General features: G+C 41.7%; 7 protein-coding genes, 1 long non-coding RNA gene and 3 other non-coding genes across 20 annotated transcripts in view; 2 read left to right on the top strand and 9 right to left on the bottom strand.

The window, feature by feature from the left end:
* CLIP4 (CAP-Gly domain containing linker protein family member 4) overlaps positions 1 to 21,231 on the bottom strand; it is a 100,308-nt gene extending 79,077 nt beyond the window's left edge. The window contains exon 1 of the mRNA XM_010948446.3: positions 21,089 to 21,231. The gene's annotated coding sequence lies outside the window, so the exon portion shown is untranslated. The remainder of the gene's footprint in view (positions 1 to 21,088) is intronic.
* On the top strand, positions 3,736 to 14,615 carry PCARE (photoreceptor cilium actin regulator). The gene is made up of 2 exons (XM_010948590.2): positions 3,736 to 7,631; positions 12,037 to 14,615. Exons 1-2 carry the CDS (start codon positions 3,880 to 3,882, stop codon positions 12,212 to 12,214), a joined length of 3,930 nt encoding a protein of 1,309 aa, XP_010946892.2. The 5' UTR covers positions 3,736 to 3,879; the 3' UTR covers positions 12,215 to 14,615.
* Positions 21,232 to 22,320: 1,089 nt separating the features above from the next.
* Positions 22,321 to 91,155, bottom strand: TOGARAM2 (TOG array regulator of axonemal microtubules 2). Of its 8 annotated transcripts, XM_074341839.1 has the most exons (27): positions 89,085 to 91,151; positions 88,807 to 88,907; positions 87,878 to 87,948; positions 87,443 to 87,557; positions 86,170 to 86,580; positions 79,758 to 80,739; positions 73,740 to 73,943; positions 71,375 to 71,657; positions 60,549 to 60,688; positions 59,514 to 59,627; positions 58,737 to 59,018; positions 57,853 to 58,064; positions 56,867 to 57,057; positions 52,125 to 52,174; positions 49,084 to 49,250; positions 46,390 to 46,540; positions 45,999 to 46,163; positions 44,526 to 44,679; positions 43,717 to 43,822; positions 42,729 to 42,964; positions 40,623 to 40,781; positions 36,677 to 36,794; positions 36,202 to 36,296; positions 34,507 to 34,699; positions 33,434 to 33,650; positions 26,549 to 26,635; positions 22,321 to 22,801 (listed from the first exon to the last, which is right to left on the bottom strand). In XM_074341839.1, exons 9-27 carry the CDS (start codon positions 60,574 to 60,576, stop codon positions 22,545 to 22,547), a joined length of 2,982 nt encoding a protein of 993 aa, XP_074197940.1. In that variant the 5' UTR covers positions 60,577 to 60,688; positions 71,375 to 71,657; positions 73,740 to 73,943; positions 79,758 to 80,739; positions 86,170 to 86,580; positions 87,443 to 87,557; positions 87,878 to 87,948; positions 88,807 to 88,907; positions 89,085 to 91,151; the 3' UTR covers positions 22,321 to 22,544. The 8 variants fall into 8 exon arrangements, with proteins under 8 accessions (XP_074197940.1, XP_074197939.1, XP_074197944.1 ...); XM_074341838.1 differs by having other exon boundaries at positions 88,807 to 91,151; XM_074341843.1 differs by lacking the exon at positions 26,549 to 26,635 and having other exon boundaries at positions 88,807 to 91,155.
* Positions 91,156 to 97,502: 6,347 nt separating this feature from the next.
* On the bottom strand, positions 97,503 to 139,599 carry WDR43 (WD repeat domain 43). The gene is made up of 18 exons (XM_010948448.3): positions 139,340 to 139,599; positions 132,676 to 132,813; positions 129,200 to 129,321; positions 124,110 to 124,230; positions 123,257 to 123,396; positions 118,695 to 118,797; positions 118,093 to 118,157; positions 115,879 to 116,050; positions 114,233 to 114,319; positions 113,211 to 113,342; positions 111,705 to 111,836; positions 106,058 to 106,144; positions 105,379 to 105,410; positions 104,264 to 104,327; positions 102,230 to 102,343; positions 101,536 to 101,605; positions 99,206 to 99,255; positions 97,503 to 99,103 (listed from the first exon to the last, which is right to left on the bottom strand). Exons 1-18 carry the CDS (start codon positions 139,562 to 139,564, stop codon positions 98,912 to 98,914), a joined length of 2,046 nt encoding a protein of 681 aa, XP_010946750.1. The 5' UTR covers positions 139,565 to 139,599; the 3' UTR covers positions 97,503 to 98,911.
* Positions 112,874 to 112,949, bottom strand: LOC123614974 (small nucleolar RNA SNORD53/SNORD92). The gene has a single exon (XR_006722489.1). It is a non-coding gene; the product is annotated as a small nucleolar RNA SNORD53/SNORD92 (small nucleolar RNA).
* LOC123614981 (small nucleolar RNA SNORD53/SNORD92) lies at positions 113,679 to 113,756 on the bottom strand. The gene has a single exon (XR_006722496.1). It is a non-coding gene; the product is annotated as a small nucleolar RNA SNORD53/SNORD92 (small nucleolar RNA).
* LOC123614975 (small nucleolar RNA SNORD53/SNORD92) lies at positions 123,661 to 123,745 on the bottom strand. Its single transcript, XR_006722490.1, has one exon. It is a non-coding gene; the product is annotated as a small nucleolar RNA SNORD53/SNORD92 (small nucleolar RNA).
* An 8,790-nt stretch (positions 139,600 to 148,389) lies between the features above and the next one.
* TRMT61B (tRNA methyltransferase 61B) lies at positions 148,390 to 163,675 on the top strand. Of its 2 annotated transcripts, XM_074341834.1 has the most exons (8): positions 148,390 to 148,532; positions 148,630 to 149,167; positions 153,181 to 153,283; positions 156,017 to 156,207; positions 161,446 to 161,537; positions 162,164 to 162,363; positions 163,095 to 163,172; positions 163,253 to 163,675. In XM_074341834.1, the coding sequence occupies exons 1-8, from the start codon at positions 148,405 to 148,407 to the stop codon at positions 163,294 to 163,296; spliced, it is 1,374 nt and encodes a 457-aa protein (XP_074197935.1). In that variant the 5' UTR covers positions 148,390 to 148,404; the 3' UTR covers positions 163,297 to 163,675. The 2 variants fall into 2 exon arrangements, with proteins under 2 accessions (XP_074197935.1, XP_010946753.2); XM_010948451.3 differs by having other exon boundaries at positions 148,450 to 149,167.
* Positions 163,495 to 194,449, bottom strand: SPDYA (speedy/RINGO cell cycle regulator family member A). Its single transcript, XM_010948449.3, has 6 exons — positions 185,130 to 194,449; positions 183,031 to 183,089; positions 180,921 to 181,006; positions 178,818 to 178,989; positions 170,007 to 170,304; positions 163,495 to 163,643 (listed from the first exon to the last, which is right to left on the bottom strand). The coding sequence occupies exons 1-6, from the start codon at positions 185,362 to 185,364 to the stop codon at positions 163,555 to 163,557; spliced, it is 939 nt and encodes a 312-aa protein (XP_010946751.1). The 5' UTR covers positions 185,365 to 194,449; the 3' UTR covers positions 163,495 to 163,554.
* A 155-nt stretch (positions 194,450 to 194,604) lies between these two features.
* Positions 194,605 to 229,972, bottom strand: PPP1CB (protein phosphatase 1 catalytic subunit beta). 2 transcript variants are annotated; one of them, XM_074341835.1, is made up of 9 exons: positions 229,838 to 229,972; positions 229,483 to 229,622; positions 211,426 to 211,557; positions 209,358 to 209,588; positions 207,367 to 207,471; positions 205,583 to 205,654; positions 201,181 to 201,332; positions 198,568 to 198,702; positions 194,605 to 196,411 (listed from the first exon to the last, which is right to left on the bottom strand). In XM_074341835.1, exons 2-9 carry the CDS (start codon positions 229,532 to 229,534, stop codon positions 196,307 to 196,309), a joined length of 984 nt encoding a protein of 327 aa, XP_074197936.1. In that variant the 5' UTR covers positions 229,535 to 229,622; positions 229,838 to 229,972; the 3' UTR covers positions 194,605 to 196,306. The 2 variants fall into 2 exon arrangements, with proteins under 2 accessions (XP_074197936.1, XP_074197937.1); XM_074341836.1 differs by having other exon boundaries at positions 229,773 to 229,910.
* Positions 221,513 to 229,472, bottom strand: LOC141573474 (uncharacterized). The gene is made up of 2 exons (XR_012499280.1): positions 223,977 to 229,472; positions 221,513 to 221,709 (listed from the first exon to the last, which is right to left on the bottom strand). It is a non-coding gene; the product is annotated as an uncharacterized LOC141573474 (long non-coding RNA).
* Positions 229,973 to 288,358: the final 58,386 nt, after the last annotated feature.

Below are 288,358 nucleotides of genomic sequence, written 5' to 3'. Positions count from 1 at the left end.
TCTAAATGTTTACATTGCACATATTGATCTTTTATTGTGGAAAAATGCACATAACATAATATTTACCATTTTACCACTGTAGAGTATACAATTCAGTGGCATTTAGCACATTCTCATGGATTCCTGCAGCCCCCCTCCTGGTGAGGCCAGAGCTGAACAAGCGACTGAAGAGTCCAAAATGAGTTGGACTGCCAGGCCCAAGAGAAGCTTGAAATACAGCTATCTTATCCCCCAAAATGTAGGAAGTAAAACACAGGCTTTGGAGTCAGACAAGGGTTCCAATCCCAGACCAGCTACATGCTAGTTATGTGACTTGAGCAAATTATCTAAACTTTTCAACCTCAGTTTTCTCATCTGGAAACATGGATGTGGCAGAGGAGACCATTGGGCCACAAAAATTGGGGTATAGAGATGTTGCTGGATCAATTACATTTCCCAGCCCTTTTGCATCCCAGTGAGGCCATGTGACAAGTCCTGGACATTCAAATGTGAGTAGAAATGATGAATGTGTCAACTCTGAGCAAAAAAGTTGAGTATCAAGTATGCCTTCCCCGTAGTCTCTTCCCTTTCTACCTTGGAAGTCATGTATTGAAGCTGTCAACATTTCAAAATGGAAGAGCCTGGATCCCTGAGTCACCACTTGGAGGAGAGCTGTTTCAGATAGCAACCCAACCAAGAACTTCTAAGAACACACACCCAACCAAGAACTTCTAAGAACACACACACAAAACTGGATAAATTTTTGCCAAATTTGGAAAGCACATTTAAGATACTTTGATGCCAAAAATAAGATACATAGTAGAGATGAAATTTTTAGTTAAGTTAAGCAGTCAACCTCTAGAGGTACAATGAGATGCCTGTGTGACTCCTGATTCAGACAATAAGACATAACAAGAATGGGTGAAAACAAACAGGGGTTTCTAATATGATCATCAAATCAGGAGCCATTTAGAGCAGATACCTGATGTCACGCCCTGGTTTCTGATAGAATTGCCTATCGCATGAGCAACTCTGGATGGATTGCTCTAAGCTACTTAACAGTAGCCTGACTCATTTTTTAATGATGGTTAATGGTTCTCCACAACAAAGCAGGGGAGGCAAGCTAGGGAAATGATACATGCAAAATGCCTAACACAGTGCCCGGAACACAACCATTAGCTCGCTTTCCCTGCCAACTCACCACAGAAGTTGCTTGCCTGTTGCCTGTTCATCTCACATCTAGAGCAGGGAATTGTGTTTCACTGGACAACCATGCCAAATTTATTTATGTCCCTACTGACAGAAAATTTGGATTGTTTCCAATCTGAGGCTGTTATGAATAAAGCTAATATGAATATTCTTGCACCAGTCCCTTTTGTGGACCTACACACTCCATACTCTTGGGTAAATCCTTAAGAGTACAATTGATGGGTCAGAAGATGGGGGTATGTGTAACTGTTAAACAGTTTTCCAAAGTAGTTGGGTCATTTTACATTCCCACTCAAAGCAATTCTTCTCTTTTTAAAAAAATCTGAAGCAACACCAATATGAAAAGAAAATAAAAGTGAGTCTTAATGAAAAATGAGAGGCAAGAATAAAGAGCTCCCTAAATTATTTGGAATAGTCAAGAAAACCAGTCCAGAAGGCGCAGAGCTATCTGACAGCTGATCCTCCAGGCAATACTTTTATTTTGATCATTGGTTTGGAAATAATTTTATCCACTTCGATCAAAAATTTTCACAAAGATGATCAAGCAGGGGCCCAAATCCCAAAAGGAGAAGAACTTACACAAAGAACTCTTCAGATGAGCTTTGCATCCTGTTAGATGGAAGATCTTTCCACATGGCATGCTTGTTTACTGGCCTTGCTCAGCCCTGTGACAAATGAAACAACTTTTTGATGCCTAACGCAGTTCCCCGCCAGGCACTGAGTCAGCTTGGTGTTTCCCAGGAGTCCCATTTCAAATAAACAGATCCGAGAACTTGATTAATTATGCACTCTGGGGCATCGGGCTGCGATAGGCACCAGGCTCCGCACAGCCCTGGTCACCAGTCTCCAGCTTGCTCCCAGCAGAGGATGGATCCCTAAGCCCTAAAACCCACAGGGTTATTCTTCTTGGCTGGTGGCGACTCGGTAAGAGAAAATGAAAACTATAAAGCCAGAACACAACCCATTTTCAGCAACTTCACTTAGATGCTCAGTGCAATATTTTTCCTATTAGTAAAATGAAAAATTGCCAACAAGCTAAATAGCCCAAAATGAGAAATGGTTAAACAAAAGCCCCTCTTCCACTTGCAGTTAGCGGGAATTGTTTCATGTTTAAGAGCAGAGAAATGACACAATGAGACCTTAGAAAAACCCTGAGGTAGCAGTTTTTTGTGAACAGAATGCACAGACCCAGAAGAGCAAAAACCCAATCTAGGGCTCTAAGCCAACCAGTAGGCTGTTATTTCCAGACAATTTAGGAAATGATTAGGGCTTGGTCCTGGACAAAACTAACGAATTTTTCTTATGACTTTTATTGTTATAAGTGGCTAAGATGCCAGGGGGAAAGGAATAAGGATTTTTTTTCAGTACCTACCACTTGCCAGGCACTGCGCCAAGCACTTACCTAGTGTTAATTGACTGAATCCTCACAACAGCTCCCTGAAGTAGGTACCAATATCCCCATTTCAAAGATGAGTTCTGCCTCAGGGAACTTAACTAACTCGTGGAAGTCCCCCCAACTAAAAGGAGGCGGAGTCAGTATTTAAACCCAAGGCTCCCTACTCCAAACCCCTGCTCTAGACTGCACTGACAGCAAAGAAGTTTCAAAGGAGTTTTTAAATGGGCAGTTGCTACCTTAGCCGTGGGCAGGAGCACCAGACTCAGACTGAGTAGAAGCTGTGCTTGGAAAATACACTTTCCCCTTACGTTCTACTCCTAATGGCTCTCTGCTGCCCAGTTTTAGCTTATTTTCCTACGAGAAAGGTTCAATAAAAATCCTCTCCCTGTGAGAGCATTACCTCCCTGGGCCCCTGCGGTCCATGCTGACCGGCCTTGAGCTTTACATGGAGGTGAGTTTTTCTGCTTTCCCCTCCACACCTCCCTGTGACCTAACTCTCTTTTCTAGTGTAAAGGAAAGCCACCTCCCCTTCTTTATTCCCTGTCTTATTTAAAGACATTCTCCAGATCTAGAGTTGCGGTATTCTTACATGCCACACAAACAACAATGTGTCACTTCAACCCCCATCTGTTGCGTGTTTGGGGGTCTCCCGGATAACAGCAGGCTGGAGAGCACACTCAGCTGATCTGCCCTTATTAACCTGTGAAGGTCACTTCTCTGCCAGGGCCTGCATTCAGCGAGCCCTCACTTCTCCTCCACCAATGTGTCTCTTTCAGAGCCTTTTGCAATTAGAGCTCATTTCTCTAGGTTTCACATGGCAGGTGTCTGAACAGAATTAAAAGCAGAAGCACGTGCAAGAATAATCCGCTTCCCAAGATAGCAAACGCTGAGAAGTTCTATATTAGAACACGCTGTGAGTGCTGACTGGCTAGGGCATGATTAACCTAATAGGCTTAAAGTTCCACTCGCCATGCACATCTGTTAGGACACGAGCAATATGCAGGCCCGTAATCCACGAGACTGAAGTCCTTTAGAATTGCCCTGTTGCTCACTAGCAGCAAAGGGTTCAAAACTTAGAACAGCAGCAGAACGGCGGCACCACTACGTCTGCACTATGGGGCCAAAGAAGCAAAGACGCTGGCTCCAGGTTCAGGACATTGCATCTTGGACCTCAAAGGATTCTGGCCTGGAAATTGTCTGGATGGACTAGTAAGATTGCCTTTTGTTCCTATTTCAAATATGATTCTCTGAATACTGTGAGGGTTGCAGGTGGGAGATGACTACAAGCTGACATCATGGGATGTACACCTTCCCACAGTGATATTGTTAACAGCGTTGCTAAGAGTGGCATCCAGTTTTTTAAAAAGCCCAAAGCAATTCTGCCAGGACATCAGGGGGCCAGTGAAAGTTGCTCCCTCCCTTTGCTGGTTCAGAGCTCCACCTGCTATGACTCTGGAGGGGGCTTGTCCCGAGGACAGAGGCCAACAGAAGAGCTGCCAAGTCCCAGGTGGACCCAAAGCGAGGCTGAAAGCCTTGGTCAGCTCACCAGAGATCCCACTTCAGGTGAAAGGAAAGCTATGGAAGGACTGATTGCAGAAACCAAAACCTCCCCATCCCAGCTGACCAAACCACAAAGCTACCTGGCTACAGACATTCCATTCAAGAGACAGAGCTCCCACGAGTCACAGGCAGCAGCCTCTTCTGGGGAAGAGAGTGAAGAAAGGAATACCCAGGAGACCTCCAAATGGGAAAAGAGGACAAAATGTCACAGGTCGGGCAAACAGGGCCACTACGGCCAAACTATCCTTTCTGCCCGTGAGTCTGAGGACAAAGTAGACTTCCCCGAGCCCCTGGTGAGGGCCCACCAGCATGCTTACACCTATCTGCACTCCTGCCTCTCCAAATATGAAGCAATGCTGAGCATTACCCATCGCGCCACCCAGACCCAGGAGCTGCTGCAGCCCATGGTCAGCTTCCTCTTGCTGTGCTTTGATGAGGTCAACCAGCTCTTGGGGGAGATATCCAAGGATGGAGAAGTGCTTCTCCAGGAAGTTAGAGAGGATCTGGCTTGGCCGTTGAGGAAAGGAGAGCCTCAGGAGCAGCCAGATCTCCTGCAGCAGCTTCTGCAGTACACAGTCAGCAAGCTGCAGGTGCTCAGCGGCACGGTGGCCTCGCTCACTGGCAGCCTCCTGGAAGGCTCCAGCCGCTACCTCCAGGCCACTGCAAGCCACCTGGGGACTAGGCTGAGCACGAAGAGGGCTGTGGATGAGCGCCTCCAAAGGGCTCTGGGGCAACTGGAGAGCTTGGCGAGCGGCCACAGCAACCCTGAAGTGCAGGGTCTACCCTTGTGCTCTGAGGACAGTGGTATTGGTGCTGACAGTGAGTTTGTGCAGCTGGCGGACAAGCCGGGCAAGCAAGCCAACTGGGACTTAGTGCCAGAGCCTGCAGAGTGGAAGCCCGTGGGTTCACCCACAGTGGAGGCCAGGCTGTCGGGACACACTTGGCAGCAAAGTCCATTCCAGATGGGTTCAGACAGACCCCAGGACTGCCCACTCTCAAGGCCTCCTACAGCCAAGGTTCAGCCAGCAGCACAGGGTGGATCAGGGAGCCCCTGGCCTTCTAACACAGGCCGGGAAAATACCACCTCCAGGGCTTGGGGGCTGGACCACGGTACCCTGTGTGATTCCCTGGGGATCGGAATCTCCAGGGAAGCCCATTTATCAAAAGGCTCTGGGTTGATGGATACTCCATCCCTCAGTGAAGGTGAGGACAGCAGCCCAGAGGAGGAAGATGAAGAGAGTTATGTGAGTCCACGTGCGCGGCAGGAAAACGCTTCTCATCCAAGGCCACAGTCATCACCTGCTGGTGCCGAAAGCCCACTGCAGCCACACCCCAGGAGGCTTAGGAGCCCCCAGGCCCAGGAAATGATTCTGAAGATGAAGGCAGCAATCAGTGAAAGGATTAAGTTTGTCCCTGTGCCCTCTGAGCACCAGGACTGGACTGAGGAAGAGGAGAGGACCACGGTCCCCCCGAGACCTAGCACAGCCAGTGGCAGCAGGAGGGCCCCCTCGAGGCAGAGGAGGTCCCAGTCAGAGGGGTGTCTTAAAAGCCACAAGGAGGACCCCACCCTCCAGGAGCTGCGGAGGGTCCAGAGAGACCTCAGCCAGAGGCTGGACGCGTTTTACACCCTGGGCACAGGACGGCAGGGGCAGAGCAAGGAGCAGGTTCTACAGCCCAGAGCGGCGGTGCCGAGGCCCGACAACTACTACAGGGATACCCCGAGCACCACCATCAGCAGGCTGAAGGCGTCCCTCACCAAGAACTTCAGCATTTTGCCAAGTCAGGACAGGAGCATCTTGCAGAAATGCCATCCCCGCCCTGAGGGCGAACAGCCCCGGCAGGGAAAAGCTGAGGGGCTTCCAAATGTCATCCCATCAGGTGAGAGGGCCAGTGAGGCCCCCAGGGCCAGGGACTGGAACATCAGCAGCTGTCCCACCAGAACATCAGTCAAGAAACTCATCGAAACTTTCAGTCTCACAGACAGTCCGAGGACGCTGGGGGATTCCAAGGACTCTGGGCCGAGCCCCTGCCTCAGGAAGTGGGGGGTCCCTGCCATGCCTCCCAGATTCCCTATTTACAGAGGGCTTGCCCCTTTGTATCCAAAGTTCCGAATTTCTCCAGCAGCTGGTGGAGATTCTCTCCGGATGGGAGAAAATCTCTCCGGATTTGCTCCCATTTTTCCCCCTCTGCTTACAGCAGAAGCATCCAAGAGTGAGGACCTCAACTGTGAGACAGAGGACAACCCAGAGCATCTCCCTCCACCTCCTCTGGAAATCCTGATGGACAAATCATTTACTTCTCTGGAGCCCCCAGAAAGCAGCAAGCTAGTGGAGAGCTCCCTTGAAGGTACCCATGTGCCAGGGCTGGGAGGAGCTGGCCCTGCCCGGAGAATGTGGGCTTCCCCAAAGCTAAGAGCCTCCATGAGCCCTGCTGACCTGCTGCCCAGCAAGAATGCTGCCACCCTCACCAGGGCCCGCAGCGCAGAGCCAAGGAGCAGTAAGGGCGGCTGCAGCCCCGGAAAGCTGGCCTTGGACCTCAGCCACCCGACAGCAACCACTGGAAACCCAGACGCGCAGGGCGGCAGGGCTCAGAGTCAGGAACGAGTGGACAGGGCCACAAGCCTCTCCAGGCGTCCCCAGAAGGCCGTGCACTGGCACCGCTCCAGCCACACATCTGGGCAGAACAGGGTCTCAGAGCCCAGCCTGGCCAGACCAGGGCGAGGGCCACATTCTCCCGAGGCCCCAAGGCAGAACCAAGACAGAAGCCCCGCGCTGGTCAGGAAAGCCTCTCCCACAAGGGCTCACTGGACACCCAGAGTGGACAAGAGGCACTCAAGCCTGCCTTCCTCTCACAGACCTGCCCAGACAAGTGTCCCCTGTGTGCATGGGTCCCCCAGCCCACCACTCAGCCCTCCAGTGAGCCCCAGGGTGCTAAGTCCCCCATCAGTTAAGAAACGAGCCTCCCCTCCCCCCCAGCACAAGCTGCCCAGTCCTCCCTCGGCAAGCCCACCCCCTCAGCACAAGTCCTCCAGCCCCCCTTCTCAGTGCACAGAAGCCAGTTCCCCTGCTTCTGGCCCTTCCCCATCTCCCCCAGTGTCTCCCAGTCAGGGGCCCAAGGAAACCAGAGATTCTGAAGACAGTCAAGCAGCCACAGCCAAAGCATCTGGGAACACATGTTCTATTTTCTGTCCAGCCACCTCCTTTCTGTTTGAAGCTAAATCGCCATTCTCAACAGCACACCCACTTACCCCACCATCGCTGCCACCGGGAGCTGCCATCCCTCGTGGGACCCTCATGGCGGGTTTCTGGAGGAGCAGCTCAGGGCCACGACTGAGGGCGGACTCCCAGCGAGGGACAGCTCTGTGCTCCCTCAACCCTCAGCCTTTCATCAGAAGGACGGCTTCTGACCGCCGACCGGGTGTTTGCCTTCACCTGCCTGCCACGGGCGCCACCAGCAACACTTGTGAATCCCAGCTTGGCCAGAGCAGGTAAGGCCAGTCCTCGGGCTACAGCCCTGTGGTTATTGGAATAGAGCTGATGAGCCCTTAGATCATCTGGGTCAGTGGTTTTCAAACTGCGCTCCAAGAAAAGAGCATCTGGAAAAGGGGTCTAGGGATGTCCCCCCTCCCCCAACCCCCAGCCTTGAGCAACTGTCTTTCATCTGTTGCACATTTCAGGAGCCCGAGAAAGATATCACTGAATGAGGCTCTGCTGTATTAAAAATAAAGTTTAAAACAATCTAGTTAGTCTAACCACACAAGCCCCTTGTTTTATAGGTGGAGAGACTGAGATAAAGTGACTTGCTTCCCAAGGTTGAGTCACTGTCACCCCAACCAGCAGCCTGATTTCTGCCTTTTCTGGCTTATGGCAACAGACCAGCATCTTGGTGGGAGGTGCTCAAACTTTTTGGTCCCAGGAGCTCCTTAAATCCTTCAGAATTTTTAAGACCCACCCTACCAAGGAGCTTTTGTCTCCGTGCATCTATCACTTTTTACTATATAACAATTTAAAATTGAGAGATGTTTAAAATATTAATTTAAAAAACCAAAAATGATCCTATTCCATGTTAACATAAATAATATATTCTAATGGAAACTTGGCTATATTTTCCACAACAACAATTTAGTGAAAAGAGTGGCACTGTTATATTTTTGCAAATCTCTTTACTGTGTGGCTTCACAGAAAGACAGCTGGACTCTCAGATCTTTGTCCACAGTTAATCTGTTGTGATATCACACAATCGTGTAGACTGGAAAACTCTACTTCACATTCATGAAAGAATGAAAAAAGGCCCATAGTATCTTAGTATTCTTATGAAAATAATTTTGACCACATAAATGACCCTCCCCTCGAAAGGATCTGGGAGGGTACCCTGGGGACACACCTTGAGAACAGCTGGTCCTGGAGGTATTGGATATAAAAGTTTTGCTTCCCCAGACCCCTGAGGACCTCCTCAAGTCTAGTCTCTTCCCCATCTTCCCCTTCAGAGGTGTGGAGAGTAAGAACAAGACTGTTCATGAGCTCTGAGCACCAGAACCCAGGCAGAAGGGTGGCCAGGCCCGTGAATTGTGCCTTTCCCATGAAGGGCAGCTGGCTCGCCTGTCCTTGGCCCAGCCTTGCAGGCAGGCCTGGACATGCGGCTGCAGTGGGGCGTGACTCAAAGCATGGGCACTGCCTGGGCGTGGAGAGGACTCGTGTGCTGAAGTGGTTCTTTTACAGAGTATACAGGGAAAGGCATCTTTTCCTGAATTGTGATGTGGGGAAAACAATGTAAATCTGAGGTTTATTAAAGAGGAACTCTATCAATGTGTCTTGATACCAGATCAGACAAAACTCAACCCATGCCAGGCCCAGCTCTCCTCGCACCGCCCACAGTTGTGTGAATCAGAAGTTAACTTCTGCCAGAGTGTTACGCATTACAGACCTCACAGTCTGTTGAGGCGTAAATGGTAATTTTTTACCAAGTCCTTGGCAGTCAATTTTAAATAAAGATATTATCTCAGGAAAGTTGTGCATTATTACAGTTATATAAACTTCCCCAGCCACTTGCAAGAAATGAAATATTATTTTTGCAAAAATCTTAATGTAACGTTGCTCTTTTCTTAAATCTAAAATGAGCTTCCTACAGCACAGTGCCTTTCATCTGAGAATATCTATAAATGTTAATGCATTATTCCTCACACTAGCCACTTACTCAGTTATTAGATTTCTAAAACTGTGCCCTTCAGGAGAAGAGCTTGAGAGAACAGGGACAATAAAATGGCATTAATTAAAAACACTAACATTTTAAAACAGCAGGAGCAATAATAAAGTAACATAAAATTGTTCAAGGAGAAAATAATGCCATTCTCTCAGGCTTCTCCTCAGCATAGGGAAGCCTAAAAGGTTATTTTATGTCCTGAATCTCAATATTCAGAGGGATGGGGTAGGGAAGACTTGTAGCTTGAAAGAGGTGGGGATCATGAACAGGAGCCTTCCCGAGGTCATGTGGAAGGTCACAGAGTGACTCACACCCATTCCCCTGTCTCCTGTCGGACCACGCCTCTAAGCTGTTCCAGACTGTGAGGCTGTGAGCACGTGATGGCTGTGATAGGGAAAAGCTCGTTCCCCAGACACAACCCCCAACCCCCGACCCAGTCCTGTTAAGTTGGCATCTGGGAGCAGAAGATGGAAGAGCACCGGGCATTTGCTGCTCTGTAGATGACAAGCATTCTTTCTGCCCTCCTGCATGTGGGAATGAATAACACCAGGAAACTGAGCATGACTCCCCCAAGATCTTACCACAAGACAAAAAACCAGTGCCAGAGAGCCAGAAACTGCTCAGAACAGACTGTTTCCTGGAGCAGAGACTTGCAGGGACGGCCACACCCGTCCTATTGTGCAGCTGAGGCCGGCCTGCAGGATGAGCAGACCTGTGTCTGGTGTTGGTTTCCTTCCAGTCACTGCTGTGCTAGGCACCAACCCCTTTCTTAGAAAAAATGATGATGGTGATATCTTCCCAATCTTGGGGCCCTGGGCCTGGGCACAGTCCTTGGAGGCTTCCCCAGGGAGCTCAGTTACTGAGCTTCAGCTGTTACTGACGTGTTGAATCTCCTGGTGGAGGAACAAGTCTCTACCCAGCTCTCAGGTGCCTGGACTTGCTGCCCTAGATGTGGTGCTTTTAGTCTTTGCCAGGACTGGACCAGCCAGGCAGGGGCTCCCTAAGCCCCCCACCCCATTTCCTGGATCAGGCCACCTGGGCTGCTTGGGAACAGGTGGAACCACAGCCATATGGCAACTGGAAAATTGACCTGGCCTGAGCCCCATGCAGACGTGGGACGTGGTTGGGGCTGGGAAAGACGGTACTAGGACCAAACCATGTATCAGACCTTGGTGTCAGCTTCCACTAATGTTGCACACCACAGCCTGTCCTCTGGGCACCCCTCCATGCCTGCCAGCCCCTCCAATCTGGAGCAGCAAAGGGTTGTGAAGTATATCCTGCACATGCCTTCCCCTGCTCAAACGGGGCACAGGGAGAAGAAGGAAATAAGAAAGGAGCTGTGGCCCCCAAATCACAAGGTCCTGCAGGAACTTATGTTGGGGCCAGAGGCTGACGTGGATGAGATGGCTCTAAGGAACCAGGTGGGCTCCTCACTACCTGAAAATCATGTATGTAGGCCAGTGTTAGTCCTCACCCCCCAATTCTGCCACCTTGATCCTGTTAGAATCCAAACTCAAACTTGTCCACCACTGGTTGGACATCCCAGTAAAGCCTAAACATGCAGAGCTGGGCACAGTCATAATACAGTCAAGAAGGTGCTGTCATGGGCAGAGAGAAGGGCTTCTGGTGCATGTGGAGAGTGGGTGCGACCCTGGCCCTGGGGTGACTGCTGGAGAGACTCTGAGCCTCAGGTGCCAACCTGCCGTAAGACAGGGTCATCCCTCAGGTCCCTTGCAGGTGTGGCTTCCTATTCATGCTACAAAACAGCACCAGGGACAGCTGACCACTTATTGAACATCTATCATGTGCTGGTTAGAGTTTTACATGCTTCATCCAATATTGACACCTTCGAGTGTCCTGTGAGATGAATGCTATTACTATCTCCCTTTTACAAAGAAGGAAACTGAAAATCAGAGAGATTAATCAATGTGCTACAGGTCACACAGCTGGTAAGTGGAAAGGCCACGATGTGAACCCAGACAACCAGACTCCACCCTCCACGTGGTCGCTGTGAGGCCAGCCTGGCCGCCCATAGCTGGTGTGCTTCTCTGAGCTGGTCTCCCTTGGGCTGAGGCTTGCTCCGTGCTGTGCCCACCCTCCATTCTGCACTCTCAGAGCACACTGGGTGCCCCTCTCTGTTCAGAGCCCCTCTCACCATGGTGCTCAGCAGCTGGGAAGCGCCTTTCTAGCCAAGTGCCAGGTCTAGGACAAGCCATTATTTTTACTGCATTCAGGAAAAGGGTGGCAGCTGAGAAAGCAGGGGTTTCTTGGTTTTGTTTTTGCTGTTATTGTTGGTGTTGTTTTTAATTCAACTAGCTAAGCCTAGCCTTTTATTAAATAAGAAATGCTTTAAAACCAAAACCAAAATAAAGCCCAGGCTCCTGAGTTCCTGAGGGGAATGCTTTGTTCAGAGCAGCAGGATCTGGGCATCCCAGGAACGAACAGGACTCAACCTGTCAGATTAAATGCCAGAAACTTGGCTCCCACGGTACCCAGCCACAGAGGGCAAGCACAAGGACAGTGCCAGCTGGCAAAGCTGATGTGGAAATGCAGAGGCCAGGCACCAGGGGTCCACTGGGTCTGTGGATGACACAGATGGGAGAGCCAGAGAGAAACCAAATGGAAAAGGGGGCAGGGGGGCAGAAGGAAAAACAGAAGATGGTTTGATTGGCCCCTGTCCTTTCTCTCTGCAGCAGCAGTGAGGACAGCCCCAAGGACACAGAGCCATGGAAGAACCCCTGTGCCCCAGAGCTGAAGGGCAGCAGCAGGGGTGCACCGCCCCCTGAGCTCTGCGTGCTGGGCCACGGGCTGCAGCGGGAGGCCAGCGCTGGCCACGCCCAGGACAAGCCCCAGGAGAAGGAAGTGGCCTGACGGGCTGGCCAACTGAGTCACTCTGATGCCAGTCACCCCAGAAGGCAAAGGATGACAGCCAAGCATCAAGCAGCCCCAGAGAGAGTGAGCCAACCGAACTCCTCCTGAGCTGTCTTGGAAAGCCCTGGAAGGGGCACTGCCCAGAGAGTCTGCTCAATTCTAAACTCGCTATTTGCAGTCCTGGATCCTGGTTTGCCTTGGGGTTCAAAGATTAACTATAACTTTGGACCCCACAATGACTCTAATCCTTCAAGTGCTGGCCTTAATTTAGAGGGAAGATGTATTTATGGCATGCTTGATGAGCCAGGAATTTTACCTGGGTTAGTTCTGGGAAACCATTTTATTCTCTCAACAGTGAATGAAGCAGATAGCATTCTCTCAGTTTTGCAGATAAGAAAACCAAAGCAGCCCCCCCCACTCACCCCCCAAGGTCCTTGCCTGAGATCACACAGCTAGGAAGAGAACAGAGCAACATGTGAACAGGTGTGCCTGGCACTAAAATCTGTTGTTTTTCGTTACTTTTTTTTTTTTTTTTTGTACATTTCATGGCCCTTGACTATTCCATCCTTCCAATTGCCGAAAGCATACGTACTTATACAAATGGTTGGAAAGCTTTGTTTTTTTAATGTTAACTAGTGGCACAGCATTCAAGTGCCCATTATGAGCTCTGTTTAGAAGCTGATTGCTCCAGAGATTAAGAAGCCATGCTGGAATTAAGACACACAGCTTCACCCACCCTCCTTCTCCTTCCCAAGCTCGGCTCCAAAGCCCTAAAAGCAAAGCTTCCAGCCCATCAGTGCAGCCCTGCTGCCTCTCTGGCTAAGCGTGTCTCAGAGACGCGTCTCAAATGCTCTGCCCTACACATCCACATGCCTCTCAGGCTGAGTGTGTTCAACCAAACCTCCCAAACAAGGCAGCCTATTCTCTGCACCCCATGGGGGCTGAAGTGCGCGCACACACACGCACCCCAGTCTCCCCCAGGGGCTTCTCAGCCAACTTTATTCCCACGTCATCTGCAGAACTTCTGCTGGAGTTGAAATTGAAGTGAAGAAGAGTCCTTCATGCCAAAAACCTGCTTCTGCCAATGAGTAGATAATTTGCTGCAGATTTTGGAATTTTTCCACTGGAGGCTGTGCAGTGCTTTCTATTTAGAAAAGAATTTGCAGTAATTGGGTGTTTCAGCGCAGGCTCGGTGGGTTGTCAAAAGACAAGAATTCTCACCCACGGGGCACTGCTAAGGGGCAATCCTCCAAATCGGCTGCAAAGCTGATTTTTTAAGTTTGGAGAAATTATAGACTTCAAGGCCTTTCTTGTTGAAACAGATCACATGTTAAACTGGGCCCTGAGGACTAAGCTACCACCCCCAGGGATAGACCGCGGCTCCAAGTAAATGAATCCCATCTTGACCTGTCCAGTTGTTTAAATAAGGGTGACAGGGACAATCTCTTCCAGGGCACCCAAGGAACAGTGAATCAAACTGCCAAGAGGGGCCACGACCTACCCCTCTATTGGGAAATGTCTGGACGCACCCAGTTGCAAGCTCGCGTTTGCTGGGTAGCTGCACTAATGCTCAGAGCAGACTCGGGGAGCAGCAGGACGGGTGGGTGGACCCTGGGAACCGCCTGGGCTGCAGGAAATGGGAGGGAGTTTAGCCGCCCAGGCAGGGCAGGGCCGGGCAGAGATCAGTGTGGGGGAACAGCCAGCTGCAGGAAACTTGCTTGAGACGGAGCTGGCCAGGCTCCCTCCACAGTTACGCCAGCAGTGGGGGTACGAGGTGTGGGCCTGTTCAGGAAGCAAGCAGTGTGTGCTCCAGGGGAAGGGAGAGCAGGGTTTTCTGTTTTGTTTTATCTTTTTTCATTAATTAAGCCAGTGGAACCAACCCATTAAAAACTCATGAGTCTATACTTTTCCTTCACAGTTAGGAACCAAGAAGGAGCATTGGATATAAAGATAAAGGGAGCCCACCATAGGAGATTAATTTAAGGGGTGCACATTATACCCATATTCTTACTGGGGCCGACCCCCTTCCGGGCTGCACAGGCATCCTCCACACCCACGAGAGCCCAGAGCTGCGGAGACAGAAGAGCTCAGCCAGCTCTTTACTTAGCACGTTAGTAACAGAGCAAATGGCTCTGCCCCAGGGAAAACACAATTTTCTAGTTCCAGCAAAAGGATTCATGGAGTAAAAAAGCAAATATAATATTCTGGCGGAACTGTGATAGCTTTTTGCAAATATAAATACAATCTTCAAAATGAAACGCAACTTCCCTCCGCAGCGTGGGTCTACGTGGCTGTTTACTGTAAGCGGCAACTATTTTCTGTCCTCACGTCCTATGCTATACCCAGTTCCGAACCTAAAATTATCCATGTTGATAGAAAATGCAGGCAGCCAGACCAAAGAGACTTTTCTTTCATTGTGAAGAGCTTACACTTGATGAGACTTGCCTCATAAACCCTACAACATGAATGAAAGGGATTTTGAGAAATATATTCTCTTTTTTCTAAAATAAACCAGTGCTTTGCATGTATCAGGGGAGCTGGTGCCATGAATTATTAAGTGTAGACATGTTTGTCAATTGATCATCTGGTTGACTGCGTACAGGCTGCCAACACCCACTCTATCTGCCAAAGCAAAGCTTTTCAAAGGTAATATATTTTTAAGTAGCCCCACTTCGAAGTCTGTTGAACTGCCATAAAGTCAATGTGTTCTGAGCCTGTATTAACAGGATATGTTATACTGCGCTATGGTTTACTCCCCATAACTACCTGAAATTTAAATAAAGTTCCATCAATCCATCCAGACATTTTGATGAAATGTAATTAAGGATGCACTGCACATGCAGGGGAGCAAACAGTTCATTCACTCAGGAGTCTAATTCAGTTTTATGGAGGACCCTGGACCCTGTTGGCTTGATTACACTCATGGACTTCAGAAAGTAACTTCACGGGTAGCCTGTGGGCTTTGCATGGATGGAACTGTTAGCCTGGGTTCCGAATGCAGTCATCTCAGACACCCTTGACGTTTGGCACCCAAGTCAACAATCTGGCTGGAATGATGGCGCTAAAAGGACTCAGGCAATGCCCCTAGACAAACCTGATGGGTCTGAATTGGAGGGAAAAAGATGAACATGAGCAAGAGCAGAAAGGAGGAGGAGTGTGGTGAAAGCGAGCATCACCATGCGAGCCAGAGTTCCTCCCGCTCCTGATGGTTACGCTGACACCTCCATCCCCGCACCCTGTGACCTGGCTTTCATGGGCGTTTCTTCATCTATAAAGCAGCGATGACAATGCCAACCTACTTATCCTGCCATCTGCAAGACATCAGCAAACCTGTCTTTTCTAAACCAACTTTTTGAGGCATTTCGGGGAGCTGAGTTGGTAATCCCTGCACTATCTCTGCTCATAGCATTCACTTCTGCCATCGCTGCACTAAGATTCTGATGAAGAACTCAGAACCATTTCCCCTTCCTTCTAGATCTGTGCTTTGATCTTGAAGAAAGTTAAAAACAGCTGTCATATTGAGCTAGAATTGACTTGCTTCTTTGAAGAATTCCATGTCTTTCAAACTGAAAAGACTTTAAAACATTTTGCTAGCAATCACAACTACATATGTCAAACATACCAAAGAGGAAAAAAGCAAATTAAGCTTCTGAATCTCCCATTTATTCCCATGTTGAGTCCTAAGTGATTTGTCCGTCAGCTGGTAGGAATGCAGTGCCTTGGGAATAGCAGGTTTTATTGCGATAAGGCTAGAGTTAATCATAATTATACTTTTTCTTTGTGTGTAACACTCTCCTTTTTCAAAGTACAATTATCTATATTGTTTCATTAGCTCTTTGGGAAAAAAAACTCCTATGAGATGAACAAAGCAAGTATTTTTTCCAATGTCTTTTACGTGTGAGAAAAAAAGGCAGGCTGAGAGATGTCAAATGTTTTGCTCCCAAGACACATTGCCAGCCAGTGGCAGAACAAGCCCCCAGCCCCTGGCCAGCCTTGGTTCTAACACCTACTGCAGCAGGATTTAGATTATTCCAGGGAATCAGCCCTAGAAAAAGATCTCACAATCTACTTTGGAAGAAATTCTCAGTTTTCCTCAGATTTTACAAATAGGAAATTATTTTTCATATCCAAAGTCCAGTTATAATTTTAGCCATTCCTCTTAAAATAGCTTGGATGGAAGCTCAAAATTTCCAAGAGAATTTAAAAAATAATAATCCCCTCTCTGCACCCTCTCCCCCCTCCCCCCCCACACGTATAAAACTGCCCCTGGCATTAAGAAAATAATTTGTCCTTCATCACCATGACCCCCCGAAATGGGCTTCCAGGTGAAGCTTCCAGCAGTTACAGACAAAACCTCATTCTGGAAACAGCTCTTACACTTTACTGCTAGTGTCCCAAGTGGTAAAAAACCAGTGGATGAGACAGAAGGGAAATAAAGACCCTGGAAAACAAACTGCCTTCATGAAAATTATTTATCTAGCTTTTCTTTTCTCCTTTGGAAGGGACAGGAGACCTGAGAGCAGACCCAAGCTCGGCTGTGTTTACAAAATCTGGTGACTTTTTAAAGCTTGTGTTTAGTTAACAGCTTCTGACACCAGCCACAGTGTTGCTGGATCACTTTCTGGATGTAAAAATTCTCAAGGAGAACCCAAGGTGATGCTAGTAACAGCTGTCAACCCACAGAGAGGTAATTATAAAGCTGTGTGTGGTTAAAACAAAACAAAAACCATCAAATGTTACAACCTTCTTCACTGAAACAGCAAGTGGCAGGATACAGAGAAGCCATAGTGCCCCCGGAATAAGCCCCAGGGATGGGAAGGACCAAACTGGACCACCTGCCCCCACCCCTACCCTTCCATCTCTGCCAAAACACCAGTGATAGTGGCTGACTCCCTGGCTATAACGAGCTCTGAATAAATAGTCTTTGCTTTCCACATGTGGTTGGTCTTCATTTATTTCCACAAATCCTATCCCTACCAGAGGCCACAGTTGGATGGCCAAGGGTCTGCAGCGTGTCCTGATGACCAGAGCAGACCAAGCAGGCCCTCTCTGCCCTGAAGTTTTTAGGGGCAAAACTCTGAGGCCAGATTAACTGCAGGAGATCAGGGGATTTTTAACCAGTCCTGTCAATGGGCTCAGACTGTCCCAAGGGGAGGTAACTATCTGGGAGCCACAGGGTACCCTGGAGCACGTCAGGGGCTTTGGAGTCAAACAGACCTGAGAGCAGACCCAAGCTCGGCCCTTTCTAACTGTGTCCTAGGGCTCGGCCCTCAAATTGTGGTCCCTGCCAGACCAGCTCCTCCCTCCATTCCCAGGAGATAGAATATGATCTTTTACCATCATCATTTCTCTCTTCTTCTCCTAATGGCAGAACCATTACAGTGTAAGGAAATTACAGTGTAAGGAAAACGCTTTCAGCAAAAAAGAGCTCTTTGATCCTCCCAACCCTTCTGCCCTCAGCTGAGAGTCACAGGAGGCATGGAGGGGAGGGAACAAGCCTGCAGGGAGAAGAGCTTCAAGGTGTCTCCTGGGATGGGGGTGAGGATGCCGAGGGTGGCTATGAGGGAGAGGTGACAGGTCCCCGGTAGTAAGAACAGCCCTAACTTACCAGCAGAGAGGGCAGAACATGCTCCAGCCTCTGAAACAAGCCCAGCAAAGGCTATCAGTGAGTCTCAGGCTCCATAAAGCTCCAAGGCACATTCTCTCTTCCAACTCCGAGGGCTGCAGGGCCCGCAAGACCTTGATCCTCGCTGCTCCCAAAGCAATGACCCCAGAAACATAACGGCCAGCATTTATCAAGTGCTTCCTGGGCTCATGGCCTTGTGCTAAGTACTTACAAGAATTATCTCATTAATCATCACAATAGCTCAGTTAAAGTGGGCATTGTTGTCAACCCCCCTGCCCCTTGCTATCACATACACAAAACAAACACACACACACACACACACACACACACCCTGGATTGATAAGGGAAGATCCAAAGCCACACACCAGGAAGCAACAGTGCCTGGATTTGAGTCCAGCCTCTCTGACTCCAGTTCCTTACCTGTCCTGAAACCAGGACACCCCAGGGCTGCCAGGTGAGGAGAACTGACAGGCCAGTCGCCCACAGGACCAAAGATCTGCCATGTTCTACACCTTTGATTTTACTGCAGTTTCAGAATTTGGCCACCCATTAGAATTCATTGACGAGAAAAGTATAAAAGAGGAGAAAGAAAAGAAAAAAAATGTAATACTATTCAGACAGGAAAAAGAAGAAAATCTTGCCTTTTGTGACAACTTGAAGGTGAATTCAGAGAAACAGTAGAGTGGTGGTTACCAGGGGCTGGAGTAGGGGGCGAGCGGTGCCAGTGCCAGTGGTGGAGAAGGGAAATGGGGAGATACTGGGCAAAGTGTACAAATTTCCAGTTATAAGGTTAATCAGTTCTGGGGCTCTAATGCACAACATGTTGATTCTAGCTAATAATTCTGTATTATGTACATGAATGTTGCCAAGAGAGTAAATTGTAAATGTTCTCAACACAAATAGTAATTATGTGACTGGCTGCAGGTATTAGCTAATGCTGAGGTGCAAATCATTTTGCAATATATAAACGTGTCAAACAATACAGTATGAAACAGAGGGTGGTCATCCGTTGGAGCCAGTAAACTATAGCTTGTTTAATAGTAAGAAACTGTAACCTACCTTCACTCATCAAGCTCACTTCAATTGTTTTTACAAAACCTTGCATGTCCTTCAAGCATTACGTAGCCTAAACAGTGAGATGTTTGCCTGAGTTGTTTTTCAGGAACTTGGGAGTCAGCTGTTACGCAGCTCAAGCCAATTAAGACTGGTTGAGACTGCCGACCCTCCAACTGGGCATGCGTGACTGTCTGATCAGTGACCTTTTGACCTCAGGGAGCCAAACCCCCACCCTTAGAAATGCCAGGGCCACGTTTTCTGAGCACGTGTCCCATGAAGAAGCTACAGCTTAGCTGCACCTGCGCAAAACAATGACCTCACTTTTCTTGTCTCCTACCACCTTCCCCCACGCTCCCCACGCCTTGACATTTATCCCATAAACACCCGAGCCCCTGGCCTTCAGGGAGGCAGATTTGAGACTTGTTCTCATCTCCTCATTTGGCTGCCTCGTGAATAAACCCTTTCTCTGCTACAAACCCCAGTGTCTCACCATTTGGCTAACTGCACGTCAGGCAAACGAACCTGGTTCGGAAACAATTGAACACCTTAAATGTACGCAATGTTATAGGTCCATTATATCTCAATAAAGCTGGGGAAATAAAAAAGAAAGAAAAGACTGCTGCCTGGGCCCCACCCCATACCAACTGAATCAAAATCCCCAGGGGTGGGGCCCAGGTGTCAGCATTTTTTTTAAATCTCACTGGATGATTCCAAAGCACAATGAGAATGAAGAAACGTTTCTCTGCTCAGAAGGTAAGAAATGAAGCAGGGCCTGTAAAATTTTTTCCTAAAATCTCAAAAATTCCCAAGCTGAGGAATTCCTAAGCAGTACGTGTTCTGAGACAAGTCTTTGGTCCTTGATTCTCACACTGGAGGGAGAGGGAGAGAGGGAGGGAGGGAGAGGAGAGAGAGAGAGAGAGAGCAGGGGGGGTGTAGGAGAGAGCAGGTGTGCCAGCTCTTCCATAGCTGGAGGCTACATTCCACCACGCTCTTGGGTAAGTAGAGTTCATGACCACACACAGCCAAGCAAAGAACGGGGTGGGCTCTGCTCAGACCCCCCCATGGCTCTCAGGACAATCTTCATTTCCCATCAGGCCTCATTCTTGCAACCACTTCCCAAAGGCCCAGGCCCAGCTTACTAATACACTGTCTTCCCTTTGCTTTAAAAGTAATGATGTGGGAAACTTGAAAGACTGAAATTTCCTCCCCACCGGGGTTGTGCCAGTGACTTCGCTGCAAAGCCCAGCTGCCCAGAGACTAGAAGAAAACCTGAAATAGTGAAGGCAAACAGACCATGCGGAGTTATTCTTTACTTTTCAGCTGTTTGCAGTTATTTTAAACACCCACCTGTGAGGATTGGTACAGAGCTCAGGAGAAGCTTCCTATTTTGAAGACAGAAGACAGGACTCTAACGCAGGCAGACAGGGCATTGTCTTTGAGCTTAATTTCTGCCTTCAAAATCCCCAGTCTCCTACAGTTTTAAAAATTTCTGAAATATTTTGATAGGTTCTAGATCTTGACAAGCAGAAAATGTCAGTCTCACAACCAAACCGGAAAAAGTCTGCTCAGATGCTAAGCAAACTCAATTAACTAAATTGTGTAAAAGTTCACACATGTTTAAAATCAGCCTTTTAGGCATCTTTGAATGGTTCCTTGTCTAAAGCAGACCTTTAACCTGATTCGGTCAGAATCTCCAAATAGCATGGTGGTGGCGCTGGGGAAGCCCCTGCTGGGGTCACAAAGAGCTGAGAAGCAGCTCAGGCTGGGAATTACCCAGACACACTTAAGCCTCCTATTAAAAGCCCAAGTCCCAGGATGACTGTGCCATGCCCAACCTCACCCCAGGGCATTGGTAGGGGTGGAGGGGCAGCCTAGTTACAGCCAGTGGCAACACGGCAGGATGGAAAACTGTCTTCCGCAGCCAGGACTTTGGAAATAAAGGAGTTGACCTGAAGCTTCCCAGCCTGCTCTGGGCCATACTCCCCAGGAGAGGCTCAGAACAGTGAAGTGGACCTGATGTGGTACCTGGGGTGGGTGACAGTGGAGAGGGGGCCACTGGTGGGCCTGCCAGGAAACTTGCTGGCATGAAGCTGAGCCTCAGGGCCTCACCCTCTAAGTCTGCCCCAGCGTGCTGCTGTGGGCCTTGCTCCCAGGCTGGGACTGGCATGCCGCCCCTGGAGCCTTCACCTTACCTGTGTGTTTGAGGTCATGATCTGAGCTCGAATTCTTCCTGGTCACACCATGGTCAACCTGCACTGGCCCAGAGCAAGGCAGAGCCACTCATACTGTATCTAAAGCCCCAGGCAGGACATGACCTTCTCACTGCCAGGACCTCTCTGGCTGCTCCTCCATCGCCAGCCCCACCTCTCTCAGCTTCCCTGTGTTCTGACCCAGCCCACATCCAACACAGCTCTCTTCAGTTTCGCAGTCCGGCCCAGCTGGAGTAACCTGTGCCATTTCAGAGCTCCCACATGACATCCGCACATAGTCTGGCGCTTCATGCTCCACCCAGTCCTTTCATTTCCGGTCTTTCAAGTGTGAAACCTGGTCTAGTCCTCTTCAGAACTAGCCAGAAAGCCAGCTTCCAGAGAGGGCTTTTCGTAATGCCAGTGTCAAACTCTTCTCGCCTTTTGATACACTGAATAGGTCTCGTTAGAAGGTTCCCACAGGACCAACAGCCGCTGCACTGAAGGTTTTGTAAGGCAGAAGCAGGATGCCCCAGAGATGTTGGCTACATTCACCCTAAATCAGGCTTATGACAAATGGGCTGGATTTGAATGACCGACTCAGGATCTCTGGGTTCAGGGGGGCTTGTCCAGCTGCTAACAGAGAGGAGCTATGCCCCTAAATAGTCTGCAACATGTGAGAGTATATGCTACACTTTTTCTCCTGAATTCTTCCTCTCAGCATCTGCAGCTTGTTTGGCTATTGTCATGGATTTCTTTCTTTTTTTAATTTTTTATGTGTACAATATTATATTTTGACTTTTGCGTACATTACAGTGAGGTTTAGTTTCTCTTCATCTATACAGCTGAAGCCTTTTATTTATTTCGCCCTCCCCCCCACCCTTCCCCTCTGGTAACCACTACTCTGTTCTCTGTATCTGTTTGCTTTTATTTGATTTGTTCATTTTTGTTTGGTTGGTTTTTGCTTTTGATTATATTTTATATTTCACATGAGTGAAAACTTACTGTCTTTGTCTTTCGCCATCTGATTTATTTCACTTAGCATGATACCCTCGAGTTTCATCCATGTTGTCACAGGATTTCATCTTTTTTATGGCTGAGTAGTATTCCACTGTGTGTGTGTGATATACATTGCATCTTCTTCCTAGGTTACTTCCATATCACATCTTGTTCTCTTTGTCACAAACCTAGCTATTGGAAAATTCTCTGAGGCTACAAAAGTACAAGATGATAAAACCTTAAAAAAATAAGTAATTCTTTTATTTCTACTTCAAAATATACTATGTACATTTGGAACACTAAGGGAAAGTAGACCAGGAGATTGTTCCATCATAAAAATAAAATAAGATAAAAATAATGATTGCCCATTTCAGATCCATCTTTAATCCAGCTGAAAGGGGTGTGAGCTGCCAGTTGTCCTGCTGTCTGGTGCCTTTCCACTGTCAGTGACCTTGGGGCTGCCTCACGGGGATTCTGCGTCTAAGAGTTCTTGGAGCATTTTGAGGACTTGCTTTGGCTGGCCGGCGGCCAGGTCCTGCAGCTGGGAGCCCATCTGTTCCTGAAGGCTCCTGGACAGCCGGCACACCACCACACGCACGTTCCCGCCGTGCCCCAGCAGGACGCCGTTCCCAGTCATGTTGTTAAGGAAGTACCAGAGGACCGGGAGGACATGCCGCTCCACCGCCTGCGGCTTTCGGGGGTACACTGAGGCCACCAACACTGTTAGGATGGAAAGAGGGAGAGTTACTTGAGTCAGGCACCCCCTCCCTCTCCCACTGCCTTCTCTTGGGACATCAGCTCTGTCCCCCCCAAAGGCAGGCAACCCAGCAGGGCTGACATCCACTAGACACACATTACCTAGGGCTCACTGCATGTTTAGGGGCCCACAGAAAGTTTTTTAATTCTTTAAAAATCAGAAGAAAATATGAAGATATCCAGCCTGGTTTATATTCATGTTTCTACCAACCAGTCATAAAATACAATTTTTAACAGTTTTTTTTGTTTGTTTGTTTTTTTTACGGAGGAAGGGGTATGCAAAGGCAAAAGTGCTCAGGGCCTATGACAGTCATTACTGGTCCCTGCAGCCCAGGGGAGAGGAAAGAGGCAGACATACCTGGATCGCAATCCGGCCTCTGCTACTTACTAGCTGTGTGAGCTTGAGAAAGTCACCCAACCTTTCTGAGCCTGTTCCCTAATGTGTAAATAAGGATAATAATTCTGAACCAACTCTTGAGGTAGTTAGACATTAGGTGGTAAATGAACGAGAAGACATGAGTGATGGTGCACTTATCCGCATCACCACCTCGAGCGTTCAACAGCGAAAACTTGCACTAGGGAGAGAAGTCAGGATGCTCTCAGAACAGCCAGTGGGAGGTGAGAGCAGCATGGCCTCCCCAGTGTCTTGACGCCAAACCTCACGATAAGCCCAGCAGTAACGCAGGAGGCATGAACGTGCTTTGTAAACTATCAAGCTCTGCACAGACCCTTCATTCCAGTGATGACCCCGCAGATCTGTTTACCCCAGGCCCCCCGCCTTCTCTAAATCCCAGAAAATCCAGACGCAGGCTAAACCTGCTGGCAAGCCCTCCACTCACACAGTAGATGCCGAGTTGCCCCCAGTGTCAAGGCCTCATCAACAGCTACACCAAGCCGCTTCGGAGGGGCCGCTCAGGCCCTCAGCCTTGGTTGCACTACGTTCATGCTAATAATGCTTGCTTGACAATCAGCGCACTCTGCCTGTCATCTTGCCAAAGGATAAGATGCTGAGAGAAGCACTTGATTTGTTTATGAGGCAAAGAAACTGGCAGGTTCCCTGGGCAGACATATGCCCAGGAAACTAACACTGCCCAAGCTCGAGTCCAGGGCTCAGAGTCTTGCAACGTGACTCCATTTCATTCTCACCCGAGAGACAGGACACTCATCCATTTCACAGAGGAGGAAACCAACACTCAGGGGTCAGGTAGTTTGGCCAAGACGCCATGGCTAACAAGGGTGGAGGACAGAAGCCAAGCCTACCTTGACTCCAAAGCCCATGCTCTTCCCGCCTGTCACGCCCCAAACTTCTTGGAGTTCCACATTTCAGAGGCTGGCCTGGAGTTTTATTTTTAGTGAAACCCCCTATTTGTTCTTCCTTCATCAGCTTAACTTAATCCAACCCCCCAGGATATTTTGCAGCAGGAGCCCCATGGGGCCCCTCTGACTTCAGAGCCAGGCTGGGACAGCAGGGGACCAGAGAGGAGGACAACTCCCCCGCAGCTCAGCCTGAGTTCCCGCAGTGCCTCTTCCCATGCACTGTGTCCCTCGACCTTCAGGCCAGACCCTCAGGGTTTCTACCCCCCACACTGTGGGCCTCCTCAGGGACTCCCAGGGTCACAGAGACCTCCAAAGTAAAGGCCATCCTCATTCCTGGGAAGGCAGGACCGCTCTCAATGAGCCAACCCAGCCATGTCTCCATAAAGTGGGGTCAAGATGCGACAGTTACATTACCTGTGCTGGAAACAGGCACAGTTAACCCGAAAGCCACCGAGTCAGCCCCAAGGGTGATGGGAGGTGGGCAGCCATAAGGAACCAAAAAACCCCCAATAATCCTGATTATCCACCTATACCGAACAACTACAACTCAAAGGCTTCCTAAATCTCTGCTGAATCTCTCCTGCAGACGGAGGTGAGAACTATCCCAAGCGCCAGACCCAGGCAGGACTCCCTGGACCCAACAACAGGTGTGACCTAGCCTGCCGCACCTTCCAGGCTCTCCCTCCCGCAGCGAGGCGTTTACACCTGGACCCCAGGATGGGCGCTTACTTTCACCATCAGCCCACATTCAGCTGCCTGAGGAGAGAGGGCTGGCTCTCTAGCTGGCAGTGTTGGCATCGGGAGGAAAACCCTATTAAATTTGAGCTTAAAAGGCAGCTAAAGAAATTAGCAAAACATTTACTCCTGTTAAGCTGTGCTATTATTAGTCCACACCTTGAGTCAATTGAAATTTTCTTCCCTGTTCCTGGCTGACAAGGGGTTAACAGAAGAACTATGTAGGAACTCTTGTGCTTGAGATCTCTTGGAAATAGATGGGAAATATTTACAGTAAATGGATACTCACCTGCCTCTGGGGCCCATAAATTACCCATACAAGGACAGGTAAGGGTTTCAACCAGAGAATGCTGATTTTGAGCAACAGAAAAGAGTTTCTTGTCTGGTACCCAGGGTGGTTTCAGTTACATGGCTCTATTCTCATCCCAGGGCACCCACAGCCCAGCACTGTGGCCGCATTATCGTCCCCAGCCCAGCCCGACTCGCCTCACCTGCTTGGAGAAGGCCTGGCACTTGGACTGGAGGTAAGGGGCCACTCCAGGGACACTGAGAGGACTGAACCAGGCCACAGAGGCAAGGCCAAGAGGAGAAGATGGGGCCACAGAGGAGCTGGAATGATGCTGTCAGGCAGGCAACATGCCTGAGCACCCCTCGAGGGCCTAATGCTGTGAGGCCCTGGCTGGGCCAGATGAAACTCAGGCAGGAAAGCTGGGGAGAAGGGAGACAGAGGAGGCGATGCCAGACCAAGCAGGCACCACTCAGGCGGAGAAGAAGCGTGAGAAGGGCTTTGCACGTGGGCAGGCAAAGGGGAGAGGATGGGAAATCAGCCGCTGGCACCAAGGAGGCAAAGGCAGGGCCACCCAGGCACAGAGCACAGTACAGAGGTTGAGGGCTTGGATCTGCAGCCCGGCTCCTGGGGACAAATCCTGGATTATTCACCAAGGGACCCTGGGCACTTAACCTTTCTGAGCTCCGTGTTCCTTATTTCTACAAAAGGGATAACCATGGAACCCATGCCCTCCCTTGTGGGGTTGTTATGAGAAGTAAATGATCCAGTGTATATCCTTGTGGTGGGTAAGAGGGCAGAGACTGGAAGGCCAGGCAGTCATGGGCCTTGTGGGCCACTCCAGGGACCCGGGACACCATCCTGGACACTGCTTGGGGTGACATGTTCCATCTGCATTCTAGGGGGGCCCTTGAAAGTCTAGAGAACAAATTGAGTCCTTTTGCCTCCTTCCTAGATGGGACCCTCCTAAGATGGGGGAGGAGGCGTTTTGGCAAGTTCAGTAACCTGCCCAAGATCAGAGCAACAGTGCTGCCCCTGACCTGGCCATGCACCCACAAGGTGGTGTCTACCAGGAGGCATGGCTTTTTCTGATCTATGCAGAGGAACCCTCTGGGCTGGTGGAAGCCCCCTTTGCAAAGAGGAAGAAATGCGCAATAATTCCTTTAAGACTATTTTGGTTACGTACAGACCTGCCTCATTTTGACCAAAAACAAAGATTATCCTCTGGCACTGTGGGAATTACTTTTTAGAAGAAGATTATCAAATTTTTAAAGTGGCCTATGGGGATTATTTGATGATTTTTTGGTCTAAGTGGGTAGTTCAACTGTCAGCCAGGAGAGAACAGAGATCAGCTGGAAGGCTGGGGTGCTCACCAGACAGGCGTTCTGTGACATCAAGCACCGCGCGGCCTCTCAGGAAACGCACCCGCCCAGCAAACGCTTGCAGGAGGCCAAGTTTGTCTGGAAGAGATGGAGGGTGTCAGTGGCCAAGGTGCTGCAGCCCAAGCAAAGGCACCAGCTGTTCAAGGTCCCCATGGCACCTGCTCAGGGAAGAGGCCCTTTGGCGGCTGAATTAACTTTTCTAGGTCACAATGGAGCCACTTAAAAAAAGTGAATGTACATGGGGTGTTTGGGGAACAGTGAGTGGCCTGGGATAGTTACATGGGGTCCCAAACAGGCCTGCTCTGCTCCCACAGGTCTGGTTCATATTATCTGAACCATCTGTGCTTCCTCAAAACTGCTATGATCTAATCAATAGGATGTACCCACAGCCAGATGGTGGGTTACTTTCACATTGAAGATTTACTGATATCCTCTGTGTAACAGGCATAGAGCTAAAAGCTAAAAAAGACCTGGTCCTCCTCCTCCTCTACCACCCCCTCAAGAGACTTCTTTGACAAGGAGACAGACACTTGAACGTGAACTCCAACACAGAGTGAGAGGCTCCATGCTCAGGGAACCAAGAGCCTGGGGGTTCTGGAGCAAGAGTGACCAGCATATCTCAGTCTGCCCAGGATCTTCCCCATTTTAGCACGAAAAGCCTCACATCCTTGGCAAACCAGGTTGGTCGGTCACCCTAGCAGGAGCAGAAGCATCCAGCTGGCTCTGGTAGGGTCACAGCAGGGAAGGCCTGATTGTGGGTAGGGGACATGTATGACCTCCCCCAGCACCCCCACACCCAGCACTCCAGCCACATGGCCCCAGGAGCCCAGCTCTCCTGCCATCCAGCCACACCCATGGGTGAGGCCTGAGGCCCAAGCACTTCCCAGCTTGGATCTTGAAGGAAAATTTATTAAAGATGAACCACTAATGGTGAAATCCCAACAAAAGGGGTGGGGGGTGTTCCAAAGATAGAGAGGTACCCTGGCATTCTTTAGTTGTATTTCTGAAACCAACTCCAGCGGGATCCCACGGCTACTGAATTTAGAAGCTGCTTCTTTCTGCCCATTCTAGCTGATGTCTCCTGGTTTCCCAAACTAGTAAACTGGAAGTCCTGCCTTTCTCACAAAAGACACACAAGGTGAGGACAGTGGCCCTTCACCTGAGAAAGGTGTGCTAACCTAGAAAGTACACAAGGTAGGACCAGTCTCCTTTTGCCCCCAGATCGCCTCTGCCGTGACCCAAGGAGGCACCCAGCTCACTGAGCTCCCCACGTTTTACAACCACAGCAGGCGCAGCAGAATTCCATGGGAGATGAGGCAAGCAGCAAAATGCATTCCTCAGGGATGTGGCTGTGGTACCTGCCTGCACCTGTCTGGGATGTGAGGGGCATCACCCAGCAAGCCCAAGCAAGTGTGTCCTGGGGTCCCAGGAGGGGACCATCTCAAGGCCAGACTTCCCTTTGCAGAGGACAGAGATTGGAGACCTGCCTGAGGAAGTCTTTCCAGGCAGGGTCCACCTTTTCTGAGTTCCCTCCCTACCTTGGCACAGAGCACCAGCAGCCCCAGAGATGTGCAATTCTAGCTAAGAGCTAATTCCTACTTCCCTTGCTCTACCCCTGAGACCTGTAAGACATACGGAGGAGAAAATGCATGGACACGTAGACATCATGGACATCTCTGCGGCTTGCAAAAGCTCCACCCACAAGGCCAGAGTCTCTAAAATAATTTGTTCTGGGAGATGAAAGAGATGCCAGGCTCTAGAATATTGCAATTAGCAAGAAGTGGTCTCAGGCTGTCCTGGTGAAGCTGTAAATGGGTAAGAAGAGAGTTTTATAACAACATCACCTGCATTCTTGCTTCCAGATGCCTCTGTTGGCCTCACCCATCTCAATAGCCACGAGCTCACCCTGAGAACAAGGACTTCTCCCTCCTTGCTCTCCCCCATCAACACTCAGTCCAGGACATTCTCTGGGCGCAGCTGGACCTCCCACTCCTGGCCACAGACGTGGCCTCCCAGAGCTCAAGAGAAGTGGAGAACTTGGCAAATAATTGAAAATGCACATCCAGCAGACATCTATCCATGCCAGACCATGCTCCCGTGATGCCTGGCACACAACAGTTGCCCACTAAATGCTTATGGAGAACAAGGCAGTGTTAAAGCAGAGACACTAAGTTGGCCCAAACTGGTCTATAAACCCCAGACACCATCCCAAGCAGCTGCCTCTCTGCCTCTGACCCCTTTTATAGTGATGGCTCACCTTTTGGGTCACACCCAGGTTTAATGAGAAGCAGTAAAGGACAGAGGCTAAGGGGTTGGATTCTGGATCTAGACCACCCAGATTTGAATACTGGCTCTTCCACATTTTAGTGTATGACATTGAATAAGTCATGTACCCTCTCGACACCTCAGTTTACCCAACTATAAAATGGGGATAATACTAGTAACTCATAGAGCTGCTGTGATGATTAAATGATTCACATAATGCTTAGGACAGTGTCTTGAGCAGATAATTACTATGGAAGTATCAGCTATTGTTGCTACTATTACTATTATTACCCTAAAATACTCCAACAGCCCAGCAACCTTCATGGAGGAGGGTCCAACTAAGGATGTGGGAATCTAACTTCTGAAAACTTAAAAACCCATGAGCCTAGCCCAGGGTTTTCATAGGCTCCTCTTCTGCACCACAAGGATGCCACGCTGGCCTTGGTGCTGCCCACACAACAGGGGAAGCAAAGCCCTTCAATGTGGAGAAAATAGCCACAGGCTGGCAGCCCAGACACCGTGGCCTCCCTGGGCCTAGCCTCCTCTCTCTACACTGGGGCTGAGGCCAAATGGGCCTCACACCTGTCCCATTCAGCCAAGCCCTGAGGCCACCAGGCCATGCCATCCTCAGGCTACTGGGAAGCAAGAGAAGAGCTTTTAATAAAGCATAAAAAAACATGGTACCACCGTCAGTGGCAGCAGACACTGGAGTCAAACTAGCCTCCCGACAACAAGCACAAGGCTCAGTTAAGTTCTATGTCACATGGCCGAATTCTCCATGGCCACCAAAACTAGGTCTCTTCATTGCAGAAAAACTGGGAATGATCCACTGAGACAGAAAAACACAAGCACGTGATGGAACTGTTCAAACTGACTCAAGTGTGTAATTATATGTAAATGCTCATGCCCCGGTTTTTTTTAAAGCAGGATGCAAATTTAAATGTGTAATGTAATCATGATGCCAAACGCAAATATACCCAGAAAAAAATACTTGAAATGAAAAATGCCCGGAGGGGTGGGTGGGGAGGATATAGCTCCGTGGTAGAGGCATGCTTAGCATGCATGAGGTGCTGGGTTCTAACCCCAGTACCTCCATGAAAAAAAAAATTAAAAATGCCAAATATTAATAATGTTTCTTTTAGGAGTTGGGACTGTAAGTGAAGTTTTCTTTCTTTCAAATGCTTCGTATTTTTCATTTTCTCAGTAATTAGTAAGAATGACTTCTACAGTGGTGGAAAATAAACTTTATATTTGTAAGTTAACTAGAAAGACTGTGTAACAGCATGGGAAACTGGGTGGTGTTAAATGAAAGGCACAAAGTCAAAATTGTATTTACATTATGGAAATAGAAGAGACATATTTTTAAGTTGTCAGTATATTAGTGAGGCACCACAGGTGAATTTTTAAGTTTCACTAACAATATAATGTTGGTCACATGATTTACACAAGGTAATGAATTTAAAGTCAGAGCAAAAGAGCAAAAGCAGATCTGAAGCTGCCCATTTTTGAGCTTATCTGTTCTCACCAGTGCTGGCCGGGGGCCGCACTAAATTAAGAGAGGTCCTTTTGGTGCTCAGTCTGAGCAAGACGGGGTGAGCTGTTAGCAGCCTGATGTTTTAATTAGTGAAGTTCCTTCTGTAACTAACCCAGTAACAGAGCCCCAAGCAGAACCAGCCCATCTGCTGTGGAACTGCCTTGATCCCCAGAATAACCCCCCTGAAATCAGAAGGTCTTGGTGCTGAATAGAAAGGATGCCACTCCAGGCTCAGCCCTGAAGGGGCCCTAAAGCTGGCAATGATAAAGGGTAGTGGTCAGGAAGCAGGGCTCCCCCACATCTTCTTTTTGACTGTCCCCCAAAGGGGACATGGGCAGAAACTCTGCTGTGTCAGCCTACTTGCCACCACCCCGCTCACCCCAGGGGAAACCAAGGAACTAGAAGAGACATGGTGGCAGATGAGGTAACTTGATCACCGAATTCCAGAATCGAGAGGGGTCTTGGGAGGTCACCTAAGAAAGACCAATCTCCAAGTCTGGCTGTGTGATCTGGACTTTGTGCCAGAAGACAGCCTTCCCTGTCTGTGTCCTTGATCCCTTGGCCCCCATTGAGCAGGAAACAAGCAGTAACAGGCTGTGAATGTCCGTACTTAAGTATTTCACAGCACTTCACAGCCCCTCTGCAGCCTGGAGCCCAGAGTGTCTCATAAGGTGTGAGAAGCCGGCTTGGGAGAAAGTTTCCCTCTGCACAGAGGGCTCCACGCCAGTTCCAGGAGAGGCCCTGGGGTGCTAAGGGTCAACTAGAGCCACCGGGCTCAGCCTGGGTGATCAGGGAGGAAGATGTATGCCCCTTCCCTTCTGTCACACCTGCACCAGTCTCTGCTTCCACCTCCCAATCCCCTGGGACAGTGGGAAGTTTCATTACTTGCATCCATTTTTTTTTTCCCTCTGCAGAGGGGCTTAGACCATGCCAGGCAGTAGAGGACCATTCCCTGGGAGACCTTGGTTCCACTCCTGGTACTCCCTGGCAGTGATAAATTCTTGCTGGTAGCCTAAATCCCTCCAGCTCTGACCTTTGTGGGTATGGAAGTCAGCTTATTACTTCGCAGTTAAGAATACTTCCAAAACCAGTGTTGCTGGTTGGGCTAAGAGGGTACAGCTCACAGCAAAGCCCACAGCCACACCTGCTCCAAATGACCTGGAGACAAGACCCTGGGCTTCACGCTTCGGGCCCCATGGGAGCCTTGTGCCAATAGATTAGTGGGCTCCATCCATCCCTTTGAGTCCAACCCCATGCCCATTCGAGGCTAGCACTGACCTAAGGGTTAGAGAGGAGGATGGTGCCCCTCATGCCTCCATTCTCTTACACAAGACCCTCCGGCTGATGGACCAGAGGGAGCATCATCAGCCATCCCCAAGGAGACCCTGTCCCAGGAGGAAAGGAGGACTATAGGCAACTCCCTGGACCCTGCAACCTGCCACAAGGTGTGGTCAGATCACAAAAGCAGGCAATCCCCAGGCCCCCTTTCTGGGGTCCAGCCCTGGTGGGCACAGCAGGGCCCCAAGTAGAGGGGACCTGAGTCTTGTGAGCGCATGAGACACCAGCTTCTGCAGCCCAAAGCTCCAGAGCCTCAGCCTGCTCGAGGAGGCTGGCTCTTCCCCGGAGGGGGAAGAGTTAAAAGCTCTTCTCCCCAGACAAGGGTGCTCAGCCTCTTCAAACAGCTAAAGCCTGTTTGGCTTGGTGCAGGTTTTCCCAATAAATCCAGGGCCCACAGTGATTTACCAAGAGCCTTAGTTATTGGCAACAGCAATCTCACTTACCCAGAGCGGCGCTGAGAACAAGCTATAATTTAGAGCTGGATTTATTTTGTTTGTTCTACAGCAACAAACTCAGCAATTCATAAATTCTCTCTGAGATGAAGAGAGGAAATTGACAATATTTATGATCTTGGGAGGCGGAGAAGGGCCTGACCAGGCCTTTGATTTGTAACTGAAACTTCTCCGGGAGACTCCAGCCAAGGACACAGCTGCTGTCCCAGCCCTGGGGAGCTGGGCTCAGGCCAGGGTGCGGGATGGGGAGGAGGGGTGGGTGTGCCAGGCAGTGCTTCCAGCCTCAGCATTGGGATGCTCTGTGGGTTGCTCTGTGCTCATCAGGACACACAGCAACAACGTAAACAGCCGTTCTCAGGTCACAGGCTTCCTCACATCAAGGCAAGACTAGTTTGTGAAAACTTATGAATCTACTGGTCTGGACGTAAGTCTATCATAGACTATGTTCTCACACACCTGAGTTTTCGAACATGCACTTCAGTCTGTGTACAAGATACACCAAATATCACCTTCTAATCATCTATGAAAGGAGTGGAGAACAGAATGCACCAAAATTGCCACCTACTGTTCAAGAATCAAGATGTGATACTGCAAAGCACATAAGGAACAGAGAAGCTCTTGCCTTTCCGGATGTCTCTGCCATAGCTCCCTCCTTTTTGCTCTTTTCATTCCTCCCCCAACCCCTCCATCCTCACTGTCCACTCATCACCCCAAATCCCTCCCATCTCAAACCCTGGCACCAGTCTTCCTCAAAGACAACCTTCATTCATTCCAAGCTCAGAAAGCCAATGGGATCCCATATCAGACAATCACCTGGGTCTACCCACCTGTCAACTCTGTCCTCTCCAACAGGCTTGCCCAACTGTCTCATCAGCATCCTGCCTGGTCCCCACACAAGCCACATCCCCTGCTACCATCTCACAGCTAAAAAAATGTGACAACTCTTCCTGACGCCTTCTTGGTAGTCCTGACCTGTTTTCCCATCAATGCCCTATTGGCTCACTCGCTGTGGTGTTATGTGACCCAAGGTGGTCATTTCTATCACGTGTATCATAAGGAGGCAAGACCAGAACATCTCCACAGCTCCTCCACTTCTAGCAGTCTAAGACCCCCAGGGGAACATGACATGGAATAGCCTGCCAACCAAGAGCCCCTGCCTTAGGCAGCCCCTGGGGAAATGTTTGGCCTGAGAGCTAAACCAGTGCTGTTCTCTGCTCTGCTGATTCCCAGAACTGGGGAGGGTACCAGCTGCCTACCAAAGCCAAGTGGGGGCTGTGGGAGGCTCACCCAGACTCTCAATCATTGCATCCAGCACCATCACAGCGGCGGCATAAACCCCCGAGTTCTTGGAGTTGAGGTTGTCTGCAACAGCGATGATGATGGAGAGCAGCATGGGGTGTAAGCTGTCTCTCAGCAGGGGGACCATCTTGGCAAGGCACTCTAGCGCCAACTGGTTTACTTTCTTGTTAGAATCCTGAAGCCTTGGGGTGAAAGCAGCGAAGACCTATTGAGGGAACAGAAACCAAGGGCCAGTGGGAACCCAGGCTGGGCAGGAGTTCCACAGCCCAAACAATAGCCCTCGGCAGAGATTCCTCCTGCATCCCTGACTAGTCATCCAACCCATGCCAGAACATCCCCAGTGACCAAGAGAGCACCACTCAAAGGGGAGGGGGACGGGAGCGGGAAACCATTGTATGCTGAGTACTCGCTCAGTGCAAAGCATCTAGGGCACCTTGTTAGGTACTCTGCACTCGCTCGAGGAGTGATCTTAACCCATGAAGCATGAGTTTTCATCCTCAGTTTACAATTAAAAACCAAACAAAACAAAAACTGAGGCTGAATGAGCCCAGTTCACACAGCTAGTAAGAAACTTCAAGCCTGTGTCTTAACCCTGCTATGTGGCTTGACTGTCCAGCAGCCTGACTCCCAGAAGGAGCAGACATCTGCTCTCATTTCCAGCCTGTGAAAGGCTTGTGTCTACTCCAGACCCACCCACCCAGCCATCCTGGCCCAGTTGCCTGGCCAACAACACGCCCTACCCTCAAAACCTCAAGTGCATGGCTAGATCAGGAGCAGCCCGCAGCCACAGCACACTCTACCTCTGCCCTCCTCCCTGTAAATCTGCTGGAAGGATGAAAGATGCCCAGAACATCTCTGCGTGGTCCCAAGGCACCCAGCAGGAGGCTGTAACCTTGACCTCTAGGCCAGTTCCAGTTGGTCTTACGGTATTACCCTGGCAACTAGATAGAAAGGGCTTTTCAGGCTCCCCTTACCCTGAGGAATCTGGCACAGTGCCTAACCCTGTTCTGGGTTTTCCAAATTGAAGGGAGGAGATGGGGCAGGGCTGGGGCAGCACTCACCTGGACCAGGTTGGTGGTGATGAGCTCAGGCTTGGCCTTACAGTGCTCAAGGAGCTGCCCCACGCCTTCCATCCGAGACTGGTAGTCCTTGGCCTCCAGCAGCCGCGTCAGGTCCCGCAGCTGCCCCACCATCTCCAAGCCCCCCCGCATGGAGGAGCGCAGCCCTGTCAGCCGTGGGCCATTGGAGCTGAGCCTATATGGAAGGAGGTCTGACCTGGGCGGCCCCTGGGGATGAATACACCTCCTGTCCCATGCACATCCCCTCCCCTCAAAGACAGGTGGGGATGAAACAAGAGATTCACCTGCTGCTTAGTCTACCCCCACCTGCTGCTAGGGGACAAGGCTTTGGGAACTCTGGAAATGACTTTTCCTCAGGGGGCAACAATACCTAGAGCCAAGAGCACCAACCCCCTGTCAGGGGCAGGGCTCTCTCTTCCTGCCTTTTTTTTTTTTTTCAGAAGCTATGTTAAGAATGGGGCTGGGGGAGCTTGAAGTGAGGGGTTAGAAGTCCATGAGAGGAAGACTGGTACTCATTTAATCCAAGAGAGGGGAAGATCTTTCCAGGATCCTCTATCCTGACGCCTGGTTGCCTAGGCCCTGCTCACACTGCCCCGGTAACTAGGGAAAGGTTAAGGAGCCCTGTTCTCTTCCATTGGGATCGCATGCCCATCGTTCTCCCCTGGCCGGCAGCTTCACCCAGAGCATTATCCCCGACCCCCAGTCCAGAGCCTGGGTCTCTGAGCCTGAGCCCTACACCTGGGTCGCACCCACAGGAGCACATCATTCATTCTGTCATTCATCCCTGCAGTCCACGCTCTTTGCCTACTGAGCGCTAAGAGCTGTGCTGGACACACAGAACAATGAGACGAGAGACGCAGTCTTCACCCTGAGGTGCCCACTGAGGGAGACAGAGGACTGGAGAATGGGGTAACCTGTCCACCCAGAGGAGAGGGGGACAGAATGTCAGAGAGGCTTCTGGGAGAAGGTGACAGGTGAGTGAAATCTTGTAGAACAAATAGGCATGTTCTAGGTGCAGAAGGCACAGCATGAGCAAAGGCACAGGAAGGAGAGAGACAGCGAGGGGCGGGGAACAGGAGCTGCTGCGGTCTGGCTGGGAGAGCGTGCATGGGAGAGAGCAGGGTGGAAGAGGTGGGCAGGGGCTTCCCTGGGGGTCCCGCTAAGGAGTCCAGATGTGGTCCTCCTGGGGCATTGCAGAAGGGGGTTAAGTTTTAGGCACAGGAGTGACTGTCAGATTCCTGCTGGGTTTCCGGCTCCTAGCACCCGCACTTTAGCCCCTTGGCCCAGTCCTTCTCATGTGCTTTGGTTCCACCTCTGCCTCTAAATTAGCCATAGGCTGGCCACTCCGATGGTGAACGGGTCTGCTGAGTGAGTTAACAGAGAAACGCTGAGCTCACCTGACCAATAACCCGTCCCACTGGAACTGCACCTACACAGTCGAGACAGCAGGAACCCACTTCTACTGGCCGATGCTCCTGAGCCTGGGATTTGTGCTCCCCGAGACTTGGGCAGGGAAACCCATCCTGTAAATTCACCCAGGAGTCCTGCTGCCCCAGCTAGGTCTCAGTCGCAGCCCAGATGCACACCCCCTCCCAGAGCCACCTCGGCCTGGGCCAAGCAGAGCGCCGCCGTCAGCAGCTGCGGATGTGGAGCCCGGAGAGACAAGGGCTACTGTACCCGGCCTCGCTGGGCAGCCCGCTCTCACACACCACCAGGCTCCTCGACACCTTGCGACCTTTGGCAGATGGAAGCTCACCACCATCTTCTATTCCCTTGAAAAATACACACAGAACATGAGCCAGAAGGGGTGGCCCTCTGGTGGACTGCAGACCCTCCAGTCTAGACCGTAGCAGGAGAGATAACCCCTTCCACCTGGGAGAGCTTCAGAGGACACAGCGGAGCCTTCCGGAGCACTGGCAGTTAAGCCAGGGGTCAAGATCCCCATTTAAAAGATGGAGGCACAGTGGCCCAGGGAGGCGCAGGAGACACGGGCAGTGGGAGGCAGAACCAGGCACAGGGGAAGGAGATTCCACCTGTCAGAGTCATGGAGGAAGCTAAAGCCTCTGGAGTGCACTCCCCGCTTCCCTGACTGGCTGCCAGGCTCTGCTCTGATCCCCACCCCAGACCAGCTCGCACCTCACAGCTGGCTCACCCGCTGTTTAATAGCCGTCATGACCTTCCGCAAGTCGTGGGATGGGAGGGACTGCTTCAGAAACGCATCAAACTTTGTGTTTGACATCAAGATATTCACCATCTTCCGGCCATAAACCCTGCCATAGGAGAAAAGCAGGATGAAAAAACAGCCACAGAAATGCAGTGTAAAGTTGCTTCATAGCTTTATATGATTTTTCTAATTACAGTGGGAGAATTTTCAATACTTTTTCTAATTGTGACAGTAATCCCACCTAGTTAAAAACTAGATTTATAAAAGAATAAACATCAGCCATAAACCCATCACCAAAAGCAAACCTCTATTAAATTTTTACATATTTTCTTACAGTCTTTTTTCCCAAGCATTTACATTTTAGATGACATCAGAATGTATATACAACTTTTACCAACTTTTTTCACTTGATCGTTAATCATATTCCCATGGCATCCCTTTTAATGGCTCAATAATATTCTGTTTGATGGCTATACCAAAGTGTACTTAATTTTCTTCTAGCATGAAACATGTAGAAGTCTGAGGAAGGGTGCAGTGGGGCAGTATTGGAGAAAGTGGTCAACTCTACCCGATAAACATTGGTGGTCAGGAGAGGGAATCAAGGAGGCCTTCATTGGAGAGGTGACTTTGGGTTAGGACTCAAAAGATGAGTAGGAGTTCACAAGTGAGATGGGATTAAGGACTGAAGGAGGATAGTCATTCCAGGGACCATAAGACGGTCTGACAGGTCTGCAGGTGTGTGGCGGGGGAAGAACAGGCAGGGCCTGTTCCCAGGAGGAGAGCAGGCTGGAGAAGAAGGCAGGACCCCACTTCGGGAGGCATGAAGGAGGTGGGCTTTCAGCTGCAGGCAGTGGGCAGCAGAGGAGCGATCAGACTTGCACTTTAGTCAGAATGTCTCAGACAGCAGCGTGGAGGACGGATCCCGGGGACAAGGCCGGGGGCCGGGAGACCTGTCAGGAGGCTGTGTGATAGCCCAGCAAGAGATGTTGAAGGCCTGACGTAAAGCAGTAGGGATGGGGTCAGTAGGCATGATCAGATTCAAGAGCTGCTAGGGAAGACGAAACTGCCGGACTTGGAAGCTGATTGGAGGCGGAGCTCAAAGCATCTAGAATTATCAGATTTCACTCAACCTTCATTGATTGTAAAATGCACCATTAATTTATTTTCCACTAAGGAAAACCAGAAAAAGACACTGGCGATTTCCACTGCCTTCAGTGACACGGCCCTGTCCTTCCTTCCTTAGGTCAAGTAAAGTGCTTGACAGTTGCTTTGTAAGAAACTGTGGCATTTTGGTCATTCCTTCAATGACGAATGTTTGCATTAACATCTAATTTATGTCCCATCACTCCATTTCCATGCCTTTTCTCACACATTAACTCTTCATTTCAATGCCAAATAATAGTGTAATATTTCTAAGACATTTCATACCATGATGAAACTCAACAATTCTCCACAGTGACTTCTTAAAATAAATATAAAAGGCTAACCAGCAGAGAAGGGCTCATAGTGTAATTCCTACAAAGCAAACGGTAATTCAAAGGTTTATCCTATGAGCAACAATGATCAAGCTTGCAATTGTGTAGATAGTAAAAACCCAAGTCATAACTGCTGCCTGGCCAACAGCAACTGTGAGACGCCTAGGATTCTAAGATACTAAAATGTGGGTCAAAAAATGTGTGTCTTAGAATCAGTGAAGTATGAAATTCCCCATTTTGCATCTTGGATGACTCAGTAAATCACAGTGAGGGAACACAGTCAGAGATGCAGGCTTCTGGAGAAGGCAATGAGTTCACTTAGGGACAGTTTGCACTAAGATGACAATGGGACATCTGGGTGGTGGGTCCTATGGAGGCATCCAAGAGATTGGACTTATAGAAGGATTGGCTGGGAGGAAGACATTGGGAAGCATCAGAGTTTGATGTGACTGGGGCCACAGGAAGTGATGACACCTTTCAGAGAAACCTGCAAGAGGGGAACAAGGACTGAAGACACTCCTGCAGCCACGGGCATCCAGGGAGCAGGTGGGGGAGAAATGCACAGAGGGACAAAGAGAACCACGGGGTGTGCTGCCATGGAAACCGGAAGCACAGGGTTCCAGGAAGGGAAATGAAGGGCAGTCAGTGTCATCCAATGAGAGAGAAAGGTCAGAATGGAGAGGAGCTTAGATCTGGAGAGAGATTAGATCTTGACACCCATCTCCCTCAACCATTAAGAACAAACCAATCACAACCTTCTACTTCCCTCACAATATGCCTCATTTCAGTAAATGGCACTGTCATTCACTCAGTTGTTCCAGTTTAAAAACCTAAGCAGTATCTTTGATTCCTCTTTGAAATCCTCACCACCCACCTGCTATGGGCTTTGCCTTCAAACTACCCCCCCCCCCCCCGCTGCCAGCCTCCGGCAAGGCTCACCCGGACTGAGGGGTAGCCATCTGCCTGGCATCCCTCCTCCATCCTGGCCCCTCCCCCACCATCAATCCTCCAGTGAGTGGTCAGAGATTTTTTTTTTTTTAATCAAAAGGCTAGCAAACATGAAGAAGTACTGAAACTCATTACTAGTCAGGGAAGCGAAAAAGGACTCTGAAACAGCAAGGAGTGAACGTTTTTACCCATCAGATTGATGAAAATCTGAAGTTCAGAAATTGCAAGGTCAGGGGGACATAGGCACCCCAAGCACTGCAGGAGGGGGCAGAGGGGCGAGGGCTCCCACCAATGCCCCGGCTGCCTAAGTGACGCGGCCCTTGGCCTCACTCCCACTCTGGGCTTATTCCTGAATTCATCCTCCTGGGCTGCTGGGGGTACTTTGGAGGATGTGAGGTGCAGCACTGTGGGAGTGCAGTGGGGAGGGTGGGAGGAGCTGCAGGCAGTGCCTCCCTCCAGGGTGCACCCTCGGGCAGCCACGTGAATTTACCACGTGGGACACAACACAGGACGCAGTGTGGACGTGCCCTCTGGAGCTGTACCCACCGTAGTGGCATCTCCAGACGATAACATGGCATGAACCAAGAAATGTGAGTAACTGGACCCCAACTCCAGCTTCTGAACATGGTTAATCAGGTCCTATCACTCTCATGCTTGAAACCATCTAATACCATCACACTCCTACTAAAAAACCCTCCAGTGGCTTCCAGTCACCCACAAACCAAAATCCCAACTCCTGACCGTGGCCTGTGAGGCCCTCCCTGGCCTGGCCTTGTCCTCTCCGTCTCGTGGCCCACCCCTCCCCTCGCTCACTGTGTCCCAAGCAGCCTAGCCTTCCTCTTTGCTAAACCCCAAGCTGATTCCATCCAGGGGTCTTGGTTCCACCTTTCTTTGCTGGGACTCTTGCACCCCAAACCCTCAAAGAGCTGGCTCCTACCAGCCCATCCATTCTCAACCCAAATGTCACTCCTTAGAAAGGTCTCCTCTGACTCTGAATCTAAAGTAGCCTTGACCCCATTCTCCATTACCTCTTGTTTTTATCCCTTACCTGGGTCTAAAACTCTCATCATTATTACTTGTTTACTACCCAGCTAGGAGGTAAGCTCCAAGACAGCAGGGGCCTGATTTTTCTTATTCACTGCTGTATCCGTAGTAATGAAAACACTGCTCATCAAATCTCTCTTGAAAAAATGAATGAATAGTTTTATTGAAAATGGAGCTGGGGTGGGACAGGAACTAGAATAAGATGGCAATGGCCAGAGAGGGAGTGGAAGGCGAGGAAGGGGAGGCAAGGAGCAGGGAGCATCCCCTGAGCGGGCCTGGCTGTAACTGCGTGGAGAGATGGGACGACAGCTGTAAGGAAAGGTCACAGCTTTGTCCATCTGACTGTCCCTCCCTGTGGCCTCAGGGAAGCTGAGCTCCATGGGCCAGTGCCCTCAGGGCTGGCTGGTTGCCTTACTTGCCCTGGGCTGGCCAGGTCAGCCATCCCCAGGCCCATGGCCCTGCATTACCTGGTGTCCGGGTTGGAGTCCTGGGCCAGCCTCACCAGGTTGTGCACCAGCACGTCTGTGCTGTCTCTAGTGCCTGAGAGAATCTTCTCGGCGCCTATCTGCTCCAGGACGACAGAGAGGTGCTCGGCAGTGCATTTCCGGACCAAGGGATTTCGGTGGCTGAAAGGAAACGCAATCATGAGCAAGGGCTCAGCCAAGGAATGGGATGTGGGGGTCCCCAGACCAGCACACATGGACCTACATCTGTGCATCCCTGTTTCATGTCACAGTGGGCTCAAAATTTTGTCCGGTGTGGGCTAAGGGGAATCTTCAAGGACAGAGCAGACCCTTCCTGACACTGGAACCAAGGATAATGACAGGGTAGCAGGAGCACGTGAAGCCGTGTGATGTCCCCTAGACGCACCATGTGCCCACCATCCCCATGCCTTCCTGAGCGCGTGTTCTGCTTTTGCCTAAATGCCCTTCCCCAACTTCTCTCCACCTAGAATATCCTACCTCTGCCTTCTGAGCCCCCCAGGCAGAACCAGTACTCCCTGGAGGCAGCGCTGTCCTTGTCCCCTGGGAAGGACTGGTGCGTCCCTGTGGCTCTCCAGTCAGGCTGGAAGCTCCCAAGGAGCGGGCACCAAATCTCCCTCCCAGTCAACACCCCAGGGCCCTGCTGGTGCCAGCACCTGCCAACACTTCAACATTTCCTGGGAGTTTTACTGCACGTTGAGCTGAATTGAGACAGGAGAGAGGGACAGGTGATTAATGGGTGATTTCACGGGGAACTTGAAATCTCACGGGAGGACCCCCTCAGGATGTCCCCTTTCTCTTTTTCACCTTATTCAAGCAAGGTTATGTGTCCACAGTCCATTAGGTGACACTGGCCCCTTCTCCCCACTGGGATACATCCCAGTGGAACACAAGGGAGACTCCTGGGCTCTCCCTACTTAGTATGGTCCAGGGACTAGCACCATTAGCATCTGAATCAGAATCTGCATTTAGCAAGATCCCGGGAATTCAATTACACAGCCCTGTTCCAGGCTCCCCTGAGGACAACTGACCCCATTCCTGCTGACAACAATCCATTGCCTTAGTTTGTTGTGAGTGCACCCCCTCTGCCAGGCACCGTAGTAAGCACCTTCTTACTAAGTGCCTTCGAAGCAGTGTCTCCTCAACCCCTGAAGCTACTACTGTCATCATCCTGAAGGTGAGGAGGAGGAGGCATAGGGAGGAATCCAGAAAAAAGCACAATTTCCCCCAAGTTAATAATAGCCACAGTGAGCACTCAGCAAATTATTAGGTAGAGGCAGGCCTGCTCTAAGTGCTCTTTCATGAATCAATTCCTTTACCCCTCACAACTTTATTATTACCCCCATTTTACAGATGAGAAAACAGAGGCATGGGGAAGTTCAGTAACAAGCCAGGATTTGAACCCCGGCCTCATGGCTCCAGTCTGTAGGCAAAGGCCTCTTGGCTGCGACAACTCGCCCTGGGTTCTGCCTGATAGACCACCCTGCGGAAGGGTCAGTATTGTGACTGGCTTATTGGGGTTGAGAGTCATGTCGCACTGTGGGAGTCACACTGTGGGAGAAAGGGCTTGGGAAACGCTTCTGGTTTTGCTGTTGGTTCTTGGTTCTGGTTTTTACATAAAGAGAAAGCAAATCAGGCTGCAGAAAGACTCCAAGAGCAGCCTGCCCCCTCCTCCTCCTCCTCAGAAGGCCAAGCGGCACCAGCTGGAAAGATTTTGTGCCTTGCTCTCCTCCCGGCCCAGATTTCATCAGGAACAGCGCTCCCCTGGGAGAGGGGCCGGGGCTCATCAGGCCCAAGCCGAAGGCTGCCTCTGGCGCTCAGTCTCCAGGGACATTACCATGGCCACTACGGGCTCCCCGGTCTTGAGCAGAACAATAGCACCTCTCCCTCCCAGCTGGGGCCCGGGGCTGCCCTGAGGCCCCTCGTCCCCAGCCTGGCCCAGGAGAGGTGGGGGAGAAGACCACTGGGGAACAGGGGTCGTCCTCCCCCAGGTAAACATGTGAGGCACCTGCTCCTCCCCCATCCCAGGGTCTCTCCCTTTGCCCCTCGTTCCCAGGCCACCCCCTCCCCTCAAAGGAGGCCTCCGCGTACTAGATGCCCACTGAGGTGAGGGCCACCAGGGAGCGGGCCGGGGTCACGTGCTCCACCATGGCCCCCAGGGACTGGTTGGCTGCTCTCTGGATGAACTCGCTGGTGTTCCCCATCTTCTGGAGCAGGCAGCGGGTGATCTCCTCAGCCTCCTGGTCCATATTCTTCTTCAAGGCCCGGAAGAGGTCTCCCAGGGTGCTGATGGCCAAGCGGGATACCTTGGAGCGGAGGTTGGTGACCTCGGAGAGAGATGAGAGAAGGACCCTGCAGGCCTGCTGGGTGCTGCCAAGGGCTCCGGCACATACGGAGAATGGAGCACTGTACCGCCTCCCAAGGCCTCCACCCTTGCCTGGGCCTGGGCCTCGCCAGGCTAGAAATGGACACCCTGCAGCAGTTCTGGGCAAAACAGTCCCATTTTTAAAAAACACTGTTACTGTTGTTATTATCATAATGATCAATTCCATCATTATCATCTCAAATTTGTACAACACTTAGTCTTGAAAGCACTTTTACAAATAATGTTTAATTTGATCTTCACAAGGCCCCCTCACTGGAAAAGTCTATTCCTGAGGGCAGGGGGCACAGCCTCCACTTGTGATAAGGTGCAGCCTAGGCCAAGCCCCAGCCCCATGGGAGAAAGGGTTTGGGAGGTTACAACTGCCCAGAAGTTGGAGATCTGGCCTAGAACACTCCATCCCTCCCCAGGCATTCTGAGTACAATGCAGGACTGTGACAAATGGGCACACAGGATTCCGATTGTTTCAATACCCAGAGATGAGAAAGAAGGAAACCCCAGGCCTCAGTTTTCCAATCTGAGAAATGGGTGGCTAGCTCCCACCTCAGGGGCTGGGGACTGAGAAATAGGGACGCCCATGTTCTGGGCACCATGGGCCCCTCCATGGCTGCTGTTGTGACCCACACTGAGCAGCAGCACCAGGGAAGAGGGGCTGGCTGGGGATCGGGCAGAGGGCACAGACACAGGATGCCTCACCTCTCCAGTCACAGCCAAGGACACATCGTGCAGCCTCCCAGCGAGGACCTCTGCGTGACAAGCTGCCAGGCGCTGGACACTCAACAGGCCTTTCTCCTTCATCTGCCTGAGAAGCAAGTCCAGGCCCTGTCACAGGCAGGTGGGGAGGGAGGAGCCCCTCTCTCTGCAGACCAGGGCCCCTACTCCACCACCGCTACCCCCACCACAGCAAGGAGGGATTCGATGGCCTCAGTGGCAGGGTGTCCTGGTGTAACATCCAGGCTGAAACCCTAACAGTCCAGTAAAAGCCATTTTATGGGGCCCATGACTCACTCTCACCCAGGATGGAAGCCCACACCCAGGACCCTGGTCTATGCCCCAACAAAGCCGGCACCATCAAGAGAAGGCACTTGAACATGAGGACACAGGACAGGGAGGTCTTCCCGCAAATGTTCTGGACCCCAAGACATCACTCTGCTCACAACCAAGATTTTGTGTGTCCACTGCCGCAGTGGGAGGAACACTGGGGCAGAATGACCTTGATTTAGAGAAATGGAGGGCGAGGGCCTATCTCGGGCCCCACAGAAGCATTGTGGAGTCAGGTTACACTTGCCATGCTGGCTCTGGTGCTTCGTAGAGCTGTGCACGGGCTGTTGGAGGGCCCAGGGCAGATGCAGGAGGCCAGACTCACTCAAACACACACACACACACTCACTGGAACCCTCCTCAGGACCAGGCCACTAGGGCAGCAGGGGAGGCAGGCAGCCGGGAGCAGGAGCTACTCTGAAGCCCTCCCTCTGCCACAGTGCACAAAGGGAGTGTTTCCTCACCAGTCACTGCTGTCCAAGCACTGGAGGGCATCCACCAGCCCCAACTCTGGGTTTGAGAAAGGCCTCGACTCCTTGAAAGCCCGAAGATCTGTCTCCTCCTCCTCTTCCTCCCACTCAGGAGACCCCAAAGTAAGCACCGCAGGTAAGGAGTGAGCTGCACTCACAGAGGAGGAAAGGAGCAGGCAGAATTCACCAGGAGGACTCGAGGCCTGGCCCACAGCACAGCACCAAGCCCACCTTAACGGGAGCCAGGGTTGTGCGGGGAGAAGGGACCTGTGAGGGCTGAGAAGCCAGGGCCTGAGCTACACTCCCGGGAGACCCACGAAGACCGCCTAACTCCCTACCTTTCGCTGACTGTTCCCTACCATTGCCAACCTGATTAATAAACAAACTGGCCTGTGTCACGCTGCTTGGTGCCAAGTGACCAAGCCCACCTAGCTGGCGATCCGCCCCCATCCTGCCTCCTCTGTGGCTGAGGCAAGGCCAGCGAGTCCGTCAAGGAGTGACCCCCCTACTCACTTTGGTGGTGCTCTAACCTTGTCCCCACCAGGAGCCTGTGCTACAGCTTCTCCTCCTCCTCCTCCCCCCCAATTCTCCATCCTTTCATGAAGCTTCTGCCATTGCCCATGTGAGTAGGGGGCAGTCTGGGTGGTCAACTGGCCAAGAGAGGAACAGTAAAGTGTCTCTGGGCCTGCAACGGGAATTGTGGATGGTGAGACAGGGCCACTCTGCTCCAGCGTTCCTCCCACTGTGGCAGCGGACACACAGATTAGACTTTCAGCTTGGTGGAATCAAAAGGATAGAAAGAAAATGGAAAAGGGAGGTACGACACTATTATTTCTAGTATGAAGATGATGCTCTATCTACCATCAATGTCCTATCACATCCTATACTTAAAGAAACTCTGAACCAGGTTGGTTGTTTTCAGATGTTCTTTAGTTGCAAAATCTATTCAAATGAAACATCACATGGATGTCCTGTATGCAAAAAGGTGAGGCCAAATAGACATTCTTCTAGTAGAATGGGGATAGAGCCTCCCCTTTGTCCCTTGGCAACTTCCTGAGTGTCCCATAGGACCTTAAGGTCCTTGGATCCCAGTCTGTAACCAGCCCTGTCCAGCCCTGACATTATGAGGCAACATGCAAGGTCTTCCTGGAACCCTCTTTTCCATTTCCCAGTGTTTCCAGCTACCTCCATGGAGGCTGTTTCCCAGCACCGTGGTCCTGGTGCACAGGTGAGTCCTCTAGGACACGCCATGCAGGCTGGGCACACCTGTCACGCCGTCCACAATTCCCATTACAATGCCCTGAGAGCCCAGCCTGGCCCACAGACACTTTACTGTTCCTCTCTCTGGCAAGGTGGCCACCCAGTCTGCCTCCTACTCTAACATGGGCAGTGGCAGAAGCAAGGGTCACCTTTATCCCCCAAAGCATCCTGAGACAGCACAGCAAGAGGGGCATGTGCCCCACCCACCTGAAGCATGGCGGGCAAAGCTGGGCTCCTGTTTGCTGACAGGGATGCTGGGCAGGGAGGCCCGGTTGGCCCGTTTCCTCAGGATGACGCCCATGTTGTTTCTGCATGGGCTGCTCAGCCCGGTGGGCACAGACAGGGTCCTGCTGCCCCGGAGGGGAAGGAGGCCTGTGGAGGCAGAAAAAGTCGTAGCACGGAGCCAGTCCTGTCTGCCCTGCTAGCCCCAGTGTCTCCCTTTGGAAACGGGCCCATCACTGGGCTATGAGAGATCAGACATGGCTCCCTGTCCCGTCTAAGGACAGAGAGGCAGGGAGGTGTGGGGAGCCTCCCTTTTAGCCAAGGTGTTGACCAAGAGGTCTCCCCAGCCTGAGGGATCCATCCCAACTCCTAATACCTTCCTTCATTGAGGTTCTCCGGGAGCCCAGGCTCTGGGAAGCCAGCTCCCTCTCCTTCTCTGGGTCCTTCTCCATCCAGAACAACTCCATCTCCTTCATCTGCTTCAGCCGCATCTTCTCCTGGGCAAACTTGGAGATGGTGACCTGGGTCTGGCACAGGGTCAAGGCAGACTCCATCACTGTGGGGACCCAATTGTACTTTCTATACCTGCTTCAGTTATTCAATCACCAGGAGAGTGAGGGGCCCCTGTGTGCCCATCGCTGTTCTGAGTGAGAAAAAGGTCCAAGACCTTGCTCCCAGAGAGATGTGTGGAGTGGGGAGATGACAGCAAACAGATCAGCCTCTAATGACAGGCAACACGCACCAGAAGGGAAGTAAGGGATACAGGATGACAAGGCTTCTGTTTCAGGTAGGGAGGCCCAGAGGGACTCCCCAAGGCCATGAAATTGAAGCAGAGACATGAATGCAGTGAGGAGCAGGCTTGCAGGTTCCTAGGGGAGATGTATTCTAAACAGAGGGAGCGGTGAATGCAAAGGCCCTGGGGCTGGAGTGTGCTGGGCATTGGCTGGGAACCCTGAGGATGGCACAGCCGGGGCACCGTGAGTCACAGGAGAGATAGGACACAGGTCATAGGTGGCAGGGTTTGGGGGGGGGCGCAGGAGCCACAGTGGGCTGGACCCTGTGGTCCATGCCTTGGGGTTTTCCTCTGGAGGACACAGCAAGCCACTGGAAGTTTTGAGCAGAAGAGTGGTATGATCTGACTCCTTTGTTTTCTTTGGCTGGCTAGGGGGATTCTCTAAGTATTGTTGTTTTTTTATAACTTTTCATTTTGAAATAATTTAAGACTCACAAAAAATTGTCAAAACCGAACCAAGAGTTCCCACATGGTAGGATTTGGACCAGGATAACAGGAATAAGGATGGTAGAACAGCCAGATTCTGGACATGTTTCAAAAGTAGAGCCCATGGCTTTGCCTGATATGTGAGGTGTGGGATGAGAGAGAAAGACAGGAGGCAGGGGTGGACCCAAGCTTTTTGGCCAGAGCTGCTGGAAGGCTGGAGTTGACTTTTACTGCTATTCATGGAAAGGGGACTCTGGGGAAAGAGGAGGTTTGGTGGCATGAATTTCAACAGTGGAGTTTTGGATGAAGTAAGTCTGAAGTATAATTAGATACCTAATGGAGATGTTGAGCATCCATCCTGTACAAATATGGTCACATAATTTAACTGCTACTAGAGATCTGGGAAGGTCTGGGCTGGAGAGGGAAATATGGGAGAGCTCAGCATAGAGGCGGTGCTTCATGCCGTGGACTGGACCAGGTCATGGGGGTCAGTATAAACAGACAGGAGGCTGGAGGTCCAAGCTCTGGGGTCTCCAGCACGTAGAGATCAAGAAGACACAGAGGAGCCAGCGAAGAAGGCTGGGAAAGGAGCTAACTTTGATGCAGTCAGAGAAGCAAGAAAGAAGCCATCTCTCATCTCCATCCGTTGGTGGGGAATTCAAGAAGGATGAGCCACAAAAGCTGGCGATGAGTCGAGTCAGAAGAACACTGAGATGTGCTGCATGTGGGAAGGTCATGGCCATTGGTGCCTCAACGGGGACAGTTTCAGTGGGTCTGTGAGGACTAAGCCCCACTGGCCTGGACTCAGGAGAGAATGGGGGGAGAGACAAGGAATTATTTTTGCTTTGGTTTGGTTTAATTTTCTTAAGATGAGAGAAGTAACAGAAAGCTAAGATGCTAGTGAGAATGATCCAATTTCAAGGAGAACACTATTGATGCAGAAGGAACAAGGGCTGGAGTTGGGATATCAGATGGATTAAACTAGAACAATAGGAGGTGTTGAGTGAATGGTATGCTTGAGGTTGAGATGATGGTGGGGGGAAGTTATCTGCAGAGCCCAGGTCTGTGGTATGATCATGGGAGTGAGTGGCTAAGGTGGGGTGGGGGATGAGATCATTTCATGGCCCTGAGTTACGTCTCCTTTGTCTCATGGTCTGTCACCCTCGCTGGGGTGGGCTGATGTGGAGCCTGGTCCTCATCAGCATCACTGGATCCCGGTCCTAACAGAGTACATGCACAGAGCAGGCTTTCAAGATACGTTTGTTACACTCATATCTCTGTTGCAAAGAATGAACACAGGTCCCCATAAAAGTCACTCTCCAAGTTTTATTCAGTTCATCCAGTCTAGGATCGGGGTGAATCATCTGGATCAAGGTCACCTCAGAAGTGCAAGGTATTTGTCAGCCCATCAAGCACAGCCTTTGGCTGATCTGCCTCTGAGTCAGCTGCCTCTGGGTTGCTATCTTGGGTGCTGGTTCAAATTACTCAGCTTGGTTCACCTAAGCCCCTCTGTGCTCTCCCCACATCCTGCTTCCTTCTGAACCATGTGTGACCTCTCTCTGCCTCCCCTCCTCCCTCATCCCCACCCCTCTGCTCCCTGCTATATTCTTCCCTTCACCTAGTCCTTCTCATCCCCATCCTTTTCCTCCTCCCCTGTTTCTCTTCTTTTCTTCAGCCTTCACCCCAAACCCATCTACAGGTTCTAGCCTCAAGTATTAGGGGCAGCTGCCTTGGGGCTCTTCCTTGCTTCCCTCAAGCTGGTCCCACACTCACGTATTTCAGAAACATGTGTGCATTCAGCCAGTGGTCCACTTTGACCCCAGCTTCCTCCTCCCCTCGCTTTCCAGGTACCTTAGTGCTACTCTCCTTCTGGTCTTCTTCTTTTAGTAAGGGGTGGGCTTCTTTGGCATGGCTGAAGGAGAAGGCTGTCAGCGTAGGAGCACACTGAGATGAAGGCAGGGCAGGCCTCTCAGGGGCAGCAGGCCTGTCTCTGACAGGTGTGACCAAAGGTTTTGGCTCTGAGGAGTCGAGAACAAGAATGGAGCTGAAGACACCCAGAACCCTGGAGCAGCTGCCATCCCTTTGATCCTGAGGCTCTATGACTCTGTGACTGGTATAACATTTTACTGCCTAAGCCCTCCACCCTTGGTTCTTCTGCCCAAAGCTTCCTAATGGAGAAAGACACAGGTTAAATTTACTCTACAGAGCAGCATTCACAGTTATAGAACAGGCTGCCCTAGGACCAACACCCTCCTTCTTTAATCCATCCATCCATCCTTCCATCCATCCATCCATCCATCCTTCCATCCATCCATCCATCCATCCAACAATTATCACACACCTTACTCTAAGACAGGGGAGGGAGGGAGGAGAAGAGGCAGGAAACAGAAGCAGATCTGTTATCTAAGAGGTTTAAGATATTTCCTGAGAATATAAGTCTATCTTACCTGGGAGGTGTGAACTTCAGGAAGACAAAAAGTAAACTGAGCCCACTGACCATTATAAACCACCATGCACCTTTCTGAGACCATGACACAGTACAAAGAGACCAGTGAACTAACTCTAGACCAATGCTCTCATTTTACAGACGGGAAAGCTGAGTCCCAGTGAATTTGAGATGCTCTTACAGTTGGTAAAACACAAATTCATTTCCAGACATCAAATCCATAGTATCTCTTTGTCATCCTATATTTTCCCAATTAATGGATTTAAGAATACATTTCTTATAATAGAGGCAGTGTGGGGGTAGGTTCATTAACCTGGTTCATTAACCAGGTTCTCCTGCTCACAAAGTTTGGAATTCACTGTCCTAGGGTGAACTTGCAAATCTGGGGTCCTTTGGGATGGGGGCCACCATCTGGGGCTGCCTGAGGCTGGAAAGAGAGTGTTGAGTCTGGGCATCCAGCAGGGCTCCTGGGTCACCCAGGATCTCTGCCCGGCCCATGCCTTCTGCCAAAGAGCCCTCCTGGGAGAAGGATCCAGGGCCAAGGAGAAGGAGGGGCCAAGTCTCCATCCGCCCAGAAGTAAGGCAGGGCCGAGGGCACAGGCGTCCAGACACCAAGTGATTGGGGCAAGGACTGCGGAAATGCCATGAGATTGGGGGAAGCCCTTGGCTTCAGGCAACACCACGTGAGCCCCTAGTATGTGCCAGATGTGATGCACACATTGGGCAACACTGTCCCCAGCCGCCAGTTGGAGGCTCAGAGAGCCCCTTAAGGACTCTGCCATTTTGTATGCCCCCCTTCTCACCTATACCTCCAAGAGACACGCTAGGAAGTCTTGTCTTAGCAGCCTGGCCCCTGCCTCCTTGGGGCCTAGTTCTCAAGCAGCAAGCTGATGAGACAGACAAGGGAGTAGTTATAGGCTGGGGTGTCCTGTCTGAGCCCTCACCCCAGCACCCTCAGAGTTAGCTCGTAAGGGGTGCTCAGTGCCAGTGTGGGTCACACCAGACTGCCCCAGCTCACCCCGCCACAGCCTGGCCAGGGAGGTGGGGAGGTGCAGCCGCCACAGAGGTTTCTGTGCCAGGTCTGCCTGTCCGGCCCAGCTGAGCATCCTGACCCTGGGGCCTCTTGGGTAACAGCCTACCCCTGGCCAACCGACCCACCTGCTGCGCTGATTACAGAGTGATCTGTCAGGAAGCTGGACAAGAGGCCACCCCCTCCCGCCAGTCACAGGGCAGCTGCCTCCAACCCCCACAGTCTGCGGCCGAGGCTCAGGGTACTCTGCCCAGGTCCCCTCACCTGACCTTCCATCCTCTCCACAGAGTCAGGGCATCAGGCTGGAGAGCCTCTCTGGGCCTTGTGTCCCACTGGCCATCTGCCTCACTTCCAGCGCAGGGCTCTCTTCCCCTGACACTGAAACCTCCTGGGATTGGCTGACTAAGGCATCTGTGGGGATGAGGTTTAATTTCTCACTCTGTCTGGAGAGGAAATCTCTATTTGCTTAAAACAGTGCAGGGGCAGCCGCACAATGTGTCAGAAGGTCCAGCCTTGGAGCCGTGCGGACCTGCACGCAAATGTGGCAAGGCTGCCTTCCGAGCCCTGAGGCCAGGGGTAAGGTCCAGCTCCATGAACCTCACTGCATCCCTTCCTCGGTCAAATATGGACAGCGCCTTCTCTCTCAGCTGGGTCACTGGGAAGTGACATGCGCTGGTGCACCTCAACACACCTGGCACAGAGCAGGGGCTCCCCTCCGTGGCACCAGGGTGACTTCTGTTTCCCCGTGTGTGAAATGAAAGACTTGAGTCTGAGAGGTCTCCTCTAGTGCTGATTCTTTGTTTTTCTTGGAGCTCTACATTTTATTCATTCAAACAACAAAATACAGAACATCAAGGTAAACTGTGTGTCCTACAAAACCCAAGAGTCTGAAATTTCACATAAAACTGGAAAAAATGTTCAAAAGAGGGTGACCATATAACTTGTCATTCAAACAGGGACAAAAGGCAATAAATGGGGATTATTCCAGATACTTATTATCCATACCCCCAAATTAGATCTTTCCTTTATACATACACACATACACACACACACATACACACCACATCTTCTTCATCAGTCATCTGCTGGTGGACACCTGTCGGTGGGCACCTGTCAGTGGGCACTTAGGTTGCTTTCATGCCTTGGCTATTGTAAATAATGCTGCTGTGAACATTGGCAAGTAAGCATCTTTTTGAATTAGAGTTTTCTCCAAATGTATACCCAGGAGTGGGACTGCTGGATCATATGGTAGTTATTTTTAGTTTTTTAAGGAATTTCCATACTGTTTTCCATAGTGGCTTCACCAAACTACATTCCCACCAACAGTGTAGGAATAACCCTAATTCTGATCCAATGATTCAGCCCAGGAACCAAAGCGTCAAATAACAAATGACTGTGTGAATGGAGAGTACATACCTAGAGATTTGGGGGTCTTCTCCCGAGGCCCACTCCTCTCCCGAATCAATCTTAAAAGAATAGGAGAGAAACAAGCACCATGAGAAACGGCAAGCAAGAGCTGCTGCTGTGAGGAGCCCAGGGTAGCTCCAAAGTGGGGCAACGGCCAAGAGAGGGGACACAGCAGAGGGCGCTGTGAGTGGCCCTGTAAAGAGGCTCTTGGCCAGGGATTCAAAGCAGCAGGAGATGGAGCTTCTTCTGCAAATTCAAGGGCAGGCTGACCGGCAGGCCAGACCAGGCCAGACTCGGTGTCCAGACTCAGCTCTGAGCCTCACTTCCCGGCTGCGCAGCCCAGCAATTCCCCAGGAAGCCAGCCTCCCATGGAAACTGCTTAGTCTAAAAGAGGGCACGTCCCCTGCCGGAGAGCGGCTGCAGAAGATGAGGGTAAATCTCCTCCCAGCTCAGCGCAGACTGAGTCCTCAAACTGTCCCTACTCCAGTAGAGCTCAGTAATCCCCACCCCTTGGCTCCCCAGGGTCTAGAGGGATTGACCCTCTTTGCTGCTGATGGGAAATTACCATGTTTTGTAACAGAGGTTCAGTTTGAAACTCAGCACACAAAGAGAAGATGGGGCATTCCCGGCACTGGTTTTTACTGTAATTTTTAAAATAGGCAGCACCATTTACTCATTCAACAGATATTTATTGAAGACCTGCTAACTATGTGCCGAGCACTGTTGTGGACACTGGGAATAGAGCATCAATAAGACAGATGGAAGTCCCTGCCTTCTTGGAGCTGACGGTCCTGTGAAGACCAGTTATACCAGTTACACATTATCCAACGTGGATTTTCTCTTCTTGTTGGGAAATGCATAGACATCAGAACCCCCTGGGGGACTGACAGGGTAACAAGTCACAACGAAAGGACTGCGACACAACATTCTGTGCTCTGGCCTCAGAGGATTCACACAGCAGAATGACCCAGGCCAGGATGGTCACAGGACAGGAAGTAGGAGAGCCCACTTAGGTGCCTGCCCAGATCCAGGGAACCTCTATCCGAGGGGACTATGGAGGTCGGGGGCCCCGAGTTCTACTGGGTGGGCAGAGCTTCAATGACCAGCCAGGACCCAGAGTTGCTCCCTGGAACCAGCACGACCTCTTGGATCTGGACCCACATGGAGGGCTTGTATGGTTTGGAGACAGTAGGCAGACACCCCAGGGCACCCAACTTAGGGAGCCCATCCTCCAGCTCTTTGCCGTTGGAACCCACCACTGCCCAGCTGCCCTGACAGGATTAGGGGGCAGAAATGGAGCTGGGATGTCCCTGTGGTTGCCCCCTGCTGCCTGAGGGGAGCACAGGGCACCGAAAACCCTGGTGCTGCTTCCTTCCCCACGCCCGGCCACATCCCGCTCCTGGCCCACAGCTTCACCCCTTTGGCCTCAAGCTGGAGGCTACTTTTCCTCCTTCTCTGGGCAGAGGATGTGGCCTCAGAGCACGTGGTTCTGCCTCCATAAAGCTGCAGACCTCTCTCCTTCCCTTCCCTAGAGACCCACCAACAGAATGGACAGAGGCCAAGGCCGCCCATACCCACCAGAGCCTCTGCTTTCCATCCCCTCCTCCCCCTGCTGAACCCACAAATCCCCACCATCACCTGGGGTCCTTCCCCAGGCCCCACGAGAGGGGCGGGAACAACAAAGCTCTGTCTCCAGCAAGAGGCCTCTCCCTGCACCAGACACCTAAGCACCTACCAGTGTGCCTGGGCAGCACCAGCTGGACCCAGCCCTGAGTGGCCTCACCAGTGCCCCAGCCCCTGCCTCTCCTCCCAATTCCGTCTCCGTGAAGGGCACCCCATCCATCCAGTGGTTGAAGCCAGTAACTTGCACGGTCCTCAGCTCCCCAGCCCCTCATCTCACATCCAGCCAGTCACCCTCCTTCACCTGTTGAGGCCCTCCACATGCTGACCACCACGGACCACTGCCTCTGCCCTGCTGCCCCCTCTCCCCATTCCTGCAGCCGCCCCTGACTCAGTGAGCACAGTGCATGACACTTTGTTGTTGCCAAAGTGACCTTCCTAAATCAGGTCCAACGTCACTTCCACACCGAAAAGCCATCTCATTGCTTCGGGATAAAGCGCATACTGCTCAATTCAGTACCTGGCCCTTCAGTCCTCCTCACCTCCGACGCGTGTCACACACAAACATGCTGCTGGAAAACTCCTAGCACCACTCCTTCTTCAGCTGTCTCCCTCTTCTCCATCTCACACGCTCTCCCTCAGGCTTTAGAACTCAGCTCAGGCCTCACCTCCTCCAATAAGTCTTCCCACCCTGATTGAAATCATTTTCCACCATGCTCCCCAGGATAAGGGGCACTTAACTTCCTGGATTCTGAGTCAGTGGTTTACTAGTAAATCTCTCCTGTGAGCTCCTAGAACATAGGGACTGTTTTGTTTGGCTTTGCTTTCATAGCACCCAGCACAATGCCTGGCATAGAGTTGGTACTTAACATCTTTCAAGTGTGTAAGTGAATGTATGAATGGATGATTGGGTGCATGGATGGATGGATGGATGGATGGATGAAAGGGTAATGGAGGCTCCTTCCCAGCCATTCACCAGCCTCACAGTCAATGGAGACAAATCCATGTCACAACCAGACAGCAAATGGGCAGATACTTATCGTGTGAATAATCCATGGCAGGTACCAAGTTTGGCACCACAAGAACCACAGAGATTTCGAGACATGGCACCTGCTCTGTAGTGCTCCAAGTTAAAGAATAGAAAGGAAAGTTGAACAAATCGGGGGGGAGGTGGTCAGGCAGTGCACGGGCTGGATGCCATGTGGTTCGTGCTGAGAAGGCTCTTCCCTTCCCTGCCACACCGAGGAGGCCAGGAAAGACCTTAGAGCGAGGGTGGAAGTGGGGCCCGGGCTTGAGAAATGCAGGAACTGATCGGTGGGCCAAGGATGAAAGGCTCATGTTGGGACTGCAGGGATGGAGGAGGTGAGGGCTTGTCATAGCGGGGTCTAGAGGGTGGGAAGTTTCCTGCAGAGCAGCTGAGGAAGTGGCTGGGACACCCTGAATGTCCGACCAAGGAGACTCGTCTTTAAGATGCTGCCACCAAGAAGTCAACAAAGGCGAGGTGCATGGAAGAGGTGCAGTCAGAGTGTGGATGAAGACAGAATGTTAGGATGGGGAGCCCAGGGCTGCAAGGAGACGGGTTAGGAGATATGGGGGGTAGTCAAGTGGGAGCCAGGAAGTGCAAACTGAGAGGAAAGGCAGGGGCAAGAAAGGGGTGGTAGCTTTTGTATTTTCTCTTGTTGTTTAAGAAAGACCTGATGGGATGTGGCAATCTGTTAGGAACAGAGGCAATCGGTGCAAGAGTTGAAGATGATGCTGAAACTGGAAGATCAAAGAGAATGCCTGCACCTCGGTGGAAATCAGGAGATGGTGGGATGGAGGCAGTGTGGAGAAACAGGAGGTGCTCCGTCCGTGATGCCCCAATGGTGGCACATCCTCCCTCCCTGCCTCTGACATTGGATCTGCATCAGCCAAGCGGACCCTGGGGATGCTCAACAGGAGGAGGGAAGCACGGTGCTTGACTCTGGGGAGACCTCAGAGTAGAACAGGGGATACGGAAGTCACCCATCCCATGTGATTTTGGAAGCCACCTGCACAGATGAGATCCCAGGGGATAAAAAGGAGATGGGGGTTAAGGGCCCAGGAATAAATTTTTTAAATGATGAAAGAAGGAGCAGGGGAGACTGTCTAGAAGCAGGTTTAAAGTCAGGAAGGTGAGGAAAGAGGAGCATTCAAGAGCATCGACAGCTCAAATGATACAAAAAAGTCAAGAGCAGTGGGATTGGAGGAAAGGTCACTTATTTGGGGCCAGAGAGTCATGATAGCCACCAAGAACTCTCGGGGAAGGAAGAGGCAGGTGTCTGAGCAGGAAAGGAGGAGGAAGTGTCCATGGTGAGCAGGCGAAGGTCCGTGGAGCAGGCCACTGTGAGGAGGCTGCCCACCAAAATGGAGCCGAGAGCTCAAGTCCAGGAACAGGTCCACAGACGGGTTCCCACGCTCTATCGGGCATGGGGGAAGATGTGGACATGTGTCCGACAGAAGGGGAGGCAGCGTGGGAGATGCAGGAAGAAGCTTGAGAGAAATGGGTACAGCAGACCCCAAAGAGAGACCCCAGCCCACACTCACTCCAACATCCATCTGGACTGACCACAGAGACTTCTTGGCCATGTGGAGAGCACCGTCTGTCCCACTTACAAGCCATAAGTCCTGATTTATTCCAACACAGAGCTCTTCCACCCTGGTTTCCAACCTTTTGGGGGGTATGAAGCACCCTCTTAAGTCCAAAAGTTTTGTGGACTACTTCTCTCCCACCAAACACAGACATGATAATGCTTGTCTTTTTAGTATCCATTGATTAAGAAAATGCATCATCACAAAGAGCTGCCAAAATTCAATAGAGCTTTAAAATAATTTGTATTTTATCCATCACTGCAGCAAACCATACACATCAGGACATGGGTAGAGGTAGAGGCGAAGGCATTATTTAAGCCCATACACCCCGCTTGCTGGAGGCAAGGATCAGAGCTGTGACTGCCCCAGGTCTGAGGCTCATGGTGGGGGACCCTGCCCTCCACACAACCGGCCCTCAGAGATCTGCCCTGATGTGGAGGCCCTACCATGGGGAGTCCAAGCAGATATTGGGGGATAGAGGAGAGAGGATCACTAGGTAGTTTAGACTTAGGGCTGCTTACCGTGTAGGGGGTGCCCTCAGGCTGGTGAGGAAGTCCTGGCCTGGAGTCAAGAGGCTGGGAAGGGAGCCAGGCATGCAGGAGGAGGTCCTGGCGGACACCCCAGCCTTTGGGATGGGCGGGGTTACGATGCCCCCCAGAGACTTGTGCATCTTCTCGTCGTTGCAGTGCAGGTATTGCTGGGATATCTGCACCTAGGAGTGGACGTAGGGGAGAATCTGGTCCATGAAACATTCCAGCCTGGATGCTCACCTCCCAGGCCCCTCTCACAGAGCGGTCCCTTCTATCAGGAGCCACCTGGGCAGTAGTGCTAGCAAGTGTCCTCTGGTCTCTCTTTCCAGCCACACAACTCTGGGGACCCTGGTTCATTGTTTCCTTTCCATTTCAGGCAAGAAGTGGTCCCCTCATTCCTACTCCAACCCCTTTTGCTGTTATTATTATTTGTTTTTCTGTTCTTCTCATTTCAGAAAATCCTAGAACATCAGAGCTGAAAGGGATCCTAAAAAACATCTGGTCCAATCTCCTCTTTTTAGTGCAAACTGGGGCCCAGAGAGGGGAGTGACCTTCCCAAGGTCACACAGCCAGTGAAGGGCAGAGTGGAAACCAGAGCTCAAATCTCCTGAGTCCCAGCCCAGCATTCTTTCCCCTCAGCCACACTCCCTTACTGAAAACAGGGAGAGTTGGAAGCATGAGGAATTCTGGAACATTCAGACCAGAGAGGCTTGGGAACCACCAAAGGTAGGACAGGTGGTCACACAGCCCTGTTCAGGAAAAGTAGGCCCAGCACCTCTGGGGCTGCTCCCAGGCCAGTGACAGAGGCTTGATGCTGTGGCGGGGTGGGGCGAGATGAGGGCTCCCGGCCCCGCTGAATGCTGCTCGGCCGAGACACCTCCAAAGCAGCTCAGGGCTCGGGAACAGGGGTTGGTAAAGGACAGAAAGAAAGACAAAAGGACAGAGAGACAAGACTCAGGGTAGTCAAATCACCTTACCTCCTGGGCACCGGGTTTTAGCTCCTGGGGACCCTGACAGCTCCTGGGTGGGTCCAGGCTCTTCTCCTTGCCTCCGCTGGCCTCCGGGGTGGTGGGTATGCTCTGGATGGGAGGCATCGGCCTGGGCAACCTCAGCAGCCTCTGAGAGGTGGCCCGGGGGATGGCAGTCCTCAGGGGCACTCCTCTGGGGCCTCCCCCGGGCTCCAGAGAGGCTGAATGGGGTAGGGATGGGGAGTAAGTTAGCCGCAGGAGTGCGGGGAGTGGGATTAATTGAGATGCTGGCAACGGGGCCTTATGTCCTGGGGAGAGGGGGAAGAGGGAGGTAAGGGCAGATCTGCCCCCAGCACCACCCCCACCACTAGACTGTGCCAGCAGACGGTGCTGAGTGTTCTTTCCCATTCCTGTAAAATGTGGTGGAAAATGTCAATCAAAGTCACCAGTTTAAAATTCAGAGGCAGGTTGGGTAGAAAGGGAAACAAAATCGGTACTGGATTAGGAGTGAGGACATCGGGTTCTAGTCCTGTGTCCATCTGAAAACCACTGGGTTTATCTTAAAACCCAGTGGTTTTAAGGATAGCTGGTGGGAAGGGAGGAAGAATATGATCAGATTTGTGTCCAGAAAGAACCCCTCTTGCTGTGAAGTCTACAAGGAGGCGAGTGGGGGTTGGTGGGGGAGGTTGGTAGGGGGCTACTGCAGAGGCCCAGGTGGGAGATGGCATTCCAGGGAGCAGGTAGAGGGTGCAGAGAGAGGGCACTTGGTGGGTGCCCTTGAACAGCCCTGAATGGACCCCAGTTGTCAGCTGTACACCTGCTGATCCTCACAACGCAGGTGGCTTGGTGTCCCTGACCTTGGGGTGGGAGAGTGGCAGGCGGGCAGGGCTCACCTCGGGAAGATCTTGCCAAGCCCTCCGAGAGCCTCCTTTTCTTGAGCTTGTCCTTGATCTGGGTGGTGTCCCGGGCCACACTGTTGGCTTCCGACTCCAGCAAGGGGAGTGGCACCAGGGGGTAGGGGCCTTGAGACAGAGCCCCAAGGTTCCTGGGGTGGCCATTCCTGACTGGCCAGCCCTTCAGGGGAGCATCCAGCTTGAGGCTGCCAAGGTTGCCATTTCCACTCAAGGGTTGCGATGGCTTCTCCAGCGGAGTGCTTGGCGTTGGCTGGAGGGAGGCTGAGGCAGACAAAAGCAAGAGCTGTTCTGCTAGAGGAATCCACTTGCCCTGACTGCCCTGGATGCTGGACACCCCCCACCCCCAGGCCCCAACTCGAGGGACAGCAGGACCTGCCTTCCTGGGGCTCACAGGGCTCTCCCTGGGTTCCTAGGAGAGCCCCAGTCCCTGTTCCTGCGGGTCCCCCTCCATACACTTCCATCCCCCAGGACACAGAATTGAAAGGACCCACCTAAAACCAAAGAGCATTTTCAGCAGGGACCACAGTGAAAAATAACACCTGCTGGTATCCTGAGGACACAGCCAGGCTTCTGAATACACTCCTCTTCTCCCTCCAGGAACAGGCCCAAGCTCTGCTCTGCGATTTCTGGCCCTGAGCTGAGCAGCTGCCAGGTGGAACCGCTCATTCTCTGCCCAAAATCTCCAGAGAGGCTGCCCCAGGCACTCGAAGGCCATCTGATGTGACCAGGTCACCAGGCTCAGTCCCCCAGTCTCACCTTCTCCAGAAGTGTTCAGGCTGGAGTTGCTGGTTCCACCCAGGAGTGCACGGGGCCCAGCACTGGTTCGGGGGACACTCCCACAGTACACGGCCACTGGCGCCAGAACCTTGGCTGGGGACAGAAGCAGAGGGAGAGCAGCACCTTAGAGTCCACTGGGGCCAGGACTGGGGAACAGACTACCCCAGGCAGCCTGGCCCACAAACCGGAGCCTGGCCCTCAGATGGGGGCTTGCCACCCCAACCCCAATAGGCCAGGGCACCAAAGCCCAGAAAAATCTAGACTTCTAGATTTTTCTTAAGCCTTCAGCACCTTCCACTTCCTTACAAGTATCTAACGTCAGGCAGGATCCGGTGTAGCACTAAACTGTGCAGGTATTTTCACAGTCATATATCAGAGCCCCCGGGGCTCTGCCATAAGCACAAGGACCATTTCCTGAATTGCTCTGGCATTCCATGTTCTCCACCTTCCTCCCAAAGGGCTGCTGGGCCACTGCTCCAGTCCCTTCAGGGACAAGAGGCCCTCCACCTCACAGACACCCATTCCATCTGGGCCAGGACCTCCTGATCCCCTCACTCTCCAGAGGAAACTGAGGCTCACACAGCCGGCTCCCCGCGGCAGCACCAGGCCTGGAACCCTGTCTCCTGATACAGAACCGGCCCCTCTGTTCCCACTCTCCTGCCCTGTCAGCTGAGGCAATGGGGACACCCAGCCCTCCCTGAGGCCCCAGCCCTGCATCCTCTGCCCATCCTCATCCTTCCACCACGGAACACACCGAACACTACAGTCAGCTACTCTGTCAGCCCACCAGCTCAGACAGTGGAGGCAAAGCTCAGGCCAAGGAGACCAGAACCAGGCCAGGGAGCCCTTCCCCACCCTGACAGGAGGCCGAGCAGGGGATCCAGTGTCAGCCCACGGAGCGCTGGGCCCAGGCAAAAAGGCTGGCTGCCTGGCTACATTTCCCAGGCAGAGTGCAGCCCCTGGGAGTATCCAAGGAAGACCCTAAGCCCCCTGACTTCCCTTGGTGGCCCTTACCAGGGGGGACAGCATCACGGGTGCCCATGCCCTGGGTGGAGAAGGCGTCTGGGAGGCTTTCCAGAGGCAGCAGCTACTTTCTGGGCTGTGAGTACAATCTTTGGGCATCCAGATGGCCCCAACGTGTAACATCCGGGGACCTGTGATGGGGAGAGGCAGAGAGAAGTCAGTACAAATACCGAGCACTTTTTGAACCACTTCGCAGGAAGCCCAGCAGGAGCTAAAGCATTCTTGTAGTGAGGAGAGCTGCCACTAGACTGAAGGACACTTGTCTAACATCTGGGCCCTCTCAGGCACTTCAGAGCCTCCGGGGACCAAGGCCGTGTGACTACAGGCAGAGCTCATCGCCCAGAGTGTCCGCGAAACCTGCGAACCCGGCTTTGCTCACGGCTTTGGCTTTGGCATGGACACCTTAGGGTGCTGGGGAAGGTGGAGTTCATCACGTTTATCTGACGCTTTGTTTCCCCACAAATTTCTGTTTCCCTCATGACTCTGCCAGCTGCCCTGGAAGCTCCTGTTGAGTGTCAAGCTTGTGACCCAGCTTCTCACTCAGTGTGTGGTGGGGTCTCCCCAGAGACCGCTCCCTAGTTTTCTCTCAAACGCACCGCTCTCCGTCTGCATGAAGTTCCCAGCCTTCATTCTCACTTTGTCGACCAAGCCAACCTCAGACTCTCTCAGCTATTTCCTTGTCCTGCAGCCAACCACTTGAGCACTCCAAGCCCCTTCCCAGCCTCCCTTAAAACTCTGGGGTCATCATCAGCTCCTGCCCTTGACCCTCACTTCATTCTTTTTCCATGTGACAGGGCCCCACCACAGACTCTGTGACTTCACACAACTTCATAAATTCTCTGCTGAGATAACAGTGACTCATTTTCACCCTGACAGGTAGGGAGGTGGACCACCAAGCTGATCAGTGATAACATCAGAGGTAAAGGCCGCATCTCCCAAATCTCCCAGTTTCTACTTGAGAGATATCAGCTGGGGACAGGGCAGGAGGCAGTAACAACTTCCTTTGGCCAAGCAATAAATCCCAACTCAGGAACTGAGAAAACCTGCCTTCTATCTGAAAGCCAGCCCACCACGTCCCCACCCAGGCCCAGAAGGCAGAGCAGCTCCTAGCAACCCTTCTGGCCAAACAGAGGTTCCAGCCCAGCCCAGCCAGCCCAGCCCCAGCCCAGCCCCAGCCCAGCCTTTGCCTGGTCACACTGACAACGACCTTAGCCAGGGAGAAGGCAGCTCTGTCTGCTCACTACTGGGATAAGGATTTGGCCACTTGGTAGCTACGAGCAGCCAGGAATAGCCGAGGGACACGACACTTCTCCCGAGCAATGTGAAGGAAGAGTCTACCCAACAGGTCCCAACACTCCACCCCTTGCCCCACCAAGCCGGGAAGGAGACTCAAGAGACTGGCAAGGCAGCTGCTTCCAGCAAAGTTCAGCAGGACAGACCTTCCATGGCTGAATTAAAGCAAACAACGCTGGAGTCCAGGCTTCAGGGGCAGCAAGAGCTGCAGGCCCACAGACCCCTGCTTCCCCGTTTCGAACTGAACGTAGACTTTCTAAGCGAATTACACCTGGAAAAACAATCTTTAGCTACAGGCCTTATTCTCAGCCTCAGCTGCAGATCAGAATTGTCTGGGAACTGATTAAAATGACAGATTCCCAGGCCTCGGCCCGGGCCCCTTACTGAAGTAGCGTCTTCTAGGGAGCAGGCCACAGGGATCTGTTTGGGGATTTTTGTTTTGTTCTGTTTCTAAACTCCTGAGTGATATTTATGTTCAAACAGGATTGAGAACCACTGGGCTATAGTTCAGATTCTCTTTCTAAGAAGATCCCAGCCCTGTTTCTCACCGTCGGCTGTCAAAGTGGTATTGCTGCCTCAGTTTCCCCAAAGGGATCACCTCCAGGAGGCTAAAGAGAAGATGTGGGGCTGCTTGAGAGCACAGATAGCATGAGGGTCAGTGGCACCTTCTGAGCAAGACCACCCCCACCCCACTCTCCACAGCTTCGTCAGGAGACAGACACTGGCTGCATCACTCCATGCCCTGAGGGACACCAGTGGTACAGAAGGGAAACCTGGATCCACTCCATAGCTTGCCCAGCCAAGCCACAGGCAGAGTCCCTTTCAGGCCTCTCCCACCTGTGTCCACACCTTTGACCCCTCAGGCCCTCAGGGGCTACACACAGGACCTCCCCAGTGCCTGCCCAAGAGGAGGTAGCCATAGCCGTGTAGGACAAACAACCATGTCTTGTATCTTGTGTGACAGCAGTGGGTGGCATGTCCCCGGGACCTGGTGGGAACTTAAAGATCTAGGTCCAAACTATAAAAACCATAATCAGAAATCCCATTCCAAATGTGGACAAAGCTTTGGGTTTGGCATGGACAGTACATAGTGCTGACACCTGAGGCACAATTCATTGCACCCCCGTTTGACCCCACACTGTCCTGGGCACCAAGGAGTGACTGTCCCCTATTGGAACAGCCGGTCCTTGACCTGAAGGGCTAACAGGATTCCATCCTCACCCCCAGATGTTCTGGATCACCCAAGATGGTTGGCTCCTCCACCCTCCTCCTCAGTTTCCCTGCTCAGGGAATGGGGTAGCCAGAGATAACTGACTGTTGTCCACTCCTTCCAGTAAAGCTATGGCTTAAGAGGGTCCATGGTGACCAGCACCACAGGAATGAAGAAAGGCGACAGAAGGGACTCAGGTTTCAAGTGGAAGGGAAAGGAACACTGGGACTGTCCCAGGAATGAATGTCAACCCCAAGGTCAAAATCCCAACTACCCTGTGCCTTGCACAGCCCACAGGGAGCCAGTGCCCCACTCTGGGTCCATCGTGCTTCCTGGGGAGCTGGGCAGAGCCTGGTTCCCAGAAGAACAGCCCTCAGGCAGGAGGACCAGACTCTGAGGGGGTAGGAGGGATCAGAGCAGGGAGGCCAGGGACAGGATCAGCCCCCAATCCTGGGACATGGGTTCCAGTACTTTAGAGAGCTCGTGTGCTCTGATGTGTCTGCTGGAAACCATAGTGCCATGTCAAGGGGAGGGGAGAAAGATGGCAGAGTTACCAAACCTAGTGTTTGAACCCAAAATACGTCACCCACTGAAATACTCTCTGAAGAGCGGCCTCAGATCTGGGCACCCCTCCCACCTCACACCCCCATCCAGTCTGCTCCTGAATGTCCACCTTGGGACACCTGGAACTTTGCTTTGAGGTCAGACACGGCTGGGTTGGAACCCTACCCTTGCCCTCTTGAATTAACTTGGGAAGGTTACTTCATTCCTCTGAGCTTTGGTTTCTTCATCTGAAAGTGTCCGAACAAAGGCTTTTGTTAGGATTAAATGAAATCATGTACAAAAGTGATTTAGTACCACTGCTGGTAGATAATCACTAACATCAGGTCTGAACTCTCCCTCCTCCTCCCCCCACCCCCCACACATCCACACACATGCACACCCATGCACAGCCACACTGTCTTCAAAGTTACCAGGGGCCTGCCCTCCATTCCTACAAGACAGACCCAGGTGACACAGGCACCCCTCCCAAGGAGTAGACAGATGTGTCTAAAGGGTAAGCAGCCCAAACTAGGAGGGCCCTCGGTCCCCAGTGGTACTCAGGGTGAGTCCATGCTGTGCAGGAAACACCTGCTGTGCAGGGACTGGTAGAGTGAGGTCCATCCTGGTCATGAGCAAGGATGGGTGCATAGGGAGGAAGGCAGTGCCATCTGACTTGGCACCTGGAGAACTTCCATGGAAAAGCTGCATTCTGGCTCGGCCTGGAAGGAAGCAGGAACTAGTGGGCAGGGAAGTGGGAAAGACATTCCAGGCTGAGGAAACTGACAAAGGCGTGGAGGACAGACAGGACCTGAGAGTTTGAGGTTTGGCAGGAGGACCAAGACTAGGCAGACGGGCGAGAGCCAGTACAGAGAGAAGTGCAGAGCTCTGTCAAGTCTGGGCTTGTCTGGCAGGCAAGGGGAGCTCTAAGATTTCAAGCAGAGGAATGATATCATCTGCCCTTGTTTTCATGCAAATCTCTCAAAGGGGACCTGGGGTGGACTTCCCAGGGAAGGAAGCTTTTGACAAAATTTTAGGACTGAGACTTAGAGACATGAGCCCAGCCTCTGGACTAGGCACAGAAAATATATGTACTTAACCAACATTTGCCACGAGTTATTGTCAGAGTTTAGACTGAAGAGAACAACCCTTCCTGTATCCCAGGTGTCTCCTTGAGAACAGTCACCCACCCACCCCTCTGTTCATCATACACACCCCCTTCCCCTCCCCTACAGGAGATAGCCCATCCCACAGACCCCCAGGGACAACTTGGGATGTTCTTAGGTGACCTACTGGACTCTGACCTCCTGGGTTCAGTCTATCACTGAAAGTCTGAGATCCACTCACTCATTCAACCATATTGTGAGGTTCTAAGATACAAAGGTAAATGAGACTAAATTCCAACACCTGTGAGCTGTGTAACCACAGACATGTCACCAAACTTCTCTGAGCAGCAGTTTCTTTAAATGCAAAAATGGAGATATTGCCTACTCCACTTCAATATTGCATTGAATAAAATAGAAAAATCACCGAGTGCTGAGCCTGCCCCCTAGCAAGCAACCAGTATCTCGTGGTGTTAGTGTTACCGCAATGAACGAGGCCACAGCATCAGGTGGAGGATGGGTTTGGGTGGGCGGGGCAGGAGGTTGTAGAAATAATCCTGGAGAGAGGGGAGAAGAGTCTGATTCGGGGCAGAAGTGGTTCATACGGGGGGATGGGGCAGGTCAGGGAAATAATTGGAGCCAAGTCAATAGGACTGGGAGAGAGATTAGATCAGGGGAGCTGAGGGGAATCCAGCTTGCGTCCAGGGTTCTGGCGTGGAGGCTACAGGACAACGTGCCATCAGCTGCTGAGATGGTGACACAGGAGAAGGTGCCTGCCTGGGAGAGACAATGAGTCCTAGTTTGGGCAGGTTGGTGTGTGGCTCCTCCAGGACCCCAGGTGAATTCATCTAGAAAGCAGCTAGTCTGAGACTCAAAGAGGGAAGTCTGGGCCAGAGACATGCCCAGGAGACCCCCGGTAACCAATGACTTAAGCCACTTGGAGCCGAGGTCATCAATGGGAAGACCTGGCCCCGAGAGAGAAGAGGGAGAGCAGGGGCAGTCTGGGAGCCCAGGGAGCGGGTACCAGGAAAACAGAGAGCAAAGAGTGAGCAGAAGTGTCCACATGGCAGAGGTCGGGTGGGGTCAGGACTGAGAAAAGCCCACTGGCTATGGCCATGGGGGAATCGTCCAGGTTAGTGACAGCAATTTCTGCATGTGGGGACCCGGAGGCCCCGTGAAGGTGCTGTTGAGGAGCATATGAGGTAGAGACAGTGAGAACAGATCACTCTAGAAATGCTGGATGGGGAGGAGGTGGGGGGGTGGTAGGTGGCAGCTGGGGAGGGCTGAGGGTGGGGAAGGTGGTGTTGTGTGCTTATTTGTTCTCTGTGTTTAAGGATAGGACCTACTGGAGCATTCTCGTGGCTGGAGGAAGCAGAGCCAGAAGGGAAAGGCTGAAGACATGGAAGGAGGCAGGGGGACTGGTGGTGCAGGATCCCAGAGCTAACAGGACAGGGGAGAAGGGCACAGGCAGGGGGTCACGGGGGCAGGAGGTGGGCAGCCTAGGGGAGTCCAGAGAAGTGGGCCGGAAGGCTTTGACACTGTCCATGAACTAGGAGGTAAGACTGCCAAGCATGAGAGCAAGGAAGTTCTGGAATATGGTGTATCTGATTCCAGGGGAAAAAAAATCTATTTCTTTTCTCACCCTAACCCCAGCCAGATGCCTCCATCTTTGTTACCTTGGGGCTGGGCTGATTTCCACAACAACTCTCAACTTCCAGATAAGGACTCAGCCACTCCTGGAGCTGGTAGTCCCAAGAGCCATCTCCATCCTGAACCAGGAGACTGATACCCACACCCACGAGACCCTCTGTCAGAGGCATCCAAGGATCCCCCTCCCCACTGACACTGGCTCCCCCTGTGACTGGCACATGGGCCAGCAGGAGGCAGTACACAGATGAAGTGGCACCCCTCTCGTACCTGCTCCTTTCCTGAGCCCCTTAACCAGCTCTGGAGCCACACCTACTGGCTCCCTTGCCATCCAGGGGCAGGGAGGTCAGTATTCCTGTAACCCCTCTGTCCTCCAGACAGTATCAGGTGCAGGTCAGCTAACAGGGCCGTGGGGATGAATTGATTAATTAATTAAGTTTATTGAAGTATAGTCGATTTACAATGTTGTGTTAATTTCTGGTATTCCATGGGAATTTAAAGAAATGCAGACAAAATACCAAACACAGTCCCTGGCACATAGTAATAACTCTCAAGAATTGCTTGTAGCATGAATGAATGAAGAAATCAAAATTAAAGCATATCTTTACAGATGATCTCATTGAGAAGAAACCAAGTGAAGGAAACTCACATTTCTTAAGTCCATGCTGCCAGGTGCCAGGCCCTGGGCTAGGTGGTGCCAAATATTATGCTACTTAACATTTGAGATCGAGCAGCAAGGCAGATATTATTGTCCTCTTGTCATAGATAAGAAGACTGAGGCCCATGGAGGTGAGGTAACTGGATCAAGGCCACAGAGTGACCAGTAGAAGCATCAGAGCTGAGGCTCTGCTCTCGGAGGCAGCAGAGCACAGTGTCTCACAGTGAACACTTAGGAGTCAACAGACCTGAATTAAAGTCCACCCCCTGAATGTCTCCCAGCACACAGCACATTCTTAAACTTCTTTGAGCCTCCATTCAACTGTTCTGGAAATAACACTGTCTATTACACAGTTATTGCGAGTATTCAGTAAAATAGGAAAAGCTCTTCATACATGCCTGACCCCTGGCAAGTACTCAGTAAACAGTGGCTATTAATGTGATTGTTTGTTTAACAACAATTTTACTGTGTGGGTTCAGATGTTCAAGGAAAGGGAAATGTCTTTTTTGAAAGTCTTTGAGTCAAGAAGTTAAGAGGACTGGCTGAGGCTGGGTGGCCACATGGAGGTGCTGCCTGGTGGAGCCGAATATCTTTAGACGTTTCCTTGGGTGAGCAGGAGGCAGGCTGGGCAGGACATGCCTGCATCTCAGTGACCCCCTGGGACAGGGTGGATCTCACAGCCAAGAGCCCAAAGCAGTGCTTTTCATCGGTTTTTGTGCCTGACACAGTGGAGGAATGTGGTCTTCAATCTGTAAAAGCTGTGTGTGTTTGGGGGGAATGGGTGGAGTAGGGAGGGGAAGAGAGAGCATAGTAGGAAGAAGTCTAGGTCTGTGACATTTGAAACAGCTCCCCGCTACCCCCCCCCCAGGAATTCTGACATGAGAATCATTGGTCTCAAAGACATAGGAAAGCCTATGCAGGAGAGAAAGGTTTATTTAAGCTGTGTAGGAAAAACATTGAAGGTAGGAGAGAAGCAGGGCTGCCCTGTTTGACTGTTCAGGTTGGGCACTGCACAAGGGCGTCATCATTAAGGGGTCACCATTCACACTGTAGACACTACAGATTTGGACATTTATTATAGTCCTTCTCTGATGAACAAAAATAGTGTCTTGAGAAAGAGGCTTCTTTTTCTAATTCACACAAAGGCACCTTAGGCAAGTGACGGACCTAGTGACAAAGGGTCTGTAACATATCTCTAAATTTACAAAATCCCAAATCTTCAGAGCCTGCCCCCACTCTTGTGTATCATGTTGATGCAAATATAAATTAGAGATCAGAACCTGAGCTAGTAATTTAACGTTTCACACTGTGGGGACAGGATGCGCCTTTATCTTCTTCCCCTGCCACTAAATTCCAAGCTGCAAGGGCTCATGAAGCTCAACTAACCTCCTGCTGGTAAAAGAGTGATTCATCCTGACCATCAAGAGCCGTGCCTACCCAGGGCCCACATCCCTGCAGGCATCACACTGGCCATCAGCTGACAAGGCCCTGAGCAGGGCTAGGAGGAAAGCCTCCTTCTCCAAACTCCCACCAAGACCTCCCCAAAATGGTCACCCAACACTGCAGAGCCCGGTCAGAGCCATGACAGTGCCTTCCTGAGGACTAAGGTCCTTGGTGGGGCTGGGTGCCATCGAGGAAAATCTTGCCTGAAATTACATAGCCATTGGCTAAGATTTGCCACCCACCCTGAGATTCCCACGATCAGGAATGAGTTATCCTAGAGCTTGAGCATGGTCCTAGAGTCTTGAACCAGAAGTGACTCGGTCCACTGTCCCCAGAATGCTTTCTGCATGGTTTGGCTATTCAGAGACCCCCATCTCAGTATCTGGAACTCCAATCTCCAAGCTGCAGTCTGTGAACACTTACAGGTACCAGAGAATCAGAAGAGACTGGGAAGAAATAAAATATCTTTTCCCATCAGAGTCTCAGCAAAGTTGTTTTGACCATGCCTAGCATCTAAATGTCTATCACATTCCAGGAAAGGGCTCTTGACAAATGTCTCCTTGCAAGAAGCTTAGAAAACTTCAGACACCAGCTCCATCCTCCTCCCAGTGGCCCCAGGAAAAAGCCAACTCTCCTTGACCAAGAGCTAGAATCTTACATGTGCCTTTCCAGGGCATACAGCAGGTTTTGCCTGGGAAGCTGAGATGGCTTCTGTGGGAGGACCACCTTTTTTCTGTCCTTGTTTTATCTAAGGCCCAGAAAGAGGGGCATGTTGGGCCAAGAACCAGAGGTTTCAAAGCAGAGACAAAGTGGAAATCTCAGTCCTCCAGACAACTGCTCTGAAGCCCAGGCCTGCAGCTCAAAGATCAATGACAGAGAAGTAACATGGATGAGTGATTGGTCCCCCAGGAAGGAGAATGGGAGGACAGAGACAGAGGGGCAGGAGGGCAGAAAGAAACATGGAGTCAGGAAGCTGAGCAGGATGAGGGGGCTGAGAGAGAGAGAGACCAGGCGAAAGAGGGCACCAAAATGGAAGGAAAGTGGGGAAGAAGAAAGGTGAGGGCAGGTGCTTGTCTTCCTGATAATCACAGAAATGAAAATTAAAGTCAGAATGAGACGCTCCCCAGTCTGCAAAGGTTGGCAAACATTAAGATTGCAGACACTGCCAAGTGCTACTGAGATGCAGAACACACGCGGCTGGTGGGTGCAAGTCAGCACGAGCGCTTGGGAAAGAGGCTGCTTTATCTAATGTAGTTAGAGACATGCAAACCCTACGCCCAGCAGTTCCACTCCTAGGTATCTATCCTGGGGAAAACCTTGTGCGTGTGACCCAAGAAGGCAGTAGGAGGATGTTCACAGCAGATCTGTTGGTATGGACAAAATCTGGAAATAATCCCAATACCCAAAAGTAAAATGGAACATCAGTTACGGTGTCTACATGTCGTGGAATATTCTACAATAGAATGGAATGGAAGGGAACAAACCAGTGCTCTACTCAACACCACGGAAGACTCCACAGTGTAACGCTGAGTGGCAGAAGCCAAACACAGAAGACCAAGTAGAGTGTGATTCTGTTTATAGAAAGTTCAAAGGAAGACAAAATTAAAGGGAGTGTTTAGAAATGCAGACATAGATGGGAAAACCTTATCAAAAAGCCAGGGAAAATGAGGACATGATTACCCCTGGCAGGGAGGGGGGTTGCAATAAGGAAGGGGTCCATGGGGTAGGGGTCTGGAGTTTCTATTTCTTGACACCTGATGGTGGTGGCTACACAGACATTCACTTCATAACTCTTTAGTAAACTGTGAGTTTTATACATTCTTCAGTCTGCAAGAGGTTGAACATAAAATAATCAACTTCTAAGTATCCACACTGGTGAGCAGAGTCTGGTGCCTCTGAGGTGGCCCTGTGGGCAATGGGAGGCCTTCAGAGGTAGGTCTCTCCAGAGCTCAGCTAGACGTCCCCCCATCACTTGCTCCCACTACATCCCCTTTCCTCAAACCTGCTAGACCAAGGCTTCAGGGGCAGAAACAAAGCCGTCTTGGGAACCGGCCCCTGGGGATGGAAAGGCTGCAGGGCCCCATCCCGCCAGGACATGGTGGAGAGCAGTGCGGGGCCCAGCCCGATTGCTCTGCACTCTGCCTGCCTGGGGCCGGGTGCTCTACGACCCACCTCGATGCCTTGTCCACGAAGCACCGGCCCTTTCCGCCCTCCCAGTGCTCCCAAGGATATGCCAGCCCCTGGGCCAACATGGGCCAACATGGGCCCTTGTCTGGGAGTTGGTTGGCAAAACCCGAGTTTTAGGAGCCTGAAATCTGCTCTAGAACGGAACACAACTGCCTCTGCAATAATAATAATAATGGTATCAACGAAGTCACCTCTGTTCAGCAGCGGGGCTAACACACGGCTTGTCCTGTCTCCACTCCTCACCAGCAGCCCCGGGGGTAAGAGGTGGAGCCAGAACTCAGACTCAGAGCAGAGCCCCTCCAAGGCCTGTGTTTCACACGAGTTCCCCACACTCCTGAGCCTTCCCCACTGCACACGCCCCCTCACATGGCCCCTAGGGAGCCCCGGCAGGTGGGGGCCCAAGCCACGTGGAGACGACCCCAGAGATGATCCCAGACAGAGAACTCTGACGAAGGCCGTGGCGGGTAGGGCACAGCCCAGGGCAGTGCCCCCTGCCTTGTCTCTCTCGCTCAGAGAGCAGCAGTCCAACCTCCCGTCCAGAGCTGATGCAGGAAGGCCCCGAGAGAGGGCAGACCTCCCCACGGTGACTCAGCCTCTGTCATGGCCTGATGTCCCTTCTCTCACTGCACCCTTTGTCCTTGCTCCAGATCAGCTCCTGGACACCCCTCCAAGGACTAGGCGTCCTGACTGCCCCTCCCGTCCCATCCCCACACAAACAGCCTGGTGGCCACATTACCTCTCTTTTCTCTGTCCAGAGGCCAAACCTCTGTCACCAGAGGAATCCAGGTCCCATGATCTCTCCACCGACGATGCTGCCCGTGGGTCTGGGGAGGCAAAGACAAGGCAGCCCCACACCAGGCCTGCCCTGGCTCGGGCCCAGCCTCGCAGCCCTGGGCTGTGGGCCTCCTGTTGGGGCAGGGGCAGTTGCAGGGGGCGGCCGCCGGCCCTGCTGCTGGCACGCTCCTGCTCTCCGCTGGGCTATCTTTGAACAAACAAGGCTGCATAGCAACCACTGCTCCCTGCGTGGGGGAGAGAGGGAGCCAGGAGATGTTTCCCCACGGCCTCATTTCCTCCAGGGCTCCCTGGGGATTGGGCACTCCCAGGTGGCCGGCCTGTCTCGTGGGACTACAGGAGAGCACGGTGACCCAAGCGAAGGCGTGCACAGCAGGCTTGGGGCAGGATGCCATTGGCAGCTAACCCTGGGTTTTGCTGCACTTAGCCTCTGGGCCCAATTCTGGTTTGGCTTAAAACTGCTCCTATTAGCTGAAGGGCAGGTGGTCTAAGCATCCAGTCCTTGGCAGCCAGCAGAGCTGAATCTGAATCCTGCTTCTTCCAGCTGTGTGACCTCTGGCCAGCACTTAACCATTCCCAGCCTCAGTTTCCTCATCTATGAAATGGGGATAATAATTGTACTGATTTGCCAGGGTTGCTATAAGAATTAGTTAGGTGCGTGTATCACCTTGTGATTCTGTCTAGCCCATCACCGGCCCTCCATCACTGTTTGAGCCCCTCCCCAGAAATATTTGCATAGCAGGAAGCCTATGGCCTCCTCCCAAACCAGATTTCACTGCACCAACTTTGGACGACATGAACCCCAGCAACCCATGTGTGCTTCCTCCCTGAGCCCAGGCCCTTGGACAGAAACCCCAGGCTGGAGTTTTCCACCTCAAATAACAACTGCTCCCACCCCCAGCCTTACTCCCTTCCCACCCTCACCATCCAAGGGGTAAATGGAGAGCCAGGCCTCATTGATTTTATGCAGCCGTGCAAAGGAGTCACTTGCCCAAAGACACTACAAATCTTTCCAGGCAGATTCCCCCACATTCTTTACAGAAGAATCAGAAGGCATGTGAAACACCGAGCAGGGAGAGCTGACTGCAGGCTGTTCACACATCCGGGAGGCCTGGCCCAGGGCTTGCTGACTGAACCCACAGCTGACCCTCCCATCACTTTCCTGGGGTTCTCTCCTCTCCTCTAAGACCACCGAGGGCAGGCCAGTGGGGGCTTCTCCTGAGGCCCTGAAGGGACCAGCTAGCATTAACCAAGCTCCAGGGCGGGGACTAAGGAGGGCCAGGCAATGAGCACTGAGAACAAGATTTCCTCCAACAGGCACTGGCCCTGAGCCAGAACCCTCAGTCCCGCTGGGCCCCCGGGGAGGCTGACTCTCCACAGCCCATCAGGAGGCAAGCTCGTAAGCTGAACTGAACTTCTGAACTCTCTCCAGCAGAAGCCCTAGGAAGGAGGCACTTTCTCCAAACCAGGGCTGTGGCAGCATGGAGCAGGGAGAGACCTTCTTGTGCTTTGTGTTGGCTCCCGCATCCCTGTGAGGTTGGAAGGTGTAAAGAAACTCAGAAGATATGAAGAAACCTGAGTTTATAGATGGGGAAACTGAGGCCTGGCACAGTCAGCCCTTGCCCAAGTCCTGCAGCTTAGAAATGAGAGCAAGTCATCCCTGGGAATGCCAGACAGGGTGGGGACAGGAAGAGGCCAGCCTCAGTGTCCCTTAGCTCCACCAGGGTGGGGGGCGTGGGGCATATGTTTCACACAAGTTCCCCCCAAACCCATCCTCACATCACAGTGAGAGCCAGAGCTTCTAAAACACAGATTCAAGAGTTGATCCCTAGCTGGACACCCCTCATGGCTAGCAGTGTCCTTGCAATAAAGGCTACACTCAACACCATGACTGTATCTCCTCCTGCTCCCCCTGGTCGCCACCCTGACCCTGCTAGACTATCCAGCAGAAAACACGTCTTAAAGGTGCCCTGTACCACACTCTGTGCCCGGTGCTGGAAACAGAGCAGAGATCAGTGTGCCTTCAGGAGTGGGGTGACAGAAGAGACCCGACAGGTAACCTCCTGTGCAGCACTACACTACTTGGAATGAGGGCGGCACACTTTGGAAACCAGAGCTCTGAGACCAGACCAGATCCAAGCCCAGCTACCACGTGACCGCGGGTGAGAAACGGGCTCTCGGAGACCCCATATCCCCATGAGCCAAGGAGGGAGGAGGGCAGCTCTCCCCTTCGCAGATGTGAGTGACCTCGGAAAGCACTCAGCGCCCCACTGGGCATGAGCAGGCACTCTGCGGGGTCACACGCTCACCATTACCATGACGATGTGACGATGACAGCGAGCTGGAGACCCTGAGATGTGGAGCCAACCTGAAGCCTGAGGGGTAAAGAGCCGTCCAGGAGAGAGCAGGGCTCCTGCAGGTACTGAGCTCCAGGCCTGGGGCCCCTGCTAGCACAGGGAGTTGGAGGCTGAGGGGAAATGGAACTGCCATCTGGAAGCTTCCTGGCAACTCGCCTGCAGAGATCACAGAGGAAAGGGACGTGAATCTCTTGGCACCAGGAATTTGTTGTGATTTCTCTTATCAGTCTAAACACCACTTTTGTATCTAATTTTATCTTCTCTCTTAAAGAAGCCCCCAAATTGTTTAAGCTTTCATCTCCACAAAGGCAGGCATACCCTTTAGAGAGGCCTGCTGGCAAGGGAAGAGACTCTGGAGGAATTCCAGGAAGTGGGAGCCTGCGCTGCATGGAGTGGAAGGAGGGAGACTGGTGAAGGGGATGAAGGAGAATGGACCAGATCACGGGCCTCTGAGCCGCGTTAAAGCATGTGCACTCACGGTCCCCAAACATGTGGCTCTTGGGCACTGGGTGTCTAATAGCCCCACCTGGAAAGCACCCCCCACCTCATCCCCTGCACACACACATGCTTGTGTGCCTGATGAATCCCTACTCATCTTTCAAGACACAGCCTGTGACGGGTGGAACTGAATCTCCTAAAAATTCGTATGTTGAAGTCCTATCCCAATAACTCAGAATGAAACCTCAACTTGGCGACAGAGTAATTAGCTAAGTTAAGAGGAAGTCTTACCTGATACCCTTACAAAAAGGGGAAATTTGGACACACACACACACAGGGAGAACACCGTGCGGAGATTGGAGTTATGTTGCCACAGCCAAGCAACTACCAGAATTAAGGGAGAGGCCTGGAATGCCCTTCCCTAGCACCTTCAGAGGGAGCACGGCCCTGCTAACAGCTTGGTTTTGGACGCCTGCCCCTGTGAGACAATAGGTTTCTGTCATTCTGAGCTGCCCAGTGTGTGGTCCTTCATTACCGCATGCCTGGAAACCAACACAGAGCTCAAACATCCTCTCCTATGTCTCCTGTGCTCCTGCGAGAGTCTGAGTGTAGGATGTCTCCGCTCCCTCCACCCTGCTCCGTGCTGATCAGCAGATGGAGACCCATCCTCTGGGCTACATCAACAGGCCCTCCTGCCTTCTGGCTTCCTTGGGTTTGGCCAGTGAAGGCGAGAGAAAAGGCCAGGGTTTTATTCTCTCTACATCCTCCACGCAGTCCTTCTGGGCTGGTGGCAGCCCTCTTCATTTCTGAGATCTTTACTCCTTTCAAGCCTACAGTGATGGAGGGGCCCAGCGTGACCAGCCGGCCACTGAACTACCCCTGTGGCCTCTCCACATCCTGCCTACACCTGTATAAATCCTTATGAAACTGTCCTCCAATCACCCAATATGAGCATGTATCTGTCTCTGGCCAGTCCCCATGTTTCCTCATATCACATTGACTCTCTGGTGAGCTTGCTTGATGACTTTGTGTCTGTGTCCCTCCACATTCTGTGAGCTCCTTAAAGGCAAGGACCATGAGTGTTTACTTACACACACCCAGCACGGGGCACAAGGCCCAGCCCGCCCAGAAGGCACTGAATAAATACTTGAGATGCATGAATTAAACGGATAAATCAACCGTGCAGAATCACAAGGCAGGAGGAGGGCTCTTGAAACACCAGATAAGTCGTCCCTACCCCATCCACAGAGGACAGCCCTTGTCTGTCCACCCAGAAAGCAGCTCAAGGAGATCTCAAAAACCATTATTCTGTAATTTTCCATGCTAGTGAGTTCAGACAATGGAAGATGATTATGTGTTGACCCTATTCCCTCAATAAAAATGTCACCAAGGGTTCTCTTGGCCCTCATTGATTTGTAAAATGAATTAAACTGCTTCTATTTCCAGCAATGTGAAGGACTAGATGTCCTGGACACACTTCCCATTGCAAAGCATCTGGATGTCCTGGTAAAGATGCACAAATAGGCTTCTAAATACATAGCTGGGCTCTTAATAGGGACTTCGCTGAGGGCTGCACTGCCCGCACTCTTCCTCACTCCAGGCCTTTGCTCATGCTATTCCCTCCACCTGAAAAGCCTCTCCCACACCCCTTCTCACCACTTTATGTGCACGTATCACCCCTGGGCCAGGGCCCACTCCCCTTTGGGGAACCCTCCCTGCTCTCCAGGGCCTCCTCTGCTTCTCTGGTCCCTGCACATCCCCATCATAGCTCCACTCTGCACACTGAACTGTAACTGTCCACCGCAGCCCAGCCCCCAGCCAGCCGTACGTACACACGCACGCACACACACAAATGGCTGTGAGCTCTGTAAGGGCAGGGTGCAGGCCTTTAGATCCCTAGAACCAGCACCAGCCAGAGTGTGCAGCAGACACTCAGTACACAAGGCAGCAGTGACAGTGTGGAGGACAGGGGATGGTGAGTGGCACAGAGCCCCCTTTCCCTGCAACATTCAGTAGGTGTCCTGAACACATTTCTCATTGTAGTATCTGGACATCCTGGTTAAAATTTACAAATAGGTGTCTAAACACATAGCTGGGCTCTGTAGAGACAAGGGCCTCCCAACTCTGTCCTCTGTCCTGGGCAGGATAAAGTGAGTACAGACCAACAGTGATTAGCCAAGGGTTCCAGACAAGGAGACCAGGGAGTTGGCCCCAGCCTTGACTCTGTCATCAACTTTCCTGTGTGACCTCCAGTAAGTCCCTGTCTTCCTCAGGCTTCCAAACTGTCATTTGTGAAACAAGGCAATCAGACACTGCATGACCTCCAGGTCTCTCGCTCTGACACCCTATATTCTAGGTCCCACCCCAGGCTGAGGAGAAGGGCTGGAGGCCCCCTCCCTTCTGAATGCTATACAACCCCATAGAGAAACAGAACAGTAGAGGCAAGCTAGCACTGTTTCTAGGCTGACACTTGGGCTGACTCATCCTCCCAAAATTTCTCTCACGTTCCCTCTTACCCCAGCCCACCCCTCACGGCCCAGCCTGGGTGGGGATGATCAGACGCTACTAAGGGCACAGACCCCACCCAACTGGCATCCCTCTCTGGGCTGGCTTGTTCCCTGGGAAGTCCCTGGGAAACTCCAAATTAATATATGCAAAATAATATATGCCACAGGGTCAGAGAGGGGACCAAGCCAAATAGGAAATTATAGATGAAGGAGACTGATTCCTAGAGGGTCACAGCAGAGATCAGTGGTAGAGACAGGACATGGGCCAAGGCCTTCTGATTATGCTGCTTCTGGCCTAGCTGCCCTCGGGGACTTCTCCCAAGAGAAGACAACCCCTTACCCTACATAGGGTGCCCTTCCTTCCTTTCCCCTACTAAAGGGAGTGTTAGGGAAGAAGAGCTCACTGCCCCATGGCTACAGAATACCCGATCCTTCGGCAACGAATTGATGGATAGGTGAGAGGAGGAAAGAGAGGGGGAAGGGAGGAGGGAGGGAGGAGGGAGGGAAGAAGAGAGGGAAACTAATATGTGAATGAATGAATAAAAGAATGAATGTGAATAAACAGAGATGAAGGGCAGAGGGAGGGAGTCAACAGGCGAGTGAATAATTTGGGAGCCAATAAGGAAAAACTACTGGATACATTTTTATAAGAACATGCAAAGAAATAAGAAAATTCTTAAAATGCTCTCACATTTCCCATTTGTGAAGGTTCATCAAACTTATGATCACATATTGATGACATGTGCACATTTCTGTACATACATTTTTCTTTTCAAGCCTCCACTTACCAGGGTCCAGTGGGGAATGGAACTTCCACCTCCCACCATTGGCAATGAGGCGAGGCACGGCAGCGTGAGACAGTGCTATCATAAAATGCTTTGATGAACGATTATGAACATGCTTGAACACATAAAAATTATAAAGTCTCAGCAAAGAAATAAAAGATATACAGAAGAGCCAGCTGGAAATTTAGAACTGAAAAATATAACTGAAATAAACAACTCAAGGTGATGATGACTACAGCAGAGGAAAGAATCAGTAAGCTTGAAGACAGAACAATAGAAATTACCCAATATGAATAACAGAGAGAAAACAGACTGAAAAGAAGTGAGCAGAGCTTCGGGGACCTAAATGTTATAACCAGAGATCTAACATTTGTATTACTGGGTGAAGAGGAGAAAGAGTGTGGGGCTAAAAAAGGATTCAAAGAAATAACAGCTGAAAACATCCCAAATTCAGTGAAAGACATTAATTTACAGATTCAAGAAGATGAGCCAATCCCAAATGAAATAAACCTAAAGAAATCCACTTCAAAACATATCATAATCAAAGTTCAGAAAACTAAAGACAAAAAAAAAAAAAAAATCTTGAAAGAGAAAAACTGTCAACCCAGAATTCTATATCCAGCAAAGAATATCCCTCAGGAATGAAGATGAAATCAAGATACCCACAGACAGATGAAAGAAACTAACAGAAATTGTCATCATCAGACCAACCCTAAAGGAATGGCTAAGGGAAATTCTTCAAATAGAAAGGAAATTATAAAGGAAATTATTAAGGAAATTATAAAAGAGGGAAACTTGAGACATCAGGAACAAGGAAAGAACAAAGAAAGAGTAAAAACGTGGGTACATGTAAAAAGCTGTTCTTTTCCTCCCTGGGACAGGGGAGGCACGTAGGGTGAAACAGAGTGTCCCAAAGGCTTGCAATTGAACACCATCAAGGGGCAAAGTGAAGGAGCATATCTGAGGCATTTTGAGCTATTGCCAAATGCCAGCTAGTGTGCTTGTAAAGGTTGTTTGTTGTTTAAGACGTTCTGAGGAGGGTTTTCTATCACTTGAAGCTGACGTTTTCCTAACTGATAAGGCCACTGGCTTTCTGAGACTTCCCATCCAAAGACCCTTGTGCTGAGGAGAGTGTAATGACTAAAACACAAGGCTCGACAAACATCCCTCACTAGGGCGATACCTCATTCGACTCACAAGAACACAAATCACGTCCTTGGTGTGGACCTGTGTAGCACAAATAGGCTAATCAAAGAAACTTGCCCCAGCCCAAGCAGAAAAGCAAGCAGGTGAGAACAGACTTGACTCTTCTGCACCAGAGACTGGGGGCAGGCACCGCGCTGAGGGAAATGCTCAGTCTGTGTTCAGATCTGCTTCTCCTGTGGGAAGGATATCAGCCATCCACAGCCCAGCCGCAGGAATGAGAACGTGATGGTGAGGAGCTCTAGACCACTATGTAAGCGGCAGAGAAGACACAGAGGAAAAGGAAGTCTCCGCTGAACCGCTGAAGGGGCACAAGCCACAGTGGACTGGGCTTGGTGCCACAGCTCCAGAGGCCAGGATGCTACTTTATGGATGTGCAGGAGGGTGAGCTTCTTCACACTCTCACAAGTGCTCCCCCAGGGGCGCTGAACACTCCATCCTCCGGCATGTGCGAGGAGAAGGCAGACAGCACCCTGCAGGCTCTCCCAGCCAGCCTCCCACTCCCTAACCTGCACAGCTGTTAGCACAGCTGACATGGTCACGTCAGAGCCCTTACAGTTCTCCCCTTCCTTCCACTGACGCTATCCAGGACTACACACTGCAGTAAATCACTTCTGTGTCAAGGACTTTGTTTAATAACCATTAGGACCAGGTGGCCTTTTTTTTTTTTATGCTCTGTTAGTCCCCAAACAATGATGAATATCCTTGCTAATGTATCCCCTACCCCCACGAGACAAGTTACCAATTCATAAATCTTGACTTAGGAATGCAGTTCTGTTTCCAAGCACCTCCTCACCACCCTAGGTTAACTATAAAATTGTCCCAGAGGCCCCTTGGCGGGGCAGACTGCAGTGGCCAATGCTTCCAGATAGTTGTCTGCCCCATCCTATCCTGTGACTAATTACTCTATAATAAACTGATCTATTGATAACATGGAGCTGCCTGCTTTGTGGTTCTGTCTCAAAATAATTTCTCAGTTTGGTGAGCACTTTTCATTCTTTCCAAACTCCAACACCAAGCCCACTAAGAACACTTACAGCTCGGTGATTCTGGGCTGTGGGGCAGACGGGACATACAGTCTTCTGCGTTTCAGGTGGGTTCTGCGTTTCATTCCAGCTGTATTCTGAAATTGTGCTGCTAGCCAGACCTGCCTCAGGGCCAGTGGGAATCTCCATCCCAGCCATTCCCCAGTTGTTTTATGGAAATGTGAATGCCAAAAAAAAAAAAAAAGGAAAAAAAAAGTTCTAGTTAAAAAAGTTTGGGAAACATGAATTTAAATAATGTTAAAATAATTTCTTTAATTATACCTCTTCTGAGGGCCTTTTCATAGGTTCTATGTGTTGTAAGGCTCCAGTAAAGGGGTAGCATATGAAGCAACATCCAAATATATATGACCATAGACCTATTTGTTCATGAAATATTTCTCAGGACCAGAGCTATAAGGAACACGTTATAAAACAAGGCTCTGTCTCAAAGTTTCCAAGGCAACTAGGCCAGAACTTAAGCTCAACCGAATAACCAATTTATAATTTGATTCAAATCATATTTTACATCTTGGGACCATCAAGACAAATCATGTCTCAGGAAAGGTGTCCAGACCAGCCAGGGTGCGGCTCTCCCTCTCCAGCTGGTACTAGAATATCATTACTTCCCTCCAGAAAACTCACCGGAAGCAGATGAGGAAGAAGACTCCTTCCCATGGAAACATTCCTCAGACAAGATGCAAGAGCAGCCAGGGTGAGGACAGAGAAGGAATGCATCTTCCCACCACCAGGAAGTCTGTCAAGGATCTCCACCCCTCCACCACCAATCTTCTCTGGAAAAACGATCAACGACCACAAATGCAAGCTTTTTGAGCCATTTCGCCTCCTTTGGAATATGACTGACTCCCTAAGCCTCCCACGCAGCGACTGAGGATCCAGACTTCAGGGGAGTTTTCAGAGGCCCAGTCCCAGTTCTGCAGCCTCCAGGCCTGTTGGTCCCCTGCAGCCTTAAGGCATCACCATCAGCCAGGGCTCTCTAGGAGGGAGAAGACAGGAGGAGACATGCATCCTCTCTGGAGAGCCAAGCGGGGCCAGCCAGAACAAGGACCACCCCCACCCCCCACCCACATTCTCTGGGCACTGGCTCTGTTTGATGTGGATGGAAAGAAAAGACTCTTCTTTCTTTTCTTTTTTCTCAGTGTTCCCCCAGGTGACAGTTACCATGGATGTAAATCAATCTGTGGTGGCTGTCAGCTGCCAGTTGAATATAAAGAGCAAGCTCTCCCTGAGTCACCATCACACAGTGACACAAGAGGGAGCCAGCAACTGACAGTGACTAATAGCAAGCTTAGGCCTGCTGCCCAAGCGGACGCCAGTGAACGCCTGCTCCGGGGAGCCCACGTTGGTTTCTAACATGAAACACATATGCATATGCTCCAGGAGTGAGTAATTGGACATAGATGAATACTGATTAACTCCGTCTACCCCTCACTAATATGCAGGACACCCAGAACTCTAAAGAATACTTTCCTGGAATGCCTAAAGAAAATATCCAAAAATAAGCCCCTGAGAGAGGGCCTTGTAAAGGCTCATTTAATAATCAGAGCTACCATTTACCACTGGCCAAAATATATATGTACAGTTCTCTTTTACACATGAAACTTCTCAAATCCAGAGTCTTGCCAATGCCTCTGAAATGCAGGAGGCTCTCCTATGGAACTCATGAGCTATCATAATGTGGGTGAAAAACAGGTGTCATTTCTCCTGTGTTCTTGGGGACTAGGCAGATTATATAAACCATCATTGCACAGGGATGGTATAGACTTATTTTTGTATTTATAGATACATATGCACATAGAAAAGTCTGGAAAGATATATGCTCAAACATTTTCACTTACTTCAGGATGGAGGGGACTAAGGATGATTTTTACTTCAATTGGTATTTCAAGGTTTTCTGCTATAAACACTGATTATTTATATGCATTTTTAAATTACTATAATAAAGACTATGTGGCCACATAAAAAGATCAATAATCAAAAGTTAAATGAGACGCCTCCTTCTGTCATGATGCAATAGCATAAACCAGATTCACCCTCCCACAATAAACAATCAGAAAACCAGACAAAAATATATGAAACCATTATTTTCAGACATTGGACAACAGGTAGCACTGTGACTCCTGAGAGAAAGGAAACAGATGAAGGGAGGCTGGCAGGAGTCCTAGCTTTCTTCCTGAAGGCATGTTCCAGACCAGAAAGCAGAGACAGCAAACCCCAATCCAACTTTGTTGATAAGACATAGACAGGGGTGAAGAGAAGCTAAGACACTTGAAAGTCGCAGGAAAGAGTTCTGGTGAAGAGAGAGGTAGTTAAAAAAACAGCTTCAAAAAAAACCCTGCCTGGGAGTGCCCTTGATTTTTTACTGAATACAAAGATGCTCATACATAGGATGAAATTCTAGGAGGTCAGACAAAAACTACCAAGAAACAGTGAGCTGAACAGCTCCCAGAGATTACACAGCATTTAAGTTCCAACTAGCCAAAAAGGAGAATCCTTGTTGATAACTCAGGGCATTCACGAGGGAACTCAGTAGGGCCACGCATGTTGTGATATACACGGTGAACCTTAGAGCCATCACTAAAGAAATAAAACAGAAGTAAAGCAAATAAGCCAATAGTGATGATAAAATGGAATTTTAAAAATACTCAACCCATGTCACAAAAAGAGGAAGAAGGGGGAACAAAGAACAGATGAGACAAATAGAAAACAAACAGCAAACTGGTCCACTTAATCTCAATCATAATGATACCTACACTAAATATAAACAGTCTAAACATTCAAGAAAAACAAGGAAGAGAGTTAGACTAATAAAAGTCACACCCAATTATATGCTGCTTACAAGAGACACACTTTAAAATTTAAAAACACAGGTAGGTTAAAAGTAAAAGGATGGAAAAAGATACATTGTGTAAACTAAGAAAACTGGAGTGGCTACATTAATATTAGATGAAGTAGACATTAGGATAAGAGATATTACTAGGTATAAAGAAGGACATTTCACAATGACAAAGAGGTCAATTCATCAGAAAGATACAATGATCTTAAAGGTGTATGTAACAAATAACAAAGCTTAATATACATGAATTAAAAGCTGACAGAACTGAAGAAAAACAGACAGATCCACATCTATAGTTCATACTTCAATAGACTTCTTTCAATAAATGATAAGTAGACACAGCAAGTAGAAAACCTGAACAACACTATCAAATAATTTGACCTAACTGATATTTATAGAACACTCCATCCAACAAGAGCAGATACACATTCTTTTCAAGTTCATAAGAAACATTCACCAAGACAGATCATATAACTGGGCCATTAAACAAGCCTCAATAAATATTAAAAACTTAAGTTATACAGAGGAAGTTTTCTTACCACAAGAGAATTAATTTAGGAATTAACAGAAAGATCTTTGGAAAATCCCAAAATATTTAGAAATGAAAGATCACACTTCTAAATAATCCATGAGTCAAAGGAGAACTCACAAATACAGCCATAATTTTATAGTAACTTTAAATGGACCATAAGCTATAAAAATATTGAATCACTATGCTGTACACATGTATTGTAAGTCAACTATAATTTTTAAAAAGGAGAACTCACAAGGGAAAAGAGAAACTAGAAAATGTTTTGTATTGAATGAAAATGAAAACACAGCCTATCGAAGTTTGTCAGGTGCAGCTACAGCAGCACTTACAGGAAGGTTCAGCTTTCAGTGCTACACTGGAAACAACCCAAATCACCAACAGAAAGGAAGAACTTTGTGGCATATTCATACAATGGAATACCACTTGGCAATAAAAAGAACTATAGGTACATGCAAAAACATCAATAAATCTCAAAAACATTGTGTTGAGTATCCTTCATTGGAAACTCAGAATCAAAAGAGTACATTTATTGATTATTTATAGGAAGCTCTTGGAAATAACTCTATTTCATAGTGTCAGAAAGCATATCAGTGGTTGCCTCAGATTTGTGGGGAGGAGGCACACTGGGATTAACTGGGAAGATGCACAAGGGAATCTTTTGGGTGCTGAATATTTCCTATATCTGGATTGTGTCCTGGTTATACAGCTGTAAACATCTGTTGAACCTATTGACCTGTATCCTTAAAATGTTTTTATTGATGGTAAATTATACCTTGATAAAGGGTTTTTAAAAAAATACCATCACTAATAATGGGACAATGTGTCACTCTCTCACCTCCTGATGGGTTGCAATATGAAGTATACAGCATCACCTCTGATGTGTTATCAAAACTATTAAATCTAAATCTAATCAATCCTTAAGCTCCATGCTGTTCCATACCACAGCCATTAGCCATGTATGGCTATTTAAATGTAAGTTAATGAATAAAAATTAAATAAAATGTAAAATTTAGTTACTCAGCCACACTGGCTACATTTTAAGTGCTCAGTGACCACATGTGGCTAGTGACTACCATATTGGACACTGCAGAGAACATTTTCATCATTACAGAAAGTTCTACTGGATAACACTGAGATATAACATCCAGATTATAGAAAATACAGGGAGAAATGAATTAAACACACAACAGGGAAACAATCAAATCAAGCGTGTGGCTCATTCTACAAGACAGCTAGCCTGGTGTCTTCAATATGTCAATGTCATAGAAAAAACTAAGGAGGGGAAGGGGAAGAGACAGTCTTCAAGCAAAAGTAAATAAAAAAGATGTTTTAACAACAAAATCCAGTGAGTGAACCTTGATTGGATCCTGGTTTGAAAAAAAAAACAACTATAGAAGATATCTGGGGGACAACTGGGAAAAACTGAAAGTGAACTGGATATTGGGTGATATTAGAGAATTACTGTTTGATTTTTTGGTGTAATATGGTATTGTGACTATGATAATTTTTAGGAGGTACATACTGAAGTATTTAGGAGTAAAGTGCCATGACATCTTCAATTTACTTCCTAAAAGATCAGCAAAAATAAATACATGCATGCAAATATAGATGAAGCAAAGTATCAACAATGGTTTAACCTAAGTGGTGTGCATAGAGAGTTATACTCTTGTTTTAACTTGTGTATATTTGAAATTTTCATAAGAGGGGACAAGAAGTGAAAAAAAATTTACCCCCACACTGTCATTGACATAATGTAAAATCATGGTTTTTACGGACAAAACCTACTGGAAAAATCAATGCAGCTGGTGTATGGTATTGTGATTTTTCTCTGATTTTTGGCTTTATTGTTATTACTTCACTTGTGAAGGAAATGCAGAAAGGGATACATCAATTCAAGCTTCCTATGCTCAGTGACTCTTAGTGACTAAGAGCTGCTGCTGCTTCTCTGTCAGCTGGGCGTTTTCAGGCTGCTGTTTGTAGTCCAGTTGGGGGTGTGGTGGGTCCAGGAAGGATGGAGGTAGACCAGCTGCCTGTTCCATGGGCACTGCCCAAATCTGTGTACCTAGAGGTGCCAGCCCACAGCCTGGAGACTCAATCTCCTCTAAGTTGGGATTCACTCTTGGTCCCTCCCATGATGCATGTTTCTGGGCTAGAGACCATCAAGGTTCTGTTTTGGGACCTAGACCCCAGAAAAGAAAGACAGCTGGAAAATCCTCAGTTTCTCTGGGCCAAGCTGAAACAGTGGGGTTCAGAAAACACACCCCCACTCATCAGGGGGGTTTACACAGGAAGAGCAGCTTTCTTCAAGATGCCTGGTCTGTGACAAGAAGAAATATGCACAAAGCAAGGCTGGCACCTAGTGGTTGCTTCTTATGTTGACGTTGTCCTTCTAACCTAAGAAAGTAGTAACCAAGGCAATCTGGATAAGCCCGATGAGGATGAGAGAAAACGTGATGACAGCGCCCAGGTGCTAAGTGCACCCTCCAAACTCAGCAAATTCCAGCAAAAGCAATAAGCAACACACATGTGTGCTCTAGACACAGAAAGCCTAATAAGGGAGAAAGGACCATTTGGGGACATGTAAGAAAAACTTGCCACTTAGCTGAATCAAGGACCTCAGTTGTAAGTGTTCAAGTTGCAAGTTTTTAGAACGCACCTATTAAGCATCTATTTGCCACTAACTGTAATCACTTTTGCTTCCTAGAAGGCCTCCCTCAAGGCTGGGTCAGTGTACTCAAGTCCTCAGTTCCAATTCCAGGTTGTGAGTAGATCAATCTCTCCTTTATTGTAGCCTCCAGCACTTCACCTTTGAAGTAAATGACATTCACTTCATTCCATCTTGTATTCTAATTAGTTGTTTAACTTATCCCCATCCTTACAGTGTACTTGCCATCACCCCAATCCCAGAGACGTTCTATACACCCCATAGACAGAATGCAGGCCATCTTGAAAGCAGGGAGAGAGAGAGAGAGGGAGAGAGAGAGAAGTCAGCACAGAGTAGGCGGCTCCCATATCTAATAAGAAGACAAGTTTCCTACCTGCCATGTCAAGGGTAACCCGAGGCTCCTCCAGAGAGATGACAAGGTGTCCACTGGGAGCCAGAAAGGATCCCAGGCCCCATCAGTCTTCGGTCCTCTCAGCCATCATGGTCTGGGAGCCTCAAGCCCCCTTTGGGACTGGGGGCAATCCCTCTCCCAGTGGCTTTCTTGTATGCATACTGGGCAGGGTCCCAGTGGACTTTTTCCATACATGAGGCGTTCATCCTTCCAGTGGCCCTCCTGGCCGCACTAAAACAGGTCCCTTCTTGGTGAAGCAGTGGCTCTGATCCAGGTGTCCTGGATCCTGTCCTCACCATGGGTCTTCAAAAGGGAAGGTTAACGGGGAACGTATGGCTCAGTAGTAAATTGCTTGCTTAGCATGCATGAGGTCATGGGTTCAATCCCCAGTACCTACGTTAAATAAAAAAAAAATAGATAAGTAAACCTATTTACCTCCCCTCTCAAAAAAATAAATAAAATAAAATAAAAATAAAATATAAAACAGAAGGGAGGGTAACCCTGAGGTGGTGCAGGGGTTAGGGCTGCTGCTAAGAATTGTCTTTCGTTGTTGTCCTTGAATGCTTTAACCCTATCTCTGTTGTTAAATACTCCAAGTGCCAGATTCATGAGCTGATTCATGGGGGTCTGGGGACCCCAGCTGCTCAGATGGGGCATTAGGGGCAGATGGTTTGTAAGACTGTCCCCCGCTCAGAGTTGGGGGAGGTACGAGTTCCCAGCTGTGGAGCATGGGGAGCTGGACTCATAAGAGGGTCATCTAAAACATCAGCTCCCATGGGGGAAGGCACTTTGAGGGGACGTGAGCCAGGCATACCTGGCAGGAGTTCTTTGGACCTGGGTCTTGGAATAGGGTCAGGAACATTGGGACATATGGGACCTCCCCTCATTTACCTTCCCTTTTGCAAAACAGGTCCAGCTGCAAGATGGTACTATAATTTAATGATCCATTTTTTGGCCAGAACTCTTGGTCCTAGTTTGTATTGGGGCCATAAAGTATTGCAAAAGAAAGTTAATTTCTTTTTCCTTAACTATCTTAAATTTCCCCCAATTAACTAATATGTATCCTAATGGGGAGTCCTTTGGTATGCTTGTAGTCACCCCCATTTTAGTTAGGATGTCATGCCTGAGATAGTTCCTTTGGATGAGGCAAGGAGAGGAGCAAGGTTGGGGGGGGGGGACGTGACCAGAGCCCCAGGGCCCAAATTCTTTAAAGAGGGAGAGAGACTTAGGCCTTGAATCAACTAAATTGGATTACCTTTATCTGAAAGAAAAAAGAAACAAATAGAGCTGAAGGGTAGGGCTGGAGGGCCACAGGGCAAGGCAAAACTCTTCCCTTAGAATACAGTCCATGTGATGCTGAGGAGGGGCACCTGTTCACAGAAGTAAAAGAGGCAACACTCAAACTGCTGGCAAAGCAGGCAAGAAGGCTCAAAGATCAATATATAGTCTAATAAGTCAGGACACAGGAGGATATGAGAGAAATCCAGGGCAAAGAAGGAAGGTGTACAACCATGTTGCTTCCTGGAGTAGAGATCCATAGGGCCATTACAGGGAGTGCCCACCAACAACTTCCACCCAGGGGCCCAGTGAGCCTATGAGCCCGTGAAGAGAGTGCCCGCCAACAAATTCCACACAGGGGTTCAGAGTAGAGAGGAGGAATTGGGCTCGAGGAGCCAGAGGGGAAACTCACCCAATCAGGTGGTCAATTTCTTGCCATGCGGTCTTAATTTGGATGTCTGAGTCTTCGTCTCCTTGGATCTTCTAGAGTCCAAAGAGATAGAGCAACAGGGGAGAAGAGAAAAGATTGAGGAGAGAAAAGCCTTGGGCTTGGTAGGCTCCTTCACAGCTAAAGAATCAGTCTCTGTCAGATCCTGCAGGCAGCGCCAGATGCCACCTAAGGGGCCGCCTAAATCTGCATGACGTGGGAGAAACCCCCTTCCACCATCCAGAGAGAGGGGAGCCATAGCCCTAAAGGCAGATCGAGATTATGCCCTTTGAGGCCCATTTTTTATTTCAGTCCCTTCATGGTCGCCAAAAATGGTACAGGAAGAAAGCGAGAGGAGGAGGGGGTGGTGGAGTGAGAGGATGGCTGTGTCCCAGGTCTCAGTTGAGTCCCTGTGACATTCCCTGCCAAGTGAGGGTCCTTGACTTCACATAGGAAAGAATTCGAGAGCGAGCCATAGTTGAGTAAAAGTAGACTTATATAGAGAGAACTACATAGTGGGGTGAGGGGGTATTAAAGGTAGATATACAATCCATAGACAGTGCAGGCCACCTCAGAAGGCGAGAGAGAGAGAGAGAGAGAGATGCACATTCTTAAAGAAACAACTAGATCATTACTTCCAACAGAACTACCTCAACCTAAGGAGGTCGAATTTCCCAATTTTTAAAAATCATAATATTATATTCATATCAAATGAGAAACACAAATTTTAATGTTATAATATTCCATGATGAAATCCATTTTGTTAATCTGTTGGTTTACCTCAAATCCTATCAAAATTCCCATCAGATTCTTTCTTTAACTTGGGAGAAAATTATTTGAAAGTTCCTCTGTAACCTGTGAGTCATACTGTTAGGCAATTTGACAATATCTACTAAAATTTAAGGTACACATACCTTGTGACCTAGAATTCTCCTTCTCGATACACACCCCAGGAAGACCCTGGTACATACGAACAAGAAGCACGGACAAGGTCACCACAACATTCTTTATTTTTCTGAGAAATTGGAGACAACCTCGATTTAACAGCTTAAAATCACTGTAGTGGTTCTCAAAAGGGAGTACGTTCAAAGAACAGCAGTGTCAAGGGCAACTGGGAACTTGTTAGAGATGCACATTCCCTGCCCCTCCCCACCCCACTGACTCAGAAACACCAGAGGGGGGACCCAGCTACCTGTGCCTTCACCAGCCCGCCAGCTGATCCTGATGCAGTTCCACATTACCAAGCTGGAAGTCCTCTAAGATACACTGGGTAATAAAAAGCAAGTTCAAGTTGCAGGATGCTACTTACAGTATACCATTTATGTGGGGGAAAAGAAACTACTTACTTCCTAAGAACACATTTGTGTATGTGCAAATGCATAGAGAAGGGTTTGGAAAAATCCAGACTCTAAAAATAACAGTGGTTAGCTCTGCATATAACCATTGCAAGCAGGGAGGAAGGGGATCAGACATGGTGGGCAAAGTTAGTATAGCCTTATATGTCAAGTTCTGTCCTTTTTTTTTTTACAAGAATGAATTTCTACTTATTTACAAAACAGAAATAGACTCACAGACATAGAAAATAAACATGGTACCAAAGGGGAAAGATGGGGAGGAAGGGATAAATTAGGAGTTCAGATACATTTCTTTGAGATTTGTAGATACTATTATATATAAAATAGTTAAACAAGTTTATACTGTATAGCACAGGGAACTATATTCAATATCTTATAGTAACCTATAATGAAAAGGAATATAAAAACAAATATATGTATGTATATGTATGACTGAAACATGCTGTACAACAGAAATTGATACAATATTATAAACTGACTATACTTCAATAAATTTTTTTAAAAGTATTTCCATATTACTTGTCTAATTAAAATTATTTTTTAATGAGATACCTAGAGGATCAAATTCATAGAAAGGGGAACAGTGGTTGCCAGGGGCTGGGGGGAGGGGGAAAGAGGAGTTAGTGTTTAATGGGTACAGATTCAAGTTGAAAGGATGAAAAAGTTCTACAGATGGATGGTGGTGATGGTTACTCAACAATGTGAATGTACTTAATGCCACTGAACCATAGACTTTAAAAATGGTTAAAATGGTAAATTTCACATTATGTATATCTTGCAACTTAAAATTTTTTAAATGAGATGGATGGATATAGTGCAGTGCTGGCCCACATGCTTAGCATGCACGAGGTCCTGAGTTCAATCCCCAGTACTTCCACTAAAAAAATTTTTTTAATTTATCTATTAAAATACTTGAGCTATGAAGTAGACAGCATTGTGAAATGAACTCTGCTTTTGGCAGGAAGGCTGCCCTCGTCTCAAGGGTGGGCTCACAGAAGTCACCAGTGTGGTGTGACACTGTCCCTGGCAGGGTGACAGACACCTGAACCAAGATGCAGCCAGACTGTCTCTCCCAGGAATGGGCGATGTGGACTGGTTCAGGCTTCCAGCAGGAAACATGACACACTCAAACAGGGTATCTGAGGAGTGTTTCAGAGAGAGACTATTTGCAGAGGTCTGGGTAGAGTTCAGGAAACCAACAGAGGAGGGTGAGGCACTCTAGGACAGACAAGAAAAGAAAGAAACTGACACACGGAAGCCACAAAAAAACAAAGTGGGGTGGAACTATTATGGACTCCAGGCAGGGTTAAGACAGGTGGAGGAACACAGCAGCCCCAGCCAAACCACAGCCTGATAGAGGGCTCACCAGGGGAACAAATACTCAGACCTCCCCTCCCACCCTCCCAGCTCTTGCCAGTATCACCCATCTGCTGATCCCAACCAGAAGCCAGGCGAGGGGGCTGGGCTGATGCAGTTTGTAACACTTGATCACTTAGAGTGTAGAGCAGATGGAGAAAGGCGGAGAGAGGATCTGGAGAAGCAGAGAAAGTCAGCTCTCCCAAGAATCAGCAAGTGGCTGGATTATAACCATAGACTCGGGGACTGGAAAGCAGAGAGAAGGTTGAGGTAGTAGATAAAGGACCATGGGCGGACCCATGGTTCTGCCCCTCCCACTTGTAATCCCTTCCTGAGGCCTAGCTGTTTCTGCCTACGTACACAGATTCTTTGAAACTTTCTTCTTCTTTTTTTTTTGCTTAAGCTGCCTCTAGTTAAGTTTTTCTTGCAACCAAAGAATCTTCCCTTAGTAATATGGGAGAATAAAAAGGCAAAAAAAAAAAATTTAGGAAAATATTTCCAAGAGGTATAAACATACCACCTAAAAGAAAAATTCTAAAGCCCAATGAGAGAGAGCAATGGAATGGAACAGACAGTACTGAAACAGACCTACCTTATGGCAAAGCAAGCACAAGTCTATGGGAGAGAAAAAGAGGGTCCTAGTCCATCTGGGCTGCTGTAACAAACCACCACAGACTGTGCGGTTTAGACAATAAACGTTAGACAATAATAAAGAAACATTTATTTCTCACAGTTCTGAAGGCTGAGAAGCAAGACCAAGGGGTCGGCAGATCTGGCACCTAGTGAGAAGCTGCTTCCTGTTTGCAGACAGCAGTCTTCTGTTTCCTCACACGGTGGCTGGCAGAGAAAGCAAGCTGTGTCTCTTCTTCTGAGGGCTCTAATCCCATCATGAGGGCTCCCCTTTCATGACTCATTACCCACCAGAGGCCCCACATTCAGGATTAGAGTTTCAATATATGAATTTGGGAGAGACACAAATTCAGCCCATAGTAAAGAGTATTCAACAGCGTGGAAGAAACTGATGCAGGGGAACTCCAGGTTAGAGCCTCATCTCACAGATACATCAAAAATAGTTCCATACGGATGAGAGCAGCAGCTTTCTTCTGTCTTACCCACAAACATTTTCCATTGCAATCCAGTATATATATGCCCCTCTAAAAGTTACTCTTAACTATGGGCAATGCACTGATCTTTTCTATAATTACCTTTGCTACCTTGAAAAATGATGGTTGCAACATACTTTATTTCACAATGCACTGATACATCACAGCCAGTTACTAGGGAGGGAAATGTGGGAAAAAAAAAAAAAAAAGACAGATATAAAACAATTAGAAAATGCAAAGAGTAACATCCTAGGGGAAATATTTTAAGCTTAAAAACAATAAAACTATAGAGGAAAACAGTATTATTAAAAAAAAAAGCAAATGGGGAAAAATATTTGTGCCATCTGTTTGGCAAGAGATGAGTGTCTTTAATATACAAAAAGCCTTTACAGGTAAATAAGACAATCCCTTTAACCACAGACAAGGACCTGAAACCACAATACTCTTAAAAAATACAAGTAGCTACAAAAAAAGCAGGTGACCTGAAGTTCACGATGAAGTGGAAACATAGCAGCACTGCTTGTGGGTTGAAAATCAATACAATCTTTCTGGAAAAGGATTTGGGCACATTTCTTAAGTCTGAAGAGACTATTCATGTATTTAATTAAGTAACACTACTCCTAGGAATATCTCATAAGGATACTTTCAAAAAAAATACAAAATGTAAGAATTTCACTGTAGCATTATTTATAACAAATTATAACAGGAGAGTAAGTTCAAGTTTAACATGGGTAGAATGCTAAGAACCACAAGAATTTCAAAGGATAATTAACAATACATTACATGACAAAGAATAATGTATTATGATTCCAGTTTCATAAGAAAAACGTGTGTGCCCTTATGCAAAGATAAAAAGAGTAAAAGGAGATACACCGTAATGATACAAACGATTATCTCTGTTAACATTTTATTCTCCTTCTTTATGCTTTTTGGTATGTTCCAAAATTTACTCAGTGAATGTTGTTACTTTTTAAATAATAGATTTTAAAAATACATTAAAGAAAAGGAAAAAGAGTAAGTTCACTTTTTCACCTGTGGAAAAGGAGAACTGTGCATACCCTTAAGGCTCTGTCTGAATTTCTTAAAAATGCCAGAGACAGAAAGGAGTTTCCCTTAGAACCTGTGCCCCCACAACCCATATTGAAAGACACTTAACAATTCATTGTTCCAGGTGCTGCACTTTGGTGCTCAGTGCCCCACAGACACTGCTCCACTGGTTCTCACAGCATCCTTGCAACAAACAGCATTGTCCTTACTCTCCTGTCACGGACCCAAAAAAGAAATTAAGTAGGTTTACCATTGCCATGCTGCAGTGGGGACCCAGAATTTGAGCTTCCAGCCCTAAACTTGGTCTCTCCACAAGAGACTGATTGTATTCATGTTTTCACCTTCATTTCTTAGATCTGATCCTTCCACAAAAACCACTAATTAAGAGACTGCCAGTTGACAAAGAACCTAAACAAGCAATTCTCCAGTGAAAACATACAGATGGCCAACCGGCACATGAAAAAATGCTCAATATCGCTAATTATCAGAGAAGGGCAAATCCAAAGTACAATGATGTATCACCTCACACCAGTCAGAATGGCCATCATTCAAAAGTCCATGAACAATAAATGATGGAGAAGGTGTGGAGAAAAGGGAACCCTCCTAAACAGCTGGTGGGAATGTAGTTTGGTGCAGCCATTGTGGAAAACAGTATAGAGATTCCTCAAAAGACTAAAAATAGACTTACCATATGATCCAGCAATCCCACTCCTGGGCGTATATTTGGAGGGAACTCTAACTCAAAAAGATACCTACACCCTAGTGTTAATAGCAGCACTATATACAACAGCTAAGACATGGAAGCAACCTAAATGTCCACTGACAGATGACTGGATAAAGAAGTTGTGGTATATTTATACAATGGAATACTACTCAGCCATAAAAGGAATGCCATTTACAGCAACATGGATGGACCTAGATATCGTTATTCTAAGTGAAGCCAAAAAGAAAGAAAAATACCATATATCACTCATATATGGAATCTAAAAAAAAAAAAAAAAAAAAAAAGACTAAATTCACTTACAAAATAGAAATAGACTTGCAGACATAGTAAACAATCTTATGGTTACCAGGGAAAGGGGGTGGGAAGGGATAAATTTGGGAGTTTGAGACTTATAAATATTAGCCACTATATATAAAAATAGATTTTAAAAAAAGTTTCTTCTTTATAGCACAGGGAACTAAGTTCAGTATCTTGTAATAACCTTTAATAAAAAAAAATGAAATCGAATATACGTATGTATACGCATGACTGGGACACTATGTTGTACACCAGAAACCTACACATTGTAATTTACTGTACTTCAATTTAAAAAAAATTAAGCATCTAGACCACGATAAAGAAGAGTTGAACAACCACATAAATGTACTTCATGCTACAGAACTGCACACTTAAAAATGATTAAACTAGTATATTTTACCACAATTTGAAAAAGGAGGGGTGGTGGGGTTGCCAGGTTGAGGATGATTAACAAAATCAAAGTTTGGCTGAAACAAGAAATTTGTTCCTTACATGTAACCATATTTGGTGGGACTCATGGTTCCTGAATCATGAGAATGCACCCTAACCAGCAGTCGTAGGTAGTTGCCTGTGAAGACCCAAACACTGACATTCCATCCACAGTGACTGTCCTGTTCAAAGGAGAAGGATCAGTATGAAGTGAGAAGATTCAACCAGCGTGCAGGGAAGCCAAGAATTCCAACCCCTCCTGTACAGACTACGCACTGTCCACTGCACTTAGCTATGAAGACCATCCCCATTCACTTCTCTCACATTCTGATTCCACACTCTGGGTCAAATCAATCTTCCTGTTATAAAACTGGTGTTTACTGTGTGACTTTCTTATCCAAAAAAAAAAAGACTTTTCACCCCCCAATAAGAACACTGCTCCACTGGAGCAGTGTCTTGCTCACTACTAATAAATGTGCCATTTAAACACCAATTTCTCTTGGAAGCCTGGTCAATGTTCTGACCTTCAAGTTACCCTAGTCTAGGGACAAGGACAAAATTAAGTGTCTGAACCTGTGAAGCTGTGGCCCAGTTTTGGGCCATCATGACCACACAGGGCCAGCTGAGGCTGCTGCCAAGTTGGCTCTGACTTCAGCAACTGTCCTGCCAGGCCACCCACACCTCTGCCCTTCTTTCAATCAAACAAATTAAACTACAACCAGGTCAAAGGAAACCCTGTAACAAAATGTTTTCCTACGTATTTATTTCCATTAGGAAATACTTAAAAAAAAAAACAAAAAACCTTTAGCATCCAAAAAGTATGGTATTTCCTCACCTTTTAAGCCATTATTACCTAGGAAGAATAGGCCCAGCAATTTCTTAAGGTGATTTTCAACTTTTGGGTTTTTTCTTTTGACATCCCTCACCCCCTAAAGTGCAATTTATAACCACCTTCTTTCTCTCAGAACTATTTTCATATTAAAAAGCTACCCACACCAATACATGAACACCCATGACAGTGCTGATGAGTGTCAACGTCGTTTTCTCAGACCGTGCAGCCAGCACCGAACAGGAGAGCGCCACCCATCCTGTGCTCTCCTCCACACGGTGCTCCGGTGTGGACGATGCCTGCTAGTCCACTTACACGGCTGTGGCCTTGCACTCAGCTGGTTTTGTGATCCAGTGTACAATTCAGACACAGGATGAGTCAGCACGAGGCACAGTGCTGAGGTGCCACAAAGGTGATACTAGATTAAAAGCAAAACAAATTTTATGCCCGAGTTGCCTTCAAAGGAAGGGTCAGTCATATAAAGGGCATCATAAAAACCACCATGGCCTGGGAGGATCCACAAGTATTATCAATTACAGCAGAAAGAAACCACAGCTGAGGGATGTCATGAATTCAAAGAGAATGGAACAGTAAGTAAACGCCAATTCCTCCTGCCTCACCTCAACCCGCTGTGACCCCTGGCATTTCTCATCTCTGACTCTGATGCTGGAGCCAGACCTGGGTGATCCTCCTATGCACAATTTACTCCCTTGAGAAGCTCACCCAGTCCTGTGGCTTAATAACATTTACAGGGCTCTACCTCCACCCCAAACTTGCCCCCCAAATCAACTGGGGATGGATGTGCATTCCTAATGGATATCTATAACCTAACAGGTCCCAAGTGCAATTCCTGACTCCCGTCTCAAAGCTGCTCCACCCACAGCATCATCCTGGTGCTCTAGCCAAGTCATACTTGACTTCTTCCTCCCTTTTTCTCACACCTCATAGAAATCCCATTAGCTCTAAATCCAAAATAATCCCAGAAACCAACCAGTTCTCACCAACTCCATTACTACCACCCTGGTCTAAGTCTCTATCACCTCTCACATACACTCACTCTCTCTTTCTCCCTCCATTCCAGTCACACTGGTTTCCTCTCCAGGTTTCAACATATCGGACTTGTGCTGGCCTTTGTTCATGCCCTTTCCTCTGCCTAGAACATTCTTCCACAGATACCCTCTTGGCTAACTTCCTCACCTCCTCCTAGTCTTTGTTCAAATCTCATCTTCTCAACAAACCCTGCCCTGATCATACATTTAATTCTGCAACTGCATTCTCCCATCCCAACTCCCAATCGCTTTATTGTCTCCCCCAATAACAGTCACGATCTTTTAACATACTACACAGAATTTACTTACTCATTATACATTGATTACTGCCTACTTCTCTCTAGTAGAATGTCAGCTCCTTATTATTCAGTTATTCACTGTCATTCAGTGATGTACCAAGCAACTAAATAGTCCCTGGAAGAGAGTAGGCAATCAATACATATTTGCTAAATGAATGTACAATGTTGAGAATTAACTTCCACAAAAATTATAATAACCTTTAACAGACAGCATCAACGTACCCAATGATCTCACTACTTGGATCCCATTTCTGACCCTCAAACATCCCTCTGCACTAAGGCTACAAGTCCCAAACCTAAAGCCTTGACATCTACTTACATCAAAACATACTAATACACTTACCCCAAAGAATTCATTTTTACAAATTAACCTCAAATACCACCACCTATTCAGTACTCTTGTCAAAAACATTTAAATCAGAGATCTAATCATAAGGAAACAAACCTGTACTATAGAACAGTCTGCAATACAGGTTAATTCATACTATGTGGACCTATTTAAATATCAAAATCATGGAACACACACGGGGGAAGGAAATATTCTGGATTAATAAAGCAATGACAACCAAATATAATATGTGATCCTTGATTTGATCATGGAAAGAGGGTTAATTTTTCAAAGTAAAATAGCTGGGAAGAAAAATTAATCTCAAAAAAGACAACAACATACACCCAAAACTTTGTTGTCTGGATTAGGAGTGGAATATCCTGAAACTAGAAAATATTCTTTTTAACAAGCCTAATTTTAATTTAACTCTGGATTTGTCTAAAAAATAACTAGTAAGCAATTACTACACTAAAGAGGTAGAGTCGGGTGCAGGGGAAATCTCAGACCCCAGACCGGGGTCTGAGGCATGAGCCCATGCACCTTGATGACTGTCCCTGCAGCCCTGGGCTGTGGCAGCATGGCCCAGCCAGGTGGGACTGCATCAAGAAACCACCACTAGGCTCTAACAAAGTTCTCAGTTCCTTCACTGTTATAAATTCTAGATTATCCAACAAGCCCTGAAAGCATTTACCAATTAATGCTAGTCAAGTAAGATTACTTTTTTAAAACCTTCACACCACAAGCCCAAATGTGTGGCTGTGTTCCTCTACATATACCACAAGACAAGCACGGGGTAAAGACGAGTATTTATTCACTTTACAAAGAGAATGGTATTAAATTGCCATAAACAGCCCCATTTATAGACAAATATAACTGTACATTACACCAGTAGCTGGCCTAACTTTCCCAAGATGCTTATATGGCTCCAGCTCTTAGATGAGTGTGGAAATCTGTCTGCTACTGATGTTAAAAATCCCTCAGAGATAATGTTTTTTGTTTTACATATTCACAGGTGGGAAAAATAAACCTGTCTCCCCAGCCCTTTCTTAGAGCTGAGCTTCCATCTGCATGTTCCCTAGAGAGCACTAAACAAATACTGACTTATTCTTAAAAAAAAAAAAACCACTGATAATTGGAAAAGGCTTTTGTAGCACACCAAAATACTTACTTATACACACATAAAAAATCTTGAGTTGGATTTATTTTAAAGGTAAACATACCCTAAACACTGCCAAGAGTAGGTAATGAAAAGGAAAGAACACATTAAATTACTGAATTATAAAAATATTTTCTTTGGAAAAAAATTCCAATAGGGTTATCATTAATATCTAAAACCAAAGAGAAAAAAAATAAACAATTGTTCTTTGATCCATTAGTAATTTAAATAAAAATGAAAACCTCTTCAAAAGCAGCTATAACTGAATCTTTTAAAAAGTTGCAGGTAATGAGCACTTCTAAGTCTATACACTGATGATTCTTTACAGGCAACTTGCAGTCAAGAAAAATCCTTAATATGGCTAATTCTTTAGTTTTTTTAATTACCATCATTGTTTGTGTTTTAAAAAAATATTTCACATGACAGCTTAAAAAATAAGTGGTTGTTTTGGGGAAGCACTCCAAATATTCAATCTGACTCAAATCAGATTACCACAGTCAGAGAAGCCAGGGATACCAGTGATTTTATTTTTTCATCACAATCATTTTTACTCCAGTTTTTAGTCATCCCTTCATATTTTATGAAAATGTACCAAATTAAAAATTTTTTCACTCATGCTGCTTCACATCAGGATGTGATGAAAGATACCAACCTGAGATAAGAGCTGACTCCTTCACAAAGTCCAGTTCTTGAACCCCTAACAAGGGAAATGTCTTTACCTTCACTTACGTCAATTCTTGGCCATAACCAATCATACTAGGATATTATAAAAATATACCATATATTGGACACTCATGTCAGTACATTGCAGAAAATGTGTCTATTTACTGTGTAAAGTTTATTAACATTTGAATGAAACTCTCTTATTTACACAGTTAGGTCTGGGGTGCTCAGGACAGCGAGGTGGCATGGGAGCCACCATTAGGAATTTGGAAATGCGCAGCGGTCCTTGGCACCTGTCACAGAGACAACCCTATCCAGGAGAACTCGGCAGCAGTGGGTAAGGTGAGCCAGTTTAAATAGTTCAACTGGCTTTTTCTTCTGTCTTCATTCTTCTTCACTTTCATTTTCGGGATCTAAATCAGAGTCTCCATTTAATTCCTTTTCACTTGCCACATCTCCATCCTCACCATTTTCTTCATCTTTTTCTTCAGTATCCTCATCTTCCTCTTCATTCTCTTCATCAACATCCTCACCTTTTTCACTTTCTTTCTCTTCCTCATCTTCATCCCAATTATCCTGGTAGAAATATTAAGCAAGGAAAGCACTCATGAAGGCCCAGGTCTTACAAAGTACAAGGATACTAAGGTAGATTCATGTACCAGGAAACAAATTACTCACATCAGAATCCTTATCTGCTATTTCATCATCAGACTCCTCTTCAGAAGATTCTGTAAAAGGGGGGGGATTCCAGCTTTAATTTTGTGATCAAAGCAAGAGCATAGCTCTGAAAGCTAAACAGAATCAGACTCCTGAATTTACTTTTAGAAATACATTCAGCTATCATCCATCTAAGAAGGAACATTAAGTTAGTATTTTATCTGCATTAAAACACATTATTATATTATCCCATCAATATCTTATTGAACAAGACAAAGTACCAAAACCCTAACAAAATCCCATCTGAAAAAAACTAAGCCCAGGATGTGGAGAAAAAGAATCCCTGTGCACTGCTGACAGGAATGTAAACTGGTTCAGCCACTATGGAAAACAGTATGGAGGCTCCTTAAGAGATGAAAAATGGAACTACCATATGATTCACCAATTCCACTTCTGAGCATGTATCAAAGGAAATGAAATCAGGATCTCAGATGCACCGGAAACACCGTGTTCAGTGCAGCATTATCTACCACAGCCAAGATACAGAAATAACCCAAGTGCCCATTAACAGATCAGTGAATAAAGAAAATGTCATGCACACACAAATAAAATGGATTATTATGCTGCCATGAAATAACAGGAAATCTTGCCATTTGCAACATGGATGGAACTTGAGGGCCCTGTGCTATGTGAAACAAGTCAGATAGAAAAAGATAAATACTACACTATTTCACTTATATGTAGAATCTATAAAAACCTGACTCACAGATACAGAGAACAGACTGATAGTAGCTGGAAGAGGCAGACAGGAGTGGAGGAAATGGATGAAGGTCAAAAGAAACAAACTTTTAATTTTAAGAGAAGTCCTGGGGATGTAATATACACCATGGTGACCATAGTCAGCAATACTGTATTGTATACTTGAGAGTTGCTGAGAGAGTAATTCTTTTAAGTTTTCATCACAAGAAAAGAAATTTATAACTATGTGGTGATGAATGTTAACTAAACAATGTGACAATCATTTCACAATATACACACACAGAATCATTATATTGTACCCCTAAAACGAATACGTTATATGTCAATTATAACTCAATAAAACCAGGAAAAAAACTTCACAGAAAGTATAATTAATTAATTCAGGTATGCTTTTTTGTTCTTCAGTTATGTTTTATGTTTTCTTTATAAAAGTTTTGTTTCATTTTTTAGAGGTATTTCTAGGTACTTCATAGTTTTGGTTGCTGCATGAATGAGATCTTTACTCCTAATACATTTTCTGACTGGGACATTGTGAACATATAATACATTAATGGGACACAATAATGCTACTGAATCCCTTTTGCTAGATCTTGGTATCCAGTAAACTTGCTTATCCACATATCAACAATGGTGTGACTGTAGATTATGGTGTATTTTCTATGTGGAGAGGAATAATTATAAGCAGTGCCTAATGTTCTAGAATTCATTTCTTTCATACAGTACAAGGCAGAATATCCCAAAGCAATAGATGTCTTATTCCTGATTTTATAGGAATGCTTCTAAACTTCATGTTTGATACAGGTTTAAGGAAATTCCCTTAAATTCCTGGACTGCTCAGATTATCAAATAATGAGATACATGAAGACTGTATTTTTTTATTTTTCTTTATCTATTAAAATAATACATAGTGTTCATAGCGATCTATTAATGTGATAACTACATTAAGAGTTCTTGATGCCAAATCATATCACAATCTTTAAATAAATTCTACTTGGTAATGACATATTATTTTACTTAAGCACTTTCCATAATCAATCTGTTACCTAGGATATTTGAGGATGGCCTAAAATGTTCTTGACTATCCTTGTCTGGTCTTGACTCACAAAATGCCTAAATTATTTGTATATGACAAAAATTACATGTTCCTCAAAAGATTGATAAAAGTCACTTACAAAACCTCTGTCTGGCACCCTGTGGAGAAAGTTTTTGATTAAATCAATTTAGAGCGATTAGCTTGTTCGGGGTTTCTATTTCTTTTTAAGTTAACTTTGGTCACTGATGTGTCCCAAGAAATTACCTACATCATCTAAGAGTTTAATGTATTGACAAAGTTTGTTCATAATGTTCTATTTAAATCTCTTCCATAGCTTATGTCCTTTTTTGTTACTGTATTATACATGTGCCTTCTCTTTTATTTGATCATATCTTTGCCAGTTTTGCTACAGGCTTGCCCATTTCATCAGAGAAGGTATGTCAAAGCAAGACCTTACAGCGATGTTTTCAAAAAGTCACAGAACTGAGTCATGTTTTTACAGTCACAGAACTGAGTCAATGTCAAAAACTAAATGTTTAGCCTATCCCCCAAGCCTTACCTTCTTCATACACCAACTTTGCCTTCTGTGCAGGACAAATCGTTCCCTTTGCTTTTTCTGACGCTGTAACCTGAAAGACAACCAGGTGCTCTCATGAAGTAGAGTGTATTTATTTATTTTTTTTAATAATTTGCTTGGAATATCTTTTTTTTATTGCCAGGGGGAGGTAATTAGATATATTTGTTTACTCTTAGAGCACATGTATGCTAAGCATGTGCTCTACCGCTTGAGCTATACCCTCCCCTAGTCCTTCCGCAACAGTAAACTCGCCCTCATCCACTATAATGGATGACTTCAATACAATGTAGATCAAATACAGGGCAAAAGGCAAATTTGTCAAACAGAAGAAAGAAAGAATTATTCTGTAAAAGTTGAAAAAAAACTTTTTAGGTAATCAAAATTCTTTCTGTGACAAAAAACTGCAGAAATACCCTGTGACTTGCTCATAGTTCCACAACCATCCTAACTATTAACAATGGAAATATGATGGTGAGAACATGTGAGAAAAGCTGAAACAGGTACAACCAAGTCTACTTACTGTCAAATAAATAACATTTCCCAGTTACAGACTGGATCCTGATTTGCCAATTTTTTACTGAAACAGGGAGCTTTCAACATTCAGGTAAACAATGCCATTCCTCTCTCCATTCCGATCACATTCAAAATTTAGCACAAAACATTATGATTTACTCACCTGCGTAATTAGAAGGATGAGCTTTCCATGAAGGTGGGAGAGTTTCTGAAAAGTTTTTACTCTGCTTTCCATTAACTGGTATAGTGTCCCCAGCTGGGGTACCAGGTCAGGCAACTAGGGAACAACCATAAAAAAAAATTACTCTGATACTAGTACAAATTACAGATAACAAATATACAAATCATGATGAGACTGCCTGAGTATCCAGCCCTGCACCACAAGCATCTGCCTCCACTTCCAGCCACTTCCGCCAGTGGCTGCCTGTCACATAGCCCAGCAACAGCTCAAATTTTCAGGTCTTCAATGTCCTAACAGCAAAAAAATTATACATTAAAAAAAAAATGATACATGGTCAGAAGGAGGAAATGCAAGTCAGGACGGACAAACCATAGGGTAGGATGTCTTTGTGTTGATCATATTACTTCAGAGACAGTCAATATAAAGGAGACACTAAATAGAAGGTACCACAATCACATACCTCTGGACTAAAGGGGGCTTCACTCGGAAACGTACTATGATGATACTGCATTATCTACCTCTACCATTAGGTCCCAGCAAGCCAGAGGAAGCTTTTCACAGCTTCCAGAGACAGAATGACAGCAATCAAAGCTGACCTCATCATACTTCAAACATACTTCCTGTTAAGAAACCCTGAGCCACACTTCAGAAATTAAAGCAGGAACAGTACAAATGAGAGTCTCCTGTACATGACTAAAGCCCCCATGCCTAGCACAGTCCTTGACTTAGAGAAGGTACTTAAAGATTTCTGATAAGGAAGGAAGAAACGAAGGAAAGGGGGAGGAAAAGCACTTGTTTTCTGAGGAGCAAAAACTGTCCACCCTCTGCTGTACCTCCACGGTCTGTTCTGCCCTGACCTAGAATGTCACACAGCTACTGCTCCAACAGTTGTACCTCAGGGGTTGATTCTAGAAGGGATTTCACTACAAGTCCTAGTCAATGGGGCCACAAAGTGAGTGTCGTCCTGTTACCAGTCAGAGTTCCAGGATCTGACGCTGGTGGTGGTGTGTCTGTGCCCATCACCATGCCTCTCAGCCCAAACCCCCAATTCATCTCCCAAGATTTCTGTAAGCTGAGAAACCCAATATCCATTCTTAGTGCTTCTTGTCTCTTCCGCCAGTCTAACCTTCTGACAGAGATCTCCACAGACATGCAAAGAATGAACTGCCGAACTATTAAATCACCCATTAATAGTTTTCCCTGTTTCAAACTACTGAAGAAACAAGAGCCTGACACAGAACAAGGGATAGTGCCCAGGCAAGAACTGGGTGAAACTGTGTTAAGAAAAGCAGAGCTAGTAATTTTAAAAGTAAATAAAAAAATTTTCAACTATCCACTAAAATCTTTGAAGAAAATCTACTGTAAGGTGCTAGATAATCAAATAAAAGAAAAAAAATAAACTGTGAATTTTATTTCTAGCTTAAACTACAGCGGAATTAATGATGTGGTAATTCTCCAACCCATATTGTGACATATAAAACTTTTTTTCTGGTATTCTTTAAGATTTTATGTTCCATCTGCATAGATAATCAAGAGCTGACAGTAGTCCCAGCAAAATGTCAAGTATTAAATACTTATTATTTCATTTTTATCACACGCTACTGTTTATCCTCCTGAGACAAGGTAAGACAGACATGTTAGCACAGATACAAACTTTTAAAAGCTACTAAGTTTTTAGAAGATGACAGATACACACACAATGTAAAGAAAAGTTTGCTAAACAGGTTATGTATATAGAAAAGCATCTAAAGGCTAATATGCAACTTTTCTCCTTTCTGTATTTTTCAAGTTTCTCTATCAAATACATATTACTTTTAAAATATGGGCCCAAAACAGACCAGTTTATAAAAGGCGGCAATGATGACAACATGAAATTACACCTGGGAAAAACAAAATCTTCAACAGCAGCAGCTGATGGTTGAAGGACAGGTGGAGAGAAAATTCTTTTGTTAAGCCATCAGTTTATAATCCTTATCAAAGCCAAACTATTCAGCAACTACAGCTGAAAAGACTCACTGTGGATAAGTAGGATGCGTGGACCGTTAACACACATTTTAGCCACTGAACCATTAAAACAGCACTGAAAAAAAAAAAGAAAAAAATACAAATAAACTAATATTCAAATTCAAAATTAAATGGAGTTAAAATTAAAAATTTGAATGGAGTTGAAGTTAGAAAAATCCACATAGGCAAAGAAAAGACCAGAAAATGACTCTAATAAATAAACAACTGTGACCATGTCAGTCCTCTCATTCTTTCACTGGGTCTAGCTGAGGTCTGTGTAATATACAAATCTCTTGGGGGGGGGGGGGGTAGGATGGACTAAAAAATAGGACAAAAATTCCTTCCTCTAAAATAATTCAACTCCAGATACAAAACCCATGCTTTACTTCGTAACTGGCTATAATCAAGGCAGTAAACTGAGCTTTGCATTTTTTATGCTCATGATATTTGAGCCCACCAACTACTCACTGTCAGGTCCAAATAGCAAAAGGTTTCCACACCAACATTAAAAAAGAAGTATAGACCAAAAATGTGTATGCCAGGCATAATTAGTGAATTCTTTAAGCTTTCCATTGTGAGCTCCAAAGGCTAATGGAGCATATCAGGGGGGAAAAAACTTAGAAAAAAACAAAACAAAACAAAACAAAACAAAACTATATTATAGACATTGATAATACTGCAGTACAAGCTTAGATCTTTGAGATATATACCCTATTTAAATATTTAATCATAAAGTTAACAAAAAAGACCCACAAAATTTAGTCATATAAAATATTTCCTTAGTGTTTTAGCAACTACTGGAGGTTGAATCAAGATCTACAAATAGCCATTTTACACATCATGATTAGGACTAAATCATTAATAAGACTAACCCATTAAATGACCTGATAATAAAGCTCAGAAGTCTACAGAGTTCTCTAAAAGAAAGAAAAAACACTTAGAAATAATAACCATTCAATTAAAAACAAGCGTGGAGAGCAGTATCTACACCTTTAAAAAGAGTTTTATTAGTTAGAATTTGGGCTACCTACTATATAACATCATGCTGTCAGACACTGCTGTTTTTACATAACCACATTTAAAATATTTATAAAATCAAAGTAATTTAAGTCATCTAAACATCTTACCTATTAGGATGACCTTGTAATCTCTTTGTAAGCTGAGGGGGAAAAAAACATTATTAGCACAGCACTTCAGAGGCAGCCAATCTCCATCAATTCCCACAATACATACATCCATAACAACAAAGGAAAAAAATGACTGAATTAGGAAATCATTATTACTAGATTTCCTAATTCCTAAACGTTCGGCCAATTTAACATAATCTGGGAGTACATTCCCACAATAAAAGTAATTGCCTGATAAAAATCTAGGCTAGGATTTGTATGAATGAATGTCCAGAATAGACACAAAGACAGAAAATAGACTAGTGATTGCAAGAAACTGGGGGTAAGGAAAAATGGGGAGTGACTAACGGGTAATGGGTACTCGATTTCTTCTTGGTGTGGCAGTTGCACAATCTGTAATATACTATAAAGCACTGAACTGTACATTTTTAAAGTGTACAGTTTTAAAGGGTACACAAAGGGTAAATTTCATGGTATGTAAATTATATCTCAATTTTTAAAATACATAGGAAAAAAAAAATCTAGGTTAGGCAAATTTTGTTTGAGTAGATCTAGCAATCACCTATCATCCACTCTAACTACCCTGCTTGCTTACATACTGCAAATCCCTTTCTCTTAACACTGGATTGTCTCTTTGATTCATAGCATTAGGACCTTAAAAAAAAGCATACTCAGTTACCTCTTGCAATAATGGAATAACAGCATGCAGGGGCATCCTTAATACAGTTCTCTTTATTAGGTTTAAATTCTTAGTCTGAAGTACTTTCTGTGAGAAAATAAAAGAAATGAAAATAAGCATACTCAGGAACTAAGAACACTATAGGGAAAATTGTCATTAAAAATTACCTTAAAAACCAAGCAATAAAGTACCAACTAAATTTTAGCAAATAAAGTTCTGAGGGACTAAATGAAGAATGTTACATTATGTCTTATGGCTACCAGGTAAGTACATTCTTCAAAAAGAAGGCAATAAACCTTTTAAAATTAAGTGTCATTTTTTAAGAATAAAATTCTAAGCCAATCAAAAGATCGTATAATGAATGCATGAGTCAAAACACTGTAAGGGTGAAACCTAGTCTCTAGCCCAGGGTATAGAAAGGGAGACAGAGCAAAATATTCCAAATCCTGGCAGGCCTTTCAACTCCACCCACATGCTTCATCTATAGGAAAAGGTTGGGAAAGGAGAGTCTTTTCAGGTTTCAAAATCCAGATTCCCCTTTCTCTTTAATACTTTTAAATATTTATCTTTCAAAAGGGTTTACTACTAGAGGAACTTCCATAATAGTTGATGCATGTTATGTTCCAGTGGCTATTGTTGCTCTAAAGGTCACATTCAGGTTACAAACAGTAGAGGTACTGAAGGGCCAAACAGAAAGTTCACTTGTAACCTACTTGTAATGGTCCTAACATACCCTTTCAGAATTCTTTATGGATTTTACTTGCTTGTAAAAATATCTTCATACCAAGTCCTTCTAAAACCATCAAGTACTATTTAAAAACTATCACTGACATAGTTACATAATTTATTATGCAAAAGAAATAAATTTTTTTATACATGATCACTGGGGGACTGAGGGATAGACTGTCCTAATTTAGGAGTCCCAATTAGCCTAATATATTCATTTTCAAATAATCAGAATACAAGATTCAAAGCAAAATATGTTGATGAGAACTTTAACAATAATTCAGAAGGTGTCTGATGATACTAAACATCCCTCAATTCATCTCTTTACTATAAATCAGTTATCACAAAGTTCCAATGATGTGCAATGGGGAACACTGCTGTCTGAAATAACCTACAAATACTTTTTGATACAACAAATGCTTTTGTTAAGGTCCTCCATTTTCACAGGACGCTCACCAAGCCACCAGGCTTCACTGTCTTAAATGGCCAAGTAGAGTAGGAACACTCTAGGTCAAGGAGTACTATTTTGAACTTACTGCTGCACATTATTTATACTGAAAGCTTGGTTAAGAAACATAATGTAAGACTGCAGGTCTGAAAAAGACATGGTTTGTGAAATCTTCTAGTGCTCTGAATGTAAAGTGATCATATAATTTGTTGTCCAAAGTGGACAATTCTGAGAATGAAAGGAGCCACTATTACTAGTTACACCAAGAGACGCAAACCAGAAATGTCACAGGCAAATAAGGGTATGTATGGCTTAGCTCTTTAGAAGTTATCCCAAGTTGCAGGGCAGAAAAATTTTTAATAAGTGCTCAGATAATTCTTACGCCCACTAAAGACAGAGGCTATAACAATTTTCAAATGAAAAATAAGCAAATAAGAATAAATTATCCTAAACCAAGCAAAAGGATAATAGAGGAGTTAGCATTATTAATTTCTGCAGAGAATGTATTTGAGAAACAACCCTATGAACTACAGCTACAAGCAGCAAGATGATACTGAAGGTGAGATTCTTCTTTTACAACTTTACTGCATTATAACTGAAGCATAATAAAGAGTGCACATTTAAAGTGCACATTTGATCAGTTTGATACAAACATTTACCCACAAAACAAACACTACCATAAACATTCTGTCACCCTCAAGCCTCCTTGGACCTTTTACATTCTATCCTTTCCTTCCACATACTCCGCCTTAGGCAACCACTGAACTATTATATCTTCTAGCATTTTTATGTAAGTGAAATCGTACTGTATATTCTTTTTTTGTCTAGCTTCCTTCTCACAGCACAAGTTTGAGATTCATATGCAGTGATATACATTCCTTACATTGCTAGATAACAACGTGTTTATCCCTTCACATGTTGAGGGTTCTTTCCAGTTTGGGGCCATCACAAATAAGGTTGCTATGACCATTTATGTACAAGTCTTTGTATGAACACTTGTTTTTGATTCTCTTGGTAAACATCTAAGAGTAGAATGGCAGGGTCTTATGATAGGTGTTTCCTCAACTTTTAAGACACTGTCAAATTATTTTCCAAAGTAGATGTACGATTTTAATTCCCATTGGCAAAATATGAGAGTTCCAGTTGCTCCACATCCTCCCCAACAGACGGCACTGTCTTTTAAGTTTTAATCAATCTATAATGGGTATGTAGTGTTAACTCATTGTGGTCTTAACTTGCATTTGTGATGATTCATGATGTATCATACCTTTACATGACTTATTGACCACTGGAATTGTTTTGTGAAATATCTGTTCACACCTTTACAACTGTTTTTCATCTGAGTTCTTTATATATTCTGGATATAAATCCTCTGTCTGATATATGTGTTGTGAATATTTTTTCCTAGCCTGTGGTCTGCCTTTTCATTCTCTTAACAGAGTCACTTCAAAAGAAAGGTTTCTCATTTTTATTAAATCCAAATGACTAATTTTTCCTTAAGTGTTTCAGGCTTTTTGTGATGAATCTAGAAGTCTTCCTCCACTCAAGTGTGCATAGATTTTCTCCTATTTTCTTATTCTAGAAGTTTTGTAGGCTTGGTTTTACATTTACGCCTGTGATCTATTTTGTGTTGACTTTGTGTAAGGTTTCAGGAAAGAGCTGAGATCCATTTCTTTCCATACGGATATTCAATTGGTTAAATTGCACTTGCTGAAAATGGAAAGATTTTACTCAATTAACTCAACTTAGTAGTAACTTAACTGAAAACAACCTGTGTGTGATCTATTTCTGGACTCTCTATTTTGGTTCCTTAATCTACATTTATGTTTTCACCAAATATCAAACTATCTTGATAACTACAGCTTTATCTTGAAATCAGGTAGGATAAGTTCTCCAATTTTCCTCTCTATTTTATAATTACTTTGGTTACTCATGTCCTTTAAATTTCTAAAAGGTAGCTGCTGGAATTTAATTAGGAATGTATTGAATATATAGATTAACCTGGGGGGAATTCCTCATCTTAACAACATTGAATCTTCCAATCCATGAACATGGTTTATTTCTCCATTTCTTAGGTCTTGATTAATTTCTCTCAATTTTTGTAATTTTTCAATGTACAGGCGGAGGCATCTTTTGTCGATTTATCCTAGGTATTTTTTGGTACTACTGTAAATAAAACTTTTAACAAATATTTAATTTAAATCAATTTTTAAAAATATTTAAAAATATCTATCACCTATGGGTGCCATGAATTACATAAATGACTAAGCATCTCTTTTTTGCATAAGCTATAGACTATTTTTTTAGGTCAAATTTCCACCTACCTAAAGCCATAAATTTTAAAGCCAAGTTTTCTGTGGTAGAAAACTCACTTCTTGTCCCATGTTGTACTCTTAGGGGCCACAATGCTCACTTCTTTCATTTCTTTTTGTAATGCCCTCCTACTATATTTCACATATCCTCATAAGGTACCTTTGGGAAATGGGAACACTCTAAGGGAAAAAATACTTGTTTTGTTTTACTTGCCTCTTTCTTTTTAGAATGCGTAAATGCATAATCTCTCCGGTAATACAGTATGGGAATATTCCCACACTTTAACTTTCTTTTTTAAAGGTTATTTACTTCTACTTAAACAATAAAATGTATCACCTCAAAATCCTTAATAATGAAAAAGTCTTACATGTACAATCCTTTAGAATTTAAGAAGTGTTTTCACAAACATCATTTCATTTACCTTCCCAACAACTCTATAACACCTAATGAAAGTACACATTTTTGTAGCGGAAGTGCCAAAAGATTCTAATCTGAATTTCTTCAAGCTTCTAGATTCAACTACCAATGTACAAGAAATACGATGGACAAGGAACATGTTAAATGATACCATTTGTTAGGTAAAGAGACCCAATAAAATGAATTTTTGCAAGAGGCAAAATCTGGAATGTGAAATCTCTTTAGGGCAAATAGCCTAGCTTCTCCAAAAACTAAACTGCAAAAGACAAAAAAGGCATATCTACCAAGTACAGTGTGGACTTTGTTGATACCTTGTTTTTTAAAAAGCAAAAATGAAAAAAAAAAGTTTATGAGACAATCAGTGAAAGGTAAATACTAACTGAACAGTTGATGATTTTAAGGAATTACTGTTCACTTTTTTAGGTGTGGTAACAGATTATGGTTATATTTTTTAAAGGAATTGTTATTGTCAAAGTTGAACAGGGATATATTTATGGATGAAATAAACAGTATGTCTCAAATTTGCTTCACTATAACCCGGGGAGGGATGAGGGCAAACAGATAAAACAGTAACAGACTGGCTAGTGTCGATAATTTTTGAAACTGGGTGATGGGTTCATGGTGGCCCAAGGTATTTTGAAATGTTTCTTAAAAAAAAAAAAAGATAACTGATTCACTTGCACTAGTACTGAGGAAGGTTTCAAAGCACAGTTAAGTAGGCAATGACAGCAGGTAAGTTATTAACAACACTGCCAATTGTCTTGTATAACTTATTCCTCACCAAATCCTCACCTAGGTTTCTGTGCCATGTTAAACTAAAATCAACCTCCTAAAATATGTACACCCAACAAACTATTTTAAAATTTTAGTTTTTTTAATATACCTGGTTTACCTCCTCCTATTTTGCAAATCACCTTACACATAAATATGTAAGATATTCCCACTGAGATCAAAATATAAATCAGAGAGAGACTATTCATAGGTCGCATATTAAAGACACATCTATGCTAAGTGGCACCATAATATCACCAAGAGTCACTAGAATAAATGCACTTAACAAATGTAAACTGCTTTAATCTTATCAGGTATTGCTTAAGTTCAATTATTTTATACTTAAATTTTCTCTAAAGATCACTTTCAAATTCTTTAAGAAGACCAAATTAATGTCATACAAGCAGTCACCAACTTACACAGAAATCATACGTGCTTTCCTTTATACAAAGTTTCTAGTGCTTTTACCTCTGAACAGTTCACAACATAACCCCCAACCCTCTTGAATTTTCCCCCAAACCTCCTATCCATTGCCAAGGTTCCACCTTACCGCCCCCTCTCACGGCCAGGGGGGGAAATAAGTTTCTGGAATCCAGAGTAAAAACTCAGGAACGCATTTTCCTACAGAAAAAAATATAAATTGTGATCTAGAATGCTGAGTATTATAATTCAGCTACACAATGTTTATAAAAGGCTTTTGTGAACTAAAGCCTAAGAACCTAGTAACAATTCACAACAATATTTCTATGAGAAAATGCATTCCAGGTTCAAATAATTCAATACAATCCCTTTGTAGGTTGGTGACTGTCTGTATAGTGCCACCAAGTGATATATGTTTGACTAAACTCACAAAATATTAAATTCAAGACAGCTACATAATTATGACTATTCACTCTGTGAATGTGCTGTGTCAACCTCTTTCTAAGAAAAATTAACCATCTTTATTCATTTAAAAATTGCTATAATACTTACATTTAGTATTTCAAAATCATTACTTTCTAAGCCCTGTGTGAGGAGAACTGGAAAGCTATTCGTCTGTGGAAGTTCGTCCTTTTCTTTTTTTGTATCTATATCCAGTGCTCCCAGGCGTTCTTCAATGCTAACCTACACAACAGAAATGATCTGTTAATGTTACACCAGACAAGGCCTAAAAGCAGTTTGGTCAAACACTTTGTGCTTCTGCCTCAGGAGACAAAAAGCACTACTTGATTTACCCTCATCTCTGAAATACACAAACATGCTCTTTCTCATTCCAGTAGAATCTCATCACCTTAAAGCCACTTGTTAGAGACAAGTGCAGTGTCTGCAATCCAAGTTTCCAGATTCTAGTGAAAAAACCAACTGAAAACCACGATTTGAAAATGCAATTCATAAAAACCCCTCTATATGAAGATTCAAAAAAGGCCAAGGATCTGGCACCTGATTACTAAAGCACAAGAAATGACCTACTGTCACAAAAGCTTCCCCTTCTGTAATTATCGTTGCCATCAACTTCTTTTGAGAACAAATATTATCAAAAGAGCATAAAGACAGTTATGTTCCCTCCCAAACTTATAAGATGTCTTTCTAGTTTTTTCTTTATTTGCTATATAAAAACTCAATTGCATATAACTGATCGCTTATGAAAGCAAATCTTAACAGCCACGTTCTGCAAGCCCCTTGATAAATCAAAATATAAATGTTCTACTACTTCCAAAGCAAACAGATATGCTTTGGTAAAGCCTCCTATTTGGGCTAACTTATGTTTCATAAAACACATTAAAAAGGTAGGAGGAAATTAAAAGGCTGGATCTAGGCCAATCTAAGGAAAGTTGGTACTTTACTTTTAAATACAGGTATCATGTTACTGTCAAATAATTTTTATGAACAGCAATGTTATCCCCAAGCCAATAACATAAGATATTTAAAATCAAGTAAAAAAACATAACATTCTTTCTCTACTGATAAAACAGTTAAAATTCTAGAGTTATTTAGACAAGAATGACATGTGAATGGAAGATGAAAAAAAGGACTTTTCATAGACAAGTAACCACAAGGGGGTTTTAAGAGTTGAGGAAAAAAAAAAGAAAATTTATAAGCACTTTAAGAAGTTATAATGACAATCACTTTTAAAAGACAGACTAGCACTAAACCAGCCAGGACTGCTTAGACAGCCAAGAGAAGAGGCATCATCGGAACTCAGCAACATGCGAAACCCAATGAGAATCATCACAGCCAAGTCCTGGCTTAATCTACAACTATGCTATCCAGCCAACGATTAAGAAACGGCACCCTCTGTTAGCTAATGGGAGTTCTGTCTTCTCCATTAATGGTGGACGACCAAGTCTTACTAAGTTTTACAATCTGGAATTTCAGATTCCAGCAACAATCTCAGTAAGTTTCTGAAGTTTCAACCTTGGCTCTATCCAATATATTTGTTAGAATTTCCCAAGTAATCTTAAATTTCAAACTCAAAAATGGTCAGGATGATTATATTACCTCATTTTCCCCTAATTTCCTCTTGCTCTCTACTTGCCCAGTCTGTGGAGGAGCAGGCTTGATAGCTGCGTGATGTCCAGGTATCCCAGGCACCAGAACTTTTGCTTCAGAATTTATCAATGGTGTTCTCACCTGTTAAACAGGAATAGCAGGGGTGTGACAAAGAAAATTATGTCTTAGTCCTTGCAAGATTCATCCCCACTGAGAAAACTAAGCTTTTAAAAGGTTTTTCTACTGAAAAACTTAATTTAACTAATTTAATATGATATGAATTAAAGATAAGTTTTAAATGAATGTTTGACATTTAATTATCATCTAAATGTTCGTGGTTTTAAAGCTTTCAATACCACATAAAAGTAAAAACCAAGAAAAACAAAATCTACAGATGACACAATGACACAATGACTTAATGTTAAAGAGTGAAGCTTACATTTTACGACTACCTCCAGTAACTAATCTTTGCCAGAAATGCTCAGACAGCCAAGAGAAAGGTGTCATCTCTGAAACTCAGCCAGAAGCGAAACCATATGGATGTCATCATAGCATGTCTTGGCTTTTATTTTCTCATTAGACCGCCAAACATATGATGTTTATATGTAGATGCCACATTATATTCACCTTATATTCAAAATAAAGCATCACAATAATGGTCTTGTATGTCGTATGTAACACCAGCCCCATCATGGATTTAAGTTTTATTCCACTCTGAAATACACCATTCTCTCAACAAAGTTATGCTCCCTTTAGTACAGAAAATGATAAAATAATTTCAGCTAAATTTGACAGTGATCATGCAGGGGTGGAGGAGGAATTAAATAAATCCAAGGTATTCACTCATTCACTCAACAAATCCAGAGCACAGAAATCAATACAGTTTTACAGTCTTGATATCTAAAACTTAATCTGACAAAATTTGTTAAAACAAGATCATAAAGAAGATATTAAAAGTCTAAACATAATATTACACAAGTCAATTCACTCTAATCTCTTTTTTCTTAACTTCCCATATGTAATGCACTCACCTTTGTTATAGCTGTTTCTACTTTGGGGGCCCAGCAGTTTGAAATATCTCTTACTAAACACATATGAGGTTCTTTGGAATTTAAAGCCTGGGAATAGAATTTTAAAGGGGGACAGAGGACGGAAGGGGAAAAAAGACAAAGAGTGTCAAATAAAGCAACTGGGAGTGAGAATAAATGAAAAACAAATGTTGACTTGTGCCTTTTTAAAAAAATACAAAGAAGTATACAAAGCTTTCACAGAAAACTGTGGATCACTCAGACTGATGACCATTTAGATGGACAGCATCTGAGGAAAACGGGTAAACTCTGAATACACTAGGTATTATGTTTACTTTCTTCAGCTATGAACTGCATGAAATTTTCACACATGCATTAAAATTTAAGATTTTAAAGAAAACATTATTAGTTTGTCACCATCCTACAGAATCATCCATGCTAAAAAAGACTGGTCCTACCTTAAAATCTCCTACTGCTATCCCTTCCACAAGCTAGTCAAAGACAGCACTGCTGACTAACAAAACGCTGTGAGGTGGATCTCTATGCCCCGATACAGTATTAAACAGGGGGAAAGTGAGATGCAGCCAAGTACATATGTACGAATAAAGCTTTAAAGTTACAGGTAATTCTCTATACCCTCATAACCAATATCTGGAAGGACACAAAGCAAACAGGAAACTATGGCTGCATCTGGAGAGCGGGGTTAAGAGAGCCACACACGGTAAGGAGACTTAAGTTTACAGCTGAAGACTTGTCTCTTTTTTATTAAACCATATCCATGTATTAAATTTTTTTTAAAGTTGTAAGTATTTTTAAATAGACTCAACAAGAGCTTGCTTGGGCATGTAATATTCCTCTCATAGTCTCACCTATTCACATGCTCATAATCACTCACCAAAAGTCTCCAAAGAAACCTCTATAATCAAAAAACCTAAATCACTACCCCACCCCATTACATTTCCATTTAGAAAATTCAACAGGTGCTATTACCAAGGGCTCTTAAATTATTAAGATTTCCCTTTTGAGTTATTGGGCAAAATTCACCCATACCTGTGCCTACTGAGCACTTGAAATGTGGCTAGTCCAAAGTGAGATGTGCTTGTAAGTAAAAAATATACACCATGTTTCAAAGACTTTAATACCAAATAAAGGAGGAGGGGGGTAAAATATCTCAAATAATGTTTTATACTGACTAAGCATTAAAGTGATATTTTGGATATACTGGGTTAAGTAAAATTATACAGTTGACCCTTGAACAACACAGGGGTTGGAGCACCAACCCTCCGTGCAGTGGAAAAATCCATATATAACTTACAATCAGCACCCCACACCCACAGTTCCTATGTATCCACAGTTCCACATCCGTGGATTCAAAACCTCGAATGGTGGAGTACTGTAGTATTTACTAAGAAAAAAATCCAGGTGTAAATGGACCCACACAGCTCAAACCCGTGTTGTTCAATGACCAACTGTACACAGAGTTCTCACTAGTTAAAACAAACCACCCGATGAAAGGTTCTTCAGTTAGGGGGAAACACATGACATCTTTTTACGTATTCCAATAAGCAGATCAATGTCATTTTAAAATCATTTTCTTTCAGAGACATGTTGATGCTGTACTGCTTTACTGCAGAGTAGCATCTACGTACCACTCGCTCAATGGTGGGCTGAAACCAACTGCCATACACAAGCAACAGTGACATTTTGTCTGAGCAAAACCCAGCTGCTAGAATAGGGATGGGTTTTGGTGTTGACTTCTTGCCTTTCCCTGGTGTTGCTATCTGAATTGTGCAGTTTGAAGTCAAAGGCTTTTTACAGTATCTAGAAAAGGAAAAAAATTAGATTAGAAAATGTGAAATAACATTTCATACTAATTCTCTGAAGTTGGCACCAAGTCATGAAGTGTGACCTTCCTCTGGCCTCCACACCACCAAGAGTGACCAGGGTCCCCAGAGCACTAGATCCCTGTCAAAACTTCATCTACCCTCACCTTGCCAATCTCAAGACCTCACCACTAAAAGCTGCCTTGAGGCCCACCGCCCTTCTATCCCACTTTGTCAACCCCCACAAGAGGCCCCAAGCTCCCAAGTGCTCTCTCATCACCTGGAGCTTCAGCCCCAAAATGGCTGTCCATGCCCTGCTCTCATCAGCCCCACCTCTAATCGCTTCCAACCCCCAAAGCCTCCCCATGACCTCTGCAACAGTTCCAGGAGCAACATTACCAGCAGAATATAGACAAAATAAGATTCTCAGCTTCCTCTCTTAGGGCTCTCCCCACCTCCTTGCTCCAGGTTGCTCATCTCAGTAGCTCTCCTGACACCCTCAGCGTCAGGGCCCCTGGACATGATTTAAGTGCTCTCCTTGTTCTTCACTGACACTTCAAGACAAGCAGACTCTCCCTCCACCATCTCTAAAACCTTTGGAATTGCTGTCCCCGGATACCAGCTATGCTCCCCTCCTGTCATCATTCAAAGACCTTTGGGTCACTTCCTCACATTTCTTAAAGATGTTAGTGGCTCACTGTCATTCTGTCCAACACTTCTGCTGAGGAATTCCTTTCTTAGTGATTTGCATATCCAGCACACATGCTGGCTGATGATCCTTCTGACAGCCTGTCCTCTCAGTTCCTTAATCTTGTACCTCCAACAACCTTGTCCTTCACTGTATCTCCGCCACACTCCTCACACCATGGACATCTTATCACCAGTAAGTACGCGCCCTCCATAATCCCTATTGTAAGCACCCCACTATCTTTCCAGCTCACTCCTAGTTTCCTGACGCCACAACCATCTCTATCCAGGATTTCTGGCCTCTGCTTTGGTCTTTACCCTTCTACAGTCTATTCTCTTCACATCAGACAGAATGACTTAGAATATAATGTCTTAAAACCTCGGTCAAACCCCATCAATCCTCAGTTTAAAATCCTTCACCAGCTTACTATTACCCAAGGAGAAATGCCCAAGTCTTCACCATGGCTTACGACTTCCCAGCCCTTAATTATACATTCCATGTACACATATGACTATGTAAATAAATGTCTTGAGTGCTACATACCAAAATATTAACAGTTACCTCTAGGGAGTGGAACTCAATGGAGGGAGATTTGGATTTTATAATCAATTATCTAGGCATCCTGAATGTTTTAAAATAAGTGTATACTGCTTTCATAAGTAGTTTGTATTTAAATAAATTTCTATAATAAAATTGTAAAAGGAAGGGTACCAAATGACAATAAAAAGTTTGATACCGTTTTAAAGTTTAACATAATCATGTACATGACTGAGTTTCAGACTGTTTATAACATATGGCAAGAATTGGCAAACTTTATGGAAAGGGCCAGATGGTAATATTTTCATTTTTTGGAGGCCACCTATGATCTCTATTGGATTTGGCCTGCAGGCCATAATCTACAGATCCCTGGTCTATGACTATTACACGTCGCATCAACAACACACCCCTCTGTCCATCGAAACACCAGCAGTGCCACGCTTCACTGATCCACAAAGGTCCCGTGAGGGAAAGCACTGTCAAAGTTAGAAGTCAAGGCTTCACCAAAGTTCACAAGCAAAGCTTCCCTAATGAACCAAATTCTGTTAAAATTTATGTTAGAACTACCAAATGTTACTAAGCATGCATCATAAAAAGCCACTCTCCTAACCATAAATATGAAGAAATGATCCATGACTCCAAAAACCCGAGTTCTCACTGGGAATATATATAGTCATGAATAAAGAATTAAGAAGGCTTTCAGAACAATCTAACTGAAAAGTAACATAAAGCAAAGAATATTGAGGTGGGAGTATAAAGAAGTAATAAGTCAGGGAAGGAAAATAAATCTCTGAATTGAGAAACTTCTTACTTACCCATTTAATACATGTTCAAAAAGATGAACTTGACCATCTCTGCAAACAACAGCTAATTTGACAGGCTAAAAGGAAAATGTAACATTATTCTAATGGGTAATATACTTCAGTCTACTCTAATAATTACTTATGAAAATTCAACTCCCCTCCCTACCCTTTAGATAACAAGAGAAAAATTAAAACGGCAAGGATGTGTAACTCTTGAATTTAAAAATAATCACAGCTATCAAAATAACAATTCAAGCTATTGTTGTCAAGTTTATAAACAAAAGTTAGGCCAAGACGACAGCACAGTCAAGAATGCAGCCTGGAAGTCAGAGAAGCAAAGTCACTACCGAGGGCACTGGCAGACGACAAGGACCGGCGGGCCCTGACCGTCAGAGCCGTCAGGGTTGCTGGAAACGCCACTGAGCACTGTCCCCTCCCCTCATAAGCATGCACCAGTCTCTCATGGTTAGTCTGAATAAGCTAAGACTTTTGTAATATTTTGTTTTTTTCCTCTCTCTCCCGTGAATCATCAAATCATTAAAACCCTGATAAAATAGTATTTGTGAAGTCCAAAAACAAATTCTCAAAAAAAAAAAAAAAATCAAACCACTTACCTCTTCTTTGTTTTCTGACAAAGTCAAGTCAATATAAATAGGTTCATCTGTCACTGTAAAAGACATCACTGCGTTCTTTTCTTTGTTTTCTGACCGGACCTGCCTAGATAACAAAATCAATGATTAGATATTAAGATATTGAAAAGGGGGTGGGAGAGACACCACAAAGGAGTCACAGCAATAGGTTCTCTTATAGCTTTTTCATCTTTTGAAAGCTAAATAAGGTGACTAAAAATCAAAACAAGGGAAGCATTTGTGTCACTAACCATGTAACATGGTTGCATGGTGAGAGAGCTTTAATGCATTTGGGGCAGATTTAAACAATGAGCAACGTCCTTTTCCATTAATCTATCTGGCTATCTTGATGGAAATGCCACACTGTCTTGATCACTGTAGTTTTGCAAGTCTCCAGGTGAGTCTTTCAACTTTCCCTTCTTTTTCAAAGTTGTTTTGGCTATTCTATGTGCTTTGCATTTCCACGTGAAATTGTAAAATCAGATTGCTGAGATTTTCACTGGGTTCGCACTGAATCTATAGATTAATTTGAGGAGAATTAACATCATAGCAATATTGAGAAATAGAGTCCAGAAACAGATAAGTATAGACAGACAGATAAATGATCCCAACAAATGATTATTCGTTGATTCCTTATTTGAGAATTATTTGCTGAAGTTTATTTGTAAACCCCGAAATCAATACTTGTGGGTGATTCATGACCTTTAACGGGCATACACAGAGGAGCAAAGAGTATGAGCTGCCCAACACTCATGAGGTTATTAGGCAAGGCTATGCTCTGCCTTCTTATTTCAGTTTTTATTCTAAGCACTTTTCACTGTCTATTTAGTACCACATTTTTTTGCTTTTCTACTTTTAGAAAAGCAATTGGCGATTTCACTGTTTAAAATGGCCCCCAAGTATGGTCTAGTGTCCCTAAGAGTGAAAAGGCTGTGATATGCCTTACGGAGAAGATATCCAAGTTCAATAAACTCTGTTCTGATCTAAGCTAATCAGCTATATATGTGTGTATGTATACAAATAAAATAAGGTATCTTTAAACAGAAACACACATAAAACAAGGTTATGCACAAATGAGATGACAAAAATGTAACACTTTTGAGAGGCCTGCAAAAACCAACCCCTGGTGTTTCCCCAAGGAATAATAAATAGCTCAGTGCTGCTGAATCAGAGCTCATGAGGCCCTCACACAATATGACTACAGCCAATAACAAGTTTGTTCTAGTTCTGTGAAAAATGTTGTGAGTACTCAGACAGAGGTTGCATTGGATCTGTAGGTTGCTTTGGGTAGTACAGCCATTTAGATAATATTGATTCTTCCAATCCAAGAGCACAAGGTATCTTTCCATTTCTTTGTATCATCTTCAATTTCCTTCAAAAAAGTTTTACAGTTTTCAGAGTACAAGTAACCTCCTTGGTTAAGTTTACGTGTAGGTATTCTGTTCTTTTTGATGCAATGGAAATGTTAATGCCAGTTATAAAATTCTGAGTCTTGAAGTGGAAAAAAGTGAATGAAGGGCTGCAAATGGCAAAATATCCTTCTTTCTTACGGGTGAGTTGTATTCCATTCCATATATATGCTGCATCTTCTTTATCCACTCATCTATTGATGTGCACTTAAGATGCTTCCATATCTTGGCAATTATAAATAATGTTGCTGTTAATAGCAGGGTGTATGTATCTTTTTGAATTAATTCTTATTTCGTGATTGGCTTTATTCCTTTGATAACTATGTAAGTTTAAAAAGCTAAAGCTCTATACATTCTTAGAAACAATGAACAGTACATATATGTAAATTTTAAAAATATGTGCAGTATATTGTGTATATGTATTTACATGCAATACATTGTATATGTGCAGTCAAACTGTAACAATTCTACCTAGTAAAACTGAAAAATGGAAAGAAAAAAAAAAGAATTGCTTGGATGTATATATATGCAAAACCAATTCACTGGAGATCCTCTTTTCAACAAATGGTACTGGGACCACTGGATATCCAAAATGCAAAACCATGAACCTCAATACATCCCTCGTACCATATACACAAATATTGAAAAAAAAAAAAAATCAAAACAGATTACAGAACCAAATAAATGTTAAGACTTAAAACTAAGAAACTTTCAGGAGAAAAATTCTGTGACCTTGGAAGCAAAGACTTCCGTAATCTGGACTTCATCAAAATTAAAAAGACAAGCCACAGATTAGGAGAAAATATCTGCAAAGCATCTACCTAATAATCAGTTTATATTCAGAATATACACAGAACTCTCAAAACTCTAAGAAAACAACCCAGCAGAGAAAAGGCCAAAATATTTGAACAGACACTTTGTCAAGCACATCCAGATAGCAAATAAGTATACAAAAGACTCTTAACATCAACAGCCATTAGGAAAATTCAGATTAAAACCACACTAAGATACCATTACACACTTATTAAAATGGCTAAAATTAAAAGACCATATCAAGTGTTAGTGACGATGTAAAGGAATTAGCACTCTGACACACAGCTGGTGGAAACATAAAACGGTACAACCACTCTGAAGAACATTTTGCAGTTTCTTAAAAAGTTAAATATACACCTACCATATGATCCAGACATTATACTCCTAAGTAATTTACCCAAGAGAAATGAATCATAAGTCTGTACAGACTTGTACACAAATGTCCATAACAGTGTTATCTATAATGTCCCAGACATGTCAACAAGCCTGTAGACTGGAGTGGGGAGGGGGATTACAAAGGGGTATGAGGAAACATTTGTGAGCAATGCACATGGTCAGTATCTTGGATGTGATAACAATTTCACACATGTATACGTATGTCAAAACTTATCAATCAAATTATATACTTCAAATATGTACAGTTTATTATATATCAATTATACCTCAGTAAAGCTCAATAAATCTGGGCACAAATTTAAAAAATAAAGACCGAGTAACAGAGTAACAAGCATGACTTACAAACATCATTCAAAATCAGTTTCTTTTTAATCAACTAGTCAGATTTTATGTATTTACCAATAAACAATCTTTCAGTTTTTTGTGTCTAGAAGAAAATTAAGATTTGATGTCGGATAAATTTTAAATATTCACGCACAATAAATTCTTAATAAAACAAGATTCATTCTCAAATGAAGTTACTCATACTACGTACATATTCAAAATCACCACTATCAGACCACCATATACAGTAGAAACTGCTATTTGAGCCCATCAATAGGAGATAGTACTGCCTCCTTGTAGTAATACAAAAGTCTTTTTTTTTTCATTTTAATCTTCATTCAGTGGCAAGAAGCCTTCAAAAATTATTTTCTTTCAGAAATGTCTTTCAAAAGTAATTACCAAGGAAACTTGGGCTTGCTCTACCTACCAAAACACAAAGTTTTCAAGAATGGCCTTTTGGGGCAGCCTTTCAATATGCATTTTTAACTTGTTTGTTTTTATAGTTTACTCCTCTGTTACCAGGAAGCTCCAGGCAAACACATATTTTCAGGATCTTAAGACAATAGAAATCAACTTTTCTGTTACGTAAGAAATTTTGTACTTGGAAAGCACTAGTCTCAGAAGCCAAAGAGGTGAGGCATTTAAGATTCAAAAATCCTAGTAATGTCAAGAGATTCTGGTGGCAGATTTTAACTTTTCTGGCATTAGTAATTTCTTCTGTAAATGATAAACCCTCTAGAACTAAAAGAAATTATCCCAACAGGCGTGCCTCAAAAATTAGACACAGATGAGAAAAGCAACACAATTAAAGACAGGCATAATTAGGAAGCAAGTTGATGTTCAGAGGTGAACAGAGGTCCTCATGAACCTTTCCCCACAAAACTACTTTAAGAAATACATATTTGATGAGTCCCAGTTCTGAGTATTATATGGCATATATTTATAGAAACTTTACATGGTCAAGAGCATGCTCAACTAATTGATTACTAAGATGAGAAACTACTTCTATTTTTTAAACCTCTACTTATTCTGTTCATGAATGTCAAGTAAAAAAGTTAACTTCACCATCAGATGATGTTATAAAATCAGAGAAATTTCTTGTATTTCTTAAATTAAAAAAAATTTTTGATGGCTGTTGAATACCAAATTAATTTTTACTTTTAAAAGTAGCTTCAAAGGGAATTAGTGATAGCAACTACTGCAAAAAAAGGTTACTGGGATTCTCAGACAGTCTAGGAATTTAATGTCCTCAGTAAATCATCCATCAGTAGACATTACTACACTAACTCAGTAGTCCTTTCTTTCAACAAAATCAGAGATTTTCCTAAAATTTTTCTTTAAAAGGTTATTTTTTAATTGCCCAGTCACAAAAATATTCAGCCCACTGTACTTCTAAATAAGCATGGAGGAAGTTCTATTATGTAATGCTCTTAAATTTTTCTCATAAAGATCTGGTTTTCAGGCAGGCTCAATTCATTACAAGTCAATGTAAATCTAACATTAAACACAAATAAGCAAGTTTCATACCCATAATTTATATTAACCATATAAGCTGTGACAGAATCTTTTAAAGCAATGTTACCTCCCAAATTCAAGACTACATACCAGACATTAAGTAACCGGTCATGTACTGCTCCAGATAAGAAATAAAGACCTGTAATTCCATCAAAGGGTTGGCTCTCATTAGGAGGTCGGATAGTAGTGAACATAAGTGATGAAACTGGCGTCGCATGTCCCGTGAAGTGCTAGAGAAAGTTATATCTCATTTAGGAGAGGATGGATATAAAGCAGAAACAAACTGTAACTATATATATGACACATATCTGAAATCAGAGCTCCAGACTAAGGTTATTTGTGCTGCATTCCTCAGTTAAAAAAAACTCCATCTGAAAAAACTGAACATTAAAGATTTCCCTTCTAATTCCCATGACCTACTCCACAATCTTTACTTTATCCTTTTTTGAATTAAAGATTCACTTCATTCTATCCATTTCTAAAAGGGTGCTTGGGTGCTCAGACACAGCCAAGGAATAGTAGGTCCTCATGTTACTCTCAGTGAGTAGAAACCACAATTTTAAGGTGTCATCACAGCACCTAAAGTTCGGTAATCCTTGAGTACACTCAAAATGTAACACTCAACCTCAATAGTTAAATACTACAAGTGTACCAAATGCTGGAAGCAAGCTAGAAGTCAAAAATTACTGTAATTATTGAATACAGTAAAAGATTTTTAATTCAAATTCCATTCATGTTCATTTTTCCAATGCTTGTGAAATGGACGTGGTCTAACATATTTAACAGATCTGGAGGCTACGTTTTATCTATTAATTCTACCATTTCATATGCTTAAAAATAACAAATCTGTATTCTTAAAACAACATTCTATCGCTTAGACTTCTGCCTTTCTCCATACTTACCTAGAAGACTGCTATGCTTACAACTAATTTGATTTACTCACCCTGTAGACTTCTTTGGTCTCCAAAACCCATAGTTTGATTGTTCGGCCAGCTGAAAGCAACATCTTTCCATCTGGGCTGATACACAGGGAACTGACGCTGCTATTATCTCCTTTCCATTTGCTATATTGTTAAGAGAAACAAAAACATCTCAATAAATGGGGACAGAAGTTTACCTAGAGCAAAAAAATAACAAAAAGCAAATTAGGCATTAAAAATATCACCCAAGGTTCTATGCAAAACTGCACTCTCTAAAATGTTGTGTCAGGTAACCAACTTTGGACATACCATCAAGATAATGCATCCCTACAGGACAGAGATTCTCAAGAGGTACCAGGAAATGAGTGATTAAGAGTTATGAGTGAGTGAGTGAGTGAGTGAGTGAGAGAGAGAGAGAGAGAGAGAGAGAGAGAGAGAGAGAGTGTGAGTGTGAGTGTGTGTGAGTGTGTGTGTGTGTGTGTAGTGTGTGTAGAGGGGATAGCTCAGTGGTTGAGTGCATGCTTAGCATGCACAAGGTCCTAGGTTCAATCCCCAGTACTCCATGGTTAAAGTTAAAAGTTTAAAAAAAAAAAAAAAACTTGTAAGAATGTAAAATGGGCAGTTGTGTACCCTGTGATCCGTGAGGTGGATTTTGTTAATGCCCAAAAAACTACCATGCTGGCTGGATCTCTGCAAGCCCATCCTCTCCTCTCCTTGGTTCCTGCATTCTCTGGAAGGTTGAGAATTTAATTTACTTAGCAACACAAATCATCTCTCAATCTACAGTACAAAAAGATTAATTCTACCCCAAATCCAAAGAGATATGCCTTCATCTGATAGGGTAAAATAAATAGGTATAAATGATCCCCTTCTAATGCCACAAATAAATTAGCAACAAGAGTCTTTGCAGACTGTTGCATATATTAATGCTTTCATAAGTAACAAGGAGCTTGGCTATTCACTTATAAAATCAAGAAATAACAGTAGTAGGGGGAGGGTACAGCTCCGTGGTAGAGCACATGCTTAGCAGCACAAGGTCCTGGGTTCAATCTCCAGTACCTCCATTAAAAAAAATTTAAGCAAACAAACAAACACAAAACAGTAACAATCTTCTTACCAAAAAAGGTTTAAAGTAGAAGAGAACATACTGCTCTGCCAGTCACATTGGAATATGTCAAATTACTCATTCGGAAAAACAAAACTAGATTCCTATCTTATGCTACATACAAAGCTTAATAAATTAAACCAAAACTAACTGATTAAAAATAAATACATATGAAAATGTTTTTATAATCCTGGGGTTAGGAAAGACCTTCCAAAGCAATTACAAATAAGGAATCACAAACAAACAAACAAACAAAAAAAATCAAATTTAAATAAATAAAACTTCTGTACCACAAAATAAGTCATAAAATTAAAAGCAAAAGGTTAGGAGAAAAATATCAAAAATATACAGGCAAAGAATATTCAGACTACATTAACAGCTCTTTATATTCAAGAAATAACTCAAGTTTTAAAAAATTCAAAATAAAAAGACAAAGAATATAAACATGTAATTCACAGAACAAATACAAGCTGTCAATAAACACAAAAACACCTAACTCCACCAATAGTCAAGGAAATGCAGCAATAATGTATGAGAACTTTTCCTTTACCTTCATTGGTTCCTAACACTCTTGAAAATTTCTCAATTCCCACAGCTTCAACACTCACCTATATTCCTTAGGCAACATCTAGTCACTGAATAGATACACTTAAAAAAGAAAAGAAGAAAAAAAGATACCACCATCCTAACAAGCTTCCTGAATCTACTTCCCGACTCAACACTGAGTAGCATAGAACTACCACCACCATGACCCCTACCCACTCCCCATTAAGAGCTTACTAATGTGTACTCCTCCTCTATCAACATCACCTGGGAACTTGTTAGAATTTCCAAGTCTCATCCTATACTTACTAAATCAGATCTGTAAACACAAGTAACATATGTGCACATTAAAGCTTGAAGAGCACTAATCAAAAAATTCCTTGTTGGGAAATGTGACTGGTTTCAGGGGGATGACCTACATACACATAGTAACACTGAAGGCCTCCCAATCACTCTACCAATGAAGCCCAGCAATTGAGCACCACACCCACACAGCTCTTTAATGTTTCATTTTCAAAAAACAACAGGCAGCTGAGGATCTCCAGTCATTTAAAGAATGCCTTTAATGTGAAAGAGACCAAAATCAAACAAAAATTAAAACATACCCTCAAGAGGGAGATGCTGCAAAGTAAAAAACTTCAAATCCTGTAGTATTTTCAGAGTTAGAAAATATGACATGCACGAAAGAAAAATGATGCAACAAAAATTCAAACAAAAAATAGCTTCCATAAGTCAAAAATATGGTTAGAGAACCTTAAAAATTCAATACAAGATTTAGAAGACGAAATTGCTTCTCAAGTACAGAAGAAAACGACAAAAGGGAAAATGAGAATAAAGTATGAAACATAGAAGAATTAGTCCAGAAGATGCACCATCTAAATAACAGTATACAGCACTAGAGAAAGATCAAAGAAAACAGAGGGGATGAAATTATAAAATACACAGTACAAGAAGAACATGAATTCCCAGACTAAGTGGTCCCTCAAGTGCCAATGTAATTCACTGACTAAAGAAAAAAAGCACAGGATATTTTAGAATATAAAAATAATTAACAGTGAGGGGGGAGGGTACAGCTCAGGTGGTAGAGTGCATGCTTAGTATATACAGGGTCCTGGGTTCAATCCCCAGTACCTCCTCTAAAAATAAATTAGTAAACCTAATTACCCCCCCCCACCAAAAATTAACAATGAAAGCTAAAAAAGAACCCAATGTACCAATGCTTCAAATCCTGGGGGAAAAATATTTCCAACCCCAAAGTGTGTATCTTCAAGTTATCAATCAACTGTGAGGGTAAAGACGCTAGTAGATAAGCAAATCTCTGTAAATTTACCATCGATCCTTTTTCAAGAAGCTACCAATTTGTATGGGTCACAAAAAAGAGGTAATAAACCAAAGACAAAAGTGAGATCCAGGAAATAGAGGCTCCATCTGACGAGAGAATTTTCAAAATAATGATGAAAAGAAATCCCAGGATAATCATTTGAAGAAGGCGGAGAGGTCCTCCAAGAAAAATGAAACTGAAGGGAAACTTCCGAAGATTAATATACTTGATTAATCTGTGTGTCTGAAATAACAGATTTACACTATTGCAGGAATGAGACTGAACTTACAAGTATACACAAAACTAAGCAAATGAACAATAAAGCAGTTATAAACCCCAAGAAAAGCAAAATTTTGTGCCAAAAAGATAACATAAACAGTGCAGTCCAAGTCTCAACTGTAACAATATTTAAGTAGTAGTCATAATGTGAACGATGAATACTGCTTAATCAGAAGTGTGCTACAATATTGGGAAAATGGGAATGGAAAAAGGGAGAGGCTAAGAGCTAAATCCTCATCTTCTATAGTAGGAAATCAACAGACAGTACCTAAAACGGAAAACAAAATCAATGAACAATAGCATAGGAATGCCAAGAATGAAACTGGAAACACAATACTGCAGGAGAAAAGTCTGGAATAAGAGCTCAGGCTCTGATTCAACCTATTTCTTAACTATAAAACAGGGATGGAGACTACCCCAGTGTTACAAATACTGTGTATAACATGCCGAACAGTGCCTTGAACATTACTAGTCCCTGAGTTGGTGAACTCTTGTCCAGACAGCATTTAAAAGCTCTGTTTCAGGGACCCCGACCCCAGCCTGGTGGATGAGAATCTCCACAGGTGTCTCTTTAGTCACCAGTGTGGAAACTACTGCCACAGGTAAATGGAGTGCACTTACTGAACTTCTAGGCAGATGACTACTCTCTGCACCTTCAGCCCCAAGCCCTCCTTTAAATTCTAAGCCTCTATCACCAGCCCACCTGCCAGGTCTTGCCTTTCACATGCTATGTCAAATTCAATTTGCTTAAAAACTCTAAAACCACTTCTCTCTTCCAAATTTCTATTAACTGCACCACGAGTCACCTAATAAGTTCAGAAAATTGAAAACTAGTTACATTTTATTTAAATCCTTTCTGCACTCAATACCACCCATCTTCTATCCTACCCAAGGTTCTTCTTGGTTGATATTTATTCCTTTCTTCCTTCCCACTCTTACCGTCCTACACCCAGACTATTCCAACCACCACCTGGGATCTGGCTTTTCTGCCTTTGAAGGAGCTCCTTCCCACATATTCTACAGTGCCAGATTTTCTTCCTAGAGCATTATTCTGATTTTCAGTGTCTCCTGCTTATCAAGTAGAATCCAAAACTCCAAAACAGTAGTTTTAGTATAGCAGGAAAATAAAGTACCAGAATTCGAGACAGCAGGATGAGAACTCCCTGTCACTTACTAGCTTTAAGACCATGGGCATCATCACCCTCCTTAGGGTCCACATCTACGTACTAACTTCAACTACATTCAACAGTCCACATTTACTAAAAATCCATTACAGCCAATTACAGGATTAGGTGCTTGAACTAGCAGAGCTGTCTGAAATTTTTATCTACAACACTTAAGGCCAGACTCCCCGGCTCACATCCTCTAACAGACATTATGCCCTAGGATGGCCCTCCTCTAAATCACTCTACTCAGTTGCAAGTAAACCTTTCACTTTCCTTTCTCCTAACCCTTGCTCCTACCACATCCCCACCCCACCTTCCCTTCCCTACCCTCAGAAGGATTCTCCCACCCTCTTCTATCCACATCTTACCTCTCCTAGAAAACCCAAGTGAAGTCCTTCTCTTCCACCAGGTCTTGCCAACGCTACCCTACTCATCTGACCAGTAATACGTGCTACTTTACGGAATATCTTGTGCAGATATTTCACTTTTGTACCATTATTTAACTTTTATGTATTAAAATCTTCCACACCCAATTTAATTAAAAGTTCCTTGAGAACAGTCTATAACCTTACTGGTGTCTACATTCTCCACTGTGTCCAATATCAAATTCACTTCTATCAAGAATACAGCCTTGATTTGTTGAACTAATGCATTTCCAAACAGTAACCACATTACCCCAGAACTATCAACGTTACTCACCACTTTACTTTGCACGTCTGTGTGTTCCATTCCACAATGTGTTTATCATCTGAACAACTATACAAACAGCCATTGTCTTGATGCCACTGTATGCAATTGACTTTGTTGTCATGTCCACCACTCTGTAGATTTAAAAAAAAAAATTAAAGAAAAAAAAGCTCATCTGATATGACAGTATGCACCCTGGAATCATTCATAAGAGTTAACTAAAATGTTACACCTTAACCTAACTAAAATGCATCTATCCATTTGCAACATCAAAAATGAGATAAATCTGCTACAACTTCATCAAATACTAACTTTCCATTGTCTCCTCTGCTGAAAAAACATACTTCTACATCGTAAGTCAAAGGATACTAGTCCTAAATGCCACTTACTTTTGACAGGAATGCCAGCACTAGGCATGATAAAATACTTCATGTACAGAGGCAAAAAGTTGGGGACACTTGAGTGAACTAGTAAATCAAATCTTAAACAATGTCAAGTCAGTGATTAAGGTAAAAATCACATCTAGTCAAAACTATCCTTGCAAATCCCTTTGTAAAGAAGTACTAAAACTATCTCTCAATTTTAAAAATCACTGTTTATTCAGGGACACACTAAATGTTTTCTTGTATTATAGCTCACACCATATGAATAAAACTTTAAATGTACTCAGCATAACAAAATGTTCACTCTGAGGCACAAAGGAACGGAGACATCACCTGGGGAAGAGCAAATTCAAGTCTCTCATCTCACATTCCAAGACAAGCTCATTCAGCAGAATACAGTGCTAAATCACCGTGAGCAACTGTTTTCACTCTTTCTACCTGAATTCACATTAATTAAATGTGCATACAATGGATCACCACTGTGTACATATCTAAGCTAAGCATGAAAGCTAAAATTCAAAGTCACTACTTCCATCGTACAGACTGCCGCCACCTCAAAAGAAAAATGTTTAAATGTTAAGTTCAGTTACTTCTCTTCCTTCCTATCAGTTATTTATTCAAAGAACTAAGTCCCACATTATAGCCAAACACACAAAGAACTGAACAAAGGAGATGAACAGATAATTTCTGCAGAAAGAATTCAGTAAGAAATTTTTTAAAACTTCAAAGTTAGTAATCCAAGAGATACAAAGCAAAACAAAGTAACATTTTCAGTCTATTCATCTAGCAACTTGTATACCAAAACCAGGCAAAGACACCACCAAAAAAGAGAATTATAGACCAATATCACTGATGAACATAGATGCAAAAATCGTTACCAAAATATTAGCAAATAGAATCCAACAGCTCATCTAGCAACTTGTTTAGCATTATAATACCCATGCTGTTAAGATTATAATGAAAATGGCATTATCATACATTGCTGGGACTAGCATACTTTTTTTGGAAAGCAATCTAGAAACTGTCCATTCATTCATTTACTCATTCAACATTTACTAAATACCAATTACATGCCAGGCACTATACTACTTTCAATAAATTATGTCTAAATTTCAATAAAGTCATGCAAGGTAGCTTACACAATTCGCATTGAAGAGATGATCATTATCTTATCCTTGATCATATAACTAGAAGGATTCAACCCCAGGACAGACTAGTTCCAAAGCCTGGTCCCTTTCTACCACACCACATCATTCCAACACTCCTTGCCCTGACCCTCCTGGTTCCTTTTTAAGAAACTCATCCCCTGTTAAAGGCTTACATATAATCCTGTGAAGTATCAAAATAATCTAACAAGGAATTCTAGGCTTCATCAGCATCGTGTCTGCAGCCACAACAGCCGAGTAAAGCAGCTACCACACTGCACAGGGCACTAGGTACATGTTCAACACAAAAGACTGACCAAGTCAAAGGATGGCTCCAAACTATAGCAGGGTAGAAGCCCACATGAGGACCACACTCAGCTTGGAGAGCAGGCAGGAATAAAGGAAGATTTCCTTTATATACACTTCTGAATGCTTTAACTTTTTTTTTTTTTTACAGTTGTGTATTATTTGTATAATCTTTAAAATGAAAACAAATAACATACTTTTAAATACAGGTTTAAAATCAGATAAAAACTTTCATCTATCAAATTAGCTAGGTTTTTTGTTGGTGTTATCACTGTTTTAATGTGAATAATCAATGATGACAAAAACACTCTGAAATACATGTACCGTCCTTCCATAGCTGATACAAGTACACATTAGAATAACTTCCAGGAAATTTTTATACTATGTATAGAAAGGCTTAACACTCACACCTTTGACTGATTAATCACAGGTTAGTAATTCTGGGAACACATGTAAGAAAAAAAAATTTACAACAAAAAAATCAGAAACTACCTAAATGGTTAGTAACAGTTAAATCGCCAAGGGACTATCCAATTTAATGGGATTTTAGCCAGTCCCTAAAAATGTTTATAACTAGTTCTTGACAAATATGAAAACTGCTCATGTTATAATCTGATGGAAAATATCAGGATACAAAATAGATGAACAGACAGAACCCAACTGCATTTTCTGAACATATGCATAGAACAAAGAAACACACAATCTACTAAACAGAAGACTGCTCGGTGATAGATTTAGGTGTAATTTTTTCCCTTTCAACTTCACATAGTTCCAAAGTATCTACAGATAGATGTTACTTACATATTCATATACTTACTTATTCATATATACAGAAAGCAATCCTATATACAGACAGGAGTTAAGTGAACACCAAAAACATACTGTAACAGATATTGTCTGATACAAATTATGCCAGTTTCATTACTGTCTTGCAGCACTAGCCCCACCTCTGCTCTGCGATGCTGGGGCTGGGACTCTGCGAACCCCATTTCTGCTCTGCTAGCTGGATCATTAGTAGGCTCCACCAATAGGGTGCCAGAGGGAGACAAGGCAGGAGGAGGAACAAGGGACTGGTTTCTTCTTGTCTCCCAGTTTGCATCACCCCAATGTTTCTCCACTCCAGCAGCAGCAATCCTTTTGGCAACAGATGAACCCAATATGCAGTTTTCCCAACGCTTGGAGAACCAGTCTCATCACCTCCCTTCAGAGACACCAGCAGTCAGCTAGGGCCCCTCCTCAGAGGTCTGGATTCTCAAGTCCACAGTGCCATTCCCCTTCAAGAGACAGCAACACCTGCTCCTCAAAATTTCAGCAATAATCCCACCGCCTCCCTGGTCCCCTCGCCCTGGAGGCGGTGCACTCCTTCCTGCAGCTGTGATCTATCTGTGATACTCAGAATTCTTTCCACCCTTTCTTATTTAAGCCTAGTCAACAGTTCTCCCTATTCTTCACACTCTGACCTATAATAATGACAATGTTACCCATCATAACTATTATCAAATATTACTGTTGAAAATTTAAAAGTTAAGGGGCAGAAAAATGCCCCCATACTGCAGATCCTATTGCATATCCTAAACTGTTTTTAAATAAATCTTTAATCATCACTTTCTTTTATACAAAATACACACACACACACATATATATATATACTTACTATCAATTTACTGTGTAGTTCTGCTTTTACTGTACTGTATAATAAAATACTACCAACTGCTGTACCAAGAGCCAACAAGTCAACCTGGTTACTCGTTCCTATAGCTTCTGATTTCCTTTTTTTCCTCTGTGGACCTTCCTGGAAAAAGAAAGAAAAAACAATTTCTTATTGTATTATTTCAAACACTGAAACATCATTAATGCATAAATGCAAATGCCCAACAGCTCACCAATTAATGTGACTGCTATTAAGAGACACTTAAAAAAGTGGACGTGGGATTTGCTCTCAGGTAAGTTCTTTCTTACTACTTAGGAAATAAACTCACTCCAATGGGAATAATATTCTGTGCCCCTCTCTCCTATCTTTACCTCTCAGAAAAGATGGCAAGAGGTATAACTTAGTATGCTCTGTTAGTATTCTCTTAACAAGTCCAAACAGCCTCATTGCTGCTTCCACTTCTCAGAAACCAACCTTTCCCAAAAGGTCCAAGTGAAGCCTCCATTGCCACCTGCTCAAGCAGCCAATGCTTTCCCCTTTCACCTCCCAAATCTTTCCTTGCATTCTGGCTTCATTTTTAGGAAAAGGGACTCAAATGTTTATACACTTATAAACATGTATTTACTTCAATTTGAGTCAAAAAAAAAAAAAAAAGCTGCAATCAGTAAAGCAGTGTGAAGCACACACTAGAGAAGTTGCTCCAGTGAGTGTTTAAGGGCCAGTCTGAAAGTTCCATGTTCTCTTGATGATTCCAATGACTTAAGAGGCACATATTTGAATTTAGCATCAAACGGCGAAGACTTCTTTGATTTACTTCAAAAAATGATACTAACAACTCTTGTCTATCAAAAAGAAACCAATGCTCAAAACTTCAGAGTACACTAAAGTTTATAATGAGTAATAATCCATAATTTCAGAACTTCTCTTCCATGTTTATAATTTTTTTCTAAATGAAAGCCTGCTAAGCCTATGTTTTAGCATAAAGATGCCCTTAGAAATTAATTCTTCTAGTGTAAAAGAGACCAATACCATAGAAAAGAGAACATTTTCTCAATAGTGCAAGATCTTTGCTCTACAGCACAAAAAAGCAGCCCCAGGATACATAAAAATTTGCCCAACTCAAAAAACCACCAATGAAAACTACAATGTTACGAGCGCATAAAGAATATCAAGGAGTAGGACTTATAAGGCATTTTCTACCTTTTTTCTCTTGGTTATCCTGTGGAGACGTGACATTTGAAGAATTTGATTCACTGAACACCCTTAAGTCAACAAAAAGTTAAAATATACAACAACAAAAAAGTTTAAATACAGAAAAAATAATGCACATTTTGCAAGTCCTGAGAAATGTATCTACGCTGATAAACCCAAAAGAAAAGTTACAATTAAGAGCCAAAGTTATTTTTAAAAAAAGTCTGATGGCCTCATCAGTAACATTTAATTTGCCTGAAACATTGAAACTTAGTCAAGGAGTGTCCTAGGTCCCACCTTCAGCTAAATAAATTTCTAAAGCCACCTTTGAATGATTCTGGAGAGCAAATGTGCTTTGTGCATAAGGTTATGAACACAAACATTTATGCAAGGACAGTAGGGGAAGGTATACCAATCTACTACCACCTCATCAGAAAACCCTTCTCTGACACAGTCTAGAAAGTATTTCTTCTACTCTTAGTTTTCCCAAATCAAATTAAAATTACCTACACTGAGGTTTCTAATGTTTGAAGCATAGGCTGGTCCAAATATGTGTATGTTTTTCTGTAGACTTGAGTTTTCATTAGAAAGCACAAAGAAAGTTTATAAGTTAAAATGAACATACTCAAAGCCCCAATTTCTCTATTAGCAAAATCTGTATTTTGGGGAGAAGCAAGCAGAGGCTATTGGGAGGAGCATCACAGAATCTATGTTCAATTTTGGAGATCACTGGTCTGAACCTAAAAAATAATCTAATTAATTAATCTCAAAGAACTAATGACTCATGTATGTGTTCTCCAAGTTGGATGATTTTTTAAAAAATAATTTCCCATTCAGCAGGACGTGCATGTCCAAACACATCAACCAGATAAGAAGTTTATATAACCAATGTGCATTTTAGTGAAATCTAATATTGTAACTACTACTCCATTACTAAATATTTCTGAAACCAAGAGTTAAGTGCTGATGATTATAGATTATCACAGGTCTTTGTTGGCATTTTCTATCTGAACCTGTTATTCCTGTGATGAAAAATTTCAATGACTCCCCAGGGAAGAGTAAATCAATATAAACAACTGTTTGGCATTCAAAAGCATCCACAATTTGCCTCCAACCCACCTTTTCCAATCTTATTTCCAATTCCATCCTTACACTTCCTAATCACGAATACGCTTTCCCATTTGCTTTTCCCTTCTTTTGGAGGGGCCTTTTCCTACTCACTTCAATTTTCATTTGGTTAAAAATCTATTCATGCTTCAAGGTCCACCTCAAACATGATCTCTCCACAAAAATCTTTCTCATCTTAAAACACAAGTCATATTATGCTTTGTATTTTGGATACAGTATAACTGAATTGTCTTTATTTCTTCTTTAATGTCTTAGTTATACTGCTTTGTGTCATGTTATGTGCACATTAATTACACATGTAAATATATAAAATAATGGAAAGGGTAGGCTAAAAATTTAGTTCATATACCTGTGACCAGAAAATCTTGAGTTCCTGAAGGTACCAAGAATGAATACCAAAAGGTTGTTATTTTTTAGACTAAAGAGTCTTTTCTAATGTGAAGAGCTGATTGAGCTAAGCAATAAATGCCAACACCAGTCTCAAGAAAGCAGTACTTGATCTAGGAGGCAATCAGAAAGCTGAGCGAGAGTCTGAATGTGCATGATTTATAAGAGCAATGCACAGTACAGATAAAGACAGAGAGAAGCATATCCAGGTGATGAGAAGTCTGATTCTGATCAATTAAGAAATGACTTTTTAGACTGAGATCCCAAAGTAAGAAAAGAGTTTACATGGAGAGCCAATACACACACGCATAAAAACACATGTATATATGTAGCTGAAACAAACTCATAAAAAACCCCATCCTTTACCATGCAAAATACACTCTAATATGGTCTATTTTTTCATGCTGTCACAACCCACTAAATCTATTTCACAATCCACTAATGGTTCAAAAACTATTTTTGAAAAATATTGACCTCTATTTGCTGAAAATTATGGCAAAGTTTCAAGTTTCATTCTGCAATTAGTCTTCTATGCCATTTCCTGGACTATCTTATTGTCATTTACTCTGGCAAATGTTTAAGTTTCATGGGTAATAGTGAAGAAAATGTGTGCATTTTTACATGTAATTACATACAGTACTTACATCAAAAGCATTTTCTAATACACAGCTACTTCTATTTCTGCCAGTAAAATCTGATCTGCAAATCTTCCCCTCTTTTGAAGTTTAAACACGGGAGAGACCTTAACACAGAGCACTGTACAGGAACACAACTGGATTGTGCTACGTCTCTAAGGGTTAGGACTGGGGATACTCGCTCAGATTTTTCCTACAAACATCCTTAATGCTGCTGTGCTTGCCCTGTGCAATGCCCGAAGTGCTATGTGCTTCATTCAACAGGTACTGAGCTGTATGGGGTCATTTTAACTGCAGTGACAACAAAGCAACTTAAGTGCATTTACTATAGTAGCCAATCTGTTTCTTCCAGGCTCTACGGCAGTTAGAAAAGGAAAAATACAGAAGTTTGTGTCTTAAAGGAGGAATTAAATAGCACGGTCAGTTCCTGGGTGGCCCAGCCACTTACTGTGTGGCTCTGGCATATCATGTAACATCCCAGCCTCAGTTTACACACATAAACCTGAGGAGCTCTAAAAACAGCATCCATCCATAGTCCATCAATCTGTCTCTCTGCACTTTTCTTTCCATCATTAGAGGTCCTCTTCCCCCAGGTTCTATCACCCAAATGGAATGTTTAGTTATATAATATATACAAAAATTTCCTAAAAACTACTGTGACACAAATGCAAAGAATTATAATCATTCTGTGACCAAAAACAAGCAGCGATCTAATTTTTCTAAACATTTATGAACCATTGCTGTACTTCCTGTTACCCAAGAAACCCAGCACCAACTCATTTTCCTCCATTGATAAGAGTAATGTCACCAAACTTTGTCCTTGGGTGGCCAACTGTCAATTACTGAACCAGATATAGGATATTCCTACAAAAAGGTTTAAGAGAGCATCTTAAAACTTAAGTGGCAAGGATCCTAACTCAGGGACCTGGGAGCAGAAGTAGAAAATGAAGAGTGATTTGCAGCAACGGCTACCTTTAAAAAATCACATGACTTTAAAGTTTTACACAATAATACATATGAAAGTTTGTTTTAATACAGGAAAACCACTTCTCTCTCTAATTTTCAAGTGAAATTGATGTTCTAAGGATACATCCCCAAGATGATGAGCACTGGATGTTTCTACATTCCTCCCAGCTCTCAATTCTGTCACTCAAGATTTAAGGTTACAGTAAGAGCACTGGACCAGGAGTCAAAGTACCTCGACTCTAGTAGCCACAACTACTTTACTGGTTATTAAGGCTTTAGTGAGGCCATTTAAACTTTCTTAGTTCTGACTCTCAGTTAATAAAAATGTAACAATTCCAGGACATTTCTTAAGAGTCAAGTGGCTAAAGTGAGAGCATACAAATAAAAGAATACTGAAACCTGTAAGAACTTTTCTTTTACTGTAGCTCAACTCTTATTTTCCAAGGAGGCCTCCAAAGTAGTGACTTACTCAATGTGACAAAACAAGTTTGAGTTGTGTCCCAGGTATGAAACCAAATCCAGATATTTTTCTATTGTATCAGAGAGTTACATATAATCCAAAACCTACTTTTAACAGAAAATTTAAGACGAGGTAAAAGTTTTATTCCTTAGGCATACAATACGATTGCATAAGTCAGAAGAAAACTAAGTTGGTGATAAATGTTTGCCAGCCTAATATTAGCGATTTGTTACAGATAATGGAGAGCTGAGCTCTAAATATCTGTGTTCTAGTCCTGGTTCCATTTGTGGTTTTTTCCAAGTTGCCTAATTTTCCAGGGCCTCAGTTTCTGCTTCCTGAACAAAGCAAAAGTTAGTCTTTATCTACCTTGCAGGACTAATCACACAAATAAGAGATAATTGACAATTATAGCACATACACACCAAGAACTATTCTAAATGCTTTATGCATCATAAAATATGGAAACCTTCACAACCACTCTATGAGGTACTATTACTTCCATCTTACAAATGAGGAGCTGAAGGCACAATTACTACAAAGAAGCCAATTCTGGATTCAAAGCTAGAGAGTATAGCCTGGGTCCATGCATGTAACCATTGCTCCCCATTTCCTCTCACCATTAGAATTATTATCATTTTTCAATCTGTTAAAATACAAACAGAAATTTGAAAAGGAGAAATATGCAGAGTGCTGTAATTTTAATGACAACTGTGATTTTTTTTAAGTCCAAGTTTTGTGCTTGACTTAAGGGCCCTGATAAGGTTTCTTTAAAAATCAGCAGGAGTCACTTCATCTAGAAACTATAAAAATCTAGCTTAAGAGCTGAAAAATACCTGAACATACTCATCCAAAGTATAACAAGTTAGATGTATCCCTACTTTCAATCTAAGAATTTAGCAGAAAGTTTCCGATTTAAGATCTGTACTATGAACTATTTAAGATTTACACATAATGTCAGCTAAACACCACACAACTCACAATACCTGATGCTTCCAAATCACACTGCACTGATTCGGGGGGGGGAGGGGGGCTCCCCTACAAGCGCCAGTTTTCACGTGGGTGTGAGTGAGTTAGTCGAGTGCCTCAAAAGTGAATGGCATCTTACCTGAGATGGGTCCCCCTAAGAATGAAAAGCCTTCCCTAACTCAGCAGTGCCCCGTCTAAGAAAAACTTCACCTGGACTCATAGTCATTAAGTTAAACTACTACTTCACTTTACCTCCACATCCTAGCGCAGACTTCAGACTTGGGGAAAGCGGGTGTATAAAGGGAGAGACGAACAGGCGTTAAAAATTTAAAAGCAAGAAAATTCGCACGGCTTAGAATGGAAACGGGCCTGGAAACGTCAGGAGTTTCCAGAGTCCCACATCCTGGACGTGGAAGAGAACACGTGGTGAGCCAGCACCCAAGGGTGGGGGGGTTTGGGGGGTGGGGGCCGGAAGCAAGGAAACAGATTTCTTCATTCTAACTACCCAGGGCAAAGCCAATGAGCTGGGAAGGGGTCAAAAAAGAGCAGTACAGCCCCAAAGTCCACCTCTGTCAAAATCCATAGCTCTGAAGAACGCAAGCAGGAGAGAGCCAGGCCTGGCAGCAAGAAGGAGGGCCCGGGGCCTCGGTGAACATGGCGGCCCAGGAGACAGCGGGGCGCAGGGCACAGACCGTATGGAGCCCGCCGGTAGAGCTAAGGTCCGCTGCCCGTCGGATCTGGCCGCGCCCTCTCGTTGCTCTCGGGACAGGCCGCGCACGGAGCTAGCGGCGTGGGCCCAGCCAGCGCCGCCACCGTGCTCGTTGCCTCCTCACCCCCGGCCTCCCGCCGAGAGCCACGCGTGATGCCGGGCCGTGGGGGGCGCTGAGGCCGAGCCTGGGCAGGCGCCCGCCCCGCGCCGTCCCGCTCACTTTACCTTGGCCTGCAGCCGCGCTGGCGCCCAGGCCAGGCAAGTGCAGGTACCGCTGAGGTGCGCGGAAGGCACGTACTCCTGGTGCAACCGGTTGTTGGCTGTCTCCCACACTCGCAGGTGACCGTCGGTAGACGCCAAAGCGAAAAAGGCCTGACTTTGTGGGGAGAAAGCGCAGGGGACCCCAGCGGGGGACAGAGGGTCCGCAACACCACCGCCACCCGCCGCCATTGCTGCTCTGGCTCCGCGGCAGCCACGTGTTCGCCCGTGCGCAGGCGCACCGGCGCGGGGCGGAGCCTGGAGGGAGGAAGTGGGGCGGAGGGAGCAGATGGAGTGGCTCTTCTCAACGCACGCGAGCGTTAGATGGGCCTACCTTGTGGACGGTGGCCCGGTGGGCCCAGTGCTAACTCGTAGTGGAGACAGCTGGAGGCCCCTTACTGAGGACTCCAGAGTAGGGCCCGTTCCTTTTAAAAAAATAAGAAAGTTTAAACCAAATGTTTAAAAGAAATATTCACTTACATTTCCGTGTTTGTGACAACTGTTTCTATTTTTCCCTATCCACTTCGAGGCTTTAATCGTGTACAAGTTAAGAACAATTTATTCAATCATAATAGTGTTAAAGCAATGGTGGGAGGGGCTATTCCCTCTTCTTTGGTCAAGACTATCTCATGTTACCGCACCAAATAGAAAATTTTTAACGTCTCCATAATATTTCACCAAATCTATACATTCTGATTCAAGAAATGCCAGGTACTGTTCAGTCTGCACAGAGTTTATTGCCTAGAAGGAAAGACAAAAAACACTACCCTCAGGGCTATGGAGAGACTGAATCTTTCATAAGTAGAGCGAGTTATGGTAAAATTTGCATTTTAGGTTATTTGGAATGACGTAAACTGATACACATTTTTAAAAGGCCTCCTGGGTGCCGGATGTAGACTGTAGAAGGGCAAGAATGAAAGCAGAGAGACAAGCTAGGAGGTTGTTGGGTTGGACTCGATGAACATGATAGAGGTGGTAAGAAGTGGTTCGATTCCAGATAAAATCTGAATTTAGAGCAAGTAGGACTTGCTAACTGGATTGACTGGGAAGGATGAGAAAGAAGCATAAGTCATTAAGTTAATGGTGATACCATTCACTGGATTGGAAAAATGGGTTTGGGTGGAGTGGAAATCAAGACTTCTGTTTTGTATAGTTAAGTCTGAAATGCCCGTTAGACATCCAAATAGAGTTTGTTCAGTAGGAAGTCGCATATGTGAGTAGACCACAGATATAAATTTTGGATGCATTTGCATACAGATGCTATTTGAAACTGTGGGACTGGTCAGATCATGTTGAGTGTAAGTATAAATAGAGAAAAAAACTTAGCCCAAACTATGCCAACTTGTCAGGAATCAGAAGAGGATCCAGCAAAGGAGATTAAGAAGAGATAACAGTAATAAAAGCCAAGGAGAATAAGATGTCCTGGAAACCAAACATTTTATAAAGATTTCAGAAGGAACACATAATCAAAGCCATGTCAAATGCAGTAAGGTGAAGACTAAGAATTAATCAGTGAACCTGGCAAGAGCAAGGTCATTGGTGACTTTTCAAAAGCATTTTTAATAGAGAAGTAGGGAGAAAAACTTATTGCAGAAAGTAGAGGGGAAAAAGGGAGGTGAGAAAGGGCAGAAAAGTATAGGCAACTATTTCAAGGATTTTTGTTCTAAAGAGCATACATGAGTCTGTATGAAGAAAGGTCTGAGCTAGAGTTATAAATTTGTTAGTCATAAGTATACAAATAAAAACTTATTTTGCACTTACTATATATCAAGCACTGTTTTAGGTGCTTTATGTGTATTAATTCATTTAGTCCTCACAATAGCCCTAGGATGTAGAAACTATCAATATCTCCATTTTTCAGATAAGAAAACTGACATATTGAGCTGGACAATAGGAGGAGGAGCTGGGTTTCTAACCCAAGTCATCTGTGAGCATGGACAACCTGACCCAATGAGAGTATGTAGGGTTTACACAGATGACCCTCCTATACCCACATGTATCAATTCCTTGACGACCCACCTTAAAATGATCTCTATGCTACACCAGCCACTCACTCCCATAGTCATGTCCCAGACCTTGTCATACAATAACTGCACCTTTTCCATAATCTCAGTTTCCACATACCACTCTGTAACCACCAACTCCTATCTTTCTAACTCATTCCCTCTACCTCCCAGGGTCTAACCAGTGCTTCTATCTCACTGGACCCTCAGTCCATTGATCCTACAATCTTTTCACCAGCCCTTATCCTTCCTCCCTAATGGCAGCATCTCCCTCTGAATTTATCCTGTACTCTAACCTTACGACTCTCAACTCCCTTGCCTCTTTCCCATATCATAGTCCTGCCTTGGTAAAAGCACAAACCGGGTAAAATCTAACTCTCCACCCACAAGCAGATGAAAGTGACTAGAGAAAAGCCAAAGCCATTTTATTACGATTCTTATCCACTTTCCCATTCATGATTTTAAAAAAACTTTTAACAAACTAGGCATAGAAAGGAACATCCTCAGCTTGATAAAGGGACTCCACACATACACACACACACACACACACACACACACAAAACACAACTCACTTCATACTTACTAGTGAAAGACTGAATGCTTTTCTCCTAAGATTGAGAACAAATCAATATTATCCAATCTAACCAATTCTATTCAATATTTTACTGGAAGTTTTAGGTAGTGCAACAAAGATGATGATGATGATGATAATAATAATAATAATTAATAATAATAATAATAATAACACATGCAACTTGGAGAGGAAGGCATAAAAGTATCTTTATTCGCAGAAGACAGATAAAATCTAAAGGGAGTCACAAAAATTCTGAAACCAATAAATGAATGTAGCAAGGTCAAGTAGTGAATGGATAAACAAATATGGCATATCCCAAAATGGAATATTATTTAGCAATAAAAAGGAAGTACTATTGTCATATGTTACAACTTGGATGAGTCTCAAAAACATGCTAAATAAAAGAAGCCAGATGCAAAAAACTACATATTGTGTGATTCCATTTATATGAAATATCCAGTAAAAGAATATTTATAGAGACAGAAAATAGATCAGTGGTTACCTGGGGTTCAGAGGAGGAACAGAGATTAACTGCAAGTGGGCATGAGGAAAATTTTTAGGGTGACAGAAATATTCTAAAGTTGGATCATAGTAATGGTTTCACAATTCTGTAAATACACTAAAAGTCATTGAACTGTTCACCCACAATGGATGACTTTTATGGTATGAAAATTATACCTCAATGAAGCTTAAAAAAAAAAGCCTTTCCTAAGCTCTTTTTTTAATAGTAGGGTACTACTAATAAATACAAAAAATTATAGTTAGAAAACTGTCAATGAATGCAAAACTAGTATTGATACATTTTTCCATCACTAATTAAAAAGCTTAAAATGGTAACTTTACTGTGGAGATACAGGAATATTCAGACTTAACAGTGATCAAAGTTAACATCATCAATATTGGAACTGACATCATGTAAATCCTGATAGGATGTACTCAGAAGGAAAACCTCAGTTCAGTAGTATTTCTGCCGAAAGTGCATATTCCAAGTCTAATCAAGAGGAAACATCAGACAAAGCCAAAGTGAGGGGAATTCTATAAATAAATAATCTGCATTCTTCAAAAATGTCAAGGTCAAGAAATAAAGGCTGAGAAACTGTTCATTCCAGATTAAAGAAGGCTAAAGAGATATGAGAATTTAATGACTGTGTGATCCTGGACTGGATCCTGAACTGGAAAAAGACTTACAAAGCTTATAAAGCTTTTGTCACTTATTGAGCTAAGTGACAAAATTTGAATGTGGTCTATAGATTTGATAACGTACTATGGCAGTATGAAATGTCCGTAATGTGATGATCTGTACTGTAGTTAGGTAGAAGATTGTTCTTGTTCTCAGGAAATACTCACTGAAGTACTTAGGGGTAAAGGGACACAGTGTCTCCAACCCACTTTCAACTGGTGCAGAAAAAAATGTGTGTGTCTGTGCATGTGTGTTTGTGTGTGTGTTGTGTACATGGAGGAGACAGAGCATGGGGAGAGAATGAAAAAGCAAATGGATTAACATGTAAACAGTTGGTGAATCTGGATAACAGGTATAGGAGACACTTCTGCAACTTTTGAAATTATATCAACAAAAAATTTACTAAAAAAGTCTCCCTTGATCTCCAACTTCAAACACCCCACCCCCACCTCCACTTAGACAATCCATCTCTCAGTTTCTGCTATGATGATTTCTATCATTTCATTAAAAATAATAAAATAATTAAAATAATCTGTTCCAGAGTCAATCATCCCAGTGGCATACCTAACATACTTAACACCCAGAGTAGATCGTTAAAAAAAAACAAACCCTTTTCTAGATGACAGGATTATTTTTAACAAAAATCATTAAATGAAACAAATAATAATAAAAGCCATAAAATAAACACTGATAATTTTCTTTTATTGAACCTCGCATATATAATCTTGTTAGTTAAAAAAGAAATAAATAATAAAATAAATGTTAAAATACAAAAAAGGGGGAAAGTCATGGCTTTATATTTTTACATTAGAACATTTTTAAAAGGGGGGAACTTATATCTGTGTATATTAGTCTGTTGAAGCTATGAATAAGAATCTTTATAACTGTTGTACTGTTTATTTTAAATATCCTGTTTTAACACAGGAAAAGTGGTACCACAGGGGCTGGAGATGTGAATTATTCTTGAATGATTCTGAAACTTTAGGAACTTAAAAAGAACTCTTGTTAGTGAGTCCACATGTGTCGGGGCCAACTATATAATCAGGAGTTCTTGGAATTAACTTTCTTATACATTATAATGTTTATCAAAGGACAAGTAATAAAAATATACTAATGTGAAGCATACTTAATATACAAATACATCCATATGTAATTAAAACTCAGTGTTGGTCACAAAACTTGTTTAGAACTTGAGTCAATAAAATATTTAGGGGGAGAGAAGTATTTCACTGCTGACATGTTCAGAACAGGTGACACCTGGTGATGAGAGGGAGCCGACTGTAGTAGTAGTATACTAGACTACATAACTGAACCCCTTTGCTGTACACCTGAAAGTAACACATTATAAATCAACTATACTTCAATAAAATTTTTAAAAATTTTAGAAAGCAATGCATAGAAGAAAGATTAGAATGCTATTTCTCTTGGGTGTTCAGGGGATTTCTCTTGAGGTGAGATAAGCATGATTAGGAGTCAGTTATGAAAGTAAATGAATAAACGAATGATGAATAAATAGAGGGATGGATACTCCCCAGGTTTGAAGTTTTTAAAAGGTTTTAAGTTTTGAAAAGATTGATTATTTTATGAGCATTCAAAAACAAAGAGAGTGACCATAAACACAAAGCGTTAATGCATCACAATTTAAAAATCAGAGGACAGGTTGAGTTCTACAATGTGAGTTGGTGACACCTGAGAAAGAGGCGGCGGGCAGAAGGGAGGGGTTCAGTGGAGAGGTTCTCTGAGGCCCAGACTAGCATTGGACCCTGACCAGCAGTAGGGCTGGTAAGATGGAGGTGAGAGTCAGTCCATTCTTCAAAAGAAGGACCCTGAAGAAGAGGAAAGAAGATCTAGGATCCTCTCCAGGAGTGAAATCCCAAGGACTGATCATTTCTCAACATTCTAAAATGATGGCTCACAATATGCTAGCAAACTGGTTCTGAATCATCCTGCACAGTATCCTTTAATTTAGGAACTGAGAAAGGTGTTTAGTGAGTGGTGGTGGGTGATGCTAAGTAAGAAGATTCTCCAATTCTGATGGAATTTTTCTTAAAACCTGCACACATATTTAAGAAAATGTTAAACTTCTCTGAATTTAGACTTGCAATGTCTTGTAATACAACAGTAAATCATAGGGGAGTTTTACAGGGTCCAGATTCATGTTAAGCAGCAACTCAGGGGAAAAAAAATGAAAAAGCAAGAGAAAAGCAGTTATATTCATAGACTTGGATACTTTCCATTTCACTATAACTCAGTAAGAAAAAAACCTGAGAACTTCAGCAGTTCTAAAAAAGCTAATACATGTATAGATACAGAACAAAATAAATAGCTATTAAATATAATTGGACCATATTTACATGTTGAATTAAATATTTAACATAGGGACCCAGGTATGAGGGCTGCTACTTTTCTCATTTCCTACTTTCTTCATTCATTTATTCAACAAATATTTATTGAGGGCATACTGTGTGCCAGGCACTATGACAGGATTATAATGATATAACTATGATATGATATGATGATATATACAATATAAACATGTAATGATATGACATAACAGGATTATAATGATACAACTATGACAGATTTATAATGATGAATAAGGCACAGCCCTGTCAACAATCTTATCTTCTATCCAGGGAAATAGTAAACAGCAACTTCCACACAGTATGACATATGCCATGACAGGTCTAAAAACTTAAAGGACATGAAGAACACAGAGGAGAGGTGCTTCCCCCAGTCTTCTGGAGTCATTCTAGGCCACAAGTAATGTGAGACTGATACCTGAAGGATGACGGCAAGTTCTACAAAATAGAGGGAAGAAGCTTGTGCAAAGAGCCAGAGGAGAACATTTGTGGAACTAGACCTAGTGATCTAGTCTGACTGAAGATTTAAAAAGTCAGCCGTCAGTAATAGCACTGAAGACTATTTGGACTTTAAAGTAGTTGCGTGACTAAATGCCACAAGACGACAGTATCTTTCTGGTCTTATCTCATCAGGTAAACATAATGAGTTGATGATGCCGCGTAAGTTCAGAGAACAGTTCCAGAGTGCAAGGTGACTTGGAAGTTTCATAGGGAAGACAGAAGGAAAAGAAAAGTGTAGCCAGAAATAGAAAGACACATATAATGACGTCCTTTTGAGAACTCAAATGCTCTGAAAGATCACGAATAAGGAATAATTATATTTTTCAAAATATGTTAATGAATTTCATTAGATGTGTGTAGGACAAAATATTTATACCACTGTGTTTGTTCTTCAAACAATAGAAAGAAAAGGATGCCATTTACTGTTCACAATTTATCTCAGAAATCAAAGATATGTAAATTTACCTCCTGTATTTTGTCAATATACCTTCTTCTTTCTAATTCCTACTTCTTCTGAAATAACAGCCAAATATCATTTAAGAATATATAAGAATAATAAAGTAGGAAAGATAAATTTTAAAAAAATTGTAGGGCTTAGGATTCAGAAGTTTCCAACTCAGGCTCATACTTGGCTGTAATAATAGAAAGATTAGCCACAAGAACTTTTCCTAGAACAAATTGAAACCAAAAATGAGACATACAGCTGAATTGGGGAAGGGCAGTTTTGTTTTGTTTTCTTTTTTCGTTTTTTGGATTAAAAGGGAGAAGTCCTGAGGATGGAGTTTACGATGGCTGTTCTAGAAAGCACAGATTAGAAAGTATTAATTTATGTATGCTGAAGTAATAACAAGACTTACCAAATTTAAACTGAATTCACAGCTCTTTGAACACTGCGATGTTAACTCTGAATTCAGTTGTACTGTTGACAGGTCTTTGAGGAGTGTTATAGGACAAACAGCATGGACTGCTGAACCAGATTGACCTAGAAGGGAAACCCTGTCGCACCACTTGTCAGCTATGAGATGTTGCCCAAATCATTTAATCTCCCTAGGTCAGTTTTCTTACGCATAGAGCTGGAATACTTATTTCTAACACAGGATTGTTGTGAAAAACAAACCAAATAAATATCTAACGTGTCTGGTATTTCCAGACCCTCAATTAAGTTTTGCCATATGAATTTTTATTAAGCAAACAGGTTAGTGATATTTTATGTTCAATGAGACTTTGGACTCTATAGATAAATTTTTCCCCATTTTAAATTTTGTTTTACTTTTCAGATTAAATAAATTTGTTTTTATTTAAAAATTTGGAGGGGTGGCAAAACCTGGGAATAAACCATTTTTAGAGACCCAGTAAGAGAGAACTAGAAAATACAGTCAATGCTCTTTTGGTGCGGGGTTGGGGGGATGTTTAAACAACAATTAATTTTCTCACAGTTCTGGCAGTTAGGAGTCCAAAATCAAGGTGTCAGCAGGTTTGGTTTCTTCTGAGGCTTTTCCCCTTGACTTGTAGATGGCCATCTTCAGCCTGTGTCTTCACATGGTCTTCCCTCTGTGTCCTAATCTCCTCTTCTTAAAAGGACAGCAGTCATATTGGATTAGGGCCCATTCTAATTACCTCATTATAACTTAATTACCTCTATCTACAAATACAGCCACATTCTGACGTACTGAAGGTTAGGATTTCAAACCATGAATTTGGTGGAGGGGTGAGGTGATTAAATGCAGCCTGTAACACCCCTCTCCCCGCCACCGCTGTTTTAGCCTTTTCCCATTTTAAAATACTTGTACTCAGTTTTGGAGAGGCTAAAACACTTAGTTAACTAGGTATTATATTTCAGTTATTAAACACAACTCCGTTAAATGAGCACACAATGAATAAAGTCACTTTAATCTCCGGTTGCAGAATCTTTGAGTCTGGGGAGGTGGTCAGAGCCCAGTCAAAAGGGACTTGCTAGGACCGGGGAACGAACGCCGCAGTCAGCTGGAAAAGGTGTGCGGGTCAGTGGGTGGCACTGTCAAAGAAGTCTGTCAAACGCATCTCCGGGCCAGTTTTACTTATACATTTTGCAGGTGACCGGGTGACGTTCGTGTTCCCGACTACTAACGAGCTAATAGTCCGGTCCAGCACTTCAGTTAAGACAACGCTTTGACAGGCTCTGTCTCTTAATCCTCCTGTCCCCGGGTGAGGCTGGTGGAGATTAGTCAGCAGTCAATTGTTTACTCTGCACACATTCCAAAGAGGAAATTGGGCCCCCGCGCGGGAGAGGGACTCGCTCCTGGGACAGTTACTCGCAGCGGACCTCGCGGAACCTGCGCAGACAGCTCGGCCTCTGCGCCCTCTCTCGACGCAGGCGCAGTAGCGGAGTTCTTCCCGCGAAACAGCTCTCCAGCCCCTAGGCGGCTGCGTCAATGCTACTGGCAGCGAGAGGCGGGGCGTCGCTCGGCTCTACGTCACTCGTCTGCGACTGCGCCTGCGCGGGTGGTCATGCTGTCAGCCGGGCGCCAGGGTCCGGTCCTGCTACGGCTGCGGTGTTTCGGTAGGTGGCCAGGGCTCAGGACCTGTCCATTCCTGTGCGGCCTTGGGCAAGAGCCCTTCGAGAGAGTCCGGTTACTATGTTGTGAATCCTTGCCTAGAGACGCACGAGATGACGAGGGAGAGCGCCAGGCGGCACAGAGGAAAGTCCCAGGCGCAGAGTCGCCTCCATCGCTTCCTCCGCGCGCCCGGGGACTTGGGACCAGATGTCTTTCGTCACTGAAAAGCCTCACGGTGCAGACGCCGCGAGAGGAGTTACCTCCTCAAGAACAGGAGGACTCTAGTAGAGACCAGGGCCACTCAGTTCCCTCACTGCCGGCCTTGGCCCAGTCTGAGACCAAGGACAAAGAACTTCACGTCTCTTCCTTGTCAGCTTTCAGAGAGGTGCCTTTTCGGGTTGGGGAGCTGATTTTAGCTGAGACTGGAAAGAGAGAAACACAATTTAAAAAATTATTTAGGTTGAGCAACGCCGGACACTTAAATAGTAGCTGGGGGACAGTCCCGTTCAGCGAGATCGTGGGGAAGTTCCCCGGCCAGATACTGAGAAGTTCCTCTGGTAAGCACTTCATGCTGAAGAGGCCGGCATTGGAGGACTATGTATTACTGATGCAAAGGGGGCCTGCTATAACTTATCCAAAGGTAATGCGATGGGAGTTTAGTTGCATATTGGTTCCAGAGAGAGCAAAACTGATGCAGTACTACAGACCTGATATAATGTATTTAAAGCACATCTCAGGACTTTTCAAGCTTTTTTTTTTTTTTTTAAACCAATGGCTATGACTTGAACATATCTTATGAGTGCTCATTTTAGGACAAAAAAGCTAGATTTTAATTTTAGTATGGGAGCCTAGATTCTCTGATCTGTAAAGTGAAAAGACTATCGACCTACTATATAGAGTGATGACGACTCACCAGGCATAAAATAAGTGCATATATTTGATCCCCATAATTCTTAAGTTTGTAAGTTCTTCAGCATTCAAGGGAATGTTGAAATCTTAGGGCAATTTTTTTAAATTGAAATATATTCAGTTACAATATGACAATTTTTTAGTACCACTGTGGTGATATTTTAATCATCATATTTAATAAGGTATGTTATGAGTATATTTTATCAACAGTAGATATATTACCATGCTTTTCCCTTTAGAAAAAAAGTTTTGAATTAAAACAGCTGAAATTAAACACTTAATGTAAAAGGAATATCCTTTATAGAGTTCCTTGTTACAGTCTTATACAGACTATCCATTACTAGTGGTTTATTTTAATCCTTAATCATAGTCACAGTCCTTGAGTAGAATGTTCCTTTGTAATAGTAACAACTCATCCTTCTAGTCCTAAATGAGGAATTATTATTCATTATTTCTTCAGTAAATAATCACCTACCTTCTATATTCAGGGCACTATTTTAGGGAGTCATACTGGTGAACCACAGTCCTTGCTCTCAACATAGACCTTACATCCTAGAGGGAGTGACAGTGAACAAATAAGTAAGTGAAAGAATTAGATAATTTTAGGTAGTGCTAAGTGCCATGAAGACAAATAGATTAACATTGACATTTTGTTGGATAACCTGGGGGAGGAGAATACTTTGTCAGGTGGGTAGAGGTCGCCAACGAGGTATATTTGATAAACTAATTAAGGAAGAGCCAGCTGTATGAAGATCTAGGAGCAGAGTGTGCTTGCAAAGGGAAGGGTATTGCAGAGTTCCTGCTGTGGCCTGAGTGGGTTAGGTGAGGCAGAGAATGATATGAGATGTGATGTGGTTGGAGAAATAAGTATTTTATTCCATGTGCATTGGGTGACCATTGGAAGGTGTTAAGTAGGAATCCAGCCTATATTTTAAAAGGTCTACCTTGGGACTAAGAAAATCTTCCTGGAGGCTTTAGGCCAGAGAGATATCAAAAGCTCCTGATGGAAACTTTGTCTTTGTTTTACTGTATCGATTCTCTTTCCTCTTTTGACTGTTCCAACTTAGTCATAAAAAAAGGATTTTATCATTTCATCTTGCTTCCCCACATCTTTTTTCTCCTCACTAGACAAAACTGTGAGAAAATAGTTGTATTTTATAAAGTTAAAGATAAATCTTTAGTGCACTTTCTGCATTTCCACTTGTCACCGATGAAAGTCACAGTGTTCCATTCTAAGGAATTTAAATACTGGACTTGCTAGATATTGACTTCTCTGTTTATCTCACAAGTGATGGTGGCAGGAAATTTGACCTCAACCTTTACAATTTTGAAATGCTTTTTAAGAGAGTATCTCCAATGACTTTTGAAAGCTGGTCTCCCCCATAGAATCACATAGTTTATCTTAATATTAAAAGTGGGTCAATTTTAAATGAATTTCATAACAATGACGTGTGAAATGTCAACATTCCACAAGGGTCAGTATCAAGCATTTTTAGGTTCGGAGGTGAAGTGTAAATGGCAACACTCCCCAGATTTTTAAACTAATCTTTTCAGCCAATTTGCATGTTTGGAACACTTCTATAAGGACAATTGGGGAGCAGAAATTGTTGCCACTTAAGACTAAAGTGCAGCCCAATTAAAACCTTAGGCTGAGGATTAGGTTTATATTACTGAATTAATTAGGAAGGGATAGAAATTCCTGTCAAGGAAAAAAAAAGTCTGAAAAGATTGAAAGCCTGAAGTCTTTTAGAATGTGTAGAAAACTCAATAGAAGTGTGATATTTCATAAATTTGGAGGAGTCTTCCAATAGCTTCAAATCCCTTTTAGAAAGAGGGAGGGAAATGAATAAATGCTAATCCCACGCAGATTTTGGACTGGAATTGCTTGGATGTATATAGTCAGATCCAGCCTCATCCCACTGAGACCAGGTAACCTGAATGGCAAGAAGCAAAAGTTAAAAGTTTTTTAAAATTGTATAATTCTAGGTTTCTGTGTCTTATATGAAAGAGCGAGGGAAATAGAACTCCCTTCTCCAAAGCATTTCATTGAAATGACTGCCCAAGCTGCCTCCCATTCCTGTGTGAAGCTGTCTGTGTCCCCTCCCACCTCTTCTCCCATGTGCCTGGCACATGGGAAAGGATATGTCTGAAAGATAGCATTTGTGAATGAAACTTTTTGACTAATACATCTTAAAAATTATGTGTCTGTGTATCATTTCATTCAAACCTTAGTCCATTTCAGAAAATACATTTTGACTTTTAATTGGACAACTGTACATGTTGAATAGTTTCTTATGCAACCAAACCTATATTTCATACACAGTTTTGTTGTGACTTGACAGAGGATCCTAGAACCCTTCCTATTTCTTTTAGAATTTTCATAGCATCTTTTATCAGAGAAGGAAAAGATAGGAAAAACTTAACAGATATGCTGCTTATTAGCAACTTCAAAAGGTTTGCTATTGGGGGAATGTTGAAATAAAAGGTAACGTTTAAGTTTTCCTCTCTGTATAACATTTGGTGTAATGAGAGTTCAATTTGGTGTAATGAAAGTGGTGTTTGAGAGTTCAACATCGGTTCTATTCCTGACTTGCCCACTTAATTCCTGGCTGTGTGACTCTGGGCAAATTACTTAAGCTTATTGATTTCTTATCCTTACAGTGGGGATGATGATGCTTTCCTCATATTATTATTCTGATTAAGCAATGTTTCAAAGCAGTTTGCTTAGTTAAAAAGCCTGGCACATGGTGAAGTTTCAATAAACAGCTGTTATTACTATCATCCATGATATTCTGGTTAACAAAACAATTCTTTAGTTATAAAGTTTGGCAAATGGGTCTGCCTGTCTATTCCTGGTATCCTAATTCTAAATGAGAAGTTCATCAGTTCATGCAGAGATTATGTAATAACTTCCTAACTGGTCTTTCTGCCTCTCAGTTTTCTCTCTTCTAGTGCATCCTATATTCCCCTGACAGATTAATCTTTATAAAATGCCATTTATATTACCTCAGTGACATGCCCCAGTTACTTACCAGGTCAAGTTCAAATACTTTAGCCTGGATTCAAGTCTCCTTATTGCTCCTCCTGAGATGGGCAAACTGTGTTTATTCCGCCTCCCTTTTGTTTAAAGCTGTTTCTCCCTTGTGACTGTTTCCTTAAATTCTTCATTCTGTGTCTTTAAGATAGGGCAGTCTGCTGATTTCTCCTTTCTCTGAGCTCGTATTGTTACTTATCGTCTTTCATTTCAATAGTATACTGAAGTGCTGCTATATTTGCTAATTGATTCTTTGTTTTTTAATTGAAGTATAGTCAGTTTGCAATGTGCTAATTTCTGGTGTACAACATAATGTTTCAGTATACATATACATACATATATTCATTTTCATATTCTTTTTCATTATAGGTTACTACAGGTATGGAATATAGTTTCCCCCCTTTCCCCCTGGTAACCATAAGTTTGTTTACTATGTCTGTGAGTTTGTTTTTGTTTTGTGGATAAGTTCATTAATGTCTTCTTTTTCCTTTTCAGATTCCTCACATGAGTGATACAATAATGCTAATTGATTCTTGAATCTCTCATTTCATCAAGTAAAATATAAACTCTTGGTAGGCAGGGCCAGAGTTTAATCCTTTTTTTTTTAACATTCCTTTTCTCCAAGCCCAATATAGTGTTTGTAAGAGTAGGTGCTTAGTACGTACGTATTTATTGGTCACAGAGTCACCCATGCTGTGTTTCAATCACAGGATGTGAATATGATACTGTTGATGATGAACATCTACCCTGGTGATACTGTTTTGGAAGCTGGTTCAGGCTCTGGTGGAATGAGCTTATTTTTATCCAAAGCAGGTAAGAGATTGTGATAAATGAACTGAATTTAGATGACAAAGAAAACATTCTATGTGTTCATAACAAAGTTAAATAGATACAGATGTTTCAGAAAATATTCACATAACTTTGTGATAGAGAGCATTCTCCTCAAAATCAAGTGTGAACAACTATTTTTCTTTTCATTTTGTACGTTTATTCAAGTCATTCTCTGTCTAATCCTCTCTATGTTTTGTTTGCTTTCTGTTGCTCCGTCCACGGTTTTTAATGCTTCTACTTTTTTTTTTAAACTAAAATTTTTATTGGAGCATAACATGGCTATAGAAAAGTGCACAGATCATAAGTGTATACCTCAGTAAGTTTCTATATAGTGACTACACTCACGTAGTTATTACCCAGATCAAGACAGGGAAAGTTTTTATACCACAGAAGTGTCCTCAAATCCCCTCTCAGTCCTTATCCTCCCCAAAGGTAAAAAGGTAACCATTGTTCTGACTTTTATCACCATTGATTATTTTGCCTGTTTTGAACCTTATATAAAAAGAATCATACAGTATTCTAATCTTTTGAATAGATTCTAATCTAATCTATTCTACTTTCATTCAACATTCTGTTTGTAAGTTTCAGCCACCACATGTAGCAATAGTTCTTTCATTTTAGTTGCCATTTTGTAAATAAATGACAATTTATCCATTCTACTGTTGATGGGCATTTGAGTTGAATATTGTGAATAATGCTTCTCTAAATATTCTTGTACTTGTCTTTTGGTGTACATGTGTACATGTTTTTGTTAATAATAGTGCCAAATGAATACTCAGTATGAGAGAATATAGAAGGAGGAGGGCTGTCAGCTGCTAGGGAGAGTCATATACTATCGGGGCAACGAATTATAGTTGTTGTTCATGAATAAATTAACTGTAATATATAAGTATTAAGATGGTCATGAAGAATTTTCCTTTCTTTAAGGAAGTCTCTAAAAATTGTCAGTTAGTAAAAGTACTCCTTGATGGTAGCACCTGATCAAAAATCAAGAGGTATGTAGTAAACATAAATATCCGTTCATGTTCCTACCACTTGATTTCTGGTTATTCTTGTCCTAGTTTATTATTGTTCCCTTTGATCACATAATTCCTCTGATTGTCAGGGTTGCTTTGGCTTGTCTGGCTGCCTGTGCAGTGTTCCCTTTCTCATCTAATAGTAGACAGCACTCTCTCTGGGTAAATTTTTTTTAATCATTCACATTGTTCTTTATTAGTGCATTCTTTTTTAGCAGTTGTAGGTATATATGGGTAGATTTTGTAAAGATTACAGATAGAAATCTGTAGGCAAATAATTGCTCTACCCCTGAGCTATACCCCCAAGATTATAAATAGAAATCTACTGAATTAAACCTTTTGTTCTTTGACCTAATGCCATCACATATAAACATAATCCAGCTTATACTGGGTCAGAAAATTCATTTTGGGCTCCTCACATCTTTTATTGGACTCTGTATAATCTGTGACAGATTCCTAAACGCATTTGACAAAGTGAATTTATAAAACTTTAGGAGACAGCAGGGTGTCTGTATTTCTAACATCTATAGTATTAAAGGCATGCATGGCATGAATAATCCCAAACTGTGAGTGATCAAGAAATTACTGCTGCTTACCTTTGGGGTGGGTTTTTTTCTCCATAATTTTCTAGTTGTTTAGCTTATGCTACTATTAACATTAATTTTTATCCCTGAGAGCATGATGACTTACAGCTGGAGTTACATTTCAAAAAGACATGCTGGAAACAAAACAAAACAAAGACATGCTAGAGTTTAAACTTTTCATTTTCACTATAGACTGATCTGGGACAGCCTCCAAATGGTATCAAATCACCTCAGACAGAGATGGGTGGAAAATTAATTGCTTTAAGTTAAAATGTAGTAGTCTTCTGTGAAACTCCAGTATACTATGTTAAATAGTTTGCAAGTTTTTCAGACATGCACAAAAACACAAATATCTTTTAAGTATTTGAAAGGCCTAACTTCACCCATAACAAAAGAAATGAAAATTCAGACTACAGACATAAACTATATGCAATTTGTAGATTGACACAGATAAAAGATTTGATAACTCTTTGTTGGAGAGAGTATGGAGTTATAGGCACTCTAATATTGATTGAGTGTAAATCGGGTTTTTTTTGGAGGACAATTTGGTAATGATTTTCAAAATAAATTCACATACCCCTTGAGCCAGCAATTCCATTTTTAGGGCTTTATCCTATAGATATACTGGCTCATGTGTACAAAGACTTAGGCAAAATAATTTTCATTCCAATATTGTTTGTAATAGCATAAGGCTAGAATCAAGCTAAATGTTCATCAGTAGGTGATGGGTTAAATAAACTATGGCATAACCATACAATGGAAAATAATATCTATTTAAGAAAATGCAATAGATTGTTAGTCACTGAAATGGTATTGGTAAGTAAGAAGGAAGGTACAAGACAGTATATATAATAGGTCACAACTTGTGTTAAAAGCAAAGAGAAAGAGATAGTTGCACACTTGTATAAGCACCAACTGTCTTGGGAAGGGTAAATAACTTTGGTAATATGGTCGCCTCTGAAGAGGGAGATTGGGGATTTGGTAGACACTTTGTAACCTTGAACTATTTGAATTATTTTTTCATATCCATGTAATTTAATATCTTTGCAAAATAAATTTCAGACATTCTTAATGAACTGATTAATATGTAATATCATTTTTTTAAAAAAATTAAGTTGGATCACAAGGACGAGTCATAAGTTTTGAAATACGAAAAGACCACCATGAACTGGCTAAGAAGAATTACAGACACTGGCGTGATTCATGGAAAATGAGTCATGTAGAAGAGTGGCCAGACAATGTGGATTTTATTCATAAGGATATTTCAGGAGCAACTGAAGATATAAAATCTTTAACATTTGATGCGGTAAGTTTTTTAAAGTGGGTCCTATGATATTACCTAAAACTGAATACAAAGAAAATAAGGACCACACTTCTTTTGTATACAATAAAGTCTTCCTTCATTATTTGCTCCATTTCTGATTCTAAGAGTGGGGGAATATTTTCCTTTAATATTAGATGAGATTTAAAGCAGAAGGACAGACTGAATTAGGTGCCAAAGTTGTTAATAAAAGTGGGATAATGATGAAGTATTGGAGGAGTAGAGCATCATGAACTTTAGCATTTCTAGGATAAAGAAAATAATTTAGAAGCAGCATTGGGAACATATTGAGCCTAGCACCTGACCTAATGTGAGATTTGGGGGACTAAATAGGCTCCATTTTTGAGTGAACAGGCAAGAGGCATCTTTAGATACAAATCATGATGAGGATGTAGGGGAGTGTTCATTAAACGTGTTGAGGATAGAGGCATATTTATTATGAACAAAGCTCCAGAAAGTTGAGTAGAGGGATTTGTGAGGATAGATGACGAAAGGATGCCATTTTAAGCTGTGACCAGTGATGGTGGGGATGTGGGACACAGAGGTATTAGTTGAACACAAAGTTCCAGAATTCCAGTATAAGTTGCCTTATCCTTGATGATGCCATTATCAGTTCATAGTTTGACACTATGGACTGAGGTCTGGGTAAGGAATCTTCTTCACTTGTTTCAATTGGCTATGGGAAGGTTAGATTATTTTAGGGCCTCTATAATGGACACTAAGTGAGAAATGAAGTAAAGTTCGAAGAGGTGAATTTTATGGTTCCTCTCTCTACTATAAAAAAGCCAATAATTATAGTGGCACAGATTCCTGGACACAAGGACTACAGGTTTTTTTTTTTTTTTCCTCATCCTCGTTTGGCTCGTGTATTATAGCTCAGTAAGGGCAGAAGGAGGACTTGCTCTATGTAGGCCATCCAGAGGAATGTCACAGATACCTGGGAGGTTAATTGGTCATCAGAATTTTGCTTGATGAGCATGAAACACAACAAAAGATTTTAACAGTATCATTACAACCGTGTAGAAATCTGCTGAATCATCCATCCCTGATCTAAGGGAAAGAATACTCCTTATTAAGTCTATTCAGTTGAATCTTGAGTAATAGTGCCAGATGAATACTCAGTATGAGAGAATATAGAAGGCAGAAAACTGTCAGCTGCTAGGGAAGAGTCATGTACTACTGGGGCAAAGAATTATATATGATGTTAAACTATTCATAACAGAGACTTACTAAGTTAAAGCTAGATTATAAAGAATTTTCCTTTCTTTAAGAAAGTCTCTAAAAAGTGTTAATTGGTAAAAGTGCTGCTTAAAGGTAGGACTTGACCAAAAATCAAGAGGTGTATAATAGACATAAATTTCTATTCATATTCCCACCACTTGTTTTCTGGTTATTGTTATCCTAGTCGATTATTGCTTCCTAGACTACTTACTTCCTCTCCTAGCTGCCATCTCACCCCTTGGGCCTTCACACTTCCAATCCATTCTCTTCATCTCTAGATTAATCACATTCTTGTACTGTCACTCTCCTGCTGAGAAACCAGTTAGGAGCTTTTCATTCAAAGACTTACGGTGTCCTTCAGAATCTGATCTCAACCTTCCTTCTCTAGCCATTTATGTAACCTGCCTACACACCTGCCATCCAGAATGATGGTAAATGAATAAAAAAGGTGTTAAACCACAAAGACAAAGAGAACAGAAGAAGAAAAATGGCTAGTAAAAGATTCGTAAAAAATTTTAACAAATTTTGGAAACAGCCTAACCGTCAAAAGAGGAATGGACACGATGGAATACTAACAATAGTATTATTTAACATAAATAATGAATAAATGAATTATATCTACATCAATAAATCTCAAAGACATAGTACTTACTGGAAGATGAATTATGTGAGAAAATGTATGGAATGGCCACATATGTGTAAAATTTGAAAAACAGTACCATATATTGTTTGTAGCTATATACATTTAGCTATATACATTTTACATGTTGTAAAAGCATAAAATTATTCGGGAACATTACCAACTTTAGGACAATGATTATCTCTGAAGAGAGAAAAGGTAGAGGTGAATAGAGAGAAGTAAGTTTTAGAGTCCATTCAGCCTGATTCACTCAGGCTCCATAATAGCCAGTATGACCTTGGGTAAGTTACTTAATCTTTCTTTCCCTCGGTCACCTTATGTATTAAACAGGAATAGTAATTAATAGTAACAATAATAATACCTATTTCATAGAATTGTTGGGGATTAAATGAGATTTTTCTGTAAAGTACATAAAATTGTACTTGATATATAGTAAGCATTAATTTAATATTAGCTATGATTTTCATCATTATTAGTTTTCTCGTTTTTCCCTTTTCTCCGCCTGTTTAAATTCCACTCTTCCTTCAAAGCTTAGATCAAAGGTAGTCTCCTCCATGGAATATACCATAATCATCTAAATTGAGGATTATCATCTTCCTCTGAATTACTGAACCACTTTCTTGATTCAGCAAACATCTATTAAAGACCCGCTGTGTGCCATGAACTATGCTAAGACAAAAATGAATTATACATTTACAGGAGCTTTCAATCTAGAAGAAGAGATAGACATACAAATAATTATTAGAAAGACTCAGAAGCATGAAACACTGTGGCTGTAGAATTGGGTCTAATGAGGAGATGAAGCTGCAGATGCAGTCATGAGGGACTAGATAATGGAGAACACTTGTGTGTCGGGCATATGGACATTATCTTGTAGATAATAGGGAACCACTGATGAGTTTTTAAGTAGAGGAGTAGAATGTCCAGATTCCTAATTTAGAATAATTCTGGTGGAAGAATGGAGTTTACATCATCTATGTCGAAAGCTATTGTAATTGGAGGGAGGGTATAGCTCAGTGGTAGAGTAAATGCTTAGCATGCACAAGGTCCTGGGTTCAATCCCCAGTACCTCCATTAAAATAAATAAATAAATAAACCTAATTACCTCCCACTACCAAAAAAACTTTTTAAAAAAAAGCTGTTGTAATGTTTCAACAAGATATGTTGAGGTCCTGTCCTAAGGCATTAGCAGTAGGATGAATTTGAGGAATACTAAGAGGTAGATTTGTAGGCTTGGATAATTTTAATCCAAACAAAACCATCAAAAGCCTACATATTCTCAAAAGAGAATTCAAGATAAAGAAAATAATGATTCTAAACTTTCTGATTTCAGTGACCAGTGAATGTTAGCTTAGCATACAGCATTCAAGAGGATTGGCAGGTTTCTTGGTAATCTTGACTTTTGGTCTTTGTCAATAACATAATAAAACTACAGTCAGAGAAACCCATTTATCTCCATAATGTTGGCCCTTTGATTCAGTCCTTGAGATCTTAACTTGGATATCTAATAGGCATCTAAAACTCAGATCCAGGTCTGAATTCTTGAATATTTCTCCCCAAGCTTGTTCTTCCCATTGTCTTCATTTTCCTCAATAGTATATGACATCTCCATTCTTTCAGTGGCTTAGGCTAAAAACATTAGATTCATTCTCACTCCTCTCTTTCATAACCCACAGCCAATCCTGATTCTAATTAGCTCTATTTTTTCAAAATATAAACCACTTCTCATCACATCCAATGCTATGTTCTATTGCAAGTCATCATCTTCCCTTGCACTCTCTTAGCCTTTTCTATATATACATTTTAAAAATGTCAGGATGTACTTAATGCCACTAAATTGTACACGTGATATGACAAATTTTATGTTTACCACACACACAAAAGTTTAAAAAGTCAAACCATGTCTAAAACTCTTCAGTGGCTTTTCTCTTCCTGAGTAAAGCTAAAGCCTGTAAGATTTTACATAATCTGTCCCTCCCCCACTCCCACCACATCCCCAGCATCTGAGAACTCACCTCTTACCATTTTATCCCTTCTGTCTCCACTGCAGCGACAGTGGCCTTCTCAGACTCAAGTATCAGACAGCCTCAGAGCATCTGTATGTACTGCACTCTCTGTCTGAAGCACACATCCCCCCTAAATTTCCACAGGGTAAGCTTAATCATTTTCTTCAGGTCTCTTCACTGAGCAGCCTATGGATAAAATATTACTTCCTTTCTGTGCCCTGTCACTCTGTTCTTCATATTCTCCTTTATAGTCCTGTAGTTCTTCACATCACTCATCGCCCTCTCAATTATATTTATTGGGCTTCTATTTAATGTCTGTCCCTTATTAGAATGTAAGTTCCTATGGAAAAAAAATAGAATAGAATCTCCCATTATATTTTTAACCACTTAGCAAAGTGCTTGGCACATGGAAGGTACTCAATAAATATTTGGTGAATAAAATAATAATGAATGATGAATGATTATTACTGTTTTTTTAAAATACATAAACAGTAGAATAATTGCTAATTAAGTAAATATAATGATGTACCACTTAGAGTAGGTTTCTGGAGTTATGTATCAATAGGTCACTTTATTTTCTATTTTTGACCATATTTATTTTTGTTTTCAATGAATTTCTTTTGAAAATTTCATTTACTCATTGTATTCATTTGACATCTTTTGTGAGTACAGCCTGTTATTCTGCAATTAAATGAAGAATAAAGTTGCATTTCAGAATCTCTAAAATTAATATTCAAATCTTTTCTCTTGAATATAAAAACACATATTTGAGATAATGTGAATTTCTATTGCCAAAAGCTGAACTAAAGCACTGAAACTTTGTATATATATTTGACCTTTGAACAATGCAAGGTTTAGAGGCACTGATCCTACATGCTGTCAAAAATCTGAGTAACTTATAGTTGGCCCTCCCTATCCATGGTTCCAATGTATTTGGGGTTCTTCATCTTCGGATTCAACCAACCACAGATCATGGAGTACTGTAGTGTTTACTATTGAAAATAAATCCGTGTATAGTGGACCCACACAGTTCAATTGTTGTTCAAGGGTCAACTCTTTGTCTAAGTATATGTATGTGTATAAAATACAGCTAGATTCCTTTATTATCAGTATTGCCAAATACAAGACATGCCATTATGATTTTTATGTAGTCAAGTACTATGAAAAATTGTGTAATAATAAATGTGCCTTTTTGAGAGGAGTAAAATGACAGTCATTAGTACTATATTACAAAACAATGAGATACTTTAACTGGGTAATTGCTTTCCCAAAGTGTGCCATTTCACCACGGTAAGAAAAGAAAACTTATGCTTTATTTAAACAAAACTCAGTCTGATTCTCTTTCCCCCATCACAGGTAGCTTTGGATATGTTGAATCCTCAAGTTGCTTTGCCTGTTTTATATCCAAATCTTAAACAAGGTGGTGTATGTGCTGTATATCTAGCAAAGTGAGTAATGTGGCTGTTCTTCGTTATAATGTTATTTTTATATAAATGTCTTTTGTTTTGTTTTGTGGGGGGAGGTAATTAGGTTTATTTGTTTATTATTGTTATTTTTTATTTAACTGACGTACTGGGGATTGAACCCATGACCTCATGCATGCTAGGCATTCGCTCTACCACTGAGCTATACCCTCCCCCTTATAATGTTATTTTCAACACACTTTTATTTTGTTTTAAGTACTAGACTAAAATGTTCATTTTGTAACTGAGTTAAGTGTATATGTCATCTTGTAAAACTGTTATGCAATAGCATATGTCCCAAATTCAGTTACACTGCTGTAATCATCCTTTACATAAATGGTAATATAAGATGCATATTTCTTTTGAAACTTTAGAAGAAAAGCTTTTTAAAGTGTAATGTGAACAATGATGTTAAATTATAGTCTCTGTATTTTTTTACTTAGTATTCTGTAAAATTGCTTCTTATGTGCCCTAACTTGCATTTTTACTCCCCCTCTCCTTGATTTAAGAATAGCATTTAAATTGGGGTAAGAGCTGTAGTAAATTTTAAAAAGTATATAAAGTTATTGTTCTGGTAGAAATTTTAAGTACATTTTTCACTCTTCTGAAAGCATCACACAGGTCATTGAACTTTTAGATGGAATTCGAATCTGTGAACTTGCCCTCTCATGTGAAAAGATAAGTGAAGTTATTGTCAGAGATTGGTTGGTTTGCCTTGCAAAACAGAAAAATGGAATTTTACCTCAAAAAGTGAAACCTAAGATCAACACAGATTTACAATTACATTCTCAAAAGAAAATTAGAATTGAAGGTGAGATGTTTCAAGAGGATGACCATGGCAAGCTTCGGTTTTATTTTAAACATGTGTTTGCAATAATAAATGGAGAATACATTCCTGAATATATTGAGCAATACATTATAAAAGTATTTCTCAAGCATTTATTATTTTTCTTATAGAAATTGAAATGTATTTATTCTGTTAAATTAAAATCTGACAGAAATAATAACTTTTCTTGCCTTTTATATAAAACTGATACCTTTGAAGAACTGAACTTCTTATAATATTCATATTTTACTTATGATAAGGGGATTGGCTTATGAAATACTTTAAATATACTAAAAAATGTTTTAAATATAGATTACTGATTATCACTGAAGAGAAAGAATTAAATAGGACCTGATATGCAAGTAACTAATATTCCAAAAAGCAACTTCTGAGATGCTGCTGGAAGTTTTCAAAGAACTAAATTTAGGTCCTTGTATGTACACATTGTTTAGGCCACTAACAAGTTTTCAACATCTGCTGATTTATGATAGGAGCTTATACATTTGCTTATAGAATCATATATAAGTTTATCACGTAATCTTTGATAAATTGTTTCTGTAACGTAACTGTCAGAGTAGCTCCAAAACATGTTAAAAAAAAAAAGCCTGAGAGAAAAAACTTACAGGAAAGGGACAGTAATTTGAATTTTAACACTTTTGTGAACAAACTATAAAATATTTTGTGTAGCTTATAATACATATTTTGTTCTGTAACAGAAGAATCACATTCTGATTTTCCCTATGGATCACTTCCCTACATTTCTAGACCTGTGCACTGGCAAACTGGTCATACAGGTAAGTAATGGTTTCAGGCTATACTGTATGGTGTCTTCTCATTACTGCAATGACCTTACTATTTTCTCCCCTTCAATTAGCTTTTCTTGTCAAGTTGAGGAAGTGCAAACCACAGCTTAACTGAGTACACCAGATGAGAACAACTGATTTGAAGGTGGAAAAGCATCAAAATAGAACTTTATATTGCAAATCACTACTTTCATAAATTGGTATGTTTAGCTATGATTTGTATAATTTTTATGTGTAATTCTGAAAAGTAATGAAAGCTAAAGAAAGACATGTAACATTTCAAAACTGTTTAAATGTCCCATTTTGACACTTGTCTTGCAGTTAGTTTGACATTTTGTAGTTAATGATTCCAGGTTGGTTTAGTTGAGCCATCTCATTCTTCACTTCCTGTAAACCACTCCATAGATTTGTCTTTCTTCATGAAATTAGTTTTCTTTTCTTTGTTTGATTGCTGGTCTTTGGCTACCAAAATAAAATATGCATTTTAAGATAAATTTTATGTATCTGTGTATTTTAAATATGTATTTTAATGGCTTGTGTGTATCTTAAAAATAACGAATCTGGGTTATAGTAAACAATAGGGGGAAAACTGATAAAAATGGTATAACCTTAAAAATTATAACAAAAGATGTAACAATTCTTGAATCTTTTTTAGCCTTCTCAGAATCATTTTAACCAGTTTGAAAGAACATCAGAATTATTCTGTTGTTATATAAATCAAATGTTTGAAGAGATATACTGTATAAATATGAATTAATTAGGACTAGGGCTTATTATTATTCATAGGTGCCAATTACTTAACACTTACCATGTGCCTTACATTGTTTTAAGAACCTTATAATGTCTTTTCATTTAATGTGTATAGCTTATCCTTAAGGTTATCTATATTTTACAGATAAATAAAAGCTTAGAGTTGTTTAAATATAGATGTTTTATAGGTTTTGAAGTAGTAGTGCCTGGGAGGATAAATGGTAGTTATCCTTTAGGCTAAAACTATTTAGAATAGAATATATATATATACACACATATACACACATTTATTTTAAATAACATTTTACCTAATTTTTATTATGTGGAAAATTTTAATCTAAAATCTCTGCCTTTTTAGACTGTAGTCTCTGGTAGGGGCCAGACATTAAATAATCACACAAATATAAAACTAAGACTGTTATAAATGCTACAGAGAAGTACAGGGTACTATAATAGGGGTTTTGCTCTGGTCAAGTAATTACCTGTGCAAGTAACAATTGAGTTGAGACCCGACCGGTAGGTGAAAGTTTATTACAGCAGGGAAAATGAGAACAAAAAAGGCCATTGAAGTTAGGGTTCACTGAAAGAGACTGGAAAGATAGGCAGGGGTCCAGCCATGCGGGATCCTGTAAACCTGCTAAGGAGTTTGTCTATCCTAAGAAAAATGGGGTGCTATTGAAAGTATTTAATACAGTAGTGGATAACATGCTTAGACCTGTGTTTTGGAAAAAAAATCACTCTGGTTGCATTTGGAGAACTGACTGAATCATAAGCAGAGTGGTCTTCTGGTGCCATTTCTGTTTAAGTATCGGAACACTCGTACAGTAAAAGCTTTAAAGTTTTCATAACATTTCCAGATATATAGAAGCCCTGGTGTACATTTTTAAATTCCATCATGGAATATTCCCTTTCTTCTGCCCTTCTATTTAACTACTAGTGAAACTGTATCCTTCATTTATTGTTTTAAGTGTAGGCCCTAACTGTACTTCCTGGAGAAGGCGCTGGCTTAAGAGCAAAGAAAAGTTGTGCTTTCTCCTATTTCATGTAAAATAGTTTCTGTTAAGTACACTGTGCTCAATAGATGTTGAATTGAACAAGACCTAACAGTGTCCATTCTAATATTGAGTTGAAAACCAAACTACATAAGCAAATAAGCATTTATTTATATAGTTAATAAAGTCCAGCTTAAGCCCTTTATCCATCTCTCCATTGTACACTGCATTGTGGGTCTTCTAAAGTTAGCTTTCTGTGTTCATGTCTGGCTCTCATTTACCGTAATATAAACTCCTGGAGATCTGTGACTTTCACAAGTGTCTTCCCCATAACTTACAGAGGTCCTGACCTTTCCACCCAGTAAATGGTCAATGAAAGTTTACTGATGGCTTGAAACCTACACTGGATCAAGTATTGTTTCATCTGTTGACTTGGTTGTCCTAGGGGGAAGTTTAAGTATGTAGCTTGTGGACTGTGGAAGACTGAGCTTTATACTTCAGAGGCAATAGAGAACTTCTAAAGTTTCCATGGTCATGTAAAAGGAGACATTTAAAAAAAAAACTTACTCTGTTAGTAGTGTCTGAGCATTTGAAGGAAGGAAAAAACTATTAAATCAGAAATTTCATAGTAATACATAGAGTACAACTATGAGGTGATTGGTAGTAACATACAACTATGAAGTGCAGAAAAGGGGCAAGTGTAAAAAAATATTGTGAAGGACGAGCCAGATAGGCTGGTGGTTCATTGGATATAGAGAGAGAGAAGCTATATATAGTCAAACTTTTATCCACTGTTCAGAAGCCCTTTCCCTTACTTCTCTGGGCAAAACAGGATTCAGTCAATGCCCAGTTCATAGATTACTTCCTTGGTACAGCCTTCACCAAATCTCTTACCCTTCAGAATTAATTCTGGAACCTATTGTTTCAGGATGACAGAGGGTAGCAACACAAAGAAAAATTATTGATAATATATATACTTGACCAGTAAACATTTACTTTCATTTTCCCTCACTAGGCTTAACAAGGGAGTAGGCTAATTGGGGGTGGGAGATTTAAGGGTAACCTCAGGAATGGAATGGTGGTCAGGAATAGTGGTCAGTCGCTTACTGCCTCAGCAGCTTCTAATTCCCAGTAGCAGCCTCTGCCAGCAAATTTTTTTTCCTCCAGTCCACAAAAGGTGGTCGGAATCACCTAAGGTTTGTGGTTGCAGGCAACTCAATTTACCATTCTCCAGGAGAGACACGAGCATCCAAAAGACCCGCTTTTTTTTTTTTTTTTTTTAAGCAAGCTGACTGGCAGAGCCCCTTTCTCCCTGTCTACTCTGATTTCCTGTTGAAATATCAAAGCCTAAAACATAGAATGTGACTACTCTTGATATCTACAGGGGCTAGTTTGAATAAAATATAAGTGCTTCTGTGTTTTCTGTAAATAATCTGTTCAAATTGCGGTGGGAATTCTCTCCCAATTCACTCCATACAAACAACCTTTCATCAGGGACTTTGTTCTTAATGCTTTCACCAATTCTGTAGTCCTTGGTAGTCTGCTAGACTTCTGTGGCAGCCCATTTCCACCACCAAAGGCAGTATTTCATCAAAGGGGGCAGCAGAACATAATAGGAATTCCATCTGTAGTCAAGTCAGACAGACCTGCATTCAAATGTCACTCTATCACCTTGGGCAAATTATTTAACCTCACTAAGCCTTTGTTTCCTTATCTGCAAAGTGGAGACAATAGTAATTACCTTAAGGCTGGCTGTGAATATTAAGTGAAGTTATGAATATAAAATGCTTAACACATTGCATGGACCATTTTAAACATCTAGTAAATCTTACCTATTATAAGGATTAAAGAGTGTAGGCAAAAGGAGCTACTAGGAGAGAGGGGAGGGATGCTAAAAGGCAACTCTTACTTTATAATTTAGACTATGGTAGACCCCACTTACCTTCAAATATGAATAAACAAGTAAAAATGCTTGGAGGTGTTATAAGGGAAGAGACTATACTGTCAGTCAAATTTGTTTAGTGATTACTATGGCCAGGGGATAGAACAGTGACTGAGGCATGCCCCTTACCTTCAAGAGTCTTAATAGTCTAGTTTCTTTTTAGTAAAACTTTAGTAACCACTGCTAATCTCATAAGGATGTGGTAAAAATAAACAGGTGAAATTGTGAAATGATGTGAGTCTCATTATAGAATTAGAGAGAACCATAAGATATCTATGAGTCCTATCTTCAGATGGGTGAAAATCTGGGACAAAGGGTATATAAGAAGTAAAAAGGATCACTGCTGGTAGAATATTATTTTGGTTCTGTTTCAAATTGAGAAATGTCAGAGAAACACTCTACCTTTATAAATACAATTTAAATGAAAATTAGGTGTGACTAACTAAAAGTATTTCCAATTCATATGATTATTTTCAAATTAATATAAGATACCATTGTTCAAAACCACTTAAATTCCAATAAAAAATGAAATATACAAATAAATTATGGTACTTATACCATGTCATAACTAAAAATCAGGTTTCAAAGACTAAATAATGACACAGGGAAATGCTTTATGATAAGTGAAAAAAAGCAAGTGTAAATATAGTATGGTTCTATTTTTTAAATAGAAATAGGAAAGTGTATATATTACAAAGCTACAGCAATCAAAACATGGTATTGGCATAAAAACAGGCACATAGATCAATGGAACAGAACAGAGAGACCACAAATAAACCCATACATATATGGTTAATTTATGACAAAGGAGCCAAAAAGATACACTTAGGAAAGAATAGTCTCTTCAATAAATGGGGCTGGAAAACTGGACAGCTACGTGTAAAAGAATGAAACGGAACCACTATCTTAAACCATGCACAAAATCAATTCAAAATGGACTGAAGACTTGAATGTAAGACCTGAAACTACAAAACTCCTAGAAGAAGCAGAGGGGTAAATAAGGTCCTTGACATTGGTCTTGGCAACTGGTTTTTGGATTTCACACTAAAAGCAAAGGCAACAAAAGCAAAAATAAACAGTGAGACTACATCAAATTACAAAGCTGATGTAAAGTAAAAAAAAACCATCAACAAAATGTAAAGGCAGCCTACAGAATGGGAGAAAATATTTACAAATCATATATCTGACAAGAAGTTAATACCCAAATATATAAAGAACTCATTCAATCCAATAGAAAAAAATCCAAGTAAAAAATAGGCAGAGGAGTTTGCAGCAACATTGATGGATCCAGAGATGATCATACTAAGTAAAGTAAGTCAGATAAAGACAAATATTATATATCACTTACAAGTGGAATGTAAAAAAAATGACACAAACAAACTTACTTACAAAACAGAAACAGACAGACATAGAAAACAAACTTATGGTTACCAAAGCGGTGAGGGGGAGGGATAAATTAGGAGTCTGGGATTAGCAGATACAAAACTACTATATACAAAACAGATAAACAACAAGGTCCTACTGTATAGCATAGGGAACTATATTCAACAGCTTATCATAACCTAGAATGAAAAAGAATATATATATATAACTAAGTCACTATGCTGTACACCAAAAACTAACACAACTTTGTAAATCAAATATACTTCAATTAAAAAATTTTTAAAAATGGGCTGAGGAAATGAGTAGACATTTTTCCAAAGAAGACATACAAATGGCTAACAGGTACATGAAAAGGTGCTTAATACCACTAATAAGCAGGGAAATGCAAATAAAAACCATAATGAGATACCATCTTACACCTGTTAGAATGGCTGTTAACAAGAAATAGCAAGTGTTGGTGAGGATGTGGAAAAAAGGGAACTTTTATGTACTGTTGGATGCAGACACTATGGAAAACAGTATGGAGCTTCCTCAAAAAATTAAAACTAGAACTACCATATTATCCAGTTATTCTACTTGTGGATAATTATCTGAAGGAAACAAAATCACTATCTTGAAAAGATATCTGCACCACAGCATTATTTGCAACAGTTAAGACATAGAATGGAAACAACCTAAGTGTCCATTGACAGATGAATGGATAAAGAAAATAAAGAAAATGTGACTATACACACACATACACAAACATGTATATTAAAAAAGAAGGAAATCCTAATGGGTAGGGTATAGCTCAAGTGATATGTTTAGCATGCATGAAGTCCTGGGTTCAATATCCAGTACCTCCTCTAAGAATAAATAAACCTAATTCCCTACCCGCTCAGAAAAGACAAGACTAAAATAAAAAGGAAATCCTGTCATTTGTGACAACATGGATAGACCTTGAGGGCATTGTGCTAAGTGAAATAAGTCAGACAGAGAAAGACAAATACAGTGTGATCTCACTTACATGTGGAATCTAAAAAGACCCGAACTCATAGCTACACCATCAAATGGTGGTTGCCAGAGGCAGCAAGGAAGGGTGTGGAATGCGTGAAGGTGGTCGAAAGTACAAACTTCCAATAAGATAAATAAGTTCTGGGGATACAATGTACAGCATAGTTACTATAGTTAACAATATTGTATATTTGAGAGTTGCTAAGAGAGTGTATCTTAAAAGTTCTCATCACAAGAAAAAAGTTGCAACTGTATGTGGTGATGGATGTTAACTAAACTTATTGTGGTAATCATTTTGCAACGTATACATATATCAAATCATTATGTTGCACACCTAAAACTAATACAATTTTATCCCAATTTTTAAAATTGTAGAAGAAAACCAATAGTTAATCACTGATAAAGCTGGATGGTGAGATTATAAGTAAATTTATTTTCTTGTTAAAACGTCTTTTGAATAAAATAAACATTTCAAAGAAAGTGGTTCAGGCTCTTAAAATACTTGAATCCATGGTGTATTCGGTTTCAATTTAACAAAAGTCACATTAAAAATCTCTTAGTTTAGGTAAGCTACCACAAAACAGATACCAAGACAAAAAGTAGTAACTGAAAAGGGGAAAACTTTCTATACTAATTTAACTCATATTGTTGTAATATATAAATTATTATGTACTCCTGCCTGTAGGGATGATTACAGGTCAAAGGATAACTTGGATTTATTAATAACTTGCATACATCTAATTCTCACATATTGCTAAATCATACCTTGAGAATAGCTATAAGCTTGAATAGGATCAACTATTATGTCCATTGAGAATGAGTTGTGTGATTCCTGAGAATGTTTCTCCACCACCTCTGCTGTATCACTGGATGAAGACGATGATGAAGACAATCCCAGTCTAACATATCTTCCTTTTTTACCACAGAGTGAACAATCTACCGGTGTGGCACTAGGTCCCCGGGGCAGTTGAACTTCATCTCTGTTGTAGTTTCTAACAGCTCCACTGTGATGCACAGAGCGTTCTCGTTGCCATATATAATGGGTTGGAGCAATGGCCATAACCTATAGTGGAAAGCTTTCTTTTAGAATTTTTAATAAGATTTTAAAATTTACTTAAATTAAGTAAAAAAATTACAGCTCCAAGACATCTATCTCTAAAACTAGATCTAAAAATCTGTCACCAGTTTCTTTTTTTTTTTTTTAAAGCATTTCCAGATAAGGCAGTATTACTCATAATATGATTTGTTGCTTGGATCCTTAAGATAATAATTGACAAATTTAAATTATTTCAAATAGGAAATAAGTCTGAAGTGTCCTTTCAGGTTTTTCAATTCTGGGTATTCTAAGTTTGGGAAAGATAATACAGTTAGCCCAAAACAATACATAATTCTTAACTTTAGAACATATTGAATTGAAAATAATATTTTTAATTGAGGTTTCCGGATATGTATGTTAGGCTAATCTTAAAATGTTTGCAATCATGGCAAGAGAAATGGTGAATAAGAACACAGGTAAGTTGCTTAACTTCTCTCTTCGTCAGTTTTCTCGTCTGTAGTATGTTGAGAATAATAGTGTCTATTTTAGAGGGTTGTTGCAAAGATTAGATGAGGAATTACTTATAAGGTACTTAAGATTCCTCACTATATGTGAAATAAATACTGCCGTTAGAGTCAGGATAGACTCAGTTTCTTATCCTGGCTCTGCCACTTGCCGGTTGTATGATACTTAACCTTTCTGAGCCTCAGTTTCTCCATATCTAAAACTGGGGATACTATCTGCCTCATAGGATTGTTTTGAAGGTTAGATACATGTAAAAACCAGTAAATACCTGACAAATGATAGCCATTTAAACTAGGGAAATATACCAACATGCTGACCTCATGGTGTCTAAAACTTCTAAATAAACTGTTAGAATGTTACTTCTAAGCAAAAATTTTAGTTGCAGTAATCAATGACCCAAGATAAATGGGAGCTGCAGAATTTTAGAGACAGACAGTGCTTTATTAATTGCCCAGACCAGTGACTTTCAAACTGGTTTCACAAACAACATTAGGGGGTCCCAGGAGGGGCTAAGGAAAGACAGAGCATGTGGAGAACTTCAATTTAGGGGACTGTGTGTAAAATTTTATTTGGGAGGAAAAAAGGCTTTTGTTGTTAAGAATGAAAATCTTAAAACCCCCTGATTAAGACCAGTTCCCCAGAAAATGGGGTTATTGTGCACCACAAGACAATGCATAAAGAGTATCAGCTACGAAAATTTTTAAAGTGTATTTTAGGATTGAATTTATGTTATTACCTACTTCATAAATCCATCAAAAAAGTTTTCAACCAAAGACATGTAATAAAGTTACATATCTTTAAAAAGGTAGAGGTAAATAAAGATGTTATCTCTAAATATAAACATTTCTATGACAATGAAAACTAGATTCAGAGATACCCAAGGTGAGGAAGTAGAATATCAAATTTTCTTATTCCTTGCATATTTATCTACTATTTTTCTCAACATTTCTATGTCTATTCTGTATCTTTATTTTCCATGTTTGGAATCTCCTTTCCCTTTATTTGTTTAAGTCCCACCTTCCTAAAAACTCCAGATTTCAGATTTTCTTGTTTATACTATACTAGGACTCAGCATATAAATGTTAGCACTCAGATTTATCTCTTTATGCATGTTACCTGTTCTACTGAAAGCTCCCTCTGGGCAGGAATAGTCTCTCATATGCCTCTCTTTCAAGTGCTTTCTCCACAATATTATGCAGGCATTAAATATTTCTTAATGATAAAGAGGCCACTGACATTATGAACCTTCAACAACATGATTTTTGTAGGACTTCTATAGCAAAATCTACTGAGAACAGCAGAGGGAAATATGAAGCAAAGAGCACAATATAGATTTGGTACTGTTCTTTCTGCAATAAGCTAGGCATCATAGTCTCTCCACATGCTAACCCAGCTAGAAAAATGCATGCACACACACTTGTTTACTTTTAAATATATGTTTACATATATTTTATACACACATATATAATTAGAATGTTGTGGTGGTAACAATAGTGAATTAAAAAGAAAACCATACCAAGTTCAAAAGAGCAGGACTTTGGACTTAATTCAATTTAGTTCTATGACCTTAGGCGAATTATGTAACTTCCTGAGTCTCAAGGTCTTTTATATATGAGAAAACAGGTCACTTCCAGTTCTCAAATCCTTTGACTCTATGAAAGTGACTTCTCTGAAACATTGGTAGCACTTGACCTACTAGAAACGTTATCGTACTCTTCTGTTATTTTTAGAGATTTTTTGGTTGAGCCTTTGGTGGGTGTTTTTTTAAAGTAAACATTTGGCCACCTGTCTTTCTCTATATGTACTCTACTTCTGTGATCTGAGGAGGCAGCATAGTATAGGTGTTAAAAGCACTGGCTCTGGAGTCAGACTGCCTACGACTGCTGTGATGCTTTACTAACTGTGTGAGCTTGGAGAAGTCTTTTAGCCTCTTGGTGCCTCAGTTTCCTCATCTGGGATTGCCTAGCTAGCTGTAAGAATTGTGAGAGTTTATCTGTATTTTCTGCTCAATTCTGCTGTGAACCTGCAACTACTCTAAAAGAATAGTCTATTAAAAAAAAAGAATTATGAGAGTTAATACACCAAGAAATAGTACCAAGAAAAATGCCTGGCACGTGTTCAAAAAGTATTAACATTACCTTCATCTTGGATCTCTTATCTACTACCAAGCTGTAAACATCACCTAATGACTCATCTTATTCATACCTGTTTGACCAGTCACTTACCACCTTAAATTCATATCTCTAATACCAAATTTCTTATCTTCCCAATAAATCAGTTTGCTTCTTTAATCTTCCCTGTTTCCATTATGGAATTCATTATTCTTTTTGTTACAGTTTTGAAATTCTGACAGCTCACTCTCTCATACGCCCTACATCCAACTGGTCGCCAAGCAATGACAATTATAATTTTGTAATACTGATTTTTCTTCAGCATTGCCATCTTCAACACTAGGTTTACACCTTGCTTCCTGATCTATAGCACGTTAAGCAGATTCCAAAGCACTTTCCTTATATTGGGTCTCTTCTGCATGCTGTCATTGGATTATTTTGTTCAAAACACTGCTTATATCACATACTACTGCTTTCTAAATTCCTAATCTGGAATCGAGCAGTAGCTGACAGAGAAAATGGTTATGATGACATAGTGCCAATCAGGCCAGAGAACATAACAAGAACAGAAAAAAAGTTTCCCCTTGATAAAATTGCTACCTTCCATGATGCATAAAGGGACTGGAATTGGAATCTCTTTCTCACTGGATTGGTATCCTCCATAATCTGTGAACAAAGCTTAACCAGAAATTAAGCTATCATCAACCTAAACAAATTCCACCTCAGAGGAGCCAATGTCCAAAAAGGTAAGAAGATAATAAGATTAGAGTAAGTAAGATTAGTCTTCACCCTTTTCTAGAGAAAGCCTCACATATATTTTCCAAGTTAATCATACCTCATCTCTTTCCAGAAAAAGATCTGAAGCAGCTGACAAAAAGAGCAAATGAAAATTTTTTTCATTAAACTAGGACCCAAAAGGGAAAATTTGGCTAAAGGGGGAAAGCAGACATGCCAGTAATAAAAGGTAATAGAGCTGATGTGGTTAAGAATAAAGCCTGGCCCTTAGCTTCTCTGCAGCAGCCAAAGTTTTTTTTTTTTTTTTAAAGGAGACAGATTACAGAATTCATATTATCTGAAATGAAAGAATAAGTTCTTTGACAGGTGTATAAGGGAAAGAGTGCCCAGTTTAAGTACTGCTTATATCACATAATACTGCTTTCTAAATTCCTAACCTGGAGTCAAGTAGTAGCTGACAGAGAAAACAGTTACAATATTGTGCCATATAGGCCAGAGAACATAACACTTAGTAAGTGACCACAGAAAAGTCATAACCTTTCTAAGCCAAACTTCATCTGAAAAATGGAGAGAATACTTATGTTATTTAATTCCTGAGATAAAATAATAGATATAAATGCATTTTCTAAACTAACCAATGTGAGAGATATGAACTAACCTAGATGTCAGAGAAAACAGAACACTGGGAATTCATTAGATGTGAAGTCAAATTCTGGCTCTGCCACTTAATTGATCTATGATCTTGAGTAAATCTCAGCTTCCTTGGTCCTCAGTTTCATTAGCTATAAAATAAGAATGCTACAACCCTCACAGGTATTTTTGTGAGGATAAGATAATTTACATGAAAATATAAATTTATAAAGACAATGCAAATATAGAGTATTATTACTGTAAGCCAGTTTGTAGCTACTATCATAACTTGAGTTTATTTTAGGATACATGACTGAAAAATTAGTTGGCAGTATGCCAGTACCGGGCTTTTAATAACTGCATAGAATACTTAACTAAATTTCTAACAGCATGTCTCGCTATCATAATGCAACAAACTTCAGGGCAAGGATGATGTAATACTTCTTTATAATAAACCCTTATGACACTGAACTTGGTGTCTAACTCACAAATTAGCTGTTAAATGAATACTTAAGAGAACAAGGATAAAATCTACTAGGTAATTCCTTTTTTCATACACCAACAAGATGCAAATGTACCTGGCTGGAATAGCCAACAACAACAAAAACAACAAGAAGCTTATCTACCTGGATAAGGGGCAATGCTAAGTAAACTCAGTGAAGAGTTGTTTTATAGTTTTCATTTCATGGAATAAGAAGTATGAAAAAGAATCAGAAGCTTTAAGTTCCATTCATTCTGTCAGTCGGCAATATTTACTGTGTACCTATTTAAAGTCAGGCACTGTTTTAGGCACTGTAGATGCAATAAGCACAAAATAAACACCTTCTTGGAATTTATATACTAATAGGGGGAAGTGGACATTGGGAAGATAAATAAGTAAAACAGAATATGTTATACAGTGGTTAAGCGCTATGAGGAAAACCAGGAAAAGAAATACAGAGTAATAGTGGGAGGTGCTACTTGCTACTTTAACAGCTTTATTGAGATATAACTCAAATACCAGACATTTCATTCTTTTAAACTATAAAGTTCAATGGCTTTTGATATATGCAGGCCTGCACAACCATTACCATAGACAATTTTAGAACATTTTCATCACTCCATAAGGAAAGCAGTCACACTCCATTCCTCCCTTCAGCTTCAGGCAACCACATTCTGTCTCTTTGGATATCTATTCGGCACAGTTGATATGAATGGAATCATACAAGATGTGGTCCTCTGTGACTGACTTCTTTCACATAGCACAATGTTTTCAGGGTTCATCCATGTTGCAGCATGTATCAATACTTCATTCCTCTTAATTGCCTAGTAAGGTATCATTGTATAGATATTTGGCTATCCATTTATTAGTTGATGGGCTTTGGGTTGTTTTCACAACTAATGACTTGACTATTATAAATAAAGCTGCTATGAACATTCATGTACAAGTTTTTGTGTGGACAGTTTCATTTCTTTTGGGTATAGAACTAGGAGTGGAATTGCTGTGTCATACAGTAACTTTATGCCTTTTGAGGAACTACCAGACGGTTTCCAAAGCAATTACATGACTTTACATTCCCCACCAGAAGTGTATGAGGATTCCAATTTCTCCACATTCTTCCCAACACTTCTTATTTTCTTTTTAAAAATTATTATATCCATGTTAGTGGGTGTAAAGTGGTATCTCCTTGTGGTTTTGATTTTACATTCTTCTGATGGCTAATGATGCTGAGCATGTTTTCATGTGCTTTTTTGCACATTTGTATAGCTTTTTTGGAGAAATACCTATTTAGATCCTTTGCCCTTTAAAATATTGGGTTGTCTTTTTAGGCTGGGTTATAAGAGCTCTTTATATATTCTAGACATAAGTTCCTTATAGGATAGATGATATCAAAAATTTTCTCCCAGTTTGTGGGCTGTCTCTTCACTTTCTTAATGGCGTCCTTTGAAGAACAAAAGTTTTAAATTTTGATGATGTCCATTTCATCTATATTTTCTTTTATCACTTTTGTTTCTGGTATTAAATCTAAGAAACCTAATCCAAGGTCATGAAGATGCACCTCTGTTTTAAGAATCTTTTAAGGTTTTTAGCTCTTAAACCTAGATATTTGATGCATTTTGAGTTAGTTTTTATATATAATATGAAGTATTCCAAGTGCATTCTCTTGCATTTCGACATCCAATTTTTCCAGCACCATTTGCTGAAAAGAATATTCTTTCCCCATTGAATTTTCTTGGCACCCTTGTCAAAAGCCAATTGAACATAAACGTGAGGGCTTATTTCTGAACTCTTCAATTTTTATTCCTTTGAGGTAGACTCTACTCAATATAGGGTGGTAGGAAAAGGTTTCTCTGTGGAGGTGTTTAAGCAGAGTCCTGTATGAAGTGAGGAACTGAAGCATACTAATAACTGGGGGGAAAGCATTCCAGATAATAGGATTGGCAAGTGCAAAGACCCTGAGATGGGAGTGTTCTTGGTGCATCTGAGGAATAGCAAGGCCAGAGTGGCTGGAGTGGAGTGAGCAAGGATGGCAGATGAATTCAAAGAGATAAGGGAGGAGAGCTGGCCTACCATGCAGAGCTATAAGAACTTTGTCTTTTACCCTATGTGAGATGGGAAGCCTCTGGAGGCTTTTGAGTAGAGGAGACATGATTTGATTTTCTAAAAGATTTACTTTGGCTACTGTATCTAGACTATAGGGGAGAAAGATTGTAAGGGAGACTATCTGGAAAGTTATGGTAATAGTTGAGGCAAGAAATGACAATCAAAGTAGGGTTTAGCGGTGGGGGTGGTGAGAAATGGTAGGATGCTGGATATTTAAGGTATAGATGTGAAATAAAAAGTCTAGGTGACAGTTTTTTTTGCCTGAACAACTAGAATGATAAAGTTACCATTTATTAACATGTGGAAAATTGCAGGAGGAGGAAGTGTGGAAGTCTACGTGGGGGAATCAGAAACTCAATTTCCAGTATGTTAAGTCTGAGGTATCTACTAGACAATGAAATATAAATAGGAAATTAGATACGCAGATCTGGAATAAGGGGAGAGATCTGTAGTTCTTAGTGTTGAAGCCTTGAGAAACTAAACTTTTCTGTGAATCCTATTACACAATAGAGTATCTAGGTGTTTAAAACTTTGTAGTCTTTTACACATATGTCATTAAGGCACATAATTCTCTGATTCTTAAGACAGTCTGGTGCCAGCAACTGAGGTGATTCCAGCTCCAACAGAGTAACTTAAAGTTGTTGTAGTTAAAATGCTAGTTGTTGTATCTTAGGAGTGAGTGGGCAGTCTACCATGATGAGCACTGCCTTTCCTGGCCTCTTGCCCCTGGTGCCCTCTCCATGCTCTTAGCTGAGTGTTCCATGGGGCTAGAAACATTTACTTTGAAAAAAATCAGCGTTCAAATAAGGCCCACTGTCACACCAAGGATGGCAACAGGTGTGCAAATTACCCACTCCTGACCTGGGGAGGTAGTAACAATAAATAACAGTACAGGGCTTTTTCAATGTCCTGTAATTGGAATGAGTCATTTAAATCCTTTAACGAAGATCCATTAATTTGGTGGTGGTGGTGTAGGGGGTCATTCACACCCAACTTCTCACATTTTTCTATTGAACATAATCTTGTAAAGACTTGACCTGCTGTACAGTCTCCTAAGTTATTTCTGAATCCTTGCATTCCCTCCAACATTCAACAATCCTAACTTAATCCACAAATATGCATAACTGGTAATATCTTCATCTCATTAATAAATAAAGCTAACAAGATTAGTTCTAGGCAAAGTTCTGTGACAGTTCTAAATTCCTGCTTCAGGTTTGACACTAAACCATTCATTAGCTCCTTTGGCCTGTAGTCATTTAACTGGATATGACTTCATTTAATTACAGCATATCTAGCCCACATTTAACAAACTTTTCTGAACTAGTACTGGCTTACAGTGATCACTGACTTCCAATTAATATTCTACTCCAAAAGTTTTTAGTTTGAAACATTAGCCTTCTTTATTGAAAACCAGAACATTTGATAAAGTAACTGATCTTTTAATTTTTAGTGTCTTTCTGCTTTTTATTAATAGAATCTGGCATCAAGAAAACTTACTTTATGTATTCTATGTAAAAAGAGGTACAGTTTTTAAACTTATTTAAATTTTATACCATACAGTTCACATTTCAACTTTGGGAATTTGAAATTTTATATACTTAAATGAACATTATTATTATGCTCCAGTGTTATTAACATAAAGTATTTTAGAATGTGCACACTTTTCTTTCCCAATATATTGGTGATCTTTTAGACAAAAGAAACACACTAAAATAAAAATAGTACAGAAGTAGGCTGCTCTGAAAAATAGAAATGATAATTTTTAATTATTATGGTATAAAATTAAAACATCAACACTGTAATACACAAATTGTATTCATGGTAACCATCAAGGTTAATGGTTTACCCTTCACATACAAAATATGAACCATTAGAAGCACATTAAAAAACAAGACAAGAAAAACTACATAAATAGAAGACAGAGATTACATATATAAAGTATTTTAAAATCTTACCTCCTCACAGCATCGCCTGCTTACAATAGCCCTATAGTCAATTCTATCCCAGAGTTGATCCCTTAACTTTAAGAAATCAGGGAACAATTTTCTCCAGTTTTTCCCTAAAGCCCATGGAAAAATTTCATATTTGGCTTCTTCTTCATCTTCTTCAACTGTATTAGCCAGATACCTAACAAAGAAGACCAACAACTCAAAGAAGAAATGGATAAGGACAGGAATAGACAGTTCACGCACATACACACACAAAAAACCAAACTGCTTATTAAACACATAAAAGATGTTCAACCTTATTCATAATTTTAAAAATGTAGCTCAAAATAGAGATTCAGTGAATTTCACTTCGTTGAGTTCTAGATATTTTTGATTCCCTATAAATCTTGAGCTTTGTCCTAGAATGCAGTTATTTGGAAACAATCTGATCCTTTCAGGTCCCGCTTTCATGATCTGTTAGGTGGATCTGCAGCAATGTTCAGTCTGGGGCTAATTACTCCCCACTAAGGCAAGACATTCCTAAGTACTCTACTCAGTACTGAATTACTCAGTGTGAACTGTAAGTTTTTTCAGTCTGGCTAGTGGAAACAGGCACTATTTCCAGCCCTGCGTAAATGTTAGGCACTGTTTCCTCTAATCTCTTCTGGTGGTCTTTCCCCACATTCAGATACCTGAGGGGGATCAGGCATGCACAAAAGCAGAAAAACATGGTAATAAGAATTATCAATTAAATAAAACTGACACACATGGTAGAAGTAACAGACAGTTATTATTATTAAAACAGTTATAATTATTCCAGATGTTCAAAAAAATAGACACATTGAAAGTGTACCTCGAGACAAAGACTATGTGTATAATGAAAAATACAGAGTGAGATTAATAGAGAATAAAAGATTTGTGAATTGAAGACAGCAATATGACTTGTGATCTTGGAAAGTACTTAAGATTCCTAAGTCTCAATTTCCCTACTTGTAAAATGGAGATAATTTAAAATTGTATCTCATAGGGAAGATTAAATGAGCTTACAGAAAACAGCTTTGTGGTACCTTGCACATATTGCTCAATATTAGCTAATACTATTATATCCCCTCAATTTAGCAATCACCAAATTTTATACTGAGTTCATTTTTTCCTATGCATGGGGGAAATGTGTCTCCTGAATATGTGCAGAGATCAGTTTCTTCTAGTCCTATTTCTTGAATCACTCTTTGATTCTGATTAAACAGATTTTGAATAAAAAGTTATTCTTCAGTGCTAACAGTTGTTGCAGTATTCAACTTAAATATTTTCATATGTAGTTCCCTAATAAAGTACCTAAAAATATATGCATATATTCCAAACTGCAGCATTACATTCAGGTACTGGGTAGAAAAGGTTTTGAGATTGAGGTAGATATTCTTTTTTTTTTTTTTTGAGATAGATATTCTTAAATTATAATGATTCTAGCAGAATTCTGACCTACAGATTGGAAAGCCATGTCATTAAAACCATTTAACAGATCACAAGCTAGTGTGAATTATCTAATATAAAGACAATGAAAGAACTGGGAAACAAACTCTATTCCTTGGTCAAAGTTCAGTGTGTTAAGTAAAACAGTCAATGGATACTAAAGGTATCAGATATAAATTACTCCTGTTATAGACATAAATCCACAATGAGTATGTATAGAGCACTTTCCACAAGCTGTTCAATGTAAAAGGACAATAATGATAATGATTTTTAATATGTAACAACTGGAAATTTCAAAGAGAATATTCTGGCTCTTAAAAAACCCTAAGTCCAAAAGAGGAGAATCTGGAATAACTTTTATGGAGCACTCTGAAAAATGTAAAAGGTACAATACAAACTCAAGTGGAATACGGAGTAATAAATAGGTATTAGGCATACAGCGTAATAAATAGGTATTAGGCATACAGCAGGTGAGGTCAGTGAAAAAAACATGAAAATATCCTATTGAAGTAAAAAATACATATATATGTATATATATAGTTTTTAAACAGGAAAGCCTACTCGAAGATAGACATCAGGTTTTAAACAGCATCTACTTAAAATAAGGTATCACATATATTATAAATATCACAAAAATCACTTCGTAGAAAGCATACTTACAGAGCAATAAAGAAATTTATCCTGGTATGCTCACTTATAGTGAATTTAGCTCTCTTGAAATAAACAAAGGTCATAGCCAAAAGATACTATAGGGAAAAAAGTTAAAAGTTAATATTAATACTATACTTTCATAAGTAAAACTGCTTTAAAATATTTACCTTTATAAGCTAAAACAATAAAGCATTATTTATCCTTCCTGTAGAATTACCTATTTATTTGAGTCTTTACTTTTGGCTTTATGTAATCCATATAAACAGTAAGAAACAGTTTAGGATCATTTATCATGATTAAGATTACAACTAGAATGAACTCCTAAATTTTATTATTGCCAATATATTTTGAACCACAACCCATTTTTTTCTATCTGTTCAAACCTATAGAGAAGTTAAAATAATAATAAAAGCAATAATCAACCATATATCCTTCACCTAGATTTTACCGTTATTCCATTGCCACATTGGCTTGATGTATGTCTATATGCAAATTTTTTTCCTTCAACACTTTTGAGTTAGTTGTTGACATCCATATTCACTTTTTAAAATAATCTTTTAAAAATAATTTCTAACCAGAAATTAGAATATGGCTCTATTTTCACTGGGGAAAAATACTTTAAATAATAATTAGGAAGATACATGTCTAGCCTGATATTAGGACCCCTGCCAGGTTCTGCCTGTTTAAGTTAAAATCAAGTTATAATACTGATGTATTGGATTCCCTCTCATAAAATGCCTAATCCTACCTTCACAGGTTTGGCCACAAAGGTGATTCCAAGTTTTCAAGGTAATTTTTAGTAGAGGACTCTTGAGATAGTGTTGATACAGTATTCCTGGGTAGATAAAGGCACTGCCTCTGCTGTCCAACAACTCTAATTACTATAATGCACTAAAAATTCTAAAGTTTAAAACTACAACTTTTTAGGAACTGGATATTTGATATGAAGGCATTACTGTTAATTTTTTTTTTTTCACAATCACAGCCAAAGCATTACTGTTAATTTTTAAGTTTTAGTGACACTGTGATTATATTTAAAAGATTTCATCGTTTAGAGCTACATCTTGAACTATTTGTGGATAAAATATTGGGATGTCCGGGATATACTTCAAAATAATCCAGTTTTGGGGAGATGGATTAGAGGAAATAAGAATGGCCGTAAGTGGATGATTGTTTTAGCTGGATAATAAGCACATGGAGGGTCTTTGTTCTATTCTCTCTACTCTAAGTCGCATTGTTTGAAATTTTCCAAAATTAAAATTTCAAAATTAAAAAAAACTGATTTTATTTTGGTTCTCTTAAGCTTAAAATAAAAGAGTCCATCAATATTAACTTAGTGGGTTATTTAACCCTGAGCTAGTGTTCTGTCCATTCTCTTTTTTATCGGTTAGCACGTTATTTTAAATGTGATATGAAGTCATGCTGAATTTTCTGATATGACTAACTGGTCTAAAATGACATTTATAAAGCTGAAATTGTAACTGTTCAGCTAAATCTAAAGAGTACAGAAACATCACAATCCTCAGTATGTCAAGTTTGCTTCATGATGTTCTTTTATGAAATATTGATTCCTAAATAAGAAACATGATAAACTAATGTTACTTTGTAAGAATATTGGGAATTGTTTTATCTAAATTACCTACAAAATGTGTAACAGACTGCCTTAGGTAACAGACTAGCTTAGTAAAATAAATCTCAGACTATTTTTTCTCCGTAGACTGATAAAAGGTATTGAATCTACGCTGTATTCTAATTTCAAAAATTAATGTGTAAGGATTCCACTCTGAAGTAGAAATGTAGGCTAGTTCATTTTCTAAACTTAACAAGACAGAGGGGAGGGTATAGCTCGGTAGTAGAGTATGGGCTTAGCATGCACGTGGTCCTGGGCTCAATCCCCAGTGCCTCCATTAAAATAAATAAATAAATAAATAAATAAATAAATAAATAAATAAATAAATAAATAAATAAATAAATAAATAAACCTAACTACCCCCCCCCAAAAAAAAACCCCAATGACATAAACTTAATAAGACAGAAAATTCTTATAAGGGTCTTTAAAGTCCTGACAGCCTAGTAACATAATAATGCTGGTTAATGATGATACTGTAACCAAATTTACCTTGTCTGCAATTTTACAGCAGCAGTCCATCCATAAGAAATCTTGAATTAAATCATCATCTACAACAAAAGATAGCTATGACTTGTCTTTCAAAAACAGAATGTTTCCTATTAAAAAATTATTTTTTACATAAGATTATAAATGATGCTTAGAAATCAAACAAAAATGCCTAGACCAGTGTTGTTTAAGGTATAATTTTTAGTTCTTTGGTGTGTTACCATTACAAGCACTGTACAAAAAGCTATTGCTTTATTCTTTGGCTTTCCATCTGATTTGCCTTAATATATAGTGCAGACTGGAGGGGGAATGGTGGCAGGGTTTGATTTATTGAATATTCCAGTAGTTCTTCGAGAAATACGTCTTGGGTAGCTCTCGTTTAGCTCTTTCTTACTTCCCCAAATCAATCTTTAACAGGAGGAAATGGAATGTGATAAAAGATAACCCAGTCTTTACGAAATAATGACTTAATGAATACTCGTTATCTAAATATGTTCTACTTTTTCTACTACTTTCTCCTTTTAGGTATGGGGCATTTTTAGTTTTGAGTTCTTTTTCTCTCCTCCTACTTATCTCTGTTCAATTATCTATTATCCAAATACACATGAAAATGTCTATGTAAAGAAGGTTCATAATTCATTGGTTATTTATAATTAATATTTAATTTTGGAAAAATTGAGTATTATGATAAAAGGGTCAATTAGGGATATTGTTAATAAAGATCAACATCCAAAAAGCAGGTCAAAAACACTTATTTCAATTTTAAAAGGCTAAAATGTATACTCCCAAAATACATGTGTAGCTATCAGAATATAATTTTAGAAAATCTACTTTTTTCCATTTCCTCCTTCATTTTAAGTAACAAAGCATAATTTCTTAATATTGTTGTAGCCTAGAAATATCATCAGTGTAGTCAAATATACAGAAAGTTCCAAGAATGAGTATTTATTTTCTGAGAATAATTCATTTCTGCCTTGTTAATTCCATTTCTATTTCTTAAATTACCTAAAATGGTAGGGCCAGATATTTTCTCTTATTTCTCATGATCAGTTATGAATAATAAAAAAGTTTGTGGGTAATATTTTTGCTCTACTCTTAATAGAGAGGCAAACTTGTATTAACAGCATTCTAAATTTTGACAGGGAACATCTTCATAGTTCAACTTTTTCTATTTATTTTTTTATTGCTTATATTTTTCTTATTATCTCATCTTATTTTGCTTTTCTTTAAATCTTAACCAGCTTGCCCCCCCCCTTTTTTTTTTAAGATTTCTGTCCTCTCAGCAGGGTAAACACTCTTCCCCAGTTCTCCTCATAGGCACTTGCTTTCCTCTATAAACATGGAAGCCTGTTACCAGAATCTATCAGACTGTAATATCTACAGTACTTGATTTGATTCATTCCCACAGATATTTACCAGAATCTATCTATCCTACCTTTTATTCTAATCTGTATACCTTATTCCATATTTCAAAAAAAAAAACCCTTCTCTTTCTTGGACAGTAGAAGTACTATAAAGAAATTTCTTTTGGCTATTTTTTAAGAAGCTTATCAGCAAAGCAACACTGTTTCATGATCTGAACAAGCTGAAACTCAGTTTCACCATATGAGCATGATGATAAAGCATAGTTAATTTTTAATAATATTCTCCAGATATAATACTGAAACTTTTCTAGGTGGACTAATCTTCCCAGTTTGCTCAGTTTTAGCACTGAAAATCTTGGGAAATCCCTCTTGTGCAGTGATACCAGGTCAGTTGGTTGGCTCACCCAAGACATTATATATATTTTACTTTAGGTCAAACAAAACTCATGCTATGAAAGTGAATTGCCTAGAATTTACATTTGACACTTGAATTTAAGTAGTCTAGAAGCTAGATGAGTCTATTTCTAATCCAAAAGCAATAAAAATAAACAAAAACCCAGAAATGGGGGGGAAAAAAAGGACTAAGTAAAACAAAAGCAAATTTGGTTGGAGATAGAAAATCTGACATAGAAAATAATAGCATCCTCTTTGATTATTATGAAAACCATAAAACAGGTCTTTACATTCTCTCATTTTAAGTACTTTACAATTACCACTATTACTATATTTTAAACCTACCAAATAATTTAAAGAAAGCAGTCATTTCTTGACGCTGTATAACTAGACAGGGTCCTTTGGGGCGTTTAGATTTGTTGCTATTATGTGCATTTTTTTCAGATGTTGGCCAACTATCTTTAAAAATAGGACGCTTCAGATTAATGGGTTTTTTAGCCTGATGTGATCTATTTGACCCTGATTTTACATGTACAGTGACAGTAGGTGGTGTCTCACAACACAGCTGATTATGCCTCATTTTGTTTTCCCACGATTCCTGTAAAAATAAAATGTACAGTTATTTATCACACTCTTGTTCATTTCTACATAAAAACAACTCATTGGATGACACTGTCAGATGCAGTCATATGAAATGTTACTAAACTTGCTACTAAAATGTTACTTGTGACAGTGACTCAATAGGAAATTGCTTTTAGAATTTAGTGCTAAGAAAAGCTACGCATCCTTTGGGTAACTGATATACCACCGCTTCCCTAATAAGATCCTGTATACCATTTTGCTTTGACTACTAGGGAACTCAAAACCAAATTTGAAAGTTAATTATAGAAACTATGCTGAGTTTATAATCTATTTGTGGTATTCTTTTTTCCTGATAATTTAAAAATTCTGCTTAAATTGACATAATTTTATCATACGATTGTAAGACATCATCTCAAATTTTTTATAGAACAAGGCAAACTATTTCCAGAACTAAAATTATTATCAAGTATTATATTAAAAAGTAATTTCACACACACAAAAATATTTTCTAACTGGTAAATTTCTTGATGTGTTACAAAACTCACTGATTCCACAGGCATTTATTGCTATTCATTGAAAAGTTAAAAGTGATTCTAGAGAAGAAATGCATGGCATATGTGCATTGAGGGATTCTCATAAATTGATCACTTTAATTTTTTAATCATTTTAATTTTTAAAGTTGTGAGCGTATAACCGTACTATTTAAGTGTAATTACCAGTGTAAATGAATGTAAACTGTTATAATCTAATAAAAATTTTTAAAAAGTTAATCCATCAATATTTAACAATATGTACAATCACTACCATGTTTGGTGATTAGTTCACATGATTACTAGTCAGTATTAGTTTTATGGTCAAAGTATTTATTGGGTCAGAGAAAATGGAGCTGAATAGCCAAAGCAGGAAACTACTCTAAGACCCTAATTAGAACCTCTGAATCCATAACTCACAGCGACCCCGGCAGCCATGCCTTCCTTGATGTTCAAGGAGTTAGGTACAGATTCTCCTTCCTGACCCTCAGAAACTTCCCTGCTGAAGGAAGGAATGGAAAATAAGACTGGATATAGTGGGACGAAAACAGCACTGTCCAATATAACGTGTGCCACATATGTAACTTTACATTTCTAGAGCCACATCTAAAAAGTACAAATAAGCAAGTGAATTTGAGTAATATATTTTATGTAACCTAGTATATCCAAAACATCATTTTAACATGTAATCAATATATAAGTTAATGAGATATTTTACATTCTTTTTTCATATTAAGGCTTTGAAATCAGGTGTGTATTTACACTTATAGTATATCTCAATTCAGATGCTAAAATTTCCAACAGTTAAAGTGAAATGTAGTCTTACCAAAACAATGAAGTAGTGTATAAGGCAAAAATATTTTACATTCCTTCAGTATTTAATTTTAAAGTAAAAATTCAATTCTTCAATTGCACTAGTCACATTTGAAGTGCTCAGTAGCCACATGTGGCTAGTGGTGACCATATTAGACAGTACAGGGCTAGATTAGAAAGAACTAGGGAGAATAAATTATATTCAATTAATTCCATAATTGTTCTCCTCCCTCTATTTTGCTTCCCTCTTTCTTCCTTAGATTCTATTGTAGGCAGTTATGGAGTTGGGGGTGGGTTGCTACAAACTCCATAGAAAAAAAAATGGAAACGTGCAAGAACTTTCTGCTATTTCCTACCCACCTCAACTGGGAGATAGCTGGAGGCCTCATCTGGATCTTTTCTTTTCTGAGGCAAGAGCAGCCTTACAATCTAGATGGAAAAAACTAAATAGTCATGCTTTTCAAATTGGGATGTGAGGGCTAGACTTGGGGGGGGGGGTCAGATGTGCTAGAATATAGAGTAATTGTGGCATATATCCCAGGATGTAAGCTTTACTCATTGTTAAGTAACTTAAAATAGTGTTGTTTTATTACCATGAAATAGAATGCAAAACTTCTATCAATCAAAAATACAAATATCATGTTCACAGTAAACCTTTACACTATCCCACTTCATATAAAATTTGAGAAAGAGAAACAAATGTCTGAAATTCCCCCAAAAGAAATTCACTGATGTTAATAAACATTAGTAAGAGAGTTATGGAGAAGGAGCTAAAGGAGAGAAGCTACCAATGCTATACACTTGGTCAAATTCCAACTTGACGTAATTTTTATTTTTGCTCTTCATTTAGATATATGAAGAAAACATCAGTAGTCAAATGAAGATTTTTTTTTTTTTTTAAAGACAGGATTCTTAAGCACCACTGAAGGCAGAAGGCACAGAGCTAGCTGAGAATATATGTTAAAATACTGGAGAACAGACCTGGATTAAGACCAGGTTCTCACTATCTATGTGATTCTAAGCTATTTAACTTCTGGGAGCCTCCCTTTTCTCACCTGTGATATTGAGATAATAAAAGCACATATTTTTTTTTAGAATCTGGTACACAGTACGTATTCATTTTAAATTACCTATTATAGGCCATTTAAAAATTTTTGGAGGGGGAGGTAATTAGGTTATTTATTTCTCTGTTTAAATGGAGGTACTGGGGATTGATCTCAGGACCTCCTGCATGCAAAGCATGCACTCTACCACTGAGTCGGCACTGTTAACACATACTTTGTAGTATTGATGAGGAAAGGAACTATATGGATAATACACAGCGCTGAATGCTGAGCAAAAACTCAACATATAGCAGTACTGTTACTGCATCTTTTTTTACAGGAAAATAGAGTTATAATACGACAGATAACTAAATTTCACCTCAACTCATAAATATAATTTAAATGTTAAAATTTTATTGGTAACAGAGATCATAGGTATTTTAAATGTGCTTATGATGAAGAATAAAAAGTAAGTAGACAGGATCTCAATTTTAACATAGCACACGGGTTTATCAATCTTCAAATGTTAAATTACTTCAAGAGGTTTTGCCCCCCCCCCCCCCCATTGAAGCCAGTTGGCCTCCAGTCGTACTGGAAATAGAAGAAAAGGAGATCTGTAAATTTTGAGAAATGCGCTGAGGACACTGTCCTGAGATGCAGTAGCTCAGGTCTCAGGATTCTGGTGCACATGCTCCTGGGAAAAAAAGATGTGCTAAATGGGACACGAGTAGAAAGAGGAAGGACGAACTCAAAACACCACCAGCCGGCGTCCAGCAGAAATAAGGAGAGAGGGCGGGCGGGCGGGCGGGCGGTCTGGGGGAGGCGCGAGCTCTCTCCTAAAGGCCTTTCTCCTCAGCAGGCGGGGGTGAGTCCCCGGGGAGGACCCCGCCCGCGCCAGAGGAGGGGCGGCCACGTCGAGCACCGGGGAAGCCTCTCCCGTCCTTTGTCCCCCACTTCCCCGCCTACTGGTGAGCACAGCCTGCTGATCCGGAGAGCGACGTGCCGGCGGACCCCGACCAACCCGACCTAGGGGGTGCCGCTGCCGCCGCCTCCCTCTCTTTACTGCGCCGCCGGCCCTCGGCCCGCGGCCCGCGACGCTCCCCAGCCCGGGCCGAAGGAGCTGGAGGGCGTGTTCTCGTCGCAGCGCCGGCACCTGAGGGGACTCACGGGCGGAAGTGTGCGCGGAAGGGGGCGAGACGCCGCCACCCCTCACACACGGAGTGGGGCGGGGTGGGCTGCCAGAGGGAACGGAGGGACGAGGCACAACCGAAACTGGAGAGTCGCCGGCGAGTCGCCCAAAGCCGGGGCGCGAGCGGAGGGTACCTGCCAAAACCTGAGGCTGGTGAGCGGGCGCCGGGCCGGCGGACAGCCTCCCCAAGACGCCCGGGGCCTCAGGCGGTTGCTCGCAGGTCGCTCCACTATGGCTCTGAGACCTCCCGCCAACTCGGAGCGGGGCCGTCACGGGCCAATCAGCGCACAGAGCACGCCGCCGGGGGCGGGGTCCACTCGAGGCTGCGCGCGCCACGCCTCCCCGCCCCCCACGCCCGCTGCGTTAGGAGCCTTCGCGGCCCGCCCACCTTCTACCGTTACCGGGCCCTAACTTGCCCTTTCAGCAAGGTCCTGGCAAAACGCCGCGACCCTCCCACACTTCCTTCTGCCTTCTAATGTAACCCTCTCCCCTTGGGCACTTACCAAAATCAGACTTGGATTACTGCCATTTATCTTCCCCCCAGTGAGATAGAGAGGCCCTGCAGGGCTGGCACTCCCCTGCCCCACCGCACCAGGCACAGACACTGATGGGTCCTCGGCAAATGGAGACATCAATAGCAGGGGACAAGAAATCAGAGGTGAACTTTGCAGCATCGATTATAAATCACTGCTACGTTAAAATAATTACATCAGCAGGGGGAGAGACCACTTAAACTAAAAAACAGGTGTCAATATCGTGGCTCTTTGTGAGAAGGGGTAATACAATTCTATCCTGCTAAATCTACTGTTCCAAATTCTTTTCTTTTTGGCCGCATCCTAGTCCTTGGCCTGGTGCCTGGGATGTAATAGGTGCTTAATGTTTGTTTAATGAATAAATAAAAGGATTCTTATAGCTTTTTAGTTTTTGTCAGTGACATCTTTGCCTCTTCCCTTCCACTTAAGTTTTTCCCGTTAACATATCATGGCCTTTTTTTTTTCATGTTGCTATATAGTCTATGTAAATTTTTTAAATGATTGCATAACAGTCCAGAGTGGATGGACCAAACTTAAATCATTTGGATATTTGGACTGTCTCTAGATTTTTCAGTTACTACAATTATCACATTTAAAAAGTAATTTGGCCTTGCCAACTTGCGGTACTTCCTAGCAACCTGTTTCTGAGTCAGCAACTCTGAAGAATGAATGTTCCCTTCTCTCCTGGGCTCTCACACAGCTAGATGATGGCAAAAATCACCTGCATGTAAGATAACACAATCCTGGAACTTATTTTGTGATGAGATTATCTTTTTTTTTTAAATTTGTTTTTGAGGGGGAGGTAATTAGGTTTATGAATTTTTTTAATGGAAGTACATGGAGATTGAACCCAGGGCCCTGTGCATGCCAAGCAGGCACTTCACCACTGAGCTATTTCCCTACCCCTAGATTATCTTTTAAGGTGTTTTGTAGAGGACATCTTTGGATTTTCTTTTCAGTATTCCCCTTTAAACTTATTTATTTTTATTTAAATTTTGTTGGGGGGGCGGTAATTAGGTTTACCTATTTTATTTTTTAATGGAGGTAATGGGGATTGAACCCAGGACCTTATGCATGCTAAGCATGTGCTCTACCACTGAGTTATACCCTCCCCCTCTTCAGCACCCTTTTTCAAGGAAATGTTCTACTCAACCTCCCAAACCGCTTGGGTGTAGGGATAACAACTATATTCATGCAGTATCATCTCTCCCCTTCGTCACTAATTGGAGTCATAAAGGCCCTTGATTCAAGCTGAGCCAAATTCCCCTCTTGGAATTTTGCGCTATGACCAATAATGCAGCCTGCCTGACCGTTCCTTTATATGGTAGAGATAACAAATCTTCAGAAGTATTAGGATAGAACAATAATCAAAAAGATAGAACTGTATTAAATTTCTCTCTAGAATAGTTTCCTCCATTGTACCTCACTTTTTTTGTTAATGAAAAAAAATTTTTCTTGATTTCTCCACATACTTGCTTCTGCTTATGACATAATCTTTGTTAAATTGAGGCAACACTCTCTCCACATTAGAAGTTTTGATTCCTGGTTTTAACTGCTCATATTTACTAGGTGACTTTTGAAAGACAAAATGTTATACAAACTATACATTTGAAGTGGCTCACAACAAAGGTGACTTTAAGGTCAATAAAACTGCAAAGGGAAGGCAAGAAGGTAACCATAAGGATCTTGGAAAGCTTGATTCTGAACAAGAGGCAACTTCCTCCATGTGCCTGTCAGGTGCTGAGCAATGTTCCTTCCAGTAAATGAATACTGACTTCTCATATTTACCAATATTTTACTAAATAATTAAGCTATTCTTGCCATATAGACCCAGGTCAATTTTCTCCTGAGACTATTCCAGCATTCCTGTAAGAGACAAAAAGCAGTTAGATGAGGATAAATGAAAACTGAAACTACATTATTTTTGGCTAATTTCTTCAAAAAAGGTCAAAAGTGTCAGAACAGTAGTAGTAAGTTATTTTTGAAACTCACTTGCCATTCATTAAACCAACAATTGCATACCTATTATGTGCCAGACACCACTCTGGGAACTGGAGAGACATCAGCAAATAAGAGACAAAAATGTCTGCCCACATGAGTTTACATTCTAGTCACAATTACTTCGTAGACCTAAAGCCTTCTAAGGATCAAAGAGAACAACATTTTGAAGGAATGCCCAGCATAGTAATGGATTTGTACAACAAATAATTTTCTTTCAAAAATGGAATAGACCACAATTTGTGTTAATCTGTCAGTGAAGATACCCAAAGACTTTACGGTACTCACTTGATAAAAGATTAGGGTTTCCCACTAAAACCAGGATGTACAGTATAGTAATAGAAAGCTTTTATAACCTAGATTTTTGATATTATCAAATTATTTCAGTGGCATTACTGGGCCCCAGCTAGAGACTGGCTACAAAACCCAAGGCAATTATCCTGGGAAACAGGGATCTGTTTCTGATACTTCTTAAGGCACACACTGCATAACAGATATATGTGCTGAGAATGGGACCCTGGGCCTCACGTTAGTTCTCCTGAGGTATTAAAGTAGGCTCTTGATTTTTAATTTGGTAAATTGAGTAGGATCAAGAGTACCACCAGAATATGACTTCTCAAGTGACTCTACCCCTCACACTTGCCTTCTCAGGAATCCTTATAATACTAAGAGAGCTTGAAAGACAGAGCTCATGTTTATCCAAGAATGATAAAAAAAAAAAAAAAAAAAGCATGTCTGTTAATAACCTATTGGTAAGTGACAGCATCTTCAGAAACTGTGCCAGTATCAGTTTGAGAAGTACCTATCTGAGGTAGCCTGATAGTTTCAAAACCCTGGTTTTGTTTCCTCAGCTCTTTTTTTCCCAAGAAGTACACTAGGAGACTTAAGACTTCAGTTAGCTCAATTAAACTTGTTACACACATAAACGACTCCTTTGGACTACTTTCCTGTTGTATTTTGTCTTTGTGACTTTGTCAATAATCAGTGTTTATACATGATACATTAAAAATTGGTGCTAAAAGGCACCTAATGGTTTAGTTGTGGTGTCACTGCTCTCTCAGGAAAAATGTTGGCCTGTTCATCTACTGAATTACTCAGATTCAGGCAGCTGCAAAAATTAACACACATCTTACTTGGTGATCCAAGGCGAGGGTTGACTGAAAGCCTTCAGGGCAGACCTTAGGTTCCCACCTTTTTACATGTAGTATCAAAGAAATGCTGAATCTATGGGCTTTAGGCAGTTTGTCCTTGCTCCCTTTCACATACATAGAAGACACTCCTCACAACACACTTGTAATCTTCCACTCTATTCACAGCCAAAACAATGGGGGTTACAAGTAAGATTCTGTAACCATAATAACTAGCAAAGACCCCTAAGAAGGAAAAAGCAAAGATTTATAGCCACTTTTGTAAAAAACAAGGCTTAATAAGACACTGGCAACCTATATGAGAAAGTAAACAACAATGAAAAATTAAAGAAGTTTATGATTTAATAAGTCAACCAATGTGGCTGAAGGAAATAAGTTTTGACTTTTAAACTTTTCTAATCAGAGGATTTAGAAATTCTGGCATTCAAATGTACAGGTAAAACTGAATGGGAGATCAAAATTTCTACACTGTCTAAATTTCACTTTTTACTAAAACATTTATAAAGAGAATAAACATAATAAAACTTTAGATGTATATTTATATGGAATCAATTTATGTCTTATTTGATCATTTTGCAAGGTGTGCTGTCACTTTAAGCTCCTTTCAATTAACTTTTAGCTGTTTAAGGGATTATAAAACACTAAAATCTACTAGCAAAAAAGGACATAGTATTTCTACGTGAAGCCACTGGTATAGTCAGGCTATTAAGTGTCTTCTCAAGTGCAGTTTTTCTTCAGGGTCGGATTTATAAGGAAGAGAGGTGGATTAGGTCAGGGTAACAAGAGTAGAGTAAGCCTATTCTCCTTCTTTTAGTGTAAAGATGTGAAAGAAAAAAATTTGTTCTCTTAGTTCAAAAGTTACAGTTGCCAAGGAGACACAGGAATATACCTGAACTTATAAATGGAGATGTATTTAATATAATCTACTTTTATATACTCTGAAGGAACACATCTCAAGATGCTCCTGGTATTCCCTCAGATGAATTTTTTTTTGAAAGGCCTATATATCCTCTGAACACCCTCACACTTCCAATTAGCCACCTTTTAAATGTTAAAATTCTTGCAGGCATTTTGACTCAACATGTTGAACAAACCAGTCTTGCTGATCATGATTAAAACTGGTCCCTGAGCAAAATTAAAACAATGAATGTTAAAGCTTCAAATGCAATTTATAGTTAATTCTTTCCAATCAAGAACAGAAATTGACCATAATAATTCATATGATCCATCACATTATCACAGTTATCTAATGTGTTTAATGATTTTGAATGTCATGACATTTAAGAATAAAGATAAATTTGAATATAGAAAATAATTAAAAATCAGAGAGGGAAATGATATAAATTGGTGACAGAGGAGAACAATAGAAATTAGTGACACTAGAATTCCAGGATATTTTTCTCCTAAGAAATGAAGTTTTATTTATTTCAAGTAGCAGTGTTACCAAGCAAATAAAATTTTTAATGAACACATTATATGAATAGAAGCTGTTAAAGTGGTTTTAAGGCTCTTTGAATAATTTTAAAACATGATGTTTCCACTCTTCAAATTCAGTGACCAATATTAATTTGCTTAACTAGTGACTATTTTTTTCATATTCAGTACTGACCTGGCTAAATTATTACAAAAACCCAGTATATAGGATCCAAATTAATGTGTTGACCAATACTAAAATTAATAAAAGACTGCTGTCTCCTGCCAAAGGCTTATTTTCAAGACTCCCTTCACTCTATAACTACTAAGATTACATGTAAAACTCTTAAAAATTGCTCAACTTACACTTCAGTTAGGAAGATACTTAAATCACGTTAGATAAAAGCCTGTGTGACCTAACCTAATACATCATATGCAGAACACGGACAATTTTAGTAAGGAACTAATTCAATATACGTCAAAGACATTAAAATCTATTTGAATAAAACGTGTGTTTAAATGTCTCACTGTAAAGAAAAAAAAGGAATAAAATAACCAGTCAGGCTTCATATCAATTAGACAACTTTTACTAAATGAGAAAACTACATTTAAAATGTGTTTTAAAACAAAATGGAATTAGAAAATAAAAAGACATATGCATTTGAAGTAACTTTGCACTGTGCTGAAAATCAAATCTCTTGCAGTAATACAATACGCCAATTCTTAAAATGTAAGTTAACAGAATTCTCAATTTAACATTTTCAAAGACAATATTAAGGTCAAGAATTTCACGTCTACGGTAGCACGTATAGAAGTATGATGTCCATCCCCATGAAGCTTACAAATTTGACAATGTTCAATAAAAGCTTTTAGAATCACATACAAAAGTGTCGCATCCAAAGAATCACAACAAATCTGTGTCCTGTTAAGTTCTCCTTCTAAAATCTGACTTTTCTATTCCTGTCATTTGTTAATACTAACCCTTTGGGGGAAAAAAAAAAAAAGAACAGGGAAAGAAATGCGGCAATAAACCCTTGATCATGTACAGAAATTATTGCTACTATAGTTCACTACAAAGCATGTCTATACAATATCATGTGAACTTTGATCATGAAAAATCAGATTAAAAATCTTTAGTGACATAAGCCTTACAATCGTATACAACATTCACATGGCAATATTAGACAGTTAAGCACCCAATTCCCATAGTTGACAAATGTCCCACTGACCAGCATTCATTTAAATACATCCTTCATACAGAGAGGAAAAAGGAGATAGTGTCAGCTTCCCAAGGCTTGTCAAAAAAGGATTCTCATGTTCTGTGGATCTAAAAACAAACAACAACAACAACAACCGAAAAGAACCCCAAAAAAAACAAAACCGATGCAGGTGAGGGTGTTACCAGAAAGTTAAGCATGCCAAAAAGGTGTTTCATGCGAATTAAAACCTAAAGCCAAGGTACCACATAATCACATTACCAACTAGTTGGGTATACTAAATGAGCCTTATCTTAAAGTTAAATGAAATGCTACTGCACGATAGAGCATCAATAAGTTAAAATTAGAGTGCACAAATCCAAATCAGTGGCAATTTCTGTATAAAGCAAAATACTATTATCAGCTGTAACGGTTGCCCAAACTGATTAAATCACTCTCCCGGACAGTTTGCTTATTTTTAAAAAATATCTCTAAAATTCCTTTTTACTGTAATGAGGCATAAGTTTTCCTAGTAAGATCAAACAGGTACATAAGTAAATAAGCAAGGGAAAATAATAGTTGATGAATGTCTTTAAATCTCATCCCACATTTCACTTTTAAAAATGGGAAAAAAATTTAAAGAATTTGCCATTATTCTAGCAAAAACAAATAAAACAAAACAAAACAAGCCCAAAATAATTAAACAACCAAGCAACACTAAAACCACATTACACAGATGGATCATCATGCTTTCATCTGGTTTAACTATCACATCTAGTTTAACTGGGATGCTTTTTTCAACTTTAAAAACTGTGATACGTGAAGATGTAACTTTAATGGGTAATTCTGAATTTGGATTTAACTTTGTTGAATATTATAACAGAGTATACTTATTACAATACAGTGTAGCACATCTTTCTATTAGAAAAAAATTTAAGATCCTTTACCCGTCTCCTTAAGTTAAAGGTGTGACATCATAAAGGGTGTCAAATGGCTGGATGGTTTTACAGTGCACACTTATATATTATGAAGTATGTCCTTAACAAATCTGATGGTTTCTTTACAGAGTTCCTTTCTTCACCTTTTCTTCGGTGGATTAGCTGTTCGAGGTGGAGTCACGGGACGTCCTGAATTCAGTCCACCATATTGGTACTTAGCTTTCTTTTCAGATGGTTTCAGTATCTTAAAGTAAACAATTTATTAACAATGTTAATTTTTTCAAATATAGTAAGTTTAAGAAAGTTATTTTTACAATAGTGGGCTTTTCAATAAATGACATCAGTTATAAAAATGTAGGAAAAAGCAGCAACGTTCCACACACATTTCTCACGTTTGAAGAGTGCAAATGTCTGAGGGGAGTGTACAGCGAGTGGTGAGTGTGTGCTCAGCCTGCATGAGGCCCTTAGTTCAGTCCCTCTCCTGTCTCCCCAAACCAAACAAAAGCAAGAGTACAAATGTCTGAGTATCTCAATACCGCTATTCTTTGTCATTTCATAGATAATTTAGTACCAAAAACTCAAGTACACAAATCCTATCAACTACCCAATCCTTAGATCTAAGTACATTTTTTTCAAATTAGTGTATCTCTGTGATGAGGAAAGAACACTAATTTAAAAGTCAAAAGACCCAGGTTTTCATCATAATTCTACTATTTATTTAAAGGGTAATTAGCTACAATCTCTTCAGATCTTAATTATCTGTACACAGATCTTTTAATTAAAAAAAAGCTTTATTTATATATATTACATGTAAAGCTCACCCATTTAAAATCTAACAAGTTAAAAAATTTCAATATATTTACAAGCTATACTTTTACATATATAATATATATAAAATATAAAGTACAGTATAATTACTGCTACAATCTAACTTTAGTAAGCCCAGAAAGAAACCCTGTTACCATCAGCAATCACTCACTCCCCATTTCTACTCTCCACTCCCCTAACCCCTTCAACTCCAAGCAATCACTATTCTATTTTCTTTCTCTATTTGATTTGTCTTTTCTGGCTATTTTTAATAAATGAAACCATACAGTATGTGCTCTTTTGTGACTGGCTTCTTTCACTGAGATACTGATTTTGATGTTGGAGCATGCATTAGGACTTTATTACTTTTAACTGCCAAACAATATGCCATTTTATGGATATTCCACATTTTGCTTACTCACTCTTTAGTTGATGGATGTTTGGGTTGTTTCTACCCTTTGGCTATTACAAACAATGCTCCTGTGAATATGCATATATGGGTACTTAAGTATGTGCTTTCAATTCTTTTGGGTATATATCTAGGAGTGGAATTGCTGAATCATATAAAAACTCTATGTTTAACTTTTGGGGGCACTGCCAAACTCCTCCAAAGTGGTGGCACCATTTTCCATTCCTACCATCAATGTGTAAGGTTCCAACTTCTCCACATCCTCACCAGTACCTGCTACTGTCTGATGTTTAAAAACTGTATTTATTCTGATGGGTGTAAATAGAGCTTTAACCTACATTTTAGATAGAGAATCTCAGTATCTACAGAGAAAATGTGTAGAAAAGACTTATGAAGCATTTCTTGTAACTATTCAAAGCATCATAGTGCCTCAGTGGGAAAAAAATATTACAACTACATTATGGCAACTGTTGAAGGATAAGGCCTGGTTACTACCTTTAAATTGTAAATGAGAAGTAAAATATTTAGCATTCAATTACATTAGTTGATAGAAACAGAACCTCCTTCTACATTTAAAAGAGAAATATAGTGTGCCATATTAAGGACATAAAACAACCTCTGCAAAAGCAAATTACTGAAGAGATTTTAGTCCATGAACAAGAATGATTTCAAGTAACACACTAAAGCTAAACCTAATCTCTTTAAAATCTAAGTGTTTCTCTATATTCAGAAATGGGTACTTCAAGATTATTTGGAAAGTTTTTCTTAGGTAAATATTCTACATCATTTTCATTGGAGTTCGTAATTATAATTCTTTCAACTCAATGTCTGTCCCACCCATTAATCTTGCAAAAGAAACAAAATCTAAACTATTCATTGAATTTACATTTTTAGTAGGTAAGCCACTCTCCAAGGAGTCACACAGGAAGTTAACAATTTAAACATCTGCATCAAGAATTACTGACATGACTTAGGTCCCTAAAACTCTTCATATCTGATATATACCAAATGGGCTGGAACCTTTGTGAATGTAAATAGAAATCTCTAGAATCTATCAGTGATAATCACTTCTGAATAAAACTGATTTTCTGTACTTGCTCAAGAACACAAATTAGAAAGAAAATTCTTCTGACAATAGTTTTAATTAGATTTCTGGCTGCTAGAAATTTGTATTTGTATCATACCTGAAATGAACACATCAAAGTTTCATCCACACTCATCATTCCACCAGCATTATCAAACTCGCCACAGTAATTTGGGGCTGAAAATAGGGTTACCAACTGTCGCTTAGCAAAAAATTCATATCCATCTTCCACCACCTGGCAAAGAAAAAGTCAAAAGAAAAAAACACACTTATATACATGAAATTTTCAACCATCAATACTAAGATTAATGTGACAAAAGCCTGAAAAAACCCCAAAACCCTGTTTTCTTTTGGAAACCTGATTTTTACTTTTAAACTTGCCTTAGAGTATTAAAATTGGTTTGCTTTTTCTATAAGCAAGAATTTAGCTTAAATGAAATAATAAATTTATGATTACTAAAAAGTTTAAAAACCATACCATTTCCAAAGCTCTCCATATGCTAACAGATACAGTATCCAAAGAGGTCTGAGACACTAAGTATTTCTTAGATGATGGCATTATTACCCAACTACAGAATCCTTAATTCAATGAACAATATGAAAGACAGATTATGCCAAGAACATTTTTCTTCTTTCACTTTCTCATTTCCTATTAGTATTATGTAGCCACACACTGAAAACTTATACTAAGTTGAGTTTAATTTACATAGATCATGCCACTAAAAATTAACTGCCTATAGACTATATTTTTATATGTACAATTCTTTTCCTTAATAATTTAACATGATTTCTAGAATCTACTCTCAATTCTTGATTGATTTAAACAATTATGTTTCTCAGCTTCATAAATCTGAGAGGTAGGCAATGACATGTAATCATACTTATTTTAGTAAGCAAGAATATCTTTTCAAGTCTTTAAGGTTTTTGACTAAGCAAAATTATCCTGCAATACTTGGAGAAACCACTGCCACAATCATTTACATTTTAAAATAATTCCTACCTTAGTTATCAGGTACATGTTCCTGTTGTAATTATCTCATCTAAATCTATTATCTAAAATTTAGATATTAACCTTTTCTGTTAAGACCTTGGCCACCTTATCTACTTCAGCTCAGCATACTGCTTGGCACTCAGTATTGTCCTTTTAGTTCTATTTTGCTCATTCATTTGTTCATTTATTCACTTACTTACTAAAACAAGAGGGTTTTAAAAAAGGAAATATTTGTAATTTGTGTTGTTTCCCATCATAAGTCTCCTACTTTTAGAGATAATATGTTTGAAAATAAGCAGTACAGGATTTTGGAGGTTTCTGGAAAATGACTATGCAAACTAAGGTAGCTAAGTAACATGACTTTTAAAAATCATCACCTGTTTTTGAAAATACAAGTGAATGGAGATCTACAGCTGGAAAAAAAGATTACTAGTGGGTACTTTATTAGGAAACTTAGAAACTCTGCCCTGTTATCTTGTGGAAGACTTATCTTAATTATCTAAGTTATATACACAATATTCACTGATTAAAAGACAACTGTGCCAAAAGCAGAGGATTTGGGGATGTGACTTCATTTCAACTGAACTAGTTAATTCTAACAGGAAAAAGGCATGTGATATACAACATAAGCAGAAAATGAGAAGCCTGTCATCTCTGTTATCACATAGGATAAAAAAGGGAAACACTGTAGTGGAGAACATAATTAGCTTAATAAATTTTGCTTTAACAAAGGAACAGGGAAACTTTAAAAATTATATTTACAAATTTCAAATACTTTCATTACTTCCAAAGTAGCTAACAAAGAATTTTTAAAAATGCTTTTCAATGTATTTCATACCAGTCATGTTTTAGAGAGCATAAGGACTTGATATATTAAATTGTTAAAATAAGCTTTTGTTCATTCTTTTATTCAACAAACACTCACTGCATGCTACAGTATGTCTATAAGTTCATAAAGAAATGGATATTCAAAGGTCAAGAAATCAAAATCCCCTCCTTAAAGAGTATACAATCTATTGGTGAAGGAGGCCATAAAAAAATCAAATAAACCTAAACTACACATATATATTTTTTAAATGAAAATTCAAAATACACATAGGTAGATAGAGTTCAATAAACTCTCATTTACTCACACCTTGCTCAGTAATTACCAAGATTTTGCTACATTTCATTTACCCACCCCTTGTCTCTGTTGATGTATTTTAAAACAAATCCTAGACACGCCATCTTACCTCTACATACTTGAGTATGCATTTCTGAAAAATACTGACATCCTTCTTACACAGCAATGTACCATCAAAGTTAAAATAATTAACTCCTTGACATCTAATACCTGGTCTATAATCAAATTTCCCCAATTATCTCAAAAGCGTCTTTTTCACAGTATAGTTTTGTTTTTATCAAAATCCACATGATTCATTTGATTGTTATTAACATGTAAATATACTAAAATAGGATCAAAGATTTCTAGAAAGCTTCAGACAAGCACCGAAAAATCTGTTAGTATTGCAGTACACTACAAAAATATATTCCTTTGAAACCTTTCCTCTTAAGAGGGTGAGAAATGGTTAATAGATTATTAGCCTGTTAACTGAGATCAAAGTATAGGCTTTACCTCTTATACTGCTTTCTTTGCATAATTAGCTCTCTTGGCTCTCAGTTTCCTCAAAAATAAAAGTAGTTAACAAATACTAAAACATCCAAAAGTTTTGTATTTCATACCTGATGAGCTCGACAAATCAAGTCTAAATCATGACGATTCAGAAATTTACTGACTACATCAGCTCCAAAAGTGAAGGAAACACCACGATCATTTTCTCCCCAGCCTTGCACATCCTTATCTGGATCAGACCACAGCAAATCACAGAGCAAACCTTTACAGAATGAAAACACAGCAATGAAAAAACAGTAAGTTATAAAGTAAAATCTACCTATTACATTTCTCCTGCATTCTTTAATAAACAGTAACAATCATTTGGCCCCTAGTATTAGCCTGTTGAACTTACTTTTTGTTAAAGTAACCATGCATATACAATGTTGCCTGGCTTCCAAAGGTAGCATCCCTTTCCAAATATTATAGGATATATGCGTATGGCACTCCCTAAGCATATAGCATGTGGAAAAGGCTGTTCATCTTTTTGTCTATAGTTTCTCTATATGAATAACCAATCGACCCAGAAGCATTTCAACAGTTTATCCTCTCCTTACCGAGCTACCTATACTGTTTTTGCTGCCATAGTCTATCCCATTAATCCACTTTATTTATCACTGAGCCAATAACATACTAGAGATTTTAAATAAATCTTCGTATTTGATAGGCCTATCCCACTTATTTTTCCTCAGGACTGTCTTAGTTAATGTTACTTTAATTTTTTGTTTTTCCACATATAAACTTCTACATCAGTTTAGCTAATTCTGGGAAACCAGTTGAAATTTCATTGACTACATTTGATTATAGATCAGTTTGAGGGAAGAAAACATTTTCTACAAAGGCCTGGAGGATTTAAAAAGTATGGAGGAAGAAAATCAGGTAAGAACCCTGACTTTAGTAATGTTTCAGGCTTAAAAAAAGAGGTCAGAGCCAAAAATATTTATCTAAGTATCTTCATCATACTAATACGAGTATAAATCTTAGAGAAGGGACTGAGAGTACCTTGGAAATATGAAGTGAAAAGACCAATAAATGAACTCTGAGGAATCTAACACTTAATCAGCAGGCAGGGGAGAAGAAATGAGCAAAAAATACTGAGCAGTGGTCAAAACAAAAGGAAGAGATTAGAATAGTAGGGATCTCCTGAAAGGGTAAGAATTACCCAGAAGTAGAAAACGGTTAAGTTTCAAGTACAATGATCAGGTGGATTAGGACAAAAACCAAAACATGTGCCACTTACAACTAGATCACCAGACCTTAATGAAAGCAATTTCTTGATGGCTGAGGGGAAGAGAGCGTGAAAAAGTCAAATTGTAGTGATTAAGAGGGAGAGGTTGCTGAGATGCTGATATTAAGTTAGTTTTCTAAGAACTATGATGCTAAGGGAAGACTTTTAGAATGAGTCTGTTTTAAAGATGTTTTTTGATAATCCATATACCTCACAATACAGCTTATCAGGAAAGGAGATCTTCATTGAATCACTGTATAGCTTGTCTTGATAGGGAAGTATCTAAAACACCTTGTAGAATTGGTGGCAATGTACTCTTAATTTCTATCATTATTTCCTAAGCTTCTGTCATGACGTTTTAAGAAATCCACCATCATACAAAATCCATTAGGATAGTCTCAATTTACAAGCTCTTTCTGCTTTCTAAAGAATCAGAAGCTGATTCCTGAAACATGCACATACAAAAACACACACTGCTCTATAATGCTCATACTTTCGAGTCTGTTTCCACAGAAGCAGTGAGGAGGCCAAAACATTATTCTATAATTTTAATTTGACAATAAAACTAGAATGCAATTGCTTTTGGAATTCTCTGGAAAATATGACAGCCTGGATGCATATAAAATCAAATAATGGTAGCAACAACAATGTGCCATTCTTCAATCTTAATGGAATCAAGATAAGAACTCAGAGCTAAGGTTCTGTGTTTTACAATCCAATCCCTAATGACTAAGCATTATAATTATTAGGCTACTACCTCAAAAATATCAGAAACTTCCCATTAAAGTTATGCTGAAAAGAGAAACCTAAATGCCACCCTTGAATGTGATTTATGTCTAAACTATATCATTAACAGAAACTCTGAAGATATGACTTGAAATTTATATTGTGTTTATTTTAAATACTCTATTATTTAAATACCAGTTTCTATTAGGTTAGTCAAATATATTCTATAATTACAATCAAAATCTGGTAAAACACATGTTTTCCTTTTATAATCAATACAAAAACGTTTTTACCCAAGTAAGTTATGAAACAACTTACTGCAATATACAATATGTCAGTGGCTTACTGATAACAGGATCTCTACAACTGTTCATAGCGGCTGACAGTCATGAATAGCATTGAGTGTTATCATTAGGCTTTCAGTACACTGAACGAAACAATCCAATTGCACTTAAAAACAAGCAACCAAATGCATGTTACTAACAAGCTAATTTACAGGTTTTAGCCATGGTTTACTCAGGCACTGGTCTGGGAATATTTTTTAATGCTTATCTTTCTATAGAATCTTTGGATCTTAAGAGTGGGAAATGAACTTAGTAACTATCCAGCCCAATCCTATCCGATGAATTATCAATTCCCCTTTACAAAATTACCAATAAACAAACTTCTTTTCAGTAAGCTGAAAGACCTTTTTATTTTTCGTATGTATGATGTTCCTAATACACATAATAAGATTTCTAGACCCTATGGCACTCTAGGCAACCATCATTTAAAGATATTAAAGTTTGTTGAGAACTGATGAATACAATCAATATACAGTGGGTTTGATTACACAAATAATGGGACAATTAATCTAACAATGTAAGTTTGTTTTTAAAAAAGTGTGGTAGAAAATGAGTGAAAGGGCAATTTCACTTATGCTACTGCTTTTAATAGTATGACAGTGTGATATAATAAAAATATATTTGATCTTTGTTCCCATTCCTGGCACAAAGCTTCTAAAACCATCAGAATTTCCTGATAGAAGGGTTTTCAGTTATTCATAAGGGAGCCCCCTTTCCATCACACTGGAGTTCATGTTAATGAGGTGACCTGGGTTGGGGAGGGTGTTAGCGGGAGGGCCAGAGAGCTTCCAGATGGGGCCCAGTCAACCAAAAGACCAAACACAGGATTACAGAGTTGGGACTTTCAGCCCTCCCACTCTGTACCTACACCTCTGGGGAGTAGGGGGCTGGAAAACAATGTTCTATAAAAACTCTTTAACTAGATTTGGGAAGCTTCCAGGTTGGCAAACACATTGAAGTCAAAAGGTGTGGAAGCTGTTCATCTACCAACAAATGGCTCTCCCTATACCTTTGCCTTATGTATCTCTTCCATTTGGCTGTCCCTGAATTGTATCCTTTATAATAAGCTGGTAAATGTAAGTAAAGCTTCTGAGGTTGTGGTTGTGGGAAACTCTGAATTTGTAGTCGGCCAGGCAGAAGTATGGTTCTCCTGGGGACTCCACTTGAGGCTGGCATCTGAAGTCATGTGGAATGGAGACCTTAACCTGGGGGGTTTTGGCTAACTCCAGGAGACAGTGCCAGAATTGAACTGAACTGCCAACACCCACTTGGCCCTGGAGAATTGATTGTGGTGTGGAAAAACTACACACACTGGCTGCCATAAAATACCATACAGAAAAGTATTGATGTTTCAAGCAAAAGTTGAACTGAGGAAACAGAACAACTTAACTAAGTTCAATTCCTAGGTCTTCAGTATTTTATTTTATGGAATGAACACCATGATTAGTACATATACTGGTACTCAAATATGAATAATTATCATTTAAAAGCCAATAGAAAAGTTAGGGTAAGTGGCAATGTGCCTAGCATTTATTTATAAAATCACATTAGGCTCATCTGTTAATCCACACATCTCCTCAATTGGAGATTATTTGCTTTTGTTTTACTTGATTTACTTATCTGAAAGTTATTCTCACTATCTGGATAGTCAATTTTCATATTTTTTCATATAAAAGTTTTACAACATTCACCACATATCTCTACAGCCTTCTGTCTCAAAGCCTTAAGAGCTCTAAAATTTGAAATACAGGTGATGCAGAAAATAGAAAACTACTAGATAATACAAAAGGTAACTGTATCCTTGGCTAAGAAAGATTATTTTGGTTAAAAAACATTTGACTCATTTTTAACAAATGTTTGAAGGACATAACCAATGTTGATATAAACAAGGGAAGAGAAAGATTAGATTAGAAAGATCTGAACCTTTGGTGAAAAATAAGTTTGACAGAACCATACCATAGTTATATGTAAAATTTAAAACTTCTGTCCTTTGGGAATTAGTAAAAAGTGAAATATTTTATATTATTGCAAGTAATCTGTAGTTAGCTTACTGACTATTAAAAAAAGCTCTATTATGTATTACACAATCAATCCTACTTCCGCTAAATATAATTAAGTACAAATATGCCAACATTTTAGATTAAAAAACTGATTAAACTTCTCTATATACTTAACCTGTATCAGGGACATCAGTGGGTCTCATAATTCTCCGAATCTGCTCCATAGACTGTAGGTCTGGTGACAGTCCTATAAATAAAAAGATGAGTCATAGTACTGACATCTAAAAAATATTCACTGAAATAAAAACCATCTAATCAAAGTAGATTCACTATGTGAAATTAGAGATACTTAAAAGTGTTCCTTTCAACGTTATCTTTAATATATTGAGTTATAAAATAGAATCCCACTTGATATAACAGAACAGTATGATTAGGTCTTCATTTTTTCCCTACCAGACAACTAAGACTCCCTTTCATTTCAAAAGATTTTTCAAGGAAAAATAAATCCTACCACTCTTGTTTCTTTCCAACCACTCCCTGCCCTTCATAGGAACACACGCAATTCTAATCCTCCCTACTTTTTTTGCCACTCCTTACCACTTAAATTATGTTTACTTAAAGTGCTCACCGCGCCCCGTAAGACATTCCCTCATCCTACTCCAACATGCTTGTTATCTTATATAAAAGCATAACTGTTGATCAGAAAGATAAAGAAGAAAAAGCACATGAAAATACTCTGTAATCTTTAAAGTAGTACACAAATATAACCTAGTATTTCTTTTTGATGGGCAATCACAAATGAGGCTAAATATTCATATTCCATACTGCTACATTTCTGTTCTTAGCTATACTAATGTGCAAAAGCTACAATTTCTCAAATGTTTAGTATCTACTGTAAAATGTTTCCATTAACATAGTTAGTTATGTTCTACCAGAGATCAGGCCTGGACAAGTGTATCTACCTTTCAGTGTTTTTCTACCTTAACTCTTTCGGCATATTGATGAAAACTAATTTTCTTACAGTGTTTTCATTAAATTATTTCCCTAAACAAAAACCTCATATGGTCATTAAACCATTCAACAAACTCCTTTGCTCAGTATCCAAATCTCTATAATCTGATCCCATCAAGCCCCAACATGTATTTGACATTCTAGTTGGGCCAGTCCTCACACATTCCTTGAACTAGACACCATAAAAGACGACTTTCCAGTTCTCTTCACGTCTCCTATTTATCCTCCAAAAGCCAAGCCTCCACAAACATCTGCCCAACAATTCTCTCCCTTTTTTGACTTCTCATTATAATTACTATCTCTACAAGTACTTTGACATAAATTCCTTTCATTACTCAATGTTTTGAAAATACACATTTTATCAATAGGTTTAAAAATTCCTCAAGATAGCCAGATCATACACTATCTACATATTTTCATGGCTCCTAGCCAAGTGCTAGACACGTTAGCTTTCCAAATGAACTTTCATATATTCAAGTTTATTTAACATGTCATAGAGAATAACTTATCATTCTACTGAAAAATTATATTTAGGGCCAAACTACAAATATTACACAAAGCCTAGAACTCTTGGCATGTGAGAATATCAAAATATACAAAGGTATTTAATATAAACAGGAAAATAATCATGATCTCACTTTTACTGATAGTAAAGGTATCTTTCTGTGAAAACAGGCAAAGGAAAGACATTTTTTCAAACAACACTCTGGTTATGCTCCTCATATGTTAAATTCTTTAAAGATTAAGTACTAAATTTGCATTTTCATTATGTATAACCACAAATTCCTAGTTATTAAAAGAGATTTTAGCCATGTTTGAAGAGTTTTAATCACTTGAGTTTTCACACAAGCACTGCTTTGTTTTCCCAGTGTCTCAATTATGATAGGTTTTTCCCTAAATAATGGAAGTAAAAGAAAAAGAATCCGTAAAGCAAATTTACTAGTCTACCTCCATGACAACAGAAGATCTTCTCATCCACAATGGCAGCTATAGGCAGACAGTTGAAACAATCAGTGAAGGTCTTCCACAATTTAATATTAAACCTTCGTTTGCCTATAAAAAGAATAAGCAAATAAAATAAATCTAAAACTGTTCTCACTAGTTATCTCACAGCCACAGAATTATAAATGATTCTAATTTTGTTTTTTTAGCATTTGTTTTTTCTATTAGTGTTACTTGTATACTTTTAAGAAGATAATAAACATTCAGCACCTTCAGTAAAGCTGCAAGGACTACAAAGGTTATGCTAAGTGTTTTATGAAACAAATAAATACTTTTGCCTTTTAAGATCACTATACTATAGCAACTTTGAAACAGTCTGATAGACTATTAGTTTACTTTTTCCATTTGATATGCACAGTAGTTAAGTATCTAGCCAAAAAAGTAAGCAAAGGTGAAAAGGGTGCCTCTGGAGACTGTTTTAACTCTGTTGCATGAGTAACACAGCATAAACTTACTGCCAAAAAAGGACAATTTCCAGGTGCTTAACTGGTATTCACTTTTAAGTGACTTTCTACTTGGCACTATAGCAAGTATAGAGAGACACAAAGGCTATAATCTTCCTGTAGTCTAGCATAAAGAGCTACAACAAAGACAATCTCAAGTGCATGTTTACCTTTTTGGAGTTATTTGATTTTTCTGAATTTGGCAGTAAGTTGCAACAACTAACCCAGGGGAGGGATAAAAGACACTAGGCACTAACTTTCTATGCTTTTATGCCATAACCTGCCTCACAATGAATAAATATAACTCAAAGTAGTGTTTACAAGCTGCTTTCACATACATTTCATTTGATGTTATTTCTATCCTTGAGGATATTCAAGTCCCTATTTTATGCTTAAGAACATACCTTTATTTCTGATGTAGTTTCAGAAAAGTGGTTATAGCATGATATACTACTATCCACTGCCTGTCTTACTCGTCTGATTTAAACCACTGAAATCACACACTACATCTTAGAAATAAAAATGCAATACAAAATCAAATACAGAATTAGTCCCACTACAACATAAACTCCATGAGAATTGAGGTCATCTCTCCTGACCACTCCTGCAACCCCAGTGTTTAGAATAGTGTCTAGCATATAATACAGCCTCAAACATTTGACAAATAAGTGCTTACTTGATTTAAGGAGACAGAGATTTAAATACAACCCCCTACAATAATTAAGAATGGAAAAAAGCAAAAAAAAAAAAAAAGGGAAAAAAGCAAAAATAGATTCTAATGGAGAATTTAGCAGTAAAAAATAATATATTCAATTTGAAAATTATTAATTCACTTAAATTTTAATCAACCAAACATATGTTCATTCACTCCCATACTGACAAAAGCAAAAGACCAAATTCAAATGTAGCAGGGTAATTTAGTAATAACACTTGGAAACACTGCTACACAACAAATTAGTGATTTCTCACTGATGAAAAAGAGTACAACAAAATAAGGATGACCCACAGTATTCAGTATCCTTATCTCTCTAGGTTAATAGGTATACATTAAAATCTAATAATAAACTTCAGCTTTTAAATAACTTCATAGAACTCAATATTTTTTGTGACACAGGACCAGTAAAAATTTGTCATATCACAAGAATGTTGAGAGCTAAAACCTTAATGAACGCTAGAAAACCAGAGGCTACCGTCTATAGTGATATCTGTTCCACTTGGTTATTTTACTATATAAACTAATTATATGAGGGCCTTTCAGCTGAGTCAGCTGCAGTCAACCTGAAACAATTATGACCAAGGAGATTCCAAGGAATCAACTGAATTAATAACATGTTTCCCAGTTTCGGGTTCTTCTTCCATTAAAGGCTCTCTTCTTGGGCTTCTGTTTGATAGATCATATTTTCAAAAACTCTGAATTAAAGGAATGCTTTTGAAATGGAAAATTATTACAGAATTTTCCCATTTTTCCATTAATAAGTTTTTATTTTTACTTACATTCATCATAGAATCCATAAATGCGATTGATGCTAGCACACTCATGGTTTCCTCTTAAGAGAAAGAAGTTCTCTGGATATTTGATTTTATAAGCCAATAGCAAACAAATGGTTTCCAAAGACTGCTTTCCTCTGTCCACATAATCTCCTAAGAAAAGATAGTTGGCTTCTGGTGGGAAACCTCCATATTCAAATAACCGCAGTAAATCTGTATACTGTCCATGAATATCCCCTAAAAATAGAAAAGTCAGTTTTAGAAAATTTGGTTATTGTGGTAAGCAGCTTCTATGAAATGATTCTCAATGTTTACACCCTTTTGTAATCTCTTCTCTTGAATGTGAGCTGTAACTAGTGACTTACTTCTAACAAAGAAGATACAGCAAAAGTGAGATGAGCTGTCACTTCAGAGATTAGGTTACAAAAGACTGAGTTTCCATCTTGCTTGCGCTCTCTTGCCTTCTCTCATGCTTCATGATGAAACTGCCTTACGGAGCACTCATTGTAAAGAGCTGAAGAAGGCCTTTGGCTAACAGCTCATTAGGAACTGAAGCCCTCAGTCCATTGGTCCATAAGGAACCGAATCCTTTCACAAATGAGCCTCGAGATTGCAGCCGCAGATGATACCTTGTTTGCAGCTGTGTGAGACTTAGGACCAGAGGACCAGGCTACCCTGTGCCTGAATTCCTAACCCACCGAAACTGTGAGATGATAAATTAACGTTGTTTTAAACCACAAAGTCTTGAGGTAATGTGTAATACTAATACAGTTACTCTTACTATCTGTAGTTTAACTTAGGTACACTTTTTTTATACCTAGTAGCAAGCAAACAGCAAAAACTAAGAAACAGCATAAATAACTTCTATTACCTTCAAGTTATTTCTATATTAAAGCATTCTGAAGAGTATTTTGTTGAGAATATGAATCATTTTAATTTTAAGATAGCTTATAATTTACTTTATTTAAATTCACAGAAGGGATTGATCACTTCCACAAAATTTCAATTACAACCGCTTACTTAAAGGTGATACTCTAAGCTAATTAATTTATTCAACATTTACTTAGCTTATCTCTCTTAACTACTAAACACTGAACAAAGTAACACGAAGCACATGACTTAATAAACTATGTGAAAAAGAAAAAATTATTTAATTAGCACATTATGCATCTGCAGGTTATGATATGAATATGGATCACTAAGAAACCTGCAGGGGAAGGAAAACTTTTGCAAATAGCAAATAATCCTTGATTGAACAAAAGCTAATGGTTAAGTTCATAAAAAGCTATGTCATAAACACTAACAGCTACTAAAAGAAAACCCACCTTATCAAACCAAAAGTCATACAATACATTATTTATATCACTTCCCACTGCTATGTGAACTACAGAAAAATGCTTTCTGTGCCAACAAGTTTTCTGGCTGGAACAATGTGACCACTCAACTTAGGGTTGTAATTTTTTGCTTTTGGCCAAAAGCCACTATAAGACTTGAAAGAAAAACGCAAATAATATTAAGTTATGTAATCTTCAAAGTAAATTAAAATGACAACTAAGAAGACTACCAATACTGCAATACTGACCTCCCAAATTCTGTACCTGTTTTTCCTAACTAGTGTACTGGAATGTCCATTTCTCCACATCCTTGAAAACCATGGATATCAATTTCTGACTTTTTTTCAATCTGATCACAGTTCTAGATTTGTTTTTAAGTTGCATTTCACTGATTACCAGTGAAGCTGAGGGTTTATGTTTACTGGCCAGTTGAATTTCTTCTACAATCTTCCCCCTTGTAAATTTTTCTATTCTATTGCCTTTTCCTTGTTTCTAAGAACTCTTTACAGTGTGAACAACAATCTTTTAATCTGCTGTAGATATAGCAAATATTTCCTTCTTGTCTCTAACACGTCATTTTAGGAAAGTCTCGATTTCTAGAATTTTACATAATAAAACCTAGCAATCCTTTTTTTTTACAAAAATTTTTAGCTGTTTTCTCTAAATCATCTTCAATGTAAATACAGGAGGAAAACCAGGATTCAAAAGAGACTTGTTTCTAACTTTACCCATTTACATACCACAAATTTTCAGTGGCGCTTCCAACTCCAAAAGAATAGGCTGGCTGAGAAAGATCTCCCGAGACTTGATACATAAGCCCCGAACTTCTGCTTCAGTCATCTGCACAATCTTTCCTGGACGACATCCTCGCACTGATAAGCAATAAATTAAATGGTTAGTTTTCTAAAATTTATCCATAAAATAGTAATTCTTAAAAAAAGTCATGCTCATGTTTTGAAGATCAGAAGAGTTATGTAGGTAGCAAACTACCAGATACCCTGTTGTGTCCTATGGCTAACAGTAAGGTTATTCTATGATCTCTGGCTTCTCTCTATCTCCACTGCTGCTGGTTTCTGATGCTCCTCAAGGCTGCTGCCATGGAAATGTGGTCTTCTTTGCTCTCCAGTGGCCAACTTGAGGCCTTGCAGCCCAAGTGAACTAAAACCCATTAATTACTATGGTTCTCAGTAACTTCTGGGATGGAGTGGGGAGGAATGGTCCATGAGGAGTTCCTTATTTGCCCTGTTGAACTGAACTTATAATCATTTCCTCTCATCATTAGCTTCTCCATTGGCTTTCTCTTTAATCTTTAAATATACTGCTAGCTCCCTTTCAATCTTTATTAAAAAAGCATTTAAAAAAGAAAACAAAGACTGTATTTCTATATTCCCCTACCATTTCCCATTTACAATTAAGCCCACACATTTCTTGCTAAAAATGGTTGATTTCTGTCACGTTGAGAGGCTTTAAAAAAAAAAGCCCCCCTATGCAAAAGCCAACCCATGTATATATTCCATTAATATAGTAATACATAACAAAGAAGAGACAGAGGCAATGCTGAAATATGTTTTAAGCAAATATGATAGTAAGAGCATCCCTGAAATTCAAAACAATGATCAGCAGAACTGCTTTTATTATGGTAACTTAGCATAGCTTCTACATTAGTACTAGTTCTCAAATACCAATTACCTACTTCCCATAAATTTGAATTATCCTAAGATGAAAAAAGACATCTAACTTTGTACCTTTCATTAAAAATCTAGAATAGTAGCTTAGATTCAATGCCCTGTAATAGGAACAATTCTTAATCTTGGTATGAAATTTTAAATGTGGGAAATGATGGTTACAAAAACAGTTCTACTGTCAATGCATCAAATACCTATCTATTTTGGTTTAAGAGGAAGAAAAATATGCTCCTTGGAAGATTAAAGATCTCTAGGTGCTTTCAGATGACAAATACACATCTAAAATTAGTATTTTACTTAAGTAAATAATTACCTAAAAGTAATTATTAAGAGATAATAGCAATAGAGAAGACAAACAAAATACTTCGGGTTCTTATAAAAGTTTCTACAATCTCTGTTGTGATTCTGTTGTCATAAAACACTTTCTAGGTTACCAAAATTTAGTTGTAACTCGATGGCAATGATTATTAAGTAAATCAAGACTAGCGTGGGTCACTTCGATGTGTCAATTTAAAGTGCCTAGATTACAGTGGTGAATATTTTATCTCACATTTGTTTTATTTCCTCTGTGTATTATGCATCTGTTTAATTTTTACTTCCCAAGCAAGTAATTTAGGTTACGCTGAGGTGCACTACAACTAACATTTTTACAGAGCTAAAATGCTTCAACTTCTAAGTCATGCTAATGCAGAGAAACTAAATTCAAAACAAAAACACATGACATATATTTCACTCCATGCTCTTCCCCCAATTAATCTTTAAAGTTAGGAGATACCTTGCAATCAATAATTCCTTACAATTGGAATTGGTAGTGGCTTTTCCTCCCTTAGTGGCAAATAAAACTGCATTTCATTATCAATCACATCTAAGAGTTAATGAAATGCAGTTAGAGAAGCTTAGGATTCTTCTAAAGGTTAAGAGTTTGACAAATGTCCAAATCTAAGGAATAAATTAGCAAAATATTTCGGAGAATAGGGTGGATGGCTCAGGGTAATCCTACTGTCTTTCAACTCAAAAGCCATACTCCCTTTATGTACTGCCACCAGCATGTACTCCTAGATTTCAAAGAGCACTTCAAATTTCTCAGTCATCTGAAAAAAAAAGGACTAAATCAATCTGTTACATAGGGGAACTAGATCACTATCTCAGTATCCCTGAGGAATTACAGAATTTGGGTATATGAGCCCAGACCCAAGTGTCTCTTTAAGTTATAAAAATACTATACAACTGCATGATTAATTCAGTGCAAAGCAATTTCACATCATCTCATTTAATCCTTTTGATATTCTAGGAATTAAAAAGGGAAGTTACTATCTATACTGTACAATGATAGAGATTAAGTAACTTCTGTAAGATTATTAGAGGAAGTAAAAAGCAGTAGACAAGAACCAAGGTCTTACAATTCAAAAGTCAATACTCTTTCTAGTTTACCACATAAAACTTTTTAGTCAAAAATTTACCAGAAAAAATTTTTCAGAAGGTGTGCAAGACAAGTAAAAACCTCATTATAGCAAATTATCCACAATACTATAACTGTTTAGAAAATATTTTGAAGTATTACATAAAGTACGCTACCACTACGTGCACATCTCAATGAATTGATTGTGCATACACCTAAGTAACCATCACCTAGACAAGATACAGAATACTTCCAGCAGCTCTGAAGGCTCCCTTATCCCTAATGATTCAATAACAATGCCCCAAGGTTACTATTATTTCTTTCAGTATAGATTAGCTGTTTTGAATTTTAATTACCTAGAAAATACAATATTATGTACATACTTATATACAGTATAAATTAAAAAACATAGTATGTACTCTTGCTCATTATTTCAAGTACAAATTCATTTTAACAGATACAATTCTGATTTTCTATTCCTTGTGTCAGTTTTGCCAACGTTAATAAAGTATCAAATTTATTAGGATATTTATAATCTTATTATCCATAAAATACATACATATATAATTTTTCTCCGACCCATTTGAGAACATACTTCATATATCATGCTCTTTTACCCCTAATACAGCAATATTATTTCCTAAGAATCTCTCTTATACAGCCACAGTATAAGTTATCAAATTCAGGGAATTTAATACTTACACAAATCTTTAACCTAAAGAATTGCAGTACTGCATTTTTAATAACTGTCCCAATCATGTCCTTCATAATATTTTCTTTCCCTAGTACAGAATTCAATCCAGTATTATATTATTACATTTATTTGTTCAATCTCTTTAGTCTTAATAGTGTTGTCTCCTATAGCTTTCTTTCTTTTTTTTTTTCCTATAGCTTTCTTGATACTGGTAATTAAAAAAATTTTTTCACATTATCAATCTTTCTAGAGGTTTACCAATTTTATTAATCTTTTCAAGGATTTCCTTTTTTAAAATCATACATCCATTTTTTATTTGATTTCTGCTCTTTATTATATTTTTCCTTCTACTTTTTTGGTTATAATTTGTTTATTCTTCTATTGTCTTGGAATAGCTTAACGTTCAGCCTTTTAAAAATTATACATTTAAAACTGTATGCATCCCTCTAAACATTACTTTTAGTGGCAACTGCAAAAGTTAACACATATTTTCATTATTATTTAGGTCAACGTATTTTATAATTTTCACTTCTAATAAGCCAATAAGATATGTGAAAGTACATGGCTTAATTTCTAAATATTTGAGGAGTTCCTATTTATCTATTGATTTCTAGCTTATCAGCAATGAAGTCAGAGAACATATCTGAGATCTCATTTCTTTCAAATTTAGAGATCTGCTCTATGGTACAGCATATGGTATAGTTTAGTAAATGTCCACCCATATTTGAAAAGCACGTATATCCTCTAGTTTCTGGGTAAAGTGTTCTATGTGTGTCAATCAGGTCAAATTGACTGTGTTGTTTAAGTCTTCTAGAGCCTTACTGATTACTTTTCTTGTTTATTAATTACTGAGAAAGGTACATTAATCTGCTATGGTTGTGGTTTTCTCTCTTTCAACCTTTTGGTTCTAATAGCTTTTCTTTTTGTGTTTTTGATCTGTATTATGAAATATCTAAAAAATTTAAGATGGTTATACCATCCTGTTGAATTAATCATTTTAATTATGCAATGCCCTTCTTTGTCTCCAGTGATTCTTCCTGCCTTACGTCCTTTTCTGGCAAAAATATATAGCCAACTCAAAAAGTTTCTTTTGGTTAATATGTACATAATATATTTTCCCCATTCTTTTATTCACTCATCCGTGCCTTTAAATTTAAACTATGTCCCCCCCACCAAAAAAATTTATACTATGTCCCTTTTAAACAGGAGACAGGTATTCAGAGCTTTGTCTGGAGTGTTTGCTCCTTTCACATTTACTACAATCACTGACAAAGATGAGTTGAAGTCTACATCCTGTCATTTGTTTTGTCTCATCTGTTCTTTATTCCTGTCTTCTTACATTTCTTTGGAGTAATCAATTTTTATTATTCCATTTTTCCCCTCTATTAGCTTTTCAGTTATACATCCTTTTTCTTTTGGTGCTTACTCTAGAGAAAATAAATGAACTTTTGACTGATTTCCACTCTCCAGACTTTTGTTCTACAGTTGCTATATACTGCTTCCACATATTTTAAAACCCACAAGCCATAATTATTATTTTAAACAGTATTAATTTATATTTATAAATATTGATCCTTCTTATTGTTCTTCATTTCTTTCTCCAATTCTGTGCTTTTATCATATTCTTTCAACGTGAACTTTAAAGGAAGCAAAGGATACATTCTATGATTTAGTATAAAAAGCTAAAGCATTTTTTAGTGCCAGTCTACTTTTAATAAATTTTCTTAGTTTTAGTTTGTCTTTATTTTACCTTCACTTTTCACAAGGATATGCCCACTTAATTTAGAATTCTATGTTAGCATTCAATTTTTCTCTCAGCACTTAAGTCATTCTCTTGATTTTTGGCTTCTGCAGTTTCACTTGATATATCAATCATCACTCATAATATTATTACTGTCCTCCTGAATGTAGTAACTTATTATTATTGTTGCCTTATTATTGTCCTCCTGAAAGTAATGACTTCTTTCCCCTGGGAGCTTTTAAGATTTTCTTTTTCTTTGATTTTTAGCAGTTAAGTCTATGATGGGTCTTCTCAACATGATTTTATTTACGTTTCTCCTACTTGGAATTCACAGAGCTTCTTCACTCTGTGTTTTGGCATCTTTCTCAATTTTGGAAAAATTCTTGGTTAACAGATCTTTTATTCCACATCTCTTCTTCTGGGAATCTCATTATACACGTTAACCTCCCCATTACCTCCTGTTGCTTTCTTTCTGTATCTCCCCTCTATTTTTTCTCTCTCAACACTACAAAATTTCTACTCAACTTCTTTTTTTCTAGTTTATTACTTCTCTATTTTGCTGTTTCTAATTTGCTAATAAACCCAACCAACAAATTCTGAATTTTAGTTAATGTATTTTTCAGTCGTAGTTTCCAGGTTTCTGATAAATTTTGTTTCCTCTTTACCTTGAGCATATTAAATCAGTGACCTTAAATTCTATGTGACCTCTAGTATATGAGTTATCTGTAGATTTATACTTTCTTCTCTTAATTTTTGGTCAGTTAATCCTGTTAACATTCCCTTTAGTATTTCACTGAATGAAACATTTGACTATGGATAGTTCTAGATGACATATTCCTCCATACAGGGTGATTTCCTTTTAGCAGCAGACAGTAACCAAGGACTCACCCACACTTTCTTGAGAGCTAGTCTATTTCATTTTGCCCTCAATCTTAGGGACTGGCCATGTTGGGGGTCTCAGTGGAAAACTCAGAGTATAATATGACCTCTTACTTCCCAAGGTTTGAACTTTAACTTTTGCCTCTCTGGTACTAGGGGGATGCTGGAATCTGCTCGATCTTTAGCTTCCCAGATATTGTTTTCTTCTGGGTTTCTTATAATCTTCTCTTACACATGTGTACCTTAGAAGTCAATGATTTTAGGGGGACCTGACTGCAGATTTTGAGGTTAGAGTCTATGTAGTTCTCTCCTCTTTTGGACTTAAGTTTCAACTGCTTTAGTGGCCCCAGACTTCCACCTCTCCTCTTTAGTCCAGTAAGACTGCCACTTTGTATTTGGAATCTAGTCCCTTATACCTCCGGGATAAAAGTCAGAGTGACTGGTAAACTCACTGGTGCTTCTCTTCTCTTAAAGATCAAAACCCTCAAAAATTTCCTGTGTTGGTTGCTCTTCAACAACGGAATAGCTGCTCAAGTAAAAACAGAAGCATATAAAATATGATTACTGGGTACACACTAGAAATTCAAATTATATGAAGTACTTTGACGAATATCTTGCCAAGGCCTAGACACTAGGAACCCATACCCCATGTTATCTGAATAAATCAGTCATGCAACTTAGGTGGAAGCATCAAGGTCTCCTGACTTCTGATAAGGAAATCTTTCTGCACAATCACGTTTACATCAGAAAAGGGGGAAAACACTAAGGCCTGAGGGTCAAATTTGGTTCAATCCTGTTCTTGTGTGTTAACAGTAATTTTTATACTTTTAAAAACAGCTGGGGGGAGGAAGTGGGAGAAAAACAGTATTATATGAAATTCAAATGTGTCAGTGTCCATAAATAGTTTTATTGGGACATAACCACATTTATTCATTTATGTATTATCTATGGGTACTTCTGCAATACAATGGCAGAGTTGAGTAGTTGCAACAGAGATCACAAGGGGCACCCTCATGGCTTTGCACTGCTTCCCAGGGTGCTAGAAATTGCGGGGGTGCAGTTATAACATGAGAGTCTTGAATGTCTACTGCTGTGTGCAACATTTTATTTTACTTTCATTACCAGTGCATACTCATCATGTCAAAGGAAGAAAAGTGGAATGTGAACATCTAAGGCATAGTAGAGTGTGGATTATTTTGTTACTGAATTTGATGACTAGGCACTGTATTTATGATTTTATAGCTGTGCTAAAAGAATACAACATATGTCCACATTACCAAACTAAGCACTCATCACAACATTCCAACTCACAGGAAAGTAAAAATCGAAAAAAATTTCTAAAACTTTAAATGGAATCTCATCACAGCAGAATTTCTTCACAAAAATAAAAAAGAGGCTGCAAAGAGAGTAAGTTTCCAACTGGTTCATGTGTTGGCAAGCAAGGAAAGCCATTTACTAATGGTGAGTTAATCAAATCATGTCTGGAAAAGCCAAAGAAATATGTCTTGAGACAATAAACTTGTTTCAGACTATGTATTTATTAATCTTTCTGTAAAAACAGTTCTTGAAGAGTTGAGAATATTGGAAACAACATCAATAATCCATTAAAAAAACAAAACAAATTATTCTGAGCTGTGTTCCTCAACTCTTGATGAGTTCACAGGTATTACCAACACTTTGTTGTTGTTTACTTGAGGAGCCAATACTGAATGTGAAGTGACTGAAAAGTTAGTGACTCGAATAGTCTGTGTGGAATGACCACAGGCAAGAAAATTTCCAAAGCAGCTAAGGAAAGGAAAAGAAAACACTGATTGGAAGTAAAAATATGCTTGAAGCAGGAAAAGACTTCACTGGACAATTTTACAAAGCTTGTGAAAATTTAAGGTGTTTAAAGTTTATGGTGCAAATAGTAGCAGTGGAAAAATATTTTAATCTATCATATTATTGAACCAGTGGTATTAATGATCCACTTCATTAGCTCTCATGAACTTAGGAATTCAGTGGTTTAGTAGTGATAAGGTTTTATCATGATTTTTTTGATCTCAGGGCTAACACTGAAATTTTTCTGAATGAGAAGAATCACCTTCTATCACTACTATTAAACACTGAGTAGGTTTTACAAATTGTATTTTGCTGCAAATCCGATATTTCTTAATAATTCAACCTAAAATTAAAATGCAAAAAAAAAAAATGCCTATGTGTAAAACGTATACTGTACTAAGTCACTTTGACAACTAATGTTGCTTGAATCACAAGCAAATGTCAGGTTGCTTTATACAGTTCCAGTGCTGTCAAAAGTTAAAACAAGTGCAGTGAGATCTTCATTCCCTCACAGATTTGCACTGGATATTATTTTCCAAGCTCAAAACCACAGTTCCAACAGCATTCTTCAAACTTCAGTGCTAGTGCAAAATACATCACAACCCATTTAACTGTGCAGTTGAGGAGCTGCCACCTAACCTCTCACTGGAGTAATGTAATGACATGCTAAAAGGCAAATATCAAGAGAAGACTAATAAAATTCTCTAAATACCTTCCAAGTGATGTCTAAAATCACTTAACTGAAATCATATGCTTGTGGATTGACATTAGTCTTGGCAGTACCTACCTATCTGCTGTAAATGACAGTTTCCAAGATGAAATTCAAAACTCTCATTTCAGACCAGCATTAACAGATGAACATTTTCAATTGATTTTGATACAAAACAATGCCTCTGAATCTCAATTAAGCAAAATGTTATCTCCTCCCCCAAAGAAGTCCCCTCTTGCCATGATTATAAAAAATTATACTCAAGCATTGTATTTCAAATTTAATTGTCACATAAAAACTTTTTCAATGCAGTTCTGTCTTTTAAATTACAAATGGTGTGATATGTCTGTATGTGTTTTGTGTGTATCTTATCTTTCAATAACCATCTGTTATTTTCTCCAGTAAGTTCTTACTAATAACTGCCTTTCTAAAACATAAAGAATGCTAAGAAAATATAATTTCACTATTATATTTGCCTCATAATATCTTAGTAATTTTCACTGACCTTTAATATTTTAATTTCTACCCTACCAAAAAGATTCACTCAAGGTTATAAACTAATCAACAGCAAAATTAACTTAAATCTAGATTTCCTAAATTTTTTCTCTATGATGAAATGGCATTTTCTTCATATTTAGTATAAATCTACTTTAAGCCACAAAAAGGAAAAAAAAAGTAACATTTTTATAATTGGCTAGAATGCGGAATTTTGGTTTTAAATGAAAGAATTAGGCAGCTGCCATAACTTCTATTTGTCTTAAGTCTGCCTGACAGGAATAATTAATGTGACTTCAGAGCCTATAGATGGCCTCCAGGAGCTCTGTATAATAAACCAAATGATAATAAAATAATATTGTGTATGCACATGAACATGTATATTTTTCTGAGAAGGCCCAGGACTTTCATGAACTCTCAAAGGGGTCTGTGAATTGTCATAAGTTAAAAAAAAATATTCCAGGTACACTAGTAAACAAATAGATAATGAAAAAAGAGTAAAGAAGAAATTTAACAGATATGGGGAGGCGGGGGGTGGGAAGGGACAGACTGGGATTTCAAAATGTAGAATAGATAAACAAGATTATACTGTATAGCACAGGGAAATATATACAAGATCTTGTGGTAGCTCACAGTGAAAAAAATGTGACAATGAATATATGTATGTTCATGTATAACTGAAAAACTGTGCTCTACACTGGAATTTGACACAACATTGTGAAATGACTATAACTCAATTAGAAAAAAAGTTAAAACAAACAAACAAACAAAAAACAGATACAGACGATGGCCAGACATCTCAGGAATGGAAAAAGGAGTGCCCTAGCCCAATAGTTCTCAGAGTGTGATCCTCCTATTCATTGTGTTGACATCTGCATGGTGGTGGGTAAAACTGCCAGCACCTCAGCAGAAACCAAGTCAGAGGCACCAATCTGCCACGCACTTACAGTGAAACAAGAAAGGTCCAGTTTCGGAGGGTGTGGAGAAAGGGAACCCTCTTACAGTTGTTGGTGAGAATGTAATTTGGTGCAGCACACTATGGAAAACAGTATGGAGATTCCTTAAAAAACTAAAAATAGAGTTACCATATTATCAGTAATCCCACTCCTGGACATATACCCAGAGAAAACTCTAATTTGAAAAGATACATGCATCCCAATGTTCATAGCAGCACTATTTTCAATAGCAAAGCCATGGAAGCAACCTAATTGTCCATCAACAGATGACTGGATAAAGACGTGTTGTGTGTACATACACAACAGAATACTACTCAGCCATAAAAAGAATGAAACAATGACATTTGCAGCAACATGGATGGACCTAGAGATGATCATACTACGTGAAGTAAGTCAGACAGAGAAACACAAATATCATACGATATCACTTACATGTGGAATCTAAAAAAATGATTCAAATGAATTTATTTACAAAACAGAAACAGACTCACAGGCATAGGAAAACAAACTTATGCTTACCAAACAGGAAGGTAGGGGAGGGATAAATTAGGAGTTTGAGATTAGCAGATACATACTACTATATATAAAACAGATAAATAAGGTCCTACTTTATAGCACAGGGAGTTATTCAATTCTTGTAATAACCTATAATAAAAAAAATGAAAAAGAATATATATTTGTATATTTAAATCACTATGTTATACACCAGAAACTAACACAACATTGTAAATCAACTATACTTCAATAAAAAAAATGTAAAAGATCCGGTTTCACTTAAAAATGCCCCTGATAAAAGCAATAAAAGCGATCAATTTTATTAAATCTCCACCATCAGTATACATCTTTTTAATATTCTGCATAATGAAATGGAAAATACCCATGAAGCATTTCTGTTGCATATCAAAGTACAATGGTTGTCTTTAAGAAAAGCATTTGTGTGACTGTTTTAGTTTCAAGCTGATCTAGCTACTTTTTTTCACAGAACATCTTTTTTACTGGAAAGCACAACTGACAAACTATGGTTATTCACACTTAAGATACTTAACAGTCTTGAAAATGAACAAAGACTGTCATTTCAAAGAAAACTGACAGTATTTGTTGCTAGCGAAAATTAAAATTGTGGAAACCTTGTATCCAGCACCATGAATTTGACAGCTTCTTCATACTTAAGGACTCTTCTGATCCCTTGTTGTAATATTAACAAATGGGACTTTTTTGATGTTGTACAAAATGTGTCAGCATTTGAACATCTGCATTAACTCAGCTTAACCAGTATTTTCAAAATGACCAACCCATGTTACAAAACCATTTGTAAGATTCATTTAAAATGCAACATAGATTAATGGATTTTAGCGTAAGAGAACAGTATTTCAGATTCTACGTTACAACTAACCACTTGTCAATTTCTGGTATAATATTAAAGACTATCCATCATTATCTAAAAAGGCTATTAAAATACTCCTTCCTTTTCCAACTACACTGCAAAAGTACAGATTTTCTTCATATACTTCAACTAAAACAATGTATCAGAACAAACCAGGCAAAGCAGATATGAGAATTCCACTGTTTTCTATAAAACCAAGCATTAAAGAGATGTGCTTATCATTAATTTTTTTGCTTTAGAAAACAAACACTATTAATGCTAAAATGAATAATTATTGCTATTTTACAAGAATTAAAGAATATTTTTAAACTCTCAGTTTTAATTTCTAACAAAGTACTGATAAATAACTCACATAAATAAAAGTTCTTGTCCTGAATTCTTTTTGAGTATACAGTAATCCCAAGATTAAAAAAGTTTGACGTCCATGACTCTCTAGTCCGTAGCCAAAAGAAAGCTAATAACCAAATCCCCTTAAACGACCTTTCACCATTTTTTTCTCCCTAGGAATATCTCTCCCCCTCAGCACCAACACCAGTATGTCAAATCAGATTATGAACTCTGGATAATGGGAATAGGAAAGAAATGTTTTTTGTACACATACATACAACATACAGTGGTTGTATGAAATAACACAATGTGGAGGGCACATCTGTTAGATCCTCACAAGGAATAGCCTTCCCAAAAATTACTATGGGGAGGATCCAGAGCTCAGCAGCATAAGCAGCCCTCTGTAACCTGAGCTCAGCTCAGGTTTATCCTAAACAATAACAATAACAGCTAACACTTTCTGAGCTTTTATTTTGTTCAAGTCCTTAACCAGCTTAATCTTTACAGATACATTATTAAGCAGATACTTATTATTATCATCTCCAAAATGCATTAGAAACTGGGGCAGAGCTGAAATTAAAATACATGCAGACCCTGTACCCTAACCAGTATATACATGGCCTCCCACTACATCAATGTACCTTGGGTAAACACTTAAGTGAGTGTACATCTGATTATCACAGAGGTTTCACATAACTACTGCAGTTAGGGTCTGATGTTCATAAAATATATTTCTTTTTTGTCATTATATAATTTAGATCTCTCATTTTTACTCGGAAGCCTGGTTATTTTCTTTCACTTCTTTAGCTCAATTATTTGATAAATATTCAAATAACACAGACGAACCTACAAGTACCTGTAAAGTTTCCTTCTCAGTTTACTATTTAAAATAAAACGAGCGATAATAGCTGCTGATAAAGGACAACTGCCACTGTCCTTTTACTACTTTTCCTACTGCATGGCAAGTACCAACTTAGACTAGGAGCTGAATTCCTGCATTAAGCCAGGAAAACGACTGGCTACTGTTATTTATACTTATTTAACTTCAGAATGAGTTTCTGCATTTTTAGTCCTCTACCTCTAATTGTGGAATAACGACGTAATTTCTACTAAAGTGTTTTCATTTTATCTAACAGACGGAAAATCTGAGGTATAGTATATTTCAAGAATGAGGTGTAAAAATAAATTACATTTCACCTACCAATAAGCAAGACTTCAAAGTCAATCTTAGCGGAAGAGTGGAGGGTGTATAAAAAAAGTTGTAAACTTGATCTTTCTGCTTCCGATCTTCACTGATCTTCTATTTTTCCAAAAGAATAAGCCTTGAAATGGCTATTTACAGCTGCTAGAGGAGTGATTGCTGCCTGAGGGTATAAATTTGTATCCACTCAAAATTAAACCCTAGAAGATTCAACTGGGAATTCCAATCCTCCACCACCACACCACTGCTAAGCCAACTGACATTTACAGACCATTTCTTCTTGTATCCCTACAGCCCAAGATCTCGAGGATAATCTTTGTTTCAGAAACTGAGATTTTAATTATTTCTAAATATCTTGGCACTCTTATACACCTACATTATCTTACCAGTTAAGAGTTATTTGACAATGTATGCAATTGGAATTGATACTTTGTTCAATGATAAATGTGGATAAGACGTAAGAGAAAAAACTCTACTTGATAAAATTTACTATCTTCCTCATAAATCCTAAATCTTAATAAAGCCTTATCTTTAGGCTCAAATGTAAATAGATTTCTAAATCCCAATGAATCCTAATCTTGGATTTAGACAATTACCAGAAAAGCTCCAGCTCTGTTTTCAAGTAACAAAACACTGGACTACTTCTTCAAATGGTCCGTTTCCCTTACCTAGTGGAACTGACAGAAAAACCAAGCACGCAACCAACCTAATTTCTGAGTCAGTTAAACAATGTACCATCTTCATGCCTTTTCTAGTTTCTCATCTAAAAAGAAGCAAAAAAGAGAACGTATCTCCCAGACGATCTTTCTTATTCCCCAACCTGCTCTTTTCTAACAGACCTGGCCTTGGGTCTACACACAACACTTTCCCTGCAAAAGTTGAGGTTGCCAAGATCAACTAGCACTTCCTTCAAAGTGCCTAACCTTTAGACTGCTGGGTCACAATTAAACAATTTAATCAGAAAAAGAGGCTTTAAACAGTCTGGCAGTTCCTCAAAAGGTTAAATATAGAGTCACCATTTGACCTAGCAATTCCACCCCCAGCTGTATATACTCAAGGGAAATGAAAATATATGCCCACACAAACACTGGACATGAACATTCATAGCAGCATTATTCACAACAGCCAAAAAGGAGAAACAACTCAAATGTCCATCAAGTAACAAATGGATAAATAAAATGTGGTATATTCATAACGAAATATTATTCAGCCATAACAGGAATGAAGTACTGACACATGCTACAACATGGATGAACTTTAAAAACATTAAAACGTGGGTGAGGAGGGCTATGTGTGAACTCTCTGTATTTTCTGCTCAATTCTGTTGTGAACCTGAAATTGCTATAAAAGAACAAAGCTTATTTAAAAAAACACCTTAAAAGAAGCCAATCACAAGAGACCACGATGTATGATTTCATTCACATGAAATGTCCAGAATAGGCAAAATTCACAGACAGAAAGTAGATTCAGGTCGCCTGTTCCTGGGGGGTGGGGAGGTGGAGGAATGAAGGGAAAAGGGAAATGTCAGCTAATGGGAATAGTGCTGTGTTTGAGGGTGGTGGTGGTAAAAACGTTCTAAAGTTGATTGTGATGACTGGTGACTACACAACTTTGTGAGTATACTAAAAACCACTGAATTTTACGCTTCAAATAGGCGAAATTGTATGGTACCTGAATTACGTCTCAATAAAACTGTTATTAAAAAGGGGATGCTTTAATGTGATTTCATTAATCTATTTTATTTTTCAAATCTATTCCTTTTTTAAGGAAAAGCAAAGGGGAGATATACACTAGATGATCACAGCAGTTCCACAAGTTGAGACATCTGACAGATTGAGATTAAGTGAAAAATGGATTAAAAAAACAAAACAAAAACACTCACACCCCAAGATTTTCATAAAGCTATTAGTGGGCCAAAAATACAAACACAATCATATTCTGCCACATAAGTTTATACTAATAGGCTACTAATATTGTGCTAATATTCAACAATTCATCTTGTAATATTCAAGCTTAGCTTTGTGGCAAAATAAAAAAAATTAAAAAAACTATTTTCTTTTTTATCATACAGCAAACAGCATTTGAAGTATTTCAGAATACACTTCAATGACAAGGAAAAATGTTCTTGAAATACTTGAGACGTTAATTCATAAGGCTATACAAACAATATGCTAATGATATAAAGAACGTGAACAAAAATGCATCAAAATTTCAACAAGTTATCTCCAGATCGTGGAATTATGAGGGGGACTTGGGTTTTAATTCCTCACTGTTTCACAAGTTTTCTACAGTAAGAATGCTTACTTTTATAATCAGAAAAAAAAGCAAAACCCAGACACTCACAGGTTTAAATGTATATATGATATAAATAATATTATATAATCAAATATGAGATATATATATATATATAATATATATAATTGGCATACATTAGTTATCATCAACTGATAACTGCCCAGTTTTTAAACACTTGAAGTCTGTGGTTGGGAACAGAGCTAGCACTATCTTAACCATCGGGAAGCAGTTTTCCACAATAGCTCTTCCTCTTCCCAAACAGGCATATTCTACTCATTCTATTTCACTTCTTCCAAAGTAAACAGTATTTGTAGTTTGAATAAAGTTCCCCAGGTGATTCTGCTATACTCCCACTTCCATCTTAACTCCTTTTGGAGCCACTGATCAGAGTAAAAAGCTTTTACTGGATTTTCCAGGATACTCAGATAGGAACTAGCTTCAGTTTAAACAATCAGTCAAAAGCACCATAAGTCACACGAATGTGGTAATAGGGTCACTACAGAGGATAGAGTGGTAAACATCTTTGATCTGTGGTAAGTAAAACTTAACCCAAGAAAATATACTGGAGGAATATGCACTATCCAAACAATAAATTAGTATACTGCTTTGCATTAAATAAAAACAAAAAATTAAATGTAAAAGGTGCTTTGAAAATTTACATGATTTGCCCACCTGAAAAAGAAAAACACAAAGCAACTCATAAAACTACTAGAAGTGTTACAGCTAATTAGCAATCTGATGTAATAAAAAAGAATCAAGAAAATGTTGTGGAACTACAATCAACATGTTAAACTGAGATCAAGTCCTGCTGATTTCCTTCCTGATGTAAAGAAATTCAGGCCAAATTTTAACTTGCACATTTATTTAATACTTAAACAACAACAACAAACAAACAAACAAGCCCCACTAACTGTAGCTATTCTGCTTAGGCAGCTTTACTTGAATTTGAGTTAATTTAATTAGCATGTAACATCACTAAAAATCAAGGCAGACAAAAATTTAAGACAAAAAATAATTACTTATTAGAAAATCCAAGTCTGTTTTGGATGTCTTTGAACAAGTCTAGATTTTGCAAAGGTTGGAAGGAGAAGAGGAGCCTTGAGAATTTAAGAATCCCAAGGAGACACTGTCAAAACTAAATATACTTCCCAGGACTAAGAAGCAAGTAATGATACACTTTACTGACAGAGAGCAGGCTGAAAAGGCCTGAAAATCACTTGTTCAGATTGGGAGTTCCTTGAATGAAGAGACTGAGTCTTACCTTTCGATTCCTGGTGACTAGCACAAAGCAGGTCAATAAATTTCTGCTAATTTAAAAGGGGGAAATGTCTGGGCTAGAATTCACACCAAAAAAAAAAAAAAAAAAAAAGAAGAAGAAAAGAAAATGAAAGAAAAAGATCAACCAAACCAGAACAGAGCCCTTATGTAATTAGAATTCACAGAAACAAATAGAATCACCGCCTATTTTCCCCCCGGTATCTTTTCCCCAATAACCTCGAACAATCCACCAGTGCAGTCTCTTAATTATCTATAATCATAAAAAAATGTATCTGACTTTAAAGGTCCCATATCAAACATTTTAAAACACATACATCTACTGTTTTATGCCTATAAAGTATATAAATAGGTAAATATACGGAAAATAAATGTGAAGAAGCTGAGATACAGCATCAGATTTTTACATATTTAAATTTACAAGCCAAGTTTAAAATGTATAAAAATTAGTGGTGGTCATAAGTATCCCCCAAAGTCAACAAGACATTGAAATTTTAAAGCAGCTATATTCCCTCTTAGAACAACGCATAATTACAAAAAAAAATTTTTTTTTTCCCAGAGCAAATGTCTCACTAGCAAGATGTTCACATCCGTTAAAATCCAGTCTTTATAAATAGTGAACACTGACTACAGGCACCAGGGGGCCTCCCAGGAATAACTTGATAGTAAAAGAAAAGGCAAATAAGAGTTCCTGGTAAAACTTTGCTTCGTATTCAGTCTTAACACTGAAGGAAAGCTTTCACATCTGGAGCAAAAACACTGTAGTTTGTTACACAACTAGTACACACAGAACTGATGAGATACCGACACACTGGTTTAAAAAAGGAACTAGCGCTCTTCCCGCCGCCCCCCAATCATACAATCTTCTGTGATTATTTTTCCAAACGTTAAGTACATACTGCTTCACTGCAGCAATTATCTTCAGGAAATTTGAAAATAAGTAACAATACATATGCAATCCTTCGACAGTTTCTGACAGAGGGCTCTAAGATTTTGAAAAATGGCTTAATTTCTTTCCTATACACTCACAAAAAGCAGTTAGTGATGACGCAAATTTTAGCGTAAAGAGATTCACTGGCAGAAGACCGCGGCTGACTTTGAATAATATCCCGGCCTCTCCATCTCTTCGCTTTCCCTCAATCCCCGTCCCTAACAAAACTATCCAATTAAAAACAGAAGGGCCCAGAAACTTCAAAAGATGCAAAGACTTGTAAATGTCTCTTACATACAAGAATGGCTTTACAATACCATTTCTAAGTTTGTTCCGAAAACTGCTCAAACCTGTTAAAATTCTCAAATCTGAAAATCAATACCGTCAGCAAACATGTCTATATATTTCATATTTCTTGTGTGCATTTCAGCTCGATCAAAGACTTTTGTTTTACTATTCTTTAAAGCTAAATAACAAATGGGAGGTACTCAACTCCCGCTAATGTTATCTTCTCCTTAAAGTTCGTCCTGTAGCATCATGTAAAATTGCTGAAGAGATCAAAGAATCGTCTCAAGGAGAAAATTTTTAATAAAATTCCCTCCCGGAACAAGAACTGGAGGCAGCCAAGGGCAAGGCACAAAGAGAACAGAGGAGAAATACACGTTCCACCGGCGTACAATGCACAGGAGCACGCATCTTGGCACCTTCCTTGGGAAGGGTCACCCAGCACCCCGGGGCTCCTCGCAACCCCCGGGCCCGCGCGCCGCCGTGCGGGTCCCCGAAGGTCCGCGGGGGCACTGCCCGCCCGCGAGGACAGCCCCTCTCGTCCTGCCTCCCCCGGCCGTGTTCCCTGAGGCCGCTCCCCCAGGCCCACTAGCTTCTTCGCCCCCTCCTCGGCAGGCGCCTCGGGGCGGGAAAGGGGGTCCCCTAGGACTCCGGCGGCGGAGGGGAAAAGAGGGCAGAGGGACGCGACCCCTCCCCGAGGCCGGCCGGGCCCCGACTCACCCTCCAGCAGTCGGGTGATAAGACTGTCCACGTTCAGCTCTCCGTCCGCCATCTTGTCGGCACCAGACGCTCCTTCCCGGCAGCGGGAACAAGGGCTTCTCGGCGGCGGAGGCTGCGGCGACCGCTCGGCGTTCCCTCACCTACAAGTCACGCGGCGTTTCGACCCCGGTTCCAACTCCCCCTTCCCCCAAGCCCTCCCCCCACCCCCTCCCCACCAAATAGTGGAGCGCGCACACACTCGGAGGCACCCAAGATAAATAAATAAATAAACGAGCGGAGCCCCCACGAACCCGGCCGCGTCAGACACAGCCGCCACCTCCTCCTCCTCGGCACCGCCCAACTCCGCAAAGCTCACCAGCGCCGCCGACGGCCCCACCCGCAGCGCCACTCACTCCACACCGCCCTTCCCCGCCACCGCGCCACGCAGCCCTCCGCGCAGGCGCACGGCGCACTCCTTCGCGGTCCCCCCTCTTCCCCCGGCCCCAGCGCAATCGCACTGGACTCGGTTCTCCCGCCGCCGCTTTCGCGCAGGTGCGTCGCTCTCCCTCGCCACTTCCACTGCGCCGAATCGCCGCAGCTGCGCAGGCGCCCCCGAGGCTCCCGGGGTTTACTGAGCTGGGGAAGCTCCCTTACGCAGAGCGCCCGTAGGCAGCGCTGACCTTCCCGCTTCCAGCTGCTTGGGCCCGGGCTCTCTGCAGCCGTAGTTATGCTCCTCCCACCTCACTTTTCTTTTCTTGGTTTCAATCCCTGGTTTTGCTAGCAATTCCTTGTTTCTGTTAAGCGGGAAAGGCGGACTGCATTACCCATGTTTGAAACTGGGTTTGCGAGTTTGGGAAGCAACAAGGGGTTACTCTGCTGGAAAACTTGACATTGCAAGTAAAGGGATTTATACCCTAAGGTTCCACAAGGTTAGTTGCCTAAGTGTCCCTGGATGAAACAAATTCAAGTGGGCCCTGGAAGGGTCCGTAATAATAATATTTCACATGGTTATTACTCTTCCTTCTATAGAGCGCTTTCACATACCTTGCATCTCTTTCCATTCTGTGGATACTGTTTTTCCACAGTGCTTTAACGACCAAAAAAAAAAAAACTTCATTATATTGCTTAACCATCCTACCTTGTAATTGTTTATGCGTGTATCTCCTGCACTCAACTGTGAGCTCTTACAGGGTAAACCCACTTTTACCTTTGTGCTTTCAGCTCCGGTGCATGGAAGAGAGGGACAAAGAAACCCGGAGACTCAGGAAGGTTGGTGGCCCACCTCTTCTTTCCACTATATAATTCTACTTCTAGAAAGGCAAGTGGAAGAGTAGCCATGCAAAGGATCTAGGTAAGCCAGGGTTTTTGGTCTGTTCTCAGAGGTGGTCAGACCAAAAGTCTTTACTCATTCTTCAGGTGTTTGTCCAGAAACTCAAAACAAGATGCTGCCTCAAACTCAAGGCAGCGCTTCTCGCATTCACATATCACTAATAATAGTTAACATTTGTGTGATCCCTGTTTGTGCTCTGGCACTGTTTTGAATGTTATAGAACATGTGCTATTTCATTTAATCCTCACACCAGCCCTATGAGGTAAGTACTATTATTATCTCTACTTTGTAGATGGAATTTATTGAGGCACAGAATGGTTAAATACCTAGCCCAAATCACACAAGTAAGAGGAGGATCTGGGATTCAAATCTAAGCATCTAGTGCCAGATTCTCTACTCTTAACAGTTGTGATATACTCCCTTTCAGTGTATGTGAGTTGAGATGCTTAAATATGCACGTGCTAGGTCATGGACTTCAAAAATAGAAACCATAGGTTTTGGGGGGAAAAAGCATTGTCCAATCAAGTGCTTTATCATAGTTCAGATGACTTACAGAGATAGGATTTCCTCATGCCTTTTCCCCCTAGCTTTCTCTCCATTTCAGGATTTAGTTTGTGCATTGATGGTGAACATAGAACAGGTGACAGGTTTATAATGGTGGTCCTGTCTGGAGTAGTTTTCACAGACTCTTACTGCTGCCAGTTCATCTTGGGCCTTTAGGGGTGAAGAAATGGATCTTCATCAAACTCTTGTTAAAGGACATTTATTTACACCTTGCTTTATTCCAGAAAAAGGGATTTAAGGTAGACTGCGTAAATACGTACGGTAGGATAAATTAAAAATAAGTGCAGGGTGAAATAGGATGAAAGAAAACTGAGAGTGGGAAAAGATAAGATAAAGCCAACAGTTTTATGTGCAAAATACATGGTATAAGGTCCTATTGGTTCGCTAGGGATAGGTCACAAATATGATTCTAAACTTTCTAGCAACCAAGGAAAACTACAACCAATCAGTAGCAGGTGGAGTAGGTGTTCTGGCTGAGCTGGAACTGGGACTTAAGTAGACCAGTTACTGGAGTTGGATGCCACTTTCCCAAATCTCTTCCATGAGCCTCTTAAATAGTAACAGAATGCTTGGGAACACTTAACCAAGTGTATGTTTATCCTCCAACTTTCATGGGGTCCGTGAATCCTATGAAAAAGGACTTTGAACCCTGTCCACAATTAGGGTTCAAACACATGCAGACATATTTCATGGACAAGGGACACCCAAAGGAAAGTGGATTTCACGGAGAGAACGTGAGCATCTGAGAGAAAATCACCACAAATGGAGTAGGGTAGGATGAGGCCAGTTTTAGCAGAGTTCTGGGAGTCAGAGGACTTAGAGAGTGGTTCTGAGTACTGCCTGCTGCGGCCTGCAGGTGAAGATGCCCCTTCACTGCCACCCCCACCGGGTTTTCTAGTACCTTAGACTCCTGGGAAAGAACAGGCTATCAGAAAAATGAAAGAGCTGTATCTCTGGTGGCCTAGCCAACACTTCTGTGGGATGTCCCTCCAAAAATTTATCTAAGAATTCTGATTCAGACTTCTTCAGATTTTGAAGTTTGACTAGTGCATGTACTATATATTGTTTAACACCCTAGCAGCTTCTAGGGCAGCTCACTACTAACTGGAACATTAATTTTATAAGAGAAAATCAGATGAATATCCATGTCATGTAAGGTAAATAAAGATTACATTTTGTCTCTTATCAGTTCAGGTCAGAGTTGCCATTAAAGTAGGCCCCCCTCCTTTTTCAGAATGAAATGTATTTATTGAAGGAACATTGGAAAACAAAGAAAAAACTAGAAAATCACCTATAATTTCACCAGCCATAGATAACTGCTTTCCTGTCTAATTTTTGAATATATATTTGTATGTATTTTATATATTTATATATAATATGTAATATTATAATTATAATATAAGCATGTTTAATGTCTTTATTTATAATACATATATAGTGGATGTCCCCTGCTATCTGAAAGTAGAGCGTTCCTATGAAACCTTTCATAAAATGAAATGACATAAAGCAAAGAAGCAATTACCCTAGGATGCATCTTGCTAACAGACGCACAAAAATTGAGTTAAAGCACAGATGCTTACAGATACAGTTCAGAGTTATGGTGGCTTGATACTGAGATGCTGAGTATAGTTTAGTTCCTAGGGAACAAGCTTGGCGGTGCCACTGTCACTGGAGTGAGTGCACACTGCCTCTTTAACAACCACTCACTGCAAAACTGATTCTAAGTGCTATTTTTGCTTTTCACCTTTTTTTCATGAAAATGAAAATCCTCTTTGAATTTCATTCAGTGAGTGAAAAAAGATATGTAGATCTTCTGTGACCTTTGCAATGTTGCATAAAATGAACTTTCTAAAGACGGGATAGCTGTGTACCTATTTTACAAAATTGGGATCACACTTCACTTCCATCTCATCCTACTTTAAGTGATTTCTTTTGGTGCCACATTTATGTGAAACTCAGTTTTCAAAGTTTATTTGGACTTTAAAATGTGAATAAGAGATTTGAGGACAGAGGAAGAGGTAAGAGGTAAGAGGTGGAGATCTGGAGGCTGGAGGAGACAGTGCTGCAAGTGGCAACAACAAGAGGCAGTTGGAGCCACCAAGAGGTTCAAGGTTAGGTGGGTGCCAAGGAGGGAGAAGCCTCACTTGGCAGGTACTGACACTGAGGAAGCCATTGGCCTGAGTGTGAGCAATGGCCTGTGGGCAGGGTGGGGGTCATCAATTAGGGAAGCCAGCAGCTTAGAAGCAAAGACACAAGAAGGCTGCTGGTGGTATTGGAGATGTTGGTTGGACCACCACCAAAACGTGGTGGGCAGCAGCTTTGTAGAGCACCCGAGCTTAGAGACCAGCAGACTCTAGAGCAGGAGACTGGCAGGCAATAGTTCTGATTGCATGTAGGAAGCTGCCTCCCACTCTTTCTGGACATGTGGCAGGACTCAGGAAGGATCAGGCTAAGGTCCTGCTCCTGGTTAGAGTAACAGTACTACAGGGCAAACTACTAGCTGGGACTCCCAACCCAGTGGGACTTTAGATGTGGTATGAGGGAGCGAGCTTACACTGGCTCAGTACAGCAGATTGTTAAACTTCCAAGAATTTTGCAAGCCTATTGTTAAAGAGAGACACTTTAAAAACTGAATTATACAGACTTACAGATAAATAAATTATAACAGAAAGAAAGGTAACAATTGCTCAAGACTCATCACATTCTATTTATATTGCTACATTTTACTATTATGATAGTCAAGAGATTGTTAACATATATCTGTATAGTGGAAATACTGTATAATGAAATGCTACTATGCATCTCTTTCCAGTTTCAAGTTCAGTACTAACATATTGGCCATGGTAGGAGTATTGACACCAAGGAAATTAGCACATTCTACAAATCTATGGCTTTTCTACCAGAAAGCTGGTTGTTAAACATTTACCAGCACACCACTGGGTTTATGGAGATATAACATGTATGTTAATGTCCTTGGGTAATTCCAGAAATGTCTGTGGGGGGAAACTAGACTTCCTGATTATAAGGGACTTGGGGAATCATGATTTAGGGTCTTAATAAAATCATGATCTTATTCGTACTTACTAACGGGAAGTGCCTGGGACAGACTAGTGCTGAGGAGCCCAACCATCACTATTCTGAGACGAGAGACATGTCCTTATGGATTGTCCTTAGAGAAGGCACTTTGGAACACAGTGAACAGCAGCGTCATGATTCCTTTTAGTAAACACAGCACAGACTTTCACAGAGGTATTTTATATGCCTCTCAATTTTGGCCAATGGCCAATATGTTGTGAAAGTGAGTAGGGTTAAGTAGCAAAATGTGGAGGTTGTGGTAGTGATATACAGCTATTTGCTGCCCTGACTAATCCAGGATAGGTAATAAATGAATGAATTGACATTCATCAGGCCATCCTTTCATGAACATGATTCCTCTTAATCAAGTCTTTAATAAGCCTTAAATGACAGTAAGTTCTAAATTTTACTAATACACCTTGAGGGCAGCCATTCTGTATATCCAATGTCATTAGCTTTTGTGTCAGCCTAATTCAAGGATATTAAGAAACCAGACAAGGACACATGCATCAGTAGGAGGCCACCTCTGTCAATGCAGAGCCAGGCCTAGGTATACATCCAGGCAGGGCCAAGATTTTCTCTTAATATTTGGTTTTGGTTTCATTTCAGTACACATATGAGGGAATTACCAAGCACCAAAGTTATCAGCTAAGTCATAAGGCGTGTCCTCAGTCATTTTAGCTCCCCAAATTAAAAAGCCAGATGTAACTAAGTGCATCTTTCCCTGCTCTTGACCAGTAATTTCTCCCTCCCCCACTTCTAACTTCCCCAACACACACACACACACACACACACACACACTCTCTCTCAGTGGAGCATTGTCTCTTAAGGTAACTCTTTAGTATGTCCTTCAGATAAAATGATCACAAAATAAATGCCTAGTGATTGAAGGAGTTAACTGGCTGTATAGAACTGTTAACTATAAGGCAATTAAAGTTGAGTGGGCAGTTATCACAAAGGATGGCTAATTTTTGAAGAGTTGATCTGTGGCTCTTCTTTCTTTTTCTTGCAGTTAGATGACAGGGCCAGCTGTCTATTTAGGTCGCTCCCAGTTTGTTACAATAAAACAATATCATCTACATATATGGATTGTTTCTCTTTCAATGCTCTTCCATCCTGCCCATTCAAAGATAGTCAAGAAATAACTAAATATGTTTGTTGGTGAAGAAAAGAACATCAAATGGGAAAGTTTGTTTCAAATAAAACCATTTAAATACTTTGTTTCTAATAATGGTGGCTCTCCTCATGTAGTATATCCAGATTATGTATGTTACCTTTTCAACTGGAGAAGGTTTACCTCTGAATGGTTTCATAAGTCTCTGTTTCAGTTGGTTTTGGTAAATAAAACAAAACGTTATTAAGTTTTCTAATGTAGTTATAAAATGAGAGGCTCTCCCCTAAGACCATGTTAAAATTAATGGCATGTATCTTCTAAAACTAAAACCAGATGTGTCTGTGAGCTGTGAAAAATATTTGTGAGAGTGACATCCAACACCAATAGATCATTTATGAAGGAAACACTGATTAAAGAATATTTTTGAATTATTCAAATCTAGATTTAAACCACATCCAGCCTACTACAAATAAATTCTTAATTGAAATGCCCTAATATTGCTTGTTATTTGAAGACATTTTACAGCAGATAGACCTCTAAAGCAAAGTGAATAATGAACTGATTCAGTATTTTTGAAATATTTAGTATGCTTGATTTTGTGCTAAAGAAGACATGATCTTCCCAACTTTCAAGTGGTTTAATGGTTATTTGGGAAAATGACCACAAAATGATTTGGATAGTGGGAAAAGCATTGGCTTGCAGATGGGAGGCCAAAGTAGCTGAATAACTGTAGACAACTCTGTCTTTCTGAACCTTGGCTTCATTCCCTACAAAATTTGTCCATTAATAAATGATCTCCAAAGTTTCTTTTAGCTCTAACAAATCTCTGATTCTAGGACACACAAGTGAAACCCAAAATGTAATATAATATGGGACAGGCTGTCCCCAACTTAGGAACTGGATCAACTCCAAAGGTCAATTGTTTGGAACACAGAATATATTTTCCCACAGAGACTGTGGTACAAGTGGTGGTTAAATTCCCAGATCTATCTGCAAAATCAATTTAATCCTTAATGTAACTGTAGAAGAGTATCCATGGTAATATGGACTCTAACCACCAATTACGTGTAACAAAGTTGGTGGGAAAAGCCATTGAGGATTCTAATTTGGCGCGGCGGAACACATCTATCATGTTTTCTACTACCCTGAGCAATAGGCATGAAGCAATTCTAGTTCTAATTTACAGGCAGACGTGGGCCCCAGATGTGAAACAAAGGCTAGACTGGTGGTGTGGAGAGTAAAGGAAGCACTGATATCTCTCATCCCGGAAAGTGGTGGGCTGAGGACAGTTCCCAATGTCTGGGGGTTTGGCTGCCAGGAGGGGATTGGTTACAAACCAAAGGATAGGAAATACAAGGGCAGAAGGACAAAAAGGGAGTGAATCTGTATGTGCTGGGAACTTTTTTAAAAAGATGCAATTGCTTTTGATCTCACTAGATTTGTGGTTGAGGAAGTTGAGATCTAGGAATGTTAAATTGCATTGAGTTAGTAGCAAAACTAGGACTTGAGTCTGGAATTTATGATTCTTAGCCCAGACCTATCTCTCTTTCCTCTCTCCCTCTGTCTCCTTCTTTCCGTCTCTCCCTCCCTCCCTCTCTCTCTCTCTCCCTCTGTCTCTCTACCCTCTGTCCCTCTCTCCCTCCCCCTCCTCCTCCCTCCCCTCCTTCTCTGATTTTTACTTGAAAGTTATGCTGTCCGAGAATCTATTTTTTTCATCCACCTCTCTTTCCTGCACAGGAATCCCTAAAACCCCGCACCCCCACCTCCATCTTTAGCCTGTTTTTCATCTTCTGGTCTTCCAGGGCAGTCTGGTCAATGATCAGCACAGCAGTTTTCTCTTTTGCCCTAACATCGTTTAACAGTGCCACCAGCTCAAAGACTGACTTTCTAGTTGCTAAGAAGAGGCCCTTCATACTCCAGTCCAGGTTTGAACAAACCACCCAGAGAATGGGACTGAGTAATCCCAAACTCTGGTAACATTGGGGAACTTCCAGTAGTGATGTTTCTGTGAAGACAGAATCCAGACTGGCTGGGAGAGCCAGTGTCCCCGTGCCCAAGTGATGAGCATTGCTCCTGTGTCAGAAAGAAGGCTTCCGGTAGGCAGTTCCTGAGTGTACCACGTACTGGGAGTGTTTACTGATATTATCATATTTAATCCCCCTGAAAGTCCTGTGAGGTAAGTATTTTCTCTTTTATAGTTGTGAGAATGAAGGCTCAAAGGCTTAGGCTTGCCTTGAGTCACCAGGTCAGTCTGATTCCAAAGCCCTGGCTGGAACAATCAGGCAGCACAGTATAAAGATTGGGGCTAGTTAGGTGGGACCGGCTCTGGGACACTGTAGTGAGAGGAAGTGGGGAGTGAGTAGAGGATTGGGCTGGGTCAGTGGCAGTAGTCTGCTTTGATGGCAGGGATAGTTTGCTCACAGCAGGATAAGAGTGGGCAGAAGTTGGGCGATTTCTCAGCAGGGCAGAGACTTCAGGAATGAGGGGGAGGGAGGGTTCATTCACACCTACAGCCAGGGCCTGGGGGAATGCCTGTCCCACACACCTGAGAGGGCTTCCCAGGCCAAACTAACAGTCCTACTGATGAAACCCTGATTTGTCCATATTTTATGCCAGGGCTGCCAGACTAGTTCTCAGAAGTGTGGTTCAGACAGATCCTGAACTTTTGAGAATTCTGAAGAGGTCAGGTAAGGCCACAAGAGAAGTGGTGCAGCTGAGGGACTTGAACTGTGTTCTGAAGCATTATGGGATTTAGATCAGCATCTTTCAGATAGAGTGTCTGTGTGTTTGTTGTCAGAATCATCTAGGGAGCTTTTTGAAAATATCAATGTTTGATTTCCTCTCCCCTTCTTAGGAAGTCCTATCTAATTCTCAACATTGGGAGTAGAGGAATGTGTGTGTGTGTGTGTGTGTGTGTGTGTGTGTGTGTATGTGTATGTATTTTTTTTTTTAATTGAAGTATAGTCAGTTACAATGTGTCAATTTCTGGTGTACAGCATAATGTTTCAGTCATACATACACATACATATATTCATTTCCATATTCTTTTTAATTGTAGGTTATTACAAGGTATTTAATATAGTTCCCTGTGCTATACAGAAGAAATTTGTTTTTTTAATCTATTTTATATATAGAGGTTAGTATATGCATATCTGAAACTCCCAATTTATCCCTTCCCACCTCCTTTCCCCCTCTGGTAGCCATGAGTTTGTTTACCATGTCTGTGAGTCTGTTTCTGTTTGTAGATAAGTTCATTAGTGTCTTCTTTTTCTTTTCTTTTTTAAAAAATATATTTTGAAACAATGCCCTGGGGAATTCTGATAGGGACCCCTGCATTCCTTCTCTGCTTTGCACTGGATCTCAAAAAATAAAACAGAACATATCAAAGAGATTGACTCAGGTAGAAGAGCTACTGGAGGGCTCTTCAGGTGAAGGGATTATTTCTGGTGACATATGCGAAAGTGTAAGCTTGGAATGCCTGGGGCAAATGAGTGCACACAGGGAGTGGTAGGAAATAGGGTAGGGTGATTAAGATGGGCAGTCAAAGAGGAACTGGAATGCTGGGAAAGTTTAAATATGATGCTGTTTGAAACAGGAAGCTGTTCACATGTTCACTCATTCAGTGACTATCTATTGAGCACCTACCCTGTGCCAGGCACTGTGTTTTGTGCTGGGAATACAGCAGAGGACAAAGTAAAGCTTTTTCTTGTTGAGCTTATATTCTGATAGAGGAGGGTGATCAGTTCATCCCAGTTTGCCTGGGACTTTCTAGGTTTTAACACTGAGAGTGCCTTGGCCCAGGAACCCCTTGGGTGAAGCAGAATGGTTGGTTTCCTAGGAGATGGAGTGTGTGTGTGTGTGTGTGTGTGTAATACTAGGGGCCATAGAGAAACATGAAGGAGGATATAAGGTTGAGGATAAGGAAAAATGCTTTTTTAGAGAGGGTGGTCAGGGAGGATCTACGAGGACGTGATAAATGAGCAGCAATCTGAATAAAATGAGAGTGAGAGCAAATATCTCAGGGTAGGTTGGCCAGGGGTGATTTCTAGCAGACGGATGTACCGTGTAAAGGTCCTGAGGTGGAAGCATGCTTGGCATAGATGAAGAACAGCCTTGGCAGAGAGGTTGAGAGGAGGAGTCAGAAGCAGAGAGGGGCCAGAGAGGGTGAGTCCCATCAGGAACACTGGATTATACTGAGTGTGCTGGGAGCCCCTGGAGGGCTGAGAACAGAGGCACCACCTAAGCACTCAGGAGGTGGGGAAAACAAGAGTAGGAACAGGAAGACCACTCAGGTTCTTCATTAAGATGTGTCCAGTGACAACGGAAATGCCCAACTATAGGAAACTCCTTAAATAATGATATTTTTGAGTAGCAAAATATCATGCAGCCATTAAATACCTTGTTTCTTCGTAGTTTAGCCATTACTGGATTGCTGTCATTTCTATTTATTTTTGCTAGTTTAAAAGATAGGTAGTGATACATTAATGTCATTTTAATTTGCATTTTTAACAAACCTCTCCATTTTCCACATAGTGATTTACTACATTTAATCAAATGTGCGAACTTTTGGTTCATTCTCCTTAATTATTTATGGTGTACACAGTTGATTTTGACCATACATATTTGAACCTATATATGTGTATCAATTTCTATCAATATATTTTGGATGGGAAGAGCCTATTTAGCTTATATATTGAGCATATGTATTTTTTTCATTCTCTATTTTCCTTTAAATATATATTTTTTGTTCTAGTGTGTTTTGTTTACTTGAACTCATCTATTTTTGTCTCTACCAAAGGCATCCATTAAGTAAAATAGTAGACTGTTGGAGCTTGGAGAAACTTTAGTATCATTATTCTTCTTATAGATGAAGAATTTGAGGGTCCAAGAATATGACTTAATGCCACATCTTTGTCATCTTGTCATCTTTGTAGTAGCTAAAAACAAAATTTTTCCTGTAGCTTGGGTGAATAGAATGTTTTCTAGTTTTAAAAAATATCTCAGCTATTCTTCCATAGAATGAGGTTTACATGAGCCATGTGATATGTAAATTAATGTTTAAACTACTTAAAGCATGAGAAGAAGCATTTGTTTAATACCTTCCACTATGTATTATACTCTGTGTGTGTATGTTTGATAGATGTCTGAGAGCTGTAAGAAAGAAAGCAAAAAAGAACAAAACACACACACACATACACACAGAGAGAAAACCCTGGACTCTTTTCCTGAAAAGTCTCTTCTACATGTCAGTCCATTTGATCTGATATATGTCTACAATGATGACTATCACAAGGTTTCTCATAACAGTGAAACATTGAATGCCTAATGATTAGGAATTAGTTTAATTATGGTGCTTCCATGTAGTGGAATACTATGACGCATTAGAAAGCATGCTGTAGAAGGATGTTTAATAACATAGAGACATGTAATCCATTGTTAATTTTTTTAAAAAAGTAGACTGTAATTAAAGAAGACCTACATAAATGGAGCCCTGTATTAAGATCATGAATTGGAAAAATGAGATTAAGAAATCAATCCTCTTTAAATTAATCTATAGATTCAATGCACTCAATCAGAATCTCAACTACTTTTCTCTTGGGGATGGGAGAAGGTAGTTAAAACTGACAAGCTGTCTCTAAAATGTATATGGAAATGCAAAGGATCTAAAATAGATAAGACAATCTTGAAGAGAAGGAATTATGCTACTATATTAAAATATTAAAATATTTAATATAAAACTACAATAATTAAGATAATGTGGCATTAGTACAGGAATAGATGAACCAATAGAAGAGAGTGTAGAGTCCAGAAACAGACTCACACATGTATGGTTGGGGAAGAATGGTCTTTTCAGTAAATGATTCTGGAGCACCTGGATAGTCTTATGAAAAAAAAAATAATGAGCTTGGACCTCTATTTCATGCCATACACAAAAACTTAATTTGAGATGAATCACAAACTTAAATGGTAAAACAACAGAGCTTCCAAATAAAACATTCTCTTCCAAAGAAGAGAATATCTTCATGACCTTAGGGCTGTCAAGTATTTCTTAAATTGACTTAGCAATTCCACTCCTAGGTATATACCCAACAGAAATGGGTACATATGGCCACTAAAAGACATGAACAAAATGTTTGTGACAGTTTTATTTTTAATAACCAAAATTTGGAAACAAGCTAAATATCCCTGAACAGGAGAATTGATATATAAACTGTATTCACGTGATGATATTTTACTCCACAAAAACGGACAGAAAGCCAATCTACTGTTACATGTGACAACATGCATGAATCACAGACGTTATAATGAATGGAAAATGGAAAACATAAAAAGTATATACTATATGATTCCATTTATATGAAATTCAAAAACAGATAAAACTAATCAAAAATGATAAAAGTCAGGATAAGATTTACATGTGGGACATAGGGATATTGACTGGGAAGGGGCGAGAAGTTTCTGGAGTATTGGAATGTCCTTTATTTTGATCTAGGTTTGGGTTAGACAAGTATATACTTACATAATATATCAAAATGTATATTTATGATTAGTACAATTTACTATATATATAATGCTATATATATTACATATTATACCTCAATATCCTAAAATTAAAGGAAATTTAAATTTTCTTCTTTTTGCTATATGTTCTAAATATTCTCACCTTTTTCCCAGCTATATTTTCAAAAAAGTCTAAAATGAAGGCATGGTAAATTGTAACGAGAGAAAAATAGAAGTTATTATTTTTAAAAGCTAGAATGGAATCTCAGCTACCTATCCAGATTTAGTGCCCTGAGTCCTGGACCCAGCTAAAAATAGTTCAGAGTCTTGCCAGCTGGTGACCTGGGAACTGGGCTATGTTTAGCAGAAATCAGCACGTGAGTGAAATGGGGTAGAGCCAAGTGGAGCACTGTGGATCTGGTAGGCATGGATCTCTGTCAGCAAGCTGTTTAAGCCATGCTTGTGATCAGTATCTCAGGCTGTTCCCCTCACTGCAAGCCAGGGAGTCGTGTAGGCTCACAGTTTACTGGTGAGTGAAAATGAGAGGGAGGAAGAAGAATCCACATTGATTAGAAAGGGAGTGGTCCAGCACTGGGAAACAGGTTGGACATAAAAGAAGTCAGAGTAGCTAAGTCATGGCTAAACCCAGGGTAACCATCCTTTTTTCTTCACCAGGTTAGACTTAATTTTTGTTTTTACAAAAATTTACTCATTTTTCAACAACTCAATTTTATTTTATCTTTTTAAAATTGAAGTATAATTGATTTACAATATTGTGTTAGTTTCAAGTGATTCAGCTTTATATATATATTTTTCAGATTATTTTGCATTATAGGTTATTACAAGATATTAAATATTGTTCCCTGCATTACACAGTAAATCCTTGTTGCTTATCTATCTTATGTATAGTAATTTGTATCTGTTAATCCATACTCCTAATTTATCCCTCCTTTTCTTCCCTTTCCCCTTTGGTAACCATAAACTTGTTTTCTATGTCCATGAATCTATTTCTATTTTGTATATAGATTCATCTGTATTGTTTTTTTAGATTCCACATGTAAGTGGTATTTGTCTTTCTCTGACTTACTTCACTTGTATGATCATCTCTAGGTCCATCCATGTTGCTGCAAATGGCATTATTTCATTCTTTATAATGACTGCATAATATTCCATTGTATGTATGTGTATATGTATATACATCCATCACATTTCTTAAACCAATCATCTGTTGATGGACATTTAGGTTGTTTCCATGTCTTGGCTATTGTAAATAGTGCCACTGTGAACATTGGGGAGCATGTGTCTTTTTGAATTAAAAATTTTGTCTTTTCCAGATATATGCCCAGGAGTGGAATTGCTAGAACATATGGTAAGTCTATTTTTAGTTTTTTTAAGAAACCTCTATACTGTTCTCCATGGTGGCTCACCAATTTACATTCCAATCAACAGTGTAAGAGGGTTCCCTTTTCTTTACACCCCTCCAACATTTATTATTTGTAGACTTTTTGATGATAGCCTTTCTGACCAGTGTGAGGTGATACCTCTTTGTGGTTTTGATTTGCATTTCTCTAATAATTAGTGATGTTGAAGATCTTTTCATATCTGTTGGCCATTTGTATGGCTTCTTTGGAGAAACATCTTTTTAGGTCTTCTGCCCATTTTTTGATTGGGTTGTTTGATTCTTTGATAATTGAGTTGTATGAGCTATTTGTATATTTTGGAAATTAACCCCTTGTCTGTTGCATCTTGCAAGTATTTTCTCCCATTCTGTAGGTTGTTTTTCATTTTGCTGATGGTTTCCTTTGCTGTGCAAAAACATTTTAAGTTTTTGGTTTTTTTTTTTTTTTTTTTGAATAAAGGTAGATTTATTTAGAGAGATACATATACCATAGAGTGCAGGCTATTTCAGAAGGCAAGAGAAGGGCCACAAGGTGTGGGATTGGGTGCTTAGTTTAAAGTTAAAGTAGTTACACACTCCATAGACAGAGTGTGGGCCGTCTTACTCAGGAGGGAGAGTGGCCATGAGGTGTGGAGTTTGTTAATTTTTATAGGCTTGGTAACTTCATATGTTAACAAGTGGGAGGATTATTCCAGCTACCTTTGGGAAAAGGCTGGGATTCCCAGGAATTGGGCCACCACCCACTTTTTGACCTTTTATGGTTAGCCTTAAAACTGTCATGGTGCCTATGGGAGTGCCATTTACCATGCTAATATATTACAATGAGTAATAATAATAATAATAAAGCTCAAAGTCTACGGGAAGTCAAATCTCCAGGCATCTTGGGCCTCAAGGCCTACTGAGAGTTGAATTTTCTGCCACCTTAGTGTTAATTGCAGTTATTTCTTGAATGGCTGTGCCCTGCCCCCTTCCTTCCTGTCTCATTAAAAACTTTAAAGTTTAATTAAGTCCCATTTGTTTATTTTTGCTTTTGTTTCTTTTGCCTTGGGAGACTGATCTCAGAAAACATTCCTATGATTTATGTCTGAGAATATTTTGCCTAGGAGCTTTATGGCGCCATGTACATTTAAGTCTTTAAACCATTATGAGTTTATTTTTGTACATGGTGTGAAGGTGTGTTCTAACGTCATTATTTTACATGCAGCTGTCCAGCTTTCCCAACATAACTTGCTGAAGAGACTGTCTTTTGTCCATTGTATACTCTTGCCTTCTTTGTTGAAGATTAATTGACTGTAGGTGTGTGGGTATTTTCTGGGCTCTTTATTCTGTTCTGTTGATCTACATGTCTGTTTTTTGTGCCAATATCATGCTGTTTTGATTACTGTAGCTTCGTAGTATTGTCTATAGTCTGGGTAGGTTATGCCTCTAACTTTGTTCTTTTTCCTCAGGAATGCTTTGGCAATTATGGGCCTTTTATGGTTCCATATAAATTTTAGGATTATTTGTCCTAGTTCTGTAAAAAATGTCCTGGGTAATCTGATAGGAATCACATTAAATCTATAGATTGCTTTGTGTAGTATAACCATTTTAACAATATTAATTCTTTCAATGCAATAGCATGGGCTATCTTTCCATTTCTTTAAATTTAATCTTCAATTTCCTTTATCAGTATTTTATGGTTTTCAGTGTATAGGTCTTTCACTCCTTGATTAGGTGTATTCCTAGGTGTTTTTTTTAAATGCAATTTTAAATGCTTTTTTTTTTTTTTTTTTTACTTCATGATGTTTCATTGTTAGTGTAAAGAAATGGAACAGATTTCTGTACATTATTCTTGTATCCTGCTACCTTGCTGAGTTCATTTATTAGTTCTAATAGTTTTTGTGTGGACTCTTTAGGCTTTTCTTTATAAAATATCATATCATCTACAAAGAATAATCGTTTAACTTCTTCTTTTCCAATTGAATACCTTTTATTTATTTTCCTTGTCTGATTGATGTGGCTAGAACTTCCAGTACTATTACAACTCAATTTAATTTTTTTATTTTATTTTATTTATTTATTTTTTTACAACTCAATTTTAAATGTTATACTTAGGGAAACCAGTTGCAGAACTATTTAGATTGCAGTGCTTAAAAGTTCCCTGAATGATTTTACTGCTGAATCAGCCTAACCTTAAAAATTAACTTCACTTACCCTTTTCCTTCTATAATGTGCCCATCTAAACTGCAGGAATGACTAGTGTAATTATCCATGTCATAGGGCGGTTTTAAGGCTTAATTAACAGTTATAACCCACTCTGAAGTATTCAGATGAAGAAAGAGTTAATAGGAGTGGTGCTGTTTCTAGTTCTACTTGCAAACTCTGACAAGTTACCTAACATGGTATATGGTACCTTACTTCCAAATGTACCAGCATGGTACCTCCAAGTTTCCACTTGATTTAATAAGAATCACCATTACTCAACCAATGCTAATCAAGAGGACTCTAGTCTACATGGTGTTCATTTTTTAAAGGAAAGTGTAAATGTAAGGGTAATTCACAAGTGACAACATTTAAAGAAGTGACTTTAAACAACTAGGTGTGTTGCTGTTGTCTGTACGGAGAATTTTTAGCCTCAAAGTAAGATGCAACCTGGCCTTCAGGACAGGGGCAAGGATGTGCCAAACTCTGAGTTCAAAAGTAAGGTTTAAGTCAAGCACTGTGGATGTTGTAAGTTTTCCTAAAAATAAATCCATCCTGCTGCATGATTTGGAAGTGGCTTTGATGCCACGTTTTCCATCCTTAAGAAACGGAAACCCTGAAATGTCATCCATGAAAAACAATCTGGGAGATGCTACTAAGACTCTGTCAAGGGTATGGTCTCCCTTCCTACAGTAACCAATAAACTTGACTATGCTTGATTAAAGAAAAATCAAATCTGTGTGCAAACTAGAATGTGGTGGACTGAATAATGACAATGAAGATGGTGACAATAATGGTGGTAATAATAATGACAGTAAGCATGTACTGAGGGCTTACTAGGTGCCAGACACTGTTCTAAGGGCTTTACATGTCTGGACTCATTTGATCCCTGCAATAGCCCTAGAAGATAAGACCTATCATTATCCTTTTTTTTTTTTTTTTTAACAGACAAATACTCTAAGGCTTGGAGGAGTTAAGTAACTAACTTGCCAAAGATTTTATAGCTTAGCAGCTAGCAGTGGCTTTCAAAACATTGGTGTGCTTAGAGTTCCCTGGAGAAATAATTTAATTCAGTATTCCCAACCCAAGAACATAGATTCTGATTTCAAAGTGTAAGATGGGGCCTGGAAAAATGTACTTTCAATAAATACCTGAAGAATATTTACTGTAGGTGGCCTTCAGACCACCCTTTGAGAATCAGTGGCCCAGTTCTAGAAAAAAGGAGAGGCTTGAAGTAAAAATTTGCCAGTGTTTCTCCAGCACTGGCCTTCCCTGTCTAGCTGAATAGTAGATCATTTGCCCAGCTGGGACTGTATGTCCTTGCAATGAAAAAAGACTGTTTAATGAATATAGCCTTTCAAAACATCCAACTTGATTTGTTCAGCTTCCATATTTAACACTTAACCGTCTGACTTTAATTTGATTTCTTAAATAGATTTTCCTACCAGGAGAAGACTGTGTGCTAACCAACATGAATTTTAGTTGGTACTCTCATAGGTAATGAATAAATGGCATTATACTCTATTAATTAGTCCATTATAACTCTGATTAATGTGAATTAATTTCCCCAGAGCCAGCTCTTTTCCAAATGAACTGAGACCAATCAGTTTATGAACCTGCAAACTTCAGGGCCAGCATACATTTTGAGGCCTGATTTATCCTTTCCTTAGTATCACTGAGCTGGAAGAAACATTTTGAGACCCAGTATCCTGACACCTCTATCCTTCCAAAAGGGTGAGTTTGTCAAGGTTAATACAACAATTCATAAGAAATCATTTACCTGGGTCCTCTCCTTCTGCTCTTGGCTTTTAAACACCTGTGACCTCTGAGATATGGAGGGGCACGGTGATGAATTTTTAACATCCTTGCCCTGTTGCACTTCTCATATGTCATTTGTTTGACTTGGAACATGGTATCACCTGGTAAATCTAGAAAAGACTTACAATGAGCTTGGCCAGAGACAATGCTGTGGAGACTGAACCAACCCATATTACACACCCACATTGCCTAATTATGTATTTTTAAAATAGAGCAAAAACGCGAGGCCAGGTAAAGCAGTTACAGTTTCCACAGTCCCTCAAAATGAGGCAATCATCAAGGTATTCGTCCCTGCATCCATTCCACATCCATGCTCTGGATGGAAGACTTATTCTTATTCCCACTCTTCTCCTTGCTGGCCACCCTCCAGCCTTCTTTCTCTTCCTGAGCTCACCAAGCCTGCTCCTCCTTTGGGGCCTTGTCCCAGGCCTCCTCACCTGTAATGGTCTTTACCCTCATTTCCCTATAATTGGCTCCTTCTTGTCAGGTCTTAGCTTAAACATCACTCTTCAGAGAGGCCTTCACTGATGATCCCATCTATTACACTATTCAATTCTGTTTTCTACCAACACTTTCCAAGTGCTGATATTTTTCTTATTTATTTGTTTTTCTAATAGTCTGTCTCCCTTGACTGGAATGTAAGCCCCATTAGGTCAAGAATTACCTGTTGTGTCATAATTTCACTGTTACATCTACAGTGCTCCAAACTATGCCTAACACAGGAGAGATGTTTGGGAAGGAAAAAAAGGAAGATGGTGTGGAAAGGCGTTTATGATCTGAGGCTGATTCTGAAGGTTGGTGGCATCCAACTAGCTGTTTCTTTGCTTACGAGTCAAATATTTGTATCCACCTTCTTTGGAAACAAATCAGAGATCTTAAAGATATGTTGAGTTTATTGCATAAGACTATTTAACAGCAGTTAAAAACCAGAGGAGTTACACTGAGAGCCTCTCCTGGGTATTTGTCATCATTAGCTCAGTCTCATAAGTTATGACAATATGAAATCAGGAAAAACTGCTTAAGTGCTTGAATTCAGATTGTTAAGTTTTAAAGTATACTAAAAAGAGTTATACTAAAGATTTTCTTAGAAAGAGATCAAAAATGCCTTTGTTGGCAGTAAGTGGGGTAATGGCTTCCAAAGAAACCTGGAAGTGGGAAATGAGGTTGCTTTCTGAGAGTTATATGGGTAAGACACACACACACACACACACACACACACACACACACACACACATACATACACACACACGGATCTGATAAGTCAGCTGAAGGAGTAAACTAACAGATAACAAGCATGTAACTGAAGACTTTGAAAACACCTGTAAATTCAGCCAAATTGACCCGGGGGTCATCTCAGGATGGCAGGAACCAGAATGTGACTATTAATTTGTGTGTAAAGTTAAAATATTTGGAGAAAGCCTGAATAAACAAAGGCAGTGGGCAGAGGTTTCCTCAGCCTATAGCATGGAAAACCCAAGTCTAAAAACCCAGAAGTTGGTAGCAGCTTTCCAAATACTGTTCGGGGAGAAGGGGCCTTGGCCCAAGGACTTGAGCTCTTAGGTTTCTATGGCAAATGTATCCTTTGATAAATCATCTCCATAATTCTCCTTATTCAGATTTGATGCTCTAAATACAGAATTTAAATGACTTTGCTCCCTGTCTGCAGGGAGCAAATGCCTTGATCTGCTAATATGATGGCCCATTGGCTAGCTGGTTGCATTTAGCATTAAAATGGAATACATTTGAAACATACAGATGGCCAATAGGCACATGAAAAGATGCTCAATATTGCTAATTATCAGAGAAATGCAAACCAAAACTACAATGAGGTATCACTTCATGCTAGTCAGAATGGCCATCATTAAAAAGTCTGCAAACAATGAATGCTAGAGGGGGTGTGGAGAAAATGGAACCCTCCTACACTGTTGGTGGGAATGTAATTTGGTGCAGTATGGAGATCCCTTGAAAAACTAACAATAGAGTTACCATATGATCCAGCAATCCCACTCCTGGGCATATATCCAGAGGAAACTTTAACTTTAAAAGATACATGCACCCCAGTGTTCATAGCAGCACTATTTACAGTAGCCAAGACATGGAAACAACCTAAATGTTCATTGACAGATGATTAGATAAAGAAGATGTGAGATATGTAGCTATATATATAAAATGAAATACTACTCAGCCATAAAAAGAATGAAATAATGCCATTTGCAGCAACATGAATGGACCTAGAGATGATCACACTAAGTGAAGTCAGACAGAGAAAGACAAATATATGACATTACTTACGTGTGGAATCTAAAAAATGATAAAAAATGAACTTGTTTACAAAACAGAAACAGATATGGAAAACAAACTTATGGTTACTAAAGGGGAAAGGAGGGGAGGGATAAATTGTAAAGCACAGGAAATGATATTTAATATCTTCTAATAGCTTATAATGAAAAAGAATATAAAAAAGAATATATAAATGTATAACTGAATCACTCTGCTATACACGAGAAACTAGCATAACATTGTAAATCAACTATACAACATCGTATATACAATACTGTAAATCAAAGTTAAAAAAAGCTTAATGGAATAAATTTGAATTCTGGCTCTATGGCAGTCTCTGTGAGCTTGGGTTAATGAGTCTACTCCTGAGATAAAATTTTAGAGCAGAGTGACTTGTTTTGGCCCCTATGCTGCATGGCAGGGAGTGGACAAGAATTTATACCGCCTGTGACAGGCTGGCTCTGAGAGGACAAGGGCTGCCCTAAGCTCAGTTCCTTCTCCCAAGTTCACCAATCATATAACTCACATTACTTCCTAAGGGGATGTAGAGCAAGGGGAAGACAAGAGGCCAGGAGTGTATTCTGATGGACGCATCCTCCAGAACGCACAAGCCCCAACAGAAGAGACGTGGGTACTTTAGTCCACAAGTTGACAAACTTTTTCCATAAAGGGTCAGATAATAAATACATTAGGTTTTGCCAGCCACAGAGATAGGTAGGCCTAAGAGGGGAACAGAGACCAGAGGGGTCAGACAGGAACTACTGCCTCCTAGAACACTCGGGAGAACGAGGATTTTCAGAACTAAGGTGGAGGGAAAGGTAGGGCAAGATGAGATGTTTAGAGAAAGCTAAGGAGAAAATAACCTTGGCCAGAAATGAGATGATCTCAGGTAATTGGTGGGAAGTACCAAATCCAAGGGCTCTCTGAGACATTTCATAAGGGTTTCCAAGCTGCTCACTCACCCTCTATGGGTCTGTAACTGCCTGGCTCTGCTGGGTCCTGTCAGCTCTCTACCATTCATCTGGATAGAGGGATCTGCCTCTGGAGTTTGGATAACACATCTAAATTGCATCCCAGTGAATGAATGGGCATCATTTTGAAACTAGATCCTCCAGCTACAATTGAATGTCTGTTTCCTTAAGGGGGAAACAAGACTTACTGAATAACCCAATTCAACCAACTTTGCTATTTGTTTGGGGGGTAATTATAGTAGACACTCTAAATGTATTTTTTTCTGTGATAGTTTTTTTCATTATATAATTCATTCTTTGGGATTTAAATCACTTTAAATTTTTATTTAAAATTAAAATATACAGATGAACAGATTAGTGTAGTTGACCAGCAGGTGAACCAGGATCACGGAGCAGCTGGGGAGCTGGTGACAAAAGTGTAAATGGGCCTTGGCCTCCAGGTTCAAATCTCCTATTATCACTCTCTACAGCAGTGATTCTCAAATGCTGCAATGGATAAGGATGGGTGGGCCGGGAGGCACTGCACGGTTTGAAAAACTGATCCCTCCTCCCTCCCATTTGAAATTCACTGATCTACACAATTCATCTCATTTTACTTTGGGTCTTCTTGAAACCTCTTCTGACAGAGCAAAACAAAACATGAGTTTTACAACTCAAGATGGAAAACAGTTCTATTTATTTAGAAGTGGCCAGCAGAAGAGCTGTGAAGAACAGAATGATTCCTAAATCAGCAAACCCCATGAGTTTGGATGATGCAAACCAAGAGACTGTGGCTGCGATCAGCCTCATTCACTGGCAAGAAGCTGCCCAATAAATCACAAGATAGAACCATTTTAAGGCCTCTCTTTTCCAAAAAGAAGAGAGGAGTGTGTCTCAGACTCGTATTCATTTCAAAAGGATCAAAGGCAAGTTAAGTTCTTTTAGAATTTGAATCTGTGGAAAGTAACTAACTTGAGTAAGATGACAAAACCATTCTCCACCAAATTAGAGTGAACTGAAGGGGTACTGCACTCTCAAAACACACCCCTTTTTACCCCCAAGGATAAAACATAACTGTGGGGTTTTAGACAGATTAGTAACATAAGGAAAACATTAAGCGAGCCTGGAAGAGACTAAGGCTGATCCTGGCATCAGCACTGGAGAAGTACTGGAACTGCATCAGTGTAGCTATTAAACACATCAGAAATGATATGAAACCTAGAGTCATCAGCCAGAATCATATACATTTTACAGTTTGAATGAACCCTAGAGAAGTTATCCTCCTCTGGACTCAAAAATCTGTGGGCTGGACTGGACTAGGAAACTCATCCATGCCTCTGGCAGAGCACATATCACACAGAACTCATTGTCTGAATCTTCTAGACTGGGCTTCTTGACTGCAAAGACTACATTCTTTATCTTTGAATTCTTGACATCTGGCACAGTGTCTGACATTAAGTGTCCAGTGATGTTTGTTAAACCAATAAGAGTAAGCGAGAGTATGAATCCTAGGGCAACAGGGAAAACAATATAGAGGGAAAACTCTTTCTCCGATCTCCCAGGGCATGCAGGGCAAAATTTCCCAAAACCCCAAAAGTGAGCTTGACCTCAGTGTGTCTTTTTTCAGGTGAACACCCCAAGTCACAGGTAAGCATTTGCTAGACTGCCCAGCGCTATCACTTCCATCATCTTTATTAACAACAGGGCTTGCTTGTTTTGTCTTATTGGAGTATTAGAATGAGTTCACTCACAGTCAAGTTCCCTGCTTTAATTATAGCAGAAAAAAAAATTGGGCAGACAAGTGGCTTGGATTCAAGTGATTCAATAGTGTTTTACTTTTGAAGTCTGAAGTATCAAGGGTGGATAAAAACGGCATCTTGTTTGAAGTTAAAAGTGCGGGTTATCTCCTCATGGAAAAAGATTAAATGTAATTCTATCTACCTTATGACTATAATGGTTCATCAGATTTAGTAACTGTTGGGAAACAATCATATCTTTTCTGTATCTAAATTATTTGGTTCTTTTTTTCTGAAAAGACTAAAAATACTGTGAACCCTTAATTTCAGTGGCACAAAGAATTGTGCATTGCATATTTATAAGCCAGCCACAAGACAAAGGGAAGCAATAAAGAATTAAACATTACATTCTCTTAGAAATATCCTTTCAGTATTACATAAATATCTTTGTGCTTTTCCATTTTCTTTCTGAAACCAAGTAACCCTTTGACATTTCAAAGTGAAATAACTACACACACAATTTTTATATAGAGGCAAGAATGACATTTTTTTTTAGAGAACTAAGTGTAATTAACCACACATGGCATATTATTCATTATCCTATGACCTTTGTAATTTATTTCATATTCTGAAAATGTTTGCTTCTAAAATTAGTCAGGAAAATGAGGGGATGTCATGGGTGCTTTGCTGGCTGTACATTACAGGTGATTATACCTAGGAGACTTTTCAAATGTGTTTTAAAAATGTGTGCTTGTCTGCTTTGGCATGTAAAAAGGTTTAATGAAGCCTAGTGATTTGGATTTACAGAGAGACTCCCCATTCAAAGTCCTGAGAAATTCTAAGTAGCTGTAAAGGATAGTGCCTGGTGGGGTAAGGAGAGGAAGCAGGTGGGGCAAGGGCACAAATGGAGATCCACATACCCTATGTCTTAAATTTGTAAAAAACAAAACAAAACAAAACAAAAGCAAGAAACTATTATATGATTGTCCTATTCTTCTATCTTGACAAATTAATGCCAAAATCCCAAAACATTGATAAAGCTACAGTCTCAATATGATGAAGGTAGCAAAATATCCAAGGTAGCTGAATTTAATTGCCGCACGTTTGGATGAACTAGTGACGTTCTGTATGAGTAACAAAGGGCATAAGTCATTCATAAATCATTTATTCCGCATTTTCTTCATTTCAGCAAAATCACTGATAATAGGGTTTTTTTTTTTGAGAAGAGTGGGTATAATTAGGTATTTACATATTTATTTATTCATTTATTTTAATGGAGGCACTAGGGATTGAACCCAGGACCTTGTGCATGCAAAGCATGCACTCTACCACTGAGCACTCTACCTTCCCCATAAAATTTGAGTGTATTTTTATCAAAATGTAAGTTAAAGTGAATGTACACTTTAAATTATAATTACTTTGAATGTTTTCAAAAAGTATTATTTTAAAATATTTGTATTATCTGTTAGAACTAAAGATAAAATAAAATAATACATGAATATATCAACATTTTATAAAAAAATTATTTAAATATAGATGAACTTTTAAATTTGTCTTTGAATATTTGATTAAATCTTATTAAATATATAAAAATTAAATTATTGCAGTCTTATGTTTAATACCCATCTAGTTTTCAATATAAAGAATCAGTATTGTGCTTCATGCAAGCTACATCTACATATTTACATTCTAAAAGTAATACGAATGGTTTGCTGCTGTAAAATATCCTCAGTCACCTGAGCAACTGTTGCAAATACCATCTAATTCTCTAGTACTTCCTGGGCTGTGAGATGGAACATAAAGAGAAGCAAGAAAAGGAATGCTCAGCACTCCTGGATAATGATACTTTGTTATGCAAGAATCTATTGCATGCATACTCTTTGAGAGGAAGGATTTGACAACTTAATTCGTTTGTCTTTTCTTACCTAAGAGCTTCTGCCACTCAGGTCTTTTCAGAGCAGTTTTAATTTCTAATATGGGCAGGAAGACAACCCACAAATCTTTTGTTTTGAAGACAGGGCAAAAGAGGTACAGAACAGTTCCTGTGAGTCCAGGATGGTGTTAGGTCATGAAGAAATGTTCAGGATCATGGATCGCAATGGGCCAGCAAGGAGTGCTGGATCTCAGGGACCAGAGGCACCCATATGGCCTTTAATCAAGTTAGTGTGTGTGTGTGTGTGTGGTAAATACAGGGTGCAGGGCAGGGGGCTCTACTGTCTGGCTCTCAAGGTGATGCTATCTGGAAATTCAAGAGGAATCATTCTGAAAACACCTCTAGTGTCAGAATTCAGAAGCAGATGTTTATGTGGTAGATATCTTGCTTTAATTAGCAAATTATAAATAACAGTTATACCAAAATTTTACTTCCCATTTTGCTGAGTAGTTTTTTTCTTTTTCCTTCCTTCCTCCTCCCTTTCTGTCTTTCTTCCTTCTTCCCTTCCCTTCCTTTCCCCTTCCTGTCTATCTTTCTTTCCTTCTTCTCTTTCTTCCTTTCTTTCTTCCTTTCTTTCTTCCTTCCTTTCTTCCTTCCTTTCTTCCTTCCTTCCTTTCTTTCTTTCTTCCTTTCTTCCTTCCTTTCCTTTCTTTCTCTTCTTTCCTTCTTTCTTCCTTCCTTCCTTCCTTCCTTCTTTCCTTCCTTCTTTTCTTTCTTGCTTTCTTTTCTTTCTTTTCTTTCTTTCTTTCTTCTTTCTCCTCTCTCTCTTCCTTTTTTTTCTCTCCCACCGCCTCCTAGGTATTGACAGCACAAATCTAAACTGTTCTGGGATTCACCAGTCAGTTTGCATTCTGACCTTGGTGCCAGAATGCTGGGTTTTTTTGGTAGTTGTTTGTTTGTTTTGGTTAACAGTCTTATTGAGATATAATTCACATGCCACATGTATACTTTATCTACTTTAAGTGTGCATGTTGGTTTTTTAAAATTCAGAGTTGTCCAGTAATTATCACAATTAACTTTAGAACATTTTCATTATCCCAAAAGGAAACTGTATTGCCATTAGCAGTCACTCCCTATTTCCCCCCAAACTCCTCCCCAACTCCCAGCCCTAGACAATCACTAACTTACTTTAGTTATCTACAGATGGCCTACTCTGGACATTTCATGTAGTTGACATCCTACAGTATGTAGTCTTTCATGACTGGCTTCTTTCACTTACAGTGCATCAAGGTTCACCCATGTTGTAGTATGTGTCAGGACTTCCTTTTTGCTGCTGAATAACATTCTGCTGTACAGATATACCACATTTTATTTATCCATTCATCAAAGGATGGACATTTGAATTGTTTCCAATGAATATTTGAGTTGTTTTTGGTTATTATGAATAATGCTGCTATGAACATTCACGTACAAGTTTTTGTGTAGACGTATGTTTTCATTTCTCTTGAGTGTATACCTAGGATGAAATTGCTGGGTCATATGGTAACTCTTATGTGTAGCATTTTGGGGAATTGCCAGGCTGTTTTCCAAAGATGCTGTACCATTTCACATTCCCACTAGCAACATATAAAGGTTCTGATTTCTCCACATCCTTGTCAACACTCATTATTGTCTGTCTTTTTTGTTAAAGCCATCCTAGAGAGTGGGAAATGGCATCTTATTGTTATTTTGCTTTGTCTTTCTCTACTGGCTAATGATGCTGATATTTCTTTTTAGTTGGCTATTCCTGAAGAGAGAGAAAACAAAAGTCTTTGTGAGCACCCTCACTCAATGCCGTGCTTGTAGCATTTAGGTATAAACCAAATCAGAGAACAAAAGTGTTGGAAGACCCAGGGGAGGCTCCTGCTTTACAACCTAGCTTACCTACAGTTCTGGGTGTTTACCACTTCCACCATTGGAAAGTTCTGATCTTTACAATCTTTAGTGAGACCTTTTTTTTTTTAATCTGAAACTTTTTTTCCCCTCTGCAATTTTGAGTTCTGAGCCTAGCTTTGTGCTTTGAAGCAAGCTAAGCTCTCTCTTCACCTCCAGGATCCTTCTCGTTTACTTGACTAAACCCATCTACATATTTTTAAAGACACGCTTTGGCAGTCCCCTAAGCCATTGCCTTTTCCTTTTCCCTTTAGTGAACCCAACCCAAAGCTGGTGTGCAGATATGGCCATGCTTTCAGGCTTGACAACCCAGCAGGGATCCTCCCGGAAAGCCCTTAGGTCAGAAGGGTCCCTGCCAAAGTCTAGGCAGAAGGGGCAAAGGTAACTTAAAGAAACATTCTGAAATCACCTTGCTTTTCTTTTAGTTACTATTTTTATTTTGAAATTTCAAAATAACTTTAAGAAGGTGTTCATGATTTTTATGTTTACTGTGAGGGAACAAAGGTTTTTAAAAGGCATTGAGGATGCAGTCTATAAAGACAGAGGCTGGTCCTCCTACCTTCTGCATAAAAAAGATGCTTTTAGCTGATTTCCCTTAACCAGGCACACACTGAAAAGGCAGCTGTGATTACTGCTCTGTGACTTTCAGTGTGTGAATGTATCCGTACATTAGCTCCAGGCCCTTGGTCCCCCGGGTCTGCTGTGAACCTGGTCTTCCTCCCCTGATTCATTGAGTCTTTAATGCTCTCAGTTCAGACCGCTAAAGGATTCTCTCTCCTGCATTTACTCAGACTTTGGAACACTATGGGCAAAATGCCCCAAGCTAACTTCTCTTATTTCATATTCCGAATCCTCCATTCTTTCTCATCCAAACTGATGATTCTTCTCTTGAAGACACCATGCCCACTCTCCGTTTCTTAGAGAGGCCTCATCTTTCTCTTGCTCTCTGCCACCACCTTTGGAACCGGGACTGTTGCACCAGCCTCCCTTGTCTGTTCCTCAGGCTCTAGTCTCTCTCTACTGGGTGCTACTGCCCACGGCTGCCACACTGACTTTCTGAAAGCACAGGCTTCCCCTCCCCCCCAACCAGCGCAATAGCCTGGAATGGAGTTAGAGACCCTTCTGAATCTGAACTTCTCACCTTGGCAGGGGGCACGTCTTTCTCTCTTGGCATGGTGCCAGCCCAGTGACCTAGAATCTACAAGTGGCCTTAATGTGCGGGTGACTGGATCCCAGGAATGGCTCACTGAATTCCTTTTCCTGGAACACATGGAGCTGATGCTCTTCTCAAAGCCTTTGGATTAGGCTGGTCCCTCTGGTGGGAACATTCTTGCAAGTATTCTCCCCTGGGCTTCCTCCTTTTTCATTATTCAGATGTCAGCTCAGATAGCACTTCCTCTGAGCCACCTTCCCTGGCAGTCCTCCAGGGGAGCTCAGTGGGGATTTCTGTTTGCTTTGTTCATTGCAGTATTCCTGGCACTGAGAACAGTGGTAGCAGATGGCAGGTACTTGATAAATACTTGCTGAATTATTAGAATAAAGAAGCTTCTACATAAAGTACTGGTTGCATGAGTTCTGCCATTCTTACGCAGAAACTGAGAAATGAACAAAGAAAGGAGGAATGAACAAGAGAAGAGGGGAAAAGAGCTCCTTGTGGGGCAGAGGATGAACCTGGATACCTAGAGAGAAAATAGGGCACAGGGTTCAGGGCCTGTCCTTCACTTCCTCTGATGTAGAGAATGCTTTTTGCTGTGATTAAAGCAAAAACCAGGCTTATCTCAGAAAAGGACATTTTTGAAGAGCCCAGAAAAGGAAACAACCCCTCTCCCCTTCCCTCCTGCCTCCTCTTCTCATTTTCCAGTTTGCATCACCAAAATTAAAAATGGGTAGATAAGTGTCAATTCCTACCACATATTAGATAATTTCCTAAAAGTAGTAGCAAAAATGGGGTCCCAATTCAAGGGACACAAATTGTCTGAATTATCTGAAATTTTAAAAAGCAGTTCCTTCTAAAGGACACATTATTTCCTGAAACTTTTTGGCTGCTCTTGAAGGTGTTTTGTTCTTGACTGAGAGAATTACTTGTCATGATGGAAACTGACAATATAGAAAGGCCGTTCCCAGCTCAGGATCCCATTGTGTAACTATTCTGGATCTTCTTTTGTCAAACTGGATCTTCTGCTTCCTTTGCCAACTGACATCAAATGGATGTATTAGGTCATGATGCTAATATGAAAGAGTTTCCATACTTGTTTTTCTTTCTCCTTTCTTACCCTCTTTTTATTACATGTAACAAGTCAGATTGTAATTATGAAAGTGAGGAACTGAGGCAGCTGGCAAGCTCTCTAAGGATGAAAAATGCTGCTGGTCTTGTTTAGACCTCTCAGCAACAGCCAAAGGGTATTTGTCACATGATTATTTAAGATATGCCATTATCCAAGGTTAAAATGACATAGCCGAGTGAATTACTCTGGGCCTTTGTGAATCTGCAGTGCCCGATTTGCCAGGGAAAATGAAATCATTAACTCCTTTTACTCCTCTCCTCGCCCATGGAAGTGGTAGTCTTTCTCTAGTGGTTTTGGTTTTATGCTGAAGAGAAATTTGGTCCAGTTCTTTCTGGTACATGAAACTGCCGTAGAAACTAAGGCTTCATCAATGTAATTATCCAGTACTTAGACCTCTGTACATGCTGTGTTTTCTCACCTCTCTGGATTTTGGTGCTTGATGTTTCCTCTGTCTGGCGTGGTCTTCTCCCTGGTCATCTCCCCTTGTCTTTCTGGCAAACTCTCACTCATCCTTTAGGACCATTTCAGGGGGAGGGTATAGCTCAAGTAGCAGTGTGCATGCTTAGCATGCACTAGGTCCTGGGTTCAATCCCCAGTACCTCCTCTAAAAATTAAATGAATAAACCTAATTACCTCCCCACAAAAATAAAGTATAAAAAAAAAAAAAAGGACCATTTCGAATAATTCCCCCTACATGAATTTTCAAGTACGTACACATTTAGAGTTATTACATCTACCTAATGAATTAACATTTTTATCAAAATGTAGTGACTCACTTTATCCCTAATAATGCTTTTTGTCTTAAACTCATTTGTCTGATGTAATAGCCACATTAACTTTCGTTTTGTTCTGGGGTTTTTTTGGTTAGTATTTGCTGGCTCTGTCTTTCTTCATACTTCTATTTTCTATCCTTCTGCATTCTTACAGTTTAGCAAATCTCTTGTTAAAAAAAATATATTTGGATTTATATTATTTTTCAATCTAATATTTTCTCTGTTTTTAATGTCAATTTAATCCATTTACATTTATTGTGATTACTGATATTTGGATTTATTTTTATAATCTCATTTTGTACTCCCAGTTGAACTGCTTTTTTTCTGCTTTCTTCTCTTCCACTTTTTCTAATGTTAAACTTTGTGATTCTTCCTTTTTCATAAACAAGTTTGATGTGGTACTCGTATGGGATTAAATCAACGATTTCTGTCTTCTTGTTTTTTAAGAGTTTCTGCTAAGTAGGCAAATGAAAAAATGCTAGAGGCTATTTATAACTACTCATTGCATCACCAAGAAAGAAGAATAGCTAAGAAGGGACTTGGTGAAAAACTTGATTTCTGAATAATTCTCAATGGGGACTAAAGCAATTTAGCAGCCAAGTAGCTAGTTTTTGAAATGATGCGTTAGCATAGTGTGCAGTGCTGGATAGAGAAGGATGGAATCTGTGTAGAGTATCTGCTTCCAATGGGAGGATGGTGCCTAAGGGGCAAATCCTTGTGAGTTTGGCATACCTATCCCTGTGTGACTGCCTGGGGGAGGTAAGTCTCCCCCAGTTTGTCTCAGTTCAGTTGACTATAAAACCCTCGGGTACTCAATGTGTCATAATCATACTTGGCCTCTCTTGGCTAGAAATCAATCACAAACAAAACATAAGGGAGCCATTAAATTGTGTGTCAGGACTTAGTTATAATTAGACTGCCCAATGATCCAGAATATTCTTCTATTTTTAAGATGATCATTTAAATAAAAATATGTATTTTTAAAACATACTTACGTAAAATTTTGTTTTGTGGTCTCTTTTTTTGGATTTTTTTCTTTAAATTAGGAAAAACAAGTGTAGCATAGTAGTTAATGGCCTGGAATCTGGGGTTTAATACAGACTGAGGTTTGAATACTGATTCTTCTGTGTATTACAGTATAATCTAAGACAATTTACTTAAGCTTGCTAAACCTCAGTTTCCTCATATTCTAAGCGAGGCTAATGATAAATCTACACATAGAGTTGTTGTGAGAATTCACTAAATTAAAACAGAATAAATTATAAGGTCTTTGGTAAAAAGTTGTACTCAAAAAACGGTAGTAGCTATTATAATGATTTTTTTTTTTAATAAGTTGCTCCTTGAAGGAATTCCTTCTTCAACTCCTGGTCCCTTAGCTTGGAGTAATAGGTGGAGGATGGGGTCGTGGGATGGAGCTGGAAACTAGGTGATCTCTTTGCTTCAGGGATTTAACAGGCTGAGTATGGTGGAAATCCCTTTGAACTTTAAGATGCCCTGAAGGAGGTCAGGAGTATGACTTATACCCTCATGTGTGCCATCCAGAGCCAACAGGTATCAAGGGTGTTGGTAAACTCTTTGTTTCAGCAGATGTGACCTATTAAATAAGGCCAACCTGATTTTATGCCCTCAGATCCTAATTTCCTGTCCAAACCCAGTTGGAAAGCTATGGTTGCCAGTCTTCTCATTGTCAGGAATTCTTACTTCAAGGGCTAGGGGGGATCCTGTCCTGGAATGCTGATGTAGAATGGAGAATGCATTTTCCTACACAAACATGTGATTATTTGTAGGTGATATGTACCATCAGACTCAATACTATTAACAGCGGGTAAAATAAGGCCTTTAGGACCTACCTGAGATCCCAACCTCTTTAAATAATATGTTTTCCTATCAGAAATATGTTCTCAGTTCCAAATAATTAATTTGCAAGTAAAATATGGAAACATAAGCCATTAGGAAAATGGGGCTGCAATCCTTCACATCTTTAGTGTGGGAAAAGGAAGAAAAATTCTACCTACTGCCCAAAGTGTGGGAACAGTTGAGCCATGTGCCTTTTTCTAAATTGGATGTCAGCCAGGACAACAGATGAGCAGTTTCATGCAAAGAGCAACACTGGCTCCTTAGTGACCATCATGGGTGGGGACAGTGCATGAGGTTTGGTCCCAAAGCCACCCCTGTGCCCTTGCTGTATCTGGATGCCTCATTATTCCTTGGAGAGTCTTCCTCAGAGGAGAGAAGGCCATCTTCCTTCTCAGGGCTTTCTGGAAGTTTCTGAGTATTGCCTAGAAGGGGTCTCTGTGCCTATACTCCCTCACCCTAAATTGTTCTGGCTTTAAGCAGCTCTCCAAACTCTCTGTGGGTCCCTCTCCATCCTTTTGTCACTCGTTTCTAGTGTTTGACTGCTCTGGGCATGGGTCTCCCACTAATCAGTCAGCTAACAGGCAGATGCTGAGAGTCTACTATTGCTCAGGATTCCTCTGGGCTCCGTGACGGTACAGAAAAGAAAAAGACAGAATCTCTGCTCTGAAGGACAGCTAGTTCAGGAAGCAGTGTATCTTAGATATTAAAGCACAAAAGTCAAGTCATCCAGCCCTGACCTGAATCCCAGGTCTGCCATTTGTTAGGTTTGGACCTTGAGTCCCAGTCTTTTCATCTGTAAAACGAGGATGAGAGAAATAGCTGTCTCGTAGGGTTGTCATGAATTGCATTGCAAACTAAAGCACTTAGCAATGTCTGTGTATAGTAAGTACTCAATAAATATTAGGTACTATTTTTTTTTTTTAAATCATTATTAAGGCAGGGAGGGTATAGCTCAGTGGTAGAGTGCATGCTTAGCATGCACGAGGTCCTGGGTTCAACCCCTAGCACCTCCACTAAAAACTAAATAAATGAAACTAATTACCTCCCCCCACCAAAAAAAATAATAAATAAAAATTTAAAAAATTATTATTAAGTCCCAGATGGGGTATAAACTAGCCTGGACTGTGTAGGAACCTAATAACACTTTCCTCAATGCCCTCCTTCATCTTCACAGACCTAGGGGAGAAAGTAGTGCTTTGTGGGTCACAGAAATGGTTAAAGATGACCTGGTGAGAGAAGGGCTTTGGGGCACATTGAAGAGCTGCTGTTGACTCCCTGGCCAAGGCAGTCTGCCTGTGTTGGCTCAGTTCTGCACTGGGCTCCTTGTTGGGCTTAGAAAGCAAACAATTGGAACTTCCTTTGCCTTTGAAGAATTGGCTAGCTAGGTGAGGATTCAAGACACACACACAGGTTGAAGCTTTAATATAATGAAGCAGCATCTTAATTAACAAGAACAAAATGATGTGGTAAATACTCAGTATAAAGAAATGCTTATCAATAAGTCTGAACTCTGGACTCCAGATAAAATGTTCTGAATATGTCAGTACCACCCAGAGCTCCGTGGCTTCGCAGCAGAGAGGCCCTTTTCTTACCCCCAGCCCCAGAACCCTGCCTCTCTGTCCTCTGTGTCCGTTTCTCTTCTCAGACCAACTGTGGTCTGGACCAGCCGGTGAAATGTAATTCTGAGTCCTGCCCACAGCCTTTGGTGATTTTGGATGAAAGGCCAGAGAGACTTCCTAGGGGAGCCCCATGTTTGTTTTCATGTTTTAGAGCCGGGAGTGGTGGAGTGATGAATGGTGAAAGCTCTCCCTTTAAAAGAGCAAGGTTGACTTCAGGTGACCCTGACTGGCTGGGCTTTTGCCGAGGACGATGTTTACTTTGCAGGCTAATGACAGGGCTGGCTTTCTGGGAGTGTTGCAATGAGAGAGCCTCGGAGGCCTCTGCGGACCTCCTCCCTAGCAAGGCTGTTCCAGCCAGCATCTCGAGGGCAGCTCCAATGAGCTTGGGATTTGGGTGTGAGACACAGCTTTTGTCAGAAGATTTTTTAGCAGATGTCTGTGTGGGTTTGCCCTCTGGATAAACGTGTGTGTTCAGCAGCAACCACATCTCATTCTCTTACTTGATTAACTGTGTGACTGAGAAGAAAAGCAAAACCAAGACAAAGTAAAAACCATGGTTGTGATTCTAGATTATTTAAAAATATCCTTATGGAATTTGAAGGTATTATAGAAATCATCTGCAGATATGAAAAACTGAATCCCAGAGAAGGCAAGTGCTCTGTCCAAGGTCACACAGCAAGTGAGTGACAGAGCCAAGACTGAAACTAGGTTTTCAGCTCTGGTCCTGTTCTCTTTTCCTTATTCTACTTCTGTTGACAACCATGGACAGTTTTTTCTCCCTTTTGTTCAACTCTTCTTTTTCCCCAAACCTCAGAAAGAGCCAAAATGATTCCGGAAATCCTAAATCATTTCCAAAGGCAGTATGTTGTCTGTTGGCCATGTTGTGTGGTTTGCTATTTCAATTAAGTTGTTCAACATTTTATATGACAGCATGCAAATTACCACTGATTCTAAACAAATCAATTCAGGTATTCAGGATTTATAAATATAAAGACTCTTGCTTCCTGTCTCATCTGATCTCTTCCCTGGCTGTCTTCCCTCCACCTGCCTCCGCTGAGATACTTTTTAAAAAGGCTTCATTTGGCATACAAATTCTGGTGAAATCCTTAACATTTTTCTTCTTCTCTAATTTTTATATGCTCATTGTTATAATGATCAACATTATAATAATTTATATTTTGCACATTATTTTAGTATATTAATTTTGCCCTATAACTCTCTCAGGTTCTCTAATGAGAAGGGGAAGGAGGGTGCAGACAGGACTAGGTAGAGAGACTTTTGAAAATGTGGGCAGGGTGTTTGTGAATATCTGGGCAGTGGAATATTTTTGTGGCACGGTGGGTGTTTTGAACTCTCTGGAAACTAATAAGCAAGCTCCACACATACACTTGATGGAAGTTCTCCAGACTTTGGACAACACAGAAGCCTTTCAGAGGTCTGAACTGCGTCCAAGTCAAATTACGGCCTAGTGTGCTTCCAGGAGGAAGGCGGAGTGGATCAGAGGAAGTGACACTGGTCCCGGACCCCAGGACACCAGGGCCCAGTGCTGGTTCTACCAATAGTGGTAGCTTTCTTGTCTATGAAAAGGATTACTAAAAGCTCCTACCTCATGGAGTTGATCTGATGATTTAAAAAATTAGATGATGTATGGGAAGTGCTGAGCGATACACTTGGCCATAATAAGCTCTTTTTATTCGTATGCTATGCTGTTAGGCTTCTAGAGAACTGACAGTAAACTGGACAAGGCCCCCACTTGGGCAATGAGGCACCAGGACTATGGCCACAGGCTTTGATATCAGACACAGCTGCATTTAGATGCCAACTCCAGCATCTTCTAGCTGAGTGATCCTGGCAAGTCACCTAACTTCTTTTAGCTTCAGTACCCATCTCATAGGATTATTGCACGGATCAGTGATGTAGCCCATGTGAAGCTGCTGGCTTCCTGCCTCGCATGTAGTAGTGCTCAATCAATGGTGGTTATCATTCCAGGTTCTTAGAGAAAGGGGCCGTAAGAAACCAGAGGAGAGAGGCAGCTAAGACAGCTGTTGAGCTAGGGGTGTTGAAAGAAACTAGGAAAGCCAAGTCCATCCCTTTGGGGTCCATATTAGTTTCCAGTGGTGCTATAACAAATTGCCATAAACTTGGTAGCTTAAAACAGCAAAAATGTCTTCTTTCACAGTTCTGGAGGCCAGAAGTCCAAAATCAGCATTGCTGGGCTGACATCAAGGTGTCTGCAGGGCCACACTCCCTCCAGAGGCTCCAAGGGAGAATCTGTTCCTCACCTATTTCAGTTTCTGGGGTCTGCTGACAGTCCTTGGTTTGTGGCTGCATTACGCTAAGCTTTGATTCTAGCTTCACATGGCCCTCTCATTTGTGTGTGGTTTGTGTGTGTGTGTGTGCGCCTGCGCGTGTTTGTGTGTGAAATCTCCCTCTATTTCTCTTATAGGGACACCTGCAATACCATTAGGGTTCACTTGGATAATCCAGGATAACCCCCATCTCAAGAGCCTTAATTAAGTGACATCTGCAAAGACTCTTTTTTCTTATAAGGTAACACTTGCAGGTTGCAGTGATTAGGACCTGATGTCTTTGGGGAGCCATGATTCTGCCTGCACAGAGCCTAAGGCACCAATGGTTGGGACAAGAGTCCAGAAGATTCCTGGAGGGATGTGGCAAGGGAGGAGAGCTGTCACTAGGGCTGAGACTAGACTAAGCAGAGCAGAGCAGGCATGTGGGGGAGGCTGGTGCAGACCGCATGGCACTAGGCAGGCTGACATCAGTGAAGCCGTGGGGCAGAGTACAGCTCAGCACCAGCGTCTGGGCAGAGGCATGTTCATGGCCTCCAGGAAAGGGCATGAATCACTGGGACACCTGGCCAGGGGAAGGAAGAGACCAAGGCCTGGCTGATTGCACTGCTTGGGTTCAGAGCCTTGCTGGACTGTGCTGGGAGCCTCAGACCCCAGAGCTGGTGCCCCACCTCCCTCAACTGGGCCCAGCTGGGCCACAATGAACAGGACTCAGTCCCTGTCCTTGGAGAGTTCACATCCTCCTGGGGGAGGCAGGCATACTTCCATCTTTGTAGGATTGTCTTCCTCAGTGTCTCTTGTAAGGATGCTTGTCCTTGGATTTAGGGCCCACTTGGATAATCTCGAATGATCTCATCTCTAAATCCTTAACCTGAATACATTTTCAGGGACTCTTTTTTCCAAATAAAGTCACATCCACAGATTCCAGGATGTGGGCCTGTCTTTTGGAGGCCACCATTCCACCTGCTACACCTCCCCTGTCAAAATGTACCCATCCTGTTCCTCATTCCTTCAGGTCCCGATGAGATGTTAAATATTTTGAGCAAAATTGTTAAAGATTTAATGTGTTAACCTCTCTGTGTTATCAGAGAACTCCTAAGAGGCTTAATGCCTTTGTCAAGAGACAAAGACTCTGTATAGAAATTATACCACAATAAACTAGTTTAAAAAAAGAAAAGGAAAGAAAAAAGAGACAAAGTCTCTCTAGGAATTTCAGGCTTTCTGAGAAAGATAGCTTTGGGGAAAGGCTCTTTTATCAGCAGCCTTCCTATCAGATCACAGTTTGCCGGGGATTTGCCCTGGTGACCTAATCACTGAAATTATGGGAGAGTTGGAAGTGCTGTTTCACCATTTCATCTCCTCCTGGCTTTCTAAATAACTTTTGCTTCTTTTTAGTCTTAATCCTTCCCTTTCAAACCAGCTAATAATAACCCTGTCCTAAGTAATTTACAAGTATCTTGTTTAATCTTCGGAACAGGTCTATGAAATGGGAACTATCAGTATTGCACTTTGCAGAAGAAGACCAAGGCTTAGACATTAAATGTCAGAGCCAGGGCTTGAACCCAGGCTCTCTCTTGCTCCAAACCTCATGCCCCTGACTACCCTCCTGAGGAAGTTCCTGCAGACCTTTGAATAGCACTGCTCTTGGAACTGGGCTGCTGGAGCATGATGGGAGTGGTCAAGGGAGCCGTGGTGGAGGGCACTGGCTCTGTTTCCAGAAAGTCAGGACCGAGTGTGATGGTGGATCCTTGGGCTCAAAAATGTGCATATGTATTTATTAGTGCCACCATGACTGAGAGACCCCTTCTTTTTAGAAGTCAAGAGTCTCAAATTAGGGGGGATGGTGATAGCTCAGTGGTAGAATGCACACTTGGCATGCATGAGGTCCTAGGTTCAATTCCCAGTACTTTCATTGTAAAAAAAAAGTCTCAAATTGGCAAAATTGAGAGGCACAAATGTGCAAAAGGACCAAACAGAATCCTTCTGCGTATTTTCCTGTGAGCATGGGGGAGGGAAGAATGAGGAAGTAGACACAACTGAGAAAAATGAGTCTAATTTCTGGTAAGGTGGGATGCCATTAACACTCAAACGTATTAGGTAACACCCCTGTCCCACCCCCAGCAGGAAGAGCCTTTGACCCAGTGACATCTGTCATACTAAGCTGCCTTACCTCTCAGGGAGGAGAGAAACTAACATTTATTTGAGCATGTAGATTTTTTAGTCTGTTTCCCTCACATTATTTTACTTAATCCAGAAAATAATCCTCTGAGAAAGACGTTACTGCCCTCATTTTACAGAGAGGGCACTAGGGCTCAGAGGGCCTTCGTGGTTTGCCCGAGGGCACTCAGCTGGTCAAGGCAAAGCCACGACTCGAGCTTATGTGTTCAAACTCCAATTTCAGAGTTCTGTTTTATCTTGCAGTTGTGAGTTGAAGGTAAACCCTGGTGATGCTCAGTTGCCCGTTTAAGTGTGAAGAAGGAACCATGTGTCTCACAGGAAGGTGGAGTCAGGAAACATGCAAAGTCATGGCTGGTTTCCTCAACCCCATGTATCTCCTTACCTCTCAGCTGGACTTTGTCTACCTCTCCAAGAAAATGTGAACTTCAAGACTCATCTAAATGTCTCTCTGAAAGATTCTAGACCCACCACCCTCTGGCTTGAGATAGAATAACGTTTTTTATACATGTAGCCTCAAACCCATGTAGATATGTGCATTACTGGTGAACACCTTGAATACGCCTGCCTCCCCCAGGAGGATGTGAACTCTCCAAGGACAGGGACTGAGTCCTGTTCATTGTGGCCCAGCTGGGCCCAGTTGAGGGAGGTGGGGCACCAGCTCTGGGGTCTGAGGCTCCCAGCACAGTCCAGCAAGGCTCTGAACCCAAGCAGTGCAATCAGCCAGGCCTTGGTCTCTTCCTTCCCCTGGCCAGGTGTCCCAGTGATTCATGCCCTTTCCTGGAGGCCATGAACATGCCTCTGCCCAGACGCTGGTGCTGAGCTGTACTCTGCCCCACGGCTTCACTGATGTCAGCCTGCCTAGTGCCATGCGGTCTGCACCAGCCTCCCCCACATGCCTGCTCTGCTCTGCTTAGTCTAGTCTCAGCCCTAGTGACAGCTCTCCTCCCTTGCCACATCCCTCCAGGAATCTTCTGGACTCTTGTCCCAACCATTGGTGCCTTAGGCTCTGTGCAGGCAGAATCATGGCTCCCCAAAGACATCAGGTCCTAATCACTGCAACCTGCAAGTGTTACCTTATAAGAAAAAAGAGTCTTTGCAGATGTCACTTAATTAAGGCTCTTGAGATGGGGGTTATCCTGGATTATCCAAGTGGACCCTCATGGTATTAGAAGGCCATGTGAAGCTAGAATCAAAGCTTAGAGTAATGCAGCCACAAACTAAGGACTGTCAGCAGCCCCCAGAAGCTGAAATAGGCGAGGAACAGAGTCTCCCTTAGAGCCTTTGGAGGGAGTGTGGCCCCATGGACACCTTGGTGTCAGCCCAGCAATGCTAATTTTGGACTTCTGGCCTCCAGAACTGTAAGAGAAGACATTTCCTGTTTTAAGTGAACAGATTTGTCATAATTCCTTACAGCAACCACAGGAAACTAAGCCAGGACGTAGGAAGGAGAGAGGGGAAGGTCTGAGCTGTGTCCCACCAGAGCTGTTGGGTACCTGTGCTTTGGGGTAGGTAGAGGCACTCACTGAGAAAGGCCCACTTTCAGACGTTGTGCCCTCTGTCTAGTCTACCCCAGATTCCCTCACCTTGTTCACTTGTTGGCTTCTGCCAATTTCAACAATGGCCAGGACAACGGTATTTATCCAAGTCTTATTGTGGGTTTGCCAACCTGTGCTTCAGGATCTGAGCACAAGGCAGTGAGCGAGGCAGGCGGGACCCCTGCCCTCACAGCATTCCCAGTCTCGGTCTCATGGAAGTGCACCAGCTTTCAGCCTGTGTCTTGGACTCTGTTCTTGCTGCCATTCACACTTGGATTTGGCTGTGGGATTGCAGACATAGAGTTCTGACCTTAACGTGTCCTTCCACTTGTTTTCAGCTTTGGCTATTTTCTGGTCCCTGCTCCTCTTCCATCTGTTCCTTTCCCTTTCCAGGGTCGGCAGTTAGCCCCTGCTACACGCCTGGTCCAGCCTGGCACGTTTGGACTGGCTAATGCTGACTGCTCCATTTATCCATCCATTTACCTCATCATGGACCCATCCACAATCTGCAATTCTGTTTTCTGGCCAGGCCTCTTAACATCCTGCTTTGCCTCCTGAGTATAACATCACATTCATTTTTTTGGATTTAACCACCACTCTTGGTCTTTTGGCTCTGATCCTGAATTCAAAAGGTGTTAGTAATTTGCAGTTATTGACCTATTCTACCTACCCAGATCCAGAACAAGGGGGGCACCCAGAGGAGGTTAAAGAAGGCCATGATGACCCGAGCAAAATTTCTGTTATTGTGATCTTGAGATGCCTGCCAGCCATACCAGCTGACAGTTTAATTGTCGCAGCACTTCCCAAGGATGGCAACATTTGGCTGGCTGCTTTCTTACACAGTGCAGCTTGGGCCAGGTTAATAAGTGTACTTTGTAGACTGTGAATAATCTCTTTGCACAAAGCAATCTGTTTACTTTGGGGTGTACAGCCCAATGATCAGCATACACACTCTTCACAACTTTCTCTTCAGTTCATCTTTTACTTTCTTCTCTTTCCTAGAAAAGGGTAGAAAAGGTGAAAGTGAATGTTTGAAAAGCCTTAAACAAAAGGAATGTGTGTCTGAAGTTTTTAATAATCACGTGTATGTCCTTTTAGAACACACGGTGCAGGAGAACCTTGAGTGTATTTTTGTTTATTTCTCTATATAGTATTATGTAGCAAAGGGGTGGGAAGATGGAGGAGGAAGAGAGAAAGGAACTGATTTTTACTGAGTGCCTCTAAGTACCAGGCGCTGGGGTGGGTACTTTGCAGATATTATCTCATTTAAGTCTTACAACGATCCCCAGAGTTAGGTACTATTATCTAATTTTATAGACGAGGGAATTGAGACAGAAAGTTCAAAGGCTTGCCCAAGGTCATGAAGTTGAGATTTGGAACTGGAACTTGAACACATACCCTGATGTCAGTACCTAATACAAATGGAATAATAATAACAAAACACCTTTTAGAAATCGGCTATGAACAGAACTAAAACTAGTCCAAAACACTCGAGGCATATTATTACCTCTTTGCTGGAACAAGGACTGACATGGGCTTTAGAAACCTGGAATTTCTTTCTTAATGGAGACTTGTAAGTATAAAGGCACTGCAGTTGTAGCTGGAGGTTGCCACCTGCAAGTCTGCATTTTTAAACTGTCTTGCCTTAATTAACACTCCTAGAGGTCTTTAAGATACAAAGATAAGAGCTGTCATAGGCATGACAAGTATGATTGCAATATTGCTCCCAAAGCAAAGAAACATTCCAGAGACATTGCAAGGGCCTGGCTGATGCAGAGGTGAGTCCCAGTGGCCTGCATGCCATACTCTGGAGATGCCCCAAAGTGGAATTCTGCAGGGAGACTTCAGTACTTGGGCAGAAGATCCTCACTGTCATTAAAGTATAAATGCTCTTTGGCGGTATTAGGAGGAGGTACTTGGAGGTGTTGTTATCTGTTATTTCACCTGAGTGGGAAAGAATTTCAGACTCTGTCTGGGGATCTGTTTTAAAGGGAGAGAAAACCCAAGGCTGTCAGGTGCAGGGGGCTGGGCAGAGGATGGCCACAGCCACGGGGCACGTATGAAAGCGGGGAAGTCAGACTCCAGTTCCAGCCGACCCCACGTTTCACTTGGGATTGGTCCTTGGAATGAAACAGTATTTTAATCCTGCAGCTAAAGGCCCTAAAACTGCACTAACTGCAAACAGGAATGGGAGCCTCAGAAGTAGATGGAAACTTCCACGGAAGGAAAATATAAGCCCAAAGAGTGAGCAAAGGGCAAAAAGATATTTCGGAAATTGGGGTCAAAATGATTTCCCAGGGCAACGGGTGAAGACAGGGAGCCAGGAAACAGCAGCGAGAGATCCACAGGTGGTGGGAAGAGGATGTAGACCCAGCTTATGTGTTTTGATTGTCTGTGACGAGACACAGAAAATGCTGTGCTGTTGTTTTCACTGTGGTGGCCTTACCCTCCCTACAACCGCCTGGAAGGTAGTGTTGTTGTCCATGTTACATGGGGAAGCTGAGGTCCAGAAGGAGAAGTGCCAGGTCCCAGGTCACCCAGTCAGCAGGGAGGACCTGGGATCCTGTTCGACTCCACGGCTGCTTCCCACATGCATCATGATCAAGGATCCAAGGAACCAAGAGAGATGAATGAACAGTGTGGAAGGCACCTGAGCTGTAGAGCCAGCAGATCTGAGTTGAAATCTTGGCCCTGTCACTCAATTGTTGCGTGGCCTTCAGAAGTATTTGACCTTCTCAACCTTCTTTCCCCCTCCTACAGAAAGCGGGTGAGAGTTCCCTCCTCTTCCACTTTAGAAGTTGGTCATTCACACTTAAAATGCAGATGATGACAATAAAGATGCAAATCATAATAGTTCACATTCATTGAGTAATTGCTGTGTGCCACACGCTGTTCTAAGCAGCTCCCTTATATTATTTACTTCTTACAACAGCTACATTAGATAGAGATTATTGATTCCCATTTTACAAGGTGAGGAAACCAATGCATAGTGATATTAAATATGTTGTCCAAGGCCCCCTAGGTGGTAAGTGGGAAAGTTATGAAGGAGAGGCACAGATAAGCCCTTGGGGCTGGGGGTGTGGAGATCTGCAAGGATTGTAGAAGAGCTGGCCTCGTGCCACCACTGGGCCCTGCACAGTCTTTGCCCAACAGGTGGGAGCTCAACAGATAATGACTGATTTCTTCTTTTAGGTCCTCCCTGCCTCGGTCATTTCTCCCAGAGGCTTCTTATTCTCGAGCCTTAATTTCCTCCTTGCTGTTTTTTAGCCGAAGCCCTTGTGATTCAGTTCACCTCTCCTGCCAGGCTTTCTTTCCTCAGTCGGGTCTCAATTCCATCATCCATCACCAATCCTCATCCTCACATGTCAACAGGTCTCCCAGGTTCCTGTCTTTTGCTCCTCTGGTTCCTCTATTTCCCGGCACCTCATCACTTCCCTATGCTCGCTTCTCAGGCTCTGATCTTGGGAGGCAGCTTTACTGGCTTCAGCTCCCTAAACAGTTGCCTCCAGGAGCCCTTGGTCCAGTGGGATGTGGCGGAGGCTGTAGGACATCTGCATGTCAGAGGAGGAGTTGGGTGGGATGTGATTGACCTTTAAGAGTACTCTGTCTCAGAGCAACTATTATAAAGCAACACAGAGTTGGTGTGTGCTGGGCCGGATCGGGAAACAAAGTCCAAGGAATGGGCATCTGGAGCTCCTGGTCACACACAGTGTGACCAGACCCAATAAGGAGCTCCCTATGACCCCAGGCCACACGGCTTAAGGTTTGAGTTCTAGGGGGAAAGCCATCAATTCAAGATGTGGGGAAGCAGACTGAGTCCCCACTGCTGGCCTTCTTGCTGCAATGCAGCTCTCTCCACCTCCCCCACCCACCCTTTTCTCTGAATTTTGTTTAAGAAGCTACAGGTGATAGTAGTCAAGTCACTAGATGATGAAACTGAAGGAAAAAAAAAGACACTTCTGTTACATAGGGCAAAGGAGGAGTAGAGACCCAGAAAAACCCACGTCTCCATGGCCTAAAAATAGGTTAAAAGACTGATGGGAGCTTGTGACCCTAGACAGAGGAACAGCGCTCTGCTGGCCCAAGAGCACTGTGCACCGCAGCCACGCTGAGTAACCAAGTAACCGAGGAGATGCACACCCAGCTCGCACCGCAGACACCGCCGAGGCCACGAAGCCTCCTCTCCCGGCCGTGCTGCTGCCTTCTGCACCCCATGGGTCCTTCCCCCACAGCAGCCCCAGCGGATGAGGCTCGGTGCTCTGGGCCTGGGGGAGGGAGCAACCTGACTGATTATACCCACCTCCCCCAAAGCTCCTTTTAGAGTGGGCTGTTCCACTTTCCCTGTAGCTTAGCAACGCAGGCCCCTGACAACTGATTTATTGGGAAAAAGCTTGACTTTTTCCAAGCAGGTTTTCTCTTTTCTTTCCCTTCTTTTCAAATAATCAAACCTTGACAATGATGAGGTCCTTGTGGATTCCTCCCAGGGATGCTGGTTTCACCTGGCTTGGCTATCGTGGACCCCTGCTTGGACATCAGCTTTCTCCCTGTCTTCCAGCCTCAGGTCTCATCGCAGTCCTTCATCCATACTGTAGCCAGGTTGATCTTTCTAAAGTTCAGTTCTGATGATCTTCCTCTCTTGCTTAAAACCCTTTTATAGCTCCCAGGAGAAATTTTCTCACCTGGCCCCACAGTGACAAACCCTGTATATCTGATGTCACCCATCCTTTGTCACACCTTCACACCCTCTGCTCCACCAGATTATAATTTTTTCTTGCCTTCAGATCTTTGACTCTGCTGTTTCCTCTGCCTGGAAAGCCTTACTTCTGCTTACTTAGCTGTGAAATGTTCTTCGAGATTCAGCTTAAACATTGGCTCCTCTGTGAGCCTTCCCTGACCACTCCCAGGACAGAACTGACTACCCCTGCCTCTACTTCTGGGGCTTATATGTGGAATTGTCACTAGACTGTGAACTCCTGGAGGGCAGGGAGTATTTCTCATCCTCCAGCATGTGGCCAGTGCCCAGCCCAGTGCCTGACATGTGGAGGAGGGTGAACTATATACATGATCAGATGAGTAAGTGAAAGATACTGGAAGGAAGGAGGAGAGAAGGAGGGAGAATGGGAGGGAGGGAGGGAGGAAGGAGGAAGATGTGGTGGAAACACGCAAGTCTAAACATCCAGAAGGCAACATCCAAGAAGGTAGAGAAATGGAGCCCAGAGTGACGTCTGACCGCCAGGATGAAGGTGGCTTCTCTTTCATTCCCAGGACCCAAACTTGCGGATTAGAGGCAAGGCAAGGTGGGCTTCTGGAGGCCTGGCACAGGTACATGGTAATAGAAAATGCAAAGCCAAACCAGCTGAGCCCATTTGCTCCCAGATCGCTTCCTGCCTGTCTCTCGCTCTGCTCTGAATCACAGGGAGGCTGACCACTGGCGGCTTCTCGTCTTTGGCTTTTGGCTGGTTTGACCAATCGGAGGTGTTGATGGGAAGCAAGGGCATTTTTCTCTCTTAGCCTCTAATGGCATTTCTGGCAGTGACTCTTTTTGGGTCTCTGGTACCTGCCAGATAGGCCTGCTCCTATTCCAGCTTTTGGCGGGTGACCCTGGCCCCTGGGCTCAGGTGACGCTGCTTCTCTCTCTCCTTGTCCTTCTAGTCCTGGGGGGTGACGGTTGCTTCCAGCTGCTCAGGGTTGCCTCATCCTCCCCTGGTAGATTTACCAGCTTCTCTGTCACTCATGTAACCAGTTCCCTGCAGTAAATCCCCCTTATTGTAAATCTTCAGAGTGGTTTCTGTTTTTTGGTTGGACCCTAATATACCAGTGAAGTGACCCCATTATAGGGGGTAAGGTCACTGATGCTTACTTTGGAGGAGGTGGTGTATTTCCCTGTGTCTTTTTCTGGCTTATGATGGGGTTAGGTTGTGTGATGTATATGTTTAAACTAGATGGATGGGGGTTGGGTGCATTTTCTTGGTCTCCAGACCACATTGCTGCTCACTTTGAGCTCCGAGGGCCCTCTGTACAAGTTCTGCATCAGCAACAGGTCCTCTGGGCTTCAGTGACTCTGCCTGGCCCCTGCCTGCAGCCCCCCTGCCCCTGGGAAGAAGATGGGGATCTGGCCTCAGCCACTGAGTTCCTATTGGAAGAGTAGCATAAAGGAGGATGTCAGGGCAGCAAGGAGCTGGCAAAAGGAAGAATAGACTGTGAGGCATGAAGAAGGGAGGAAAGGAAAGGGGAAAGATGGGGAAGAGAGAGAACGGGACAGAGGTATCCGTGTTTAGCACATTGTCTGCACATAGGAGGGCTCTACTGATATTTGTTGAATGAATGAAAGGATAGAGGAAGTAGAAGGAACAGGCAGAGTGTGGGTGGTACTGGTAATGATCAAGCCACCTTAGTCCCCATTCCCGCTTCTGTCACCCTGCTTCAGGGCTTCCCAACAGCTCACCCATGACAACAGTTTCCTAACTGGTTTCCTGCAATCTCCATGACCCCTGATGCAGGGACTTTCCGAAATCACGGTCTTGGTTGTTTGAACGAAAATGCGTTAGTGGCTCCTAGAAGTGTAGAGATGAAATTCTGTTGTACACTTCTGAGCATCATCTTCTACTGCCTACTTTCAACCTGGACTCTTCACATTGTTCCCCACTCCTGGAACATTTGGGGGGATCATTTCCTTATAAGGCATGTTTCTTAGCCTCAGTCCTGCATCCTAAACGTGCTTCCTCGGTATCTATCTTTTTTCTTTTAAGGCTTAGTATTCTAACATAATTTGAGACAGCCCTGGGGAACAGGAAGTTGGGTAACTGAACTCAGATCTGGCCCCTGACCCCATCTCCTGGTGGTGGTCCCACTCCAGCAGCCGGGAGGTCACTGGGCCATCAGTTTGAACAATTTACACCTTTCCTGCAACGGACTTCCTCCTGTTTATATATCCATCTTCCTCTCTAGTGAGCTGTTCTCTCTCTGTGCTCCTGAGAGATAATGAGGGGGAGCCAGGCTCTTGGTGCATGAAAGGGCCCAGCCCCCCGAGGCAGGCTTGTTCTTGCTGGGAGAGGTCTCAGGATGTCTGTTGCTGGTTGTGTGTGCCGGAGCAGATGTGGGGACCAGCACTGGGCAAGTGAGGAGGAGACAAATGAACATTTCAAACTGTGTTTCCCCCACAGCCTAGTGGGGCAGATGGGAAGCCAGGCTGGGACTTGAAAATTCTTTTGCTGACTTTGCCAGGAAAACTAGAAGACACCTAGTTCAACTGTACCACTCAAATTCAATCTGATTAATGTTTGCAGATACCCATGGTATGGCATGGTGGGTTCCATTTGCACAGACCTGGCTGTGACTCTCTGCTCTGCTACTTAACCAGCTCTGCAGGCAAAGTACTTAATCTCTTATTTTCCTCATCTGTAAAATTAAATAATAAATACCCTTCTTACAGAGTTCCAAGTAGTTTGCATCCAATAAGTCTTCAATAAAAGGATACTACTCTTATTACTGCTATTTATTAATTTATAAATTGTTTAAGAAACCTCTTAGGGCTAAACTCTGTGCTTGGCTTTGAAGCTACAAGTGAAGCTACAGACATGAGAAAGAGTTTGTCAGTACTTTAGGGAGCTGACAGTCTACAGCAGAGGTGGTCCTTGGCTCAATTCTGGCTCAGTGCCTGTTTTTGTAAATAAAGTTTAATTAGCACACAGCCAAGTCCATTTATTTACATATTGTCTATGACTGCCTTCATGCTACAATAGTGGACGATATAACCCGCGAAGTCCAAAATATTTACCATCTGGACCTTTATAGAAAAAGTTTGCTAACCCTTGGTCTAGAGAGGAAGATGGATATATAATCAGGAGGAAGTCAGTTGCAGGAGAGGTGTAAATTGTTTAAACTGATGGCCCAGAAAAAGCGAGAATCAATTCTGACGTGAGTGGGCATCAGGGTTTTAAGCCAGGCCTTGAAGGCTGAGAAGGAAATTGATCCCTAGATCCTGGGAGTGCGGAGGGGTGGGAATAGGCATGTCAAGATGACCACAGGGGTTTTAAAGGGATATAATGCATATGAGGATGGAAGAGACTAGAAATTAAATGGCTAGTCCAAATTAAATAGCTAGTTGACTTTGGAGTCAGAACTTAAACCTGGTTCAGTGCCTTGTAGAATTTACATTACTTTGTATTTAGACAGAATTTTATAAAATACAACATGCCTTAACACATACTGTCTCCTTTAATCCACACAACCACATTAGGAGGAAGGTATTATTAGTCTGATTTTACAGATAAGGGATACTGAGAAAAGAATAAGTACTTAGTCAAGAAGTAGCATTACTGGGCCTTGAGTACAGGGAAGGGGTCTATGACTGCAGCAAGGGTACAAGGTCAGTGCAGGTCAGAACTTTGTTGCAGGAATATGTCCTGGTTGCCTGGTGCACGATGTAACTGACAGGCCTAAAAACATAGGTAGGGTAACCTCAGGCCTACACACCTATGGGTTATTCAAAATTCAAAATGTCTTTAGTGAAGATCTGTTTTGTATATGTACAGAGTTAGATGCTGAAAGAAAACCCAGGGGAGTGTAAGACAAGACCATCCTGGCCTGAAGGTTCAGTTGAGGTCATAACCCTCCAAGTCTCTTAATGGTTTGAAACTATTCATGTCAAGTGACCAGTGTTGGTGCTAACAACAAGGGCATAGGAGTTAGAGGCTGTATCAGGAAGGCTCCATAAAGGGTGTGGGGCTGGAGCTGGGGTCTGGCTGATTCTATGCTGAAGATTAATTCAGGCAGCCATCTGCTCACATTACAAAATCCTCATAAAGTCATAGAACCTCAGAGCTGGAAGGGACCCCAGTTCTCCCTATCAATTTACAGATGGGAAAACTGAGTCCCCAAGAAAGGACCAAGTTGCAGATAAGTACTGATATGGAATTCAGACCCAAGTTTCCCTTTGAAATTCAGGGCTCTTTCTATAGCACTGTTTTCTCCCTTTCTTCTGAATTAACCCGATAGACTTTCTTTTTCAGATGCATCCAAGGGAGTGCTCATAGATGAATACCCCCCAAACCTCAGTGGGTGCATGACACTCTTCATTCTCCTTTCCCTGCTCCCCAGTTTTCCCTTTTTTCTTTTTCTAATTCTTTTAGGTGGTAGGTTGGGTTGTTAACTTTAGATTGTTCTTATTTTTTGAGGAAGGCCTGTATCACTATGAACTTTCCTCTTAGGACTGCTTTTGCTGCATCCCATAGATTTTGTGTGGTTGTGTTTTCATGGTTATTTTTCTCAAGGTATTTTCTTCTTTGATTTCATTGTTGACCCATTGGTTTTTTAGTAGCTTGTTGGTTAGTCTCCATGGAGTCATTTTTTCCTCATTTTTCTTTCTGTGGTTGATTTTTAGTTTTATGCCATCATGGTTAGAAAAGATGCTTGAAATAATTTCTGTCCTCTTAAATGTATTGAGGCCTATTTTATGTCTTGAGTATGTGATCTATCCTAGAGAATATTCCATGTTCCCTGCCCCCATTTTTAATATCTCCCTGCTTCTTCCGGGATAAAGACCAAAGCTTAGCCTGAGAGACTGTTGAGGATAATGGATATGAGTGTGAGAACTGGCATCAAACTTTCTGGATTTGAACCCCCGCTCTAACACTTAATCACTGTATGGCCCTAGGCAAGTAATATAACCATCCTGTGTTTTAGTTTTCTCATCTATAAAATGGCTGTAATTATAGGAATTAACTCAGAAGTTTGGAAGAAATAAGATAATTCATGAACAAGACATAGATGAGAGTTTGGTGTCTAGTAGGTGCTCAGTAAAAATTAGCTAAATGATTGCTATTAGCCTGGTGTTTTTCTGACCCAGAAATTGGACTCCAGGCCATTTTCCCAACCTGGCCTCCCCAAACAGGTCTACTTACTGTCTCTTATAAGCTAAGTGCCATTTTGCCTCTTGAACCCCTCCTGTCTGTTCCCCTGTTCTTCCTTGCATGAACCTTACTCTCTTTCTACTTAAGTTGGTCTGTCTGTTTTACTGCATGCCTTGGAAGCCCCAGCCTCTGGTCACTTCTTTTCTGAGAAGTCCTGCAGCACTCAGTCTGGACTTCTTTGGTGTCCTGCTGCTGTTACCCATCTTGTGTGTCCATACCCAACCATCCCAAGGGGGCAAGTTCAAGGTTCACCTAGCACTTCCCATCAGATTTTGCACATGGCAAGTGGGTAGCACTCATCTAATGCTTCATTTATTGAACACCTATGATATAAAGAGACCTTAGCTCCACACTAGGGATACAGGATTGATGAGCCCCATCTCCAGCCTCAAAGTGGGGTGGGAGACACAGACTCATAGCCCAATGCTCAGCACTAGAATAGAAGTGGAACCACAGCTCAAGGGAGCCCCTGGAGGGAGAGAGTAATCAGTGTGTTGGAGGGTGATGACAAACGAAGGTGAAGGAACTGAAGAGGGAGATTCCAGAGTCATTATACCGGAAGAGTGAGTGGATCTGGGCACTGAAGGGCGAGGAGGAGTTAAAGCTGATTCTGGGCTTTCCAGCCTGGACTCCTGACAGCATCTGTTTGAAAGGTAGCCGAGCCTGGTGAGGGCTGCCATAAACAGGGAACAGTGTGAGGACACAGGGCCTGGCCGAATGGGTGTATGTTACTCCATCTTGGTAGAGGAGGGAACCCAGGTCTGACAATAGGAAAGTGCAGGAAGACTGACAACCAGGGAAGGTCCATCTGTGCCTGGTGCTGGAGGGGGTGGCCTGAAAAAGAGAGATGGACGGCGGCAGCAAGGTCAGGGAGAGACAGGTGTGGGTGGGGGAAAGGGCAGTTGAGGAATGAATTCTGAGGGAACTCTGAGCATGTGGGGGGCAGAGTAGGGTTTTGAAGGCCCCAGTTGCACTGGGCAGTGGTATTGGCAGATAGGAGTCCAGGAGGAGGATAAAGTTTGTGCTTTGCAAAGGGAATTGGGGTATTTGGGGGTGATCCAATGCTGACTCTGCAATGCTAACTGCATGCACAAGCACCAGAGAATCTCCCCAGTGGGCTTCAGGTGGCTCTGACCACCTGCCTTGTGAGAGGGAGCAGGTGGGGCTCATGGAGGGGAGCAGGGACAGTGGGACACCGGAGGGGATAAAGGCACAGAGAGCTCCTTTAATGGTGAAAGGAGGCAGACAGGGACAGGCGGGGGGCTGATCTCAGGGAGCTGCCAAGTTAATGGAGTAAGAGAGGCCCAGTTCTGGGTGGAGCGTGACAAGTGACACCAGGCAGGTATAGAGTGCAGGGTCATTTCAGGAGGTGGGGTGGGATGGGCAGGAAGGGGGAGTTGTGGGGACGGGGAAGCCTCTGTGAGGGAAAGGGCATTTGAGGCCATCCTGAGAGAGAGGGTGGGATTTCAAGAGTTGGAGCCAGGGGAGAGTATTCTCAGTGAGGACCAGCATGAGTACCTGGGGCGAAGCTGGAAGGGTAAGCTGCCATCAGATGATGAGAGGGTACCGGATGCTGGGCTGAGGAGTTGACATAGGAGCTTGGCAGTATGACATAGGAGCTTGGCAGCCCCTGAAGGTTTATGGCAGGGGATAGACCTACATGGACATTCTTCAAACTGGCTTTCAGAGTCCAGAATGGAAGTCCCACCTGGCATGGGTTGATGTAGGGAGTGCCTAGTGCCAAGGGGACCTTCTAGAATGCTGTTCCACAGTCTAGTGGTAGCCCGGGCTTTGTCATTTTCTTGGTGGGGACCTGGAACCACCTTGCCACCCTCCTTGCTGTGCTGACCCTCACTGTCTGTGCTGGACAGGGCTCCTGATAAGGCGGCCAGGTTACATAGGTCAGCTCAGGGGGTGTGTCACAGATAAGCAGGGATCCTCTGTCACAGCCTGACCTTATCCAATCACTCTGGGTGGGGGTGGAGGAGGATCAAATAGCTGCATTGTCTCTTCCTTTCCCATCAGACTTCTGCGTCAAAACTCAGGCTTTCTACGAGCGCTTCATGGTCTAGGGGGTCTCCCTCCTTTCAGATTACTTGTTCCTTTTTCTTACCATTATTTATTTATCCTCTTGTATCAGGGACTCTCTTGAAATCAAGAATTTTCCGGCTTTGTGTATCTCACACCACTCTTTGCACACAGTAGGCACACAATACTCTTGCCAACCTCAAACCCAACTAAACAAGCTCTCCCTTCCCCCTAGGGATGATTCAGTCCCATCCCCGAGGTGCTCAGACAGATGCCCGCCCTGGTTAACTGGCACTGTTACAGGATCTCAGCAAGAGGAGACAGGATAATAACCAAACAAAAACATTCCCTTGGCATCAGCATTTTCGGTGGATAGAGGAGAAATTGTTCTCCCGTGTGAGGTTCTGCAAAGGCATGTAAAGAGTTAGTTAGATCCCTGCCCAGGGACTTGTCCATATAAAGGCATTCCACCCAGAAGGAATGTGCGAGTCATGCTGGGAAGCAGGTTTCTCGCTAGGCTTGGGGGCCTGGAGTGCTTGTGCCAAAGCTAATGTCTGGGGCTGCCCTGCCAGCACCGGGAGACACAGGTCCCCGGGGCCACCGAGCGTGACGTAGAGTGCCCAGCTTCCTCTGCCCAGCCCCTGCCTACAGTGGAGATGCCCGTGAGTCCGAACAGCGACGTGGCTTCTGAGTGGGGAAGACTCAAAACAGTGATCATTGCTATAGCAGTGGCCTTTCCATCAGGCCCTCTGCCAAGAACTCTCCATCTGTGACCTCGTGTCCACCCCTCACCCAGGGAGCCGCTGGCCCTTGAGGACACGTGGCCGTGGCATCCATGTGGAATGCTGGACCTCGTGGCCTCTTGCCGGCCCAACCCTGCCACACACCTTCAGTGTCAGCTTTGTTCTCAGCTGAGTCCCCAGCACCAGGCACATTGTGAAGAATGAATGAATGAAGTTAGTTGTCTCTCTTTTCCTCTAATTCGAGCATGAAGGAAGCAATTCGTAGTCTTCTCCCCTCAGTTTCCCTGGCTCCCTGCCAGGTGGCTTTCTGGGCGGACATACTTGTCTTTCCTCTCCTCTCGGTTGATCAGTGTTTACTTGTTGTAAGACCTCCCTTAAATACATTTATTCTGTGAAGCCTTTCTAAATCCATGCTCTCAGATCTCCCTCAGTATGTATATGCATCTATGTAGATAATTTCTTATTAATCAAGGTTTCTTGGCCTTTTTTCCTCTCCAAGTATTTCACTTGCCTGCCATAACCCCTCTCCCCACTCCACCAAATGCAGCCAGGCCTTTCTGGACCTGTCCCCTCAGGGGGAGAAATGAAGGCATCTTCCCATCTTTGGGGCACCATAAACTTTATCTTCAGGAGACTGGAGGGAACTATGGGCATAGACTGGAGGTGTGGGAGAAACACAAGAGAATTGAAATCAGGGAGGCAAGAGATGGGGGCTGAGAGGCTGTCGGCCCCTGGAAGGGGGCCCTGCACTCTGCTTTCTGCACTGGAGCCCTGAGAAGTGGGAAGACCACAGAGGGGATGGCTGCATGGTGGCCCTTGGCCTACCAGGCTTTGGCCAGCCTCACAGAATTTCCTAAGTCTAATGTGACACAGACTAGGGGAATGAGTCTCTGGCCCTAAGCATGGCACCCTGCTGGAGGACAGGAACAGAGGACAGTGAGGGCAACCCATGTGGGGCATGATGACTGAGGCCCAGACAGGTCAGTGAACCCCAGACAAACCTCAGGACGAGAAGCCCCTTTGCCCCTGGAACTTGTACATACTTCAGAGAAAAGGGAAGAGGAATCACAAAATGACAGAAGTTAGGTTTCCGCTTCCTCCATGGAGGGGAACTGGGTATAGAAATCAAGTTGTCATGGAGGAAGGTATGATTAAGCACCAGACTCCGGAGCTTGGGTTCAAATCCCAGATAGCTGTGTAACTGAGGCAAGCCATTCCACTTTCCTTCTCCACTTTGCCCCCATTTTTCGTTTCCGTTTTATCCTTAAAATGACTGGCTCTACAACAGTGGTTCATATCATTTATAAGACAGACCCAGGTTCCAGTCCTGGCTCAGTACTAACTGCCTCTGTGACTCTAGGACAGTCATGAACACTCTGTGACCAAGTTTCCTCATGATAATCCCTACTGACCACCAAGGTTATCATGAAGAGCCCAGGAGATGTATGATTGTCCTTTGGTGGTGCCCTAACAGGGAGTGAACATCTAAATTCTCGTGCATTTTATAAATACCATTGACTCTTAGGATGATCCCTGTGACTTGTAAGTAGATTATAAATAACTTTAGGGAAAATACTGATTTCAGTTCTGCTAAGAAATTGATGTGCCACACCTGTGTCCCACCTGCCCCGACCTGGTACCAGGTCCCATCACAGGGACCACTCAGTAAATATCCATTATTAATGGGGATTCTTAAGCAATAAACGTAACTTTATTTACAAAGAAGCTGAAAACAAGGTTTGGTTCAGAGGGTGAGGACGCTTGATCTGGTCAGAGATCGCTTAGCAGGGACCCATAGGACTTACAGTTTTGACTTTGTGATTAGCCTTCGAAGAAGACAGCACTTTTGGGAAGATTAGCATGAGGAGGACAGCTGAGGGGGCCTGAGCCCAGGGCAGTGGTCCCAGGAATAGTGCCACCTGGGCTGTGGAGGTTCCCCACCTTCCTCAGTCCTCATTTCCTGAGCAGAAGTGTCAGCAGAAGCACGTCGATTTTAGACATGGATCTAAATATCAGCTCCGCCCTAGACAAATGCTGCGTTCTTGCTTGAGCTACCTAATGAATCACCTTGTATCTCAGTGCCCTCACCTACAAACTCCAGCCAGTACCACCCATGTTATAGGGGCTCCTGTTGGGATTAAAATGGATTATGCACACACAGCCCTCTGTCAAGCCCTTGGCACAGAAGACGTGCTTCCAATGTGAGTCTTCATCTCTGCTCCTTCCCTCTTGGGGAGCTGGCTTCATAGGAAAAACCAAAAAGCAGGCAGTGGGAGCTTTCATCCTGCCATGAAAGGGATGGGACACGTGATGGTTGCCCTTGATGAGGGCAAATTTACTAGATATGCAGCCGCTTAAAGATGTGGAAAGCCCTCACCCTCCTCTGGGGTCAGGGAAGGTCAGGCTCGTGCTTGAGAAGCAGTGTATTGTGTTCAGAAGACATAATACACCCCATCAATATTTGATGAGACCCAGGGGTGCCGTGTGGTTGGCTGACTGACTCTGCTTTGTGACTACAAGCTGTCCTGTGCCTGATGTGATGGGCCAAAGACCGATGTCCTCAGGGAAGAAGTGGCACTTTGTCCTTTAGGGAAGACGGTAGGGCTGATCTGGCTCCAAACTGGCTGTTCTCTTCTTCCGGCTCTCCCATTTGAAGGAACAGTAATACTCACATCCAGCAATTGCTGACTGCTTATCCGGTGCCAGGCATGTAACAGGTGGTATCTCCTTTAGTCCTCAGAAGGCTCGTTTTACAGTTGAGAACACTAAGGCCCAGTGAATTCAAATACTCGTTCAAAGTCAAATAGTTACGTTATGACCTAAGGAGAGCCAGCTAACCAATGAGAAGAGGTACATGAGTCAACTAAACCTTCAGGAGAGTTGTTTTCACAAACTGGGGACCGTGAAGCTCTAGAGAATTTTAGGGAAACAGGGAAAAGATGGGAAGCCTTGTTCCTGAACACCTGCAGATCCACCTCAAGTCTTAACACAAGAATCACGGACTTGACCTTAATGCCTCCTTTGGTTTTAGCTTCCTTTCTCCCACGACCATTCTCTTTGCCTGGCCCAGACCTCTCCCTTTAAGAGCAAATAGAATGACCCAGTAGCTTTCAATTGCTTTTTGTAAGTATGAAAGTGTCTGTACTGCAGCCCTAAACAGCTCTCTTCCACCTATAGACTAGGCAGGAGGTACCCATTCCCTCTTGGCTCTGTTACAAGGCATCCACCTCTCTGCCAGCCCCTCATGCTGGCTGCTGTAGGTGGAATGTGGGTTTCTTTGAATCTTGGATGTTCCCTCCTGGATGCATTGCATCACTTTTAATGTCCATCCTTGGGTGTCTTTGGGACGGGACATCCAGCCTGGGTAGAGCTCCATAAACTTGTCTGGCTGGGAAGTGGGTGTGCAGTGATGGAATCATAGATTAAATAAGATCGTGTACACAGAATCACTCACCATGGTGCCTGGCCCATGGCAGGTACTCCACACGTGTAGTTGGAATTTAATTTAGAGTGGAAGAATAGGATTTTAGTTCTGTAAAGGCACCTAAAAATTCTTGGCTCAAACCCCACATCTTATAACCGAAGAAATTGGACTGAGTGTTCTTCCTAATGCTCCAAGGGTGTTCAAACATATCAAAAAGTACGGACAACAGCACAAGAAGTGTGAATGGGCTGTGAGTGAGGGCTGGAAGGGTCAGCTGCGATAATATATTCACATAATATCTGTTCTTAAAAAGAGGTGACTCTGTGGCCTTCAGATTAATTTTGCACTAAAATTGAAGGAACTTTTGAAAATACTTTGAAGGGTTTACGTCTATGACTTCATCCAGATCTCTGATAATAAGTAGCCCTTTATTACACGTTCTTCAAAATGGGAGGTTCAGGGAGGGTGTGCAATGTCTTCTTCCTTTTCCTTCTCTCCATAGGTAAGTTTCTCACACTCCTAGGTGAGGGGATGGATTCCACAGGGAAGGGTTAAGTTAGAGCCCTCATTCCACCAGAAGGAAAGCCCTTTTCTGTGGCCCCTCTGCTTGTCTAGAAAGCTGGAGGGGATACCTGGCTCCAGACCCACCCCCTTGCTGTGAGGTTAGCATGCCCTTGGCTGCAAGGCTGTGCTGCCAAGGTTTATGGGGAGCTACACCCTGGTTTATTATGCTGCCCGCCCTGAAGGAGAACCTCCTTCCCTTCCCATTATGGTGCCATGATGGCACCATCCACTGTCTCTGTTTACTGTCCAGAGTCCAGTTCCCAGAACTTCCTGGAGGATTGTCTCAGACAATGGGGTGTCTCTTCTGGAGAGAAAGGAGGGGGCACAAGAGTCACTAGAGTCCATGTTGATGCAGCGACCTTGGAGTGGCCTTGGCTGCTTATTCCTGTTGACTTGAAGCCACTTAGCTGTGCTCAGGTTCTGCCCATGTTGCCAGAATGAGCGAGCACTTTGAGGGGAAATCTAAGAGCTCATTCAAGAGGTCAGAGTGGAGCCCTGGGACCCCTCACATGTTGCTATTCCCCTACAGCTTAATCTGGAAGGACTGACCTTCAGCAACGGTCTGAGGTCAGGCCAGGTTGTGTTGGACAAGCTACCCTCCATTACCTCTTCCCCTGGAACCCAATGGGTGCCTCTCTGCCCTGCTCTCTCATCTAGCATTGGCCCACGACTTGCAGCTCCTAGGGCCAACACTGGGCTTCTTGGGTTGGTCCCATCATACTGCCCTCTCTTGCCACACCCCCAAGGACTAAGGTTTACACACAGACAGAGAATTCGCTGGTTGGCATTTGATTTCTCCAGAGTTCTATTTACTAGCAGGAGGCAGGGGAAGAGTGAGCCTCCCATTCCAGGGAACATTTGATCATTTAAATCCTGATCACTTGTTTCCTAATCTCCAGGTGAGGGATATGCTGGTCCATAGGGCAGGCCATCCATGAGCATTTGAGAAAAGCACCCCTCCCTCTGGGCAGGCACAAGCCCTACTGGGTGAAATCAAGGTTGGATTCCAGCCCCTCGTTGCCCTCTGCCCGGACACCCTTGTGCTCCGAGCTGTCTCTCAACTGAACTTGCTCCATGGGAGTGATTCTAAGGGGGAGGAGTCTAGGCTGGGGAGGAGGGGAAAGTTTTGGAGGCAGATAAAGCCTTGTAGTTGCCCAAAAATCATCTCATGTAGGTGTCTGTCTATTCTATGTGCCTTACTGGCTCAGCAGGGCTAATTACTAGGAGTCTCTGCTAAGCACCCAACACTCCCAGCAGCACTGATGACCTTTAGAGTGAGCCACATTTTTAGAAACAACGATCTTATTTGATCCAGTGAGGTCTTTGGAAAGTAGGCAGGGCAAGAAGATTATGCCCATTTTATAGATGAGGAAACAGGCTCAAGGGAGATGAAGTGATATGCACACAGTCACTCAGCTAGTAAATAGCAATGTCGGAATCGTGATCCTCTGGTTTTACTGGTCTGACAGCTATGCCACATTGCCACATTACCAGACAGACTCACAAAGTCTAGCTTTCATCATCATTTTCTAGAATGTACAAATCTTTAGAGAATCCTTTGTGCATACAAACTAGGGACCATTTGCTCCGCCTGTTCCCTCATGTCCTACCAGCCATTTGACAGGATGTTTGTAACAATATGACACATCTGTTTAGCACTTAATTTTTTGGGGGGGCCTTTTCCAACAGTCTCATGAGGCTGGCAGGGTGGGCATTCTGTCCACTAGAGATGTGCAAATGGACACCCAAAGAGGATGGGCGAGTTGCCGAGTCACGCCTGGTTTGGGACCAGCATCCAGGTCTCCTCATTTCTAAGTCCAGCAGGCTTTCAGCTTTGTCATGCTGCTTCCTCCCCAGAGGGCCTAGGGAACATAAGCAACTGCCTACAGGAAATATGCCTCACCTTCCTCACAGACACGGCGTTCCAGAACCAAATGCCATGGAAACGGAAAGCAGAGGGTGCGTGCATGCATTTCTTCTAGACCCGATCCAGTGCTCCTCAGAAGCTCAGGAGCCACCACATGTTTTCATCGTGGTCAATCCTAATCTGAATCCTCTTCAAAACAGACCAGAAAAATTGAATCACAGGATATCAGGAAAGAAAAAGAACCACAGAGTCTTTTTCTAGTCTAGTGCCTTCATTTTACAGATGAGGAAATAGTTTCTTGTTTTGTTTTGTTCTGTTTTCAGCTTTATTGAGGTATAATTTACACAATGGTAAGATATTTAAAGTTACAACATGATGATTTGAAACACATATTTATTGGGAAAGGATTCCCCACGTTGAGTTAATTAACACATCCATCACCTCACACATTTGCCTTTGTGTGTGTGTATGTGTGTGTGAACCCTTCAGTTCTACTCTCTTAGCAAATTTCAATTGTACAGATACAGTCAACTATAGTCAGCATGTTTACAGTAGATCATCAGACCTTATTCATGTTGTAGCTGAAAGTTTGTACACTTTTACCAGCTTCTTCCTATTTCTTCCCCCTAGCCCCTGGCAACCACTTTCTTAATCTCTGTTTCTATGAGTTTGACCTTTTAAAAAAAATGTGGATTTATTTTTTAGATTCTATCTATAAGTGATACCATGCAGGATTTGTCTTTATCTGGTTGATTTCACTTAGCATCATTCCCTCTAGTTTCTTCCATGTTGTTGCAAGTGATAGGATTTCCTTCCTTTTTAAGGCTGAATGCTATTTCATTGTATTCTGATACCACATTTTCTTGAACCATTCATGCATCAATGGACACTTACATTGTTTCCATACCTTGACTATTGTGACTCATGCTGCCATGAACATAGGAGTACAGATGTCTCTTTGTGGTTTTGTTTCTGTTGGATATATACCCAGAAGTGGGATTGCTGGCTCATGTGGAAGTTCTATTTTCAATGTCTCAATTAATATCCACAGTGT

Source organism: Camelus bactrianus, chromosome 15, assembly GCF_048773025.1.
Source record: "Camelus bactrianus isolate YW-2024 breed Bactrian camel chromosome 15, ASM4877302v1, whole genome shotgun sequence".
Taxonomy (NCBI): domain Eukaryota; kingdom Metazoa; phylum Chordata; class Mammalia; order Artiodactyla; family Camelidae; genus Camelus; species Camelus bactrianus.
Note: the sequence above shows the minus strand (reverse complement) of the source record. Positions and strands in the feature narration are given on the sequence as shown.

Coding starts and splice junctions, on each gene's coding strand:
- SPDYA (XM_010948449.3), bottom strand. CDS start 185,364: ATGAGGCATAATCAGCTGTGTTGTGAGACACCACCTACTGTCACTGTA. Junction 181,007..183,030: donor GCTGTAAAATTGCAGACAAG/GTAAATTTGGTT, acceptor TTTTCCCTATAG/TATCTTTTGGCTATGACCTT. Junction 170,305..178,817: donor GCAGGCGATGCTGTGAGGAG/GTAAGATTTTAA, acceptor TTTCCACTATAG/GTTATGGCCATTGCTCCAAC.
- WDR43 (XM_010948448.3), bottom strand. CDS start 139,564: ATGGCGGCGGGTGGCGGTGGTGTTGCGGACCCTCTGTCCCCCGCTGGG. Junction 111,837..113,210: donor GGAAATTAGGGGAAAATGAG/GTAATATAATCA, acceptor TCTGTTGTGTAG/GTTAGCATTGAAGAACGCCT. Junction 105,411..106,057: donor TTATTCCATTATTGCAAGAG/GTAACTGAGTAT, acceptor TTTCCCCCTCAG/CTTACAAAGAGATTACAAGG.
- PCARE (XM_010948590.2), top strand. CDS start 3,880: ATGGGATGTACACCTTCCCACAGTGATATTGTTAACAGCGTTGCTAAG. Junction 7,632..12,036: donor TCCCAGCTTGGCCAGAGCAG/GTAAGGCCAGTC, acceptor TTCTCTCTGCAG/CAGCAGTGAGGACAGCCCCA.
- TOGARAM2 (XM_045511771.2), bottom strand. CDS start 60,576: ATGGGCACCCGTGATGCTGTCCCCCCTG. Junction 49,251..52,124: donor GAAGACCCCCAAATCTCTAG/GTATGTACTCTC, acceptor TCGACTCCTCAG/AGCCAAAACCTTTGGTCACA. Junction 26,636..33,433: donor TGCAATGATTGAGAGTCTGG/GTGAGCCTCCCA, acceptor CATCTCTTCCAG/ACAAACTTGGCCTCCTGCAA.
- PPP1CB (XM_074341835.1), bottom strand. CDS start 229,534: ATGGCGGACGGAGAGCTGAACGTGGACAGTCTTATCACCCGACTGCTG. Junction 209,589..211,425: donor AGCGCCACTGAAAATTTGTG/GTATGTAAATGG, acceptor TTCTATTTTTAG/GGGATATTCATGGACAGTAT. Junction 207,472..209,357: donor TTATGGATTCTATGATGAAT/GTAAGTAAAAAT, acceptor TTCTTTTTATAG/GCAAACGAAGGTTTAATATT.
- TRMT61B (XM_010948451.3), top strand. CDS start 148,481: ATGCTGTCAGCCGGGCGCCAGGGTCCGGTCCTGCTACGGCTGCGGTGT. Junction 149,168..153,180: donor CTGCTATAACTTATCCAAAG/GTAATGCGATGG, acceptor TTTCAATCACAG/GATGTGAATATGATACTGTT. Junction 156,208..161,445: donor AATCTTTAACATTTGATGCG/GTAAGTTTTTTA, acceptor CCCCCATCACAG/GTAGCTTTGGATATGTTGAA.